We start from the raw sequence: 212,535 nt of genomic DNA, 5'->3' as shown, positions 1-212,535 counted from the left end.
GGTGGTGTCATTGTTTTAAACACTCACTCTGTCTTCTCTCCACTGTCCTCACCTACACTAGGCGGGGTAGTTCAGACAGGCTTCCTCTGGATTTAGTTATTGATTACCAGCATATGAAACTCTGTTGACTCAACCACAACAATAATCACTCAAGCCAACTGGAGTGAAATTGTCCATTTACAGAACAGTTTTCTCCTTGCCATCTATTAGTAATGTAACATGTTACTTAAAGAATTGAAAGATGCTCCTTGGAAATCTTTAGCTGAGATTTTCAAAGCTAACCAACGGATGTAGAAGCCCAGCATCCAATCCCCTAATGCAGCCTTAAAAATCTCAGACTTTGCATCCAGTCCCATAGCCCTGATATCAGTAAATCTCCCATTGACTTCAATAGGAATTCTTCCCCGTTCAGGACTGCAGAATCAAGCTCTAAACATTTTATTTATGTTAGAGCATTAGCCATAAGATTTGCAGAATCAACTGGTTCTGCTTTTGAAAACTTTATTATTTTGCTTAATTTAGCATCAAGTTAAAAATCATGAACCAAATTCCGCTCTCGTTACACCACCACTGAAATCAGAAAACATAAGAACCAGACCAAGCAATTCTGCTTCTTTTTGGAGGGAGATGTATTAAGTAGAACTGGATTTAAAATGAGGGGGAAAAGTGTTACAAACATTTTCTTCAGCTTTGTGTAGATATTTCATTTCAATCTAAAGTTGCTGAGCAGCTGTAAGGCTTCGCATGGCCATGCCCATTTTATCTACAGTGCACCCTAAAAAATGATGTGCACTACATAATGCACCTAGCTCTCCTCTTACTCACAATGGAAGCACGGGGGAGTCTGTATTTTGCATTTATTTGTTTTAGAGGAATGGATACAACTTGTTCGGTGTTTGTCAAATGTGCGCTGTGCAACAGATCAGAGAAACAGGCCTCTGTGACTTTATGTTAAACTGGAATCTGTGTCAGCTTTTTTACTTCAAGCGCCATGACAATGACAAGGCAGATTAGGAAATTAAAGGAGTAGGTGAAGAGGAGTTCAGACAAAGATGAATGGGAAAACATCCAAGCAAGAGGCAGCAGCAAAGGATTTCATAATTTAATTAAGTGATGAAAAGAGTAATGGGTCAAGTGATGAAAACAACAATACAGTCTTTCAAGGCAACAGGGATTCCAGAAACTGTTTTCCAACTCAGAAAAATCAGTTTTTTACAATTACTCTACTGTTAGCAGAATGACTTCTGTTGATTAAATTAGCGTGCAATAGGACATTAGACATGCTCTAAGATCTGTAATTGCAATATATTTTAGCAACTATGTGGCAAATTTGAAGAGGAATGTTCACTATAGTTTTATGCCCATGAGATACTTATGGCGCACCAGTGTGGGACCGAGGTCGCTAAACAAAAAAGTACATTAAGGGAATGACAAGGTTGTACATTTAAGCACAGGAAAAAAAACAGGAAATATCAAAGGCTGCACAAGCAACCTTACAAATGGGAAGAATTGTGTATACCAGGGGTCGGCAACGTTCGGCACGCGGCTCCCCAGGGTAAGCACCCTATCGGGCTGGGCCAGTTTATTTACCTGCTGACACGGCAGGTTCAGCCGATCACGGCCCCCACTGGCCACGGTTCGCCGTCCCGGGCCAATGGGGGCGGCGGGAAGCCGCGGCCAGCACATCTCTCGGCCCGCGCCGCTTCTCGCCGCCCCCATTGGCCTGGGACGGCAAACCGCGGCCAGTGGGGGCCGCGATCGGCCGAACCTGCTGCGTCAGCAGGTAAATAAACTGGCCCAGCCCGATAGGGTGCTTACCCTGGCGAGCCGCGTGCTGAACGTTGCCGACCCCTGGTGTATACCTTACGTCAAATTTAGTATGCAGACCAGCAGTAGTTGTATAGACATTGCAGTACCAAAGCTTGCATTGATTTCTGACAAGATCTCTTTAGCTGCGTTACTGTGCCCCATCCCTTCCCTTATTATCCTCCAAACAAAGATGGTAGGTCCACAGTTATCCAACTTGGCATTTTAACCTTTTCTAAAAAAAGCCATGTTAGATTATGTTACTTTGTAGTTTTAGTTGGGCATTCTCCCTTTACAGGCACTTTAGACATGACATGGCTCAGACGTTGTCTGGTTTTAATTAATATAGGTGTTTTAATTCCCTTATATCCAAAGAGCTCTGATTCATAAAGCCTCCAATAGAAGAAAACCTGCAGAGCAATATTTGTAGCTTTAAAAAATGGCTCTGAGGTCTCCCTCCTTCTGAAGTTTGTTCTTAACAAAGATGGCTACCAAAAGTGTTGTTAGAAGGGACCGCAAGGGTCATCTAGTCTAACCCCCTGCCAAGATGCAGGATTTGTTGTGTCTAAATCATCCAAGACAGAGGGCCCTATCCAGACTCCTTTTGAAAGCATCCAGTGAAGGAACTTCCACGACCTCCCTAGGCATCTGTTCCATTGTCCTACTGTTCCTACAGTTAGGAAGTTTTTCCTGAGATTTAGTCTAAATCTGCTGTGCTGTAGTTTGAACCCATTGCCTCTTGTCCTGCCCTCTGGGGCAAAAGAGAACAACTTTTCTCCATCTTTTTGATGGCAGCCTGTGATGGGGTATACTCTCCACACTGGCCCTGAGAGGGTAAATTAGGCCCAATTAACTGCTGGGCAGGAAAAGGAGGGGCCTGTATAAAGCCCAGGAGCAGCAAGCAGAATGGGGATGCAGGAAGGTAGGCTACAGTCACTCAGAGGAGGCAGGCGAACCCAGACAGAGAGGAAGCCAGGGAGGTAGAGAAGGCTCAGGGGCAAAGCAGCAAGGGAGGACAGTGCAGGCCTTGGCTGCTGACTGGAGGGCCACTGAGCTGGAACCTGGAGTAGAGGGCAGGCCTGGGTTCCCCTACCAACCACTGGGGATGTGGCACTGACCAGGCAGAGGACAGTGGACTGCCTGATTTGTTGTGGAAAGATTTTGTTACATACCTCCCCAGAAGGGGGAGCCATGTAGTGACCTGGCCAGAGGGCTGAGTCACGAAAAGGAGACTGCAGTTCTTGGAGCAAGAGTGGTCTACAGGATGAGAGGAGGAAGGGAAAGACTCCACTGGAGGAGGGCACAGTGTCTGGCCAGAGCTAACTCCAGAGCAGCCAGGAGGAGGCGCCACTAGCAGTGACTGAACATCATGACACGGTCTTCCAAGTGTTTGAAGATTGCTATCATGCACCCCCTTAAGTAGTGGTGTCCCCCAGGGGTCTGTTCTGGGACCAGTCCTATTCAACATTTTCATAGATGATCTGGGAAAAGGGGTAAACAGTGAGGTGGCAAAATTTGCAGATAGTTAAAACCCAGGCAGACTGCGAAGAGCTACAAAAGGATCTCTCAAAACTGGGTGACTGGGCAACAAAATGGCAGATGAAGTTTAATGTGCATTACTTTGCATTTATCAACATTGGAAAGCATAATCCCAACTATACATATGAAATGATGGGGTCTAAATTAGCTGTTCCCACTCAAGAAAGTTCTTGGTGTCATTGTGGATAGTTCTCTGAAAACATCCACTCAATGTGCAGTGGCAGTCAAAAAAAAAGGGAACAGAATGCTAGGAATAATTAAGAAAGGGATAGATAATAGGACAGAAAATATCATGTTGCTTCTGTATAAATCCATGGTACGCCCACATCTTGAATACTGTGTGCAGATGTGGTCACCCCATCTCAAAAAAGATATATTGGAATTGGAAATGGTTCAGAAAAGGGCAACAAAAATTATTAGGGGTGTGGAACGGCTTCCGTATGAGGAGAGATTAATAAGACTGGGACGTTTCAGGTTGGAAAAGAGAGGGCTAAGGGGAGATAAGATTGAGGTCTATAAAATCATGATTGGTGTAGAGAAAGTAGATAAGGAAGTGTTGTTTACTACTTCTCATAACACAAGAACTATGGGTCACCAAATGAAATTAATAGGCAGCAGGTTTAAAACAAATAAAAGGAAGTATTTCTTCACACAACACACAGTCAACCTGTGGAACTCCTTGCCAGAGGATGTTGTGAAGGCCAAGATCATAACAGGGTTAAAAAAAGAACTAGATAAATTCATGAAGGATAGGTCCACCAATGGCTATTAGCTAAGATGGGCAGGTATGGTGTCCCTAGCCTCTGTTTTCCAGAAGCTGGGCATGAGTGACAGGGGATGGATCATTTGATGATTACCTGTCCTGTTCATTCCCTCTGGGGCACCTGGCCCTGGCCACTGTCAGAAGACAGGATACTGGGCTAGATGGACCTTTGGTCTGATCCAGTAGGGCCATTCTTATGTTATGTTCCTCTTTTCTAAACTAAACATACCCAGTTCCTTCAGCCTTTGTCCACATGGTTGGCATCCCATCATAGAATCATAGAATATCAGGGTTGGAAGGGACCCCAGGAGGATATCTAGTCCAATCCCCCACTCAAAGCAGGACCAACGCCAACTAAATCATCCCAGCCAGGGCTTTGTCAAGCCGGGCCTTAAAAATCTCTAAGGATGGAGATTCTACCACCTCCCTAGGTAACCCATTCCAGTGCTTCACCACCCACCTAGTGAAAAAGGTTTTCCTAATATCCAACCTAAACCTCCCCCACTGCAACTTGAGACCATTATTCCTTGTTCTGTCCTCTGGTACCACTGAGAACAGTCTAGATCCATCCTCTTTGGAACCTCCTTTCAAGTAGTTAAAAGCAGCAATCAAATCCCCCCTCATTCTTCTCTTCTGCAGACTAAACAATCCCAGTTCCCTCAGCCTCTCCTCATAAATCATGTGTTCCAGCCCCCTAATTATTTTTGTTGCCCTCTGCTGGACTCTTTCCAATCTTTCCACATCCTTCTTGTAGTGTGGGGCCCAAAACTGGACACAGTACTCCAGATGAGGCCTCACCAATGTTGAATAGAGGGGAATGATCACGTTCCTCGATCTGCTGGCAATGCTCCTACTTATACAGCCCAAAATGGCGTTAGCCTTCTTGGCAACAAGGGCACACTGTTGACTCATATCCAGCTTCTCGTCCACTGTAACCCCAGGTCCTTTTCTGCAGAACTGCTGCTTAGCCACTCAGTCCCTAGTCTGTAGCAGTGCATGGGATTCCTTCCTTTGATCATCTTTGTCACTCATCTCTGGATACCTTCCAGTTTCTCTACATCCTTTCTACACATTGGTGATCAAAATTGGACACAGTATTCCAGCTGAGGCCTAATCTGCGACAAATTGAGTGGTACTATCATAGAATCATAGAATATCAGAGTTGGAAGGGACCTCAAGAGGTCATCTAGTCCAACCCCCTGCTCAAAGCAGGACCAATTCCCAGCTAAATCATCCCAGCCAGGGCTTTGTCAAGCCGGGCCTTAAAAACCTCCAAGGAAGGAGACTCCACCACCTCCCTAGGTAACGCATTCCAGTGTTTCACCACCCTCCTGTTCTACCTGGACCAAACAGGTCCACCCGGGGAGTGTCCCACCTGCGGAAGATGGAGCTGACCACCTGAAGGGACCACTCGTGGCGAGACAAGAGCATCCTGCTGAGGTGATCCGCCAAAGTGTTCATGGACCCGGGAAGGTGAGTGGCTATGAGATGGATATTGTACTGTAGACAGAAGTCCCAGAGCCAGAGGGCTTCCTGGAAAAGGGCTGATGACTTGGTCCTGCCTTGCTTGTTGATATAGAAGACCATCGCCGTGTTGTCCATCAGGACCTGCACCACCCCATCTTATATGAGAGGTAGAAAGGCCTGGCAGGCCAGGCAAACCGCTCTGAGTTCTCTGATGTTGATATGCAGGGAATGATCAAGGCTGGACCAATGTCCTTGAGTGTTGAGGTCACGAAGGTGGGCAGCCCAACGCAGGTCCGAGGTGACCGAGACGAGGGTCACTGAGGAGGGCGGGGCCTCGAAGGGAACTCCTTCCAACACTGATGCAGGATCCTGCCACCAGACCAGGGACCCGACTACGTTGTTTGGAATCCTGACCACCCAGTCCATGCTGTGCTGATTGGGGACATAGACCAACACCACCCACGCCTGGAAAGGTCTGAGGCAGAGTCGTGCATGCCAGACCACACAAGTACATGCTGATATGTGGACCAGCAGTCTCAGGCATGTGTGGGCGGTGGTGAGCAGGTGGGCCTGCAGACCCGCGATGAGGTTCACCATGGCCTGGAACCGAGTCTCAGGGAGGAAGGCCCTGGCCAGCTGGTGTTGAAGACCGCTCCAATGAAACTTATGTGTTGCACTGGGGTTAAGGTTGACTTTGTCTCATTTATTATCAACCTCAAGTCTTGACAGGTGGAACATACCAAGTCAAGATGCCTCTGCACCTGATCTGGTGACCAATCCGTATCAACCAGTCATCGAGGTACGGGTAGATTTTGACTCCCTGATGTCTCAGGTAGGCAGCCACTGGTGCTATACCCTTTGTGAATACCCTCAGGGCCAACGAGAGGCCAAAGGGCATTGCCGTGAACTGGAAATGGCACCTTCCCAACATAAAGCAGAGGACACGCCAGTGCCCCGGGAAGATGAAAATATGGAAATATGTATCCTTCAAGTCGAGGGCGGCATACCAGTCTCCTGGATCCAGGGAGGGAACGATGGAGGCCAGGGAGACCATGTGGAACTTCAACTTCTGGAGGGACTTGTTGAGGTGACATAGGTCTAGGATAGGCTGATGCAACCAGGGAAGGCTGGGAATACTAGACCGGCAACACTGGCACTGGGGGGGGGGTAAGGGGGAAATCACCTTGCCTCAGCGACGGGCTAAAGTCGTGGGTCGACCCCAACCACTGCCCCTCTGGTGACCACGGTGGAGCCACAAGGCCTGAGTCTGCCTTCTGACTATTGTAAGTGAGCAACAAGGCAACGGGAAGTAGCACCGCTTGCTGGAGGAGTGGTACAGAGGCGAGCGCGACTGACGCCGCGATCCTGAATGAGCCCTCCAGGACAGGGGCCAATGACGAGGAGACCTCCTGGGAGAGGATGTTTGGCACCTATGCCGCCTAGGCAACCGATGGCCAGACAGTCGTTGGTACTGGCGATATGAGAAGCATCTCCATGATTCCGGCGTCCCCCTTCTGGAAGGTGGGGATCTCGACAGACAGGGCCAGCTCCAGGCACCAGCCTGGCAAGCAGGTGCTTGGGGCGGCCACTCCAGAGCGGGGCGGCACGTCTAGCTATCCGGCGGCAATTCGGCGGACGGTCCCTCACTCCCGCTTGGAGCGAAAGACCTCCCACCGAAATGCCGCCGCAGATTGCGATCGCAGGGGGTTTTTTTTGGTTTTTTTTTTGGCAGCTTGGGGCGGCCAAAACCCTGGAGCCAGCCCCGTCGACGGAGATCTAAGCTGTCTATCTGGCGAGCCGGGGCGCAGCTCAAGGGTCCCAAGGTCGCAGCGAGGAGGACTTGCGTCTGCGATCCGGCAACCTGGGGTGTTCCGCCAGTCCAAGCTGCAGCACCCCGGTGGCATTCCCCTTCAGTGCTGCCAGCGGAGCCATATCGGTCACCTGGTGCAGCATTTGTGGAGTCGGTCGGCCTTGCTCCTTGGCCACCGAGACCGCTTCGGGCACTGCAGTCCCTTTCACATGCTGGGGTCCTCTGCCGGGGGGAAGGGGTCCCTGGCAGGGCTGATGGGTCTTTGCAGTACCCCCATGACTCCCCGTAGCAGGCGCATAGCCTGACAAAGGTCCTTTGCCCGGAGCACCTCTCTCCATCGGCACTGAGGGGCTTCTTTTCTTAATTTTTTTCTTCAGCACTGGCAAGACAGAGGGGAGCCTGGCTGAATCCAGTGCCAGCAGTGCGCTGCAAGCCGAGGTCAAAGTACTGGGAGTGGATGCCGCGGTGGAGGGTTCTGATGCTGGACAAAGAGAGCAGCCTCCATTAGTAACACCCTCAAGTGGCTATCCCACTCCTTCTGAGTCCGTGGGCAAAAGTTCTTACAGATACAGCACCAGTCCTTGCGATGGCCTTCCCCCAGACACTTAAGACAGCTCTCATGCAAATCGCTGATCAGCATCAGCCGGTAGCATGACACACATGGCTTAAAGCTGGGGTAGCAGGGCATGCCCCGCTCGGGGCAAAGTCCCAACCGGGGACTCTCTGGCTAACTAACACTAATAATGAACTATAGAGAAACTTTGTACAACACCACCACCACTATAAAGTCAATGGGTAAACTGCTACTGTTCTTGCGAGGCAAGACAAGGCACTCCAACCAACTGTTATGGGCAGTAAGAAGGAACTGAGAGGGTGCAGGGCCGGCGGTGCCTGATATACTGCTGCATGGGAGCGCCACTCCAGGGGGTGCCACAGCCAGCCAGATGGGTACCACTAAGGCAGAAATCTCGACAACTGTGCACGTCGGCACCCACACACCTAAAATGGAATCGACATGAGCAAGCACTCAAAGAAGAATTCCACTTGCTACATACCACTTGCATGAATCTGTAGTTTTGTTAAATAAATTGCTCACCCATCAAATTGAATGAAAAAACAATGGACCTTCTTCTCTAGCAGTAATTGAACTGGGTCAATGAGCTGGTGCTTTCTCCTTGAGGCTCCATGTTGTGTTCTAGAACCTAAACTTTCATATAAAAAAAATAAGCCTCTAGCCTTAATGGTTGCAAAGATATCCTTCAAAATGTAAAGATGTAAACTAATGCAGTCAAGTCTGCTTGAAAGAATAGTTATAGGAGGTCTGAATTGCCCCTATATATGGCTAGGGTGTGATAGCTCTGATGCCTAATGATGCTAATCTAAACAAATATTGTTAACTATTTCACTGTTGATCAAAGAACTCAAGAAAGAAAAGAAGTTTGATAATCATAGGGTTTTACTAGGATCAAAATAAATAACTAATTATGCAAAGATAATACTGCACAATAAAATAAAGTACTTAGAGACAAGATAGGTGAGGTAATATCTTTGATTCAACCAACTTCTGTTGGTGAGAGAGCCAAGCTTTCTGAAGAAGAGCTCTGTATAAGCTTGAAAGTTTGGCTCTCTCACCAACAGAAGTTGGTTGAATCAAAGATATTATCTCACCCACCTTGTCTTTCTAATATCCTGGGACCAACACAGCTACAACAACCTGCATGCAACAAATACGTGACTGATATACAACATTGTAGGTCACCTTAGTCTCCCTCACATTTTTTCCTACATCAAAAGTACATTGGTCTTGTATTTTTACATCTACAATTCAAGCTGATAAGATACAAGAATGAGACATACCTAAAAGTGAAGATGAACAGCAAGCAGCACTGTGTTTAGTGCACAAATGAGCTACAATTACTGAACAGATAAAGGAAGGCTTCTTATCTTTTACTTTGGAAGCCTGAATATGCTATGAAACTCAAGAGTTCAAGTACCATACTAGGAACAATCTAGAGAGAAAGAAACGTTCCCACAGTGCCAGAATTATCATTCTGTCACAGTCTTACCTGGACTGGGTCTGAGACAGAAGACTTTGCAAGTGTGGGAGTGCCAGATGTGCAATCACAACATTTTTGACTGGAAGCAGTTTCAAATACAACATTCAAACTCTGATACTCTTTTCAGTTACCTTTTTAAAAATATAAATATTGAAGATTACTAATTATCATTCCCTTAGAGCGGGTTGACTTTTTTTGAACAAAAAGTGTTTATTAAAAGACCTTTTCTAGACAAAAAAAAAATCCATGAAAAACAGTTGACATTTTCCAATTTTTTTCCTCTCATGAAATTTTTATTATTAATTGTTGACTTTTTTCAAATGTCAATTTTGATAAACATTTTGGTAAAATTTTCAAATTACAAATGTCACTTAAAAAATACCTCACTTTCTCCGCTCACTCCCAAAAATATCATTTGCAATCACTGGTCAGCCAAACACTTTCAGCAAAACAGGATCTGCGTATTGTGAAATCACTTATGCAAATATCTTTGTCCCAGCTAACAATATGTTTAACACCGAAGAATTTTAGAGTTTGATGATATGCTACCATGTGTGAAAGCAAGTCATTTTTACTAAGTAATATACAAGGGATCTGGAAATGCATCATCTTAGCTTTTAAAAACATGTTTTTCAACAAAGATCTTGACTTTTTAGGGTGGGGGTGAAAGGAAGTGTCTTTTTAGGTTCTGTGATTCTAACTAACTTTTTCTTCTTCAGTTCCCAAGCTATTTCCAGTTTCACAGTATTTTTCTTCAATCCCTCCTGCTTCTTTTCTAACACCCCCTCACTATAACATGAGGTCCGTGGAGTCAAATTCTGTTCTCTTCTTTCCAGCAATATAAAAGAGCAGATTTTTTTTTTTTTTTTTTTTACAGTTTATAAGAATTAATTCTATCCCCTTAAAGTTCAGCTAAAAGAATGGCGGTATAATTAGCATACTGTGGAAACACTAAGACTGTGTCTACATTTTTATTACTCACTATATACAGCAATCAAGGTGGGCATGGAACCTACAATCATAGCCTCAATCCTGCTATCCACATGATTAACTTTAAGCAGATGAGTAGTTCCATTGAACTACAGGACAATGTGTGTGAATAAAATTAAGCATGTGTGTGTTTGCCAGATCGGGTTTAAAAGACCAATCCTGCAACCTTTACTCACCCACATGTAGGTGATGATTGTTTAAAATTATGAAAGGCCAGCTCTTAAATAGAAATTGAATTAATTTTTAAAAGGGAGAAGGAACGTCCACAATCTGAATGAAAGCCAAGAATTTCATATACAGTCCCCTAAAAAGAAAAATAGTCTTATTGAAGAAATCTGTGTTTACTGGTAAATGCCTATAGAATCTCTTAGTTGAAGGCTAATTTCACCATTTTAGTTAAACAAATATATAAATTATAATGTTAGCTTGGAGTCTTCACTCTTGTATCAGGGTGAAACAAAAACACAAACACCTCCCGGAGAGAATAAGCTTTTAAAATGAGGGGCACTGTGCTTTGACATTTGCTCTTGAGGCCCAACAGGAAGAGCACAGTATTACTAAGCAGAACAGCAAATTCCAGTAAATTGCTTTGTAATTTAAATTGCATATTTATGCTTGTAATGTTAGTAACGTGCAATTGTAGAAAGCAGGGATGACACCAGACCAGTGTGGGAAGGAGGGAAAGTAGCCTCCAAAGGTAGGATTGTTTGGCTAAATGAAAGACTGTTGAGAAGTAAATTGTACCCACGCTCATTTTTTATGAATGCAGGTAATTTAATCCTGTGACATCTTTAGATGAAACTCACTAGGCTTCCTGTTAGACTTGGCATTCAGGGTTGCTATTGTGCACAAATTTACAGGAGAAACAAATTCCATGGAGGCAGCAAGCAGTCCTTGCTTGCTGTTTTCAGCATACACCTTAAGACCCATGATTATGCCTTCTCTTTCCAATGCACAAAATCCTTTACCAAAGAAAATTCTTGTAAAGTTTCCAGAACCAATACATTGACATGTTTTGCTCTGCTGATACTCAGTAGGACAGCCTCATAGCTTAGCGTGAAACATCTCCTAATTAAACTACCAAAAGCTGAAAGCCATTTGCTGAAAAGGAACAGCACCAACTGCATTCATTATGATCCAAAGTAGACATCCTGACATTAGAGTTTGCTATTTTCTCCAGTAGCACTACTGCTGATATCAGTCCCACTAGGACAACGACTTAAAAGACCTGTCTGAGAGAGATGACAGAGGGAAGCACTAGAGATTACTTCCATCATCAATCTAGTTGGTCTCACACTATCATCTGGAATTTTTTTAAACATGATGGATTCTTTAACTTCAAAAAGTGTATCTGTTTCTCAGGTATGTAAACATGGCAGGGCAAGAGTCTTCGTGGTTTTGCTTGGGGAATTGTCAAAACATCAATTAGAAACAGGAGGTTTGTTTAATGAATTCCCACTTTGACAATAGGAAAAATTTGACAATAGGAAAAAAAAAAGTTTTTCTTCCCTGAACTATCACACCAAGCAGCTATTCCACACTTAATCGACAATATACATTTTTGGAAACTTATGCAATTCCATTCAGGTTGGTGGCCTTGATTCAAACCAAATATGCACTGGCTTCTCCCATTACATTTCAGGACTTAGTGAGCTCCAGGAGTGAAAAGTTTGCCCAGAGTTGAGTTATAGTGACTCCCAAGATGCAACCCAGCCCTGCTGGTTGGCTCAAAAAGTGGATTTGCACTGCTTAAGGTGGAAGCATTGCCAGGGCGGATGGAGGATGAACTGATTCAGCACACTTCATGGCAGCCTCCATTTGCAGGACTCCTACAGAGCACTGGACATAGTTTCAAAGCTGCCCAGTCTAGTGGAAACCCTAGGGAGGACAGCAGTGTAAACATCCTTTTGCCTTCTCGCAAGAGTGAAGTTGCCTGCAGTATAGGAATGTAAATACCATTTTAAACATGAAACATTTAAATGATTAAAAAATATTTCATTTAAACAGTTAACCAATTAAGCGGCTCCGGCCGGCAAGCCTGGAGGTTAACGGTTAAGGCGGGTTAACTGGTAAGACTAATGCTTACCGGTTAACATTTTACATCCCTACTGCAGTAGCAAAGAAGGTGCAATTTGTAACCTGCTGCAGTGGGGGAGTGAGTCACGTCCAGCAATTTTGATGGAACTGCAGCAGGTTCTATGGCTCATTATTTTCATTACTAAAAGGCTGGAGGGGCTTTGTGATTAGGCTTCTTAAACTGACAAAACGGCTCAATGATCATTCTAAAATAAAATCTCTCTGCATGATCACAACAACAAACATTCTGAGACAATTAACCAAAGGATCCTGGGTTTTGAGAGAGGAGTATGGTGTGTGCGCGCGCACACACTTATGTTTTTAATGCAAATACAGCCATTAGAATATTAGGCGTATACTTCCACTACCATCACCAATGTGATGTTTTCTATCCTCATTCATGTTTAGGCCTGTGGTTTCAATGAAGGAAGTGCCATTTATTATTGTTGTTTTACCAGGCCCAAAAGTATGCTAGCCACCTTGCAGAACCAATAAAAAAAGCCATGGGATGAAATCCTGGCTCAACTGAAGTTAATGGCAAAACTCCTACTGACTTCAATAGGGCTGGTATTTCATACATGGTACCCGTTCCTAAGCGCCTGTAATCTAATTTTAGATGACTTGATAAGTGAGAGTAACAAATAGAAGGTGGGAAAAGGAATGTTGAGGGTCACAGCAATAAGATCAAATGATTATTCAATTTAGGCACATGCACATGTTGATTAATATTACTAATGTAACCCATCTAAGTTGGCAGCAACAAGGGCCGGGTTCTGTATCTAGGGGTTCCGCTTCAATAACACAGTGCAAAACCGGCTCTTGCACTTGTTGGGCAAGTTCCTCTGTGGTGCTCACCATCAGTACACTGGCCGTTTGCAGTGGTGTTGTGCCGGCTGGCTCCAATGTTTGGGCTTCCCAAAACTCGCTGGCAGCCTGCCTTTCTTCCTCTTCTCTGATCTCCTTTATCAGCTGGGAATAACTTGGGGGATGTTCCCGTCGTTCTCTTAGCCGGAGATGGAGTAGAATCGGGTTCTGATACTGAGCTCCTCTTACAATTTGAACCAGTCTGGTCCGATCCATCTGTTCAGCAGTCACTACACCCCTCATGACAGCTCTCTGAAGCAGTCTCTCCAGCCTCTGTATATAGGCTGAAATCTTCTCGCCCATTTGCTGTCGGGAATTAAGGAACTTACAGTAACTGTCTTCAGGGCCCTCTACACTCCCAAAGGTATGATCAAGGGCTTCCAGGCAGTCCTTCACACTGACCCCAGGGTCAATGAGCTTCAGGGTGCGAATCACATCTAATGCTGGGCCACTAAGGCTCTCTATTAGACATCTTCGCTTTTCTGCATCAGGTACGGCCCACTCCTGCAGCATTTCAGTGGTATGCTCCAACCAGGGTTCGAACTCCTCTGCCCCAGCAAATAACCTTAACTCACGACAAGAGTTTGACCTAGCATGGGACAACACAACCTTTTCCAATATTTGCCCCAGTGCTTTTGCCCAATCATTAGCTGAGGCTGCGGCCCCTGAGCTAGAGGCTGCAGGGCCGGGGCCCAACAAACCTGACATATTAGCCATTATACAAACAATAATTTCCTCAAAATATAAACACAATTGTTTCCCAATGCAGTGGGACACTCAACTGGTGCTTGCGAGGGGTACTGACCCAGGGGATCCCGGACGAGCCCCCAAAAATGTAACCCTTCTGCCCATCTAAGTTGGCAGCAACAAGGGCCGGGTTCTGTATCTAGGGGTTCCGCTTCAATAACACAGTGCAAAACCGGCTCGAGCCCCCACCCAGTGACCTGGGACAATTACATACCACCCCCTGGGTGCCTCTAAGAGGCAATACTTCCCCTCTCGCAAGCACGGAGTCTGAGTGTAACAGAAAATGTTTAATAACATGAGGTAAACGACATCAGCATTAAATTGGAAAAACACCACAACTAGAGTTCATAGACCAAACCATGAGCGAAGACCCACCCCAGCATATTGGGCCATGTCCTCTCCCGTTGGTTCTTGGAACCAGCGACCCAAGAATCACCAAAGTCCCAAAAGTCCGACAACCCCCCAAAGTCTCTGTCCCTGATCAGTGCAGCCCCAGAGTTCAAAAGGGGGGGGGGGGTGTGAGCAGGGTGTTAAGGGGCACCTTACGTGATCCGAGGCCAACCGGCTGCTTCTCCGTGGGGTTCCACCCAGCCTTCACCATGAACTGCTCCACTCCACCCGCAGTCCCACTCCTGCCGTCCCACGAACTGCTCTGGCAGCCGCTCCGCACCGCTCCGCTCACCGACCTGTGAGCCGTGCCGCACCGCGCCGCTCCGCTCCGCTCACCGACCTGTGAGCCGCGCCGCTCCGCTCCGCTCCGCTCACCGACCTGTGAGTCGCTCAGCGCCACTCCAACCGTCCCACAAGGCTCCACTCTGCTAGCTGCTCTGCCAGCCGCTTAGCATTATAGCTTCAGGCTCCCCCACTAGTTAACACCGCCTCAGTGATCTCAGCTCTTTTGTGATTTCAGCTCATAGTAGGGGAGCCCCAGTGCTAGTGCACCACTGGCCCAAAGTGAATTCAGTTCAGCAGTCTGTAACTAGACTTCTAATGGAATCAAAAGTTAGCTCTGATATTCAACAATGGAGAGAGGAGGTAGTGCAATTGGTGTTTCAAGCCCTCAGAGAGGGCCCATTCCATCAGGTACAAATACCTGTCCCCATCCTCTCTCAATTCACTGGGTTTTGTAACCCATGCCCCTTGACAAGCACATGCTACTTAGGTAATGGTGAATGACTCACTCAGTCCTTCTGTCATACACAGTTCCACTGGCCTTGATTCACAGAATCAGGGTAACAAAACTTTATTCTTCCTGCCCCAATAACAGAGAAACTGGGGGTCCCACACCAGCCAAAGTAACCACTTTGAGTTGCTGTTGTTTCATGCCAGGCGAGTGGGTGTGCCTATGCAAACAAGATCAGCCCCTGGAGTTCTTTTCCACACTCGCCATAATTCACCACCAGATGTCAGGGTAGAGCTCATCCTGACTCTGCTTACATCCTCCCCCCAGCCGAAAATTTGTCGTCCCGACAAATCACACTCCCTATTATAACAACTCACTGGTTCCCTCCAAAGGGCCTCAGATAGCCCACTTTAGCTTCCACAAGCCTGTGTGCTAAACATATTGGTTCCTCACTAGTTACCCCAGGTGCATCATAAGTCAACTGTTTTACTGGTCTTATTACCCTGTCTCGTCTATTGAGAATTTCTGTTGCCGTGGTGGGTGGGACAGCCTCTTGAACGATGGATGGAGAGGTTTCCTTTGAGGGTCCCTCGGCTACTGGCATAGGACCCTGCATTTCTAGTTCTAACAGTGGAGGGTCCAAGGTGCCCAGGACATCCTCCACCTGTATGTCTCCACTGTCCAATAACCTGGGTGTGTCATCACATGGGGGTCCCACCAGTGGCTCAGGGGTGTCAGGAATGGGCCTAAATACTTCTGCCATGGGGTTTAGGGTGGAAGAAGAGGAGCTCTCTTTTGATTCAGCCGATCGAGACTGAAATCTTGTCTCCATCCCGGGATACACCATGGTTGTATCTTCCTCCTCAGACTCACTCTCAGATGTGCTGCATGGGGGTAGGTTAGCTGCAGGGGGCTGGCTGTCCACGTTGGAGGGCGGCTTTGGTCCAGCACCCTCGTTCTGCCCAGTTGCCCTGTTGTGGCCCATCTCATACGGGGTGCCTACCAATTCCCCCACAGGGAGCAAAAGGTTTCTATGCACTGTCTTTGTCTGCCCTGGACCCTCTTCAGGTTTGATCTTGTAGACCGGCAGGTCTCCTAGCTTTTCCATCACCAAGTAAGGTATTGCCTTCCATCTGTCGGCTATCTTGTGTTTGCCAGCAATACCCAAATTTCGCAGCAGAACTCTGTCCCCCGGCTGGAGTTCTTGCAGACGTACCCTAGCATCATATCGATGTTTGTTGCGGTCTGCATTCTTCCGAGCCGCAGATGTAGCTAAGTGATAAGCATCCCGCAGCTTTTCTCTCAGTCGGGATACATATTGCTGATGAGTTTCATAGCTATCTCCATCCTCTGATACACCAAAGCACAGGTCTATGGGTAATCTTGGTTCTCGTCCAAACATTAAGAGATATGGGGTGACTCCTGTAGCATCATTCTTTGTGGCATTGTAGGCGTGCACCAGATATGCAACATGTTGGCTCCAGGTTGCTTTCTGCTCTGGTCGCAAAGTCCCCAACATATCTAATAGGGTTCGGTTGAACCTCTCTGGCTGAGGATCACCTTGCGGGTGATAAGGCGTTGTTCTAGACTTCTTAATTCCCGCTATCCTCAGCACCTCCTTCAGAAGATGACTCTCAAAGTCCCGCCCCTGATCCGAGTGTATCCGGGCTGGAAATCCATAAACTGAGAAATATTTCTCCCACAGTACTCGAGCAACAGTGGTGGCCCTCTGATCACGCGTGGGATATGCCTGCGCATATCGTGTATAATGGTCAGTCACTACTAGAATGTTCCCAATATTCCTCTTGTCTACTTCTAAAGACAAGAAATCGATGCATACCAGTTCCAAAGGTTTGGTGCTGGTGATGTTCTTGAGATATGCAGCCCTCGTGGGCAGAGTTTTCCTTTGAACACATCGAGTGCAAGTCTCACATTTCCTACGAACATCTTCAGCCATCCGGGGCCAATAGAATCTACTACGAAGAAGTTCCAGGGTCCTCTCCATCCCTAAATGTCCAAAGTCATCATGCAGGGCCCTCATGGCCAGGGCTCTGTACTCTTTTGGCAGCACTAGTTGTGCTCGTTGCTTTTGTAAAGGGTCGGTGGTCATTCGATGTAACACTCCCTGGATCAGTTTTAGTTTGGTCCATTCTCTCAATAGTAGTTTACCCTCCGGGTTAGGAGGGACAACCGCAGCTGGGCTTCGCCCCTCCCTTTTGGCAAGTAGTGTATCACGAATGTCAATATCTTGCAGCTGGGCTTCCTGCCAGTCAGCCGCATTGAGCACGGGCAAGGGAGATTGGTCCAATGCAATATAGTTCACAGAAGCAGAAGGCACGCAGTCAGGGGGCAGGCCCAAAGCTTCAGCAACACATCCATGAAGACTCTCATGGGCCTCTGGCTCTCGGCGACTCACACTGCAAATAGCCCTCACTCCATCCACGGGTATCATAGCCACTTCTGGTGCCTGCGGACGCCGGGACAATGCATCTGCATCTACATTGCTTCTCCCTGATCGGTATTGAATGCTGAACTCATAGCTAGCCAAGGCGGCCACCCATCTCTGCCCTGTAGCATCCAACTTAGCACTTGTTAACACATAAGTCAATGGGTTGTTGTCTGTCCACACCTGGAACTGAGCACCATACAAGTAGTCTCGAAATTTCTCAGTGATGGCCCATTTCAAGGCCAAGAACTCCAGCTTGTGGATGGGATAGCGAGTTTCACTGTCAGACAGTCCTCGGCTGGCAAAGGCTACAGGTTTACGTCTTCCTTCCACTTCCTGGTACAGTACTGCTCCCAGACCCTCCAAACTGGCATCAGTATGCAGGATAAATGGCTTGCTTGGGTCAGCAAAGACTAGGACCGGAGCATGAGTTAGGCATGTAATGATTTCTCTAAAAGCCCTTTCACATCTCTCATCCCACCGTGGCCCAAATGGTTCGAAGGGGCCATAGTGTCTCTGCACAGGAGGCTTTGGGGACCTCCCCTTATTCTTGGTCTTAGGTTTGTTCCTGCTGGACTGGTATCCCCTGGTAAGATCATTCAGAGGTTTTACAATCGTAGCATAGTTCTTCACAAATCTGCGGTAGTAGCCACTAAACCCAAGAAAGGTCTTGAGTTCTCTGTAGTTACTTGGACATGGCCATGTAGTGAGGGCTTCTATTTTATCGGGATCAGTACTCACACCCTCTTGGGACACGATGTGCCCCACATACTTCACTGAGGTCCTGCAGAGCTGGCATTTGTCAATTGAAAGCTTCAAACCATAATCCTCTAACCTATCAAGCACTTTAAGAAGTCTTTCTTCATGCTCCTCCAAGGTTCTTCCAAACACAATCAGGTCATCCAAATAAACTAACACTTGCAGTAAATTCATGTCTCCCACAACTTTCTCCATAAGACGTTGAAATGTGGCAGGTGCTCCAGAAATCCCTTGGGGCATGCGTTCAAACTGATAAAACCCTAATGGGCAGATGAAGGCTGTCTTCTCCTTATCTTCTTCACCCAGAGGGATCTGGTAGTATCCACTCCGAAGATCCAACACAGAGAACCACTGGCTTCCCAGCAAACAGTCTAAGGCATCTTGGACTCGGGGCATTGTGTACTGGTCAACCACAGTACGGCGGTTTAGGGTGCGGTAGTCAATACACATCCGGATTTTCCCATTCTTTTTACGGACCACCACAATGGGTGAGGCGTATGGACTGCGGGACTCTGTAATGATGCCATTCGCAGCCAGCTCCTGAAGATGTTGTCGCACATCTTCCATCTCGGAGAGGGCAATCCTCCTAGATCTCTCCCTGAAAGGTCGAGAGTCATGTAGTCTGATGTTGTGCTCTACTCCTTTTGCACATCCCACATCCCACTCATGCAATGAGAACACTTTGGATCTTTCACAAAGTTTCCTCCTCAGGCGATCTTTCCACTCCTCGGACAATGGTGAATCTCCAAAGTCAAACTTTGCAGGGTCTATTGTCGGAACTTGAGTCTCACACTGGGGTTTTACAATTGATTCAGGCTCGAAGAGATCTGCTATCTTTTGTCCTTGCTTCACAACAACATCTCGACTTGTTTCATTAGCAATCAGTATAGTCACCTTTTCTTGGGCTTCAGAAGGTAGGGTTATGACTCCACTGGGGACCAGCACTCCTTCTGGGAGCTCTCCTTCAACTGGCTGCTCTACCATTGCTAATGTCCCTTTACTGCCTTTCAGCCGAGTACTCATGACAAGCACTTCTTGCTCCGTCCTTGCAGGCACTACTAAGGGGGTTGTGCCCATGTACTTCAGTGCCCCAATCGGTAGCTCAGATGTCTCCTTTTTAGCACCCTCAATCTTCCTATAGGCTTCAGCACAAAGCGTATGGATCATCAGGGTATTCAGGTACTGGTCCCCAGCCCGTCGTCTGCAGTAATCCGCGAGCACCTTGAAGAGACTGGAGTTGGTCCCTATCAGCACAGACACATCAGAGGTCCCTTTAGGGTCAGGGCATATTAATGCAGCTGTGTCCACCTCTTCTCTTACCCCAGCAACCTCCTCTGGGAATTCCAGGTGCACTATGACATACCCTTGGTAGGGGTATTCATCCATGCTGAGGCCACACAGACCAACGCCAGTCAGTGGCTGTATAGGCAGGTGCCTAAGCATTTGTTGGTAGAATGACTGAAATATAATAGTCACTTGAGATCCAGTGTCAAGCACGGCTTTACACTCCTCCCCTTCAATCTTCACCATGACCTCTGCTCGAGGCCCTATCAGTCCTGCGGGGATCCCAGCTGGACGGTCTTTTCTGGGGGAATCTTCAAATCCTGCAGGCCTGGGTGGTCCCCGTCCCCTCTGGCAACTACCGGATCTCTCCCAACTGATCCTCAGCTTTCCATACACTAAGGAGGGGTTTTCTTCATTATGGCACTTGGCAGCACTGTGTCCATCCTGACCACATCGGTAGCAGAAGAATTGTCCTTTCCCCCTTCGCCCAGATGGGATGGTGGCTCTAAATGCTGACTTCTCCATCGCCACAGTCAGAGGCTCCTTATTCCTGGAAGTCTTAGCTCGGTCAATGGTGCTTTGCAGTTCAGCTATCCGTTCTGTCAGGACCTGCACTTGTTGGGCAAGTTCCTCTGTGGTGCTCACCATCAGTACACTGGCCGTTTGCAGTGGTGTTGTGCCGGCTGGCTCCAATGTTTGGGCTTCCCAAAACTCGCTGGCAGCCTGCCTTTCTTCCTCTTCTCTGATCTCCTTTATCAGCTGGGAATAACTTGGGGGATGTTCCCGTCGTTCTCTTAGCCGGAGATGGAGTAGAATCGGGTTCTGATACTGAGCTCCTCTTACAATTTGAACCAGTCTGGTCCGATCCATCTGTTCAGCAGTCACTACACCCCTCATGACAGCTCTCTGAAGCAGTCTCTCCAGCCTCTGTATATAGGCTGAAATCTTCTCGCCCATTTGCTGTCGGGAATTAAGGAACTTACAGTAACTGTCTTCAGGGCCCTCTACACTCCCAAAGGTATGATCAAGGGCTTCCAGGCAGTCCTTCACACTGACCCCAGGGTCAATGAGCTTCAGGGTGCGAATCACATCTAATGCTGGGCCACTAAGGCTCTCTATTAGACATCTTCGCTTTTCTGCATCAGGTACGGCCCACTCCTGCAGCATTTCAGTGGTATGCTCCAACCAGGGTTCGAACTCCTCTGCCCCAGCAAATAACCTTAACTCACGACAAGAGTTTGACCTAGCATGGGACAACACAACCTTTTCCAATATTTGCCCCAGTGCTTTTGCCCAATCATTAGCTGAGGCTGCGGCCCCTGAGCTAGAGGCTGCAGGGCCGGGGCCCAACAAACCTGACATATTAGCCATTATACAAACAATAATTTCCTCAAAATATAAACACAATTGTTTCCCAATGCAGTGGGACACTCAACTGGTGCTTGCGAGGGGTACTGACCCAGGGGATCCCGGACGAGCCCCCAAAAATGTAACCCTTCTGCCCATCTAAGTTGGCAGCAACAAGGGCCGGGTTCTGTATCTAGGGGTTCCGCTTCAATAACACAGTGCAAAACCGGCTCGAGCTCCCACCCAGTGACCTGGGACAATTACATACCACCCCCTGGGTGCCTCTAAGAGGCAATACTTCCCCTCTCGCAAGCACGGAGTCTGAGTGTAACAGAAAATGTTTAATAACATGAGGTAAACGACATCAGCATTAAATTGGAAAAACACCACAACTAGAGTTCATAGACCAAACCATGAGCGAAGACCCACCCCAGCATATTGGGCCATGTCCTCTCCCGTTGGTTCTTGGAACCAGCGACCCAAGAATCACCAAAGTCCCAAAAGTCCGACAACCCCCCAAAGTCTCTGTCCCTGATCAGTGCAGCCCCAGAGTTCAAAAGGGGGGGGGGGTGTGAGCAGGGTGTTAAGGGGCACCTTACGTGATCCGAGGCCAACCGGCTGCTTCTCCGTGGGGTTCCACCCAGCCTTCACCACGAACTGCTCCACTCCACCCGCAGTCCCACTCCTGCCGTCCCACGAACTGCTCTGGCAGCCGCTCCGCACCGCTCCGCTCACCGACCTGTGAGCCGTGCCGCACCGCGCCGCTCCGCTCCGCTCACCGACCTGTGAGCCGCGCCGCTCCGCTCCGCTCCGCTCACCGACCTGTGAGTCGCTCAGCGCCACTCCAACCGTCCCACAAGGCTCCACTCTGCTAGCTGCTCTGCCAGCCGCTTAGCATTATAGCTTCAGGCTCCCCCACTAGTTAACACCGCCTCAGTGATCTCAGCTCTTTTGTGATTTCAGCTCATAGTAGGGGAGCCCCAGTGCTAGTGCACCACTGGCCCAAAGTGAATTCAGTTCAGCAGTCTGTAACTAGACTTCTAATGGAATCAAAAGTTAGCTCTGATATTCAACAATGGAGAGAGGAGGTAGTGCAATTGGTGTTTCAAGCCCTCAGAGAGGGCCCATTCCATCAGGTACAAATACCTGTCCCCATCCTCTCTCAATTCACTGGGTTTTGTAACCCATGCCCCTTGACAAGCACATGCTACTTAGGTAATGGTGAATGACTCACTCAGTCCTTCTGTCATACACAGTTCCACTGGCCTTGATTCACAGAATCAGGGTAACAAAACTTTATTCTTCCTGCCCCAATAACAGAGAAACTGGGGGTCCCACACCAGCCAAAGTAACCACTTTGAGTTGCTGTTGTTTCATGCCAGGCGAGTGGGTGTGCCTATGCAAACAAGATCAGCCCCTGGAGTTCTTTTCCACACTCGCCATAATTCACCACCAGATGTCAGGGTAGAGCTCATCCTGACTCTGCTTACACTAATAAAAATTATTTGTATTAAAGTAGTAATTAGAGACCCTAACCAAGATCAGCCCCTGGTGCTAGGCCCTGTATAGACATGTGACATGAAACGATCAGTACCTCAAAGAGTTTACAATTTAAATTATAAACCTAAAACAGACAACAAATAAAAAGCAGAAGAAAGGAAGTAGGATTATCCCCATTTTACAGAGAAGGCACAGAAAGACTAAGACATTTGCTCAAATTCTCTGGCTAAGTTAAGATTGAATCCAGATCTCCAGAGTCTCAGGCCAATAGCTTAACCACAAGGTCATCCTTCATCTCTAGACTAGTACTGCTGGTTCAAGAATCAAGATTGCTGTCCACAGCTTGATAGTTAATCTCCCTGATTTACCACTGCTATGTGCCAATGTTGTGTTTTCACTACCAAAATAAAGGAGAGTGTGGGGGTGGGAACCAGTCCTCTGAATCTTATTGCCACCTATTGGAAGTGGTGTCAAGATCTGTTGTGACTCCACTGATGTATTATTGTAAAAAGCTACAAAACATGAGTGGCAAAGAACACAGAGATTCTTAAAGATGCTGCAGTGAAATTAAGCAACATTTTATTTTTGTCTGTTTGTGAGTGATTACACTGCCTTTGTAAAGGCAGATAAAACCATAAGAAATTTCAAGCAAAGACAATTAGCCAGTAGTCCAGAGCAATGTAATAAATGAAAAGTGTTTAAAAACTAGTGTTAGATCCACTGGCTGTTTAATATATGAAGATCTACCTATCTCATAGAACTGGAAGGGACCCTAAAAGGTCATTGAGTCCAGCCCCCTGCCTTCACTAGCAGGACCAAGTACTGATTTTTGCCCCAGATCCCTAAGTGGCCCCCTCAAGGATAGAGCTCACAACCCTGGGTTTAGCAGACCAATGCTCAAACAACTGACCTATCCCTTGCGCCACTAAGCAAGCATTCAGGTTAAAGGGCTAAGTACCGTTGCATTTTACTTTCCTGATTTTAAAAAGCATCTTATTGAACAGCACAATACAAAGCTATCACAGAGATTGGATGTTTAAGTAATGCATGCCTCAGAAAAGATAAGATTAGAGTCACAGTACAAACACTGTACGTTTGCAGACTTAAGGTGAGAAGAGAACTAAAAGGCATCTCAGGAAGTCTGTGAAAGGAATTTGAGACTGACAAAATAATTCAGAGAAATGAAACAGTCACATCAAGCATAGATCTCTAATAGATGCGTACATAGCTTGTACATTTTACTAGATGGCTAGCTTTCTTAAACTGGCTTCCATCTTTTACTTTTTTATATTTTAATTCTTAATTTATAATCATACAGTAAACTGGTGCAGTGCCATTGACTTCAGCAAAGCTGTGCTGATTTCACACCAGCTAAGGAGCTGGATCCCAAGTGGGATATGTCCTATAGTAAACTCCACATTCAGTTCCACTAACCATTCAACTGAATTAGGGGAAATTTGACCTTGTTTAAATGTGCATGTTTGGTTTAGTTGTTATGTGTCACACATTCCTCCTTCCATGAACAACCTCACAGTACTGGGCCATCATAGCTAATAGATAATCTAAAGCTTGAGGATGAAGACTCTGATCAACATCTCTCTTCCTCAGGCACAATGACACTTTCTACCAGAAGGGTAAAGTTCATCCATGTTGGTGACAGAGCTTTCTTGTGGGGCTGGCCTGAGACTGTGGAACAAATTCTCACTGGAACAAAGGATCTTCACACACTTCACCAGCTTCCATTCCACATACAAGGTACACTTTTGACCTTGCCTTCTCCAACATAAACAAATAGCAGTGTGTTCATTTAAAACCAAAAACCTCTATCAAACCAAACACTCACAATTCTCCCCGTAAAGAGAGGACGAGAGAGGGAGAGAATGAACCACACATGATAGAAGTTAGTCACATTGCTTTATGCACTGCTGGAAGGCATTCAGACATCATTATGATGAGGGTAGTATAAGAACCTATACAGAATGAAATATATTCTGTTACTGAAGTTATACCACAGCCCAGAAAGAACAAAACAAGCGTATCATAAGGAAACTTTCCACTGACCTCACTGTGAGCTGGACTGTGCCCTTATTTGGTTTCCTTCCCAACTGGTGAAGAGGTCAAAGACAGCATGGCATCTTCTCCCAGGAGACTGAAAGCATCATGTCTGCCTCTCCTTCAGAGTTCTGACATATATTTAAAAGCTTTTAAATTAAAACTCTCCCATACAACAGTATGTCATTTCCTGCTGAGCCAGGGGTAGTTACAGATATAGGACCAGAGACTCAACTGGTGTAAATTGGGATAGCTCTATTGAAGTCAATGGAGCTTAGCCAGGTTACATCAGATGAAGCATTACCCCATAATGCTGTACCCAAGTATAAATTTCACTCCACTTCTCAATCAACCACCACCATCTCAAGAACCTGTACATTCTAAAAATAGAAAATACAATAATTTGGGGCATGATCTGTCTTTCATTATATGTATTTACTTTGCCTAATATAATGGGGCTCAAATGCATGATGACAGGTTGCAGACACTAAAGCAGAATTTTCAGAAGCCTTCATGATCCATTGCTAACTTTGAGTGCTCAGTAACTGACCTTCCAATGATCTGTTGTACACCATCCATCTATCTCCTTGCTGGTCGTACTGTAATGACCCTCCACCATTCCTTCTGTAATAACTTTCTCAAGGATTTTCCCATCTCTACGCCTAAAGTGACCAAAGTACATAAATTTGCAACTGTTGATTTCCAACATCAGGATATGCTTCTCTCCAATAATATTTCTAACATAGGCATTCATCTTTTTTCTATCCAGGAGATACGCAAGAATCTTTGCCAGCACTACATTTCAAAAGCTTCAGTTTTCTTCTTGTCAAAAGCATTAACTTCCCATGATTAACATCCATAAATGGCTATGGAAAAAGTTAGATTTTTCACTAGTCGCACCTTTGTACATTTCAAAATGCCACAATTTGACCACACTTTCAGGAAGGCCATAGTTGGGCATTACAACAATACAACTATAATAAATAATTATATCTGATCAAAGCAATTCCTCCATATGTCATGAGATATTAACCATGGGAATTATTTTAAGTCTGAAAGATGCAATAAATTCACACAATTCTCCGTCTCCTTATATAGAATAATCTGGAGATTAGAAGAGACGCCTAGTGAGTCATTCACCATCCATTCCACTGCTTCACAGAAGCTAAATAAAATGCATATTTCCATCTGGAGTACACTATATGGTAGGTTCTTGGGAATCAAGGATAAAAATTTTATTATTACATTGTAGAACTTTACACTAACATTTTACACAGCTATAAGTTGAGCATCTTGAACTCCATGTGATCTTATTATTTACTGAGCACAGTCATTGTGCTCTGCAGTATATACTCAGATAAGACATAATCTTTGTTTCCAGGAGTTTACAACCTAATTTAGACACAGGCAATACTTATTTTTTTTAAGTCATTACTTCATTTAGACTCTTAGAAAGCTGGCTAACTAGCTAACCACTTGCTATTGCAGCCACACCGCTGATGTTTTAGCTAGACCTCTTAAAATCATTGCAGTTGCACAAATACAGATATTAGGGATCAGACAATATAAAGCTGTGCACAATTGATATTTGCCCTTTGTTTTTTCTTGACAAAGTGTTAACAAAAATACAGCCTTCCCATTTTGTCTTGGAGCCAGGGATTGCAAGTCTGTTGAGTGCGACTCTTTCCCTTATCTAAAGCTCTCAGTGATGGTCACTTGGGAACAGATGGGCAATGCCACGCGGTTCCCAGACAGGAAATAGTGGCCCCAGAGGGAAAGAACAAGCAGGTCTCTGCTTAAATGGATCTGACAGCTTTGCTTAGAGAAAGATGTTTATCCCTGTTTATGAACGTGTCCTTTTTCCCCCTTTATAATTCCCATGGTCAGTGGGTTTTTGTTTTTTTGTTTTCTTTTTTAAAACAGTGTGTCTAACTGGGAAGGGAGCATACTAGTCACACACTTTTGAAAGCATTGGGGATCGGTAAGAAACAATTTCATTAAAACTGCTCATTTGCAAAAGGTGTGATTCCTTTCTAGAACATTTCCATTAGCCTTTTTAATGTTTAATGGCCTGATCCATCTCCCACTGGAGTCAATGGGAGCCTTTCCCTTGACTTCAGAGGGAGCCAGATCAAGTCCTAATTTAAACAAACATATATTTTTGTATGAACCCTCAAACTGGAAAGCTAAAAATGCAAAACAAAAACCACCACCACCAATTTCTCCAGTACTTGAATACAATTTTTAACTGACTTATTAATTTACTAGCCTGCTCCTCCAGATTGATGATCTTTGGTTGCTTTATTTTCTTCTCTTTGACAGATGAGTAAAAAAATTCTATGGGTTTTTTTTTTTAGCTTTCAGAATTTACATTTGAAACATCTGATGGAAGTGAGTGAATTTTTAGCCAGAGTTTAATTTTAAAAAGGACATGTAGTATCTTTCTTAAAGATTTTCTTAATCAGTTGGATTTATCCTGACTTTTAACTCTAGATTAGAAACAAGGATATCCCATCATGAGGATTTACTGAGGGGTGGAGTTTTGTGCCAACCAGGAATGGCTCCCAGTATTTTAGTTATTAAAATTACATTTATTGGCGATTATATCCATTTCCTGTATAAAATGAGGTTTCCACAAACACTTAAAGTCAAGAGAAATCAAATAAGTGGCATGCCCTTAGAAATATTAAAGAAGTGCATGTTTTCAAGGCTTGAGTATCTGTGTGAATTGAGTAAAATGTGTGCAAGCGATTATGTTTAATGTCTGACAAATAATAAAATAACGCAAGTCTCTCTCTCTCAGACAAAAATACTGCCCCCTTGTTTCAGAGGCCAGGGAAAATTTAGACTCCAGGACAGGGACTGAGGCTAAATTACCTTTTTCAGGTAATGTCTACAGTGCCAGATGGGGACAAAGTGCATATTCCACTGGCATTTCTGCTGGAACAGCAGCCCATCCACTCACTCACTGCTCTCCCAGCCACCATGTGGATCCTGAATGAACAGAAAGATGTCAGCAGGGTCAAGGGGAAGGTATCACCAACGCCATTTAATCCCATCCCCCTTCCAGGCAGAGATGAGGAGAGTTCCTTCTACCATGCAAAGGTTGGGGCAGCGGAGGTGGGTGAAATTATTCAGCCCTATGCATGGACTTCAGGATTTGTCCCATATTAAACCAAGCTGGGCTCGCATTGAAATTCAGATCTGCTTCCAAATTTTGCAAACAGCCAAAGGGATAGGTGGTTTTGGATCCAGGGCTTTGGTTTGGGCCCAATCTCTGATATTAAAGGAAAAACAAGAAAAGTTAAAAATCAGAAGCAAGCAGAGCAGGCAGCACAGCTGGGAGCGACTCCCTGGGCCACGGCACAACCATTTGGCCAGGCCATACCCGAGTGGCACTGCAACCCCATGCACTAGGTTGCAACACCAATCAATCAGTAAAATTTGGCCCAGATGCCACTTACTGAAATGTAGTGGAGCAGCAGGCAGGGCTGGCTCCAGGCACCAGCTTGCCAAGCAGGTGCTTGGGGCGGCCACTCTGGAGAGGGGCGGCACGTCCAACTATTTTGCGGCAATTTGGCGGACAGTCCCTCACTCCCGCTCGGAGCGAAGGACCTCCCGCCAAATTGCCGCCGCAGATCATGATCGCGGCTTTTTTTTTTTTTTTTTTTGCGCGCTGCTTGGGGCAGCAAAAACCCTGGAGCCGGCCCTGGCAGCAGGCTGGCCAAATTTAAGTGAGTGGTGTTGTGACCTGGTGTGTGGGGTCACAAGTGGTGCTATGACCCCATGTGCCAGGTCGCAATGCCACTCACTCAAATTTGGAGTGTAGGATTTCATCGGCCAGGGGTTTCAGGCTGATGGGGGCACGTCAGAAAGGAAAAGGAGGATCAAGCGGGAAAAAAGAAGGAGCAAATCTATGTCCCCCTACTTTAAATGTGCTCCACAGCTCCAAATTATGAATTAAAAGGAAAAAATAAAAATAGATTCCAGAATCCACAGGGCCTACCTGGACCCACTCACCTTCCAACCTAACCCAATCCTGCTCAGTTAAAGAGTCATGTCAGTTGACTGGCCTGTACACTATATTACACACCCAAAAACTGGGATAAAAGATTATTATTAAAGTTGCAAAGTAACTCAAAAGTTAAATGCCATAATTAAGGTTTCCTTATTTTTTTGTGTATAAGTCATAGATTATAAGATGAGTGAGCAAACCTATAATAGTTCTAGATTTGCTGCATACAAACATCCAATATGCAGTATATTAATTAATATCTGCACTTACTGGATAGTTACACTGATAAAGAAAATGATGTGATGTACATATACAGTGCTTTGTTCATTCAGAACTATCATTTGTATTATGGGACATATGACCAGCCATACTGGGTCAGACCAATGGTCCATCGAGCCCAGTATTCTGTCTTCTGACAGTGACCGGTGCCAGATGCCTTAGATGGAGTAAACAGACTAGGGTAAGTGAGTGATCTATCCCTGCTGTGTAGTCAGAGGCTTTAGGGACACTCAGAGCATGGGATTGCATCCCTGACAATCTTGGCTCATAGCCATTGAGTGACCTCTTCTCCAGGAATCTATCTAATTCTTTTTTGAACCCAGTTATACTTTTGGCCTTCATAACCTTCCATGGCAATGAGTTCCACAAGTTGACTGTGCGCTGTGTGAAGAAGTAGTTGCTTTTGTTTGTTTTTAACCTGCTGCCTATTAATTTCATTAGGTGACCCCTAGTTCTTGTGTTATGAATGAGGAGGGTAAATAAAAACTTCCATCTTCACTTTCTCCACACCATTCATGATTTTATAGAACATTCTCCTTAGTTGTCTCTTTTCTAAGGTGAACAGTCCAAGTCTTTTTAATCTCTCCTCAGATGGAAGCTGTTCTAGAACCCCTAATCATTTTTGTTGTCCTTCTCTGTACCTTTTCCATTTCTAAAAAAAAAATGTTTTTAGAGAAGAGGCAACCAGGACTGGATGCAGTATTCAAGGTGTGGTTGTACCATGGATTTATAAAGTGACATTATGATATTTTCTGTTTTATTATCTATCATTTTCATAATGGTTCCTAACATTGTTAGCTCTTTTGACTGCCACTGCATATTGAGCAGGTGTTTTCAGGGAACTATCCATAACAACTCCAAGATCTTTCTTGTGTGGTAACAGTCAATTTAGACACCATCATTTTGTATGTATAGTTGTGATATTTTTTTTTCCAATGTGCATTCTTCTCACTTATCTACAATGAATTTCACCCAGTTTTGTGAGATCCCTTTTTAACTCTTTGCAGTCAGATTTGGACTTAACTATCTTGAGTAATTTTGTATCATCTTCAAATGTTGCCACCTCACTGACCCCTTTTTTCCAGATCATTTATGAATATGTTGAACAGCACAGGTCCCAGTACAAATACTATCAAGCTTTCTCCATTATGAAAGCTGATAATTTATTCTCACTCTTTGTCTCCTATCTTCTAGCCCAGTAACTGATCTCAGGGGAACTTTCCTCTTATCCCATGACTTATTATGTCGCTTAAGAGCCAATGGTGAGAAACCTTGCCAAAGGCTTTCTGAAAACCCAAGTGTACTACAGTGACTGGATCACCCTTGTCCACATGCTTGTGGACTCTCTCAAAGAATTCTAATACAGTGCAGACAGATTTCTAATAGGTGTCCCTTTACAAAAGCCATGTTGACTTTTCCCGAGTATGTCATGTTCATCTGTGTCTGATAATTTTGTTCTTTACTACAGTTTTAACCAATTTGCCTTGGACTGAAGTTAGTCTTACAGGCCTATAATTGCCAGGATCTCCTCTGGAGCCTTTTTAAAAATAGGCATTACATTAGCTACCCTCCAATCATCTGATACATGGTCTGATTTAAGCAATAGGTTACATACCACAATTAGTAGTTCTTCAGAACTCATGTGTGAATACTGTCTGGTTCTGGTGACTCAATACTGTTTAATTTATCAGTTTATTCCAAAATATCTTCTATTGAAACCTCTGTCTGGGACAGTTCCCCAGATTTGTCACATAAAAAGAATGGCTCAAGTGTGGGAATCCCCCTCACATTCCCTGCAGTAAAGATTAATGCAAAGAATTCATGTAGCTTCTCCGCAACAGCCTTGTCTGTCTTGAGGGCTCCTGTAATATCTTGGTCATCCAGCAGCCCCACTGACTATTTTGCAGTCTTTCTGCTTCTGATACACTTTAAAAAGTTCTGCTGTTAGTTTTTGTGCCCTTAGCTACTTCCTCTTCAAATTTATTTTTGGCCTGCCTTATTCTACTTTTACATTTGACTTGCCAGAGTTTATGCTCCTATTTTCCTCATTAGGATTTGACTTCCAGTTTTTAAAGGATGCTTTTATGACTCTAGCCACCTCTTGTATTCTGCTGCTTAGCCATGGTGGCATCTTTTTTTGTCTTCTTGCTTTTTTTTTTTTTTTTTTTTTTTTAATGTGGGGTATACATTTAGTCTGTGCCTCTATTATGCTGTTTTTGAAGAATCTTCATATAGTTTGCAGGAATTTCACCCTTGTGATTATTCCTTTTAATATCCATTTAACTCATCGTGTAATTCTCCTCTTTGAAGTTAAATTCTGCTATGGTGGGTTTCTTTGGCACTTTCTCCCCCATAAAGATGTTAAATTTAATTACATTATGGCTGCTATTACAGAGCCATTCAGTGATATTCACCTCTTGGACCAGATCCTCTGCTCTACTTTGGACTAAATCAAAAATTGCCTCTGGAACCCACAAGGGGAGGACAAGCTGCTCCAAGAAGCAGTCACTAATGGCGTCTAGAAATTTTATCTCTGCATCCTTTCTGAGCTGACATATAACCAATAAATAGGATGGTAGTTGAAGTCCCCCCTTATTATTATTGCATTTTATGCCTTTATAGTCTTTTTAATCTCCCTGAGCATTTCACAATCACAAGTCACCATCCTGGTCTGGTAATCAGAAGTATATTCTTACTGGTATAATCTTATTGTTCAAACATAAAATTTCTATGGATCAAAATTCCATGGTGCAGTTTGATTCATTTAAGATTTTCACTTGGACTCTATACTTTCTTTCACATAGTGCCACTCCCCCACAGCACAACCTGCTCTGTCATTCCTATATATTTTGTATCCCAATGTTACTGCATCCCATTCATTATATCCTCATTCCATGATGCATATCATATCAATATAATCATTTAATGCCAGGCACTCTAGTTCACCTGCCTTAGTATTTAGACTGCAAGTATTTATATATAAGCATTTGTACATTTTTGCCAATATTCATTTGTTCTTTTAAAAATGGGACTCTTATGTTTTATCATTCCTCACTAGCGCCTACATGTACTTTACCAACTTCTTTCCTATCCTCTTTACTACCATATAGAGTTCCCCCCTCAATAAATTCATCCCTACAGGATATGTCTGCCCAAACTGCGTGCTTCTCTGCACCTGTCAGCTTTCCCCCAGCCCTTAGTTTAAAAATTCCTCTATGACCGGTTTAATTTTACATGCAAGCAGTCTGCTTCCTTTTCGGTTTAGGTGGAGCCCATCCTTTCTGTATGAGTGCCTCCTTTCCCAAAAGGTTTCCCAGTTCCTATTAAACCTAAGAACTTCCTCCCCTACACACTTTGTCTCATCAACACATTGAGACCCTGCAGTTCTGCCTGTCTTCCTGACCTTTCACGTGGAACTGGAAGCATTTCAGAGAAGCACCTTGAGGTCCCTACTGAGATTAAGGCCCCATTCTGACAGACACTGTACACACACATAGTAGGAGTCAGTCATTCCTCCAAGAGCTCAGTCTAAACAGAAAGAGTGGGAGAAAGGAAGTATTATCCTCCCCAATTTACACATGGGGCACTGACATTTAGTGACTTGCCCACGGTCACGCAGAAAGTCTGTGACTGAGCCAGGATCTGAATCTAGATCTCCTGAGTTCCAGTCCAGTGTATTAACCTTCTTCTTCCCATTTACAAGATTTTTATTTCTTTAAAATTATTTTAAAACTAAAGCATACATTCTCTATAGTGACTATTTATATGCTTCATCTTTGAAACTGCAAGCCCTTCCTTGAACAAGTAGTCACCACTGATTTTAGTGGGACATGAGTATGGGCAATTATGCAAATAATGGTTTGCAGGACCAGTCCCCCAAGTGTGACAACGCAAACTGTTTGAGTGTAAAGAAAGCCTTGTAAAAAATTTTTTAAAAGTGTGAAAAAAGCAGCTGATGTGGTGTGTCCACTGTTTATAATCCCACTTGTATCATTTCATTGTTTCCTTGTGCTCCTCTCGACTGACTGCCTGTTACAATGTGTATGAGACAAGCTTTTTGGAGCAGGGGTGGCTCTTTTTATAGCTCTGTAGAATGCCTAGCACAATGGAACCCTGGCCTCAAGATGCATTTTTTGTATTGCAGTAGCATGTTCCCTGACCATTCTGACAACCTATGGATGTGCATAGAGTTAAGGTAATGCAGTACCAAGCCTCAGTTCTGGAGTCCAAATCATTCAGGCCTTCAGAAAAGACTGAACAATATTTGTGTGTTTATCTTACCTGACTTACATATTCTTACAGGACAGCTGAATAAGAGATATTACCTCTCCCATCTGGTCTCTAGTATCCTGGGACCAGCACAGCTACAATGATGCATACATATTCACCCACACAAAACTCTGGTGATTAGGGTAGGGTTAAAAAAATCTAATCTGGATCTCAACTGTGCTCAATTTTGCAAACTCAGAACCCAACTGATGTTGCAAAACCAAACTGTAATTGCTTCAGTTTGTCCATGACAGAAACTGAAGACACTCAAAAACTTTTATCTGAACGCAAACTTTAATGGTTTGGCTTAAATTGTAACTGATTTTGTTTACAAAATCTCATACCTAATCAACTAAGTCTGCAAAACCAAAAATTGGCTCCTCATTCCATCTTCACTTTAGGTGGTTTTTTTTTTTTTTTTTAATGCCAAATCAGAGGAATGTAGTCACTGTACAATTATTAATATTAACATCAGTCCATATATTGCAGCAATGGAACGTTCCTTTCAAATTGTCACTTCTGCTTGGGCCAGTATTAAATTGATTGCTAACTCCCGAGAGGGGGAGGGGCGGGGAAGGGTACATTTCTCTATTCCCACCAGGTTTGCCCACTCCACCAGTCTCAAACCTCTGGAATTAGCCCAGGTAGAAATCAGAGGGCTTGCTCCAAAGCCAGTTTAAGTTAATGGGGGAGTGCAGTGTATAGGAAATTGATACTATACCTTTAATAGCTGGTGAAGCCTCAAGTGGCACTTTGTATTCTGTGTCTATAACCCTGCCACAGAAGTAGTATATGTAGCTATTTGTTGTATCTAATTAGTAAACACTATTATTTGAACCCCACTGTGCCTATGTTGTTCCTTCAAATTATGTTTATTATCCAAAGAGCCAAAAATACAGGAGTCTTTCCATTGGCTTCAATGGGTTGTGGATAAGGCCCATGGTAAGTACATAGAATGTTGTGAAATATAGTCACAGTGATTATGAAAAGTTATGAGCAAACACAAGCAAACCCAATTACAATGCTGTGTTTAACCTCAGAAAACAGGAACACAACCATTACCATTCCCCTGCCTCTAATCTCTGTAACATCCACCTTTACAACAGTTGGAGGATGAGAAACATTCTCCTTTTGAGGCTTTTAAAGCAAAGCAGCAGGAACCATTACACTGGCTCAGTTTCCCTTCCCATCCACCATGAGGCTGATCCAACTTTCATTTAAGTTATTGGAAAGATTCCCATTGACTTGAAAGGGAGATGGATTGGGGCCCCTGGGCAGACATCCAAGTGCATTCCCATTCAAGCAGTGTTTCTGGTCTCCAGCAGCCTGGAACTTGGAATTCCCAATTTATTTCCAAACCTAGGGGCTCAAGCAAGGGAGTGCAAAGTGCCAGAGTCATGCCAATGTGCCAACTAGAATCATTGTGCGCGTGAGAGTTAATTATATTAATTTGGATGCCCTGCTTTAAGAGATTCAGCTACAGCGGCAAGCAAGAAAAAATGATCATAGGAAGTTTTACATGGGCGCTAGGGAGAACTGTGATTATGCAAGGCTGTGAGAAATCTGGGGTTGGCTAGAAATAGTTAGATGATGTAATCCTCCTGAACCTGTGAAAAGACTGCAAGGACCTGCTAGAACCTTTGAAAAATGGCTTGGTCATGTTGCTCCTGGATTTGCAGTGTATGGCTGCCTGGGCGTACTGCTCATTAAGGAGCTATGTGTAACACAAACAACCCCCCCTCCAACAGCATGTTTATCTCGTGGCACAGAATGCCATATGCCCACAGATCAAAGACTGTGGGAACAGATGCTGTTAGCAAAGCAGCAGCTGCACTCAGATCCTGTCCACACCCTTCCTGTTTGCAGTGGCCTACCCTGGGGCTATTATGTTCCCAACAGGGCGATGATTATCCCCCCCCCCCCCCGCCGTTCCCTCCTTCCCGGCCGCCGCTGCCATTCTCTAGGGAGGGTGTACCAGCACTTGCCTTGCCGCCTGCTTTCAATTGCTCATTGTTTCTTTCGTAAGGTGCAGATAGTGGGCTAGACACTCCTTGGCTGGTGTTCTGATAAGGCTCTAGAAATTGTTCTCGTTTATTATACAGAAGCTTGTTGGGAAGAATGAGCCAAAAGGCTAACAAAATAGGGCTGGTTTTTTTACATTTAAAGGAAGGAGTTCTTGTCTTTCCAGACTTGAAAACCAAAAGGCAGTGGGCCAGATTCTGATTTCCACACCTCTAGGGTAAGACACGAGTTCTACTGGAGGCAGGGAGTTCCCCATCCCTACTTCAGCTTGAGCACGGTTTACCTTGGAAGAGTCATTGTTTTCTATTTGTTAAGTAGTAATTTGAAAAGCCATCTCTTACAGTTTATATTTGTGTCGTGTGTGTGTGTTGCACAACAAAACTAACACTTTTGGTATCATGTACAGGCATAGCTCTCACTGGGACAGAGATGACAAGATACTTTTTTTTTGCCTAATGGTAACCAATAGGAATCTGTGCCAGATCCTCATCTGGTCTAATTTGGTTTAGCTAGCCCAGGATTTGTTTACTTTCTTATTGTTTCATATATTAATGATTGGGGAGAAAAGAGTGAACAGCCAGGTGGCAAAACCTGTCTGATACAAAATTTAGTTTAGTCCAGACTAGGAAAGATTGTGAGGAACTTCAGAGGGAGCTAACCAAGGTAAATAAATAGGCAACATGATGGCAGAGAAGATGCAGTGTTGACAAAGTCGAGCTAATCCACAGTGGCAGGGATAATCTCAGGAGCGGCGCCAGGGTTTTTGCTGCCCTAGGGGGCAGCACTCCTCCACAGTAATCTGCAGCAGCTCCTCTGCTGAGGCTGCGTTCTTGATGGCGGGGGTCCTTCCGCTCCGGATCTTCAGGGCACTTCAGCGGCGGGTCCCAGAGCGAGTGAAGGACCTGCTGCCGAATTTCCGCCGAAGACCGGGAGCGGAAGAAGCCCCTTGCTGCCAGATTTCCGCCGAGGGCAGCGAAATGCCACTCCCCAACATCCTGCCACCCTAGGCGACCGCCTAGTGGAAGCGCCGGCCCTGGATAATCTGATCTATTTATAAAAGGTGCTGGGTTTCAAAAAACTGGGGGTAGGAGGAGGAGGATACCCCTGTTATTAGAGACAACTCTGTGCAGAATTTTCTGCACAACAGTGCTGTGACCGTCAAAAAAGTAAATAAAATATTAGTTTGATATAAGGAATGGAATAAAAATGGCATATTTTCAGTATGAGTTACGCAAATTAATAATCTGGAAAAAGGGTAAACAGTGAGGGGGGAAAATTTGCAGAGGATACAAAACTACTCAAGATAGTTAAGTCCAAAGCGATTGCGAAGAGCTACAAAAGGAGCTCTCAGAACTGGATGACTGGGCAACAAAATGACAGATGAAATTCAATGTTGATAAATGCAAAGTAATGCACATTGGAAAACAATCCCAACTATACATACAAAATGATGGAGTCTAAATAAGTGGTTATCACTCATGAAAGATCTTGGACTCATTGTGGATAGTTCTCGGAAAACATCCACTCAATGTGCAGGGCAGTCAAAAAAGCAAACAGAATGTTGGGCATCATTAAGAAAGAGATAGATAAGACAGAAAATATATTGCCTCTATATAAATCCATGGTACACCCACATCTTGAATACTGAGTGCAGATGTGGTCACCCCATCTCAAAAAAGATATATTGGACTTGGAAAAGGTTCAGGAAAGGGCAACAAAAATGATTAGGGGTATGGAACGGCTACCGTATGAGGAGAGATTAATAAAACTGGCATTTTTCAGCTTAGAAAAAGAAAGACTATGGGGGGATATGATTGGGGTCTATAAAATCATGACTGGTATGGAGATGTTATGGTATGTCTTCTTGTATATCCCTTTCCTAACTGGTCCTAACATTGTTCACTTTTTTGGCTGCCACTGCACATTGAGTAGATGTTTTCAGAGAACTACTCATAAGGACTCCAAGATCTAGTTCTTCAGTGGTAACAGCTAAATTAAACCTCTTCAGTTTGTATGTATAGTTGGGATTATATTTTCCCAGGTGCATTACTTGCATTTATCAACATTGAATTTAATCTGCCATTTTGTTGCCCTAGTCACCCAGGTTTGTGAAATCCCTTTGTTACTCTTCACAGTCAGCTTTGGTCTTAACTATCTTCAGTAATTTAGTATCTGCAAACTTTGCCACCTCACTGTTTACCCTTGTCCAGATCATTAATTTACATAACTCATACTGAAAATATGCCATTTTTATTCCATTCCTTATATCAAACTAATATTTTATTTACTTTGACAGTCACAACACCACTGTGCAGAAAATTCTGCACAGAGTTATCTCTAACATAGGTCTCCTCCTCCCCTGCCCCAGTTATTTGGAACCCAGCACAGTTTATAAATAGATCGCTTTAGAAAGTTTTAGTATAGTTAGTTTCATCATACAAGAAAAAGAGGCCATTCAGTGAAATTGAAGGGCAACCACTTGAAAATGTTAAAAATATTTTTTTCTTTTCAAAATTACCCTATGGCACTCATTGCCACAAGACATCCCTTATATGGACGACAGCATCCAGAGTTACATTAGATGAAATGTTTTTAAAGGGATATAAAGCCTCATATTTCAGGACATAAATCAACACTGAATAATGGGGAGTAGGAGTAACACTTCCATCGTGGATTGGTTACTTCCTAATATTCATTATGGGGGTTTCTCCCACCCTGCCTAGCTTTCTTCTAAAGCATCTGGTACTAGCCTACCAGAGTCCCCAATGGTCTGATCTGGTATACCAACTATGTTCTTATGTACCTAACATTATACCTTTCATAATGCATGTTCTAGCCATACCTCAACATCACAATTCTAGAGATTAATTCCTCAGTACAGGAGTTTCAGCTACACTGGCATCTAGAATGTTAAAAAAGACCACCGTGAAAGAATTTTCTTCAAAAACTTTCCCTTGTATAATAGTACGGGGAGGAAGTTTTCCTGTAAACTATTCTCTATTTTGTGTGTTTTCCCTTGGCTTATTTGTTTTCTTCCCTGACAGCTTATTTGTTTTCCCACTTGTGTTTCCGCTGTCGCTCATTGGTGAGAGTACAATGGTCATTTCCCACGTCACAGTTGTTTCCACTCTCATCATTTTACACTGCAACATCCATACAATCGGTTTTCCTTTCTAATCATAATTGGTGCATGCAAGCAGCAGCTAAGTAAAAAAAAAAGAGGAAGGCATGTCTGTGTATTGTGCATGAAAGTCAGTATGAGGTCACTATAACATTCTGAAGCTATGTACTTGAAGTAAACTTGCATGATTATGACTTTTCAGGGGAGGGGGAAGAGGAGGAGAAGACACATGAGGAATCAATCATTTGCAGTGTCAAAATAAAGGAGAATTTAGTTACAGCATAAATCAGAATGTTGTCTCCTTTGATTTTTCAGAGATGCAATAATTTTTTAAAGCCAGAAGGACCATGATGATCTAGTTTGATCTTCTGCAGCACAAAGGTCATAGAATTTCATCTATATCAACTCCATAGCTTCTGGTTGAGGTAGAACTTATAAAGCAAAAGTGTTCATGCCTAGTTTAAAATATTAGATAGCATTGAGAAAGCAGGGAAGATTAGAGAACAAAATGGATGCAGCTACTCTGAGGTGCAAAATTTAAGACGGTAATCAAGGTAATTCAGTTGTCCTACAATGCTCAGACCTCCACTATGTGAAGACTGGCGAGATAATCTTGTGTTTAAAATACAACAGTGGGAGTTTTGGCACAGCTTTCCTGAATGGCCTTGGGCAAGTCACTCCACATCAGACTTTCCCTGTGCCTCACCAGGATCCTCATCGGTAAAACAGGGATTATTAAGTATCTACTTCACAAGGTTAGTGTGGGGCTTAGTTAATGTTTGTAAATTGACTTAAGAACCTCAGAAGACCTAAATTGGCATAGCTCCATTGAAAGCAGCTGAATACAAGACCTATTGTCTTATGTATGGACATCTAGTATATCGTGGTTACTAGCAGAATAGAAATAAATGACAGATTGCTTTCCCTCTGTTGATGCAGCATAACATCCTCTGCAGAAATTGTTGCATCAGCCATATTTTGTGTGGCTAGGGCATGGTTTTCCATCAGTTAGTTATGTATATGCATTTTTATAGGCTCAACCACCAGATATCTATAGTAACTAGGACTTGGGAGATTCCATCTGTGGCCCAATAGATTACAACATGGTTGTTTGAGGAAACATTAGCTTAAAGAAATGTGTCTTGCAGGATACTCTAAAGACTGAAATCAGGTTCAACCTGAGCTCCTGAAGGAGTGAATTCCTGGGTCCTAGGCCCTGCTGTTGACTGTCAAAAGTTCAGATTTCAAGTGAAGTGCCCCTGCTGAGTACAGCAAACATGATGGCGAGCAGATAGTGCTGGACACAGTCACTGAGATAAAAGGGACTCTAATCCATTCTAGTCCTAAAATGAAGGACAAGAACCTTGAAACAGGCCTGTAATTTGTTTGATAACTACCACTGATGGCAGAGCGCCACTGGTGAGGTGTTCATATCAGGGCCGCCCAGAGGATTCAGGGGGCCTGGGGTCTTTGGCGGCAGGGGGCCTCTGCCGCTGAATTGCCGCTGAAGACTCGGCACTTCTGTGGCGGGTCCCGGGGTGGAAGGACCCCCCGCCGCTGAACTGCTGCTGAAGACCCAGAGTGGAAGAAGGTCTGGGGGCCTGGGCCCTGCGAGAGTTTTCCGGGGCCCCCAGAGCGAGTGAAGGAACCCGCTCCAGGGGCCCCAAAAAACTCTCGTGGGGGCCCCTGCGGGGCCTGGGGCAAATTGCCACACTTGCTTCCCTCTCTGGGCAGGCCTGGTTCATATTATTCATCCTTGGGTAAGAGGTAGGCTGCTCCATGCTGCACCAGCTGGAGATCCCATGAACTATTGTGGGTTGAATAGGTACTTTGCATTAGTGTTTATTCTGGAGGTGACAAATGCATAAATCATTGTCACCAAGTCTGCATCGGAGATGAACAGTGTGGTCATTTGACTAGTGGAAGGTTACAAAATACCTACCTGCCCATTGCTGCTAGTTGGGTATCCTGGAACAGTGAAGAATCAGAGGACCTGCAACTACATACTACTCTGACCACTGAAGATGGGCAGATATCTTCCATGAAGGCATAAAACATTTATATCACTTTTTCAGCCAGTCTCAAACTTGTTCCCACTTCTGATCAACATCACTTCCATCTTCACTATGTTTAGTTTAGAGATCGGTCTTCATCCCGACACCGAATCACTAGGGAGGGTCAGTAACTCCATTTGCGGAGAAGTAGGCGGTCAGGAATGAGAGGTGGCAGGTCAATGAGTGCAGCTGGGCCATAGCAGAACCATCCAAATTGCCTTTGCTAATCAGGTGGCTTGTTCATAACCCAGCAGCTGCAGAGGCTCGGTAGCTGCTCAACACCCACACTGTGGATTCTGGTTCTGACCCCTGCTCTGAGCACTAGGCATGACTGCCTATAACCCAGTCCCCTGCCCGAGGCCAAGAGCTGGGTATCTGTATATCAACCTCCCCTTGTGGCCTGAGAGAGATGCTAAATAACTGACCTATTTGTTCTGTGCAGAACTCCACAGCTGAGTGACCTCAAGAAAGATTAGGAATGGGCACCCATTGCCACTATCTAGGATGTCTCTAAAAGGAACGCGGGGCATCAGCACAAAGTGACTCTGCTTATACCTGCCAGGTTTTATCGGTGGGAAAGCAATACCTCAGCATGGATGTTCGTGAGATTATGCCATCTCCATGTCATGCCAGGCCTGCCTAAAAATTGACAGGAATGAATTCAATTCTATAAATCACAACACTTCCAGTTAGATAATACCAAAATATTTTAAATGATTGAACTGGAAAAAATGGCACAAGTATATGCTTTACCTTATAGATTGCAAGTTACCATAGCATACAAATAAGGCTAAACAAGTGCCCAAAACCTCCATACCAGTTTCTTTATATTCTATAGGGGATTAAATTCTGAGTGACAATACCTCCTTCAGTTTTATATTTTAAGAAATTTCCCTTGTAAGTTTACACTGGGCTTAGGATCACAAGGAAATATTCAGATTTTCTAAGACGCACTGCCAATTGTTTTATAGATAGTGTCTGTATTGCCAGAAACTAAGTTTCAATTTAGTAATTTAGACCAATAATCATTGTACTTGTATCATGTGAACTGATGTTAGAGCAGGAAAGTCAAAAGACAAAGCAGAAATCTGAAGGAATCTCTGTTGATGCGAAGTGAAATAAAGAGGATTACAAGTTACAACACGCTGCCTCTGAGGACTTAATAGGACTCTCCCGGAACACTCATTCTACTTATCTAGAATCTTGACCTTCTTCTGCACCTTTTGATCAGCATGCCGGCGACTGCCAGAGACTTATCTGTTACAGCAGGAATTTGCCCTGTGCCTCATGCACCCATTTTACTGGCCACTTGCACACTGGATTATGGGACTAACACTTCAACACTCAAGTGGAAACCTGAGAGCAGTTCATGGTCTCCATCACAGGCAAGGTGTAACAGAGTCAAGTGGGAGGTCAAGCAGAACTAACTGGGTGAGGTGCAGCAGACTTCCTGACTCTTGCCAGCTTAATGGAAGCTGATTGCTGTCAGTGGAAAAAGGAAACGTCCTCAGGCCATTTAAAAATGGCAGAATGATTGTTTAATATAAGCACAGTCCTAATAACTACAAGGATAGTCAAGAAAATACAGTGTACTTAATGTTTTCTGTATATGCCTCAGGTTAGCACAGTGCTTAGTTAGAGCTAGCAGGCCAAAATTCTCTGCAGGTCCCAGCATGCAATGCTCCATCTTGATACAAATAGTGGCCCAAAACTCAAGACAGATGTTGTAGACTGGATAGTCTGTAGCCCTAATCCACAGAGGGGACTGCAATACCAGAGCTGGACATTGCCATACCTAACTTTTAGGCACCTAGAAAAAAAAAATCATTGGAACAATGGGATTTACAAATCCTAAATTAGGCCCCTAGCCTGCCTGTACAATAAGTGGGAATACACAGGTGCCTACATGCTGGGCAGGGAGATGTGTCCTAAGCCCTTCCCCTCACATGGAGGTAGGTGCCCAAATCTAGGCTGAAGGAAGGTGCCCATCTCTGCTTGCAATCCACAGCAAGGAACCCCACTCCTGGAGTCAGACATCTTAGACACCTAAGCCACTCTGGGAAGAAACTGGAGGAAGAAATGGTGGTGCTCTTAAAACTCTTAGCCCACTGGTTAGGAGTCTCCCCACTACATCCTGAGTATTTGAACTGGGGTCTCCCACATTGGAGTGCTCCAGCCCCTGGGCTGTGGGGGTATTCTGATGTGGGACTCCCTTGGTCTCTCCTACTGAAGTTGTTCCACTTTGGATAAATAATTAGAGTCAATGGAGTGAAGGAACCTGGGTCTTCTGCCTCCAGTTGGGTGCCCTAACAAGCAGGCCATAGAATCAGTCACTCTCACACTAGCCCATTGGCTGCTGCTCTAGCCACTATGCTAAAAGTTATAAATGCGACAGCACTAACACTGCCTCCTGGATTTTGAATGGGGTTCAATCCAGTAGGCATGATCAGATCACACCTGCTGAATCAGGCCCCATGGGGAAGGTAGCCACAGGAATGCTTATCTTCTGATGGTTTATTGATCGCACAGGGCTTAGGTGGGAGATAGATGTCCAGATGCCTAGAGTCAGGCAGCAGTGTGCACATCCAGGGGCAGAAACACAGGTGCCTAGGAACGCATACAGCACAAATGAGAGTGCCGAGTAAGTTTAGGCACCTGCAGGTTTAGGTGGCAGCCTAGCAGATGGGGGTTGTGGATCACAATGGCCCCTAAATCTGACTTAGGCTCCTACATTTAGGGCCTAAATCCTTTTGTGGAGCTGGGCCCACAGGCTACACCTCTGTGCTGAAGATTCCAGAAAGGGAGTGGTCTCTGATAACAAAGAAAGATGGAGCAGAGACTGGGGAGGAAGGTCTGTTCAGTTTGTAACTTGTTGCTATTTTCTCTAATAAATGGCCAACATTTATGAAGGTCTGTGGTTCCCTATATTGTGATACTCTCAGTCATGGTTTTACACTTAATCAGAAGTAGAGGGTTAATTACAGAGCTGCTTAGAATCCAGCCAAGGGGAGATGAAAAAGGGAAAGCAGCTCAAAACTATCACTCATTTATTGATCAGTGCACTCCAGTATGCTATGTACTGGCAAAGAAGGTGGCAGCCTCAGAAAGACTACCTGACTTGATTGGATTACTGAGTGTATACAGACCTACACAAGATGCTAGCAGGCAAGGTCCCAACCCTGATTTAACTTGAGCAATCTAACTCAGTTAAGATCCAAGAATGTGCAGAGGAGACTGTGTGGAAAGAAGCCTTTCCCAGGGGAGAAAGAGAGCATAAAGAAAAAGAAAAAAGTATTGAGGAGCCTAAGGAATGAGACGAGTAGGAGGAGGAAAAATTTTAGAGATTGAACACTCATGGTCCCTCTCCGCCATCAACTGTATAAGCACAGTAAACACTTACCTTCAGCTGCTACCTCCCTCCCCCACCCAAAAAACTGTTTTAGACTACAAAAATCCAATATTTAATTGCAACTTTTATCACCACTATTTTTACTTACAGTGTACCACTAGTGAGCATGGCGCTTTTCAGCCATGGAAGAAAGTACACCCTATCTGTGAAGCACTTACAGTCTAAATTAGAGACACAGGAGAAGTGGATATCATACAAAGTAAAGTGATTGAGTTGTTTAAGAGAACAAGCAGAGGAAAACGCTCTTCCTTTTAAGAAACTGTAGCCTTTCCTGTGTCAGCAGCATGTTGGACTCTCAGAGATCCACAATGATCACCCTCCTTCATGAGACTTTCCTTTCCCCACACTGGCAGACAGACTTGGGAAATCAGAAGCAAGTAGTGGCTAGTCCCCAGTCAATGGTGAGTATTTCACTATAGTTAAATCCACAGGACCCTCTGTTGCTTCTTACTATAGTTATTGTTTAAACTCTGAGTGCTGTTTTCCATATTCTGTTTCAAAGGTTTGACTTTCCCTGCTTCATCACGATTCTGTACACAGGTTTTGGTTGTTGTGTACCCCATGGATCAAGTTTTTCTATGATTTGTAATTTACCTGCTTCCAGTTTTTTGGAACTCAGCTTCTCTTTCTCAGGGTTCAGCTGGGACAGTTCACTCCTCCCACAGTCCCATCAGGCTTGCTGCTCTTTAGGCTAACTGATGGCATCCTGAAGATGTTAATACTGGTGGGGGGGGGGACCTTTCTAGCATTTAATACTCTTGCCTGATCAAACAATTCTTTACAGTAATTAACTCTTACAGGACTTAAAGGAGGAGAGGGGAGGGGAGGGCAGAGGCAGAAGGCTGTCTCTCCCAGATCACTATCATTGAGGATTTGGTTAGGCTGGTAATTGACACCTGGCTTTCTAAATTATAGGGCTTGGAATAAAATAAAAGGATTAAAGCCATGTGTCTGCTTGTGGGTATTACATGCTTTAGGATCACAGTTCCCATCCTTATGCATGAAAGTCATAGATCTGTTAAGTTTCATCCCCTTTGAAAGACGTGGCAAAACTGAAACATTGGGGGTTGGTGAGCAGATCTTTAAAAAACATAGGAGCTGGGACTAGGGATGCTGTCACAGCCCCTGGCTTGAAATGGTTTCCATTAGATACAGAGTTTACAGTTTGGTTCAATGGCGCTCAGCACCCCTTCTTAAGACAGTAAAAACAGAGAGGAACTCCTAGAGACCTCAAAACCAGCAATAGAATATGCAGTACAGTCACCTTAAAAGTCTGATGGGGCCACAGGACCTTAGAAATAGTTTATCATGGAACCCTTAAAAAAATCTGCCTCCTTTTTGGATTCATTCAAGAAGCAAGGCCCAGTAGCATTTTTAAAGTGTTTGATTTCATTTCAAAACAGGGAGGACACACCATGCTGAAATGTGTGTCCCAAGCTGCTCTTCCCTCCCCAATTCAGAATATTGTCTACATAAATACGTGCTTTGAAATGGAAGCAAGAGTTTTTACAATGACTTCCAGGACCTGCTCTCTCAAGAGTGAATTGAAACTGCAGCTAAAGACTTGCCCCCTTTAAAGACTCATTTGATGGGGGCTGGAATATCCCAGAACTGGTGATGACACATAACCCTCTTCATGTCTGGGTTCAAATTCAGTCCATTACAAAAATTGGTTTCTCATTCCCACTTCTAAAGAACTTAGTCCTAGGAAACTAGTAACTGAATCACCACCATCTGATGGACATGTGGCACCATATATGAAACAGATTAGTGATTTTCATTCAGTTCCTAGTGGGTAGACAGTCAAGTTACCACATTTTCAGCCTTGTTGATTGCTTTCCATCAGCTGATGAAAGATTACCCCATTCCTAGAACATTCTTCTGGAAGGACTAATTTTTGGAGGTTGTTTGGATCCTGTCAATAGTAGGTTTTGTACAATGATGTGAGTAGTGCATTACTGTTTGAGTGACCTTATTTTTTGTTAAAATGTTTGTTTGGTAATGTGGGCAAACATTATACTTGGCCTTTCCTTATTAAGGACATGCATTTGTATTGCCTCAGTTCAGCAGATTTAATGGAGCATTAGGTTACACTTTAGGAAGGAAAATATTTAATAATGCATAATTCATATTGTTCAGATTAATATAAGATATACCACCTGAGATGTCTTATGATTTAAAAAAAAAAATATATCAGTTATATTGGTAAAAGCCCTGGTGGGGATGCAGTTATCAGTATAAAGATGCCCTATACTGGTATAGCTTGTTTCACTTCCCAATCTAGAATAAGCACTTCTACACTCGTGTAAGTGACTACACTCTTATTGGGGGTGCAGATAGGGATGGATATAAAAACACTATCACAGAGTTTTAAAGGAGGTAAAAAGCATGTTAATGACATTTGTGGGTGACATTACATTGGGAGGAGTTGTGAACACCAAGAAACAACAGAAAATGGAAGCAAGCAGAAAAACAAAACGTAAGTTTAGATAGAAAAAATTAAAAAGTTAATACATCTGGGGGGTGATAGGTAAATGTCCCTCTATGTGACTGCTCCAAGCAGATGTCATGAGGTTCCCAGAACTGAAGGCAAAGGGAGATATTGACAAATTAGAGAGTTCAAAAAGAAGCAGAAATAAGTACAGGTCTAGAAAAACTGATTAGGAAAGATTAGAAGAGTTAGTAATATGCAGCTTTTCTAAGTGATAAGGGATGTTAATCCTGCCTCAACATATGGGGATGGAGTAGATGACCTCTTGAGGTCCCTTCAAGTCCTATTCATCTATGACCCCATAAAAACAAAAAAACCACACCACTTACTTATAAAGAACAAACACCAGAAGGGAGAAGAAGTACTGATAGTTATATGTAGGGCTATGACAAACAATGACCTTAAGATAGGATAAAACAGGGTAAATATGAGAGATCTATTTAATGACAGAATAATAATTTTCTAAAGGAAATGGCGGACACCCGACTGCTTGGGGCAATGAAAACTAGATTGGAGAAAATGTTAGTAAGTGTTCAGTAGCAAAACAACCTCATACTGGCAGGGGGATGCATTAGATCGGGAACAACCACCTCTGGCACGCGGCTCGCCAGGGTAAGCACCCTGGCAGGCCGGGCCAGTTTACCTGCCACGTCCGCAGGTTCGGCTGATCGCTGTTCCCACTGGCCATGGTCCGCCGCTCCACGCCAATGGGGGCTGTGGGAAGCGGTGTGGGCTGAGGGATGTGCTGGCCGCAGCTTCCCGCCGCCCCCATTGGCCTGGAACAGCAAGCCGTGGCCAGTGGGAGCCGCAATCAGCTGAACCTGTGGACCCGGCAGGTAAACAAACTGGCCCGGCCCACCAGGGTGCTTACCCTGGTGAGCCGCGTGCCAGAGGTTGCTGACCCCTGCATTAGATAGTCTAATTACCCCAGACAGATGGAAAGGAAGGATAGCTCAGGGTACTAACCTGGGCTTTGTTCCCTGCTTGGTCATAGGACTTCCTGAATGACCCTGAGCAAGTCACTTAGGGCCAGATTTAATGTCCCTAATTCCCACTGAAATCAACAGGAGTGAGACACTGGTATGCCTTTAAGAATCTGGCCTTAAGTCTCTGCTGTGCCTCAGTTCCCCATCTGTGAAAAGGGGATACTATTATCTCTGTACCTCACAGGGACATTGTGAATTATTCAAATACAATGTTGATAGGGGACGTATAAATAGCTTAGATGGGTCATCTTGGATTTTAATGATTCTGTACTTCAAAGACTTTAAAAAAAAATAAAAAACACAAGTTGTTTGTAAAACAGTTCTTCCTTCACGCCAAACACCTGGCAAGAGCCAAGTAGGACTCTGCTATGCTTTTCTGCATTGTCATCAGTACTTAGAAGGGAACACAGCATCTTGACCTCAGGGAAGAAATGGATTTTCAAATTTTTGGTTTTAAATTGAAGTATTTGATTTTTACACCAGCAGTTCTCAGACTGAGGGTCGAGACCCCATTTTAATAGTGGCAGCCAGGGCTGGCGTTAGACTTGCTGGGGCCCAGAGCCAAAGCACGAGCCCCACTGCCCAGGGCCAAAGCTGAAGCCTGAAGGCTTCAGTCCTCGGTGGGACTCACTAGTTACAGCCCCCCCACCTCAACTTGGGGCTAAAGGCCCAGGGCTTTAGCTTTGGCTCCCCTGCCTGGGGTGGCAGGGCTTGGGAGGGCCCAGGCTTTGGTCCCCCGTCCTCGGCTCACGTAGTAGTTTTTCTTGTTCAGAAGAGGGTCATGGTGCAATTAAGTTTGAGAACCCCTGTTTTACACCTATGCATATGTTAGGCTAATAATTAGCTAGATTTGCTGTTCTGGCAGTATTTAAACCAGGGGTCTCAAACACACGGCCCGCGGGGTTCTTCTGTGCAGCCCGCCAAGCTCCCTGTACCCCGCCCCCCCCCCCCGCATCTCCAGGCCAGGGCTGGGCAAACCACAGAAATGGCTGACAGCATGTCCCCTTGGGGAGGAGGCAGAGGGCTCCTGTGTTGCCTCACTTCAAGGTACCGCCCCCTGCAGCTCCCATTGGCTGGGAACAGGGAACTGCGGCCAAAGGGAGCTTTGTGAGAGGTACCTGGAGGAGGAGCAGCAGCAGGGAGCCCTGTGCCCACCCCTGCTCCCCCAGGGGCCATGGTTCTAGGTAAGCAGCACCGGGCCGGAGCTTGCACCCTGCACCCCAACCCCCTGCCCTGAGCTCCCTGCCACACCCTGCACTCCCTGCCCTGAGCCCCCGCCACATCCTGCGCCGCTCCTGCACCCCCAGTAGCAGGGAAGGAGCAGCATTGGGGTGGGGACTTTGGGGAAGGGGTGGGGCCTCATGGAAAGGGTGGAGTGGGGGTGGGGCCAGTGAATGAGGCAGGGGTATCAGTGATGGCCAATGCACTAGTCCTCATGTGGCCTTCGTGGTCATTTGAGTTTGAGACCCCTGATTTAAACAACCTGGAAGGAGAAAATGAATGACAATACTCTATTGTCTTATTCTTTAATGAGAAGGACAGGCTCCCTCCCATAAGCCTTCCACCGGAGCCAACAGCGGCTTCCAACTTCAGGCATATGATTATGGTCCCAATGGGCCTAGCTGGACTCTTACAGAACCTCACTAGTGTTTGATTAGAAATAGTTGACAACTTATTGGCATTTACTGCTACTTCATGAAAGCCAACTAAAGCTCTCCTGGAAATAAGTTAATATTGCCTCATCTTCGACAGAAACATTCTAACTGTGATAACCTCTTAACCAGAGCTGGTAGTGGACAGGTTGAGTCAACTGTATGCAACTAGCTTGGTCTTCCATTAAAAGGACCCTTTCAATCTGTTAGGGAGGTCATTATGCTTCCAACTTGCTGAATACCATGCAGTTAGAGATCCTTCTCTCCATACTTGAAAGGATCCATACAATTCATCAGTTCAGCATCACTGGTGCAGGACAGTGTCTCAAATATAATGGCACTAAAATTCTTGTGATAATGCAACATTTTATAGAGACAGATTTGGCTATGCAGTTAAAAATAAAAACAATTGAATATCTTCCAGGTTAAAAAAGCCCAATATTGTATGTTATTAGATATATTGCCACTGAAGATGTTATAAGAGGAAAGGACAGACTACATATAAAGTGATCCAAGTCCCCCCCCCCCCCCCCCCCAAAAAAAAAGAAGTGTAAATGGCTCTGTGGTTTCTTAAGTGACTAAAACCTTGGTGGAAATTTCAAAACAGAAGATGGGCCAATAAAAAGCAAAGATGGAAAAATGCTTACAACTCAGCTGGAACAGAAAAATAGCTAGATGGAGCATTTCAAAGAAGTTCTCTGCAGACCCAGATACATCTAAGCACCAGATTTTGATGAAACATGTGAATCTGATCAATCTGACATTAACATCAATCCAACAGAGATGTCAGAAGTACAGGCTACATTCAAGAAGCTGAAAAACAGTGGCAGGAGATGATCAAGTGACAGCAAAAACGCTAGCAGCATTTGATACCACCAATTTAATGAAATTGAAACAACTGTTTAATGAAGTCTGGAGAAAAGAGAGGACCCCTGGCCAGTAGAAGCAAAGAATCTGTTACAAGACCCAGTGTGATCTCACTGATTAGTAACTGGAGATGAGTTTCCTTATAACACAGTAGCTGTGCAAGTCTTCAAGGACGATAAGGACATTGCGGAAAAACAAGGAATTCTTTGCACTGGTCTTCATGGTTGAGGATGTGAGGGAGATTCCTGAACCAGAGCCATTCTTTTTAGGTGACAAATCTGAGGAACTGTCCCAGATTGAGGTGTCATTAGAGGAGGTTTTGGAACAAATTGATTAACTAAACAGCAATAAGTCACCAGGACCAGAGAGTTATTCATCCAAGATTTCTGAAGGAACTCAAATGTGAAATTGCAGGACTACTAATTATAGTCTGTAACCTATCATTTAAATCAGCTTCTGTACCAAATGACAGCTAACGTGACACCAATTTTTAAAAAGAGCTCCAACAGTGACCCTGGCAATTACAGGCCAGTAAGCCTGACTTCGGTACTAGGCAAACTGGTTGAAACTATAGTAAAGACCAAAATGGTCAGAAACAGATGAATATAATCCGTTGGGGAAGAGTCAATATGTTTTTTGTAAAGGGAAATCATGCCTCACCAACCTACTAGAATTCTTTGGGGAGGGGGTCAACATGCATGTGGACCAGGGGGATCCAGTGGATATAGTGTATTTAGATTTTCAGAAAGCATTTGACAAGATCCCTCACCAAAGGCTCTGAAGTAAAGTAAGCTGTCACGGGATAAGAGGGAAGGTTCTCTCATGGATTGGTAACTTGTTAAAAGATAGGAAACAAAGGGTAGGAATAACTGGTCAGTCTTCAGAATGGAGAGAGGTAAATAGTGGTGTCCCACAGGGGTCTGTACTGGAACCAGTCCTATTTAACATTCATAAATGATCTGGAAAAAGGGGTAAACAGTGAGGCAGCAAAATTTGCAGATAAAACAAAACTACTCAAGATTGCAGTCTGTCTGGGACTTAACTAAGCTACAAAGGGCTCTCTGAAAACTGGGTGAATGGGCAACAAAATGGCAGCTGAAATTCATTGTTGATAAATGCAAAGTAATGCACATTGGAAAACAATCCCAACTATACATATAAAATGATGGGTCTAAAATTAGCTGTTACCACTCAAGAAAGATCTTGGAGTCCTTGTGGATAGTTCTCTGAAAACATCCACTCAGTGTGCACCGGAAGTCCAAAAAACCCCCCACAATGTTGGAATCATTAAGAAAGGGATAGATAATACGACAGAAAATATATTTGTGACAATGCGATTCTGGCGGAACCCAACTGAGAGCGCCAACTCAGGACAAATTGCTAAAACAGGGCAGTTACAGCCCAAGGCTGGGGTTTTTCCACCTCTAAGGCAAACCAAACCAGCCAGACTAGGACGACTTCGGTCTCATCCCACTGGCTAACCGCAAGTCTTACAAGCAATCTCCTTAGACACTCCAGTTTCCCAGTATTACCACCAGCGCCACGCGTTATGGGGACAAATGGTTATGAAAACCAATACCCCAGTAAAAGAAAAAGGTTCTCCTGATCCCAAAGGACCAAGCCCCAGACCCAGGTCAATATACAAATCAGATCTTACCCACAAATCACGCTGCCGCCAATCCTTTAGAATCTAAAATCTAAAGGTTTATTCATAAAAGGAAAAAGATAGAGATGAAAGTTAGAATTGGTTAAATGGAATCAATTACATACAGTAATGGCAAAGTTCTTGGTTCAGGCTTGCAGCAGCGATGGAATAAACTGCAGGTTCAATTAAGTCTCTGGATTGCATCCCCCGCTGGGATGGGTCCTCAGTCCTTTGTTCAGAGCTTCAGTTTGTAGCAAAGTTCCTCCAGAGGTGTGAAGCAGGATTGAAGACAAGATGGAGATGAGGCATCAGCCTTATATAGTCTTTTCCAGGTGTAAGAACACCTCTTTGTTCTTACTGTGGAAAATTACAGCAAAATGGAGTCTGGAGTCAGTCCCTGCATACTTTGCTGAGTTATAAGGCGTATCTGCCTTCTCTCAATGGGTCCATTGTATAGCTGATGGTCCTTAATGGGCCATCAAGCAGGCTAGGCAGAGCTAATCTCAGCTTGTCTGGGATGTCACCCAGAAGCATAGCATAAGTTTGCCATACAGACAGTATAGAGCCAATATTCATAACTTCAACTACAAAACTGATACACACATATAGACAGCATAATCATAACCAGTAACCCATAACCTTGTCCTAGACACCCCATTTGACCCCCTTTATACAAGATTTGCGTGCCACTACAGGACCTTGGTTGCAACAATGATCTATACGGTCCCAGTTTATGTCAATAACGTCACAATATTGCCTCTATATAAATCCATGGTATGCCCACATGTTGAATAGCACATGCAGATGTGGTTGCCCCATCTCAAAAAATATATTTGAATTGGAAAAGGTTCAGAAAAGGGCAACAAAAAATGATTAGGGGGTATGGAACAGCTTCCGTATAAGGAGAGATTGAAAAGTCCGTCTTTTCAGCTTGGAAAAGATATGACTAAGGGGGGATACGATCGAGATTTATAAAAACCATGACTGGTCTGGAGAAAGTCTTGGTATCATCGGATTCGATGGACTGACAAATCTGTGCAGATCATCAGTTGTTGGTCTTATGGTGTGCCCTCTGGTAACTGTACAAGCCAATTCTAGAGGTGCACATTTTGCTGCAGATGGTGCATTGGAAGTTCACGGTCAGTGGATTGTGCGCTGCTGATGCTCTGTGACGTCATTCGCGTGTCTCTTGTAGACACCGGCAGTGGTCTTCCTCAAAGGCGATGCAGGTATTTCTGACTGTTGCACGCCACTGTGTTCTGTCGCTGGCAGTGTCCTCAAGGTCCCTAGGTTTGATACTGCTGTAGTGCAGATTGGCTTTGATGGTGTCCTTGTAATGTTTCCGTGGACGACCTATATGCTGGATGCCCTGGGAGAGCCACCATACAGAAGCTGGCGGGGGATTCTGTTGGCATCCATGCAGCTGACATGACCGGTCCAATGTAGCTGTGACTTCGTGATCATCATCATTTCGATGCTTGTCATCTGGGCTCTCTCGAGGACCTCGAGATTGGTCACTTTGTCTTGCCAGCGGATCTTCATGATGTTGCGGAGGCAGCGCATGTGAAATGCTTCGAGCTGCTTGATGTGACGCCTATATAGTGTCCAGGTTTCGCACCCGTACAAAAGAGATGAAAGAACAACAGCTCTGTACACAAGTAGTTTTGTTGACATCCGGATGTTGTGGTGATTTAAAACTTTGACACGCAGACACCCAAGTGCCTGGCTTGCTTTGGATATTCATGCATTGATCTCATTATCCAGTGATCCATCACTGGATATGACACTACCCAGATATTTAAAGTTCTCCACTACTTTCAGTGGAGTGCCGTCGATGGAGATACTCGGGACAGAAGCATTTGATCCAGGTGCAGGTTGATGGAGAACTTGTGTCTTTCCGAGGCTGATAGTTAGTCCGAAAAGTTGCGAGGCCTCAGCAAACTTGTTGACAATGTGCTGAAGATCATTTTCAGTGTGAGCCATGAGGGCACAGTCGTCAAAGAGCACCTCAAGAAGGAGTTTCTGCACTGTCTTAGTCTTTGCATTCAGGCGACAGAGGTCAAAAAGTGAACCGTCGTGCCGGTATTTCAAGTATATACCTCCGTCCAGATCTTCCAGTGCATGGTTAAGGACACATGCAAAGAACAGGAACGAAAACACATCCTTGTTTCACGCCATTAGTGATGTTAAAGGGGGCTGATGTGGCTCCAGACAATACTTCACCTGTCATGCTGTCATGAAAAAGGCGTATAATCTGGACAAATTTTCTTGGGCAGCCAAGTCGTGTTAGGATGTTCCAAAGGGCTCCCCTGTTGACGGTATCAAACGCCTTTGTCAGATCTATGAAGACAGCATACAGGTGCATGTTCTGTTCAATGCACTTCTCTTGTATTTGTCTGACAGCAAACACCATGTTGACTGTGCTCCAGCCAGGTCGAAAACCACATTGACTTTCAGGTAGATTTGCCTCGGAAATACTGGCTATTAGGCTGTTCAAGATGATGCGGGCAATGATCTTCCCTCCAACGGAGAGGAGGGATATGCCTCCATAGTTTCCACATTCTGCTTTGCTGCCTTTGTTCTTGAAGAGGCAGATAATAGCATCGTGAAGGTCCTGTGGTATGTTTTCATCCTCCCAGATGTTGATGATCACGCTGTGGAATGCGTCTAGTGCTGCTGGACCTACTGCTTTATCTCTCTCTGCTGGTATCCCATTGTTTCCAGGAGCTTTCCCTGAACTCATCTGGCTAACAGCTTTCTTAATCTCATCTATAGTGGGTGGAAAGTCAAGATCTGTCAGAGCAGGTTGTTGTGGAATTTCATTAAGGACATTATTCTTCACAGTTGATGGTCTATTGAGAAGGTTGCTAAAGTGTTCTCGCCATCTTTAGTTGATGCCTTCTTTATGTTTAATCAGCATTGTGTTGTCTAATGAGAGCAATGGGGTGGTCCTTGGTTTAAAGGGTCCATAGACAGTCTTAATAGCACTAAAGAACATCTTTAAGTTGTGGGTCTCAACATAGTGCTCAATTTCTTTGGCTTTGCTCTCCCACCAGTTGTCTTGTATCTGACAGAAGTCTTTGTGTTTTGCTCTGAAGGTACTTGAAATGGTCCTGTTTAGAGACTGAGGAGGGGTCATTCTGCCATTCAATAAAGGCTTTTCTCTTTACTTCCAATGCTGAGCATATTTCTTCTTGGTTCTCAAACCAATCCTGATGTGTTCTTTTCTTTGGTCCAAGAGATGTTATTGCTGTGTCAGTCACTATCTGCTTGAACTGGTCCCACTTTTCGGTTACAGTACCGATCAGTTGTCCGTGGGATGTCAGTTTGTCATCAAGACTCTTCTGGAATTTGTTGAAACATTGAGCATCCTTCAGTTTGGCTATATTGAAAGCAGGTCGCACATGCTTAGGGCATTTGTGCCGAGAAGGAACGATGTAGAGTTGAAGAGACGTCCTGACTAATCTGAACTGTCCAGCACTCTGCGCCTCGCATTACTCTGGTAATCAGTAAGTCTTGCCTTTTAACAATGACAATCTATCAGATGCCACTGTTTGGACATAGGGTGTATCCACGTCGTTTTGAATTTGTCCGCTTGTTGGAACAGAATGTTGGTAATGGTCAGGTCATTTTCAGAACAAAAATTCAAAAGAAGTAATCCATTACTGTTCATTTTGCCTACACCATGTGGCCCGATTACTCCTTTCCAGTTCTCACTATCAGCCCCAACTCAGGCATTGAAATCTCCAAGTAGGAGTAGTTTATCTGTTACAGGTGTGGCCTTGATCAGTCTGTCGAGATCTTCAGAGAATTGTTCCTTTGAGTTGTCAGAGCATGTTAAAGTGGGTGCATATGCACTGATGATGGTAACATGACATTTGGCATTTAGTGGGAAGCGTAGCTTCAGCAATCTTTCATTGATGCCCACTGGAAGATCTGGGAGTTGATGCATCAATAAGGTTTTTATTGCCAGACCAACTCTGTGTATTCTATCCTCTGTATCAGTCTTACCCTTCCAGAAGAAGGTGTAACCACCTCCTGGTTCACTCAAGAAACCTTCCCCAGGCAATCTTATTTCACTTAATGCCGCTATATCGATGTTATAATATAGTTAGAGCAATGAGAGCTGTCCTTCTCTCAGGTCTTGCAACAGCTTCTCGATCCATGAGGGTATGAACATTCTCTACACCAATGGTAAGTTCTCAAATTTTTCTTTTGGTTTTGACCGCAGATTGGGTTGAACTGCCAGCCGTGGCTTGCTGGCCAGTTGTTATAGGGCAGGCAATTTTTAGGCCACCTTTTCTAGGCCCCTCTCTTACTAGGGTGAGCAGTGCTGTCCTGAAGAGGGCTGTTCAGACGCCTGGGATGCTGCCGGGCAACTCTGCTGCCCCAAGTACAGAGCTGGACGACCACCTATCCACAGGCCTTGACGAAAGACATCAAGGCCATCCACTGCAACCAAAGAAGTTACCAGTCATGACGATTTTTTGTACCATTGGTGTCTGGCTTCTAAGGTCGAGAGAATGGGATTGCTCTCGTGCAACGGCTCTATCACTCAGAAGCTTTCACGCACAGGTCCTGTGCGAATCAAACAACAACAACATCATCATCATACTACCCAAGTCCTGCAGCGATGTGGGAGGGGCAAAGTGACAGGTGGAGGTTTCCACTGGGAGTCGTAGTCCCAATCCTGCACGCAGGTGGAGAAAGTAAACAAGTGTTATTTACTCCTTCTCATAAGGACAAGAACTAGGGGCCATAGGGTGACCAGATGACAAAACTGGAATATCGGGAGGAAAAAAAGCCATGGGAGCACTCCCCAACCCCCGCAGCAGCTCGCCTCGTCTCCACCTCCCCCCCCCCCCCCCGTTGGAGAAGGTGCCCAGCTGGTGCAATCCCACGGGTGGCCCTGGAGTGGGGGCAGCAGGCCCCAGCCCCCCGTCCCACTTGGGTCCTGCAGGGGAACAAACGGGGCTGCCGCTGCCTCCACGTGGCAGGAGGTGAAGCCCCGGAGTCCCCACGCGGGCAGCTGCTGCTCCCCCACTCCCAGCCTCACCCATGGGCGCGTACAGGGAGCCGGTTCCCCAGGCCGGACCTGGGGCTGCCCTGGCAGGTACCGCCCCCAGCTCCTGCCTGCACTCGGGGCCAGGCCGGACTCACTCACCCAGTGGTCCCCTGCGCCTCCCTCCAGTGCTTGCACCACCACACAGCTGATTGGTGCAAGCCTGGGAGGGAGGAGGAATGGTGTGCTTGGGGAAGAGGCGGGGATTTGGGGAGGGATCCAATGGGGGAAGGAGGGAGCAGAGTTGGGGTGGGAGGGCGCGAGCCCCTCTGGGCTCCACCTGTGTGCAGGAGTGGAGGGCAAAATTGCTTGTTTGTCCAGTGTCCCGACCGAACATCAGTTGGGACGTGAGAAACAAGCAAATATTGGGACAGTCTTGATAAAAATCGGGACATCTGGTCACCCTAAGGGGCCACCAAGTGAAATTAATAGGCAGCAAGTTTAAAACAAAACAAAACAAAACAGGAAGTATTTTTCACACAATGCATAGTCAACCTGTGGAACTTCTTGCCAGAGGATGTTGTGAAGTCCAAGACCATAGCAGCATTCAAAAAAAGAGAACTAGATAAATTCATGGAGGATAGCCATTGATGGACCTATTAGCCAGGATGGGCAGGGATGGTTTCCGTAGTTTCTGTTTGCCAGATGCTAGGAATGTGCAACAGGGAAGGGATCACTTGATGATTACCTATTCTGTTCATTCCCTCTGGGGCACCTGGCATTGGCCACTGTCAGAAGACAGACTACGGGGCTAGATGGACCTTTGGTCTGACCCAGTATGGCTGTTTTTTTTTTTTTTAATATATATATTCTGTAGTGTGAAGAAGAAAGAAAAGATGCAAAGCTTAAAGAACAAGCTGGATTCAGGTCCAAGAGATCGTGTGAATATCTGATCTACACAGGAACGACCATAATATATAGAATGGCAGCCTCCCACCCCCATCCCATCATCAATTCCATTGACTTTGAAAAGTTTAGGCAGCCTGCACAGACATTCATTGTGGAATATTCTTCAGTCCTATGGAACCCCAGCTAAAGTTATCATTAAGGCCATGCAGCGTACTCTGGAAAGATTAACAACCAGAGTGGCTAAGAGGGTACAATGGCATGAAACAGGGCTGCAATCTCTGCTGTTTGGCATGGTCAGACTGGATAATGAAGCAGTGTCTTAGCAAAGCAAACACTGGGGTAGCCTGGGTAGATGGCAAATGCCATGAAGATCTAGACTTTGCCAACAATGTTGCGCTATTGAGTGACACCCCCCAAAAGCCATGAACCAAGACAGATAACTTGGCAAAAACAACAGGTCCATTCAGGGCTCAAAAAAAAAAAAAAAAAAAATCAGTTATGCAAAAAATAAAAATAGAAATCCTTGAAACCCAAGCAGCACCACCACATTAGAAGTCTGAAACATCAAGAGGGAAGAACGGTTGATCTACCTGGCAGCACCACACCAGCCAATGGAAATAAAAAAAAAAGTGACATCAAGGATAGGAAAAGCATTCATGGCATTCAGTGGTGGATTTAGAGTTAGTGGGGCCCAGTGCACAGCTTCATTTTTGCCCCCTCCCCCTCGGGACGCAGCCAAGGAAAAACACTCTTCCCCCCACCCTGCTTTTCATTCTTTTTTTCCCCCCTTCATCCTCCTCCTATATTATAAGTAATAGGAAGTAAATGACAAAGTGAGGTACTTTGGTTGGGGTGCAGGGAGCAGGCACTGGGAGGAAGTTTGGTTTTGAGCTCTGGGAGGGGGTTGGGGTGCAGGTTCTGGGCTGGGGCAGAGGGTGAGGGGTGCAGCAGGGGGTGATGGGGTCAGGCACTGGGAGGAAGTTTGGGTGCAGGCTCTGGGCTGGGGGAGCAGGAGGGGTCGGTGCTTACCTTGGGCGGCACGGCTCCCAAAGCAACTGGCACACCCCTCTGGCAGCGTGGGGGGACACCAGGGGGATCTCTCCATGACTGTGCCCGCCGGCACTGTCCCCACAGCTCCCATTGGCTGCAATTCCCAGCCAATGGGAGCTGTAGAGTAGGCACTTGGGGCAGGGGCAACGCACAGAGACAGCCCTCCTCCCCCCAGGGGCCACAGAGACACCAGCCGCTTCCGGGAGTGGCACAGCAGGAGGCAATGTGGGCAGGGAGCCACCTTAGCTGTGCTGCTGCTGGCACATCTGTGTGCCCCTTGGTGGGAGGGGGGAGCGTGGGTCTCATGTGCTGCCTTGGGCGGGGCCAGTACATGGAGCTGCCCCCTCCCCACAGGAGCAAGCAGAGACATGCCAGCAGCCGTCAGCTTCTGGGAACGGCGTGGGGCCACTGGCCATGGAATGCAGGCAGCCTGCCTGCTTGAGCCCTGCTGCACCCCTGCCAGCGACTCAGGGGCCAGTTGTCAGATGAGATTTGTCTTTCATTTTGGGGGCCTGTCACTGGGAGCCCCATGCCACCGCACTGTTTCATGGTAAAACCACCTCTGATGGCATTTACTAAGAAAGCAAGGATATACAGCATCAAAATAAAACAATTTCCAACCCAAATGTAATATTACTTAACATATGGCTGTGAAACTGTAGCTCTACCAAACCATTAAACAGAAAACTAGATCCCTTTGAAAATAAATGCCTATGAAAGATTCTGTGCATTGGGTGGAAAGACTTCATCATAACCAGCAAAGAAGTCTGAGAAATCACCAACCAGCAGCTCGTTCCCACCAGAATGAGAAGGAAGCATTGACATATTTGGGACATGTACTCAGATGCCAAAACAGACTCCCCACCCCACCCCCCAAGAAGTTGTCAAATGGAAACCAACTACTCTAAGGAAATGAATGCCCTCAAGAGAAGCCTCAAGAACCCCCCTTTAGTAGGGAGGGCAGACTAGTTAATCTCAGCACCACAGGGCAGATGGAACAGCAAATGACAGGGTGGAAACAAGTCTCTTCCATCCCTCTAAGCACTAATGTTAGTGCAAGAAGGATGTAATGATTTGTGTGTTATATATATATATATATATATAAATAAAATAAATAAAAGTATCTTCCATTGTGTGAAGGGTGAGTGAGCAATTAAATAGATGGAAGTTTATGCTCAATTCCCTACCCAGAGTTCTGGAAAGTCTGATGAGACTTGACAATATCCAGATTACTCGTTAGTGCTCTGGTCTAAATGGTGGCAAAAATTCCACAACACTTACTGTACTGTAGAATAGAAATCATATGTAAATTAGACAGTCATCCAAAAATAGTTATAGTTTACTTGCTGATTAATAGTTATTCCAAGTAGAACTGTGCAAACTATGAAATTCTCAGTTTGCTGGTAATTCTGAAAAATTAAGAAGATTTCAGGTCCACCCAAATACACATTTTTTAAAGTGCAACAAAACATTTAGATGTTGAGCATTTTTTAAATGGCCTTTAATTTTTTTTTTTAAATAAAATGTAAGGAAGTTTCTAAACAATGTTTTAAATTGAAAAAAAATTCATTTCAAAAACATTGAAACTAAATGCTTTGACTTTCAGAATATTTTTTGGTCCCCCTCAGCCCCATGAACAATTCAGTGAAACTGACAAATTCACAAAGCATTTGGTATTGCCAAGTCCGCATTTTTCAATGCAAAAGTAATGGTCTTCCAAGATGCTGCATACCCTCAAGTTCTGATGACTTCAGTGGCAGTTGAGGTCACTCAACACTTTTATAGGCATGCTCAGCATCTGGCAGGATTAGGCCTCAAGAGATGAATCATTGGTGAGGTGTAGCTATTAATGCACATTACAAGATGGGCTGGGTGGTATGTTCTTTAATGTACATGGGTATATACACAATACAATTTAATCTAATTTACAGTGGGCCAAATCCTGCCATCCTCTTTCAGGCCCTTTTCAGGGAAACACACAAGTGGTTAACTTGTCCATCTCTGTCCAGCAACACACCTCAGCACATGCCTTGCTTTAACACATGCTTAGTTCCATTAAAATCAATAGGTCTTAAATGTGCTTAAAGTTGTTCATATGCTTAAGTAATTTGCTGAATCAGGGACTCAATCCCTACTCTTCCAACAACTGCCATTGATTCATTGGGATTGTGCCTGAGGAAGTTCTGCAGGCCAGGTTGTGATCCTGCCTGTGCCACCATGCAAGGGGGTATAAAGACATTCCCTTACTCCACTAAGCCAGCTACTTGGACTGTGGATAGCAGTCAGGGGAGGAGATGCAGTCTTCGCAGAGACTAATGACCCTTGCCCCATGCTACATGGTAGGCATTTGGCAGAGCCTTGGCTTCACCCTGAAAATGCACTGGCTAGTGCAGCTATGCCAGCAGGCGGGGGGGGGGGGGGAAGCATGGCACACTTGGCATAGACCAGGCACATGGTACTGCCTGCACAGAGCAATGTGGAGCCCAGAAGACAGATTGAGTCAGTGAGACACAATCTGCCTTCCTGGAGCAGCTCAACAATTCAATGCCCACTGCTCCTGGCATAGCTACTCTTATACCCTGCATAAGTAGTGCAGAATTTGACTCTAGCTTAAAAGTAGTCTCCAACTTTAAACAGATTTCATGTAGTAGGAAACACCACTAGATGGAAAGTATTTTTTCCTATACGATATGTCAGTGGGGGGGAGGGGGGAGAAGGGGGGGAAACTACGCAAATTCTTTCCTGAATAAGAAAAAAAACCCACAATAGAACATTTTTAAACTAGTAAAAAAAGTAAAATTTATAAATCATTGGCTTAGTCATTATCAACTAGAACCCCCACAGCCTCCTCAAAGTGAACTACCACTCTTTAACATGCTGTTGGGTTCTTCACAATGCAAAACTAAAGTTTAAAAAAAAAGTGGGGCAAAGCAATGCCAGTGGGCTGAAATTCCTTTAACGGATCTTGATGACAGTTATTTTCCAGGTCTGCAGCTCAGCAATCATGCCTCTGAATGGCTTTCCACGTGAAGTGTTTGAAGAAGTGGTCGACGTGTCACTGATCTGAGGTCCATTGCCTGGTCTTCTTTAAGGACAAGATAAAGAGAAGGGAAGGTGATACTGATATGGGAATCTGAACCAAATGTTGTCACGGTCTAACAACGATTAGATGCTTTTGTCATGACTTAGACAACCTGAGGGAAGAAAGGGGCAACATTAGGTGAAGTACAGTTGCAAAGGGGAAGCTTCTGTACTGAAGAGCAACGGGCGGGGGGGGGGGGGAAAGAAGAGTCAGATCTTACTACACCTAATTTTAGCCATTTAATAATATCAGTTTAATATCTCATATATTCTCCTGCAATGACTAATATACATTTCATGATTGAGTGTCTCTCTTCCTTCTCTGAACTAGAGTTCTTACTACTTGTGCTCACAGCAGCCTTAGCTTAATGATGAGGTATGAGTATGAAGAACATACATTAAAGACATGTTTGGTAGCCCCAGGCTACATCACATTTCACTTTTCCTTTGCACAGATCAGTAAATAAAGCACAACACTGAGGACTAACATAGACTGAAAATTTAAACCTCCTAAATTGCAGGAGAAATGTACAAATTGTACACGTATGCTTCATATATTTACTGTATTCAACATATGGCTCTGAAAAACTGCACCACAACTCCTTCAAGCCAACATTCTTTTTTCACAGGTCAGTCACTTGGAGTCAAATTACTATCTTTGGTATTACTCCCTTGCCTGCTTATCAACCTACGGACTGATTATGGCCCTAGGGAGTCCAACCCAATTGAAAAGATGGAGATATTTTAGAATTCTGAAAGAATTCAATGGCAAATACTTAACAGTTCACTCAAGTGCATTATCACAATTACACCCCCTCCCGTCCTAAAACTACGATAACACAGGATATGTGCTGTTTAAAAAGACCTTCTCCTATTTCAGAGTGCCATTAATTGCCTGGTTCAGGCTTAGGTCTAGCCTCTGTACTGTCCATCATAAATAATCATTGCAATGCCTTTAGTTTACACTGTACCCTTAATAGTAACTTCTGAAGGAAGCTACCACCTTCTCTACCAGCTAGAGACACACCTAGGGATGCTTTTTGCTACCACTGAAGTCAATGCAAGCTTTGCCACTATTTGGCAGTATCAACTCATAGTGCCCTCTGCCAGCTGGTCCCATGAGTGGCAGTGGCAGTACCCTCTACAGGTTCTTCATTCTCTAGATACTACAAGGTACATGTGCACTCCAGGGGAGTGGGGTTGTTCTTAATGCTAGTTACTTCTTACAGTCATTTGGCAAGTCCTCTGGTTTTCAGATAGTATGTCAAATTCTGAAGCCCCCACTTAGGTGTTTTCTTTGAGTGATGGCTTGGCCTATTTAGTTATTTACTTGTGGTTGATATCTTAGATACCTCACAAGACAGCAAGAGAAAAAGCAGAAAAATCACAATAAATATGCCACAAACCAGCCACAGAAGCAATATATAAACAGTAGCCCTTGTGTCACTGTAAGCTCCAACTTGTCTACGTTTTTAGAGGAGGTCTGTAAGAAAGAAAAAAATATAAGGGCATGAAGGATGGTCTGGTGGATAGGGCACTGAATTGGGTCTGAAAACCTAAGTTCAAGGCCTTGCTCAACAACCGCCCAAGGTAACACAGGAAGGCAAGTCACCTAATCTACGCTGCACCTTCATTCCCAATGTGTAAACTGGGACTAGATTTCCTCATCACACAGGGGTGTAAGACTAAAATCCATTGATGATTGTGAGGTGCTCAAACACTAGAGTGGGGAGAACCACATACGTACTTATTTAGGAAAAAAAGTATCCAGTGTGAGAGTCTGGTGCCTGCCTAGTCATCTGATTGCAGCACCTTGCTCATCTCTGAGGAAAGCAGTCAGAGGTAGCAGAACTGTGGCAACACTGCTGCCCACAGCCAGCTGGGGAGCAAGGCATAAGCCTCATTTCCCCCTTTATTGAGATAGTTGAAGTTGCACAGAGAATGGCCATTTTAATTGTGTCAGGCTTTTGTCAAGTCTGCAATTTCCTAAATTATGATCACCCAGACTAGAGTTCACAACGAATGGAATTAGATCCATGCTCAGGGGAAGATCAAAGTGTGGGCTTTACCTATTCCCTCACTTTTCAGATTAACTTTATGGCTCAAGAGGAGGTTTGATAAGACAGAGCTTTTACTACAATGTAAATCACAGCTTTGAGTGTAAAAGAAATGCCTAGCTCCAATGTCAGGAGCCAGGTGGTTAAAGCTGCTGCTACTTTTGGCTGCACAAAAGAGGTGAGAAGAATGTTGTGTTGAGCTGAGGTGATAGAGATCAGCAGGAATTTGGACCTGGAGCGTGGATGTGACAGAGAATCTATGGTTTGAAGTTTCTTATTCCTCCACCATGGGATCCTGACTCACCATGTCAAGCAAGAAGGCCACAAAGGAGGAGGAAAAAATGTCTCTCCCCTCAACCCACCCCAAAGTTTAAATATACACCTTTGTTTGCATTCCCAGGGTCTGCAGAGTAAGTGCATCTAGTAGCCACCACTAAACAGAACCTCACTGTAGACTCGTTTTCCTCCATCACAGACCCTCTCCCCAAAATATGAGGTGTGTGTATCCCATATGCCGATTCAAGCAGACAGACTTCATCACAACTAGGGTGACCAGACAACAAGTGTGAAAAATCGGGACAGGGGGTTGGGGGAGGGGTGGGGGTAACAGGAGCCTATACAAGAAAAAGACCCCCAAAAAATCAGGACTGTCCCTATAAAATTGGGACATCTGGTCACCCTAATCACAACCCTCCCACCCTGGGGACTAGTTAACACCCTTGCTGGCAGTCTCAGCAGATGCCAATGACTGAGACTGAATGCACCTAGAGAGGAGTCCTCCACATCAGAATTGAAGCACATTGGTAGGGAAGTGAAAGGAATCTGGTACTTCTGCCTTCCATGTTATTTCTGTTCTGTGGATAAGCAGGGGACTCGCATCCCTGGGCGGTCAATACACCACTACCCATATTTAGATTGTAAGGTCTTTGGGGTCCTGGTTCATGCCTGCAGCTCCTAAGTGCTACTGCAATACAAATATTAAAAAAATAATCTTAAAATGTTCATATAGATTTCAACGTGCTGAATCAGAATACTGCTGTCATTGTATTATTTGCCTCAGACAAAAAAAGTGTACAACTTCCCAGACAAGTAATTTTCTACTTGGGGGGGAGGGGTGTGTGTGTGTCTTCATCTCACATTTGGTCTTGGGAAGAGGAGAGGATTATACTGCATCATGTGTGTGAAGAGGAATATTGACTGTGTAGAGCTAGGACACATGAACACAGTCGTAAGGGCCTCTCAATGACCTAACTTTTGTTCTTTTCCTGCCATCCATATTTTTGTGTCCATGTTTCACTTTCTTGTCCCAGAAGTAGCAGATTCCTGCTCTGTTTCTTCCTCACATGCAAATGCTCAATCCCTATGACATGCAGACACCTCTGAATTAGTCTAGTTCCCATCTCCCCGTGATGGACAGAGACACTGCGATACTGTGACGTATTATCCCCTTTTACAGAGGGAGCTGTGAGGCACAGGCTAGATTAGTGACTTGGTCATGGTCACACATGACATCTGTGTCTGAGCCTGGAACTGAACCCAGTGCTCCTCAGTCCCAGTACAGTGCCCTACTTGCTAGGCTGCCCTTCCTCCTTATCAACCATTAAAGCAAGATGGCATACTCAATTTCAGGGTCAGAGGGCAAGGAGAAGGGAAGTCTTGGACATGCTGTCTGAATGCTGGAAATGGCTACAGTTTATCACTTTTCAGATTGTAGTTAAAGGAACACTGTGGAGGCTGGAAGGACAGTACTAGAAAGCAAAGTAGCACATAGAAAGCTATAGAACAAAACATTGCCAGAAGAGCAACAGACTAATGTGGGGTTCCATGCAGAGCAGATAAAGCACACGACCACTGTGGTTGCAAGCTGAATCCAATTCTGTTTATTACAAGCTTTCTTTTATAGTTTTTCTCAACATTACATAACACAATTAGGCTATAACAACACATCTACGGATTGGACAAGAAGGAGAATCATGTGTTTATCACATGTATAGCCCCACACCGATTGGTTCAACTGTTCCTTACATAAGGCCATGATTTGTTTACCTCATCTTATATAATACTAGACCACCAGGGGGCCTTACATAAGGCCATGATCATCTTATATAATCCTAGACCACCAGGGGGTCTTACATAAGGCCATGATCATCTTATATAATCCTAGACCACCAGGGGGTCTTACATAAGGCCATGATCATCTTATATAATCCTAGACCACCAGGGGGGCCTTACATAAGGCCATGATTTATTACCTTGCAAGTGTCCCATCGTGACCCTTACCTCCTCATGGAACTTTTCATTAGGTTGGTGTAGGGATGATACATCCCCACACCTCCCCCCTTTTTCTTAAATAAGGCCTATAGGAGGGTCCAACTAACATTAGGACAATTACTAGCCACCTGACTACTTTTTTTTTTTTTTTGAACCTATAAAACTGACGACAGGTGACATTCAACAACTGGGAAATATATGGAGAACTATTAAAAAACATAATATTACATAAATACCCACGAAAACCATTGGGGTGTAAATAAGGATAGCCAATAAGACATGTTTTAAAGGGATCCGATGGGGTGGCTATGGACAAGCAAAAAGGGCTTCTTGGCCAGTCTGGTTCGCCCAGGTGATACAAACATTTTGTCGTGGGTTAACAAAAGGTACAGAGTTTGGACATACAAAGACCCCTGCTCCTATAATAAGGAGTCCGAACAAATAGAAGTACCACATTATCAGGTGTCTAGGCTGTGACAAACAATAAGTGCAGGTCCGGTGCTGCGGGGTCCTGTGGATCCGGTGTCACTACTGGATAAGCCTCGGGCGCAAATTCCCCCTCTATATGGGCTTCCCTAATAAGTCCGTGCCAACGCCGTACGGAGTCCGGGGGGCCCGAGCCGCCCGGGATATTGTCCGAAGCATGTCGCAGGGTGGAAACATCGGATGAGCAAACGGGTTGGCGACATCCAGTGGCCGGTGCGTGGACACGTTATCCTGTCCAGTGCACCCAATCGCGCAGCCCCACAAACCACAATGAGGACAGGGGGTAGCTACATCATTCGCCGGAGGGATCTTATCCGGCGGTTTTTTCCTATATGTCCTTTCAAAGTTAGATAAGCCTGGCTCCGCCATTCTTTTCAACCTATTCCGCAACTTTTCACCCTGCCCCGGGAACTCCACCCGGAACTTTGGGGTACAAACATCATTGGTGACAGGAAAGCCGGGCTGGTTCAGGGCTTGCAATGTGTGGGACTGCGGGGGATGGCTCTTACCGGCCAAATGGGACAACTGATTCAGCATGTCCTGTAGCTGAAGGCCCTGTTTGTACATTTCCGCCCGAAATTCTTGTAACTTATCCCCTTCTGGGCTTGAGACCTCCATTTTATTCGCGGGGTCGTCCGGTAACGGGACGATACTAGGATCAGCTTTGGGTACACCGGGGATGAGTGGTATGATAGTGTCCTTACCCCCAAAGAACTTACGGGCTCCCACCGGCAACACATAAGGCGGCTCCTCTTTTGGCCGAAAGAGGTCATTAATGGCCGACTGGACCTCAGCTTCTGCCGCAAGCGTCTCTATCAGTTTCTTAGATTTGCACCATATTTGGCTTAATGACACGGCCTCCTTGTTGCCGTGAGAGACTGACTCCCAGAGGTCAGAGCCTAGACTTTCCCAGACTGCCTTATTAAAGACAGTATCAGGAGTAACAAAAAACCCGCGTCTCTGCCCCCATTTCAACAAACGGGACAACGCGTTAGAGGGAAGCTTCTCTCCCCGCTTTTTAGCGATGCGTAATAAAAAATCATGCACCGTCTCCTCCTCTGCAGACAAAGCAGAGTCCATTTTATTAAATGCAGCCGCTTACCTGTGAGCTCACGAACGTCTCTCTTGGACGACCAGGAGCCGGTATCCTCCGGTACCTCCTGCCGCGGCTGCCACCTCCGCCTTTTCTCACCGAACGCTTTAGTCAGCTGTGAGCTCACGAACGTCTCTCTCGGACGACCAGGAGCCGGTATCCTCCGGTACCTCCTGCCGCGGCTGCCACCTCCGCCTTTTCTCACCGAACGCTTTAGTCGGCTGTGAGCTCACGAACGTCTCTCTCGGACGACCAGGAGCCGGTATCCTCCGGTACCTCCTGTCGCGGCTGCCACCTCCGCCTTTTCTCACCGAACGCTTTAGTCGGCTGTGAGCTCACGAACGTCTCTCTCGGACGACCAGGAGCCGGTATCCTCCGGTACCTCCTGTCGCGGCTGCCACCTCCGCCTTTTCTCACCGAACGCTTTAGTCGGCTGCCTCGATGTCCAAGCCGAATCACGTCGGGGTCACCATTTGTGGCGTCCCAGGCGGAGCGGATAAAGCACACGACCAATGTGGTTGCAAGCTGAATCCAATTCTGTTTATTACAAGCTTTCTTTTATAGTTTTTCTCAACATTACATAACACAATTAGGCTATAATAACACATCTACGGATTGGACAAGAAGGAGAATCATGTGTTTATCACATGTATAGCCCCACACCGATTGGTTCAACTGTTCCTTACATAAGGCCATGATTTGTTTACCTCATCTTATATAATACTAGACCACCAGGGGGCCTTACATAAGGCCATGATCATCTTATATAATCCTAGACCACCAGGGGGTCTTACATAAGGCCATGATCATCTTATATAATCCTAGACCACCAGGGGGGCCTTACATAAGGCCATGATTTATTACCTTGCAAGTGTCCCATCGTGACCCTTACCTCCTCATGGAACTTTTCATTAGGTTGGTGTAGGGATGATACATCCCCACAGACTAAGATTGTTTTATACAGTTCATTTAGTGTCTCTTACAACTTGCACTGTACACTATAAGCCAGTTGTTCTCAACTGGGGATACGCAGACCCCTTCCAGATACATGCCTAGTTTTACAACCGGCTATGCAAAAAAATAAACACACACAGTGAAGTCAGTACAAACTAAAATTTCATACAATGATTTGTTTATACTGCTCTATATACTATAGCCCCTACAGTTAAGGTGTAATAAATAATGACATGAATGGTTTCTACTTCACCTAAAATCAATACTAGCATATTAGGATAGTAACTTATTAACGCAAGGAATAAAGAAGCTTGTTTCACAGCTCATTTTAAGGGTACATATACATTCAAATTGCTGGGCAGGGGGAGATGTGATTTCCAGCTTGGGTAAACAGATGCGCACTTGCTTTAAAAATCAAGCTAGCATACCCAAAATAGAAAAGTAGCAGTTGTGGCACAGGTGGTAGGACAAGCTAGCCACCCAAATACATACCTTGGGATTTTACTCATGGTAGCTAGACCCTCCTGCCACCTGTGCCATCAGGGCTGCATTTCTTTTTTAGTGTGCTATCTCAAAGCTAGTGTGCATATGTATGTCCACCCAGGGGTGACAGTCTTCCTAAAAGCTGGGCATGAGGCCCCGTCACCTCCATGGCCCTACTCCTGCCTCCCTCTCCCCTGAGGCCCCACCCCCTGGCAAGGTCGGAAGCCATAGCTGGGCCAGGGAGCTTGGGCCCCTTCACCTGCCCTGGGTGGGGGAGCCTGAAACCAGCCCCTGGCACATGTCCCCACCCCTGGGGCCCCCTGCCCAGGGCAAGTGAAGGGTCTGCAGCTCCTCACAGCTGCCCACGCAGCTCTTACTCAGAGCCTTGGGGGCCAAAGAGCCATCCAGGCAGCTGTGGGGAGTCATGGACCCACTATCTGCCCTGGACAGGGGACTCAAGGAATGGAGACAGGCCAGGGGTTGCTCTTGGGTCTCTCCACCCTAGTCAGGTGGAGGGTCTGCAGCTCCCTGAGCTGCTCTGGAACAGGCTCCAGCTTCTGGCCTGGCTGGGGAGGGGGGCCTTTGGGTAGGAAAGGAAGGGCAGGGGCCAGGCCCTTCCACTTTCAAAAGTGGAAGGGCCTTGAGCCCCCCTTGTTCTGCCACCCCGGCATCCTCCAGAGTTGGAAGTTACATCACCAACTTTTATGTAGACATACCCCACATGCCACACTAGGATTGCCAGGCATCTAGTTTTTGATCGGAATGCCTGGTCAAAAAGGGACCCTGGCGGTTCCAGTCAGCACCACTGACCAGGCCATTAAAAGTCCAGTTGGTCCCAGACAGACTGGGGCTCGGGAGGGTGTTTGGGGTGCAGGTTCCCTGCAGCTGTCACCTCCCGGGAAGCTCCTAAGTGCAGGGTTGGCCAAGGAAGCTCTGCAAGCTGCCCCGAGCGCCGGCTCTGCCCCCATAGCTCCCACTGGCTGTGGCTCTGGGCCAAAGGGAGCTGGGGCAGCGCACAGAGCCTCCCTGCCCACCCCTGCTCTTAAGAGCCACAGGGGCATCTCACTGCTTCCAGGGAGGCGCCTGAGGTGAGTGCCGCAGGGAGCTTGCACCCCAAGCCCCTCAGCCCCGAGCCCCCTCTTACACCCCAAGCCACTCAGCCCCACCCCCTGCCACAGCCTGGTGAAAATGTGCTAGTGATGGAGGGTGGGGGAGAATGAGCGACAGAGGGAGGGGGGTGGTGTGAGCTAGGATGGGGCCCCAGAGAAGGGTCAGGGCAGGACTGTTTGGTTTTCTGCAACTAGGAAGTTGGCAACCCTAGCTACCACCAGCAGTGTGTAGTAGATGTAACCCTTTCCCAGCTGCCTCTCCTCCACCACAGTCTGTCTCAGAAGAGAAAGATTCCAGCAATGGAGAGGCAGAATACTAGACTGCTAATAGCACAGCTTGAGCGAGTATGTACTCACATACTCACACCCTTCAGGCATGGCTCTACTCGCCTAAGCTATGCCTCCGCATCTACAGTGCTATTTATACCCATGTAGCCCCTTAGCATGGGTATGTACACTACACATTGCCAGAAGGGTGCAGTGTAGTAAATAGTCTCAGAGTACGTACAAGACCATGAAGGAAGGCTGGATCAAGTCACCTGTATTATTCAGATGGGACTAGGGTGACCAGACACAGCAAGTGTGAAAAATCGGGACAGGGAGTGTGTGGGGGGGGGGGGAAAGAGAAGGGTAATAGGAGCCTATATAAGTAAAAGACCCAAAAATAGGGAATGTCCCTATAAAATCAGAACATCTGGTCACCCTAGATGGGACTGTGCATGCAATTCATGCCTGTTCAGAAAGGAGAATGGGGGCATTCTGCAAATTGTGAAAGAGCTCACTTACTGCAGTCACCCCCCTTGTGGCTGGGAGTGGCATAGCAGGCTCTCCTCTCTACCACCCCCTGCTAACTCCTCAGGCCTGCCTGTCTCTTCCCATAACTCAGTCCTCTGACCAGGTCACAATTTAAGTCCACCACCTCTCCAAATGTCTGTACATGAGGTCTCTAGCCCTAACTCTGGGTCCTGTGGTCCTTACACCCTGTTGGTGCAGAGCTTTCCAATGTCCTTGCCCCCTTATATCTGGGGCTTCATACTATCCTCTCCGGTAGCTGGTGGGACAATCCAAGCCCTCCCACTACATCCCCAGGACACTGTAGCAAGCGGGCAAGTTACATCTGTGCAGACCTATCTGTTACCTCCCTGAGCTTCTTCACCGTGGTCTTTTCCCAGGCCTTCTCCCCAGAACTTCTCTAGGTTTACCTGTCTCTCAGGGTGCTCCCCTGCAATCCCAAACAAACCAACTTCCACTCTCCGCAAGCCTGGCCTTGCATGTCTTAACTCCCCCCAGCTGTTCCTCCACTGAACACCTCTCAGAGCACCACCCGTGGAAGTCCAGATCATGCCCTTTTATCAGGGCTTATCACTGGAGCCTGCCCAACTCCCAGTGGCTGCTTCATCTCTATTCAGAAGAAAATCCCAGAATCAACTCTTTCTCTACTCTCTCATCCCAGAGAGTGACTGCAGAGTTTTCCCCTCCCCATACCTTTCTTCTACTCTCAGCTTCCTCTACTTATACTCTTCTCCTAGTCCCTTCCCAGCCGGGCTTCATCATCAGTTAATGTTGGCCAGCCCTCCAGGTGCAGCCCAGGATGCAATCCGTCCTCTCAGGCCCACATTAACCCATTCAGGGCCTGTGCAGCGTACACACCCCACCACACTAGTGTCTACCATTGCCTTGATAGTCACATCTGCTCAAACAGTTTGACTGTCACCTTGTGATGACTGGATCACAAAAGAGATAAGCCTTAATACCACTACAGCTAAATAATAAATAATAATCTCCTTTAACCCAAGTAACAGGACTTGTTTTTGGAGCCCAGCTTCCCGAGTTCTAACCCTGTAGCCATAGGACTGCAACATGACTGAAATTACATCTACCCTTATTTTCCTGTGAATTAAGCTTTTCTGGTATTGTAATTCACACAAAAGTAAACAGGCTTGTGCCAATTGATGCCTAGAACATTTCCTGAAATTTCTCAATTGATCAGATGCAGTGTTCCAAAGTTCTCAATATAGACAACCAAAGATGCCTTTGAGTTTAGTGTTAGCCCTCATTTTGCTAAGTCAGTGAACAGCCTCAAAAAAGGAGACCAATTAAAGAAACCTTAAAAAAAAAATTCACATCAAAACCTACTCCTGACTTCAACAGAACCAGATTTGACCATTTAAGGAGAACAAGATTTGTCTTCATTAGCCTGTTCTCAAATCCAGATCTGGGAACAGTAGGTATTTTATGTTCAGTTTAAATGTCCTGCACTGAGGGCCTAGAGAAACATACAACATTGTTTAAAAAGATCTTAAGCTTCTTTCTGATCATTTTGGAATTTGTACACTTAAAAACCTGCTAACTGAAAATTGGCTAAACGTATGTATAACCCATGTCATCACACTGTGATTCTATCTAGCAATGGAACATGTATGGCAGTTTGAGTCTGCTACCGAGACAGCCAGCAAATATCATTCTTTAGCTCAAATGGTAGACTCAAACTTTTCTGTGTAAAGGTCCCAGATTCAATCCCTGTAAGCAAAGCATATGGCTGGGTCACTAAGTGATAACATTGCAAGTTCCTGACAGGCATAGGCAGAATAAAACCCTGAATTCACCCAGAAATTCCTAGACAAAAACTAAAGCACGTGAACAAGACTACAGTCCGATAATCTGATTTAAAAGCACAGTGCCATCTAATGACGAAGTAGTTGGCTGCATTTATCATTCTACTATTATTAATTATCTGCATTATCATAGCACCTAGGAGCCTCAGTCATGGACCCTGAGGTGATAGGTGCTGTAAAAACAGAACAAAAAGACACTGCCTTAACAGTAACCCACTGATACGGATGTAGATCCCATACATTTTTGAAAAATGTTCTACTTCGTGATCATTATGGTTTCATATAGATCTCCATTCATAAATAAAAATCTACAAAAGGAGGTGTTTAAGAACTTATTGGCTCCTATTGCTTATTCCTCACTTGGAGTTACCATCATATTTGTGACTTCAGAGTTGGTTGATAGATGACTGATGTAATCAAGAATTGTGGCTAAACAGCACAACTGATAAACTCTTAAAGATCATGTCATTGTGCCCTAGGGTGACCAGATAGCAAGTGTGAAAAATCAGGACGGGGTGGGGGTAATAGGAGCCTATACAAGACAGACCCAAAAATTGGGACTGTCCATATAAAATCAGGGCAACTGGTCACCCTATTGTACCCTGCCCTTCTAATGTCACAAGTAGCAAAAACGAGAGAAGGTTTAAAAGAAAACCCACCCTAGAAGTGATGTACAGCCAGAACTATTCCCCCATGTTTTCAGAGCTTCCTGTGAAGCCTTGTTTGATCCTTAATTCAATGCTATTGCTGATTTGGTGAGAATCGAGAGAGAACAAGCATATGGGTGTTTAGGGAAAGCCTTGGGCTTGTGCCAGTGGCCACTGGATGATTCATAGAGGTGATGCAGAGTGGCAACAAAAACACCTCCCTCCTGGTACTACACAGAGTTTCCCAGGGAGCTGGCTGTGCTTGACAGAGCAACAGCCTAGTGACCTGAGCTAAACCCCACTGTACTTGTGACTTCAGAAAGGGGTCAAGAAAGACAGCTGTCCTATACCATGTATTCCCCCCTCATCTCACACATGGATGATCTTACAAAAATAAAACATGTGCACACTTACTGTCACCAAGAGCTACCTATGAGCTATGTCCTTTACGAGTGGTACCACTCATAATGACATTGATTTGAAAAGCCACCACACACCCCCAACAGCCTGGGACAGAAACATTTTAGCACTTGCTTAATACCTAAATCCAACACTTTATAAACAAACAGGAAAAAAAAATAAGTTTCTCAGTAGGAAAGCACCCCCTGGCTCAAAGTGGTTTCCATTATATACAGGGTTTACAGTTTTGTTCAATAGCTTTCAGCACCCCCACTATACAAATTGTTCAAACACCCCTGCAGTAGGATGGAAGCCAGTGGAGGCCTATATAGCTTTAACAGACCCCAGGCACTTATCTCAAGCTGAGAGTGTAATTTCATGGTAATAATTTGTTTAAAGTGTTGCTGATTGCTTCCTATTTCTCCCTAGCTAATGACTTTTACACCTTTCTACTGTTGCTTTTATATGAACTGCTATGGCAATTACACTGCAGGAGGATGTTTAGACAACACAGATCCTTTCATCTGACTGCTAAAGCCTCCCAAGACACAGAGACCTGAAAAGATCCTTTTCATTCTCTCCTCTCCTCCCCCTCCCCTTATAAAACAGTTATAGTCAATTGCTCTTCTTGCAGGGCACATATTATAGCACAGCTTCAGCAGCGGCAATTTACTGTTCATAAATTTTCTACTGGTTTGACTCAAACTTCAGAAAAGTAATAAATCAGGAGATTATTCTGGCAATTTTGGGGATCAAAACAATTTCTACTGAAGACCCATTTCAAGAAATTGCCATTCAAATATCGTTCCTTTAAACTACCAAATGAGTTCTATATTTCACCAGCAAATCTAGCATGTGCCAAAGGAAGAATTTTGCATGCATAATTCTGGGCATACATGGGAAAATAGCAACAGGGATTATGGCACTCTTTTCTGCTCCCCATCCTTCTCTTCTCTAGCACCAGCCCTCAGTCTCACCTATCTGTTTTTTGTATCCACTCTAGGGATGGGCCTGACCAAGGATGTTCAGATCCAGATATTCCCAATGTTTGGGAGGGCTCAGGAGAACTTTGGTTTGGCCAATTACAAACAGCTGCCATGTTTTTGTGTATATCCAAACTTCCTTCAAAGTTTCCTTCTGCATCTCATCTGACCTTTCATTGTGCACTGAATACTTGCAGGCAATCAGCCCAGAGGCACTGATTCAAAGAAGAGTGGGAGAAGTAAACCAACAGCCATCAGTAACAATGGAACACAAAAAGCCATCAGACAGGGAGCTCTAGTGACCACTATAGTTAAGAACATGTACATTTCCATTGTAACCTTGTGTTTTCAGTCAATCTGTAATTTATATAGATGACAAATGAATAAAGGCAATTATCAATCTCCATATAGAACCATTTGGGGAATGTACAAATTTGGTAGAAAAATCAATATAATCTGAATAATGAGATTTTTTCAAATATCTTATTGATATCACTGAAATGCAAATGGAAAAATCATGAAAGACTCTTACTAATAGGGCAACATGGAAAAAATCCACAATGAGCCCATTAGAGTCTGCTAAACACAGCTTCCTACTTTTACCTACAGTCTGTAGTATAGTCCCCTTTGACAGCTTCTAATTGTACATTTACTTTGGGCATAGATCATATATAGATTATGAGTTCTCCAGAAATGTAACGGGGATAAAAGGACAAAGTATTGCAAAGGTAGCATTTTTAGAGCTATCAGTTAATTTTTTTAGTTGTCTAGCATTATCAAAACTTTATTAAACTGCAGGTAATCTCAGTCTTCTAGACCATCCAGTGTCCTAGCATTTCCACCACTGCTCGTCTTCCATCAGTGTAACAGGGGCAACATTCTGTAGTTTGTCCCTGTGACAGGGTGTTCCAGGTCTTCATAGTCCTACCATACTCCAACCCAGGAAAGGAACTGTGAAGGTGGGTCATCCAGGCCTGCCTAGAGAGGTTGCATAGAAGCAGCCATCAGAGCCCAGATGGCTCAGATAAAAGGAGCTGCAGGGCCAAGCTGGTCAGTTCCTGTCTGGGACCAGAGGAGCAAAGAAGGGTGTTCCTTGCTAGGCATAGGAGCTTGAGAGAAAGTCAGAAGACAGGTGTGGGCAGCATTTGCATTCAGTGAGTAAGAGGATCTGAGAACTTCAGCCCTGAGAGAAGGATGATGAGAAAGGGGTTATGTGGGGAAAAGGTCCAGGGAATAGCAGCAGTGAACTGGAAGCAGCAGTATGTAGCCGCTATTTATAGGATCCCTGGGTTGGAATCCAGAGAAGTGGTCAGGCCTGGGTTCCCCCACCAGCCACTGACCAAGCAGTCTAAGCCCTGAGCAGGCAACAACGTTCCTTTAGAGGCCTGAACCAAGATCTGAATTTAGAGGGCCCAAAGATGGGGCTGGAGACCCTGATGAGGGCAGACAGTTTGTTGACCTCTTTGCTACTCCGGAAGGAATCTGGTTTTGATTGTGTAATTTGGAGGGCTGAGCCACTGAAGACCCACCTAGTGAGGTCAGCAAGCTCCAAAGGGAGTCGGGACAGAAAGGCCAGCAGTACCACACCCAGTCACTAGAATGCACTCTGGAGGTGAGTGCCCTCATTACAGCCCCTTATTGAAAACTACAGCTTAAGATGATATACATTAATAGCAGAAAAACTAGTATTTCTACCTGTTGCATCAAACTTGTACAGAAGACATAAATGTCCTTCTACACATCCAGAATTCTGTTCTAGTTTTCACCTGCATCTCTGAACACAACCCTGCTAAATTAATTCCTTAAATTTTAACAAAAGGCAGATATAATGTATCCACTCATCAAGAAGAGAAGAATGCAGTTATATATGTTACAAGTAGTGTTACCTGCAGCTTGACCTCAAATATAGACTTATAATGTTCTCTCTAGAGAGTTTTATCTTGCTGCTAAAAATCCCAGAGGTGTTTCCTTATTCCTCACAGTCATAGGCACCAACTCCGTGGGTGTTCCATGGCTGGATCCATGGGAGAAAGAAAAAAAAAAAAAAAAAAAGTGGGTGCACCTCCCCCTTCCCCCAGCACCTCACACCCACCATGGATCAGCTGTTCTGCAAGGTGCGCTTGGGGGAAGGAGGCGGGGCAGATAGAGGCAGGGCCTTGGGGGAAGGGGTGGAGTAGGGGCAGGGTCTGGAGTGGAGTTAAAGGGGAGCACCCCGCAGCACATTAGAAAGTCTGCGCCTGTGCTGACAGTTAGCCCTCATTTTCTGTTCTGTGGTAAGGGGAGGGGGGAAAAACAAACCACAACCTGTCAATTTCTCTGTAAGTTTCTCTTACATGCTTGTTTCACATAAGCACAAGAAGATCCAGTACAAGAACTGTCTATCAAGCTAGTGGAAGAGAGCTAAGCAGAACTAACAGTATTATGCACTTAACACTTGGAGTAGTTGGGAGTGATTTATGTACCCATCTAGCTAATGTTACAGGACTGAACTGTTATGCTGTTACTTGCATTTTCTTTACCAATAAGCTCAGAAACAATCTCCTGTCTAGGCTTGGCAAATGTGGGGGCACACACATTTTCTAGTCTTATGAGGCGAGAACTGCAACCAGTAAGGGATGAAGTAACTTATGAACATCTGCTAACCTATGTGGATAAAAGAAGGCAGGGTAAGATTGCCTTCTTATAACCTGAATTACATTGACTAGTGGAGAATACATATTCAAACCCTGAGATTTATGAATGGACACTGCACAGGCTAAACAAAAAGGAAACTGGTCTATTCACATAGATCTCACATTAATTGAAACATGATAAACTCTACAAATTCTCCACTCTTCTTTAATGTTATCGAATGTAACTGCAATTTCCCCAACCAACACAACATTTATATAACCCATGACACTATCCACATGACCACATTCCATATGAAAGCCCTGCACAGTAGCACTCTACAGTCAAAGCAGCTTTTTTTTTTTAAAGTAAAAAAAGTGGGGTTTTATTGAAGTTAAATTATCTGTTTTTCACAAATTAGAATAACCATTACCTAGATGCATGCAACTTGGGTATTCATCTTGGACATCTAGGTTGAAATTTTCAAAAATATCAGTATTGACCTAATTCTGCTCCTTCTGAAGGTCAACCCTGAGTGTTTTTGAAAATCCTTTTCTAGTATTTTGGTTAATCATAACAAAATATGATTCCTGTTCCATATTTGTGTGACGCTTTCCCAGGGATAGCCAGGGTGGTGAGGCACCTCGCCGCCATCTGCCCTTAGCCTTGTCTGTGCCTGCTGGGATCAGCTCCCTGAAACTACCAGCCTCTGGCAACAAAAGCCCTGCCTTCCAGGCCTCCACAGGCCCTACTCTCTCTGTATAGGTTAGCGATAGGCACACACCAACCTGGACACTTGAAGAACTTGCCTCTGGAATGCCCAGCCCGTTCCACTGAACATGCCCAGAACTCTGAAACTACTCCCTTGGGAATAAATGTACACACCAGCTTGCAAGATTCAAGTCAGGATCACCACCCCACTTAACACAGAGATTATATAATTTTCTAAGTACTATCTATAATCTAATGAAAACATGAATAAGTTTATCAAAGAACAGAGGTTCAAGTGATAGAGCAAGAATATTGGTAACAAATGGTTGCATATAAAACAAAATCATAACATGCTTTCTGGATCCTAAACTTAACTCACAAGACATTCCCCTATCTCCTACAAGATAGCTTACCTCCACCCCCATCCTTTTCTTGGCATTTTCAACCAGTTTGGCTGAGATCCCTTCTCATAGGACACGCCACTGGGGGTCTTCAGACTGAAGAAATAACTGGGGATTCACCTGCACCCCAGGTATAGTTTCCAAAAGTTCATTGTTTTAATCCTAAACAGGATTACCCCTGCTGCTTTTGGTTTTTCCCTTCTGCACAAGCAATCTATTGATTAGCCTTTTGCTGAGACTATGAATAGGGTGATCAGGTGTCCAATTTTCAACCGGAACACCCTGTCGAAAAGGGATCCTGGCAGCTCTGGTCAGCACTACCGACCAAGCCATTGAAAGTCCGGTCAGCGGTGCTAAGGCAGGCTAGTCCCTACCTGTCCTGGCTGGCACGGCACTGCACCCCAGAAGCAGCCAGCAGGTCAGGATCCTAGATGGGGAGCCCCCCATAGGGCTTTGTGCACTGCCCCACCCCAAGCACTGGCTCTGCACTCCCATTGGCTGGGAATGGGGGGGGGGGGGGAGTACCTGCAGGCAAGAGCAGCACATGGAGCCTCCTGGCCCCCTCTCCCTGGACCTGCTGGCTGCTTCTGGGGCACACCACAGTGCCAGAGCTCCCCTGACTGGGAACTGCCCAAGGTAAACCCGTGTCCCAAAACCCAAACTCCTGCCCCAGGTCTGAGCCCCCTCCAAACCCAGAGCACCCTCCTGCAGCCCAAAGCTCTCATCCCTGACCCCATCCCAGAGCCCACACACCCAACCCAGAGCCCTTTCCATCCTGCACCCCAACCCCCTGCAGCCCACTCCCACACTCCAAATCCTGCATCCCTAGCCTGGAGCCCCCTCCTGCACCCCGAACCCTTCATCCCCAGCCCCACCCTAGAGTCCTCACCCCAACTCCCTGCCCCAGCAAAAGTGAGTGGGAGGGGAAGAGAGAGCAAGCCACTGAGGGAGGGGGAACGTAGTGGGCGGGGCTTTATGGAAGAGGCAGGGCTAGGGTGTTCAGTTTTGTGTGACTAGAATGTTAGCAACCCTAACTATAAATGGACATCTATTATGAACCATACAATACTTAATTCGCACATGACCAGCCAGAATAAGATAGTGTATCTTCCCCACTTCCTGTCAGGGGTAAGTGCATCAAGCCTTTTAGACCTAGAGAACATAATTTTCAGTATTTAGACAACTTCACATGTTTTCTGTACATCCATCTCACAATGGTTATGACCAGTGTGACACAGCTTTCAATACAGACCTTGCATTACATTCTTTGGTGGACTAGTAGGTAGATACCAGATCCAAGGGATTCCTGTAACTTTTATGTACCCCTCTGCCAGTTGGCATCAAGAAGTCCTCAAGTCACACATATGCCAAACCAGAGCTTAAATAAGACATCTGAACAACAGAGCACAGCAGTTGGGCATTTATTCACAAGAGTAGTGTCATGACTTTCATGTTAACCAAAGTGAACAACTGCACAATCCACCCTTTCAAAATAAAATAGCAAATCTCATCCCCTACCATAGTACCAAACATTAGCAACGTCTATTCTGAAACAGACATTCAGAGTTCTCCACTGACACTTGACATGCACAAATTATTATTTTTTCCAAAATAGAGAAATAAGTTTAGTCCAAAATTTCAAACTGAGTTGTCTGGGTGTCCAATTCCTTCAGGGTTTGACAGTGTTCTGCCAAGTGATGTAAGAAGGAGCCTTTACTTTTTCTTAAACCAAACAGACATTTCAAGTTGCAAACTCTTCAAAAAGCACCAATTTCCCATTTGTAGGAGTGACTTAGTCCCACAGGAGCCCGAAGTCTCATTAAAAAGTCAATGCAATTTAAACTCCCCAGGATAAAGTTTTCAGATGTGCCTAAGTGACTTAGGAGCCTGAGTCCTACATTCAAAAAGCTTTAGGGGCAAAGCACATAAGAGCTTCTCATATTTACTTGCATTAAGTGCCTAGGTTACTTTAGAAAAAAAGTAAATTATACTCCTAAATCACTCAAAATTATATCCAAAGTCCATTTTTACCATATACTAGATTCTCCATAACCAGTCATTACAATTCACAGGGGATTCAGGCTTCCAAGCTTTTACTGTAGTTTGGCTCCCTGCTAAAAATAACATTTTTACAAACATGTGGGTGTGTTTGCATTCACTATCTCAGTATTGTTTACACTGTCCTAAACAACCTTGTATGGGGAAAACTCGACGTTCCCCATCCCAGTCGTTTTTTTGATGATTATATAATTTTCTGCCAATAATTCTGTACTTTGGGGTTATTGCAAATTATAACATTCCCTTCTTCACTGCAATTTCTTCAACATTACTTGTGAGACAATTTTATGCCCCTGCCAGGGGATTCACTCACCACTAGTATACCTCCTTGGCGCTACATCTGGGGATCAGCTTCTTTCAGGTCAGATGCCCCCTTTCTGACGGTTGCTCACACCACATCCCTCTTCGCTTCACAGGACTTGCAGTGCTCTCTCTCTCTGATGGAGCTCTGCATCCAGACCAGTGTATAGTCCTCCCCTTCTGTAATATCAGAGGCCTACCAAACTAATTCCTCATGCCACTCTACACAGTCTTCCAGTCCAAGGCCAGGTCCTGTGCAACTTTACCAGCAGGTGGTAGGGGAATCTGGGCCCATTCATCACTCTGGGATCCAGCCCAGCAATCCTACATCTAGCAACTACAGGATACTTGCTCCCAGACCTTGTTGCTATTTCCCTGGACTCCTTCCTTATGCCCTCCTCTATCTTCTAGCCCCATCTTCTGGGTTTACTAACCCAAATTCTCTCCTCCCAGAAAGAAACTGTAAACTGCTTCTTTCTTCAGCATCTCACTAGCCTCACACACAAGACCGTCTCCTCAGGAGTGACTACAGACTACTTCCTCAGCAACCCTTTTCTGGTCTCAGCTTGCAGGCTTTGTACAAGCTCGGGCTGCCTCTGCCCAGCTGGGCTTCATCATCAATCAGCCCATCAGTCCCTGGCTCTTCCCAGGTGCAGCCTGTCAGGTTAATTGCCCTAACAACCTGCTGTGCTTTGTGCCATGTGGACACTGCATCACAGGCCCATAGTCTTGTAAGGGTATAATAGAAACTCGATAACATATATTGAGCATCTATCTGGCTGCAGCTGGAGCACTGTTCTTGGTGTACACTACTATCCCATTATTCCTCTTTCATTGGGAAATTGGAGGGTTTGGCCCATTTGTATTTATAGTTAATTTTGTTAGTTTTATTCAAACTATGGAAGCTTTTACATACTCTACCTGCAATCACTTTTCACGGAGAGTCCAGAAATAAAATAGTCTGAATCAGCCATTCCAGGAGCTATTTGTCTTTTTTTCCCCTCTGCGGCAAAACTATGTAACTGAAAATATAAGGGGAATTACAAAGTCCCTTCCTATTTCTGGTAACATGCAGTGTAATAAATCCTCCATTCTAAAAGAAGCTACTCTAACATTTTGTGCCACTTTCTACTAATCTGCTTTCCCAATTATTTAAAACCTCACAAAAAAATATTAAGTTCAGTAATGAGAATAACAGGGATTACAGTCTCTCATTTTTTTCTGTATTGAAGCCTGTATCATGTGTATTGGCATAATTAAGGGACATTGCTTAAATCTGTATTTCTTACCCTTGAAGGAGTTGGTGCAAATTAACTTAACCCTAATGGTGGATTTCTGGTCCTGATCAGAAGACCTATTACCCCTCTACCACCTTGGGTCACCTGACCTTTAATTTCAATACTCTGTCAAGCCTGCAGCCCTAGAGACCTCATTTACCTTATCTGAAATGTTGCTCTTATACCCTCTTATACTAATTGTCCTTAGTACAGCGAAAAAGCATCCAATGATTCTATAACCACTAAGAATTTCAGAGTATTGACATAATCACAGGCTTTCAAACAGGACCTCCCACATACAAGAGGTATCTGTTGCACACATAGATGACAATATTTTGGTGGCTTGTGCAGACACATCTCCTTTATAGGGAATGGCTCTTTGTTCTGATTTGTGTCTCCGTTCTGCCAGGGATTGTCAGCAGCAAAAAAGGCTGGGTTCATTTTCTAGGGGTACTTTCTGAAAACTCAGATAACACTGAATCAAGCCCTCGCCAAGGAAGCTAGCCTGGGAAACTGTATGTACCACCAAGGGCTATTCATAAATCAACAAACTCTGTTAGGTAAGACTCATGCCTCCCTTGATGTCTTGGCAATAGTCTGAACCTCTGTCCTCCTCTAACAGCTGTGGAGGCCAATGTGTTCTAAACACGTCCCTCTTCTCCACGCAGTTTGTTGTCAAAGGTTGGAGGAGTCCAAAAATCCAGGCAGGTCCATCTCTAGCCCCAAAGGGAAGTATGGCCTGGGCAGTTCCAGGGGCTCTACCATTTGACCTAGCTGAGGTGATTTCAGCTTTGATTGCTGGGTAAGGGGAACTGCACCAAAGTCCCTCAGCTTAGCTGCTGCCATCTACAACCTGGGCCCAAGCTATCTCAGAACTGTCACCTGCGCCCAGGGCCGGCTTTAGTAAGTGCGGGGCCTGATTCAAATACCCGCCGGCGGTCCGGGTCTTCAGCAGCACTTCGGTGGCGGGTCCTTCACTCGCTCCGGGTCTTCCGCGGCACTGAAGGACCCGCTGCCGAAATGCCACCGAAGACCTGGACCGCCGCCAGATGAGTAAAAAAAAAAATTTAAAAGGCGCCTCTTCTTTAGGGCGCAGGGCCTCTTAGGCATGGGGCCCGATTCGGGGGAATCGGCCTAAAGCCAGCCCTGCATAGCTGGGTGACTGGAGAGCAGCAGCTGTTGGCCAGGTGCTCAGCTCTGAAGGTGGTGTCCTGCCAGCAGCAGCACAGAAGTAAGGATGGCAATACCATACCATGCCACCCTTACTTCTGTGCTGCTGCCTTCAGAGCTGGGCAGCCGGAGAGTGGCAGCTGCTGACTGAGGGCCCAGCTCTGCAGGCAGCAGCACAGAAGTAAGGGTGGCAATATTATATCATGCCATCCTTATTTCTGCACTGCTGCTAGTGGCAGCTCTGCCTTCAGAGCTGGGGTCCCAGCCAGTAGCCACCACTCTTCAGCTGCCCAGCACCATTACCAGCAGCACAGAAGTAACAGTACTGCAATCCCACCTCCACACCACACACACCCAATAACCTGCAACCCCCACACACAACTCCTTTTTGGGTCAGGACCCCAACCAGGGCTGGCTCCAGGCACCAGCCCTCCAAGCATGTGCTTGGGGCAGCACCTGGAGGGGGGCTGCGCTCACCCGGGGGGAGAGCGGGGCCCCGGCCGGGCTCTCCGCCCTCCCCCCGGCGCTCCGGCCAGTCGGGGAGAGCGGGGCCCCGGCCGGGCTCTCCGCCCTCCCCCCGGCGCTCCGGCCAGTCGGGGAGAGCGGGGCCCCGGCCGGGCTCTCCGCCCTCCCCCCGGCGCTCCGGCCAGTCGGGGAGAGCGGGGCCCCGGCCGGGCTCTCCGCCCTCCCCCCGGCGCTCCGGCCAGTCGGGGAGAGCGGGGCCCCGGCCGGGCTCTCCGCCCTCCCCCCGGCGCTCCGGCCAGTCGGGGAGAGCGGGGCCCCGGCCGGGCTCTCCGCCCTCCCCCCGGCGCTCCGGCCGGTCGGGGAGAGCGGAGCCCCGGCCGGGCTCTCCGCCCTCCCCCCGGCGCTCCGGCCGGTCGGGGAGAGCGAGGCCCCAGCCGGGCACTCCGCCCTCCTCCCGGCACTCCATCCGGTCGGGGAGAGCGGGGCCCCGGCCGGGCACTCCGCCCTCCTCCCGGCACTCCGTCCGGTTGGGGAGAGCAGGGCCGCGGCCGGGCTCGGCGCCCTCCCCTGCCGCGCTCCCCGCTGGGGGGGGGGTGGGGCGGCGGGAGGCATTTTTGCCTGGGGGGCAAAAAAGCCAGAGCCGGCCCTGACCCCTACAATTACAACACTGTGAAATTTCAGATTTAAATAGCTGAAACTGTGAAATTTACAATTTTCAAAATCCTATGATCGTGAAATTGACCAAAATGGATCATGAGTTTGATGTGGCCCTGTCAATAAGCCATGGTTTTAGACTTTTAATAGACTCCATATTCTTTAAAGTGCCCTAGAACAGGGGTGGGCAAACTTTTTGGGCCGAGGGCCCCATCTGAGGGGGGAAATTGTATGCAGGGCTGGGGCAGAGGGTTGGGGTGCGGGAGAGGGTGCGGGGTGTGTGGGGGGGTGTGGTGTGCAAGAAGGGCTCAGGGGCAAGGAATTGGGGCAGAGGAGGGGTGTGGGGCGTATGAGGGGGCTCAGGGAAGGGGGTTGGGGGTGCAGGAGGGGTGCGGAGTGCAGGAGGGGGCTCAGGACAAGGGTGCAGGAGGGGTGCGGACTGCGAGAGGAGGCTCAGGGCAGGAGGCTGGGGTGCAGGAGGGGTTCAGGGTGCATGAGGGGGCTCAGGGCAGGGAGTTGGGGTGCAGGAGGGTGCGCAGTGCAGGCAGGGGGCTTAGGGCAGGGAGTTGGGGAGCAGGATGCAGGAGGGGTTCAGGCTCCGGGGTGGCAGCGGTGCGCACCGGGGCCAGGGCAGGATCCCTGCATGCCTGCCCTGTCCCGGCCCCGCACCGCTCCAGGAAGCGCTTCGGCCCCTGGGGGAGGGAGGGAGGGCAGAGGGTGCCGTGTGCACTGCCCTTGCCGCGCCTCCAGGTATCTCCCCAGAAGCTCCCACTGGCTGCGGTTCCCCATTCCCAGCCAATGGGAGCTGCGGAGGGCAGTGCTTGGAGGCAAGGGCCCAGGGGTCGCAGGGATGTTGGGACGGCTGCTGCTGAGAGCAGCGCAGGGCCCGTGGTGCCACGGGGGGCAATCCCGTGGGCCGGATCCGAAGCCCCGAGGGGCTGGATCCAGCCCGCGGACCATAGTTTGCCCACCCCTGAGCTACAATGATGATTCTTTGGCTTTCACCTCAAACATAGCTGATTCCTTCACATAAAAAGTGTGTGAGAGTGTGTACATATCTTTAGCTCCCTTTGTTTCATGTACCACATACCTGGTAATAACATGAAATGACATTGTTGCTAAAACTAAACTGGTTCTTTATTAAGAGAACAACTTACAGAGGTGCCCCAACTGCAGTTAGCATTCCAGGCATGTACACACAGAGTGACTTCTTGGTGCTTTCTCCAAACTCTTCTCTCCTGCAACCTGTGCTCCTCTCTCCAAGTTCCATTCAGGTTGCTAAACCACCAGCTACATCCTAGAGAAGTGCAGCCCAGGGAAGTGGCTAGAAACATACTTTTTATTTTAAAAATGAAAACCAAGTCTTCTTCAAGGGCACCAGAGACTGGATCTCACCATCACTTAGGAGGAACGCTGTCATGGAGGACCAAACTCCTGAGGTATGAAAGTCATCAGGGCATGAGGATAGCATTCTCCTGCTAAAATATTAATGTTTTAGATTTTTGCCAGCCTGCAGACATATAACAAGCACTTACAAGTTCATGATAACATTTGCAACCCACCTTATGGAAAAATACTTGAAAGTATTGTATGTCAAGCTGCACTTAGACTTTCAAAACAGTGTCCACACAGAACATTACTGCATGGTGAGCCAGTGCGCTGTAGATTCACATTGCCGCACAGCGATCTACCATGTAAACAAGCCCTTAGGGAGTAAAGCACATGGGTAAATGTAACCTTTGGGTGGGCTAGAGTTCACTTCACTGCCCTCCTCCAGTGTCTAAAAAATCCCAATTCCCATAGAAAAGTAGCCGAAGACCAAGAATTCAGTCTCTAAGGATTTTCAGCAAGGATTGCACAGGGTCAGCCTCACCACATTCAAATCCCAAAAGGAACTAAAGAAATGAATTTAATTAAATACTTTATAAAATCTTATGATAAACAAATAATAATTTATTTTTTATAACATAACATGGTTATTTTATAATCTACATAGATCTACATATAATCTACATAAAATCTCAACAGTTCAGTCTCCACCGAAACAGTGAGAAGAAACTGAGAGTTCCCAAAAGCGTAGGCTGAGTTCACCTGAATCTCAGTTTGAGTCTTTGATCACCAAATCTAGTCTGTGGAGTCAAAAAACAACATCTTCCCTCTACTTGCTTGTAGGAATCTTCAATTGGAATCCATGCAGACCGTTCCTCTTCTGAAATCACTGTTAGCCAGTCAGCTAACTGATTAATCAGTTAAGTGTAGATTAAAAAAAAAAAACCCTGTTACAAGAAAATACAAATCTGAGAATAGCAAAATATAAATGACTCTTTCCCCATTACTACATTTAAAGGAAAGTTGATGAATCGCACTAGTTGAGACAATTTAACTAGAACAGTTTGGCTAAAATCAAAACAACATTCAAAGCATACAATTAAAATAGAAGAAATTATTTTTCCCTTCTAATTTCCCCTTGCTATTATTAACATAACCCTCAAACAGGGAAACATGAGCAAACAATATCACTAACCTGCTGCAAAATGCTTCAGAGTTAGGGACAACAACCTGCTTCCTGGCTCAGCTTCTCCCAACTCACACATGGCCCTTTGTAAAGCAGCTGCCCTTATGGAGTCTGTTGAAGCATACCCCAAATTACCCCACCCAAAATCCAGAGGTTTCTGGATGTGGAGGGCTAATAGAACTGACCTCAGCAGGTCATCTAGTCCAAACCCCTGTTCAAAGCAGGAGCCAATCCCCAAATGGTCTTCTTAAGGATTGAACTCATAACCGTGGGTTTAGCAAGCCAATGCTCAAACCACTGAGCTATCCCTCCTGCCTAGCAATAATAACCCAGACACAACTCACTCCCATCCCCCACATAGGTCTCTTAAAGAGATATCTCCCTATTAGGCACATGGGTTACATAAACTTCCTACCCACCTCATCCTCTTGTTTGATAAACTCTCTCAAATATGTTCTCTCTCGTTCGATTTGTCACTGTTGCTATCATGTGAGCTTTCCTTTAAACAGAATCCATAGTCTGGTTTTAAAAGCTCTTCATACATACTTGGATCTGCAGTACAAAATGTGCAAAACCTTATATACCTATTAAGAGGAACCTCAGGACAGGAATGTGGGAGCAGGGCTGGCATGTGTGTCATATGGTCACCCTTTCTTCTATCCTCCTCCAATTGATGAGGGAGCGTAAGAAACGCTTAGTCTCTCTCACTGTCTCTCTCAGTCTTATATACACTCACCCCTTCACTTCCCACCACAGCGTAGTGAGGGTTTTTCTATTGTTTAGTCTCTCTCCCTGCATTTTGGGCAGACTCAGCAGTAACTAATTTTCTCTCAGTCCCCTGCCTGCTCCTGAACTTCACCATTAGTGCTTCCCTGCTTACCAAGTTTTGAAGTGTTACCATTTCAGTGGAACTTCAGAACAGCAAAGAACCTTACAATGTAAAGGGAAATTCCCTTCTCATTTCTAGCCTCAGTTTTTAAGGTCTCTGTTTACTGGTTGGATCCTTTTACTCTTTTCTAGAACTGCCTGCTTGTGGGGGAGGCAAGCCTGGGAAACAGATGAAAGAGAAAAGTAAGAGAGCAATGTGGTAAGGAAACAAAAGGTTTGGACATTCTTTGTACTGATTTTGCTGCAAAGTATACTCACCAATGTGATATGTTTTCATGCACCATCAGCCTCCATGTCCTGCTGAACCACGAAGAAAATGTTCCCAAAGAAAAGGGACTTCACCAAAGGAAAAAAATAAATATTTTCACCATTGCAATTTATTATGAAGTCCTGACTGTTTTCAAGATTTTTGTCAACGTTCCACTTTCCATGGAGCCATAAAGTACTTGTGAGAAATTAACAAAAACATTGTTATTATGCCATTTGTTTCCTTTGATAAAAGATCTCACTAGCATCTTTCAACTAAACGGCCTCTGCCCAGTTCCTGTGTACCAGAGCGCACATCAGTATCCACCTCAGCCTAACAGTGATAACATTGGTCTTCAAAGTTTGCAAGGGCTCCAGGACAGACACCGTGGACACCAGAAATGTCTGGCTCATGCCAGTCACCCTTGACTGAGACTATAGACCTGCCAGCCCAGTTACTGAAAAACATTTCTCACATGCAGTGCAGTGACTTAGCATACATCATAAATACAAGCCACTAAAAACATCATTGTGGGTAAAAACCATAACCATCTCTTTGAAAAAAAAGTGTCCGGTCTCTAATGTAACCACTGAAACACAGTGGACAGAGGAAGACAAGAATCCTGGCATGAGATGTGACACCTTTAGAATAACAGCATTGCTATAATGTACAAAAAGAACAGGAGTACTTGTGGCACCTTAGAGACTAACAAATTTATTAGAGCATAAGCTTTCGTGGACTACAGCCCACTTCTTCGGATGCATACTATAATGTACGTGATTCTTGTATGTAGAAATCAAAAAGTCACTAACCTGCATGTGTGCACATGCACACACACACGCATTGAGCCAGGCATATACCAACATTTATGTTTCTCTCTAAATGAAGAGGAGCTTCCAGTCTGCATTCTATAAAGTCCATTCTTATCTACCTACGTTTTTGCATGGAATGTCCTTGATTATTTGGTTACTAAAAGAGAGGAACAGGGGAAAAATCAGAGCCCTATAGCTGCCAGAGCCTGTAATTTTCTTGATCCAACACTATACACTTGTGGAAATTGTACATTCCTTGATGTAGAGCTGTTGGCTTGACTCCTATTGACGAGTATCTCTCCAAAGGGGGAAGAGGCAGAGAGGAATTTGGAATCCTGATGAGCATGTCTCCTAGTTTAGAGTCTATTTGTCTAGCCTACTTGTTTGAGAAAGTTATGAAAAGCTGAAAAAAGGGACATTAAATAGAAGCTGGAACTCAACCTTAACTATAGCATGCTCTCTCTGCTCACACTATAATATTCCAGATGTACTAGCTACACAAAGGCAAAGCAAGGCAGTATTATTTATAGTGTCATCTCCCAAGAATGTTATGTCCCAACTTCTCCCACTCTTAGTTTTAAACACATGATGAACACTAGTCTTCCAGTAAAGACAACGTGGTACTTGGCCAGAGTGGTGGAATAAGAGACATGATTCTTTTCATGTTGGACCCTGCTGCATAATACTTCTCAACATACAAAGTAGACTTTATGCAGGATTATTGCAATCCCTGTTTTATTATGTAAGCTGACACTGTACCGTGTACTAATGTTTAGGCTACTCATAATATAACCTATACATTTTATACGGAGGGAAATGTATCCTCTGTCAGCCTCCATTTGAAATTTTAGATAGCAAAGCAGAAAAATGAAATGTCTAATTAATTTCATCTGCCTTGCACTTGCATTTTGAAACAGGCGGTAAATATCTTCCAACAGATTCATAGATCCCAGACGTGACATACAGTGGCTGCTAAAGGAAATTCATGGAAGGCTCACACACTTACTATGCATGTCTGACAATGCACGGCCAGGTTTGTCATATTACTGATCTCAGAGCGTCATGAGCTAGACAGATTGCACACAACCTTTCCCAGTCACCTCAGGCTTACGAGAGATTGCAAGTTCTACACTGGCAAAATGTTTTATTCTTTGGGGCGAGAGAATGAGGAAGCCCCCTACATACCCATTATAGCAATACTTTCCTAGTCATATTTTTGCTATCCTCACTAGAGGGAGAGTGCCAGAGAGAGAGAAACAGGAAACCAGGAACAAAAACATACATTGAATAGGTTGAAAACCTTCCCCAAATGTTCTCAAAAGTCCAACTCAACCTACCTGTGCTAACAGTACTGTTTACTCTAGACCTTCTGCTAAACATACAGTTTAGCTTCCCTACAGAGCTTCCCTTATTGTGGTAACAGTAGTAATTAAATATAATCTGATATGTTAAGGGACATTGTGAAAACTGGTAGACCTAAAGTTAGACTATTAATTTGCATTGTCTGCCATGAACAAATCACACCAATCTTCTTCTCCACTGATGAAGAAGGTACTGAAATGAATCCCAGTCTTATAAGTATTTGGTGTGTTAGGAGTCTTGTACATTTCATTGTCAGCTAAGTAGTGTAGAGCAGATGAGCAGACGTGCTCAGATGCTAGCCAGTGGATGGATGCTGTTGGTCCCAGACTACGAGAGAGACAACGTGGGTGAGGTAATGTCTTTTATAGATAGGCAAGACATAAATGTGACGTGTAATGCAAATATGCATATGCATACACATGTGCCATGAGTTTGACCTGTTTCCTGACTCTTTTTAAACTGGGATAAAAAGCCTCAGGGCAAAACCATCATTTTTAGTAAAACCCACAGGTCCCCTTGTATTTATATACACTATATTGCATACATAAGTGCATTAATAGAAGATTAAAGTTGCATGGCATACCACACCAAAGCCAGGAAGTCAAGGCTGCATGCACAACCTTAACTCATTCCCTTGCGCATACAGGGAATGTCATTTTTTCCCCACTTTCAACACGCTTTAAGCATGCGCGCGCGCACACACACACACACACACACACACACACACACACCAACAAAAAAGATGAACCAGAAATTTTTGTGCATGGAAATTTCTCATAAAAATGGCCTTTGTAAAAACAGAACTTTTGGGGGGAGTGGGGGAATTGGTGACATTTTAAAAAAATTTCATTTTAGCAAAAAAAAGTTAATCTATATGTGTATCAAAAAAAATTATTAAAATCATTTTCAAAATTTTGTGTTTACCAAAAAAAGTTTTACAACTAAAAACATAGGGTTTTTTTTTTCATTTAAAATTTTAATAATGTTTTCAAAAATGATTTTGAAAAAATGTTGGTAAAAAATTTGAACAGTTTTGTGAAAAACAGAAAATGGCTCTATCTGGAACCCACCAAAATGGTGAGAACTTCAAAATCTGAAAGTTTTTCACAAAACATTTTATGGGTTTTTTTTAAACCAACTGTAGTTGAACTGTTTTCATTTAAATTTACATACACGCACTCTCTTTCGCTCTAATAATTTGGCAGGGACCAAATATGAAAAATTTTAGCCTGAAAGTTTCCAAAAGTTATGAAAGTCTGAAAGCAGGATGCTGTAAGTGGAAACAGTTAAGCAACCCTAGAGAAGTCATTCCTGTTCCAGTTATTAAATACAGTGTTATTTTCTCTCATTTCATTATGATATAATATTTCTTTAAGATTTAGACCAGTAGTTCTGTTTTTAGTTTATCTATGTCATTTAGAGGGAATCATTTCTTAATAGTTTTCCTCTGCTAATAGGCTAAACATTTGTTTTCTTTCTTATGCAGCCAGTGAGTACTTCACAGACTCTTCACAAAAGTTCCACTGCACTATAGCAAAAACAGACCTGAAAACCTTTTATCCTTACCTCCTGAAACTGCTGTTGGTGTTTGTGTGCCTTTGTCCGTTTCAGTCTATATGGGGCGTGTGTGTTATTGACAGGGGCTAATTTTGTCATTCTACAGACTAACACAGCATCATTATTTACTTTATCTTGTAACTGAAGAAAACTCATCCTGCTTCCTTTCACTTTCATGTATCAATATTTACTAGCAGCTGTATCTCCTTTAGCTCTTTTTAACCATTCTATCTAAAAGGAACAGCAATTCACATCACCTTCTTGTGGCTCTATTTCCCCATCTGTAAAATGGGGATAATGACACTTGACCTCCTTGGTAAAGCATTTTGAGATCCATGGATGAAAAAGCACTATATTATTATTCCAGTACATTTATGTTTGACTTGGAATTGAACCACATTAACTGTCCACAAAATATTACCAATGGGGTTGGGGAATGACTGCAACGAAAGTTAGGCATGCTGTGACATTGTCTGCCAAAAGGCACAAAAATATCTGTGGGATTTCATACTTTCAATGATTTTTATGGCCAAAAGGAACCATTGGATCTTCTAGTCTGACCTTCTCTATACCACAGGCAACAGAATTTCACCCAATTACTCCTGTGTTGTGCCCACTAGCTTGTGTCTGGTGAAAGCATATCTTCAAGAAAGGCATCCAGTCTTGATCTGAAGATTTCAAGATGTGGAGAGACAGATTTGAGTGCCGCAGTTCTGCCTTCTTTTCCCTTTTCATTGATAGTAAGTAGTCTTTGTGGTTAGTCATTTTTGGGCAGGGGTGTGGTTTACATTGTGTGATTGTGTGTGCATGTGTACACACGGGTGCGCACACATGCTTGCCAAGTCTAATTACAGGCCACTGCCAATAAATAAACCAATAAATCTGCTGCACAGTCACACAGACTTGCACTCACCTAACAGAATGTGTACACTGCGGGCTTCTAATCTGCCTTCCTGCAGGAGCAATCGCCTGGCACCAATATGAAATCAGACTGTTTCACATTCTCGTGCTGTGTACCTGCCTTTCGGAAAGCCTTTTCCTTTGAATTACTGCCTGTGGTCAGCCGGGCAGAATGGGAAATAGCCTCGAGGAACTCAATGGGACAGAAATACAACATAATATTGAGAATGGCAGGAAAGCCTCTATTATTCTAGTCCATTCTATCTCCTGTGAGGCAGTGTGGAGGCAGTGGCGCCTGGAGCTTGTCTGCATTTAACTCACTTCCCTGGATTTCCGAGTCACAGCCACAGCTTGTACTAAAAGCCAAATATTTCACTCTTGAGTCGTACGACACTTCCTGATATAGGATGCACTTGCATGTCTCCTGGTGACCTTAAACACTAATAAAGGAGTCATAATATGACCTAGACAGGCCTTGAAAGCCAATCACAATGTGAGTGATTGATTTGGAAGTTTAATGGGTGAGTTTAGTTGTCTACTATTTGTCCAGAATCCTTCATGTTGTGTTCTGTTTATTATGATTGTGTGGGTAGGAGATTTAAAAATACACTTCAAGCTGCTCTTTTGCCAGCAGTGAAAGTTAATCCAGAATGCTAGGAGATCAAATATAAATATGCTAACAACTAGAAGCAGATCAGCAGCACTCATAGCTTTGCTCTCTCTTCCCCAAACATGCTACACCATTGAGATTTCAGGATCAAACTCTTAGCAGAGTGTATTTTCACCCAAGCACACATTCCAAGGATTTGTTTCTTATACACAATCATTTTAGCTTACATTCCAAACTCCAAGACCGCATGTGATCCTTATGTCCCTTGGGAGCTAATATCAATGGGACTATGGACCAAAGGCCTCGGATCGCACTTTGCTTTATTTTGTTTTATTTTTTGGAGTTTACTTTATCTATACCTGGAGATAAAACAAGTTACTTGGTTAGAATTGTGGATCAAACAGTCATGCCTCTTATAAAAACCTAGTTGGGGCATGATCCACTGATGTCTGACCATATTTTAAATGCTTTTGACCCAAATGCTTTTTAATTATTTTTCTGTCCTAAAAATATATGATGAGAAGAGAACTTACACAAGGTGATGTAGCAATCGCTATTTTATCTGCAGTCAAAGGTATTTATTGATTGAGGAACACAGAGCAGTTTAGTACATCTTTGAACTTAGTACAGCTCCTAGAACTGGTGTGTTCTAGATTAGGAAGGAGGCATGTCCACTCAAGGAGATCTGTTATCTACTGATGCTTTGTGATTTTTATGTGCAAATACAGGACCTGATTGATGCCAATGGAAAGACACCCCTGATTTAGGTGGACTTTCAATCAGGCCCTTTTTGTTAATGTGAGAAGAGCTCAAAAAAGCCAGAGTCCATATTTTTTTCATGAATAATTAATATAGGTTCATTTGAACCCTAAACTCTCAGGGATCCTGCCCCTGAGAGCAAACTCTAAGTAGAAGGGCTTTGCCTGAAAGAACTGTTATGTAGTCAGGGGGATGGAATTCTGCTTTCTCAACACACAAGTAGATGGTGGTGTATCTGCCAAGTCAGGTCACAGTCACTGATACTGGGCCAGAACCTCAGCTGATCTAAAGCAATGTATCTCCACTTAAAACAGCTGAGGATCAGACCCATTGTGTCTAAGGCCTGGTCTACAGTACACAGTTAGGAAGACATAAGGCAGCTTATGTTGACCTAATAATTAATGTGTCTACACTACCAGGTCACTTTCACCTACATTGCTACATTGAGCTAATTACTCCACCTCCGCCAGAGGTGTAGCACTTAATTCAATGTTGTTAGGTCGACACAGAGGCAGTGTAGACATTGCATTGCTTACGTCGACTTAACTGGCCTCCAGGAGGTGTCCCACAATACTCCGCTGTGACCACTCTGGTAAATGTTTTCAATTCCACTGCCCAGAAGCCAGGTACACAGGAACTTTTGAATTTCCATTTTTTTGGTGTGGAGAGCTTGCCTGCCCAGCTGATCATGGCGGCTCCACACTTCAAACGCACTCCAGCCAGAAGTACACAGGAAATGGTGCATCTTCTTGGTCTGTGGGGAGAAGAGGCTGTGCAGACACAGCTCTGATTCAGACATAAAAATATAGACATCTCTGAGCAGATCGCAGGGGAAAATGAGGAAGAAGGGCTATACCCAGGACACGCAGTCACATGAAAATGAAGGAACTGTGGCAGGTGTACCAGAAGGCAAGGGACGTAAACAGCCACTCTGGTGCAGCACCACAGACATGCCACTTCTACAATGAGCTGCATGCACTTCTCAACAGTGATCCCACTACAATCCCCAAGAGCAGTGTGGATAACAGCTCTGAGGAGTCAGAGTCCTGGGCCAGCTCAGGCAACACTAAGCAAAAGAAAAGGAGAAGGAAAATGGGAACCAGGCAAGTGGAGGATCAATTCTTCTGGAGACCCAGGAGCTCTTCGTAACACCAGAGCAGTCCAACCAGTCACAGAACAGCATCGTGGATGAGCATGATGCCAAGGAAGGAACTTCTGGTGAGTATGCAATTTGAAGTCATATTTGGGGTCAATATGTTCTGATATTCTATTTTTAATTAAAATGAACATGTTGAGGTAGAGTGGCTATCTGCTTCCCAGTGTCCACACCAGCTAGGCAAAGGGTGCCCCATGAAAAAGACTGTTTATGTACTGTGACAAAGTTTCTCCTCTATCTTGGTGGGTCCTGCTCTTATTGGCAGATTTTCTTGCCTCAGAGATTCACCATGTGGGTTGGGGAACAACCCAGAGACCTTCCCCTCTGGAAGAACCCACAGTCCAGGTCAATTGGGAGGTTTGGGGGGAACCCGGGCCCACCCTCTACTCCGGGTTCCAGCCCAGGGCCCTGTGGACTGCAGCTGTATATAGTGCCTCCTGTAACAGCTGCATGACAGCTACAACTCCCTGGGCTACTTCCCCATGGCCTCCTCCAAACACCTTCCTTATTCTCACCACAGGACCTTCCTCCTGGTGTCTGATAATGCTTGTGCTCCTCAGTCCTCCAGCAGCTCTCCCTCTCCCTCTCCCTCTCAATTCCTTGCGCCTCTTACTCCCAGCTCCTCACACTCACACCACAAACTGAAGTGAGCTCCTTTTAAAACCCAGGTGCCCTGATTAGCCTGCCTTAATTGATTCTAGAAGCTTCTTCTTAATTGGCTTCAGGTGTCCTAATTAGCCTGCCTGTCTGCCTTAACTGGTTCTAGCAGGTTCCTGATTACTCTAGTGCAGCCCCTGCTCTGGTCATCAGGGAACAGAAAACTACTCATTCAGTGACCAGTATATTTGCCCTCTACCAGATTCCTGTACCCCACTGATCTGGGTCTGTCACAGAACACAGGGATGGCCCAGAAAACCTCCACAGAGAGCTTCAAGAAACTTTTGTGGCGGTCCTCTGCAATCCATTGCAGAAGGTTTCTGGGAAGGGCTGCCTTATTTCTTCCACCATGGTAAGACACTTTCCTGCGCCACTCCAGTATTAATTCTGCTCGCATCATTGCAGTACACAGCACAGCAGCATGAGAGCCCGGTCTGGACCTGGAACTTGCAGGATCTATTCTCTTGCTGCCTCTGTTACCCTCAGGAGAGTGATATCGCATAGGGTCACCTAGGGGAAATGGTGGTAGTTTTCATTTCAACTGCTCGGACCACAAAAAATAGTATGTGTGGTCCCCCCGCATTGTGATTTTCCACTCCTTCACTCACGATTTCCAAAACATGGCTGTAGTTTGGGTGGCAGGGGTCCTCATTGACCTTCGTAACTGCAATCCTCAGATGACAGCTAGCAGCAGTGGCACCAGGGGGAAGGGAAATTTTGTGGTGCCCACACATTGTAGCAGGCATGCACCCCCTCCAGCACAGCCTCTGCCAAGGCTTGTAGTTTGGGAGGTCAGCGCTGGTCCCCAATCTCCAGACAATGTCCATGTTACAAGGAGGAGATGGCCTGGCCCTTTGCCCACCTCTGGTTCGTGGTGGGTTGCCCACTCAATGCTGCTGATGGTTCAGCACCGATGCCCCAGGGCCATATTCACCATGGCTGGGACAGCAAACAGGTTCAATAAATACCTAGTGTAAATGAAAAGGTTCTGCCTTAAACTTCCGTAAAACAAGGGGAGAGATTTTTATATAGCAACTCTGCACTGAACACTGGGTCTGCATTGACATTGGTTGCTTTGTGCTTTCCATGGCTTACAGCTGAAAGTGCAGCCTTCAGCTCTTCCTGCACACCGGTGGAGAGGCTCTCCCCTATAAGACGAAGGCTAAAGAGAATGCATGATGACATGTTTAATGAGATAATGAATGCCTCTGGGTTGGCAGACACCAAGCATTAAGTGTGGAGACTTCTCTCTCTGAAAAATGGGACATGGACATTGTGAGTAGGAGAGCAGCCCAGAAGCATGAGTGTGGCATGCAGCAGGAGATGCTGTGGATTCTGATGGAACAGACATATTGAGGCATCTGGTTGACCTTCAGGAGAAAAATCTTGAGGCTAGACTCCCTTTGCAGTCCCTGCAGAGCTGCCTTCCAACATCACCATCTTTCCCCCACTACCAAACGTTCTAGGAGGCAAGGGGGGGAAATGCAATATCCCTTCCACTCAAGCCCAAAGGGAGAGTCCTAAGAATAAAAGCGGGACATACAATGATGTGTGACAGGCAAGGCCACTGCTTTTAAAGACAAGATTAATGTGTTTTTCCCCTCCCAATTTTATTCCACCATGTGTCCAAGGTTAAATACTATTTGTGCTCTTTAAGTTTTCAGTATGTTTGTGCAATAAAAGTCCATGTCTTGTGAATGAAAGTATCTTTGTTAATTTAAAACAGGGAGAAGGGTCGGGACAGGGAACCTGAGGCAACAGAGGGGAGGTGCTGAGGACAAAAACCCAGCCATCTCAGCAAGGTTCACACTATGGAAGGCACAACACAGAGAAGCAGTGCACATTACTGTGGGTCATGACTAAAATGGATTTTCAAAGCCTCCCTGAGATGCAGTACCCCATGCTCTCTTCTTATAGCCCTGGTATCTAGCTGCTCAAAATTAGCAGACAGCCGATCCACCTCCACGCCCCATCTCTGTGCAAACTTCTCTCCCTTTGCCTCACAGGTATTATGAAGCACACAGCAGGCAGCTATAACCATGGGGATATTGCTTTCACTGAGGTCTAACCTAGGACCTATCTACCCACTGCTCTCCAACCACCCAGCTCTGAAGACAGAGGGGAGATCAGCTGCATCTGGTCAGGCTCCCAGCTCTGAAGGCAGCATCACCACCACAGCAGTTCAGAAGTAAAAGTGGCATGCTATGCCCTTACTTCTCCACTGCTGCTGGCAGCAGTGCTGGCTTCAGAGCTGGGCACCTGGCCAGCAGCCACTGCTCTCCAGCTGCCCAGCTCTGAATATGTGCAGTAAGTTATTTTCCCTAAATCTTCTGATGCCCCCGAACTCATTCCATGCCCTCTAGGGGGCATGCCCACCAGTTTGAGAATGTCTGGTTTACAACATGCTTTACAAGTGTTTGTTCCTCACTGCATAAGGCTTTTCCCCAAGCCTTTACCTACTACCAAGGCACAGGGCAGAAGAGAGATCTCATCTCTCTGAGATCCTGAGCTCCTTTGTCCTTGTGCCCTCCAGCCTCCTCCTGACTCTCATTTAACCATCCTCAGCTGAGGAGCTGAATCCCCTTGCTGACTGATTAATCACCTGGTACTTAATCAATTATCTCATCACTTTGGCTCATGTGGGAACACTTACTGAGGCCATGTCTACACTAAAAAATTAAGTTGACCTAGCTTATGTTGGCATACAGCCATCGCAGTAATTGTATTGCTTATCCGTGTCTGCACTTTGCTCCTTGTGTCAGCAGTGCATGTCCTCACCAGGTGCGCTTATATGGATTGTATTATCAGTGTGGGGCATTGTGGGGATGGTTCCTGAAAGCCAGTAACAGCCAATATAAGCAATGCAGTGTCTACACTGACACTGTGTCAACCTAACTACATTGACCTTGACACTATGCCACTTGCGGAGGTGGAGTTATTAAGTTGGCATAGTTGGGCAGTAACATCAGCGGGAGCAATATTTAAGTGTAGACACTTCCATAGTTAGGTTGACGTAAGCTGCCTTGCGTCGACCTCTGTGGTGTAGACCAGACCTAAGGGCACAGAGTGAGGAGTCAGCCTTAGGCTACTCACACCCTGTCACACCTCCCAGATTATTTTTAATGAACTCTCAGTTTAAAATAAGATATCATCAAGGTCTGGTTCTCAATTAAATTCCACATGGTAGATTTTAACATTAATTTTTACAGAACCCTGTATGTTTCATTCCTATTATACTCTATAGCACATATCCATAAAAAAGAGTTTGATAATGATGAGTATCTTTGGAACATTTCTGTGTCACTTGGACCTCTCTATCAACTTTCCTCTGGCTATTCAGATCAATATGCCTCAGGATATTTCCTGGTGTCTGATGCATCCATTTTATTGTTCTCATTAAAATGAACTATGGAAAATAGTTCACTGAGGTTCTTGCAAAGACCCCATTGCTTTCTTTTCAATCCATTAGATATTGTTGTGAATCAAATTTTGTTGCAGTGTGTGTGTGTGTGTGTGTGTGTGTGTGTGTGTGTGTGTGTGTGTGTGTGTGTGTGTGTGTGTGTGTGTGTGTGTGTGTGTGTGACTATTGAACAAATGCCTCCTCTCCCACTCAAATGTTACAAGGATGAGTTCTTCATTTAACAGCCATGAAGCATTTTGATAGTCTGTTCAGGTCAGCATCTTTTCAGCAAAGATACTGACATGCCCATTGTCAGAAAAAACAATTCCCTTTTTGTAGTAAAATACCTATTTTTCCAGTGTGTCCATCCAGAATGCTATCTTAATTCAATGCATTTCATTTTTTCTCCCTATTAATAAAAACATTAGATAGATAGATAGACTTATGCCTGCAAGTGTATTGAGGCTGCATCATATCTTTAAAAGGCACAGCACCTTGAATTTCATATCTACTTTATTATGGCCATAAGAGCTGTTTTATGTAGTAATAAAAAGCAGCATGTGCCATATTTAATAAGGATAGGTGAACTGCTTCAAATAAAATTACAGACCTGATCCTTCACACAAAACTGAACCTGAAGCTATTCTGAGGTTTGAAAAAGTTAGTTTGTTAATTTATAAACTATTTTCTTCTTCTTTTTCTTCTTTTTTTTTCCTCAGAAGCAAACATACTGAAACACAGCTAGAAAAGATATCCTTACGTTTTCCAATCCCAACAAGGCAAGGGAGCACTGGACTTCCTGAGAGGAAACCTGTTATCCCAAACTTGACAGCCCAAATTCTATACCAAGAAGTGAACAATTAAGTTTGGATAGGCATCCAATCTTTAGGAAGCTTCCCTGGAAAAAAAACTGAGGACATTGTGGAGGTGAATCCATCACCACCTTTAATATTTACAGAGACTTTGACTCATTACAGTGAGATCAAATTACAGAGTTTTAGTGATGGGTCCATTGCATTTAAGGATGCTAAAGAAACATCCGGTATTTGAAAATTTTGATGGTATCGATATGTAGTAATAGGAAAGCATAGACTATCTGTAGTTGTTACAAGCCTGATGTGTCTTTAAACCTTATGTTTGCTGAATAGGTCATCTTGGGTTCATTGTACAAAATACTGTACTGTGTTGCAGATGTTATCAGTATTTGTGGGCAAGTTATTTGGGGTTTGTGTTTAGACCATTTTACCCAGTTTTCATATCTTCAAAATAATCTTCATGAACAGACTCATTTGAGAAATGCTGACAACTTAATTTCTTGCCTTATTCGCTTTTATTAGCAGTCCTCCAAATGTGTTTGCCTCCCAAGGTTTGTAGGTAGGATAAAAATGTACACCTCTGGAATTCCTGGCATAGTAACATTGTGAGTTTTCAGGATGGGTCATTTCTCTTGTTCATAATGCTCAGGTTACATCTTAACATCTGAATCACTATAAATTGCAAGTCTGTCTTGTCTGAATACAATAGCAAGGCTATTTAGATTATAAGGTCTTTGGGGATAGGGATTGTCTACAACTGCTGTTTTGGGGTTTTTTTTTTTTTTTTTTTTTTTTTTTTTTTACAGAGCCTGGCACAATGAAGCCCCATTCTTGGTTGACCTTTAGGCACTTCCATAATAAACATGGTTAATAATAAATAATAATAATAATAATAAATAAATACATAAATAAAAACATTAATTGATTTTTGGCTACTGTCACATTCAGGGTATCCTCTCAAAGGTCTGAGAGAGACTTTGAGTATCATCTTCTGAAGACCTTCTGGGGAACCTGGAGTACTTCCATGATGTGAGACTTGATTCAAGAGATTCTGGGGATTGCTACTCACCAATCATCTTGCTTTTGTGTGTTTTCCCTCTGCCTCCTTGTTGCATCTTCTTGGCATTCCGGTCTCACATTCAATCTCCCAACCACTTTATCAAATCTACGAAATTATTGAGAACATAGGTACGACTCATGCAGGATGTACTGACTTTTTCTGTTTCTCTGGCATGTCTCCATGAGACAAGCTGTCAATCTCGCTCCTCTTAACCCACCTTGGTGGTTGTTCTAATTTTCCTGATGACCTCTTGTGCCATACCTGTCATTTATGCCACTGTATTTATATTTATGTATGTATTTCAGTTTATTCAAAAGCACCACCCTGATCCTTAGTAGCCTGAGTGCCTCCACTGAGCTCAGCTGTTGTGTATCATATACGAAGAAAGGCAGTCTGAAAAATGCCATTTAGGGTTTTATTGGTTAAAACCAACAATATGTACACAATAACACATCTCTTCTGCTCCATGTCAGATTTTCCATAAATCTCACTCCAGATTCATGGAGTACACACATCCCCCCTTTCTAAGCATAATGTGTGAGATGAGAAAAGGCTTGCTTAGAAATTAAATGAGAAAGATTAAGACTAACAGCTGTGGCTGGCAGGCATCTCTTCTTTTTCCAAGTTAATTTAACATGTTTACCCACGAGATAAGCATGGCAGATGACATATACATTATAATTTCAAACTATGTACTTACAAACCTTGCCCTGCGCAATCAGGCCTTTTCAGTTATTTGTAGGCCAGCTACACATTGGTCCAATATGCCTGCCTCACCAAAAAAGAGAAAGGAACCTACCTTGTAATCTGAACTCTGTCAGAATTTATCCCACAGTGGGCATGGCTGTCATGTGAACAGAATAATTAGAGGGGACTACATGGCTTCCATGGCAACAGAAACTTAATCCAAGTCTGTTCAGGTAACACACAGCTGTGAGACGGCTTTATTCCAAAGGGGCCCATAGCAAACTATCCTGTGTGAAGTGGATACTTTACACCAAGTGGCAACGCAGCCATTAGTATAAGGGCTTGGGGTAGGTATGCCTGGAAGCACTGTCAGTAAATCTTCATTTAGGCCATGATGTAATGTTATTGCTTTAATCAGACATTTCATCCTGAGTCCATCTCTGTAAACACAGATTTGTACAAATCTATGCTCAGTTAATTTGGTCTCTTCAACAGATTCTCTGCTTCCACAACGTAGCATTATCAAAACCATCTAATTGATTTAGGAGACTAAGTCCCATTGATTTTCAATGAGAGTAAAGACTTGCCTAAATGGAAAGTTATACTGGCACATAAGGTAAGGTATGAATTTAAACCACTATTAATTATACTGGTACAGCTCCCATATAGACATTGTTATTCCAGCATAAAAGGGTCATTGGGGTGTGGGTGGGGGGAAGAGGGAGTTAGGTTATGTTCCTTTGAAAATGGTTTGAGCTAAACCAGAAAAAGCCACTCTCTTTTTGGAATAATAGCTCCCACACAGGGATCTATATAGATCTGACTATAGAGGTTTAACTATACTAGTATAATTATATTGGTATAACTTCCACATAGACAAGCCCTTAGGCTCCTAAAGCCCAGATCCACAAACGGAATTAGGAGCCACTTCCCTGAAAGTGCTTGCAGTGTAGAAATTGCTTGGCAGTAAGCTAATGCAAATCTGACCAATGGGCTGGTGAGTAGCCATGAATCTAGAAATACCAAAACCTCCTGTAATATATGTCACCACATAAATCTTTGATGACTATAGTGATTTCACTATACTGAAATAGTTGAGGGTGTTTTTTTTTATACTATAGGAGCTTCATTAATATTGTCTTCATGAACTGGTTCCACACTTTAATTAGTTTTATAAAAAGCCTAACATTGAAGCTCTCCAGAACAATCTGAGACTTTCTCCCAGCTAAAATTAGAAAATTATAAGGTGATGGACTATAACATCCCTCTAACTGAGACTTCTGGGCAAAACAAGTAACTGACACAATCACTGGAATTGGTTTGAAAGAGAAGTAACACTGAACTCCAGCCTATATTTTGTGGTGATTAGTAGAGGAATCAGTCATGATATAGGAGTCTGATCTTAAATATGTTAATTGCACACAAACATTCAGCAAATGTACTCTTTACAATGTGGTGAGGGTCAGAAAAGCTAGTTTAATAAAATGGCCCCTTGTTACTGTCCTCTGTTAACCTTTTTCTGCCTTCACTTTCACTTCCACTTCCACTGAAGCCAATCAAATAAATTATGAACCAAAAGACCTAGCATATCAATTTTCCAATCAGTTAAGTGGATGTAACTCCCACTATGGTCAGCATAACTGAGAGCAGAATTGGATCCTGTGGCTTTTGAGTCATAGGGCATATCTACACTACATCTAGGCAGACCATCTGCCAAGTTTTAAGCAGGACAGTCCTGCTTTTCTAAGGTTACTTTGTCACCCTTCAGATACTAAAACAAAACTGGCAATAGTTTTGACTGGTATCAGACCGGGGATGCCATTTTGAATAGCTCCCCATCCCTACTGGCATGAACTCATGTGCATGGTGCAGGTGAGGTCATGCCAGTGGGCACCAGTGTGCTCTTCAAAATGGCATCCCCATGTGGCATGATCTTGCACACACCATGCATGTGAGGTCACACCAGAAGGGGTGGGCCCATGCTGTTCCTGGAGGTACCAGCACGTCTGGTATTCTGGAAATGCATGAGTGGCCACCCTAACTGCATCTAGAAGCAAGTCTCCCAGATCATGTTCACAGACTCATGCTAGGGGACTCATGCTAATGCGCTAAAAAATAGCCATGGAGATGTTACTGCTTGGGCTTTCAAGCACTCTGCCCCCAGGTTTCAGAACCTGAGCTCCAACCTGAGCCACAAAATCAAGCACCATCTGTGCAGCTATTTTTAGAGAGCTAGCACAAGCCCCACTAGCACAAGTCTGTGGACCCAGGATGGCTCCCAGGTGCAGTGTAGACATGTCCTTTATAATTTAGTTTACTAAGAAAAGTAAGATGTTATTTCTCTCAGTACGGTGGAGTCAGTACAGTTGTTGAAGACCAGACTATATTCTGCCTTATACCACACTATCTAACTAACAATGTCGCCAGCTAAAGTCAGGTTCTAATATCCTTATTGGAAATGATGATACATGAGGGAGAATAAAATATAACCAACTTGATTTTAAAGTCCCAAGGCGAACTGGCTGGGATGGAAGTTAGAACAATTTAATTTGGACTTGCAAACTTAGCAAATGCAACACTGAAATCACTGATGGAAAATAAAGAAGCTTAATATTTTATTTTGGCAGAATCACATTTCTGGCCATAACAACAACAACAAAAACAGGTACACTTAATACTGATTAGAAAGCTATCTGCATACGTCTTTTGTTTCATGTTGTAAAAGTACTAAAGGCAAGGAAAATTAGTTTATTCTAGCTTCAAGTGGCTTCAAGATAAACAGTTGCAGCCCTAGAGATGAAAAGAAGAAAGTCCATCACATAACACAAGAATAGCCTCACAAATTCTCAGTGATTGAAAACAAGTTGCAGTTTGACCTCAGCAGAGGCCTTAATATGTAAAGAAGCCTCACTATCTGCATCCCGCTGAAGAGAATATTCCTTCCAAGCTCAACTGTAATCCCCGGGAGAGCAACATTTCTCTGGAAGAGTTTGTATGGTACAGGCACTGCCTTTCTGTACAATGTGGTATAAAAACAACAAAATATTTCCTGAAATAAAACATCTACATTGTATCCTATTTTGTCTGTTTATCTATGTACTCATAATGGTATGTATTATATATGTGTATATATAAAATATAAGAAAGACTATACAGTATGTAATATTGTATTTCTACACATTTTATTACAGTTATTGGTGCATGTAAAATATATAAAATACTGCATACTGTCTCTCATATTTTATCTATAGGGATTGCACCTTCTCTTCTCTTCATCAGCCTTCCAAGTCTGTCCTACTAGCAGCTTCCTGGAGACATACAGGATAAAACTTTCAAAAGCAGCTAAGTGATTTAGGAGCCCAAATCCAATTTTAAAAAGTGACATAGGCTCTTAGGTCTGGGGCATGCTATGCTACCAGGCACCTCTCTCGGGTAACGGATCAGGCTAGACTTCCAAGACTTCAAGATCTTAACTTTGCCAATGATATGGTTCTGTTGGACATAGATGACGATGCCATGAAAACGAGCACTATCAATGTCCAAGGTGAAGCCGCCAAAGTAGGATTAAAAATCAGCCAAAAGAAAATGAACTCATGATCTTTGAAAGAGGAGTCAGCAATGATGGTGTGTGTGATTGATAGTGAAGTATACCGCATGGTTAATGAGTTTGTGTATCTCAGAAGCATAAGCAGTGCTGATGGGCAACTCTATACGGAGATGAAAGCAAGAATTGGGAAGAGTGGAGCTTTTCTGAGACTGCCAAATATCTGGAAAAATAAGGAGATTCATACAAGAACCAAGATAAAGTTATCTAGTGCATTGTGCTAACCACATTTTTATAGGCTCCTGAAACTTGGCAAATGCTAAAATAGGAAACTTAGTGCATTCCATCAAAGATGCTTGCAGAGAATATTTGGTGTCTGCTAGTGGGATAAAGTAACGAATGTTGATGTGTTACAAAGGACTGACCAACAGACTGTAGAGACAATGATTTGAGAAAGAAGGCTGAAGTGGTTTGGGCATGTTGTACGAATGTCCAAGAACTGTATTCCTAGACAAGCCCTTCATTGGATACCACTTGGTGGAAGACGGAAAAGAGGAAGACAATAGATGACATATCAAAAAAGCACTGAGAATGAGGTCACTGCCATGGAAACAGACTACAATGGAGCAAGAAACATGGCATTAGACAAACGGAGGTGGAAAAACTGGGTTGCTGCATGTGTCACAAAGCACAAGAGCATCTAAAAAAAATAGGCATTAGGAGAAGACTCACACTGTTCTATATGTGTTCTTATGTCACACTCATCACCATAGTATCTGAGCACACTCCAGTAGTGTATTAAGCCCAGATGTTAATCATGTGTTTAAGTCCCATTTTCAAAAGTGACTCTGTTAAGTCAGTTAGGCACTTTTGAAAATGTTCCCCACAATCTCTGGAAACTCTCGTGGAATAACCAAGAACACAGCAGTTCAGCAACGGTGGTATCTGGGCGTCCTGCAGCAGGGAAACAGTTAATTTTTATGAAGACTCAGGGGAAAAAAACAGACTCGGAGCAGCCTTGTGTTGGGAGGAGGGTTAGAAAATGAGGCTGTTGCTGTTGTTTTCATTGTGTGCACTCTAATCAGGCAGAGTAAGAACAATAATGCATGTAATGCTGATTTTGGAACGTGTCCATGCAGCTTTTCCCAGGCTAGGCAGCCTTGGGAACCACTGATAGTGTGGCACACCGGGGGCACAGCCTCAATCACCAAGCGCAGGGCAGGGCAGCCTTTTCTGTGGATAAAGTATGTCAGAGATGACAAGAATCTTCCCAGCATGGGAAGTGGCAATAACCAAAAAGTATATATACAACGGGCAAAACTGTGTGAATACAGCATGCACTGTAGCCTTCCTGCAGGCAAAGCTCATATTGGAAAGGTAGAATATTATTTTTCTTTTCCTCCCTTTTTTTTTGTTTGTTTCCCCTTCTTGCATTAGACATCCCCTCCCCCACCCTCCAGTACCACGCTTTGAAGCCAAGATGAAAGCAGTGTTGTGGCTGCTGGCACAGAGCGGACACAGGGAGACTGACTGAAGTGTGCTTTAGTTTAAGATGCCATATTTTTCTCGTAAGTATGGGAGGGGAGGAGGGAAGAAAGTTATTCAGCTAAAAACGATATATTATCACTTCACTGAAAAGTATATTGTATATCTTGGAGTGAAATATGGTCCCAGTTTTTCAAAGCTTTTCTCTTCAAGGACAGAGGGCTTAGGGTAGCTAAGATGTGGCATCTTCCCATAAAGCAACTGCCCATGTTTTATTCATAAAACCTGCCACATAAGTGTATGATGAGAACTGACACTCTAAGCTGCAGCTCACTGACATGTAATAGCTCAGTCAAATCAATGCTGTTTATTTCTTGGTAGTAGAAGTTACGTAAAAATCAGTACGAAAAAAACATCTCTTGTTTTAAATAGAAAGAAGAATTTTTTTTTTTTTGAACAACAAGGATCCAAAGCATCGTCAAGTTTTCATCTGTTTTTCAGTTTTCCAAGGAGATGAACAATTCCCCTGGGCCAGCCATGTTCAAAAAATCTGGAGGCGAGAGAGGAAGAATTTACACGCATAGGCCCTGCTTCTGCAAACACTTAAGTATGTGCTTAGCTACCATACAAGAGGAGTCCCATTGAGTTATATACGGGCCCCCGTGGAGTCAGTGAGAGTTTTACCCATGGACTTTAACAGGGGCAGGATGTCACCCTCTGCGTTGAATTTGTGTCCATGCTTATCGGATCAGGACCTTCAGGTTACATCCTTCATCTGAGCCAAACTAGCGAGCTGATGCTGGATGTCGTGTGTGAAGGTTCTACTGAAGCTGATCGAAGAAGGAATCCTGATGCTTAAGCCCATGGAGTAGCTGCTGAGCTACAGTGGAACTATTTCAAGCCCTAATGCTCTAATAGTCCCTGTTGTTCCTGTATCTTCACTTGAAGGGAGTGATAGACCAGCTAGTGGCAGATCTATGATCAAGAACTACTTGGCTAGATTGGTTTGGACTACTGCTTTAATCTTTAACCAATATCACCAAAGTTAACTTACCTATAACTTAATTTACAGTTTAGAATTTCACACTTATTTAACATCTGGTTCTCACCACTGAACTATCTGGCACTAGCTAAATTCTGTTCCAACTAAGCAGCAGCATTACCATTTAAATCACTATGCAAAAAAAAAAAAAAAGTAATTTTCTTGGGGGCATCATCTAATGGGAGTTCTATGATCAAAGCATAGTATTAAATTAAACTTTCAGGCCAAATGTCCTCCTGTAGCAAAAACAGTACTAATTAGCATGCCTAAGAATTTTTTGGAACCCATTGAAGAAAAAAATTACAATTGGTAAATAAGCCTTGAAGGATGCACCACATGTAGCACAGTGAGTTACAATTTCTAACTAATGATTTATTTTGAACTAATCCTGACCCTGCTGCTGTCTACTAACTGCAAGCCAACTTTCATAGGTCAAGTATCTCGGTGTACAGAGTAAGCCATGTATGCTGCTGAAGAGAGAACATTAAGCCAATTCTCATATGGATGTAGCTAGTTCTATATAAGAGATTAATGGACAAACTAAAGAGTCGTCAAATAGAAGATACAATACAGTGATACATTTTATAGCAAGACAGATTATGCATGACATAACCCAGGGGTCAATTTTGGGAAGTAACACAGGATTATTAAGAGTTCCTTGTTACACTGGTACTAGGATACCAGGCTGGTATCCTATTATTTTTCAAAATAATCAACTTGCAAACAAGAAGCAGGCAGACCTGCAGGTGGAGCAATCTATTCACAGAGCCAAAAGTGACATCATGGTAGCATCATGAGCAGGCACTGAAGAGGTTTGGTATGGCTGGTCTTCCTTGGAAGACCAGAATCATTACATGTTGGTATTTTAGTTTGGGGCTGCAGCGTGCCTCTTGTTTATATACCACAGATCTGCTAAAGCCTCTCTGTCCTCCAAATAACCCTGAGGTGGTATATTAAGGCATGTCTCTTATTTGCAGTATTTTGTACAGCCAAATTATAATTGTAGGACTCTCTTTTGTAACTATAGTGATACATTTGCTATCAGCCATTCTTTAAAAAATAATACAGAACCTTTCAGGAGTTTAAGTGGGAGGAGATATGAAGAATGACGTAAGAGGAAACATCCAACATATAAATCAATTGCAGTAACTGACTTGCCAAGACACTGGGCAATGAGCCGTGCATATCAGAAGACCACATGGAGCTCCATTGCTCTAAATCAACCTGTGAATAATAATACAGTAGTGCAAGAATGTTAACTGAAAGATTAAGTCAATGGAATAGAACAATGTTGCATAAATATGCTCTCCTGGTACTACATAAAATTCTGCTATAGATTAGAAACTGGCTGAAAGAAAGAGAAAAAAGAACAATGAAGATTTAATTTTCAGTATGACAAAAGAGTAGCAGTATGGTGATCCACGGTTCTCTCTACTAAACCCAGCGAGGTTTATATAATTAAGGGGGTGAACAATGTGGCATCAGTATTTGCAGATGGCACAAGATTATTACTCAAGACTAGAGAAGATTGAGAAGCTTCAGAGCAGCTTACAGCTGGGGAATGGGCCACACGATGGCAGAAGTCTTTGTTGACAAATGCAAAGTAATGCACATTAGAAGGATAATAATTTGAACTGCTCTCACACATTGCAGGGTTCTAAATCAGTTGTAACCACCAGGAAAAAGACCTGGGCACCAGTCAGAACAGTGCTGTGAAAATTTCTGATCAATGTACAGTAGTATTAAAAAAATAAGACGACTGTTAAGATTCAAACATAGAATCATGGAATCATAGAATATCAGGGTTAGAAGAGACCTCAGGAGGTCATCTAGTCCAACCCCCTGCTCAAAGCAGAACCAACCCCAACTAAATCATCCTAGCCAGGGCTTTGTCAAGCCTGACCTTAAAAACTTCTAAGGAAGGAGATTCCACCACCTCCCTAGGTAACCTGTTCCAGTGCTTCACCACCCTCCTAGTGAAAAAGGTTTTCCTAATAGCCAACCTAGACCTCCCCCACTGCAACTTGAGACCATTACTCCTAGTTCTGTCATCTGGTACCACTGAGAACAGTCTAGATCCATCCTCTTTGGAACCTCCTTTCAGGTAGTTGAAAGCAGCTATCAAATCCCCCTCATTCTTCTCTTCTGCAGGCTAAATAATCCCAGTTCCCTCAGCCTCTCCTCATAAGTCATGTGCTCCAGGCCCCTAATGATTTTTGTTGCCCTCTGCTGGACTCTTTCCAATTTTTCCACATCCTTCTTGTAGTGTGGGGCCCAAAACTGGACACAGTACTCCAGATGAAGCCAATGCCGAATATAGGGGAATGATCACGTCCCTTAAGCTGCTGGCAATGCTTCTACATATACAGCCCAAAATGCTGTTATCCTTCTTGGCAACAAGGGCACACTGTTGACTCATAACAGGGATTGTTATATAACAAGAATATTATAATGTATAACAAGAACATTCAGAGTTATAAAAGTTAATGCTCAAATTTTGGAAGGGTTGTTAAGGCTTATGATTAAGGGTTTAAGTCAATCTCTGCTAGGGGTTCAGAAGAGACCAATGTGGGAGAAGATTATCCCACATCTGCCCAACACAAGGTTCTTGCACCTTCTTCTGAAGCATCTGGTGCTAGCCATTGTCTGAGTCAAGTTACTGGACTAGATGGACCATCAGTCTGATCCGATATGGCAACTGAGGCATAGAATAGAAAATAATTCTTCATATTTGAACTTTTAGTACAGACTTTAATAATTATAGAATCAATTTCATATACAAGTTTTGCTTTTCCTTTGTCATCTCCTATTTGCCACAGAAAGGTTCATAAGCACCAGCCGTTATTTAACCTTAGCAGTGACATTCTTTTTCTTATGAACGGCATATTAAAGTGAACAAAGTCATATCCTGCATACAGCAGCTCAGGATTTGACTCTTTCATCCCAATATGGTATTAACCTATGTCCATTTTCTCCCCAATCACAAGGTCTACTCACAGCAACTTTGGGTCTGCATGCAAAACTCACAGAGAAACCATTGGAATTCCATGCATGGACAGCTTTCAGCATCTGGCCCTTTATTGCCCTACAAATACACAGCTAAAAGTTACTCTAGCTATTATCTCTATGAATTCTTGTTTACACAGCCTGAGCATCCAAAAGGTTTCATTCAGTTGATTAACGCCTCTCAGTTTGTCAGTGAATTATTAATTTAATTTAACAATTGGCACAGGTCTTAGGGAAAGTGGTTCCTTCCTCTACTCTCTACTAATAGGCTGATATGTTACTTAGGGCCAGATTCTGCCTACACACTCGTTCATTGTTCCAACTGAGATCAATGAGTGCCACTAGCACTGACTGATTCACTAAGAAGTAGGTAGCAGTTAAATAGAAACATTTTTTGAGGCATGGCTAAACAGAGAATATTGACATACAAAAGGCTAACCCATTTCTCATGCTGAGTGAATGCCAGACAAAGGGAGTGGGTTATTTTACTTGTTTAACTTGCCATTGTCCCTTTTTAGACAGAGAGTTGGTTTTTTTTAAGGATATCCAAAGGAATCCTACTACCAATGAGCAAAATATTTCGTGGCTTGGATGTCAGCAGGGAGCTAGATTTCATGACTGACTCGTAGTAATAAGATCGTTTTTCTTTTCAAGTATGAGAACACCCCAAAGTTACAGTATGTTTACAGCATCTCAGAGAACTGTAGTAGGTGGATATACTCAAGCCAGCTATATGGTGACTTGTTCAATTAACTCACTGCTACCATCCCAATACTCCCTCATGAACTGGGCTTGAAAATTTTACCTGACACACATTGGTCCAAAGATTAAATTTGCTAGCCAGGGTGAAAGACATCTGCCATGTCCCCTTCCATCTAAGGGAATGAAACAGTTAATACTCTTAATCATAACCAGCTTGGAAATCAAAGAGTTTTTACATTCAAAAACCTGAAAAGTTTAATCCTTATTTTTCTGCTTTTCCTTTGTTCTCTAATAAACAAAATCTCTCCAAAAAACATGCTAAAAGCAGAGACATTTGTTGTGTGACTGTAATAAACAAGAAGAGGGGTTTTTTTCTTGTTAAAATGTGTAATTTTTTTATACTCTTCAAATATATAAACCACAACATAGGAAAACTGTGTGACTAAGGCTATACAAACATCTCCAGGCTGTGATGACATCTCAAACTTTGACACTTAATTACGAGTCTCTCCCACCTCACCCTCAACTTTCAATGACTACAAAACATTTTTTTACCTGCAACTTGTATTTTCTTGACTCAAATTCAGTCTCAACCACATTGAAATGTTTTGCTCTGTCACACAATGGAGCAGTAATCAGAATGGAGACTCTTTTGTCTTGAATCACGTTGCGCTCCATCTCCTGAACTCCCCCATCAAAATTACCAGCACACTCTGGAACAAATAGAATGATTTGTTAGAAAGGGGAAAACACACATAATTAATAATACCCTAACTGAACAACCAATGAAAGGTCTCCCACTGCATAAGTGAACACAAATTCAAACTTTATGTGAAAATGTGAGAGTAACTAATCTGACAAACATATGGTCTTCTGCTGCCACAGCTATGTTGTGAAGCACAGAGGGGATAAGAAGGCTCTGGTAGCCTTGGAGGTAGGGTGCCGGAGGTTGAGGCATATTTTCTTCTACTGGAAATAAGGCCAAGGAATGACTGATACAGGAAACAAGGAATTCTTGCCAGGTTATGCAGTGTTACTGAGACCAGAACCAAAGAACATTGTATCTTTGGCTGAAATGTTCTCTTCAGAAAAAGAAAATATTTCCCCTTGGCTGCTTGAATTTGTAGATAGAAGGAGAACGAATTCTGAGTGAGTTTGAGAAGACTCTCAAAGTGAATGCATCACAACCAGCCCCCGCAGCTGAAAGACAATCAGAGTTTGATGCAACAGACTCAGCTTCAAATGGAGAGGAGCCCTCAGTTAGCCAAGTTCCAAACAAGTGGTTACCACTACTCTTCACTTTCTTCAATGGGAGCCACTGCTGACATTTGTCTTTGTGATTACCTGGGATGCTGATGTCAGCCTCAAGAGATGTAGATCCCAAGGGGGGGGAATCTGAATAATCTCTGGTGCTCAGAAGCAAGTGGAAAACCTTGAAAACCTGCTGAAGACAGCTAATTCCCTAGGCTACCTGCCTGAATCATCACACCAACACCACCTTAGGGAGATGATTTAATCATGTCAGGACCAGCATTGGGCAGTCTCCCTCTCTTCTCTTTTGGATAGTGAAATACATGGAAGATGATCCTGAAAGATTAGGAGACCCAGATTCACTTCCCATCTCTTCTTGTGTAACTTTGGGCAAGTTACTTAATTTCTGCATGTATCAGTTTCTCCCCCTGTCAGATGGGGATAATAATAGTACTTCCCTAACTCAGAGGAGGGTTTATTAGGATAGCTAAATAAATAAGCACCTAAGCATCATGCACTTTCCAGCACTGGGGGATTCCCTTTGTCAGAGAAATCTTCAGGTGCCTCCTTAGGGCAGCTTGTAAATCTCTTTTACATGCTGGAGCAGCACAAAAGGGACTTTCCCAGGGTGTAGAATCTGGCCTTTAGCTTTAGTTCTAAAAAAATCACATCATAAAATCTTGTTCCACTTGACATTTTAGCGTCACACATTTTTATATTTCTAAAAGGGGAATTATCCATCTATGCTGAAAGGCACTTAAAGAGTTAACATGCTATGGTTCTCCCTACACATACAAGTAATACTGAGTATATGGGCCACTTCCAGGTTCTCACTGCTAAAGCACTTACCTCTATTGGATTTACATGTATCTCTCTGTGCTTCTTGGTCCTGCCTGCACCACAATACACCATTCTCTTACCGATTGTGAAGGCACCCATTGCCATAGTATCTATGGCCATAAGACCACAGATGTAGAGACAATGCTGAAAAATGCAGTTCTACTTTACACTGTAATCGTTTTGTAAGACAGTTCCATTGTTGCTTTAGCCCTGTGGTAAACATGGCACTAATGGCAGGAGGAAGTAGTTCAGTGCCAGTGCACTGATATATGCTTAACTCCAGTTCTCTAGCATTCGTCTGATCATGTTGCAAGAAAAAGTGCTTGCATAAATGGTGGGGGGAGAGACTGTGGTGGAAAGGAGAAGAGGTTTTCTGATTCAGTGTCCCAGTGCCTTTGTCGTTATCACACGGTGATTGAGTTACATCCAAGTGAAGGAGACTATGGGAATGAATCAGTCTACTAGCAGCCGGCAAAGAAGCACTCTCCACCAGAGCTCCAGTGACAATACAGGGCAAAAAAAGAACACACGGATCTCTAGTGGGCCTTCAAAATTTGTCCAGCTATGCTATGCTGCAGCTTTTCTGCATAGTATGACATACCGTGCATTATCTATTAGCCAGTCTGCCTTGCATTACAAAGGCAGAAAGAGACATATGGATATGTCTAGGAAAGGCAGTGCATTACCAAATGCACTGTATGTCTGACATAAAAGTCCTACTTTATTGCCCTAATAAATTCTATGGAATAAGAATTACTTCCCCATCATTAGGGGATCAGAATTTTCACAAATGATGTGTTTTTGGGTGCCTCCAATTTAGAATGCCTATTTTAAAACTCCTTAAAGGGGCATGATTTTCAAAGGGTGGGTGCTCAGGACTTTCTCAAAATCAAGCTCCTTTCAGCAGTCTCAAGGGGGGGGCACCCTAAAATTGAGGCACTGAAAATCTTTAGCCACTTTAAAAATCTTGCTCATGGACTTTATCATGACTCAAGAACTCTGGGCACATAATATCTCTGGTAAGACTAAGGCTATTGCAACCTGGTTCAATGTGCAAAAATAAGTGGTACTTAGATATTTAACAACACTGGCTATCTCCAATCTGGAAAAAAAGGCAAACTAGTCAGCACACATGTGAACTCTGTTTAGACATTCCAAGTATAATTGGTTAACTATACTGGAGTTACATTGCAATTCTGCAAGCTATTGGGCCACAGGCTGATTCTTCAAACACTATGTGCTTGTCAAGTGCTTTCCAGAATGGGATTCCAATCCTAATTGAGGCCTTTGGATACTGTACTATAAATATCAAATAGTAAAGGGAAGTTCTCTCTCTATAGCAGAGGGGGGCAAACGACAGCCCGCAGGCCACATCTGGCCCGTGGGACCCTCCTGTCCGGCCCCTGAGCTCCTGCCCCAGGAGGTTCACCCCCGGCCCCTTCCCTACTGTTCCCCCTCCCCTGCAGCCTCAGTGCGCCGTGCCACCGGCACAATGCTCTGGGCAGCCAAGAGCCTGGCCTGACCCAGTGCTCTGTGCTGCACGGTAGCGTGGCTAGCTCCAGCCGGGCGGCATGGCTGTAGTGCCGTCACCCACAGGTGCTCCAGGCAATGCAGTATGGGGGCAGGGAGCAGGTGGGGTTGGATAGAGGGTAGGGGAGTTCGGGGTGGTGGTCAGGGGGCGGGGTGTGGATACGGGGTGGGGCAGTCAGGGGGCAGGGACAGGGGGGTTGAATGGGTGCAGGGGTCCCCAGGGGCAGTCAGGAAGGAGAGTGGGGGTTGGATGGAGCAGCGGGGGGCAGTCAGGGGTGGGGGTTTCGGGGGTGGGCAGGGAGCAGGGTGGGGTAGATGGGGCAGGGGTCCTTGGGGGGGGGGGTACCAGGGGGCGAGAAGCAGGGGGGGTCGGATAGGGGGCAGGGCCCAGGCCACGCCTGACTGTTTGGGGAGGCACAGCCTCCCCTAACTGGTCTTCCATACAATTTCTGAAACCCAATGCGGCCCTCAGGCCAAAAAGTTTGCCTGCCCCTGCTCTATAGTACTTACCTGGCTCCCTGTAATAGTGTGGCTCACCCCGTAAGGGCTGGAGGCAGGACATGGCATTAGCCAAACCTGATTATGGAATGAACCATGGGAGAGATTAGGTGATTGTACCCTAAAGAACAGCAGGAGGCTGCAATGAAGGGAGGAATGTTCATGGATTAGAGATTGCTAAAGGGGAGGAGGATCTAGGAGTGAGACTCCAGCCAGATAAGGCCTAGGAGTGGTAGCCCAAAGCAAAGAAAGGAGGAAGAGAAATCTTTGTTTGTGCGGACTTTTGAATGGACTTCAAAACTTTATTTTGAATATTTGTTCATTTAATAAAGCACAAACTGCAAAGGGATGGGAATGGACAAAAGTGTTTGAGTTTCTTGAATAGTTCAAGAGGAGAATCTGAGACAGGCTGCCTGTAGCATGACCCTAGGTCACAAAGAGGCTCGTGGGAGGTGGCTGGCCCACTTTACACCCCCATTATTGTGGTACCTGATCACCTCACTATCTTTAATGTGTTTATTCTGACAACTCCCCTGTGAGATAGGGAAGTGCTATTAACTCTATTTTACAGATGAGGAACTGAGGCACAGCAAGACTATGGCATAGGAAGTCTGTGGCATAGCAGGTAATTGAACCTGGCCCTCTCACGCCTCAGCTAGCACTCTAACCCCTGGATCATCTTTTCTCTGTAGGTTAAAATCTATGTAAGTTATTTGTGCGCATCTCAAAGGTGGCTTATCCTTGTGAAATGATGCTCATGTGTGCGTGCACACACGTGTGCATAAAGTATATGGAGGAAGACAAGAGATCTTTCTTCTGACCCCCTCATTTACTTCCTGAATTCTTTACCTCTTTTTCCATTCCTTCCTCTACCCACCTGCTCTCTTGGTCCTATGCACCCAGCTGCTGGAGCTCTCCTGATCGATTGACTTTTGATTGACTTAGTTTCTGAGTTCTCAAGTGAGAGTTGAGCCAAAGTGATGGAGAAATTCTGTACACTCTTTAGGAGAGCTGACTGATGAGACCAGATACTGTGACAAAGTTCCTCCTCTACTTTGGTGGGTCCCGCGCTTATTGGCAGATTTGCTCACTTCACAGATTCACCCTGTGGGTCAGGAAACAGTCCAGAGACCTTCTCCTCTGGTAGAAGCTATAGTCCAGATCAATTCCTCCTGTGTTTGATCAGGAGTTGGGAGGTATGGGGGGAACCCGGGCCTGCCCTCTACTCCGGGTTCCAGCCCAGGGCCCTGTAGACTGCAGCTGTTTAGAGTGCCTCCTGGTACATTTGCACGACACCTACAACTCCCTGGGCTACTTCCCCATGGCCTCCTCCCAACACCTTCTTTGTCCTCAGCACCGGACCTTCCTCCTGATGTCTGATAACGCTTGTACTTCTCAGTCCTCCAGCAGTACGCCTACTCACTCTCAGCTTCTTGCACACCTCTTGCTCCCAGTTCCTCTCTCACAAACTTCCTCTCCTCTGGCTTCCCCTGGCTTGAATGGAGTGAGCCCTTTTATAGCATCAGAGGGGCCTTAATTAGAGTCAGGTGCTTAACTGCCTCACCTGACTCTTAGCAGGTTAATTGGAGTCAGGTGGTCTATTAGCCTGGAGCAGCCCCTGCTCTGGTCACTCAGGGAACAGAAAACTACTTATCCAGTGGCCAGTATCTCTCCCTTCTGCTACTCTGCTGTTCCCAACTGGTCTGGGCTATCACAATACATATTGGCAACCGAGCAGTTTTAAATACAATGATGTCACATTTGCACAGCAGAAGGACCCCAAAGCACTTTCAAACCTTTGATTAAGGGATTTATAAATCAGATATAGGAATCACTTTGCCTCCCTACTGAAGTGCTGCCCCCTCAGTGGTGAAGGAAAACAACACCGCACAACAGTTCAAAATAAGAAAATTGTATTCTATCGGGACTGCTGGGAGAAATTAGGTAGTCAGAAAGTAATTTACCCAAAGCGGAATACGGCCACAGTACTAGTGTTCACTGCCCTACATTTACTAAACACTCTGAAGGATCTTTAGTGACCACAAATGGCAAAGTCATGTTACATTGAAGACAGAAGCTTTTGTGGCACAGTGCATCCTAGCACCAGTATTTGGTTCAAACTTCAATCCCCTTCTGAACGTCACTTTGCGTAGTATCTGGGCTTTCCTTGGTGATCACTGATCCAAGTACCAACTGTGCCACTGCCAAACCATGATTAGTTTACACCGGGTATGCCAAGATCATAGCTGGTGGAGAAATGGCTGCAAGCAGCCAAGAGTTTGGGGAAGATATTTGTTACATTTCTAGGATTGAAATACCACTAATCAAAATTTGGTTTGTGCTGTAGTTTGTAGTGCTTGTAGAACTGTGTACTACAAAAGTGTTTCTCTATATTTTAACAAATGTACCTTAAAAGCACTTTCCCATGGAGCTACGTGGCAGCTATGCATGAGACATTCAACTCTGAACTTCTTTCGGTGCAAGTCCTGCAGTAGGTTTGTGTGCTGGTTGCATTAACTTGCTTCTGCACTAACCACTTCTCTTCCTCTGACATACATTGTATTTCTATCTCCAACTTTCCCTGTGTACATTTTCCTCACAGCTTCCTTAATCCTGCTGCCACTGCTTACTTCATGCCAGCTTGGCCATCTGCCTAAAGACTTCACTAGCAGCAGCATATCTTTACTAACCCACGTCAAACCATCTTTCTTGGCCTAAAACTTCCCTCCATGTGCTAATTTTTAGGATTAGCCCTTCCTCCCCTTTTTAAAAACCCTCTCTATGCCGGTAAGTAGCCTATCTCTCTAAACAACGTCTATTTGGAAGGATCTGCTAAGCACTATCTGTACACATGTTACCAAGGGAAATTTCATACACCAAACTTTGATGTATTGAAAAGAAAAGGGAAAAAAGGGGAGGGGGGAATTGTAGTGTAATTCCCCAGGGAAGACTATGTCCAAGAGTAAGATTCTTGAGACTAATCTTTCCATATGTCCTCACTAACAAACACGGTAAGAAATAATTACAACAATGCCTGTTCATCTCAAATCCCCTGGAAAATATTAATTCACCAAAAGAACATTCTTCTGTATGATTGACTTGATGAGACTGCAACGCAGCACTCACTCACTCTCAAAGATTCCAGCTTTTGAGAGCATGGCATTCAAGTACAGAACTCAACCCTCTTTCTGGTCAAGAGTAGTAAAGGTGGCTCTTACTGTTATTGAAAACTAAACTGTCAACACTAACCCGAGAACTGCAGCCAGTAAAAATAATGGGTTGGTTTGTGAAGTGCTGTTGACGTAGCGTTTCAAGATGACAGTTCAGCACTTGGGGCTGCTAGGGCACCAAACTTTTTTTTCCCCTAGTTTGGCTGCATAATACAGTAAAGCAGGGAGTGGCAGGGGGCATTTCAAGTGTGCTGGTGCCTTATGGAGTACAAGGAGGGCCTGATTTTCAGTAACCACGTACACCTTCATGTTGTAGTGTGTATGCGAATCAGGGATTTGCACATGCACATGGCTAGCTAGAAGGCTAGTGAGCCTGTGCCTCCACAAATCCCCAGCTAGCCATGTGCACATGCAAATCCCTTTTGCACATTGCATATGGCCATGCATGAAAATCAGGCCCTCATATCTGAGCAACAATTCCATCAATATTGTATTATCTGATGTTCTCCTTTGATCTGAAGATATTTGCAGCGCCAGTGGGATCTTTGTTTCTTAAGGGTTTATTGGCTTCTACTGATTCTTCCCTTTCCAAAGTGTTCCTTGTCTTCTGTTATGTCACAACTGATTGCTTTGGAGGATTAGGATTGCAGGTGGAGGAAAAGCTGTAAAGCCAGAGGGATCTCTTTTCAAAGTTTTCTATGACCATTCATTGAGCTTTGGAGGTGTTTTCATTCAGGCAAGTACCAACTCTGAAATAATTTATGAGCAGTTTTTTCATTGCTCAGATACAGTTCCTGCCATGCTCCACTCACCCCCAGTTAAGCCAGTACATTTCATGAATGACACCCAGAGTTTATCCAACAGCCTAGATCAGTGCAATCCCATAACCAAAGACTGAAAATATAATGGTTAGAAAGAATGAAGGAGTCTGTAAACTCCATGTAGTAGAGTGGGGCTTATGAGGAAGTAAGATGGGGACAGCAGCTTTCCAGTGTACCATTGTGACTGAAACAGAATTTGCTCCTAGATTGACTGGTTTTTGAGTTGGTGGCTGCCACAGTTTTGATGCTCTTCCAAGTCTTTCTGACATATGGTCTTGTGGTTAAGAGACTGGCCTGGGATTCAGGAAATTTAGTCTCAATTGTTGCCTTTGCTAGAGACTTGTGACTTTGGGCAAGTCAAGTACTCTTTCCAAGCCTTATCTGTAAGTTGGGGATGACAACACTGCTTTCTCCCACCCTATGTCTTATCTACATAGACCGTAAGCTCTTTGCGGAAGGGACTGTCTCTTACCATGTGTTTGACAGTGCCTAGCACAATGGGACCTTAATCTCAGTTAGGGCCTCGGTGCTACTGTAATAAATAAATAGATATAAGAATATGACTTTTCTCTCTTTTATCATGTAGCTATAGCTGCTATGAAGAAGTTCAATTCTATCACTGTGGACTATCATCCTCTCCAGATAACATTACTTACTATAAGAGATTTATTGGTCTCCTACCCTCTTTCTGAGGCTTTCAATTTTCTCTACCAGTCAAACTCAGAATAATGCCTCATAGCTTAGCAGCCTCTCTAGAACAGGCAGATGTACTGATGATTGTTATTTACAGGCTGTCGGACCATTGTTCTGACTGGTGTTTTACAATTCACTAAGATTTCATTGGCAAAACAAGCTGCAAAAGTCATGTCAAAATGAAGAAAGGAATAGCCACCTGAAGATTCCATACCAGGTATGTACCATCTGCCCTAGACAGACAAAAAACAACAACGTCTCTGTCCTAGAGATCTCACCATCTAATATGGCTGGAATATTACTTTAGCCCCATCCTCCTCACTGTCCGGCACCCTGAGCTTCCAGGTGAAGTCTGAAAGGGTAGCGGTGCAGAACCACCCACATATCCAGTCTCAGCATACAGGCATACCCTCTGACCTCCAGCAAGAGTGATTTTGCTACTCTTGTGGCAGCATGTGGCATTTCTTTTAATAAAAATCACCAAAGCAAAAACAGATGATAGAGTCGCTGTTGCTGAGATACTACAAATAAGTAAACAGTCTTTGTGCTGTTGCTATTTTTCTTTAATGAGGATTGTGGGCGGGAGGCCCTGGCGCCTTGTTGGTGCACACAGCCCTGGCCTGCAGAAAGAGCTCTGTGCTACCCTGATCAGGCTTGATTAAATGGCAAGGGTGGTCCCTCCTGGAAGAATCCAGCTCCCCGAGGGGGGTCCCTCTTTTGAAGATTACTGCTGTTGACATCAGAGCAAAATATGAAAATCCCGCCTCTTCTCCTGGATCTTATTGTGCTGTGCATTCTGCTCCCATGCGAAGAATTGGCTGTGAGAGGCATGGAAAGCTTCCAAAAACTTAGTGATTGACTGACAAGGAGTAGGGGAGGGCATCGCACCAGCACCAGTAAATGACTTTTCAGCATCAGTATATTATCAGTCATTTAAAACCATACAGATGCAGTCTTCAAGTTCACAAGTTATCAGGTGCACAAAACCTCACTCTGGAAATAATTCCAGGTGAACACAAGGCCAGCCTTTACATATTTGGACAGGCCTGCAAACCATTATTTTGCCTCCTGCAGACCCCAGCTGTAACTGATTCCAGTCTATTATGGCCCTGATGCAGCAAAGCGCATTGATCTCAATGGCAGCTAGGTGCCTAGGTGCTATTAAAAATCCCACTAGGTGCCTGTCTGCCTATTTAGGCACCTACATACCTTCAAAAATCTTGTCCTGAAACCATCCCAATTCAGAAAAGGACTGGCTTACAGAATCTGGGGAGGAGCAGTGAGATGATTCTTTGAGATATACCCCAAGCGTAACTGAGGCCTAGTCAACAGTAGAAAATTAGGTTTAACTACATCAGTCAGGGTTGTGAAAAATCTATACTCCTGAGCAGCGTGGTTAAATCAACCTAAGTCGCCATAGAGACAGTGCTAGGTTGACAGAAGAATTCTTCCTCGACCTAGCTACTGCCTCTCAGGGAAGGGAATTACTTTCGCTGATGGTAGGGACTACAGTAAAGCACTACAATGGCGCAGCTGTAGTGTTTTAAGTGTAGACAGGCCCTGACTCCTTTGACATAAAAGGTGTGCTTGTGGGAGGGATTTTAGATTCCTTCTCCCCAGCCTCCTGCTGCAGAAAGGAAGGCTGCTATTCAAGCTATCAAACTATACCTCTTTACACTGAGGAAGATGGTCCAGTGGGGAGAGCAGTAGCTTAGGATTTGGGAGATGTACTTGCCAGACTTCCTGTGTGACCTTGGGCAAGTCATTTAGTCCCTCTGTGCCTCAGTTCTCCATCTCTGAAATGGGGATAATAGCACTACCCTACTGCACAAGGGATTTTGTGAGGATAAATACCCTACAGATTGTGATGTGCCCAGCTACTATGGTAATAGGGGGCCATATAAGTGCCTTAGATGGGTACTTTTTCAAGGATTCACAAAGAAAAGGGCTAGAAATTTACTTTTAAAAATTAAATTAAAGCTGAGCTGCTCCTGTCTATTACTATTTCCTTCAAATTAGACAATCTTAGTGGCCACATGCTTTGTCAAACCCAATGGTCAACTCTGTTTCTGGGCAAATAAATGTAGTTGAGGAATCCATAGATGAAGAGAGTCTTCTATCCTCCTGACACTCACATAGACTTGGTTAGCTAAAATTTTGGCTGGATGTATTCCTAGAGGTTTCATCTCATGAGATACTCTTTAATTAAAGATTAATCTTTAATTCCTGGAGACTCCAGGGCAATTCTGGAGGACTGGCAATCCCATTCACCAATGACAGTGACATGTGCTAGCTTATAAACCAGGGGTCGGCAACCTTTCAGAAGTGGTGTGCCGAGTCTTCATTTATTCACTCTGATTTAAGGTTTTGCGTGCCAGTCATACATTTTAACATTTTTAGAAGGTCTCTTTCTATAAGTCTATAATATATAACTAAACTAGTGTTGCATGTAAAGTAAATAAGGGTTTTAAAATGTTTAAGAAGCTTCATTTAAAATTAAATTAAAATGCAGAGCCCCCCGGATCGGTGGCCAGGACCCAGGCAGTGTGAGTGCCACTGAAAATCAGCTGTGTGCCACCTTCAGCACATGTGCCATAGGTTGCCTACCCCTGCTATAAACTGAGTCATTCCCATCTACAGTATGTTTTGTGACCTCCTAGCCTTGGGGAGATTAGTGCAAAGTATATTTCATACTAACAGTCTCACGGCTGTGGGTGCTCTATTCATTTTTGTTGAACTGAAATCAATGGTGGAAAGCTATTTTTGTGGTAATCGTGCAATGCACAGAAATAGCTACAATATTTTATAGCATTATTTACTCATTTTATGGTATGTTTTTGATGCTCTGTGGTATAATCCTGACATAGACCAATGGTTTTGGTGCTTATTGGCAAAGCCCTCTATGAGATTGGCCCAACTTTTGTGAGGGCCTGCCCCCACTATGTGATCAAGACCTCCCCAAGACAACTCCATTACTCTGTAACAATGGAACTGTCAGCCATGAATAGGGTGACCAGACAGCAAATGTGAAAAATCAGGACGGGGGTGGGGAGTAATAGGAGCCTATATAAGAAAAAGACCCCAAAATCAGGACCGTCCCTATAAAATCGGGACATCTGGTCACCCTAGCCGTGAGCGTGAGAATCCTCTGCTCTATGGGCAGAGTTTTCTCAGCAACTGGCCCGGAATTGTTAGCAAAGAGCAAAGAGATCATAATGACTGCAAAACTCAGCGTCTTCAGAATAAAATGTATAAAGCAGACCACTGGCTTAGATTTCCCTCAACCTAAATCACACATTTGAAAACAAACATACCAACATCTTTCTGCTAATGAGAAAGGAAAGGGAGAGAGATACAGAGAGCTTCTTGTATTCACGTTAATAAAAACACAAGGTTCTCCAATAACATAGTGATGGGCACTGTAAAAGATCCTAGAGAGACAGGAATGATTGTAAGGTCAGCCTCACAAAATCAAGCCTATAAGCCCAACCAGACACTACCTTTTCTTTTTGAAACTGAGCTACCTCTGTCATTTAGTATAGAAGGTGGGCAAAACACATTCATTTGGGTTTTCTTTTAGTAGTCAGCTGGGGCAACTGTAAAACTAGAAAGAAAAAGGCTACAATAAATTTGTCTTCCCTGCATGAAATAATGCAGACTAATAAAATATGATTACTTATTCATAATAAAGAGAGAGCATGAATGTAGATTGTAATTAAAATATTTAAATCCAGTGGGAACTTTGCAGGATCTGGTCTGCAAGGTCTAGCCCTTAGTTAGATTTTTTTCCCCAGTGACCTCAAGTTATAAAGGCCTGAAAAACTTACTCTCACAAGTAGGCCCATTAATACCAACAGGACTACATGCAGAGGGACTACTCCAGGATTACAGGATTGGACCCTAAGGATGTAGCTGAATTCGACGTATCCGAGCCGACTTACCCGCTGTGAGGACGGCGGCAAATCGACCGCCGCGGCTCCCCCGTCAACGGCGCTTACTCCTACCTGGGCTGGTGGAGTACAAGCACTGATTCGGGGATCGATTGTCGCGTCCCGACGAGACACGATAATTCGATCCCCGAGAGATTGATTTCTACCTGCCGATCCGGGCGGGTAGTGAAGACAAGCCCTTAGTCTCTTCTCATTTTCCTATCATGGATTTTTCACTCCCCTTCCCTTCTCTGGGATTGTTGATGCATGCACTACACCTTCAGGCTAATACTGATCTTCAGCATTGCTATTCTATTTCAATTCTATTCTATTTAGATTCTTATACCACACTCATCGCTCTAGTTTCCGAGTGTCTTCCAGTAAAGTAATATGACTACACATCTGTCACCTGTCACTGTTTAAGGCCCTGATTTGGGGGCTCTGCATAGGTGAACCACTGCACCCATGTGGTCCTCAGTGCAGGATTGGGGCCATAGTGCCATAAACTACAGCATAGATAAAATAAGTAACATGATAAAATTGGCCATATTCAAACATGCTTCCCATTAAATAACTGTCAAGAGTGGCCAAAAACCATATTTCACCTTTTGTGCTTTCCCAAATATTAATCAGGAAAGCACTTCCGGATGTGCTTAATTTGAAGCACATGCTAAATCCCTAGCCTAGACTTCAATTATGCTGACTTCAGTGAGACATAATTAAGCATGTGCTTAAGTTCTTTCCTGATTGGAGCCTAAAAGAACAACAACAATATAATCTTTCCCAAATATAGCATTTTAAATCATTTAAATGGGGTAGAGGGCCCATTAAATGAAAGTGGGCTCAGTGCTCCTGTGCCAGTCCAGGTGCTCTCAGTCAGGTCAATTAATAGGGTGGGGCAGCACCTGCGGGCTCTAAAAGGTCAGAAGTCAGACAGGTAAAGGGTAGGAGATGAGAGCTGCTAGAGACAGAAGGTGCTGACTGGGAGAAGGCTGAAGCAGCTGGGCAGTAAGTGGGTTTTTGCTAGCGAGCATCCCCAAGGCTCAGAGGGAGAGGGAGGTGCCTGCTGATTCTAAGCCAATGCACTGGATCCAAGGGCCAGAGAGGGCTGAAGGAGAGGGGAGCTGCACAGATGCTTCCCCACTGATGTCTCTTTGCTAGATAGCTGGACTCAGAGAAACTGTGAGTGGACCAGGGGTGTGAGGAATGCTCCCTGGCAAGGATTCTCCCAATGGAGAGGCTGTGGGAGTTCCTGCTGGGAAGAGTGGAGGTGCACCCTAGAAGGAAGGGCTGGGGTGGCTATCCTGGAAGAGGCTAGATAAGGAGCCTACCTCTGATGGAAGACACAGAAGTATGGTAAGAACATGGAGTATATAGACTGGGGTGATACGGGGATTTTGCTATAGACTATTTGCACAAGGTTTTTTAAATAAATTCCTCCTCCCCTGCCCCTTCCCGGAAGGGTATGGTTTAAATAAGAGCCTGAAATGCAGTCCTTGGGGTTACCCAAGAAAGAAACTGATATGAGGGGCCACTTGCAGGGCTGCCATGAGGGAGTGTGTGGGAGGATGATAGTTGCAAAGTCATGAAGAACCTCAAAGCACTTTACATGTTGCATAGACAAAAATTATTTCACTTACCATTGAAATACAATCACTTCTGTGGTGGAATGTAACAAATGTTATGATGGCAAGCTGTAACACTACAAAACAATTATGGACCAGTAGCATACTACACCCCATAAAATTGCTATAAGAATCTAGACTTGCAGAATATAATAAGAACATAAGAATGGCCCTACTTGGTCAGACCAAAGGTCCATCTAGCCTAGTATACTGTCTTCTGACAGTGGCCAGTGCCAGGCGCCCCAGAGGGAATGAACAGAACAGGTAATCATCAAGCACTCCATCCCTTGTCGCTCAGTCCCAGCTTCTGGCAAACAGAGGCTAGGGACACCATTCCTGCCCATCCTGGCTAATAGCCATTGATGGACCTATCCTCTATGAATTTATCTAGTTCTCTTTTGAAGCCTGTTATGGTCTTGGCCTTCAACATCCTCTGGCACAGAGTTCCACAGGTTGACTGTGTGTTGTGTGAAGAAATGCTTCCCTTTATTTTTTTTTAAACCTGCTGCCTATTAATTTCATTTGGTGACCCCTGGTTCTTGTGTTATGAGAAGTAGTAAACAACACTTCCTTATCTACTTCCTCTACACCAGTCATGATTTTATAGACCTCAATCATATCTCCCCTTAGCCGTCTCTTTTCCAAGCTGAAAAGTCCCAGTTTTATTAATCTCTCCTCATAAGGTATCCGTTCCATTTTTGTTGCCCTTTTCTGAACCTTTTCCAATTCCAATATATCTTTTTTTGAGATGGGGTGACCACATCTGCACACAGTATTCATGAATTTATATAGAGGCAACATGATATTTTCTGTCCTATTATCTATCCTTTTCTTAATTATTCCCAGCATTCTGTTTGCTTTTTGACTGCTGCTGCACATTGAGTAGATGTTTTCAGAGAACTATCCACAATGACGCCAAGATCTTTCTTGAGTGGTAACAGCCAATTTAAATCCCATCATTCTATGTGTATTGTTGGGATTATGTTTGCCAATGTGCCTTACTTTGCATTTATCAACATTAAATTTCATCTGCCATTTTGTTGCCCAGTCACCCAGTTTTGAGAGATGCTTTTGTAGTTCTTCGCAGTCTGCCTGGGTCTTAACTATCTTTAGTAATTTTGTATCATCTGCAAATGTTGCCACCTCACTGTTTACCCCTTTTTCCAGATAGGGGTAGGAATAGGACTGATCCCAGAACAGACCCCTGGGGGACACCACTATTTACCTCTCTCCATTCTGAAAACTGACCATTTATACCTACCCTTTGTTTCCTATCTTTTAACCAGTTACTAATCCATGAGAGCACCTTCCCTCTTATCCCATGGCAGCTTACTTTGCTTAAAAGCCTTTGGTGAGGGACCTTGTCAAAGGCTTTCTGAAAATCTAAGTACACTATAGCCATTGGATCCCATTGGTCCACATGCTTGTTGACCCCCCTCAAAGAATTCTAGTAGATTGGTGGGGCATGATTTCCCTTTACTAAAACCATGTTGACTCTTTCTCTACAAATTATGTTCATCTATATGTCTGACAATATTGTTCTTTACTATAGTTTCAACCGATGTACCCCGTACTGAAGCCAGGCTTACAGGCCTGTAATTGCTGGGATCACCTCTGGAGCCCTCCAGTCATCTAGTACAGAAGCTGATTTAAATGATAGGTTACAGACTACAGTTAGTAGTTCTGCAATTTCACATTTGAGTTCCTTCAGAACTCTTGGGTTAATACCATCTGGTCCTGGTGATTTATTGCTGTTTAATTTATCAATTTGTTTAATTTATCAATTTATCAATTTGTTCCAAAACCTCCTCTAATGATACCTCAATCTGGGACAGTTCCTCAGATCTGTCACCTAAAAAGAATGGCTCAGGTTTGGGAATCTCCCTCACATCCTCAGCAGTGATGACCAATGCAAAGAATTCATTTAGTTTCTCCGCAATGGCCTTATTATCCTTGAGTGCCCCTTTAGCAGCTTGATCGTCCAGTGGCCCCTTGGTTGTTTATCAGACTTCCTGCTTCTGATGTACTTAAAAAAAAATTGCTATTACTTTTTGAGTCTTTGGCTAACTTTTCCTCAAATTCTTTTTTGGCCTTCCTAATTGTATTTTTACACTTCATTTGCCAGTGTTTATGCTTCTTTCTATTTTCCTCACTAGGATTTGACTTCCACTTTTTAAAGGATGCCTTTTTGCCTTTCACTGCTTCTTTTACTTTGTTTAGCCATGGTGGCTACATTTCTCAAATTTAATAATTTCTCAAATTGAAATGTAGATAGACCACCTGGTTATACAAAAAGAGTCCCATGACATCTTTAATAATGAACACTGATGGCTGGGACCTACATCTTGTGTCCCTTTTGAACAATGGCACCTCCAACAGCAGAGAGCCCCTACCATCATGTTGAGACAGGTTCAGTTTTGACTCCCAGGGAAGTGTGGCCATTTAATTCCCAACAGAAACCCACTTCCTGTATAGTATTTCAGTTTTCTTTGGTGTTGTCCCATCCAAATGCTGATTGGTTCTGAATATGCTTAGCTTGCAAGCACTGAGAGGGTCACAGCCCGATGTGCTATGACCAGAGGGAAAAGGCTGTCTAGCAGTTTCAAAAATGTCATGAAAAGTGCATTTCTTTGTGATGTCCACCTCGCACAATTAATCCCATAAATTTAATTCCAAGAACCATATCATGCCATACATTTTTAGGCTGATCCTCCTGTTGGCTTCATGCCAACCTGGAGATCTGCTTTAAAATTGATGACGCAACATGTCTAATAAGTGTGTTTTTCCTTTGACATAACATGTCTTGCTCACTTTGTGTAATTGTACTTAGCTGCTGCACAGAAAACTCTCAAACACAAGTAACAGATTCTTGGGGACACTGATATTATTAAGAAGCTCTCAACTCTTTCAGCCTTGACTAAACACACAAGTTGCACGTTTAAAATTTTCCTGGTATAGTTAAGTGGCAAAATCCCTATGGTGTAAATGCAGTTAAATCAGTGTATAAGTGCTTCTAGTAGTATAGCTTCATCCCGTAGGTGAAGAGAAATAAGGCATCCCAATATAAAGCATTGTTATATCGGTACAACAGCATTCACACCAGTATAACTATATTGTTTTGTTTTAAATCAACCCCCTAACTGACATTATTATAGTCCTTCACAGTAAACTCATCTTAAAGGAATTTTAAATGTGTTCATAAAAGAAATTCACTCCAGTCAGGAATATGGCATAATCTGTCAGGGAACATTTTTTTTTAAATAAATCAGTTAAGACCCTTTTCAAAGTCAAGTATTTGCTGATTTCAGATTTGTGTGTTGCACTAGCTATAAAAGGAAGTCTTTTTAAAATAAGATTTTTGCAGCTAATTAGTCCATGATGTGACTTAATTGCATCCTGTGGTCAACAAAACATCTGACATATTAGCGTTTTATAGCATCTAATATGTGCATGTGCACTAACCATTCAGAACTAGTTACTGCTTATTTGGTACTATGGGTCTATTATATACCATGCATGTTGTTTCTAATATTCATAGACAGAATACATCATAATGACTTGGATAACTAAATATAATGGTCCTTATTTCCATGTTTACTGACATGATAACACAAGTATATAATATATTAACATTACAAAAAGGGAGAAATCAAATAACAAAATTATGTTAAAGGCCTGAATTGCCCTAAATTACTGATATGTATTTTCACTCTTAACTCCATCTTGATGTAGTTTTTGCTTGAGTAGTTAATAGGCATGAACAAACTAGTTTGTAGTATAGCAGGCAAAGGGACTATTAAACACACACATGTGGCCCCCTTGTTCTACATTTGCTGATACAGGTTGTCCTCTGTACATTACTTTGGTGTAAGGCAGTAGTTGGCTGCTTTACCAACATGCATGCTGGGTGGGAAGGCTACTGGTCTGAACTACTCATTCTATTAATTTAGAACCTAGTAAAGAGTACCAATTCTGGGGAACTACTCCGGGCATCATTGTGGAAAACTCAGTGAAGACCTCTGCTCGATGCACAGAGGCAGCTATGAAATGGAAGCATGCTTGCAGGATTGGATGAAGAATAGCCTAGAATACATTGCAATGCCATTGTATTAATCAACGGTGCAGCCTCACCTAAAATGCTGTTTTCAATTCTAGTCATGTCTTCAAAAAGGATAAAACCGAAATAGGCAGTTCAGAGACAGATGAGAATGGTAAAGGGATATGATAAAGATATAGAAAATAAATGGTAAAGAGAAGGCAGATTGAGCACTTCTATTCCCAATACAAGAACAAGAGGACATTCAATGAAAGTGAAAGGCAGCAAGTTTGAGACTGACAAAAAAAACAAGCTTTACACAACACTCAATCAAACTGCGGAGTTCATTGCCATTGGTATTATTGAGGTCAAGAGTTTAGGAGGACTCCAAGAAGGACTGGACACTTACATGGATAATCAAAACATCCAGAGTTACAGTCACAGAGATTGAAAAAATGTTCAAAAGGGATGTGAACACTCAGGTGTCAGGACAAAAGCCAAACGCCCAGTGGATATTGGGAAGAAATTTTCCTGGCTGGTTATACCATAACTGCCGACTGTGGAGTTTCTAGCACCTTCCTTTGAAGCATCGAGTGCTGTCCAATGCTGGAGCTCTGGTACAGCTAGATGGGCCATTGAGCTGATCTGGTATGGCTAGTCCTGGCCTCTCATTTGTTCATCTCTAACCAAGCGTCTGATTTAAGTTGTCATTCTCAGCAGAAAGGCCAAGGATTAAATGGGTATGGAAACAGAACTTACATTTCCCCACAGAGGCTATCCCTAAAGGGTTCTGGCATATTGGCCAGCATCATGGGGGAAACCTTGTATTGCCACTGAAAGATCTGATCTGTGGACCATCAAACTAACAACTTGTGAACAGGGAGGTTCTCTGAGGTGAGACCTATTTCCATTCCCTGGTCATTTCCTGCATCTGGGCAGAGTTGCTCTATGCAGCATCACTGATTTCTTGGATTCTCGCTTGGACCATGGGCTGGGGTTCTCTGTTCAGCATTTCCTTCTGGATCCCTTGTTTTGACCCTTTGAACGGTACCCCCATCCTTGTTAGGTTTTTAGCTGCATAAGCATTCAGCTGTTCTTTGCAGAGGTGGATTTACCATGAAACAAACAATGTGGTGACACAGGGGCCGCCAATGACAGGGGGTCTTCCCAAAATGCAGGACAAATCTCATCTGACAACCTGTCCCAGAGTCCCAGCCAGCGGTGCAGCAGGGCTCAGGCCAGCAGGCTGCCTGCATTCTGTAGCCAGTGGCCCCATGCCGCTCCTGGAAGCAGCTGGCTGCTGGCACATCTCTGCGTGCACCTGGTGATGGGGGAGGTGGCTCTGTGTGCTGTTCCGGCACCAGGCAGCACACGGAGACCCGCTGCCCCCCCTCCCCCCAAGGGGCACACAGAGACATGCCAGCACAGCAGAGCTAAGGCAGCTCCCTGCCCATGCTGCCTGCCTCCCTCCGTGCTGCTCCATGCCCAGAAGCGGCCAGCATATCCCTGCAGCCCCTGAAGGTGGGTGGGGGGGTCTCCACATGTTGTCCCCACCCCAAGCGCTGACTCTGCAGCTCCCATTGGCCGGAACTGCAGCCATAGGGGTGTGCCGGTTGCTTTGGGAAGCTGCGCTGCCCAAGGTAAATGCCGCTGACCTCTGCCGCACCCCAATCCCCTGCCCCAGCCCAGAACCCGCACCCCACACCCAAACTTCCTCCCAGAGCTCGCACCCCTCACACCCTCCCAACCCCCTGTCCCAGCCCAGACTCTGCACCCAAACTTCCTCCCAGAGCCTGACCCCCCCCACTCCTTCCTGCACCCCAACCCCCTGTCCCAATCAAGGTACCTCACTTTATTTTCATTTACTTCCTATTACTTATAATATAGGAGGAGGATGAAGGGGGGAAAATAATGAAGAACGGGGAGGAGAGAGAATATTCTTTTTCTTGGCTGGGTTCCGGGGGGGGGGGAGCCTGGGCTGAAAAACGAAGCTGTGCACAGGGCCCCACTAACTCTAAATCCGCCACTGGTTCCTTGTATTTTTATGGTCCCTCCCCCGCTGGGTTTCACCCATCTCACAAGGATGAGCTACACTATCAACTTGTGAAAGCACCCAATTCATCAGGAAGAACAAGACTAGCAAGACAGATGTCCACAAAAGAAGAGAAATTAGGGAAAATGGCTGAAACTCCTCCCTCTTTTATTCCCCCTGCTGAGTCAGTTTAAAACCGAAGTGTCACTTCATCAGGTCTTCCTGTGTGTTTAACATGTTAGTTACCAACCAGGACAGATTAAGGTTTAAGCAACTCAGCTACAGACCAAGGTCCCAATTTATGGGAGAGCCCTGCCTGAGCTCCGACTGGCCTTGTTCAGGTACTGGTGCAGCAGCCAGCCCTATAGGAACCCTGGACACCTCACTGCCCACTCAGGTTTGGCCCCATAGCCCCTCTATTATAATGGAGGGGCTGCAGGGCCAAACCTGAGCAGCGCTGCACCCCGTCACAAAGCCACTCAATCAATTTTGGCCCTGCCGCTACCCCATTCATCATCCTAATGGAGGGATGGCGGGGCCAAGCCTGAGTGTGCAGTGGGTTGGCCAGTGCTGCTCTTCCTCGCCACTGCTATGGGGCTGGCTCCTGCACCAGTACCTGAACCAGAGCAGCCTGAGCTTCGCCACCATCATCCAGGCACTGGATAGGGAGCTGCAATGAGTGCCGACGGGGGATCCAGCAGGGAGAAGGGCGCTGGGGTTTGCCAAGGGCCCACTGATGGGTTAATCTGACCCTGGTTACTAGTAAACACATCCTGAAGCTATGATGCATGCCTGCTGGAGACCAGATGTGTATTGTCATGAATAACTTAGAAAACATTTCATACCCAAATAGCAAATTCACTTTAAAGGGACACTGCCAAGTTAAAAATTGATATACAAATATCTTTATAAATATCCTTACCTGTGTCACGAACACCACCTGGGATTATTTAAAACTGAAAATGTCTTGTAAATATATAGTCAAATCCTCAGCTCGTTTAAACTTGCATAGTTCTATTATAATCAATGGAACTAGGCTGATTTACATCAGCGGAGTATCTGGCCCCAATAGACTTTTCACCATTCATTCACTTCACCAGTCAGCAGAACTGTAATTCACATTCTGCTGATTGTACCTATAATCTCTACTCCAATCAGGTTCTCATCCCTCACACATCCCTGTGGTGGATTGGCTTCTGCACACAAACAAGTAGTCTCGCCGGGCTTCAAAGCAAAGAATTGAGAGCAAAGCACTGTAGGAGGAGAGGGGGTCCTATATTAAGGCTTAATTTCTTTTACAAAAGAGGATACAGAACACCTGCTAGTATTACTAGGTGGTATTATCATGAATATTTATGTCAAATTAGTGCGTACACTCTTAAAACTTGTCATTCAAAGGACTTGCAGAAGAGCTAACTCCTGTGTGCTGAAAATGAATAACTAAACCAATGAGAGAACCATTACCACCACCACAGCAAACCAGCACAACGGTTTAGTCTTAGCTGCGTTGCATGGCTTATTTGTAGGTGAAGCATGGATGAACCAAATTACGGATGCTCCAAAATGGATACACTGGGGGGGAGGGTTCATGGTGTTTCTTTCTTTCTCAAACTTCAATTCAGCAAGGTACTTAACTTACATGCTTAAAGTTAGTTATATGCTTATCCAATTGAAATCAAACTGGAGAGAAAGGGAGTAAATGGGGGGGGCGATATTGAAATCAATGGCACTGCATACCTTGCTGGATCTGAGCTTTAGTGCTACCACAGAGGAGGCAGTTATGATGATGAGCTGCAGGGAAGTGTTTGGTTTTTTAAAGCAGTCATAGATATCATTAAATAAGTTTATGCATTTATTTCATTAGGTGTGGTGGGTTTTAAAAAAAAAATTCAATTTGGCGCCTAACCTAGCTTTACATTCATTTTGTGTTCACTTTCTAGTATATTGCATTTTTTATTTGAGTAATTCTATGCAGGAAGCCAAAATAGAATTCCTCATGTATGGCTGTGGCACTCTGTACCTCAAAGCAGCACCCTGGAACCCCCATATTCACCAAGTCATATAATTACAATATATTTCATACAAAGCATGCATGTATGATATCATATGAAAGGTCATGATCTGCTCAGACCCATTCTTCTATCAAAATATGTATATCATTAGTGTGTATGAAGTTGAAATTTTGCTGTATGGTTACTGAAATACATTATAAATTTGAGTCATCCACTGCCAGTTCTGCAGTGACAACAAAGGAGGTGATCCACTCCCAGGAGGGTGTTAAATAACCATTAATCAGCAGGGGGATTGTAAGCAAGGGATTTACAATGCTGTAAGAGCTGCGCAAGCATCACACACTGGGGGATTGCTTACCTCTGACTCAGCAAAGCCCACCAGGACACGTCTGGGCTAGTGTTTTCCAGGCACATAGACTGAGGATATAAAATAGGGGACAGTGGCATCAGGCTTTTACCTTTCTCCTCCCCCTCCTATGGTGGAAGCAACAAAAACAAGGAAAGACAAAGACTTGAACTGAGGAGATTGGTCCCAGGCTTAATCAGGAAGCCTGTGTATTAAAATTGAAACCTACCTGCAACATCCTGTGGAGTGACAAACTGCTTGATGTAAATACTGCCTAGCCTAATAAGATTGCGCACTTGCCTTTTATTTTCTTTGGTAACTATCTCTGACCTTTTGTGTCTACCACTTATAATCACTTAATCTATCTTTCTGTAGTTAATCTGTTTTATATTTTACCTAAAACCGTGTGTTTTGGTTGAAGTGCTTGGGAAATCTCAGCTCAGTTTACAAAGGCTAGTGTGTCTTCTCCACATCAAGGGTAGGGTGGACTGGGTAATAAACGTACACTGATCAGGCTTCTGACAAGGGCAACATGATATATTACATTTCTAGAAGGCTGGTCGCTTGAGAGATTTGCTGGTGCCTTTCTCTGGGATTCATGAGTGGCCCAGGGAGCATTCATGCAATCTAGCTGGGTGTGGGGCTCGACATGCTGTTGTGCTGAGTGATCACAGCACCTGGAGGGGTTTGCAGCTTGTCACTAGCAAAGCATTGTGAGAGACAGCCCAGGCTGGAGAGTTAAGGGGGCACAGCAGTGCCCCAGTTTCATGGATCCCATCAGTGGCATTGCATCATGCTACTGTGTTGTGCAGAACACTATGGTACAGTAGAAGTGCCATGCTTTGGAGATGCTGAATGTTTTTTCTATCACTTTTTAGATTATCTGTGACTTGGAATTCCTTGCACAAAAAGTGATCTGGGAACCGTAAATTCTCAGCATCAGCTTTTGTGAAGGGAATTCTCCCTCATAAATTAGGTGAATTGTCAAATCAAACATTCCCAAGAGAAACTGGGATGCAGATTACAATGAAAGTCACAGTTGGCACATGCTGACCTATTGCAGTACCTCCAGCATTCATTTTAAATGTGTGACACAAACTTCAAAGAATATATTGAACATAGGGGTGGGGCAGGAGAATAGAAAATTAAGTTCTACCTTTGTTAGACAGCCAGCAGATGGCGATCTTCAAAATAATCACAGTAAAATATGAAACTACTTAAAATGCAAGGGGATTTTACTTTTAGTTTTGCTTGGGGGGAGGGGCATTGTATTTAGGAACGGAATTTTTACTAACTCACTGAATATTTCTAACAAAAGTAGGAGTAATTTATTTAAATTTGGCTAGTCTGAGGGGGGGGAATTGATCTATTTCTTAAACTTACATTTAGAAGTCTATTTCTGAAAGAGGTGATGCTTATTATTTGTGTCATCATAGTGCCTAGGCAACCCAGTCATGGACCAAGACCCTGTTGTGCTTGTCGCTGTACAAACAGAACAAAAAGACAGTCCCTGCCCCAAGTAGCTTACAATCTAGGTATGAGACGAGAACAGCTGGATACAGACAGATGGGGAACTACAGTTAAACAATGATACAGTATTGGTTTATATGGGAGGCAAGTTGCAACACATGGTATGTACAACTGCCTACATGACTGTTGACAACGTATCTTTTCCTGTTTAAAAAACTAGGAAATTCTATGGCAAAAAAAATTCTGTTAACACAGAGGTAGGGTTGATTGATGGTATGTTGTCCCCTGGCTGAATATGAGAAGATTCTAATGCTTTCATGATGGGTAAGTGAAAGTGTAGGTTGAGATGGTATCCTGTGAGTAAGCGTAAGGAAGCTGTAAAAGGCTGCGAAGTGGTTCTTTAATTGTAAATGTGTGGTATTCTTTCTGGGGAGCTGGCTAAGTGTGAGAGGATATGCCAGGATCTGGAAGCTCCTGAATCTTATATGGCCAAGGGCCAGTATAAGTATGTACAGTAACTCCTCACTTAAAGTCATCCTGGTTAACGTTGTTTCATTGTTACGTTGCTGATCAATTAGAGAACATGCTCATTTAAAGTTGTGCAATGCTCCCTTCTAATCTATATACAACAGAGGAAGACAACTGCTTTCATTATGCTTAGGTTTGCCAAACTTTATAGTTTAAATTCAAATTTTTGAAGACCGGAATGCTTACCCTCAAATTATTGGCATATCTAAGTCTATATGCAACCAGGACAGTAAAACTCATAAGTAAGGCTACGATTTATTCATGTGTATTTTTAGTAAAAGTCATGGACAATGTTATGTTAAAAGGCAATAAAAAAAAATTCATGGCCCATGACCTGTCCATGACTTGTACTAAAATTACACATGATTAAACCTTGAGGGGGGGCAAAGAGCAGGGGCTGCTGCTGGGTGGGAGGAGCGGAGCGCAGGCCTAGTGGCACCAGTTGGCCGGGGCCAGCAGACCGTGGCTGCTCTGACTGGCAAGCCAGGGACTGCAGCCCGGGGCTAGTTGGCCAGCTGCTTGGGCAGCCCTGGTGTCAGCCACATTGGCCCTTGCAGAAGTCACAGAGGTCATCGGAAGTCTTGGATTCTGTGACTTCCGCGACCTCCATGACACACACGGAGCCCTACTCATAACATATTCCAGACTTAGATTATCAAAGTTGTGGGATCTAGTAGTAGAAGGGGATCTCAGATCTGCTCTTCAGTTATCGCGATCCATATTTAATGCCCCACAGAAATCCACATATAGCCCTGGAGTTGGACATTTCTTCTTCTTGTATCTCATTTTAGCTGCTAGCCGCTGAATAGGCTCCACTCATCAGTTTTTCGTTGGCTATAACTAGGGCCCTACCAAATTCATGGTCCATTTTGGTCAATTTCACAGTCATAGGATTTTAAAAATCATAAATTTCATGATTTCAGCTATTTAAATCTGAAATTTCAGTGCTATAATTTTAGGGGTCCTGACTCAAAAAGGAGTTATGGGAGGGTGACAAGGTTATTGTAGGTGGGAGGAGTTGCAGTACTGTTACCCTTACTTCTGCACTGCTGCTGGCAGCGGCGCTGCCTTCAGAGTTGGGCAACTGGCTGCTGACCAGGAGCCCAGCTCTGAAGGCAGAGCCACTGCCAGCAGCAGCACAGAAGTAAGGTTGCATGGTATGCTATTGCCACCCTTTATTTCTGCGCTGCTGCTGGCAGGGTGCTGCCTTCAGAACTGAGTGCCCAGCTAACAGCTGCCACTCTCCAGCCATCCAACTCTGATGGCAGTGCAGAAGTAAGGGTGGCAATACCACAACCTCCCTAAAATAACCTTGTGGACCCCTCCCTCCCCCGCAACTCCCTTTTGGGTCAGAACCCCAATTTGAGAAACACTGGTCTCCCTCTGAAATCTGTATAGTATAGGGCAGTGGTTCTCAAACTTTTGTACTGGTGACCCCTTTCGCATAGCTAGCCTCTGAGTGTGACCCCCTCTGATAAATTAAAAACAGTTTTTTAATATATTTAACACAATTACAAATGTTGGAGGCAAAGGCGGGTTTGGGGTGGAGGCTGACAGCTTGCGATCCCCCATGCAATAACCTTGCAACCCCCTGAAGGGTCCCAACCCCCAGTTTGAGAACCCCTGGTATAGGGTAAAAACACACAAAAGACCAGATTTCACGGTCCGTGATGCATTTTTCATGGCTCTGAATTTGGTAAGACCCTAGCTATAACAGAACCACATATCATCTAGGACCTATATAATCTAAAGTTCATCCGAATTTGTTACCTAGTACGGTCAAACTCTACAATGATTTGGTCGCGTTTGAGGCATAGTCACTTCTGTACCAATAATAAGCACATTCAACAGATTGCAAAATGTAACTACATAGGAGATGGTGATGAAATTAGATACTGCAAGGAGGGTAAGAAAGATTTATCAATAGCCAGCCACAGAGAAGTTTCAAACAACTGACAGCCACCATTAGGATTTTGCAACAGAAACAAGCCATGTGTTTTCCAGTGATCTCAAAGATGAAAGAGATTATGACAATTTTCAGCTGTTGCCACTACAAACCCCTTCACAAATTTATAATTTCACACAAATGAAGGATCAAGAATTTGCCAGACAAACTGCTTTCTGTAGCACATTCATCTATACTCACACGCATCACTTATACAACACAAGACTGTCAGGCTGTAATTACATTTGCTATAATGGTTCTGGACTTGGCTGTTTCATGCGATACCATGACACTGCTTTCTGGAGAGTTTCCATCACAGATAGAGAACATGCAGACCTTATGAGACACACTTTGGAGATGGGAAATCTGGGTGGATAAACAATTCAAGATGACCAAGAACTCAATGAAAGGGTTTGATTAGCTCGGCAGTGATTAGAACCTTTGTCAATATAGCAGGGAAAATATTAACATTCTGATAGATATAGTAATAGGTAAAAGCTTTGATTTTTTTACTTGTCATTTAGGCTCCCATTTATTACACATTTCTTAATGTTCTCTGTCCTTTTCCCTTCTTCCCTCCACCCTCCACCTCAACACTGTATATTGGTTTCTATGATAAACCTCTCTTTGACGGTTTTCCCAAGGATGACTCCACCTCTGTAGAGTTCCTCTTTTCTGTCTTCATTAATAAATATTAACAGGAATCCAAACATTTCATTCACAGATGTCAAATACTTTAACCCCATGCTGGATGTGGGGAAACTGAGGCACAGATTGACTAAATGACTTACCCTAGATGGGAAGTCAGTTACAGAGCACTTTGCTTAACTCTTTTTCTCTCCCCCATTTTGTATTTAGGACACATGCAGTGTCTTTATTCTCCCTGTCTTCTTTTTATTCTGTTTGATTTGTGTTTCCTCTACTTCATTTATTCAGTTCTTATTAGTTTTTATATTTTAATTACTCCCCTCTCAGACACCAATCCTGCAACTGGTTCCTCCTGGGCAGATCCTTGTGCTAACACAGAGCCCCCTTGACTTCCATGGGGCTCTATGCCAGGCTCTACCACAGAATGTTAGGAACCATTAGGAAAGGGATAGGTAAGACAGGAAATATCATCATGCCACATATAAGTCCATGGTACACCCATACCTTTAATACACCACGCAGTTGTGGTCACCCCATCTCAAAAAAGATATTAGAATTGAAAAAGGTGTAGAGAAGGGCAACACAAATGATTAAGGGTATGGAACAGCTTCCCTATGAGGAGAGATTAAAAAGACTGGGACTTTTCAGCTTGGAAAAGAGACAGCTAAGGCGAGGATAGGATAGAGGTCTATAAAATCATGAATGGTGTAGAGAAAGTAAATAAAGAAGTGTTATTTACTCCTTCACATAACACAAGAACTAGGGATCACTGAAATTAATAGGCAACAGTTTTAAAACAAATTAAAGTAAGTGCTTCTTCATACAATGCATAGTCAACCTATGAAACTCATTGCTAGCAGATGTTGTGAAGGCCAAAGTACAACTAGGTTAAAAAAAGAAATAGGTAAGTTCATGGAGGATAGGTCCATCAATGGCTATTAGTTAAGATAGTCAGGGATGCAAAACCATTCTCTGGGTGTCCCTAGCTTATGATTTCCAGAAGCTAGGAGTGGATGACAGTGGATGGATCACTAGATAATTACCTGTTCTGTTCATTCCCTCTGAAGCACCTGGCATTAGCCACTGTCAGAAGACAGGATACTGTGCTAGATGGACCTTTGGTCTGACCCAGTGTGGCCATTCTTATGTTCTTAGGGGAACATCTAGCATGATTAGGGGCTAAGTGTAGTTGACTGTACTCTCACTCCTGTCTTTGTCCTTTACTCCTTTTCTTGGCTCAACACTATTTCTATTAATTTTTATTTAGGCTTCTAACCTTCACACACACACACACACACACACACACACACACACTTTCTTTCTCCTATTCTCTTGTCTTATCTCTCACTCTCTCCTCTTATCCCACCAGCTGGAGGTAAAGGGACCAGGATTTGACATACCAAACAATAGCTTTCTGATCTGGTGTGTTTCCTATGGAGGAAAGCTGGAGACCATAGAAGGGGGGAACCGTCCTTTTTAAAAAATAAGCAGGGGATGCTCCCACTTCTAATCATTGCCAGGAAATGCTGTAAGGGGAGTATAATAAAACTGACATGGAAGGGCCTGATCCTGCACTCCTAGTTAGTCAAAATTTTGAGTGATTTTAATGGGAGTGTTGCCTGTGAAAGTCCTGCAGGACTGGGCCAAGTATCTGCTTGTTAAATCATAGAAATCAGTGCCTAGTGCCTTATATTGAAAAAAATCAAGTATCAACTTAAAACATTGGGAAAATTGTTCAAGAAAATGTAAACTTTTTCATGTTTTTTTTCACAAAGCTATGTTGCAGTAAAACAAATAAGTAATTCTTAACAATCTCTCCACAGTATTCCTTACACTCAACCTCTGCTGTTGACAAGGTCACCGTGACCTAAGGTCATCTGCTGAGTACACACTTGTCACACATGTTCAAGCTGCCTACAGGCTCTTTGAAATAATTCAGATAATTTCTCCTGATTTCTACGCATTTTGGAGCTACAAGATGCTGTGTTTGGCCAGTTCCTGTCCATTTCCTACATTCTAGTGTAACCAGGTGGAAGAGGTGGATGAGGCTTTTTTTAAAATCATCCAAAGCCCAAGATTTGGTGGTGATGGGGGACTTCAACTATCCGGATATATGTTGGGAAAATAACACAGCGGGGCACAGACTATCCAACAAATTCTTGGACTGCATTGGAGACAACTTTTTATTTCAGAAAGTTGAAAAAGCTACTGGGGGGAAGCTGTTCTAGACTTGATTTTAACAAATAGGGAGGAACTCGTTGAGAATTTGAAAGTAGAAGGCAGCCTGGGTGAAAGTGATCATGAAATCATAGAGTTTGCAATTCTAAGGAAGGGTAGAAGGGAGAACAGCAAAATAGAGACAATGGATTTCAGGAAGGCAGATTTTGGTAAGCTCAGAGAGCTGATAGGTAAGGTCCCATGGGAATCAAGAATGAGGGGAAAAACAACTGAGGAGAGTTGGCAGTTTTTCAAAGGGACACTATTAAGGGCCCAAAAGCAAGCTATTCCGCTGATTAGGAAAGATAGAAAATGTGGCAAAAGACCACCTTGGCTTAACCACGAGATCTTGCATGATCTAAAAAATAAAAAGGAGTCATATAAAAAATGGAAACTAGGACAGATTACAAAGGATGAATATAGGCAAACAACACAGGAATGTAGGGGCAAGATTAGAAAGGCAAAGGCACAAAATGAGCTCAAACTAGCTACAGGAATAAAGGGAAACAAGAAGACTTTTTATCAATACATTAGAAGCAAGAGGAAGACCAAAGACAGGGTAGGCCCACTGCTTAGTGAGGAGGGAGAAACAGTATCAGGAAACTTGGAAATGGCAGAGATGCTTAATGACTTCTTTGTTTCGGTCTTCACCGAGAAGTCTGAAGGAATGCCTAACATAGTGAATGCTAATGGGAAGGGGGTAGGTTTAGCAGATAAAATAAAAAAAGAACAAGTTAAAAATCACTTAGAAAAGTTAGATGCCTGCAAGTCACCAGGGCCTGATGAAATGCATCCTAGAATATTCAAGGAGCTAATAGAGGAGGTATCTGAGCCTCTAGCTATTATCTTTGAAAAATCATGGAAGACGGGAGAGATTCCAGAAGACTGGAAGAGGGCAAATATAGTGCCCATCTATAAAAAGGGAAATAAAAACAACCCAGGGAACTACAGACCAGTTAGTTTAACTTCTGTGCCAGGGAAGATAATGGAGCAAGTAATTAAGGAAATCATCTGCAAACACTTGGAAGGTGGTAAAGTGATAGGGAACAGCCAGCATGGATTTGTGAAGAACAAATCATGTCAAACCAATCTGATAGCTTTCTTTGATAGGATAACGAGCCTTGTGGATAAGGGTGAAGCTGTGGATATGGTATGCCTAGACTTTAGTAAGGCATTTGTTACGGTCTCGCACGATATTCTTATCGATAAACTAGGCAAATACAATTTAGATGGGGCTACTATAAGGTGGGTGCATAACTGGCTGAATAACTGTACTCAGAGTTGTTATTAATGGTTCCCAATCCTGCTGGAAAGGCATACCGAGTGGGGTACCGCAGGGGTCTGTTTTGGGACTGGCTCTGTTCAATATCTTCATCAACGACTTAGATATTGGCATAGAAAGTACGCTTATTAAGTTTGCGGATGATACCAAACTGGGAGGGATTGCAACTGCTTTGGAGGACAGGGTCATAATTTAAAATGATCTGGACAAATTGGAGAAATGGTCTGAGTTAAACAGGATGAAGTTTAACAAAGACAAATGCAAAGTGCTCCACTTAGGAAGAAAAAATCAGTTTCACACATACAGAATGGGAAGAGACTGTCTAGGAAGGAGTACGGCAGAAAGGGATCTATGGGTTATAGTGGACCACAAGCTAAATATGAGTCAACAGTGTGATGCTGTTGCAAAAAAAGCAAACATGATTCTGGGATGTATTAACAGGTGTGTTGTGAGCAAAACACGTGAAGTCATTCTTCCGCTCTACTCTGCTCTGGTTAGGCCTCAGCTAGAGTATTGTGTCCAGTTCTGGGCACCGCATTTTAAAAAAGATGTGGAGAAATTGGAAAGGGTCCAGAGAAGAGCAACAAGAATGATTAAAGGTCTTGAGAACATGACCTATGAAGGAAGGCGGAAAGAACTGGGTTTGTTTAGTTTGGAAAAGAGAAGACTGAGAGGGGACATGATAGCAGTTTTCAGGTATTTAAAAGGGTGTCATAAGGAGGAGGGAGAAAACTTGTTCACCTTAGCCTCTAAGGATAGAACAAGAAGCAATGGGTTTAAACTGCAGCAAGGGAGGTCTAGGTTGGACATTAGGGAAAAGTTCCTAACTGTCAGGGTGGTTAAACACTGGAATAAATTGCCTAGGGAGGTTGTGGAATCTCCATCTCTGGAGATATTTAAGAGTAGGTTAGATAAATGTCTATCAGGGATGGTCTAGACAGTATTTGGTCCTGCCATGTGGGCAGGGGACTGGACTCGATGACCTCTCGAGGTCCCTTCCAGTCCTAGAATCTATGAATCTATGAATCTATATCCTGGAGACAAAATCTGCAGCCGCAGTCACACTTATGCCAGCCCTGTTTGTCAAGTTTCACATATATCACCCAAGAAGGGAAACAGCAACAATAGATTTTTATTTACTTTTATCCGGCTTTTGAAAAAAATCAATAACAACTGTAAAAAATAATTAAAATAAGTAGGTGTTGTTGTAACACCGAGAGACCCCAGTCGTGGGCAGGATCAAACCTAGGAACTCTGATGCTTAGTGTATGAGCGTCTAGTGTATGAGCTTCTACTGCATGAGCTAAAAGCCACATGGTTAGTAGCTAAGGCTGTAGCAGACTCATTAATCTCTAAGTGGTCTCATTGCTACTAGAGGGAACAGAGCACCACACCCCAGAGGTGGGTGGGTTACATCGTCATTTGTCCTGCGGTTTTACAACATAATCGTATGTCTAAAAATTGCTAAAAGTAAGAATGATCCCTAAAAGAGTAGCTAAAAAATTAAAAGCAAGGGAAGTCCTTTTGATAATAGGCACAGTGGGAATAGAGAGATAATTCTTCTCTCGGATCCACGTGATAGATCTCAGCTCTAATATTGTGCTCTACCAACATGTGTGGGACTCCCACTGATACCAGAGGCAGATGCTTGCATGCAGGAAAAGCAGCTAGTAAGAGCTGAGATCCCAATATATAACCCAGGGGATCATTCTGCCTTATAGCCCTACATCTCCACTTTGTCATTTAAATTATGAGATATAAAGAAAGTGATATTAAAATATGTTGGCCGGAATTTCATTAATTACCCTTCATAATCTCATATCTATCACCTGTATTATGTAGGAGGCCACATTAGATTATCATAATGGTCCTTTCTGATTTTAAAATCTATGAAAATTACATATTCACCTTGCATCTGCCTTGACAGTCACCTTGTTCTCCATTTGTTGGGTTGGTCATGTGGTCCTTACTGTCTAAATCCTTGAATGTGAGTTCTCTGGGGAAGGACTGTCCTTTGAGATATTTGGTTGTACCATGCCTAGTACAATGGGGCCCTGATCTCTGACCAGAATCCTTGGGCACTACTGCAGATTAATTATTGTTTGTTTTACTAAGTAATTCTATTATTGTCAACAGGAAAAACTGTGGTATGGCATTCAATTAAATGGGTTCCATGTTTCTTTCCTCTCCCTGCATGCAGGAATTTGATATTAAGGAGGTTTTTTTTATGGTGAGCTGAACATCTCTGAGAACATATAGGAATTATTTCCTTTGAGTGAACTGAATGTTCATGGAAAATGTCAGATTGATCTCTCTGGAGACTGAAATCTATTCATCCATGGAACAGATACAGCAATAAAAATACACCAATATATAAAATGTGTGGGTGCATTGCATGCTGTTAAAAATATATACACATTTATTTATTGGGTGTATTTTTATTGCTGTACCTGGCCATAGAGATTGTGTTTACAGAGGTAATAACCTATGCCTGGTATAAGCACATTCTTAGTCATGTGTTATTAATTATATAAATATAACTTCTCTGGCCAGTTGGAACATAGAGCTGCTAAACAATCATCTTCCATAACTGTGTTGTTATTACAGTAAGCACTGTAGTCCATGGTGTAGGTTATGTATAGTCTTTTGACTGAATCATTTTTCACCAACAGGTGGCTTTCCACATCTCCCACCAAAACCCAGATGAAGCCAATGAGAACTACATCATATGAATGACAGCAGAATTTGACACATTGAACATTTAAGGTAACATCTGTAATATATTACACACCCAAAAAAAACCCTATGTTGAAAGTACATTTAAGGCTGCAAAGTCAAGTGCTCAGAAATTAGGAAATGTCAGAATTTAGGCTCCATTTGCAACTTAAATTCAGCCGCCGTGTGTCTGTGCATTATGACATGGTCTTGCTTTACCTGACCACATCCTGTTTTTCCCCCACAGTATTTTGGCCACATTCTGTGCAAAGATTTTTTGACTTACTGTCAAAAAAACCAAAAACGTCTTCATTTTTTGACAAGACATTTTACTGAGCTTTCCAAACATTTCAAAATGGTAGGGATATTTTCTTAAGACAAAGCTTCATTATTTTTTGCAATGAATGTTTTAAATGCACAATACATAACAAAGCCTCTAGATTTTTAAAAATCAAGAAACTAACATGACACCCCCCTTACTGCCCCACTCAGTCAAATCCTCCCTTGGCATAGGAGGGAAGGAAAGGATTAATCATCGGAAAGAAGATGCATGTGGAGTTCCACAATGCTATGCCCATCTTCCCTTAGGAGACCAAGGCTACAGGAGAGAATATGAACTTCTATGTTTGTTGATGTGTTTGTTATATATTACACTCCCAAAAATATGCTAAGTGTTTATAGTATAAGACCAATCCTGGCCCCAAATTGCTTACAATCTAAGTAGATATGACAAGGGAAGCTCAAACCAAAGGGATGGGCATATGGAAGAGGGGGAAAAGATGATAAATACCTGACCATGAGACTGCTTTGCTGTGCTGCACTCTTCCCCTCCCCACACCCCCTCATTCTATTTTCCCATTTCTTCCTCATCCTCCTTGCATTAAAGTGCAAGATCTAGTTCCACACTCTGCTTCTTCCACCGCCCATCAGAACATCATCACCCCGGGTCAAGCACAGTGTGCTGCTTTCCTTTTGTACCAGCTCATCAGTCTCCTGCATGGTGAAATAAGGTTCGCCACACGTTGCACCCCAAACTCTCTAACTTTTCACAGGCTGGCTCCAGTTAAGGATCAGCAGCAGCTTTGCTTTCAGCAGCAACGCTCTGCGTATCCATAACAAAGGCTGCGGGCCTGGCAGTTTTCAGTTGTGAGATGTAAGTCAGAGGAGTTCACCAAGATTAGCAAAGAGCCTCACCGCACTCAGCGTAGTTTTGGGGATCTTTGGAGTCTGGCATGATTTGAACAGACATAAATAACAAATCTAAGTGACCTAACTGTTAACTCAGCATTAGAGTTGGACCACTAATAATAGAACAAATTTAGGCTTTTTTATGTTCACAGATTATTCTCAGACTGTAGGTTTTATGCATTAACTTATTCAACAAATAATTTAATTCCAGAGTACAGGTTGCTCTTTAATGCTTTGTTATAATTATCCATGGGAAGAGTTTCTATTTGTGCTGTGTGACAGGTCACCTAACTTACATGCTATTGTTTCTGTTACCTGATTGGTTGACTGAAACTTTTATAAGCTGGTAGAGGACTTGAACAAGTTACTTCTGTTCAAACTTTTGAACAAATGTAGATTTGCATGGGTATTCACAAAATGAGAGCAGTTTGGCCTTGTATGGTATTACTGTGTCAGTAGTTCTTAATATTGAACCTTAATTCTACATGGTAGAAGGGAATGTATATGCAATATAAACTCTACTCCATCTGCTAAACATCCAGGGCTAGATATCCAAGAGCCCACTGTATCTCTAGAATAGTGACACAGAATTAGTATGCCACTTACTGGACATTGCAGAATAGTTAACAATAATCCTCAATTACACATGACTGTACCGGACCCTAGTGTCTGACAGAAGTTTAAATCAGATGCAGTGCAGGTACCCAATCCCTGCAAAATTCCAGAACATTGCCTTTTGGCAGGAGTAGAGTCTTCAGATATCCTCTGAGAAAGCCATAGTTAATTCATACTGGTCTTGTGGTTAGTTTAACAAAAGTCTTGATGTCATTGTTACTTTATAAAAATGTAGCTAAAACAAATACTTATCAGGTTGTCAAAACCTAAATAAAATCTCAAGTTTCTTAAGTGGCCCTTTTGAATGTTTGGTACAATACACACATCTCTATCTATGATACACCAGCATACACAGATGTACTTACACACAACTGTGGCTTGTAACATGCCGAAGCTATTTGCAAACCAACATTAAAATGCTGGCTTTTGAGAGTGACAGTGATAAGTAAAGTGCAGTCTGGAACAAATCAGTACATTTCCCAGTCACCTGTGGTGTGTCAGTACAGCTTGTAGTGCTAGATGGACCCTCATATTTCCATACAGAGAGAGAATGTTAAGGTTGCAAAGTCAAATATTCAAAATTTAGGAAATTCAATAAATAAGGTTGCCCATACAACTTTAATTTGGACCCCTTGTGTGTATGCATTATGCTACAGCCTTATGACATGATTGCATACAGGACACCGCCTCATTCAGAGCATAGGATGGATCAGGAAATTAGAAGGTAGAGCCAAAGTGCCACGTTCCAAGTAGGGCACAGGAGAAGGCAGTAACAGAATTCAATAGCATTAAGAATCAGTGAGGATCATGATGAGGAATCAAGTATAGGGTTGTAGCTGGTAGGTCTGGTGTGAGTGCAGATGGGAAAAGGGGGTTGTGCGGGGACCTGGAAGCAGAGGGCCCAGTCCAGCTGCAGAGACTAGATAAGCCTAAAAATGCTTCTAATAAAATGTTATCCTAGTAGAACACCACTAATCAGGGATGATCAGCCTCCACAAACCAATAGAAGCTGCAAGTACTCATCACCTCCTCAAATTAGGCCATAAATTTGCTGCTTTAGGACAAAGATGGGCTTGAGTTTCAAAATTTGGACACAAAATACCGAAGTCTAGGGTTCTTCATACCTAAGGTTTGATCTAGTCCATAGTGGTCAGCAACAACATTTCAGTTCGTAGTGGTCAGTCACAACATTTACATACACACCCAGATCCAGACTTTCCTAGCAAGGGGAATTAAGGGCTTTATTCCAGAGCTTTGGCTCACGACCATTTCTGTTTTAGGATTTAGCTAATATTTTGTCAAGCCAATTAAATCTTTATTCTCAGGCCAAATAGGTGTTTTGCTCTCTTGAGAAACAGACAGTTATTGATTTCGTTATTAGGTTTGTTCATTCCTTTTTTGCATGAACTCGATTGAGGGACTTTCACAGCAAAAGTTCAGTAGAAGAAGCTGAATACTTAAGATAAAAGTTGATGTGGTGGCGATCCCTTGGAGTTCAAGGATGATTGTCTTCCATAAATGATAGTCAGTTATCACTGGTGGATTTCCAGATGGTTAATGAGACTCATCCAGGATCCGCAGATCTTGTCACAATTGGGGCAGACATTTCCCGGTGGATAGGGTGGATCTGGATTGTTGAGTCGGGCTATGGCACATTCTTTACTCCTTTCCAGTTTCTCCATTTCCTGTTCCATTTTGGTTGGTCGAGGGCTTGGGTTTCCCATGAGTTTATGTCAATATTGCACTTCTTTATGTTGGCTTTGAGGGTGACTTTGAAGTGCTTTTTTTGCCTGCCCCCATCCATTGGCTGTGGCTCAGCCACAATTGGAAGATGATAGCTAGCAAGTGAAGTAATAGTACCTTGCTACTACATAGCACCTTTTATCCAAGGATCTGGAAACACATTGCTTATGTTAATTAACTATACTTCAGCACCCTGTAGCAAATAGGTAAAAATCTCCAATGTTCCTATTACTGTTACTCTTCCCTTCTCCCTCCTTACTCAGTTATTTTCTACACCCTCTTTGTGTCATGCTATTTATTAGAACTGGGTGAAAAACTGAGAAAAAGTTATTAAAATGTTCATGAATTTTTATCCTCCTTTTCTTAGTTAAGATTATGACAAAGCATTCCAAACAAATTTCAAAATTTGGAAAATTTAGACCAGCTCTACCATTTACATTGTCTTCTTTGACATTTGTACAACACTGAGCACATTGATGCTCCCATCCTGATTGGAGCCTCTGGGCACTTCAGTTATTACAGATGGTAAACTGGAGTTGAGAGACATTGAGTCACCTGTCCAAGGTCACAAAGTGAGTGGGACACTGTGAGAAATCAGAAGTCTTGGTTCTCAGTTTCCTATTCTAACTACTGAACTTCTCTGTTACCCTCCCTATTGTATTCTGAAAACTGTGCCCTCTATTTAAAATCCTTGAAATACCACATATCATGCCCCCCAAAGCCCACCAGCCTCAGGGTAGTATTTCACTAAACCCCAAATTCACCAAAACAATTTCACCTCAAGTGAAGCTGACATGGTCAAGCTTTGGGCTCATGCAATACCTGCAGTCACACAGGGTGTTCAACCACTCATGAATAAATTTCTCCCTGGCTACTTTGTAGGCAACAAACCTTCATACCCAATTCTTGGAGGTTGGGGGTTAAGCTTTGAAAGGACAAGTCCAAAGAGGAAATGGCAAGGAACCTAGCATAGGAACTTGCTTTAAAAAGAACTAACGCCTAATGCTTTTTTTCTTTTTAAATCAGACAAAGAACCTAACACAAATAATATGGTTACGGATTATTCATATTCTCCTCTGCCTCCAAGTTCCTAAACTGCTGGCTGGCTTTACTATTTTTGAACAATTTGAGAGCTCTAACAATCCCAGAAAGGATATGTACTACCCTAAAGTTGGCTGGAAATAGGATAGTAAATTCATCACCCTCAGCTTGAAAGCTCTTCCGAAGGCACAGCATGCTCTTTTCTTCTGGACTGTGTGATCAGACTGAGTTCCAGGATGAAGAAAATCATTTTATCATCCACATCAAGACTTTTAGTGGCAAGAGCCACCAGCAAAATGAGGTTTCTCTCTGCAGCAGTCTTCCTGGCCTGAAATCCTAGCTGGATGGTCACAGTGGAATCCTGTGCACGTTTTCAAACCCTGTAGGATCGTCTTTACCATTTCTATTCAGGTCAGAAGGCATAACAAAAGTGTGATCTCTTTATTTTCAGGAATTTCAAACAGCCTGATGTTTCAACTCCTAGATTTCCTTTAAGAAGATTTTAAAACAAAACATTCATCATTTTGGCATCCAGGGCAGTAATTTACTTTTTAGTTTCAGGTGTTTTTTCTGCCATTGGTAATAGCTCCACCTCTCCCAGTATTAGGCTCTCCAGAGTGCACATCAGAAAGCTAATCAGCAACTGGAAAGTATAGCTCTAATAGTCTAGCATAGATCAACAGTGGAGCTGTAAGCAATGTGTTCAGCCTCAATCAAACCTACACAGGATGGTTAGAGGGAAATATTTGCACTTACACAATATTTTCTGTGTTTTCTTTTTGTTCTGCTCTCTATGCTATGCAGACCACATGGAGCTGTGGGAAACTTGCTGGTTTTGGTTCAGTGGGTTTCAGTGAATTCAGTCTGCATGGTTTTAGTACCTTACAATTCAGGCTGATGTGAATATGTTAATTCAAATGAAACCTGCAAAACAGATGGGTCTGACTTGGTTTGAGAGGAAAGTTGCACAAATCCTACCCTGCTTTCCCCTACAACTGTTACCTGATGCTGTCTTCTGGAAGAGTAAGAGGGAACTGGTGGCTTGCTACACGCTCTTGTACTCTGCAGTCTTCAGGGGATTGATGGCTGCCCTCCTTACCATCCCGATAATTAAAGGGGTTAGCCAGCAAGCCTTATGTCCCCCTGGGGTAGAGGAAGTAAAGTTAGTCCATTTCCCCCACTTAATCCACTGGTATTGTGTTACCTGTTCCCTCTTTCTATATGGGCCCAGAAAATTCAGCTCTCCATGGACCACCAGCAATTGCACAATCAACCACAAATGATCCACAAAAAACAGGAGGGAATGAACCTCTGCCTTATCTAGTTCTGAAGTGAGATATCACTAGTGCACAACACACTGGCGGAGACCCACTTAGTGAAAAGTTTGTGTGAAACTCAAAGTATTTTACATTCATCGTGGAGTTCCAGGTTTTTTGTTACAAAAATCTCACACAGCTCTAATACCAACAATTATTTACTCATGCTGACCTCCGCTACCATCTACAGACCCCCAGACTGCAAGAAACTTAATCTGTTCCCTGAATAAGGTAAACCAGATGCTTAATTACCTTGTTGAACCAGAGCCAGAGTGAAGGGATACTAAAAAGAAAAAAAGAAGAAAAAAAAAAGAGGGCAGGCCAGCTATAAATGATGTATTGCCTGTTTTCCTACAAACAAAAGATTTTGGTGCCTTCTAGCTTTGATTTCTTATTTTTCCTTAGGGTTAATGAGTATTGTTATCCCCATAGAAACCTCAATGGAGCTCACAGTTTAAAAAAATATTATTTCCAGGATGAGAGAGAGAACTCAGGGGAGTGGTTCACAAGACAAAATTAGAATGTCCCCCATTTAATCAAGTACCTGTTTTCAATGTGTAGAGTCTGGTCAGGTCACGGAATCTATCAAACAAAGCCAAACTTCTTTGCTTTCTTTAAACAGTTTTGAGTTATTCCCTTAATGTTTGATCACATATTTATTGAAATGAAAATCAATCCATAGTGTTATGTGAATGGCACAAAAAGCAACTGGCAGGAGAGCTTGCAAACATTGGAAAACATCTTACATCTGTTATTTTTAATGTGGTTTTACATTTGAATGTGGTGCCAAGTTTGTCCATGGTTCTTTACAAAAAGAAATCCTCCACAACGGATCTGGAATCAAATGATCAGAATGAAACTTCCAGGGAAAAGAGAGGAAAGAGTGATTGTAATGTACTTCAGGACAATGTAAATGATTCATTCTTATAAGACATACTGTATTCATGAGGGAGCTATTGTCTGTGAATTAGGCTGAAGGGGAGACTTACCTATTTGGTAGCCTTAATGTTGGAGGGCTTAATGGAGTGCAGTTGGAATTAATTATTTATCTCCAGTTACTTATGGTTGGATGTACTCAGTTCTGGCTCACCCACAGTGCTATTTGATCAAAGTACTGTGAGCATATGTATTTAGCATGTGTGTAATGCTAAGGTGCCCATTGGTGTGTATGTTACAGAAAATACTATTGGCATGACCATGGAAGGCTTGGTATGCTCACCTGTATTTTAATACCCAGAATGCTCTCACTGAAGCGCTAGTGACTGATTTCGAGCAATATGCTGTAAAGTTTGAGCCTGATTTTGGAAGCACTGAAATGATTCCTGTGTCATTTACAGAGGTTAGAAAAGTCTTCTCACTGAAGTCTCTGAAGCAAATAATATTTGAACAGAAAAATTATTCTCCAAAAATCTAAATCAGTTCAGTCTTATCCCATAGAAACCTGCTCATCCCTTTTGCCTATTTCTACCACATTTGTTTAATGCCATCTCTATCTAATACAAGTGGTGAAACTGATCAAACACATTCTATACATACCACTCAGCCCACAGTCTCAGCATCCCAGCTGTATCCTAACCTCACAAATTCACAGTGAAACCATCTCCAGCGTTTCAAAAGCATAATAACTTTTATGAAGGGGGGCAGTGGGAACTCCGTTAATTAACTCAACTTATTTCTGCATTTCTAGCCATGTCTTCCTCTTTGTTCACCTTCAGTAGTTTAATCTCAGGATACAAAAGGAACATTTTTCCCATAAAGTGCATTCTTTTAGGACACTTATATTCCTATCAAAGTTCTGGCAGCCAGGAAAACATTTTGGGCCAAACATTCAAATGGAAAGAGGTGCATTTAACCACTATGCGAGCAATAAGCTCTAGCAGAGGAAAATTCAGAAATCCGGTCAGTTAGGCAAGCATTTAATTTCCATGAAGTCCTTCACCTATTGTCCATACAACTTATCCTGTATATAAAATACCTCTGTCCTCAAACCCATTAAAAGAAAAATCAGATTTGATTTCTTAAATCTTTTAACTCTTCCCGTTGAGGCATATTTGGCTGCTGGGATGGGATGAAGGGAGAAGGACTCTGTGATTTTTCTCCTACATACCCTCAAGTGCTGTTCTGTTCTGAAAAGAGATTCATTAATAATGGCCTGGCAGAGTTCCAAGTTTACTGTGTTCATTATTTCTGTATTAAATGTACTCAGTTTACAAGAAGGAAAACATTTGATCCAACTGACAGCCGTGCAAACAAAATCTGGGCTCTGAGGACCAAAGGCCATAATCCTTCAAGTGACTGAACACCAAGGCCCTTATCGTGCAAAGCACTTAAGAACATGCTTAATTAATGCTTCTGAAGTCCTTTAAAGATGGAGTTTCAGAATAAACGTAAACTTCATCGCTTTCATCAGTGTTACCATTAAAATACATTTTGAAAATCAAGATTTCATATCATCAAAATTGAACATTACTTCTAAAATTTGCAATAGCCCATGAGTGGATAAGAAATACCAGGTGATGGGTAATATTTTGTAGTTGTTCATAATCAAATTATCTTCTATATTCTAATGTTTTTGTCACCATGAAAGCAAAATCGAGAGGTTGTATGATTGCTTGTATAAGAGTAAATGGGACTTCTTTGATAAAATAATTTTGCTACGACTATTTTCCAATATTGTATCATAATTACATTGGGTATATTAACATCAGTTAATGCTTATTTCTATTATAAAAAGTCAGAATGGAAATTGTAAGAGCTCAACTCCTGTGGCCTAGCACATGTCTCAGGACCAGAGTCTAAATTCCCATTTGATGAAGACTAGAACTGGTTATAGATTGACTTTCTGCTGCTATTGGCCAAGAAGCAAATACATTTTTAACAGATATTACAAAACTTAAATCAAAATCTAATTCTCTATTTAAAGCTCAGGTGTTTTTCATCTCTTCTTTAACAGCTCAGTCTGTTTAGTTTATCCAAGAGAAGGTTAAAGAGGTGACTTGTTCGTGGTCTACAACAGGGATCGGTAACCTTTGGCACACTGCCCACCAGGGTAAGCACCCTGGCGGGCCGGGCCAGTTTGTTTACCTGCCGTGTCCATAGGTTCAGCCGCTCCAGGCCAATGGGGGCTGTGGGAAGCGGCTCAGGCTGAGGGAGGTGTTGGCCACCGCTTCCCGCTGCCCCCATTGGCCTGGAGTGACGAACTGCGGCCAGTTGGAGCTGCGATCGGACAAATCTGCAGATGTGGCAGGTAAACAAACCGGCCTAGCCCGCCAGGATACTTACCCTGGCGGGCCACATGCCAAAGATTGCCAATCCCTGGTCTACAAGTACCTAGATAGAGTCAAGATTTCTGATCGCGGACCGATCTTTAATTTAGCAGCAAAAGATACAAGAGCCAATGGCTAGAAGCTGAAATTAGACAAATTCAGACTAGAAATAAGGTGCAAATTTTTAACAGTGAGGGTAATTAACCACTGGAACAACTTACCTAGGGATGTGGTGGATTCTCTGTCATTTGAATTTTTAAATCAAGACTAGATGTCTTTCTAGAGAGATGCTATTCATAGATTCTAGGGCTGGAAGGGACCTCGAGAGGTCATCAAGTCCAATCCCCTGCCCTCATGGCAGGACCAAATACTGTCTAGACCATCCCTGGTAGACATTTATCTAAGCTACTCTTAAATATATCCAGAGATGGAGATTCCACAACCTCCCTAGGCAGTTTATTCCAGTGTTTAGTCACCCTGACAGTTAGGAACCTATGGGCCTCATGCAGAGATTACTGGGTGAGGTTCTATGGCCTGCTATGCAGGAGGCAAACTGGATAACCAAAATGATCCTTTTTGGCCTTAAAATCTATGAATCTATGATCCAACATCCAGTGAAGTCAATGGAAAAGACCTCCAGCTGTAGGGGTCTTCGGTTTTTGTTTTTAAATCAAAACTTTTCAGATCATTTGATCATAATGTGCACTCTTACTCTTTGGTTTTTTTAAGTAATAAGATGAGATATTTAAGGATGGGGTTTTAGTCAGAAGGAGCATAATAAATTGGGGGAGCAAGGAGGTACTTCTCACATGATTTCTTTTAAAATATGATGTGTATAAATGAGAGTATCAAGGAAGGAAAAATGAAGAGGGCAGAGAATTTTCAAGATCCAAATGAATGTGGCAACTCTCCTTGAGGGAAATGGAATCCCACTGTACATACCTGGGGTAGACTTTAGCCCTAAATGTTCCATAATCTTACATGAAAGGTCTGCCTTTCTATACCAAATGACCTAGATACCCAAAAAATTCCCATGCAAATCCCTACATGACAAGACAACATAAATCTGCCTCAGCCTTCATTGCAAACCTTGCCTCTTACTGAATCATTCCCCCAATCACCTGTACCCTGCCAATGTCAGCCAGGAGGCCCTGTTCATTTATTTCTCACCCAGCCAGCAGCATGCCTTCTAGGCTTCTCCCAGTGCATGGATTGGAGGTAGGAGGCCCTTCCACAATGCTAGTGCCTTCTCTTCATTCACAGCTCGCCTGTGCTACTTTGTTGCACAGGAGAAGTTAGTTAATATAATATAAGCTACTTAAGTGTTAAATATAAATATATCCTGCTATATATTTATCCTCTGCTTTCTAGTGTGTCCCATCTCCTGGTCTGCCTTGCTGAGAAACTGTAAAGTCTTTGGGGCCAGATTCTCTCTGCATTTGAGGTCTTCTATAGTACTAAGCACACTGTCAAGGCTTAACAAACACATAATATTTAGTTATACTGATGATGTCAAACAACCTGACAAAATCCAGGAAATTCAGCATTAAAGTGTTTGACACTCAAATGCCCTCTCCTCTAAGTCCTGCCGCTATGTCTTCTGTATTTCATTTTATCTCATTCTCCTAATGGCACAAAATAAAGCCCTGACCCTGCAAACACTTATGCACATGCTTAACTTTACGCACTGTGAGTAGTCCTATTGACTTTAATGGGACTACTCAAACAGTGAAATACTAGCTCTACTGAAGTCAATGGGAGTTTTGCTATTGGCTTCAGGATATCAGCCACAGTGGAAAATCAATGCATAAAGTGAAGCGTGTGCATAAATCTTTGCAGGATCAGAGCCCAAAGATGGAGTATTGACCTTAATTTTGAAGCTGCTAGTTTTTTGTAAATTAGTATCTTAACCACCTTGTTTTGTTTTGTTAATTTTGTAATCTACACACCAGTGGTGTTTGTGTCATAGAGATTTTGAAGATGAAAGTTCTATCAGTCTAAGAAAAATTCCAAAGGGATTATCAAAATTTAGTGAATAAATTACTTCTATTCCTATTGGATTTTGCTGTTCATGGTAACTTAACTTGGGCCCAAGCCTCACTTCTTGATCATTCTCTTGAACAAAGATCACAGACTTTACATTTACCCATGGAAAAAAAGAGGCCCAAGTGATTTTTTTTTGGCCTGCTATTCAGCCTCATTTTTTTCAATTTAATATTTAACATGTTGATGCCATTTTAAAATAACTGGCCTCATTAACACATTAGCCAGCTTTATAAAAAATTTGTTTGACAATTAACTCCTTGTTTCTGCTTTGCAGACTTGAAATGATAAAACAAAATCAGTTTCATAAAGCTTTTTGTTGTTCTTATTTTCCAGCAGTCTTTTCAAACTACCAGTTTCTTTAAATAGTTGTGTGAAAGGATACCCCTCTTTACCTACTTGTCTTCTTTTTCCCTTTTGTTTAATTAACTATCATTACAGACTTTCTGCTGCCTGAGGGGATAGAGACATTCCCTATCTGGGAAGTCATTGACTGTCTAGAGCCAGGGAAAATAGTTTAGGATACAATTCTACAAACATTTATGCATGTGCTTTACTCATCTCTAAAGTTAAGCATGCAGGTCCCAAGAGAATAATTTCCATGGCTTCTTCCCTACAGCACATCACTGTTTCCTTGTTACAGTAAATTACTCTAGGCAGTTCAATCACATTTATGCTAGCAGATAATGACCCTAGTCCTGTTCCCCTGAAGTCAATTGATTACAATGAAAGCAGAACTGGGCTCAGTGATCCATTCCAGAGCTTTACAACTTTAGGCCCTGGTTGTGAAATTCACCAAATGTGGACAGACTGCTACATACACATGAAGTCTTGTGAACAACAATTGGGCTTCAATGGAGGAACAAAAATCTGGTCACATGATATCAATTGCACAAGCAGAGTAGAATTTAGTAAGAGAAAAAAGGCAACATTTTTTACCGACATATTTGAAAAATTTGTGGTCTTGAATCCAAAACGAAGACAAGAAAAATACTCCATGTGTTACGTTAATGTGTTCATAGTAAGTAGAACTGTTCAAATTATTTATTGCAAATAATATTGACTGTGAATGTTGCATGCTTTTCTGTTGGCAAGGTGAGCCTGATTTCTACGCATTTACTTCTTATTTATAAATATTCATCAAATAGTTTATGCAAACAAATTTCAGCCTATGGATTGTTTCCAAATGGTTCCCTTTGACTATTTGCTAGTCATGGTGCATGACAGGTCTCCTAAATCACATGGTATAGTTTCTTCTCCCTGTTGGATGACTGAAACTCTTAAAAACAGGAGAAAAAAGAGTACCAAGTAATCCACATCTGCTGTGATTTTTCTTTTTTAAAACAAATGATCTGTGCCAAAACTTGTGACATTTCCTGGATTTGCAAACATTTTCATGACTAAACTGTCAGTCATCCCACTACGCATGGAAAACTAATTTGACCTCCCACAACTACCAGCAAAGTGAACTCACCATGTGTATTCACGAATAATTGTTAGTACCATTTAACCAGTTCTAATGTTAATCTAACACAATGAATGTCAGCTTTGTCAATGTTACATTTAATATCCCTGCCAAACAGAGTTAAAATATTGTTTCATGGTATAGCTCTCTGTATTTTGGTTGACATGTCTTCATTTGACGGGGACATGGTTGCCCCTGAAAACTGACAAACAGAAACAAGTATGTTACTGTAAAATAAATATAAAATAAAAATATTTTTGGAAATAACAAATGCAAATTAAGAAAGTGTAACAGAAGCCTTGGGCCAGTCAGCCCTGTTCAATTAGCCTAACCCAATTCACCTGTGCAGGACTGTGATTCAGAGGAAGGATGCACAGCAGTGATGCAGTGGTGGGTGAAGTAGAACAGACAGGCTGTCCTGCAATGGGAAAGGAGCCTACATGGAAACAGGATCTGATCAGGGACTACAGCCTGCCCGAAAACCCTGGGTAAGAGGAGAGTGTGCCAGCCCTTAGGTGGTGTGGTTGAAGCCCAGAAACTGAGGTTGGTGTAAGGACAGTTTATTGCAGCTGGGGTTAGCCAGCAAAGAAGGAGGCCAGCAGCTGAGCCAAGCTGGGCTGAAGGTACAGTTGTTTTGCTATTTTCTCTTGGACTTTAAGATTGTGAGGCCCTGAAAGAGGTTGCACTCTGTGGCATGACTTGGGCAGCAGGCTAGGTCACTCCTGTGTCCTGAGAAGACACTGTGCAAGGCACAGCTAACACAATGCCACTTCTGGCCATGAAAGGGTGTACTAGAGTGGTATCTCTGTGACAAAGATTATACATTAAAGATTTCTTTGTGAAGTAGATTTCTCCCTCATTCCTATTAACAGATTGTTATATTTAGAGCTGGTGGGAATTTTCCATTGAAATACTTTTGCAACAAAAAATGCAGTTTCCATGGAAATTTTCAATTTTGCTCAAATGTTTTGATTTGGGAAACTCTAAACAAAATATTTTTGTTTCAGGTTTGGTTGACCCAAACTGAAGTCTTTCAGTTTAGTCAACCAAATCAAAATGGTTTATTTTATTTCTTTTGGGGGGAATAGGAGGAAGGGGGGGGGTTAGGTCAGTCTGACTCTAATCTGTATTTACCAAACCTCCCAGGGCACCTCATGGGAGTAGTAGTTTGAGTGCCTCATGCTCAGTTCTTCTATGGGCTGGGTTACCTGGTTCTACTATATCACCCATGAGGCATCACAATTTCCATCTCTGGTTGAACCAATGTGGTGCATCATGATAGTCATATGGTGTACCAGGAGAAATGTAGTCTGGCCAGGGAGCTCAGCCAATAGAAAAGAGTCGTGGCGTGTGGTACTTAGACTACAACTCCCAGGAGGCACTGCAGCAGCCCAGGCAAACACAGATTAATGTCAAACCAAGTCAAAATTAAATGTTTTGATTCAGTTCAACAAACCAGTGTGAAGTGTTTTGATTCAGGAATATAGAATCATTTTGTGAAACTTTCTGTTCTGTGAAAAATTTTTGATATTTTAACTTTTTGTCTCAGTTCAGGACAAAAATAAATGTAGAAATATCAATTTCCCACAGGATGGAAATTCTAGTTTTTGACCAGCTCTACTAACTTTTTAGAGTTCAAAGGGAATTTAAGGTTAGGGTCACTTAGATATGTTTTTTTCTGAACTGTGTCTATTTTGCTGTCTTTGTTATCAATGGCTCGTCCCACTGCAAATTCTATGAGTGTAAGGAGAATTCTTAGGGATTGCTTTCCATCTAACTGATGTCCAAAAAAATTAGAATTATTCATTACCAGATACTTCCTAGCTAGTTGCATAGTTCATAAGGACGGATAGGAAATGCCTGAAAAAGACACAAACATAGGGGTTGAACTCTCAAAGGATTTTTCCCCGTTCTTGGCTTGCTGAAATATGCACAATTGCTAGGGTAAATACAATAGTTTCAAATGAGTGGTTTGCTCTTCTCAAGCAACTAAACTCATGTTACTATAACATGAAGACAGCCACAGTTAAAACTAAAAACAACTATAAACATTTCATTTTTAAAAAGCAGAACAAAATCACAGGAGATAGAGAGAAGTTTATTTTAACATTAGTGTGACGGGTTGGATTCCCCTGTCTGGGATGCCACCTGATATACTGGGGTCCCACGGAGCCCGCCAGTTCCACCAACCTGGGCTTCCTCACCCTGTCCTTGCTGTGCCAAGCCGTCAAGCTTCTCCAGCACACACACAGGTAAGGCCACTCCCAGCTGCAGACAGACTGCAGTTCTGTGTGGGAGGATTCAGCTCGGGGATTTACCCAGCACCTCACATACACACTTCCTTTGGGATGTAAACCCAAAATAATATTGTCTTGGCTGTATAGAGAGATCTGTACAGCGCAAGTTCATAAAAATCACCCCCTCCCTCAATGTGGAGGGAGATATGCACAGCTTTCCCCCTCCCCCCCCCCCCCGATATGAATTGTACAAACTGGTTTATAGAAAACAAAGACAAGTTTATTAACTAAAAAAGAAAGATTTTAAGTGATTATAAAGGATAGCAAACAGATCAAAGCAGATTATTGAGCAAATAAAACAAAACACACAAACTAGGCTTAATACATTAAATAAAATGGCTACAAATAGTAATTTCTCATCCTAAATGTTGTTTTATGCAGGTTGCAGAGTTTCTTGAAGGTAAACTGCACTGCTTACAGCTTAAATCTCCAGGTATACCCTTCACAGGCTGACCTTTCTCAGTCTGGGTCCCTGTCCTTCTCCCCAGATCAGTCTTAGGAATTTTCAGCAGTCATCCTGGGCGGGAATTCCATGAAGAATTGGCAACCGTGATTAACTCACTCTCCAGTCTTAAATAGAATTTACATGTGGCGGGAATCTTTTGTTTCCCAGTCTGACCCCCCACACCCTCCTTAATGCAAAAACACTGAAAGCCGAAGATGGGGGTCTAGTACCAGGTGACACAATCACCTGACCCTGTAGTGTTAAAGCAGCAACCCAGGAAGGTGAGAGATTAGTATCTTCAAAGTCTTATTGTTCTTCCTAATGGCCGATTCAGGCTGATTGCCTCCTGTCTGGTGGGCGTTTCCCAGATGCAAGCACTTTTGCAATTGATACAGAGCTTATATTCCTAATTTCAGGTACAGCAATGATACATGCACAAATAGGATGATCATATTTGATAAATCATAACCTTTCCAATGATATCTCACAAGACCCATCTTGCATCAAATACAACTTAGTTATGCCCTATTCATATCATAAGCATAATTCTATGAAGCATATGGGCATGAGGTGACAATTAGAATTTGTGAAATTTTATAAAATATTCATATGTCTGTGTTTCTTGGGCAGCTTAAAAGATCCCAGCATTCCTAAAAATTGCATGGGGAAATGCTTTCAGACTACCACCTGACACAGGATGGCTCCCATATAAAGAGAACCTATTATAAAGAAACTTCTGGCAAAAGCTAAGTGGGCTCCTGGCTTCCTCCGGTCTCCTTCCAACTAATTTTCCAATAAACTTGTGGTGACCATTAACATCTCAGCTAGTGTGAGAACATCTTTTGTTTTCCTCCTCTAGCTGGGTCTTTGCAATCAAACAGCATGCTGTGTCTCCCACATACAGACACTTCTATGTGCACCTTACCATCTACTCTGTCTTCGACCCCATCACTGCATTTTGGGAGCTGAAGACTGGCATCTTTCATTCTTTATTATGTTGAAGCAAGAAAGAGAGCACAGAGAAGGCAATTCTCAGAGCACTTGAACCGGTGACTGGTCCTGCGAGATGGGAGGGTCTCAAAACCCAGGCTCCAGCCCAAGCCCAAATGCCTATACTACTATTTCTAGTCCCCCAGCCTGAGCCCCATGAACCCGACCCAGCTGACCCGGGCTCCCAGACTCGGTGCTGAGGTTCTTTTTATTGCAGTGTACACTTACCCTCAGGGCCCTGTCAGAGAACATATTGCCAATAGCCCCCTCTCTCTGACATACCAGTGCGACTCTAGTTCAGGCACTTCTGCTGACCAAAACGGTGGCAGTATGTCACAGGGAGAAAGGGGGTCTCCTAGGGTGTGTCTACACTACAAAATTAGGTCGACTTTATAGAAGTCTTTTTTTAGAAATTGTTTTTATACAGTTGATTGTGTGTGCCCCTCTAAGTGCATTATATCGGCAGACTGCGTCCACAGTACCAAGGCTAGCGTTGACTTCCGGAGCGTTGCACTGTGGGTAGCTATCCCACAGTTCCCGCAGTCTCCACCGCCCATTGGAATTCTGGGTTGAGATCCCAATGCCTGATGGGGCAAAAACAGTGTCGCAGGTGGTTCTGGGTATATGTCATCAGGCCCCCCTCTCCCTCCCTCCCTCCGTGAAAGCAACGACAGACAATTGTTTTGTGCCTTTTTTCCTGGGTTACCTGTGCAGACGCCATACTACGGCAAGCATGGAGCCCGCTCAGCTCACTGTCCCTGTACGTCTCCTAGGTGCTGGTAGACCTGGGACTGCATTGCTACACAGCAGCTGCCTTTTGGCAGCAGATGGTGCATTACAACTGCTCATCATCGTATTCCTGGGTACTCTTTTAGCTGACCTCGGTGAGGTCAGTCAGGGGTGCCTGGGCAGACATGGGAGTGAGTGAGCCAGGTCATTCCCTTTTTCGTCTCCTGGAGACTCAGTCCTGCCAGCAGTCGTACTGCACCATCTGCTTCCAGCCTAAGATGTATAAGATAGATGGAGTGGATCAAAACAAGAAATAGACCAGATTTGTTTTGTATTCATTTGTATTCATTTGCTCCCCCCTCCCTCCCTCCATGAAATCAATGGCCTGTTAAACCCAGGGTTTTGAGTTCAATCCTTGAGGGGGCCATTCTGTGTGACAGTTGTTTGTGTTTCTCCTTGATGCAAAGCTACCCCCTTTGTTGATTTTAATTCCCTGTAAGCCATGTCATCAGTTGCCCCTCCCTCCGGCAGCGCAACAGCAGACAATCGTTTTGTGCCTTTTTTCAGCACAGACGCCATAGCACTGGGAACATGGAGCCCACTCAGATCACCAAGGCAATTATGAGCACTGTAAACACCATGTGCATTATCCTGCAATATATGCAGAACCAGAACCTTCAAAAGCAAAACCAGGCAAGGAGGCGACGGCAGCGCGGTGACAAGAGTGATGAGGAAATAGACATGGACATAGACTTCTCACAAAGTATGGGCTCTGGCCATGTGCACATCATGGTGTTAATGAGGCAGGTTCATGCCGTGGAACGCTGATTCTGGGCCTGGGAAACAAGCACAGACTGGTGGGACTGCATAGTGTTGCAGGTCTGGGACGATTCCCAGTGGCTGCGAAAGTTTTGCATGCGTAAAGGCACTTTCATGGAACTTTGTGACTTGCTTTCCCCTGCCCTGAAGCGCCAAAATACCAAGATGAGAGCAGCCCTGTAGCGGGGTGGTTACCCGCTCCTGCCCTGGGCGGTTTAAAGACAGCCCTGAGGGAGGGCTGTTGCAAGGGGAAAAGCTGCTAGGCTGATTGGGGAAGCAGCTGCAGCTGGGCCATGGCCCAATCAGGGCCCAGCTGGCCCTATAAAGGCTTGAGCCAGGAGCAAGGACTCAGGGCTAGTCTACACTACCCGCCCGGATCGGCAGGTAGAAATCGATCTCTCGGGGATCGATTTATCACGTCTCATCTAGATGGATAAATCGATCCCCGAATCGACGCGCTTACTCCCACCTCGTCAGGAGGAGTAAGCGCCGTCGATGGGGGAGCCATGGCGATCGATTTGCTGCCATCCTTACAGTGGGGTAAGTTGAATAGGATATGCCGAATTCAGCTACACTATTCGTGTAGCTGAATTTGCGTATCTTAAATCGACCCCCCCCCACCCCTTAGTGTAGACCTAGCCTCAGTCTCTCTTTGCATTCAGAGAGAGAAGGGCCTGGCTGCAGGGAGCTTAACTAAGTGCCTAAAGTGGAGCAGGGCTGGGGAAAGGCCAAGGGAGCCAGGAAGCTCCGGCCTAGGAAAGCCCCAGGCTACAGGCCTGGTAAGGCCTATTGGGTACTGGGTTGCAGGGGGCAGCCCATGGGTAGGCAGAATCCCTTTGCCTGTGATGAGTGGCTGATACTGCAGTCTGCCCCAGTGAACAGGGCTAGATAGAGACTGGGCAGTAGCCAAGACTGAAGCGAAGTGGGGCTAGTGGATGGGGTTCCCCTGGGAGGGGGAGACCCAGAACTGTGGGGGTACTGCCAGGGGGCAGCACCCAGAGAAAGGGGCACCAGGGTCCTGGGAGGGACATAGGAGCCAGTGGTAAGGTGGATCACCGGCCTGCAGAGGGCGCTCCCGGATGCAGGAAGAGCTAATTTCCATGGACAACCAGCAGGAGGCGCCGCTGGGGTGAGTCCAACCATGTTACAAGCCCTCACAGTTGAGAAGCGAGTGGTGATAGCCCTGTGGAAGCTTGCAACTCCAGACAGCTACCGGTCAGTTGGGCATCAATTTGGAGTGGGCAAATCTACTGTGGGGGCTGCTGTGATCCAAGCAGCCAACGCAATCAAAGAGCTGCTGATATCAAGGGTAGTGATTCTGGGAAATGAACAGGTCATAGTGGATGGCTTTGCTGCAATGGGATTCCCTAACTGTGGTGGGGTGATAGACGGAACCCATATCCCTATCTTGGCACCAGCGAGTACATAAACTGAAAGGGGTACTTTTCAGTGGTGCTGCAAGCACTGGTGGATCACAAGGGATGTTTCACCAACATCAACATGGGATGGCTGGGAAAGGTACATGACACTCGCGTCTTCAGGAACTCTGGTCTGTTTCAAAAGCTGCAGGAAGGGACTTTCTTCCCAGCCCAGAAAATAACCGTTGGGGATGTTGAAATGCCTATAGTTATCCTTGGGGATCCAGCCTACCCCTTAATGCCATGGCTCATGAAGCCATACACAGGCAGCCTGGACAATAGTCAGGAGCTGTTCAACTACAGGCTGAGCAAGTGCAGAATGGTGGTAGAATGTGCATTTGGACATTTAAAAGTGTGCTGGCACAATTTACTGACTCCCATAGACCTCAGCGAAATCAATATTCCCATTGTTATTACTGCTTGCTGTGCGCTCCACAATATCTGTGAGAGTAAAGGGGAGACGTTTATGGGAGGGTGGGAGATTGAGGCAAATCGCCTGTCCACTGATTACGCGCAGCCAGACACCAGGGTGGTTAGAAGAGTACAGGAAGGCGTGGTGCGCATCAGAGAAGCTTTGAAAACCAGTTTCATGACTGGCCAGGCTATGGTGTGAAAGTTCTGTTTTTCTCCTTGATTGAAACTCCCCCCCCCCCCCCCCCCGCTTGGTTCACTCTACTTCCCTGGAAGCTAGCCACCCTCCCCTCCCCCCCCCTTCAATCACCGCTTGCAGAGGCAATAAAGTCATTGTTGCTTCACATTCATGCATTCTTTATTAATTCATCACACAAATGGGGGATAACTGCCAAGGTAGCCTGGGAGGGGTGAGGGAGGAGGGAAGCACCAGGTGGGGTGGAGGAGGAGGGAAGGACAAGGCCACACTGCACTTTAAAACTTTGAAAAACTTATTGAATGCCAGCCTTCTGTTGCTTGGGCAATCCTCTGGGGTGGAGTGGCTGGGTGGCCGGAGGCCCCCCCCTGCATCTGGGTGAGGAGGCTATGGAACTTGGGGAGGAGGGCGGTTGGCCAACGCTGGCCAAACAGGAAATGAAATTCAAAAGTTCGCGGGACTTTTCCTGTCTACCTGGCCAGTGCATCTGAGTTGAGAGCGCTGTCCAGAGCGGTCACAATGGAGCACTCTGGGATAGCTCCCGGAGGCCAATACCGTCGAATTGCGTCCACACTACCCCAAATTCAACCCAGCAAGGCCAATTTCAGCACTAATCCCCTCATCAGAGGTGGAGTAAAGAAATCGATTTTAAGAGCCCTTTAAGTCGAAAAAAAGGGCTTCGTCGTGTGGACGGGTGCAGGGTTAAAATCGAGGTAACGCTGCTAAATTCGACCTAAAATCGTAGTGTAGACCAGGCCCTAGAGAGGGGTCTGTTAGGTCCCAAACCACTTAGAGCTTTACAGGTCAATCCCAACATCTTAATATCAATCCAGAAACCAACAGGCGGGCTGTGCAGATCATAGATCTGGGAGGTAATACATATGGCTGAATTTTTCCACCAACCCACAGATCTCTTCGTTACTTCACCCTGGGAGGTACAGTAGGCTGGCAGTGCTCAGTGTTCAAGAGAACTTCTTAAAAGGTGAGTGCACTTTAAGTAAAAGGGTCTTGAGAGAATGTGCCATCTCCTCAACAATAAGAAAGGGCTTAAGATGCAGCGAGTAAAAGCCAGTTGCAAAATGGATACTTTAGACCTGCAGCTGGTTGGCTCAGTCCAACCTAAATTAGACGAAGGTTTCTGACCGTCAGAGGGGTGAAATATTGGAACGGCCTACCGAGGGAAACGGTGGGGGCGACGGACCTGTCTGGTTTTAAGATAAAGTTAGATAAGTTTATGGAGGGAATGGTTTAATGGTAAAACATAGTAGTCAAGGAAAGCCAAGCAATGGTGGGTAAATAGTATAATGGCTAACGGGGTCAGGCTGGAGACTCTTGCCTATATGCTCGGGGTCTTACTGATCGCCACATTTGGGGTCGGGAAGGAATTTTCCTCCAGGGCAGATTGGCTGAGCCTCTGGAGGTTTTTCGCCTTCCTCCGCAGCATGGGGCAGGGATCTCTAGCAGGAGGGTCTCTGCCGATTGAAGTCACTAAAAACAGGATTGGGGACTTCAACAGCAGAGTCCAGGGAAGGGGTAGGGACGGTTTTATGGCCTGCAGCATGCAGGGGGTCAGACCAGATGATCATAATGGTCCCTTCTGACCTTAAAGTCTATGAGTCTATGAGTCTAAAGGATCAGCCCCAGAATATCATGTCGGGAAAACAGTTCCTATAAGAAGACAAACCTGCACTGAGAAGAGATAGTAGAAATCAGGATGTCCCCAAGAAAGGTGCTTTTGGGAAAGGGGCTGCCTCTGTATATCACCACTAGATCACAGGCTAAGGAGCCTCTTCTTATACCATTCTCCCACATGGGATGATTGGAATCCTATAAATACCATAGATAGAACTCAGCAATGCAGACAGTATTTACTGTGTAAATTACATTCTGACTTCACTCTCCAGACAGAAATAACTAGATGAATCAGAGGAAGGTCATGGTGTGGGGTAAAGGTTAGGAAATGGGAAGAGGAAAATGTTATGCTGTGGAATGGATGTTTACATACTAGTAGTATTTGCATCCACAATTAAGGTGCAATTAATTGGGCCTGCAAAAATGGATACCAGGTTGAGGACCCTTTAACAAAAATGAGGCCCCAGAATTATGACTATCACAGAGAAAGCCCGGTATTACTGACTCCCTCTCCCCTCCCGCCCCCATCAATTCTGGTAACTAATCCCTTTCACCACTAGAATAATCCTGATCTCAGAAGTCTGATCAGTAAGAGTAATAGCTTTTATTGTGGCAAAACTACAAAGACAGAGGATTAAGGCCTCAGAATTTAAGGATTTGTTTCTTTAGAATTAACCCTCTATGATTAAGAGTCGCAAATTCACTGGAAGCACGCAGCGTATGGTTATATTTTTGGGGACTAGAAGACATGTCAGTCCACAATAGTACAGCAGAAGACTGGGTTAATAGGCCAGTAAAGTAGGGTTACCATATTTCAGCAAGAAAAAAAGAGGACGGGAGGAGCCCCGCCCTAGCCCCGCCCCTGCCCCTCCCACTTCCCGCCCCCCCAGAACCCCCAACCCTCCCCCCGTTCCTTGTCCCCTGACTGCCCCCTCCTGGGACCCCTGCCCCTAACTGCCCCCCAGGACTCCACTCCCTATCTAAGCCTCCCTGCCTCTTGTCCCCTGACTGCCCCAACCCTTATCCACACCCCCACCCCCAGACAGACCCCTGGGACTCCCACGCCCCATCCAACCACTCCCCACCCCCTGACAGCCCCCCCCAGAACTCCCAACCCATCTAAACCCCTCTGCTCCCTGTCCCCTGACTGCTCCGATCCATCTCCCCACCCCTGCCACCTGACAGCCCCCCCCAGAACTCCCAAACACTCCCCCCCTGCTCCTTGTCCCCTGACTGCCCCCTCCTGGGACCCCTGCTCCTAACTGCCCTCCAGAACCCCACCCCCTACCTAAGACTCCCTGTTCCTTGTCCCCTAACTGCCCCCTCCTAAGACCCCCCCCCAACTGCCCCCCAGGACCCTACCTGTACCCTGACTGCCCAAAACTTTCTCCACTCCCCCCAAAAAGCCCCCCCCGTTTCTTGACTGCCACCTCCAGAACCTTCCTGCCCCCTGACCTCCTTACCCTGCTGCTCAGAACAGAGTGTTGGGCTCTGTGCAGCCGAGCCGGACACGTGGCTGAGCTCCCCAGCACAACAAAACCCGGTCCCTGGCCCTGCACAACAAAACCCGGTCTGGCCCTGCACAGTGCTGCCGGACTGGGCTGCAAGGGAGCTGCCGGCTCAGAATGCAGGGCGGATCCGGCTCCTCTACAGCTGCTCCTGAGTCCAGCCCGGGACTTCCCTGCAGCCCTCCCAGCCGCTCGCTCTGCTCTGCCGGGGGGAAATCCCGGACATTGTGAGTGCTTTACAAATTCCCCCCGGACGCTATTTTTAGCACAAAAAGGAGGACATGTCCGGGTAAATCCGGACGAATGGTAACCCTAAGTAAAGCATCAGGCCTTCAACTTCAGCCATTTGTTAACCAAGCAATCACTACTGTTATTATAAAAGGAAAAGGGGCAGCAGCTTCTGTTCTCTCAAGGGGGTTTTCTCTCAAGGGGGTTTTCAGTTCTTCATGTTCAGTTCTCCTTTCTCACTTTCTTGAGGGACGTGTCTAACAGGAATCTGAGATTTTGAAGGCCCTTATGGGAAATCTAGCAACAAACACTTACTGTGTGTTCTGTATGGCCACTCCAGAATCTTCTCAGACCTCAGCAGGAGCAGGACTGGCAAGCTACCGAAACTAGGGTGACCACATAGCAAGTGTGAAAAATCGGGATGGGGGTGGGGGGTAATAGGAGCCCATATAAAAAAAAAAGCCCCAAATATCGGGACTGTCCCTATAAAATCGGGACATCTGGTCACCCTAACCGAAACACTCTTTGTAAAGCTTCTAGCAACAACTTACTTCTCTTTACAGCTTGATTCGGTGGCTCTGAAATGACTGATCGTTCTTTTCTCTCAGACTAGCTTCTTCCATCTGTCATGGAGCTTTCCCTCAGGTCGCAGTAACTCCTGCTTCATCAAAATAGGGAAGGGAGGAAACATAAAATGTTCAGTGTGACAGCTCAACTGTTTTTCTTCTCCAATACAAACAAAGGAAACCCCTGGTGAGTAGGGAGGAGTAAAGAAAAGAAAGGAGTCGAGCCTGAGCAATTCTCCTGCTTACCTCTTCCAACTTCCATACTTCCATTCCACTACTATGAATGATCATGTGACAAGGGACACTGAAATGACTGACCAAACGTGAGTGGTAGTTGTAGATCCCACTGTTTGCTTCCACTCTTTCTTCTCCTTATTCCTCTCTGGGTTGATCAGTAATACACCTAGTATTAGATTTGATTCACTATAATAATGTATGTTCTATTACTGCTTATTGGTGTGACATTAGACTTTGGGGGATTATTTGTGTGAGAGTGTATCCTGTCTCCAACAGTGGCCAGTACCAGACACTTCAAAGGGAAGTGCAAGAAATCCTGTGTCAGCAGTTATGGAATAAGGCTGAGTTATATACAATTTGGTTCTGTCCTCCTTTGTCTGCACTGATGCTTCTCCAATTTCGGTGTCATCAGCAAATATGATCATTTTGAACTTGTACCAAAGTAACACCCAAAAATGGAAGGCATGAAGCAGCCACTCTGGGAGCAATGCATCTGAAGAAGTGAGGTATTTTACCCACGAAAGCTTATGCCCAAATAAATCTGTTAGTCTTTAAGGTGCCACTGGACTCCTTGTTGTTTTTGTGGATACAGACTAACACGGCTACCCCCTGATTCTGGGAGCAAAGAGATACTTGGTTTGGATTTTCTGTTTATTTATTTGTTTTAATTTAGTTGGTTAAAAAACCTTTTGGAGGGCCTAAGAGAGTTATTGACTGGACTACAATGAGCACCACTACTTGGTAGGTAATAGTTGATTCAGAAGGAGCTCCACAGATCATTTGGCAGTTCTCAGAGGCCATCGTAGGTTGGGCCCCATTGCTCTAAATCAAATATACTGTGATGGGTACTATTTTGCTTTACTACACTGGTAATGAGTTGCCACAGAATAGACAAAAACGACCTATCATCTACACCGTCCCTCTGCCGATGCAGGATTGTTACTACAATATATTTTCTCGAGTGATTCTCCCAGTCAGGGCCGGCTTTAGGCCGATTCAGCCGATTTGGCTGAATTGGGCCCCGCGCCAAGAGGGCCCCGCGCTGCAGCTGTCCACCCCGCCCCCAGCTCACTTCCCCGGCCCCTTCTCCCCTCCCCTGAACGCCCCGCCCCCTCCCCTGCTTCCCGCGAATCAGAGATTCTGAAGTCTGAAAAGAAGCAGGGGTGGGCCAGCAGCACAAGGTAAGCTGGGGTGGGGGTGGGGGTGGGGGCACGAGAAGGGCTCCGGGGAGGCGCAGCCCATTCCCGCAGGCCCCAGCGGCTCTGGCCCGGCCCGGTCCCCGCGGCTCGGGTCGGCTCCGGCCCGGTCCCCGCGGCACGGCTCGGGTCTCCCCCCGTCCCCCCCCCCGCGCGGCGCAGCGCGACTCCTCCCGTCCCGCGGCGTGGCTCGGTCCCCCCCCGTCCCCCCCCCGCGGCGCAGCACGGCTCGGGTCCCGTCCCGTCCCCCCGCCCCCCCCCGCGGCGCGGCGCGGCTCCCCCCGTCCCGCGGCTTGGGTCCCGTCCCTCCCCCCCGCGGCGCGGCTCCCCCCGTCCCGGCTCGGGTCTCTCTCCCCCCCCCATCCCCCCCGCAGCGCGGCTCGGGTCTCTCCCCCCACGTCTCCCCCGCGGCGCGGCGCAGCTCGATTCCTTGCAGCAAGCCCCGCCCCCAGGAATTGGGCCCCGCTCTTGCTAAAGCCGGCCCTGCTCCCAGTCCTATTTGAAATGACTCAAGTGATGAGTCTTCTACCACTTCTAGCTACAATCTACCAGCTTGCACTGGGCGGAATATTTCCTGATATTTAGCCTAATTTTTCCCTCATTTGTCCTATTACTCCTGGGTTGTACTCCTTGAACCTTCCTAAACAATTTCTCACACTCCTTGGTGCCTACAACCTTGCAATACTTGTAGATGGTTACCAGATCCCTCACCCCCAGTTTAGTCATAGGCCCAGCAGCATAGTACATGACAGTGATGAATGTGATATAAACATCAAGACAGACAGACATTTTTAGCTATTTTAATCTTTCCCATAAACCAGTCCTTGAAGTCCTTCACTGATTTTTGTTTCTTTTACGTGACTTCCCTCCAGTTTATAGATATAAATCTTGAATGCATTGATCTTTGTATAACTGGGATATCATAGTGCTAAGAAGGCATGGCTGTTTATTTCGTGATAGATATGATATATACTTGTCACATTTTATTAAATGCAGTTGATTCTCCTTTTCTTTTTTTCCTCAGTTCCCACCATCCTCTCTATACACTGTTTATGGCAACCAGCAGTAGAGACAGATTATTAGAATCTCTGGTCCTTGAAGCTATAGGGATAATCACCAGAAATACCAAAACATAGCAGTAACCACCAAAATATGAAGCAATTTGAACACTCTTGAAAAGTATCCTGCCTTTACACCAATCCTAACTATGGCAACAAAGCAATTGCATCACAGTATTCTCTCTCTCCACCCCTTCCCCACTGTCTGCTCTGTGCTGCACCTCCTCCTCCTCACAGGGTTTTTGGATGATGTTCAACTGGGTACAGACTTTAAAAAAAACAAACAAAAAAGGATTTCCAAGTGCCAGTTTGGCTCTGGGAAGAAGGACTAGCTCACTTGCTGGGTGTAACAAATTGCGGAGTCAGCCAAGTAGATAGCAGGGGGGAGGAAAGTGTTTTACAAAGGAAAATAAAATGCAGAGTGCTCCACCTCACAAGGAATGCTTGAAAAATGTGTTCCCCCATGACAGAACTGGAATTGCTCCTTTCATCACTACTTTTTTTAAAAAAAAATTGTGACAGATTGGCAAAGAAACTAAATGCATGAACTTCATGCTATGCTGGGTAAGTCAAAGCTTTCTCCACCTGACACAAGCTTTGCATAGCTACTACTGATATGCCCAGGGAAAGGCTCCATTTGTCTCACCCAATAGAACTGCAGTCTGCAGAATACTAGGGTCCTGGTCCCATTCGCAGCTGTGATAATAGGCAGGATATATAAATCATGCCTAGTGTGGAGGCATTGACAGCAGAAAATATTTTTCAACAGGGAGGGGGTGCCATGGTTCCCAGCCAATGGGAGCTGCACAGCTAGCACTCGGGGTGGGGGCAGTGCACAGAGCCACCTGCCGCGCCTCAGTCTAGGAGCAGCCAGGACAGGTCGCCGCTTGCAGGGAGTCATCCGAGGTGAGCGGCACCCAGATCCGGCACCCAGCATCCCCACCCGCACCCAAACTCCCTCCTCTTAGTTAACCGGCATTTTTCACTTACGGGCACCCCCCATTCCCTCAACATGCCAGATAAAACAGCTTTTACTGTACATTGATTTCAATTACAACACAGTATACAAAGTAGACAGTGCTCACTTTTTTTTGTTATTTATTTCTTATTGTGATTTTGATTACAAATATTTGTGCTGTAAAAAACAAAAGAAATAGTATTTTTCAATTCACCTCATACAAGTACTGTAGTATAATCTTTTTATGGTGAAAGTGCAATTTACAAATGTAGATTTTTTTTGTTATAATAATTGCACTCAAAAGCAAAACAAGGTAAAACTTTAGAGCCTACAAGTCCATTCAGTCCTACTTCTTGTTCAGCCAGTTGCTAAGACAAACAAGTTTGTTTACATTTTGCAGGAGATAATGCTGCCCACTTCTTATTTACAATGTCACCTGAAAGTGAGAACAGGCATTCGCATGGCACTTTTGTAGCTGGCATTGCAAGGTATTGATGTGCCAGATATGCAAATTATTTGTATGCCCCTTCATGCTTCAGCCACCATTCCCGAGGACGTGCTTCCATGCTGATGATGCTCGTTAAAAAAATGCGTTAATTAAATTTATGGCTGAATTCCTTGGGGGAGAATTGTATGTCTCCTACTCTGCTTTACCCGCATTCTGCCATATAGTTCATGTTATAGAAGTCTCAGATGATGGCCTAACACATGTCATTCATTTTAAGAAGACTTTTGCTGCAGATTTGACAAAACGCAAAGAAGGTACCAATGTGAGATTTCTAAAGATAGCTACATCACCCAACCCAAGGTTTAAGAATATGAAGTGTCTTCCAAAATCTGAGAGAGGGGAATGCTTTCAGAAGTCTTAAAAGAGCAACACTCAGATGCAGAAACTATAGAACCCGAACCACCAATAAAGAAAATCAACCTTCTGTTGGTGGCAGCTGACTTAAATTATGAAAATGAACATGTGTCAGTCCACACTGCTTTGGATGGTTATTGAGCAGAACCCATTATCAACATGGACGCATATTATTTGGAATGGTGGTTGAAGCATGAAGGGACATATGAATCTTTATTGCATCTGGCACATGAATATAGAATCATAGAATATCAAGGTTGGAAGGGACCTCAGGAGGTCATCTAGTCCAACCCCCTGCTCAAAGCAGGACCAATCCCCAACTAAATCATCCCAGCCAGGGCTTTGTCAAGCCTGACCTTAAAAACCTCTAAGGAAGGAGATTTCACCACCTCCATAGGTAACCCATTCCAGTGCTTCACACAAGTACATGGGGCTGGATGTACTGCATCCGAGGTTCTAAAGGAGTTGGCGGATGTGATTGCAGAGCCATTGGCAATTATCTTTGAAAACTCATGGCAATCGGGGGAGGTCTTGGATGACTGGAAAAAGGCTAATGTAGTGCCCATCTTTAAAAAAGGGAAGAAGGAGGATCCGGGGAACTAAAGGCCAATCAGCCTCACCTCAGTCCCTGGAAAAATCGTGGAGCAGGTCCTCAAGGAATCAATTTTGAAACAGTTCGAGGAGAGGAAAGTGATCAGGAACAGTCAGCATGGATTCACTAGCATTATCTCCTGAAAATGTAAACAAACTTGTTTGTCTGAGTGATTGGCTGAAAAAGAAGTAGGACTGAGTGAACTTGTAGGCTCTAAAGTTTTACATTGTTTTATTTTTGAATGAAGTTATTTTTTGTACATAATTCTACATTTGTAAGTGCAACTTTCATGATAGAGATTGCACTACAGTACTTGTATTAGGTAAATTGAAAAATACTATTACTTTTGTTTTTTACAGTGCAAATATTTGTCATAAAAATAAATATAAAGTGAGTACTGTACACTTTGTATTGTGTTGTAATTGAAATCAGTATATTTGAAAATCTAGAAAATATCCAAAACTATTTAAATAAATGGCATTCTATTATTGTTTAACAGTGTGATTAATCATGCGATTAATAGCAATTAATTTTTTAATCGCTTGACAACCCTAGCGGAAATGAATGAGTCCTGCAGCACATTAGAGGGGAAGTCAAGAAGTTAATAAAAGATGTAGGTACATATGGAACTCTATTCCCCTTGAACACATAAAATAACTAGTCCACTAAATCTAGGGAGAGAACATAGGGGGAAGAGTTACTCTTGTTGAATATTAACCATCTCTTGCTTTGCTGCATATAAAACTTTCTAAAAACAAAGCTTGCCTTTTAATGAAAAAAAATAGGGGTTGGATGGAAAAACACTTCTCTTCTAAGTGGCTATAGGAATATAAAGGATCAAGTGATATAGAAGCTTGCACAATCTCCTCTGAGATACCTCTGGAAACCTACTAGAATCTTATTTCTATCCTGTCTCAAAACTCCTTTCCTGTGGAAGGCTGCCTTCGATTAAAACAATCTGTCCTGTAAAAAGATACTGGAATACACTTCTGGCACAGTTACATCACTGCTTGTTATACTCTCGACAGTATATTCCCTTTACATTCCTGCCCATAGCTTTGCTTTTAAATGTGGCCAGTTTAACAGCCCCCTGAAGAGCTAACCATGACATGTCAAGGTGATTTTTACACCCCATTTTGTTCACACCCCTTTTAAACTAGTCTTGTGATGTGGCAACATTAGCAGCTGGACACCCTTCTTTCCAAGATATGTCTTTGGCTTACAGTCCCTGATTAGTTGAGCAATGACCACTTGCTAAAAGGGACAAACTCCACGCATGTGTGAGGAAAGTGGAGGGTTTCCCCTTCCCTTAGTGAGACACTTCATTCCTATCACTTGCAGCTATGGGTTTTGCCTCATAACAGCAAGAGCAATCCCAAGCCCCAGCTCTGGATAGTGCAGGAGGGGATGAAATGAAGTGCATAAGGCAAGACATCTTCTTCCCTCTGCTAGTTTTGCACTTAGCAGCAGCAGTGCTGGGCACTGCCTAATTAGGCAACCACCTATGGCACCATATGTAAGAGGCTTTGATACACAGAGATAGAACCATGATCATTATGTCACAGTTTCTGAGTTAACTTCACCTCTGAAATACCTTAAGCTTTCAGATTCTTGCCATCACCTCTCTGGAGCAGAGACCCCTCATTTCTCCCCCTCCAGAGCTTGCAGTCCATCTCTACCTCACTATGGTTTCCCCAGCAGGTGGGACCAGAGTCCGGCACCTGTGGTTAACCTTTCTGCAGAGGCTGCAACACTGTAAAGCAGTTACTACCCGGCCTTCACAAAGCAAAAGACATTTATTCTTAGGGTTAAAGCATTACAGAAAAGCATATAAAACAATCCAGTGCCTAGATGCATGCTAAAAGCTTACCCATCAGTCCTAGGGGGTCCTAGTAAGCTGAAGTCCATCCCTTCTTCCACAAGGATTCAGTCCCCCGCCCCCTTTGGACAGAAGGTCCTGTCAATTTGCTGAATTAAAAGAAAGTCCTGTGTTAGTTTGAACTCATCCTTTTTATATCAAAAGCCCATTCTTTGTCTGTTGGCCTCCAAAAACCCAGCTTGAACCAGTATACACCAGCATCTCTGGAGGTGTTTACAACCTAAGTGATTCACCTTAATCACCCCCTACTGTTTTTGGTACCTGGAGGAGCTGTGATAACCCTCCCCGCTGGAGCTCTATATAATCCCTGGCCCACAGTGATTCATAAACTTAACACAGTATGGTCCCCAAAGACATTGCATGCAGTTGCAATTCCTGTCAGAAGTTACCTCATCAGCCTTTGCACAGTACCCCCATCTTTTGTTCATTGTAGTTGTACCACAATTGAAGATCTGAACCAATGTCCCAAGTGCACCAGAGAGACAGGACCAGATTTCCTGCCCCATTCAGGCATCTGCAGTGGTTTGACAGTACCAAGCAGAAATAAAGCCAGTAGATCTGGTCCCCTGAACATTCCACTGTCTAGGGGAATCCTCAGATGGCATGTTATGGCTCACATGCCAATATCACCCCTGATTCTCAGTGTAGGTGGCATTCCCAGCATACTCTTGTGCCTCAAAGATCCCCAACTGCTGCTGGAACCAACCTTTGCCACAGCAGGCAGTCAGGCATAAATTAGAGCCACCCTAATGCTGCTCTAGGTTATACTGGAGACATACCCAATCTCCAGCTAGCCCTAAGCTAATGCCTGCATCCCTACCAGGGCCGGCTCCAGGCACCAGCAAAGGAAGCAGGTGCTTGCGGTGGCCAATGGAAAGGGGCGGCACGTCCGGATCTTCAGCGGCAATTTGGCGGCGGGTCCCTCTCGGAGCGAAGGACCCGCCGCCGAATTGCCACCAAAGAATGAAGCGGTGCGGTAGAGCTGCCGCCGATCGCAGCTTTTTTTTTCTTTTTCCCCGCTTCGCCGCTTGGGCGGCAAAAAAGCTGGAGCCGGCCCTGATCCCTACCACAGCCAGACCACAAGATCTGACCCTAAGACTACATCCACCCTATGAGCTAGGGGTTTGATTCCCCTGCTCATGTACACATACTCAAGCTAGCTCTCAGGGAGCTAGTGCGAGTATAAATAGCAGCGTAGCTCATGGTAGCATGGGTAGCAGCATCTAAGGCACGGCTTAGGTGGACTGAGCACAAACCCGCCTGTGATCAGTGGGTACATACTCAGCATGGTTAAGCCAGGCCTCTACTGCTGCTACCCACACATTGCTATGAGTTAGCACGAACATGTGTACACAAGCAGGGGCATCAGAACCCTACCTTAGAGGGTAGACATAGCCTTAGAAAGGAACTATTAATTGCTTTTTAACATAATACCTTTACATATGCAACACAAAATCTCACTGATCTTTTTTTCCTGCCCTATTACATTGAAAATACATGTCTAGTTTGCTGCCCACTACCACCTGTAGGCCTCTTTTAGTAGGACTGTTCCCCAGGTGTCCTTTTCCCATGTTTTGGTTTATTTTTCCCCAGATGGATTAGTTTGCATTTTCCCAAACAGGATCTCAATTTCTTTTTATTTTCTGCTCAAGCTTCTGCTAAGCTTTCTAGTCTCCTTTTGCCTTTGCTCTAACCTCACTGTTCTTTTCACCTCTTTTGAATTTAGTACTATCCACTGTGCATTATTTAGTATTTCAGCAGTGTGCAGTATACTGCCTCTTCCAGATCCCTAATGAAGATTTAAATAAAACTAGTCCAAATGCTAAGTCCTACAGTACCTCTTCAGTCACCTCCCACACACCTCGCCATACACTATCATTTTTCCTCTGTTTACAGGCCGCTCACTGATTTTGATCTTCATGGCAGTGATTTTATCTAAGCCAATTTTAGTTTGGAGTTAAGATTTTTTGAGACATTTTATCCAAAACTGTATTAAAATCCAAATACATCTACCGCATTCCCCTTGTGCATCCTGGTCACTTTAGTAACATAAATAATCCCATTGACTTCAAACAGGCTACTCAAGGGAGTAAAGCAAAATAGGTTTTCATCCTAACTTTGTGATTACATCAGAAGAAGCACATCATATGGCAATGTGCTGTCAGCACTTGACCCCTGTTGAGTACCACCTACTGGCCCTGCTGACAGTGGGGAATCCAATTTCAATGCTTTTTTATCCATTACATAAGTGATAACTTTTTTCACCCAAGGAGGAAGGACCTTTGCTTACCTGTAATGCTGAATTGAGCACAACCCTTGCTTTCACCATGGGGACCGATTGTCATTCCACTTTCTTCTTGAGTAATTTAATGGATCAAGCCTTTTGTTTTTCTTGTTATTAACCATTTGCCACAGCAGGAACATTACCATCCACTCTTATCCAGCTCAAACACTGTCCCCTGTGAGTGAATATTTGAATTAAAGAAGCAGCCATGAGAATACTAGCCCTGTACCACCATCCTTCCCACCAACAGCTTTTGAAGAACAGCAAGAGTGAGGCTTCCGGAGCTCGTTCCTCTCACCTCTTCAGTGACAGAATCAACACAGCTGCAGGTAATGCTTGGAATTCCCCTATCAAAAAAGAAAAATCCTCACTGATTATGTAAAACCAAATCAACAGCAGAGGTGGGGAAGTGACTGAGTCTAAGTGCCACTACTCTGTGATGTCACTCTCTGAAAATCTGGCCCTCTGCAGTACCTCCAAGTCAGGTTTGCAGACTTCAGAAGCAATGTGTCTGGTGGGAAAGGTAGCTCTAAGGTGAAAGGTCTGCTTAGGGACCCTTATATGCAAACTAGTCCTAGAAGCATCCTGGTCCTGCAGTGCCTACCCCTAAACCCAGAAGAAAAATAAAGGCAGTATGGGAAATGTTTTAGAAGTGGCACTACCATGAAGCTAACCATGAAAGGGCTGGAGTTATTCTGTGAAGGGGAGTGCCCGCTGGACCTGGGAGATGTGCAGGGCTAGCTCTAACCACAAGTAATACAGGTGACTTCTCAGAACCCTCTGCTTTTAAGGGCCTTGCATATCCTCAGCTACCTCTGATTGATGTACAACCTAGTGAGCATTGGTTACCCATTTTCTTGCAGGCATCACAGAAGAAGTGGATACTGAGCAGGACTTTCAAGAAAAAGAGAGTAGCGTCAGGAGCACCGGAGGATTGCATACAGAGGTACTGAGACATTTGTGTGAGAAGCTAAAAAGTGGGCAGACAAGAGAGCCATTATTGGCTTAGTGTAAGAGGGGGGAAGGCAACTTGGCAAGAGAAAAGAGTGGTTCGGGGGGGTGAAAGAGAGGGAGCCGGCAGGGCCAGCCCACAACATTTTGGTACCTGAGGCGGGGAGCTCAAATAACGCCCCCATGTCCCCTTGCTTGGGCCAAAACTTTGAAACTCTGGGTCCTAGTGGCGCCCCCCCACAGTCTGGCACCTGAGGCAGCCACCTCAGTTCGCCTTATGGTAAGGCCAGCCCTGGGAGCCAGTGGGGATTCAAAGATGGGAGTGATATGGTCAGAGCTACGGACAAGGAAGATGAACTTAGAAGCTGCTTTTTGAATGGATTGGAGGTGCTGGGGAGACCATAGAGAAGGAAGTTACAGTAATCAAGATGGGAGATGTGCGCTTGAACAAGAGTTTTCCCTGGACAGAAATGTCAGATTTTAACTGTTTGGGGGAAGAATTAGTGGCAAGATTTGGATGCAGACTGGATGCTTAGGGTAAGAGAAAGGACAGAATCAAAGATGTCACCCAAATTATGAGCCTGAATGACTAGAAGTATGGTGGTGGTGTCAGAGAAAACAAGGGAGTGGGGAAGCTTTGAGAGGGAAGATAAGGAGTTCAGTTTCGGCCATGTTACATTTAGGATGAGAGACATATCCAGGAAGAGTTGTCAGACAGAAAGAATGAGCTGCAGAATTAGGTGGAGGGAAACTAGTCATGAACAGAAAGGAAGATCTGTAAGCCATCAGCATAAGAATGGTAGTGTGAACAGAAGAGAATACCCACAGTGAGAATGCAAAGGGAGACGAGGAGGGAACCCAGGATAGAGTCTTGTGGGACCCCTTGAAGAATGCTAGATGGGACCCAGTAAAGGAATAATGAAAGAGGTAGGAAGAGAACCAGGAGAGAATGAAGTCACAAACACCACTGGAGGACAAGGTTTCAAGCAAGAGGGTGTGATTGACAGTATTAAAGACAGCAGGGAGAGTTTCAGAAGGTGATGGTTGAATAGAGATTCTAGATTTCACTAGGAAAAGATAGTTAGAAATTTTGTTGGGAAGAATTTCCATGGAGTGAAGTCCATCTGCAAGGGATCTGGGATGGAGTTAAAGGAGAGTAACACAAGACTTGTTATAACATTAATACCAGAAAACACCCCTCTGGGACCTGGTGGTTCTTCTGAAAATACAAGCATTCATTTGCTGGTTCTCAGAAATCATTGCAGGAAGTCCAGCTTTTAGAAGGTAGAAAGCCTCCTTACTAGACCACATAAAATAGTGATCTACCAAGAATCAAAGCATTCTCTTACCAATGATGCTTTTAAATGTTCATTAGTTAAATCAGCATCTACCATCAGGCAGCAACTCATTATTCACAGAACAACGGAAGGCAGTGTAACATTTTGGCAAGGTTTCAGTCTGCATACTTTTGTTAGCTCTTGCATTGGAACAGCAGGGAAAAGCTGTAAAGAATCATGGACAATTTTTAAGTCACTGGCTTCAGCAAAGAGGGCCATCCTCCAAGCTCAAATAACAGAGCACTTTCCTCCAGAGCACTACAGATCCAGATTCCTACCTAACCATACTGCTGTCTTTTTTCCTATACCTTGACAATCATATTTATGAACAACCCTACAAAAACCAGACAAATATGTACCCAAAATACATGAAATACAATGATTAGTAAAACAATTTTAGATTCAAGTTATTTCTAAAGTGACATATTTCACCAGGGGTGGCGGGGGGAGGAAGGGGATATGCTTTCACCAATGTATATGAAAAATATCTAGATTGTGTCTTTTTATGTAGGATATGTGGAAAAAATTAGAATATGTACATATTACATCCAATCTTCCATAATACTGAAGCAAAACTCATATTAAAATCAACATATTTTCCATGAATAAGTACAGCAGGATCAAGTCCTATTTTAGCTAAAGAATTGTACAAATGCTTGTCTGCATACAGGCAATTGCAAGTCTAAGTACTGAACTGAATCCAATCAAGACAAAGAGACCAAAGGAGATAAACATCTCATCGCACACTACTTTCTCTCCTGAGGAAAACTGCCTGATCTTTGATAAAAGGAACCTTACTACAGCTCATGCTGGCTAGTTTATAGTGCCTCCTCTCCTTGCCATTCATGGCAGCATTTCAAACTCTTGGTTTGGGAAAAGCAACTTAACTTTTTGGCTGTAGATCCTGGGCCAAATTCAGCCCTGCTGTAAAAAGCTGCAATTCCACTAACTTTATTGGCCTTATGCCTGCTTTCATCAGGTCTGAATTTGGCCCTGAGTCCAAATCTTCACCTTGGCCTTAAATGTTTCATAGTAAAGACTTTTAAACTTGGTGCTAGACCTACTTTTTATTAGTATTTTTCACTTTCTGTTTCTAAAGCTTAGCAAGCGTACTGATAAACTGATGTGCTGTGAGTTATTTGGCATGTCCTTTTATTTGCCTAGTGTGGCGACGAGCTCCATTTTCATTGTCACTTGCAGGTGCCAACAATAACTACTGGAATTCTTTTATGGAGGGCTCCTTATAAAGAGAAGTAATCCAGCGCTGAGTTATTAAAAAATAAATACATAAAGTTAGGCACGTAAATAAGGGTATTTCTACGCAGCCCACAGCAGCAAGCCTGCCAGCACAGGTCAACAGACTCGCTCTAGTGCTCTAATAATAGCTGTATAGACAGTGCTTTGAATTTGTATCTGTGAAGCCCACCCACTCCTTAGGCCTGATTTTCAAAAGTGCTGAGCACAATGCAGTTCCCGTTAAAGTCAATCAGGCCATTTATTTAGGTGCCTAGAGCTGTGCTATTTTAAAAAATATTGGCCCAGTGTCATAGGGAAAAAAATAAAGAATCAGCATCATCTAAATGTGCAGTGAGATTTTAAAATGTACATTGAGGTCCTGACCTCCACAGCTCAAAGCTTTGTGTAGTCATGTGCAAAGTGGCTATCAGACCAGAAAGGTAGCATTTTACTGCTATGTTGCACTCACTGTGCGCAGGTGCAAGGATGTGGAGAATCAAGACCTGACTTTTTCAGAACACACATGCTGAATATTAGACAAAACTCTGAAATTACCAGCCAGTGCTCCGTTGCCCCTCATGTGCAAAGACTTAAAAATGTTAGTAAGCAACAATGTATTAGCCCCATTCTACTGATGGGGAACCAAAACACAGAGATATTAAGGGATTCACTTAAGTCACACAGGCAGTCTGTGACACAACAGAGAACTGAACCTGGGTCTCTGAAGTCCACGGTAGCACCCTAACCATTGGCCTATCTTTCCTCATCCTTCACCTGCCTGTTGAATTCCAATTAATGACACTGGAAACTCTGCACATATGTGGAGAAAGGCATAAACTTAATTCTTGTGTGGACTGGAAAAGAAATTCTTGTCCTTCCGACAACATATGTCAAGTAATAACAATGGGCGGGGAGAGCATTTCTGGCATTTGATGAGAAAACTGGAAGAGCCTTAAGCCATCTATTTACTGCCTCCAGAAAATGAGCAACCTGAAGGTCATTATAAACCATGAAAAGATTCAGATTTTATGCATGGAAAATTTAAAAGCTGAATGACACATTGCCTGGGATATGGGGTTCTGTTTACAGCAATGGATCTAAATTCTGCTCTCAGTAACCCCATTGACGTCACCGGGTTTGCAGAGATGTAAATGAATGATAAAACCATAAAAGTAAAAGCTATTGGTTTATCTAACCCTTCTGCCTGCCAATGCCAAATATTTTCTTGCTATGCTTCACTCTGATAAATCTCACTGTCAAAAAGCTTTTTTCCTGTTATTCAGCCTAAATCTTTCCTTTCTTAAGGCTGGTCTACAGTTTTCCTACTGCTATATATTTATATAAATAAACTATATCAATATAAGCACAGAATAACTGAGTCCATACTAGGGAGTTGTATCTGTTTCTAAACTGATATGATGGTACAAAAACTTGCACATGGACCAGCCCTTATGTTCATCTGTTAGTTCTAGCTGGACCTCCCTATGTATCACACTAAATTTCTCTTCCTACATATTCAAATATTTGTGGATTCTTATGCACACACACTCCTACACACAGTCATTGTTCAGGCAAGCTACACACATTTAGCTCTTTTAATCTGTCTTCATGCATCAGTCCCTTCAGACTCTTCATACTTTTTCTTGCTGTTCTCTACAGCCCCTCCAGTTTGTCAATACCTTTCCAGTAAAGAGATGGCAAAGAAATGAGTTCCGTCTTCTAGGTGTGATCACACCAGAACCAGTTCAGGGAAGATAACTTGATTCTCCATATTCTATCAGATTTGTAATTTCCTTTCACTAGTCTTGGCTGTCACTTTTTACTACATTTTTTAATAAAAGAAAGGAAAACTGAAGGTAATAAAATGCTTGTGTATCAGCTTGAGTTTCTTTACTATTTGCTATTCAAGGGAAAATTATAAAAATGTTTATTTAACTATTTTGTAGTAGCTAAAATTGGTCTTTGATTTTTATCTTAACTTTGGGCTATACCATGCCACTGATATTGAATTACAGTCCTGTGTTTTTTAATGACTAAAATGGTCTTACTGAAAGCACTCTATTTTACTCTGGTAGAGCAGACACTGTTTATGATTTGAAAATTATCCTGCCTCATCCTCTTCAGTTATATCAAATGGGTGAGAGAGAGATCAATAAATACAGGCTATAAAGCCATATCCAGAAAGGTTCTGTGCACCCTTAATGCCCAGTACAGTCAATAGGAGCTACTGGCAAACCTGCATGGCATAGAACAGAGCCATTATTAAGGAGCTACACATTACTCAGGAGAACCATATTCATCCTGAAATGTTCACGTAAAATCTTTGACACTGGCCCTTAAACATTTTGCTTAATGTTACATGAGGTATCATGAACTGCCAAATAAGAACATAAGAATGGCCGTACTGGGTCAGACCAAAGGTCCATCCAGCCCAGTATCCTGTCTACCGACAGTGGCCAATGCCACATGCCCCAGAGGGAGTGAACCTAACAGGTAATGATCAAGTGATCTCTCTCCTGCCATCCATCTCCACCCTCTGACAAACAGAGGCTAGGGACACCATTCCTTACCCATCCTGGCTAATAGCCATTAATGGACTTAACCTCCATGAATTTATCCAGTTCTCTTGTAAATGCTGTTATAGTCCTAGCCTTCACAACCTCCTCAGGCAAAGAGTGCCACAGGTTAACTGTGCGCTGTGTGAAGAAGAACTTCCTTTTATTTGTTTTAAACCTGCTGCCCATTAATTTAATTTGGTGGCCTCTAGTTCTTATGAGAACAAGTAAATAACTTTTCCTTATTCACTTTCTCCACACCACTCATGATTTTATATACCTCTATCATATCTCCCCTTAGTCTCCTTTTTTCCAAGCTGAAAAGTCCTAGCCTCTTTAATCTCTCCTCGTATGGGACCCATTCCAACCCCCTAATCATTTTAGTTGCCCTTCTCTGAACCTTTTCTAATACCAGTATATCATTTTTTCAGATGAGGAGACCACATCTGTATGCAGTATTCAAGATGTGGGTGTACCATGGATTTATATAAGGGCAATAAGATATTCTCCGTCTTATTCTCTGTGCCCTTTATAATGATTCCTAACTTCCTGTTTGCTTTTTTACTGCCGCTGCACACTGCGTGGACATCTTCAGAGAACTATCCACGATGACTCCAAGATCTCTTTCCTGATGTGTTGTAGCTAAATTAGCCTCCATCACATTGTATGGGTTATTTTTCCCAATGTGCATTATTTTACATTTATCCACATTAAATTTAATTTGCCATTTTGTTGCCCAATCACTTAGTTTTGTGAGATCTTTTTGAAGTTCTTCACAGTCTGCTTTGGTCTTAACTATCTTGAGCAGTTTAGTATCATCTGCAAACTTTGCCACCTCACTTTTTACCCCTTTCTCCAGATCATTTATGAATAAGTTGAATAGAATTGGTCCTAGGACTGACCCTTGGGGAACACCATTAGTTACCCCTCTCCATTCTGAAAATTTACCATTTATTCCTACCCTTTGTTTTAACCCATTCTAAATCCATGACAGGATCTTCCCTCTTATCCCATGACAACTTAATTTATGTAAGAGCCTTTGGTGATGGTCCTTATCAAAGGCTTTCTGGAAATCAAAGTACACTATGTCCAGGGCCGGCTCCAGGCACTAGCCGAGCAAGCTGGTGCTTGGGGCGGCACCTTGTAGGAGGCGGCATTCCGCCCAATCCTAGATGGCACGGCCGCTTTTTTGTTTGTTTGTTTGTTTTGTTGTTGTTGTTGTTCCTCTCTGGCTGCCCTGTAAGGGGCAAGGGCGTAGAGGACGGGAGCGCCCTGCAGCAAGGCCGGCAGGGCAGTCCACGTCCTTCCCTCCCAGCCAACCGGAGTGGTGCGGGGCCCTCCCGGCAAGGGGCATGGCGGGAGGGGCACGTGGCAGCACCCCCGCTGAAGTCCTAGCCACCCCCCTTCTCTTTCTCCCCCCGCTCCATCCCCCTGCACCCTGGCTCCGGCCACGCCGCAGGCTTTTTTTTGTTTGTTTTTTGCTTTGCTGTTCTAGCTGCCGCGGATTTTTTTTTTTTTTTTTTTGCTTGGAGTGGCCAGAAAGCCAGAGCCAGCCCTGACTATATCCACTGGATCCCCCTTGTCCACATGTTTGTTGACCCCTTCAAAGAACTCTAATAGATTAGTAAGACATGATTTCCCTTTACAGAAACCATGTTGACTTTTGCGCAACAATTTATGTTCTTCTATGTGTCTAACAATTTTATTCTTTACAATTATTTCAACTAATTTGCCCGGTACAGACATTAGACTTACCGGTCTGTAATTGCCGGGATCACCTCTAGAGCCCTTTTTAAATATTGGCGTTACATTAGCTATCTTCCAGTCATTGGGTACAGAAGCCCATTTAAAGGACAGGTTACAAACCATAGTTAGTTGTTCCGCAATTTCACATTTGAGTTCTTTCAGAACTCTTGGGTGAATGCCATCTGGTCCCAGTGACTTGTTACTGTTAAGTTTATCAATTAATTCCAAAACCTCCTCTAGTGACACTTCAGTCTGTGACAATTCCTCAGATTTGTCACCTACAAAAGCCGGCTCGGGTTTGGGGATCTCCCTAACATCCTCAGCCATGAAGACTGAAGCAAAGAATTCATTTAGTTTCTCCGCAATGACTTTATCGTCTTTAAGTGCTCCTTTTGTATCTCAATCGTCCAGGGGTCCCACTGGTTGTTTAGCAGGCTTCCTGCTTCTGATGTACTTAAAAAACATTTTGTTATTACCTTTTGAGTTTTTTGGCTAGCTGTTCTTCAAACTCCTTCTTGGCTTTTCTTATTACCTTTTTACACTTAATTTGGCAGTGTTTATGCTCCTTTCTATTTACCTCACTAGGATTTGACTTCCACTTTTAAAAAGATACCTTTTTATCTCTCACTGCTTCTTTTACATGGTTGTTAAGCCACGGTGGCTCTTTTTTAGTTCTTTACTCAGGCAAAGCTACTATCAAATCCAATGGAGGAATTTTGCCTCAGAAAATATGGTAGGTTTGTGCACCCTATGTGGCAAAAACAAATTGTAGAGGTTTGGTGGGAAATGTCCTAACACGCTCTATTCCCTTATCTCTCAAATAAATCTCTACGCTTTCAGTTACATTTAAGCAAACCCTTTAATTTCAATAGGGATGCAACAATGTAACAGAGCAGAAGTTGACTCTATATTTTGGGTCACCTTAATAGACACATGTTTAATCCTACATTTTTCTTAATTTCTTCAGACCTAACATCCAGACTAAGACTTGTTATTTTGCATTTTTAAAGAGAATACATACAAAAGTAAAAGACCTTTTTCCTTCCCAAATAGTTTTTATTTCTGTCATAACTGCCCTCAGATTCTGTAAGTTGTCAATCAAGCATAAATATGTAAACCCATTGTTCATTTTAGATTAACAAATTCTACTTTCAAAAGCCGAGATGATTGTTGCAGGTCCATATGCTAATCTCACCATCTCATCCCAGTAGTTGTAGCAATGTAACACAATGTATTTGGACTGGTGTTGGGCCTTCTCTGGTCCCTGTATCTCAACAGGCTGCTGGGCAAACTGCCTATCCAGAGGGTGTCCAATCAGGTCAATCTGGATAGGCTGTCACACTTTGAAAAATGAAATAAGTGTATTGGCTATATTCTGCCTCAGCTGTGCATGCATAGCTCTCATTCACCTTTATGCGCATATCAGAGCAGAATTTGTCTCTGTAAGATAAGGATTCTAAGTCTTCAGCACAGCTCTTTTTGGAGACCCAATAAAAATGTCTCCTCCTGAAATTACATAAAAATATTTGGCAGGTAACAGAGGCTCACCTTTTGAGAATGCAGGACCTGACTTCTCTATTGGTTTCCCTACCATTAACACACTGTCAGCCCATTGGCTTTCTGTGTTTGGGGGGTTGGTTAGTTTGTTTGATTCCCTCCCCCTTTTATCTGTTCCACTTTTTATAACTAATTAAATAGCTATTGGAGCAGAGCCTTGAATTTGGGTCTCCCACATCCTAAGTAAATGCCATAACTACCAGGCTGTAGAGTTATTCTCACTCTTTTCCTGGCCCAAGAATATTGTCAACATGAATGACAGAGCAAACACTGAAGAAGGTAGGAAACTATTTCACCAGAAGCTGAGGAGAGCAGGGATATAAAGAGGGGGCAGAGGAAAGCTCTCCTGCACATGTGCATTCTCTCACTCTGTGTCTGCCCACTCTGTTCAGGAAGTTCCCAAGACCAAGCATCAAGAGGAACTGGGAAAAGACAATACGGCTGTCTGTACCTTGTGGAAAGTTTGGTTTTAAGTAGTTGAAGCAAGACATCCATTTCCCTTCCCTCCCTCCCCCCACCTTTTTTGTTTAAAAAACAGATAGAAGAACTCCCTTTCCTGGGGCCAGAGTTGGGAAACACATGAGCAGGAGTATTTATACGTAAAGTGTCAGGGTGCAGTATTTTCCTTCTCTTTGTCCCTCCGCACTTCCACACCCCTTCCTATTAGCTGTAGCTATAGTCAGGGCATGGATAAATTACAACCATACAAGTGTAAAGAGTAATGCTCAAATTGCTGTAAATGTTTAGAAATATAAACTAATTTATTGCTAATTTAAGGCTGTGCAACACTTCATTTCCAAGCTTTTAAAACATTTTTTAAAGGTGTAGAATTTTTGTTTAAAGTGCCTCTTGTGGGGGGCGGGGCGCTCGGTTTGGGGGATTTTGTTTGTTTTGGTGTTACTAGGACTCCAAAGAAACAAATTTTCAAACTTAATCTTTTTAAGCATTTTTGTTTGTGAATAGGCATCTGTATAGACATTGCTGATTGTTACATTGTTATGTAATTGTTATGATGTTGTTGTTTATATAAAAACATTAAGCGTGAAGAACACATTTGACATTAATGCTGATGTAATCTCTTCACTAGTTTTCTATTCTAGTCCAATATATGTTAATGCAATCATGATAAGTGTTGTTGGCAAAAGAGCTACCTTGACATTGCAAAATAAATAAATATTGAATAAGTAAGGTACACTTTTGTATATCAATGCAACTTTTCCGCTTGGAAAAAATATCCTGGGAAGATAATATTTTGCTGCATTTCAAAATAATGCCCATCAATGTACAATGTACATTTACATTTTACACATAAAAGTAAAAGGTCTGAACAGCAAATCTTTAACAACAGAGATGAAGCTAGTTTTTTAATTGAGAAAAGTGGTGATTAGTGTCTTAAAATTTCTCTCCCCCTGAGACCTAAGAGAAATAGAAGGAGCAATTAACAGGCACACATTGTTAAGTAATGCATTGTACAGATGGAGCTGTTAATATAATTCCTTGATCTGCACCCTCTCTAGGGACTGGTTCTGCAGTTCTTACTCAGACTAACAGATTGACTCCCATGCCCTGAATAAGCACTGCAGGATCTAACCGTCAAAGAGACACCGTTACGTTGGAATGACAGACCTAAAACGACACTCTACCCGCTTTGCTTTGGTTTGGTAGCATAAGAGCGCATGTCATGCTGACCTGTGTCGGCTCCATTCTTTCGAGTAGGCAGGGTAACGAAATGTACAAGAATCCTGCCCTTGGACGCTGCTAGCAGAGTGTGGAGTTCTTTGTACATTTCAATATCCTGCCTGCTCACATCGACTTAGGCAGCTGATAAAGCAGAGGGACGGCGTGATGCGCACAAGGGTGCTTATGTCATGCCAGTGTACACATACCTGCGGTAGCAAACAAAACCAGCTCTTTAGATTTGCTCTTGGCAGGTCGCCCAGCGGGGTAGTTGCCATTTTAACTAGCGGCAATGCAATTTGGGAAACTGATACACTTTTTCTCAAGGAGCTGTTAGATCTTTTAAATGTGATTTTCTAAAGGCTGGTTTAAATCATGGACTTTATTCTTAAAGGAGCATTTAAAGTTAATTCTTTCAATCTATCCTATTTTAAACTTGGGTAAATCCATTTAAATGGTAACAGAATGAGAGACTTGCTAAACAGTCTGGACAACAGCAATAGACTTTTGAATTAATTGCAAACAAAATACCATCTGATTCAGAAGCCCCATAAACAGTAAATAGAACTAATTAACATTGGGAAATAAAAAGGCATTCATCCAGATTTCCACAGAAGCAGCAGAATAAAGTTTTGCCATAGAAACTTTCAAAACACAATAGGGACCTATTATTAATACAGCAAGTGTGTAAATCCAGAGACATTGACCAATTAAATAAAAAATTGTACAAAATTCTGGGGCACAATGGAAACTAATTAATAGCCAAAAGTGCTCAATATTTCAGAAACTATTAAAAACACACACTCACCCCCATAAACCAAGTTTGTAAGTATTTCCTCAAGCACCTGAAGCAGCTACAAGAGTGTCTAACAGTAGTCTCATTTATTTGGAGGGAGACTTCTTCAGCTAGATTAATGTTCGTGCAATTCTTAAAGTGCTCTCACTCCTATGAACCATTATTTTCTTTGTCGGTGTTTCAGAGAGATTTAAAATGCATAAAATCATATGCCTACAGGTCTACATATATCACATTCAAACTGTCAGAGCTCTGTAAAGGAAAAAACAATCTGGAAAACTGCACATTGGAGAAGAAACGCCCAGCGTTGTCCAAGATTTCTAAGTCGCCTCCTTCGATTGAGCTCAGACAGTCTCCACGCGTCACCCTTACTACTATTTCAGTTTCTCTGAAAGGCCCTCATACCTTTCTGTCTGCTTCCTTAAATCAACCCATTGTAGAGATTTTTTTTTTTTAAATCCCTGAGAACTGCAATTTGTTTTTCCTGTGGGTGCTTGCCTCTGTTGTGTCGAACATTAGCATGAAAAGGATGCCCCTGCAGGGCAACGAAGCATGAAATCCCGCAGCTCCTTTGCACAATAACAATATCCACATGGAAGACTAGCACACACCATGTCACTAGATACAATAACACATATTGGAAGTGTCAGTAAAAAATTAGCTGTGGCTGGTTTCTCTTTCAGTGTATTCCTCTCTCTCTCTCACACACACACACCCTATAGGGGGAATAGCTGAATGGGGAAATTAGTCGTTTGTAGAATCATATACTAAGTAAGACTGAACATGCAGTCCAAGCAAACACAGGTGGTTATTTTGCTTGGTTAAAAACTACAGGAACGGGGTCTAATTAACTAATAATTACAGTATACACTTTCGAATGGAAATCCTCCAACAATGTCCTCTGATCTATTCACACATCCTTAAATATAGCTGACAAGTATGATTTGCTTTAGCGTTTCTTCCTTTCGTTGGATATATTCCCCACCCGCTCCAGATCTTAAAATAAAATAAAAAACCCAGAAAAGCAAAGAGCACTCTTCTAAAAAGAAAGGGGTAATGCGTTCTGATTTAAAGATTCACAAACCTTCTTCAGCATAGCTTCTCTTTAGAATGATTAATAAGTGCGTATGTGCTGGAACTTTATATTCTAGGGAAATCAAGCTTTTATTTTTTAATTAGAAAAACAGTTTATTGTTAAATGTTTTAATTTTGTTTTTAATTTGAAAAAGCACTTTGGTGTAACAGAACATTTCGCAGTTACTCGGCTTCATCCCTTGTAGTCTTCTTTTTAAGACGCTTTGAGGGGTGCAGAAGAAATTACTACATTTCTAGATTATCACTGGTGATATTTTAACTTTAAAGAAAAGCAAACGACTGTTTTTTCAGTCCGTTTATTCCCTGGAATATTTTAGCCTAATGTTAATCTTATGCTTTAAAATAAATAGACAGAGGTAAACAAACATAAAATCAATATATCGATTTTGCCCTTCACCAATAACTCAGCTTAACTTCTGTATTCAGACTCTAGTGAATAGCGTTTGTATGTTTGTTTAATTAAGCGCCAGTTAATTCTTTTAGCCTGGTCAGTACAATTGCCCCAGCTTTCTTGGAAAGCAAGATCGAAGCTCAACAAATCCTGGTATTGTCCCTGTCTGCGGTTTCCCGTCTTATCACACAACTCCGCCAAGGACCGATGTGCTTAAAAACTATCCCGATCTCTTAGGCGCCCTGAATAGATGAAAACCTACTGCTAGTGGGGAGTTGTTACAGTATAGCAGGAGCTCGCCACACTCCGCAAGCCTCCCCCCCGCCCCGGCTGGCCCTGACACTGTAATTGGCGCAGGTTACATTTCAAAAGCCAGGATGACAAGTTTCAGATTTCTGTCCACACAGGGAGCCAGCCCAGCCCCGCCGCCTGAGACAGCTTAACTCGCCCGCTGAACAGGCTCGACGCCCCTGAGCTTCAGCCACTTCTCTCTCGAGCGCTGCATCTCTCTCCCCCCATCACTTTCATCTGCTCCCATCGGCTTCCCACTTCGTTTCCCCAATTCCCCTCGTCTCTTCTTTCCTCTTTCCCTCTCTTCCCGCCCTCAGAAAAAAGCAAACCCTTCTCCTCCTCCCCTCGGTTTGCCAGGCTGGGCATAAGGCTATTTCTGTTGTAAGCAGTTTATTTTCTTAAACTGACTCTGTGTGTCCAATCCAAAGCAGCCAGGTCTAGTGCCCCTGGGCTTCACGCAGGCAGCATTCGGCTGGCAACTGTCCACTACAATACGGACACAAAAGAGTTCAACCTGGCGGCGCTACAATCCCCAGCATGCTGAGTGACTCCCAGTTTGGACCAGATCTCCCTCCTGAAGAGAAAACGACTCGAAACAATGACTGTAGAACAATGATCTCAGGAAAACTGGGGTGGGGGGGAGACAATCACCAAACTTTTAAAATACACTTGAAATTATTATGAAAAACAGATTTTTCCAATGGTATATTTTGTAATAAATCTAGTCAAACCGCGTTCCCGGAATTAGCAAACTCTGTCTCTTGTAAATCCACAGCCTCCTCCAAATCCTTTTCAACACTTATTCCTGCCATCTTTGTCTCCCTAGTCCTTTAAAATGTCAGACACCCGACAAACACATTGGTCACCCAAGAGGCAACTACTGGCCATCTCAACTCACCACCACCACGTCCTGGAAGGGAGGGGCAGCACGGGGGAAAGACCCAGCCCAGACTGAAATCTCCCCAGAGATGAAATAATCCCCAACACCAGGATCCAGCTTCCCACAATAAAAATTCCTCAGATCACAGCAGCCTAAAAGCAGCAGAGTCACACGGGTTCAGGCGGGACCCGTGACTGCATTTTTTAAGCCTCCCTTCAAACTACCTGCAAAGGGGAAACAGATCCATTTGTGGTTTGGGGAGAAAAGAGGGGTGAGCTAATCCAGCATCACGTGCCATGGGGTGAGACGGATCATGCATCGGAATGGAAACACCGCTGGGGGAGGGGGTCAAATCCCCTTTCTAGTGCGTAAGTAGTGCCCGTGACCAAGCGAGCGGGGTCTGATCGCTCTGGCTCTGGCCAGGGGAGCGGCTAGCGCTCAGCTGCACTGAAGGAGGGGGCTGGCGGGCAGCGCACCTGGAAAGAGCGAGACACTCTCAGTTACCGACTGCACGGAGCGGCCCGCCTCAGGTTAGGCACGTGCCCCAGCGCAGAGCAGCGCAGCCCCGGCCAGGCTGCCCAGCCCGGCACCCCCTGCCCCACGCTCGCGGCACGCCAAGCTTTCCCACGCTCCGCCGCCGCTGGACCGCCCCCCAGGCTCCAGCCAGGGCCGAGCCCGAACGGGGCGGGGCGAGGCCGTCACTCACTCGCCTTCTTCTCCAATGGGCGGTGCACCCGCCCGAAGGGGCGCGGCTTCGGCAGGCGGTGGGCGGGGGTCCGGGCGTTTGAGGCTGAGCGGCGGCGTGGGAAAGCGCCTTAGAAGCGCTGCGGGCTGCTGGCGCGTAGGGACTCCGCTGCGCTGCGAGCCACGCGTCGCTTCGGTGCTCGCTCCCCGTCCGTGGCAGGGGCTGTGCTGCCGCCGCCGCCATGAAGCGGCCGTGCGAGGAAACTACCTCCGACAGCGACATGGACGAGACCATAGACGTGGGGAGCGAGAATAATTACTCGGGGTAAGGACCTAGGTGCGGGGGCTGCTGCACCCCCTGGCTTGGAATGGTTCCCATCGTATGGGGAGTTTGTCATTTGGTGCAATGGCTCTCAGCACCCCGGGCGAGGGGCTGGTACGGTGCATCACCCAGGCGCTCTGTGCTGGGGGAGGGGGATGGATGTCGGCTAATGCCCTGGTAGGAGGGGTCACACACGTGAGGGTTTGTGAGCTGGCAGCTCCAGCGTCCTATTTCTCAGGGCTTGTCCGGGGATTTTTTTCCCTCAGTCGGGGGGGGGGGTGTTCTGGTGTGGAGCATCCCGGCCCCTAGAACCAGCCTCTGGTCAGTGGGGAGTTGTGGAAAGACTGGGGTTGGGGGCTGTAGCTGATGTAAGAATTAAGAACTCTCCTGCGATCCCATGTTGTTCGGAGCAGTGTGCTTACCTGAGCCCAAGCTGTCACACCCCTATAGGTGGATAGAAGGGGGCGGAGGCCAAGGTAGGCTTCAAGCTGACAATAAAGTGCAATAGATTCTTTTCACTACTGGTCTAATTATAAACACTTGAACAGTGAACATGAAATGATAAAAGGGCGAATATTGAATTATAGAAATTAAATCAACTCGATGTGTTTGGTCTCGCTGCTGTGTGTTTTGAGCAATGACAGTCACCGTGGTATTCTGTTTTAAGGATCTGTTTCAGGATATATATTTTTTTAATAGCTGAATGATCTGTACATGTGGAGTCATGAAATCACATGCTACCAACATCAAACATGAACAGGGACTTAATATTTCTATTTAAAAAAGGACTAATCAAGTTCTACTAGGAATTTTAGTGCCCAGGCAGGTCAATTTATAATTTAATCTAATTTGTATTCCCACAAATTTTTCCGTGATTTATCTAAGGCTGTATATCGCCTATGAGATTCAAAATTATTTCCAAGATTTTGGAACTTAAAAAAAGAAAAATGCACTGTTTTAATTAATTAGTTATGATTACATGTAGGGATTGTATTGAAAATATAACAATAGATATATCCTGAAAAGTGATCAGTATAAGTAGTCTCAAATACCTCAGTACCTATAGGAAACTACTTTTGGAAAGTGATTATTCCAGTCACTGAGTGAACACTACAAGCACTCTCTTTTGCTCCCTGCGTAAAATGAGAATGAACTTTCCCAGAGTTTGCAAAGACCGGGCTGGATTTGAAAGTTGGAAGATATTGCCAATTTTGAGAAGCAGGTTCCAGAGTCCATTTGTGTCTGCAGATATGTGAAAAATCTCTCTCTATGTATCTTTGAAAGATCATAATGGTTTCTGTTCACTTCTGACCGAATGAAATGTATAACACTTGCTGGTGGTGGTAGATTTAAAAACAAACATTTTAAACTTTTTTTTTTTTCTGGAGCTGGACAAAGCAATGGAATTAGGACATATTTCCACTTATGTGGGCGGCAATTAGATACTGTTGCGATAGGCACCAATGTGAGAACCTAGACAGAGACACAATCTGTGGTTATGGCTGGTATATTAAAGCACCTTTCATCACATGTGTAATCCAAGTATATGAATTTATCATGTTTTCTTTATTGAATTTTTTTAGACTGAATATAATACACATGAATTTGTCATGGTGGCAGCTAAATCAACTGAGCTGGTACCATGATGTGTCTTTGGGAGGGATACTTCTAACGAAGTTATCTGCCAGCCACTTCAAACACTATGCTAGGGTAGGGAGAAAGTGAAACCTCAGTAAGAAGGAAAGACTTAACCATGTTGTACAAAGCACCTCTTCCAAACATGTAGAGCAACAAAGAAATAGCTGTGAATATTTAATGTGGGACACTAGGTATTTACAAGGCAATAGTGTCATGTTATGCAACACCTGACATACCTTTACTATTTCACAGGCAAAGTAGTGGGTCTGTGATTCGATCAAATTCCCCAACAACAACATCTCAGATTATGGCCAGAAAAAAAAGAAGAGGGGTATGGATTTTTTTTTTTTAATTTCCCATGTAATATTTGCATGTATCCTCTGATTTTTGTCCTTCATGGTTTTATAAACTCGTTTTTGTTTTGTTTTTGGGGGATAGATTATAGAGAAAAGGCGCCGTGATCGTATAAATAACAGTTTATCTGAGTTGAGGCGGCTTGTGCCAACTGCTTTTGAAAAACAAGTAAGCTTTTCTTATTTTATACCTGTGTCATCTGGCAGTGTTGGTTTTCTTATAAAGCTCATTAAAATAATATCGTATGTGTCCTGATCTGGCACACAGCAGGCATTTCAACAAAATGCTTTGTTGTGGCAAAACTATTAAAAACATAATCCACCGTAAAGCTGAAAAACATTTCCATTCTTTGGCTTGTTTTTCCCTTAAGGGTCACAGTTTTCATGTTGTCTCTGTTCTTTCGATGAATTCCAGTAGTGGTTTTGTTAAAAAATGTGCTTTATTCCATATACTTAAAAAAAAAATTTGTGGGCCAGTTACCCATCTGTCTAAATCTTCTAACAAAATCCCCCTTCCCCACCTCCTTTAAATAGCTTTCTTGTAAACAAAATTCACAAATCCAGAATAATGTAATCAGTCCTGTTTCCTAAAAAGTAAACAGATTGCCTAGGTTACTCAGTTTTTAAATGTCTAGTTAGTAGCTGCATATTAGATTGTAGGAATACGGTCCTGCTCCTAATGAAGTCAAAGGGATTTTCAAAGGCTTTCAATGGGAAAGTCTTCAATGGAAAGATTCACCTTGACTTCAGTAGGCTATGGGTCAGGTCCTTAGGTTTGTAGCTGTATCGAACTTCCCAGCTAACAACAACTTACTTGTTTTGATAATTTCATGCAGCGTCAACATCCATAAAACCCCGATAGTCAGTAAAACAGAAATGCTAGGGCATATTAGAATAAAATCCAAAGTCAAAATATGGCCAAAGTAGTTGCTCATTTAAATCAGTTCGTTCCAACAAGAGGGGAACAACTAAAATTTAAGAACAAAGCTCTTAGTAATTTAAATACATTTAAAACAAACACAAACAATTAGCCAAATCCTGCAAGGTGCTGACTGCTCTCAACTCCCACTGATTTTGGTGGGAGTTGAGAGTGCTTAGCTACTCCCAGGATTGGGCCTTATACTACTTCTGAACTAAACAAAAGCTAACACTTAAGTAATTGTGCACTTGTGCTACCTGCAATATGCCTTTAATAGCTCATAGTCAGAACGGTGCCATTTCATAGACCCTGGCAACATGGCATGACCAAGGCATTTTCAGCTAGGCAAAACAGGCTAGAGACAATTGTTTGTGCCATTTTATTGTTTACTTCTTGAAAACCACATACATTATAAAACAAGTCCTACATAGCCCTTGGAAATTACCCAGCAACATGCAGTATTGAGCTGTTAGTCACTCTCATTGAGACGGCTTGTATTCTGTCTATGGAAAAGGTTAAGATTGAGAAAAGTACAGGCTATAATTCCATATAAGGCCTTGGCTACACTTACCAGGTAGTTCGACGGCTGGAAATCGAAGTTCTGGGTTCGACTTATCGCGTCTAGTCTGGACGCGATAAGTCGAACCCGGAAGTGCTCGCCGTCGACTGCGGTACTCCAGCTCGGCGAGAGGAGTACCGCGGAGTCGACGGGGGAGCCTGCCTGCCGCGTGTGGACCAAGGTAAGTTCGAACTAAGGTACTTCGACTTCAGCTACGTTATTCACGTAGCTGAAGTTGCGTACCTTAGTTCGAATTGGGGGGGGGTAGTGTAGACCAAGCCTAAGATTCTAACAAACAATAGTTACAAATTCACCAAATTTTGGTATACTGAGATGTTGAACATATTAACTTAGTAAGAAAAAAATAAGTGGAAAAAGTAGCATATAGTGGGTTCTTAAAGTTTTTCCATGGTATATCAACCACAAAACATCAGTTTTTTTTAGTATTCTTCTTGACGTTCAGGTCACTGAAATTGCCATACTTGTAAAGGGTCAATAGTCTTAGTTTAACAACAACAAAATCAAAATCTCTGTTCTTTAGAGATTCAGTTATAGAGTTTTGTAGGTCCTAAAACTTAGTTGCAGAGAAATATACTTTTGACTTCATTTCCATCATACAACCTCAGTTGAAATCAGTGGATTTTTTGTATCTACTGAAGTCAGCAAGGTTGTATGGAGAGAAGAATTGGCTCATGGGGCCAGATTCTCAGGCGGCATAAATCAACATAGCTCTGTTGTAGCTCTACTGATTTATGCCAGTTGAGGATCTGACCCATAATATTTAAAGGAGAGTGTAGTTCTTTAGGCATCCTCCAGATGTGTAAGGAAATGCTAATAGCCACATGAATATTCATAAATTTATCTACAAACAAAATTAATTATCTCAGTATTATAAAACTTAAATTTTATATTTTCCCAATATTTACAAGCCTATGAACCAGCATAACCAAGTCTCATGGACATAGCAAATTGTGCTCTCTGTTAACAGATAGTCTTTCTGGGTCCTGTAAGCAAGGCCTCTTCCTAACCCAAAAAATTTTGGACAATATATGTGTATATACAGAAATGACCATATTTCAATAAAGGATAAGAATAGAATTTTTATCATCCAAATGACTAATCAAAAAATTGTTGGGTCATCTTAAAAAAAAAAAAAAAAAAAAAAAAAAAAAGTCTGTGTAATTCCTGGATTCTCTCTTGTATGTGTACACAGTGACACCTACTGGTAAAAGCAGAAAACAATGCTGTGATAGGCTCCCCTCAATAATTGCACATTGCTTGCTGTTTGTTCTATTTCTATTCCTCCGTGGGAACAAACCTCTGAAGAGCCACCTACTTAATCCATTGCACAACAGTGTAATATCTGACATATCTACACTGACTTTAGTCCACAGATACATTAGGCTATACCTTTCATAAGGCCAATCCCCTTGTCAAGCAATTCTATTATTTATGCATCTTTAATAATGATCCCTTCTGTTGCATAAATAGACTGTGAACCCTCTAAACTGTAAATTTTTTTGTGATATCACTATTTCTTTACTAATGTGTTAGACACATACACATTGCTAGACGTGATATGGTATTTGTCTTTAAATAAAGTCTGGGATGCAGATGCTCAGTGAAAGCATTAAGCTGAGAATGTTCTAATGGTAGGGAAAATTGAAACCATAAGACTGAATTCAAAGGAAAGTATACCAATTTAAAGCTTACAGTACTTGTAAGCCTCTATTTATTTGAACCTCTTATCTCAAAGGGATCTGCAAAATTAGAAAAAGCAGAAATACTGCAAATGACAGTGGATCATTTGAAGATGCTCCAGGCAACAGGAGGTAAAGGTAAGGAGTTGACTCTTTTTTTTTTCTAATATTTCGGGAAATCTTAGCAAACAGTCCTTTGACGAGCCACGATAGGCGATTCCAGATTAAAGAAGTGGAAATCAATGCTAATGTCAGGATTGAACTCGTGGGAAAGAACTGCTGGGACAAAAGAAGCACTTGACCCTGGGCTTGTTTGCTTTCATAACACTGTGGGAGTAAAGGCTTCATTCACAGGCAGCCCAGTCAGAGATTTGTTTGGGGTTTCCAAAGAGCACTGAAATCTGCACAGGGAGACAAAACAAATACACAAACATCCAAACATAAACAGGAGGTTTGTGGCAACAATTGTGCAGCACAAAACCAATGTTAAAACTCATTATAAAGCAGCTATACCAAAGGAAGTGGATCCAGAGGAACTTTCATTATTGTTTATATATTTTCTTTGTTCTGAAAGACTATTTTAAATTCAAGATTAGACTGTCTCATTCACCAGACCAAAATCTAATCTTGTTACATGCACCTCTGGGTATCAGACGATAGACAGATAATACATATTTAGACTCATACTTTTATGCAGGCAGTAACGCCTGGCAGGGTGTTCAGTTATTCCTCATTAGCTGGCACTGCGATGATGTTGAGGCTGGAAAGTAAGAAACGGGAAATGGCAATTTCCAACAATTTATAACTCACCCAAAATTAGATTAAGGTTGAGCTATGTTTTCACTGCATAGTTAACCCAGGTGATCTGCACCCAGATCTGAACTCCCAAACAGCCACGCGACAAAGCCCCTCCTGAGTTACTGTGTCCTCACTGGTGCTACCCAGCCCCATGTGTGTGCTAGGGGCACAGCCTATGGTTACCTGTGTTTCTTTTAGTAAGCCCTGAGTTGCTCTGAGTCTTACCTTGTGAATTGTGGGAGAACTTGTCTATTCTTCTTGGCACATGGGGAATTAAGGGAAGGCATTGGAGGACTATCAGTACTTGAGTGATTTAGCCTGCATGTTTGCTGTGCAGTGGGTGGGTTACCAGCCCAAGTGAAAGCTTCGCGTGGGTTTTAGCCTACAGCCACAGACAAGCCAACTAGCCCAGGTTGAAAGCACCACTAAACTAGGGGGTGGGGTGTTATGTGCGGACAAGAAAGGGGTCTGAGGCAACTTCAGTATAAAAGCCCAAGTTTACTCAGCAGTGAAGTCATACCCTTCATGAGACAATAAAAGGCCCTGAGGGCTGTCTTAAATACTCTGACTTGAATTGAGATATATAGTGGAAAAACTACCCTGTTTTGAACTGAAAGTGACTGACAATGGGAGACCATGCGTTATAATGCTGAATGGGTATTTTTGCCATAGGGCATTATTTCCCACCGGTGGCTGCTTTCAATCTGAAGGGCAATAGTTTTCTCAGTAAACAAAATGCTGTAGGCTATAAATTGAGTTTGATGATAAACTCTTTGGGAAGGAGAATGTCATTTCCTCTGTGTCTTAAAAAGTGTCTACCATGTTTTGGGCACCTAATTAGATACCTGTTTAATTCTCTCCCTCCATCCAATGTGCTATGGATTCAGCTATCATTTGCTGAAGTGCCTCAGAGCTCAGATGACCATAGCGCCTACATAGTGTGTCTTTAAGTGATTACAACATTTTATGTAAAGCATTTTTTATTGAAAACCTTTTCATGCAGAAGCAATGACAAGATGTTTTTAGTTTGCTGTTAAATAACACAACATGTCATGAAGCCTTTATGAATTTACTTAGCAGAGTTTGTAAAGACTGTCTCCAAACTGTCAAGTGGTTGATTTTAAAAACTATTTTATAAATGCCAACGTAGGGGAGAAAAGGCAGGATATTCTATACAAGCCCTTTAATCTTCAACCCATTCCTTTGTGCGTATGTGCGTGAGACACACACACCGACTCTGGGTCAGTGTTGCCATGGAAAAGCTTGCTGTGGAATTTCAGTTTCCCACAATACAAGATGAGAGGCATCATAAAGCTTTTTGAAGAACCTCAAACACTGATGGTCTTAATTTTTCTCCACTGTAATATTTAGTTGCAAGAACAACTGTAGCATATTACATTACCAGAGATAATCTCACACACAATTTACAAAGCAAACTTTCCTCCCACCAAATCTCAAACCATAAATAGGAGATACAGATATTTAGCCAGGATCATGCTAGCTGACTCCTAGCTAAGATAGGCTAGGAAATCATCTGATACTCAATGCATCTTTTACCTTTCCTTTCAGGTTATTTTGATGCTCATGCACTGGCCATGGATTTCATGAGCATTGGATTCCGAGAATGTTTAACTGAAGTTGCAAGATATCTGAGCTCAGTGGAAGGTCTGGACACATCTGATCCGCTAAGAGTTAGACTTGTGTCTCATCTCAGCTCTTGTGCATCTCAAAGGGAAGCTGCTGCAATGACCTCATCCATGGCTCATCACCATCATCCCTTGCATCCTCACCACTGGACAGCAGCATTTCACCATCTCCCTGCCGCTTTACTGCAGCAGAATGGACTTCATTCCTCTGACACCACTCCTTGTAGACTTTCAACAGCGTCGGAAGTGCCTCCTCATGGCTCTGCTCTTCTCACGGCCACCTTTGCCCATGCTGACTCTGCACTCAGAGTGCCCTCTGCTGGCAGTGTTGCTCCCTGTGTTCCACCTCTTTCTACCTCTCTTCTCTCGCTCTCTGCCACTGTACACGCTGCTGCTGCAGCTGCTCAGAGCTTCCCTCTGTCTTTCGCTGGAGCATTCCCAATGTTTCCACCTAGTGCAGCGGCAGCAGTGGCAGCTGCAACAGCAATCAGCCCACCATTATGTGTATCGGCAGCTTCCAGTCCTCAGCAAACTAGCAGTGGTGGAAATAGTAAACCCTACCGACCTTGGGGGACTGAAGTTGGAGCTTTTTAAGACACACACACACACACACACACACACACCATCTTTGGACTTCATGCAGTACTAACTCAGGCTGGGTCTACACTACCTGCCTGAATCGGCGGGTAGAAATTGACCTCTCGGGGATCGATTTATCGCGTCCCATCGGGACGCGACAATCGATCCCCGAATCGACGCTCTTACTCCACCAGCGGACGTGGGAGTAAGCGCCATTGACGGGAAGCCGCAGAGGTCGATTTTGCCGCCGTCCCTACAGCGGGGTAAGTTGGCTGCAATACGTCGAATTCAGCTACGCTATTCACGTAGCTGAATTTGCGTATCTTAAATCGACCCCCCCCTGTAGTGTAGATGTAGCCTCAGTGTTCTTCCTATTCAGTCAAATTGAAGGTCTGTATCCACGCAAATAGCCTTATAGATGCCTGCAAGCCAATCAAGGAACAGTAAAGCTATTCTAGGGTCAGACTTAAAAGAGGACATATAGCAGTATTGGGTATATTTTTCTTTGTTTGGCTTAAGGCACATTGGTGAGCAACGGTGGCTTTCAGAAACATCATACCCCAGTGACCATTTAGAAGTTTATGGGGAAATAGGTAGACTCTAGACCCAATAGTCCTCCAGCCATGCACCGTTATTTGGCAGACAGATGGGGGCTAGCACCTCTAAATTTCTCCTGAGGCTGGACGAAAAGTTTGAGTTTCATAAGTGCCTGGCATACATAGGCGTTCTTCTAAAGCAAATCACACTGCACAAGTATGAAAAAAAAGAGATTGGGGGAGCAAGAAGGGGGAGAATCCTGCATTAAGCTACAGACATTTTGATACATTTCCAGGAAGGAGTGAACTCTAAACCAACAGGTTTATTTAGCCAAAAGGATTGCTGAGAAAGAATGTTCAGCTTGATAGGCCTAATTTTATCTTACCTAGTTGACTTTCTTTGTACAGACTTGCCAAATGATGACATCTAGCATAGCACTGGTAAAAGCAATTATCTTATCAGCGCTTGGATTGATGAACATTTCAGCACTGTCTGTGAGCCTTGAGGCACTTTGGTTTTTTTTTTTTAAATGGCTTAGACTATGGTGCTTGCTTGTCTCTGTACAAGCAATGAATTTATAGTGCACACAGAAGTAGCTCCCTACTAAAAGCGTGCACACATCAAGACAGTTGATCCATGCCAATACAAGAGACTCAATGTTGTAAAGAGTTCAGATTAACTTATTTAGTTGCATTTGGACATTTATTTTTAGCAGCCTCCTGCTTCTGTGCAAGATCTCTCCTCTTTTCACTATCAACTTCTGGAGGTAACGATTTCTCTGGGTCTGAATGAAGTTACTGTGGGGGTGTTATTTTAAATTGGCTTTTTACATGCCAACATTGTAAATGTGGGTTTGATTCCAAACCAAAATGAATGTACTAAAGGGCATATCAATAAATTATTTTGTCAGTACCCAGACAACTAGTGCTGCATTAAGTTTTGCTTTCTTTTTTTATTACAGTGGCTTAAAATAACCTAATATTTTAGTACATTGACTCAAGAACTAGAGATTTTATGAGAAAATAAAACACAGCATGTATTATGCACTTGATTTCTCTGCTGTGTGGAGAAAGCAATAAACATGGAGAATGTTAAACATTATGCAAAATATACTTTAAAATATTTGTTTTAAAAATACTGTACCTAGTTGCTTTTTTGTGCATTACTTTGTTAACCTTTTTCTATGCAAAAGTCTTTACATATCACTAATTAAACGAAGTCCTTTTTGACTGCGTTTTATAGATTATTTGTTGCAGTTGTTTTTGCTTGCCTTTGGGAAGTGGAAAGCCTAAATGCACTTGAAGTTCAGTGTCTACCTCTGATAACAAGCATCCATAAGTTGCTGTTTTTGTTTGGACCTCTTTGCTTGTTCTAAAAGCACATCTGGTACGTAGTGTGCTTGAAATGGGAATGGAAAAATAATCCTACCACTGAAACAGTGTTGTTTTCAGGCTTGTAAACTGGCTCAGTGTCAGTTGACAGTAAACCTTACAATATGAACCAGTCCTGTCCGTTTCCCTCACCCCACCCCACCCCCAGCAGCAACAAGAAACAGCTGTGGGTTGCAGATGTCTCTTTTGTTAAAACACTAAAGATGTGGTATTATTTGGAATGAGTGGCCAGGTACTAACCCCAGAAGCTCCTCATACATGTTAATAGAGCGTGTTGATTTTTACTACTGTCCAATCTTCCTTTTTGCAGACCCTCATGGATTAGTAATGTAGACACTGGCCGGAGTTTACTGTACCTAGCATTTAATCTCAAATCAAGAAGATAACATAACTTCTATAGTACATTTAATCTCGTGCTAAAAGCACTTAACCAACATTAAGTCACAAAATCCCTGTGAAGTGGAGAAAGTATTATGATGCCCACTTTACAGATAGGAAGATTGAGGCACAGAGACATGACATGCCCAAGGGCAAACAGCCTGAGGCAGTATCAGAGTATGAACTACAACCCCTCCACCTTGACTCACTGTGCCTGGCCCTGGGTCCAAGCAGTAAAAAACACTTCCAATCTTAGAGAATAAACTAGCCTATTATGCAGATTTTTGTTTGCTTGGACAGTAGAATATTAAAGAATGAACAAAGGGTGGTTGAGACATTTTATCTCTGACCATGTAATAACATACTGGATGTTCCTTCAAGGTCTGCTGTTTGAGGAGGGAATCAGATTTTTCCTTATGGAAACACAAGTGCTGCTCTAAGTATGTTCCAGTACCTTGAATTTTCCTCTAAGTTGAGTAAATGTAGGCCAACTTACAAGGAGGTGGAAGGCTGCATCTTTTCTTCATAGAACAGAGCAGATTGCAGCATCTCACGCGTGTCTTTAATGCACAAACTATTAGCCTTGCCAGTCAAACCATGCGGGACATTAAGTATCCTTCAAGACACACGAGCATACTATAAATGAAAGCAACCAGTGGCTTCATTTGCCTGTGGGGCTTCATTTGGGTTCCCCCACCACCACCACTTTGTGCCCTAAAAATCATAGATAAGAATACATAATTCTGAATCAGAAGTACCTACTTTTCTATATTTGAAGAAATTGAGTTTTACATTTTAGTTATGAATATTTTAAAATAAACTGAGCACAGGCATCATTTTTACCATCACTTCAGAAATAAAACAGGTATTGATTTGTGAGCTCATGTGAAATGCCAGTTTCAGAGTGTTTAAATCCTGTTTTTTGATCTATGCAACAGAAATGGTACAGGCAGTGGTAGTGCAAAGTGCTCAACTGTGCCATGACAGCACCACTGTGAAGTTCCCTTGGCCACCCCATCCATATACCCTGAGCCATTTGCAGCGGGTACACTTTCAATCTGTGCCAAGGGCACACCTATACACGCTTATGCTCCATGCTCTTCATTTCCTCGCCCTCATGTCTCACCTTCATACCAAACGGCAGGACCTAATGGCACCCATTGAGGGTGGGAAACCCTGGTGAGCCAGCCTGTATTCCACCTTACTCAGTTGGCAGCTTCTTCACAGAACCATGAGCACAGGCGTGTACTTGGTGTTGTTCACCCCTGTCCCTTCTGTGGTGTGAGGGAGACCCTGGCACACATTTATCTAGAGTTCACTTGGTTACAGGCCCTACTCCATTCCTCCTAGATCTTTTATTACATTTCTGGCTGCACTTTTTGCCCCATCTTCTCATTTACGCACAGCCTATCCATGGCCCCACAAAGTCGTGGGACCTCCTCCCAGTGATGGCCAAAGTGGCCATCTATAACACCAGGGAGAGGATGTTGGCTGAGGGGGTTCTTTGCAACTGTGGGCCCTATTTCCGGTCTGCCCTCTGTTCATGCATCCAGACGGAGGTCCTCTGGGCAGCGTCCACTGGCTCCCTTGACACCTTCGAGGAACAGTGGGTGCTGTCCGGGGTTTTCTGCTCGGTGTCCCCTTTAGGTTCTCTCATTTTGACTCTTTGACCTTCACACCCACCCTTGTTTTCTTTTTTTGTTGTCCCCTGTAATCAGTTCAGTTCCCAGGCTCAGGAGATCCTCCCCAAAGGCTGGGGAAGGGTCTTTAGCCGTGGGGGGGCTTATGCCCGCCCACTTCCCCTGGAATTTTCAATAGAACCACTGTGAAAGGTGACTTGGAGGGACCAACTCTGGGGATGAGACATTAGCTCAGTCTTCATGCCCATTTAGTCTTTGGCCTCTCTGCTTAGAATGCTAACAAGGGTGCCATCTATAGTGATGTGACGTGGACATTTGCCCAGTGAGAACTTAACTGAAATCAATCATATTTTATGTACACTGCTTAATAGCCAGCAGAGAGTAATAATTTCCAGTGTCTGCTGACTTTGGTTCCGTTCATACTAATAAGTTAAAGATGAAAGGGTGAATACATCTATTACATTTAAAAAATACAATAAAAGAAAGCTATTTGGATTGCGAAATAAATCACTCAAAAGTTAGAAAATGCCAGATTTATGATTATCTGTGCAACCCTAATTTTGTCCTTTTGCGCATCCATTCTGTGTACTGCATGAGGCAGTGGTCCTGTGGAAAAAACAGAACATGCTCATGTAATCGGAGATGGTTTCATAACACATAATACAAGGTGGATGAATTAAGATTGTATGGTCATGTGTAAATCTGGCTTTTCTTAGTTTTCCAGTGCTTAACGTTGCAACCTTAATGTTCTTTAAAGATGGAAGGGGGGATTGCATGCAATTTCCTAAGAGGTTTCTTAAGAGAAAAAAAGGTTAAAAAAAGGTACTTTTATGTACAACTGTAGCCTCCCCCAGTCATTCATCATCTGCCTGAACCCTGAACCCATACCACTTGAGCTGTATAACTAATTACATTAACTGGCAGCAAGGGAAAGCTACTCTCCTACTAAAGGGAGATGGGCTGCTGGGGCCATGGACTAGGTCAAGTGATGAAATTAGGGGGAGCTTGGCCCATCTCCCCATCCCCACCCCCTGGGAGTCAAGGGAACTCCTCCCTTATGTAGTGTCCCAGAGGCTGGAGCCATGTTCTGGGCAGGTATAATCAGAAGGAGTTGTACCTGGCCCAGTTGCAGCTACATCTGTTCTAGACATTCTCAGTTCAGTGCACGCTGCTGCTGCTTTAGCAGTAGTATGGGCCTGACTTTTTAGAACGTTCACGTTCAATGATTATTTTACCAGTCTGACAATGTTTTCCTGCAGAACACAAGTAACAGAAAAGAAATGGCAATTTTAAACACTATGTCTCAACCAAACATGAACAAAATTTCCTGAGATAAATGAAGGTCATGTCTTTAGCCCTGGGACTTTCAGAGGACTTCTGCAAAAAAATGAAGGGGTTACATTTTCTCAACAAAAAGTTGCAAGCATATTTTATAAGGGAAAGTGTTAAAAACACTAAATATAGGGGTTGTTATTTACTCCCTCTATTACTACTAGTCCCCTTAGCTATCCACTCCCATAGGTTTGGATATTTTAAATATCACACTTACGAGAATTTGATTAAGTGATCACTCTAACAGCCACAGGCAGTTTTGTTCAACTTTACAAAATGATAAAGGGATTTTTATATTTTATCCATGAGTTTTATACACTTTGTAAATAGTTTGGGTGTAATTTTTACTCAAAGCGGCTGTAGCCCACTTATGAGTCTCTTTAACCTTTTCAACTTTATGAATCTTTACAAACGTACTTTGTTTCACCAATTAGCTTTAAAAATCTCAAAGAACAACAGTGCAGATGTCTATATGTACCCTGAATGAGTCCATTACAAGAATCACAGTAAGTTGTAAATAAAGGAGCAGTAGTTGGGTTTTTGGCAGCAGGGGGTTTTATCAGTCTAAATATATGCCCAATATTTCCTGATTTTACAAGCTAATACAGCTTCCTGTCTCCTGAGATTTTGAAACTTTTTCCTGTCCCAAATTGGGATTAAAAAATCACTCTTGAATTTTTTCATGACCCAATAATCTGAAAACTTTTTTCTAATTGGGTCAATTGAAAAGTTTCATTTTAGTCATCTTAAAATGTTTGATTTATGTTTTAACTCTTTTTTTTGTTTCATCTTTTTATTATTTTGAATTAACTACACTTTTTAAACAAAAGCTCATTTTGAATCAGAACATGAAGCTTTTCATTTTGAAAATGTCAAAATGGGACATTCTGGTAATTCTGAAACTTTATTTTTTAAAAAATTTCAAATCAGAAGATTTTTCAAAACTGACTGTTTCCTGCAAACAGTTTTGGTTTTGATGAACTGACATTTTCCAAAGAAAAGCATTTAATCAGAAAATTCCCAACCAGCTTGATAAGCTAAACAGATTTGGTCCTGGCTTCAGTAGATATCACCTGAGAAAAGACTTTGTTGCTTCAGTGGTATTAATGGCTACTGCTAAAGGGCTACTATTAATAATACCATACCATATTTACCCTTTAAGCTTGTATATAATATAGTGTACTTATGTGTCTATCTTGGGGTGGGAGGAAGACCTGAGTTTGATTCCTGCTCTTATGTTTTCAGAGGAGTAAGTGAACATAAACAAAAAAGGATTAGCCAGCAGCCAGGCTGCCATATGTTGCCCTTGGCAAGATAAGGCCTGGTTACACTTGAATGGGGCACCTTTACAGCAGTATTTGCTGCTTTTCTTAAATCCCCAGCTGCTGGAGTCTTAAGGGAAAAAGTAAATTTCTAGCTCTCCTGGTTGCAAAGAAAAGTCTCAAAATGTGAACTGAGTGCACCTTAAAGGCTCAGAATCCAGAAGGCAAATAAAATGAACCCAAAACGTACTATTTTAAAAAAAGGTCTTGGGATTTTTAAAACAGATTTAATGATTTTGGAGACCAGACTCATATTTGAACCCATGGGGCTGGCAATACTGTCTTCAAGCAAACTTGAAGGTTTAGACAATGTGTAGCTTTTGTGCATTAGAACAGAGCCATTATTTAATCTATAGAACCTTTTATGAAGTGTTAGTTGTATTTTGTTTTTTATGTATTCCATTTTTGGTAGTTTTTTAAAGAAAAGTTTTAGTGAAGGGAAAAAAATACATTAATGTAAAGTTACAGTTGACTGTAATCATAAAACAGCCAGGAAATTCTAACTCTGCTCTATCATCATATGCATTAACTACAGTACCCCTTCTATTAAATGATCACACTAATCCAGGAAACAATATAGTTCTGGCAAAAATAAAGGAAAGGATTTTTTCTGTAATATATGAACATATGTATCATTTTATATTATTGCATATTATGTGACAAATCAATAAATGACTATTTGGTTATCCAGAGGTATAAAGGGGCAGAATGAAGGTTACTTTAGGGACCTATACTTTAATTTTTCTGACTTTGATTAAACTCTCAGTCTTAATGCTGCATTTTTTGCATATATCAGGGATCCAGGGAATTTTATTTTTTCGGGGTGCTCCTTTGGGGACCTTTAAAAGAAATGGTTACTTTTTAAGATTTATATTTGTAATCAGATCAACACCGGAATATACACTGCATGTGGAAAGTTTAAATGGTTTTAACGTTTCCATGATACTCTCCAGCACAACATTTGTAATATATACAAACCTGAAAATATCCTTACTCCCCACCCCCTCTAGTCCTATTACTTTTTTAATGTATTTTTGATACAAAGACCCTGGAGTTTATTTTGTTTGGGGCATTTGGTGGTGTTATTCTGAAACACCACAACATTGGTAAGAGGAAGTGGCAACCATGAAAACAGTCTTCTCCTGTTGCACTGTTCAGTTAGTTAAAAATACTTCCTCTTTTTCACCCTAACCTTACCCCTTTCTGGGCAGCTGCTCCAAAATGCAACCCTCATTGCTGGCAAAAATGAAAGCCAAAAATTTGCTGAAACCACAGTAAAACTGCCGATCCAACCAGACACTAGAAAGTTTTAGCCATAACCCTAAATACCAGCTAGTTTTAAATGCCAGCCACTGATAAGTTTGCAGTTGCGCCAGGCTGTCCTAGAAGCTTATGTGTGTCTCTCCATTATTATTTTTTGGTTTGTTTTACCGTTATTAAATAAATGTATGTTTTCAATAATTGCACCATATTCCCCCTCCTGCCCCACCATCCCCATGATCTGGCACCACATAAAAACAAGCAAATTATAATGCTCCCAAATATATGTGCTGCTAAAAAAATTTAAATTAAGCTGTGCACACTGATCTGTGCAGATAAGATACTGTGGGCAGCAATTATCTGTTGTGGAAAACATTTTTTGATACTGCTGGTAAAGTGACCTTTATATGTTATCCTGTCCTCCTTCAAGGCCTAGTAAACTCAGAAGAAAGATTCCCATTAGTAAATCACTGTTGGATCATTAAACCTTTTAAAGCCAGTATGTGCTTTACCAAGAGAATGAGGATTATGACACCCAGTGCCTGCTGCCCACTGACAATCATGGGAACCGACCTCGGTAATAAATCCATGAATTATCTGGCTCACATTGACCGGTTCTCACGCCAAAGCAGCTCCTTTGATGTGACCATCAAAACCCAAGGATGCCCAAAAGCAATAGCCACAGACAAAACAATAGAGAAGTAATAATTCAATATACATATGTAAAGCCTGCCTCCCAAAATGCTCAGCTTTTGCAGCAGGGCACGTCTCCCTGGGTATATGAAATTGGAGATTAAAGAGAAATAAAGTTCATGCTAACTGCAGTATTTTCTGTAGATAACCCTTTAAGAGAAGAAAGGCTGCACATATTGTATCAATCTTCTTCAGCCATAATGGATATTCATGACTTTCATAAGAGAGGCTGTGCCCCCCCCACACACACACCCTTTTTTTTTTTTTTTTAATATCTATCCAATAGTTTGAAGTCACAATATGCTTAGGGCCAATCCTGCAAAGAGACTTAAGAACACAGGCAACAATACTTAAAGAAGTAGTCACACTGACTTCACTAGGATTACTCACGTAAATATGATTATGTATGTTCTTAACCCTTTGCAGGAGCAGAGCTTCAAGGAAGAAATGCTTATTTGCTTTTCCTATGCAGACAAGTACAGTATTGGTACAGTTCAGCATAGACATATGCACAAACATAGCAGAACCATGCTAAATTGCATGGCCAGGAGACCTATTGTGAATTAGCAAGTAAATAAAGAAAGAATTTAAATATATTGTAGTTCAGCTTTATTATAATTCTTCATAATCCTATTATTTTTACTTACACAGCAGTCGTTTGCAAAGGATTGGCGACCTCATCCACAAACGCATAGTAAAACAGTCCCTGACCCTAAGAATTTATAGGGTAAGCCCCAACCTTGTCAACACTAATACACATGAGTAATTTTACTCATGTGAGTAGCCCTATTGATTTCTCTGGCTCAACTCACATGTATTTGCAGGATTGGGACTTAAGAATGTACTACTAAAGGTAATATAGCATATTTTGTAAAAAAAAAAAAATAAAAAAAATCTTAATGAAATTTCATTACAGCATCTGCTATTAAGTGTTTGCTCAGAGGTAAGGAGAAACCATTATTTTTCTGTATTTTTATAATGTGTGTAACTTAGTGTGCAATTCTGACTGTCAGATACATGTTAATAGAACATCTATCTCAAGGCATCTAATTGCCATAAACAAGGAAAAGCAAAATACTAAACACTAAAGTTTAAAAAAAAAAAAAAAAAAACAGGAGCCCAAATGCCCAGAAAGCTGGTCCAGGAAGAAACCCAGTAGTCAGGAATCTTCCCACAAAGGATCAGCATGTGATTAAAAAGCTGGACTGATACTTAGGAGTTGAATGTACAGTTTCAGACTCTGCAACACACTTCCTGTAGGATCTTAGGCTTTGTGTCTCAGTTTCCGCAGCTGTAAAATGGGGATAACACTACTTTCTTTATCCAATCCTTTGTCTTGCCAATTTAGAGTGCAGGCTCTGGGGGCAGAGACTATCTCGTACTATGTGTGTATACAACGACTGTCAGATTAACGGCCCTAAGATCAGCTTGACACTCTGTTTATTGTAACGCTACTACTAATAAAGGATAATAGCAACTCTCAAGGCAAGCCATCCACCAACAAAGGAGGCCCCATTCCTAACTGGCATAAAGGAGGATGGGAGAAAAAAGGAGCAGATTGAAATAATAAGATGCAAATAGAGTCAAGTACAGGCCCTATCAAAATATCATATTGCTATTTATTTATGTAACTGCATGTGAATATTTATAAAATATGGATCTATGAAAAAGATGTCTTATTGGCTCATGAAGTTATGACAGTGTGCTTATCTGTCATATCCAAATATATTAGAATGCATTAAACAATTAGCCTTTCCAGAAAATTATACACAAAGGGGAAAGACAGTAGGATATTTTCCCTGCTTTTTTCCCCTCCCTTTTTAATTTTTCCCATAATTTAAATTATTTATGGGTGCTAAAATTGTAAACCAATACTAGCACTTTTAGATCTAATCTGTGAACTAGTAGCTAAAATCTAAAAATGAAGAACTTCATTTGCAGTTGCTGCAGTTGGGCTTTCTATTCTCATTTCCATGGACACAGAAGTCAGATTGGTGAAAACAGTCTACGTGATGGAGGGGTTGTTTTTTAAAGTATTTTTAAAAACTCTTACTCCTTGTTTTTGTGGATCCAACAGATTTCTAATGGAAGTGGGAACTGGCCATGAAAAAACTGAGTTGGAGATCCTGTTAATAGAATGAATGGTCCTCAGATCTGCAAAAGTGGAGTAGGGGATTATTGCCTTTAACTTATTTTTAACTTTTTCTTCAGAAACAAGATTGGAAAGATTGGATAACCATCAGTTAAAGAGGGATTTGAGTCACCACAAGCCT

General features: G+C 43.6%; 1 protein-coding gene and 1 long non-coding RNA gene across 3 annotated transcripts; one reads left to right on the top strand and one right to left on the bottom strand.

Moving 5' to 3' along the window:
- Positions 1-86,244: 86,244 nt before the first annotated feature.
- Positions 86,245-192,686, bottom strand: LOC128835052 (uncharacterized). The gene is made up of 4 exons (XR_008444562.1): positions 192,530-192,686; positions 111,985-112,142; positions 87,887-87,964; positions 86,245-87,292 (listed from the first exon to the last, which is right to left on the bottom strand). It is a non-coding gene; the product is annotated as an uncharacterized LOC128835052 (long non-coding RNA).
- Positions 192,687-192,788: 102 nt separating this feature from the next.
- HEY2 (hes related family bHLH transcription factor with YRPW motif 2) lies at positions 192,789-203,480 on the top strand. 2 transcript variants are annotated; one of them, XM_054024367.1, is made up of 5 exons: positions 192,789-192,879; positions 195,408-195,486; positions 195,594-195,677; positions 198,743-198,824; positions 201,054-203,480. In XM_054024367.1, the coding sequence occupies exons 2-5, from the start codon at positions 195,463-195,465 to the stop codon at positions 201,722-201,724; spliced, it is 861 nt and encodes a 286-aa protein (XP_053880342.1). In that variant the 5' UTR covers positions 192,789-192,879; positions 195,408-195,462; the 3' UTR covers positions 201,725-203,480. The 2 variants fall into 2 exon arrangements, with proteins under 2 accessions (XP_053880342.1, XP_053880341.1); XM_054024366.1 differs by lacking the exon at positions 192,789-192,879 and adding an exon at positions 193,348-193,520.
- Positions 203,481-212,535: the final 9,055 nt, after the last annotated feature.

This window comes from Malaclemys terrapin, chromosome 3 (assembly GCF_027887155.1).
Source record: "Malaclemys terrapin pileata isolate rMalTer1 chromosome 3, rMalTer1.hap1, whole genome shotgun sequence".
NCBI classification, from domain to species: domain Eukaryota; kingdom Metazoa; phylum Chordata; order Testudines; family Emydidae; genus Malaclemys; species Malaclemys terrapin.
This window is presented reverse-complemented; position numbering and strand designations above follow the sequence as displayed.

Bases quoted from the DNA above. Each gene is read 5' to 3' on its own strand.
- HEY2 (XM_054024366.1), top strand. From the start codon at position 193,438: ATGAAGCGGCCGTGCGAGGAAACTACCTCCGACAGCGACATGGACGAG. The intron at 195,487-195,593 runs GTATGGATTTTT...TTTGGGGGATAG, and splicing joins CCAGAAAAAAAAGAAGAGGG to ATTATAGAGAAAAGGCGCCG. The intron at 195,678-198,742 runs GTAAGCTTTTCT...CTTATCTCAAAG, and splicing joins CAACTGCTTTTGAAAAACAA to GGATCTGCAAAATTAGAAAA.